The 288,358-nt window shown below is 34.7% G+C and overlaps 3 protein-coding genes and 1 long non-coding RNA gene across 4 annotated transcripts; 3 read left to right on the top strand and 1 right to left on the bottom strand.

Moving 5' to 3' along the window:
* Positions 1-27,500: 27,500 nt before the first annotated feature.
* On the top strand, positions 27,501-36,977 carry GTF3C6 (general transcription factor IIIC subunit 6). The gene is made up of 6 exons (XM_003770644.4): positions 27,501-27,770; positions 32,823-32,903; positions 34,546-34,609; positions 34,710-34,754; positions 34,835-34,948; positions 35,766-36,977. Exons 1-6 carry the CDS (start codon positions 27,633-27,635, stop codon positions 36,068-36,070), a joined length of 747 nt encoding a protein of 248 aa, XP_003770692.2. The 5' UTR covers positions 27,501-27,632; the 3' UTR covers positions 36,071-36,977.
* Positions 36,978-52,334: 15,357 nt separating this feature from the next.
* Positions 52,335-95,580, top strand: RPF2 (ribosome production factor 2 homolog). Its single transcript, XM_003770663.3, has 10 exons — positions 52,335-52,536; positions 54,594-54,726; positions 55,167-55,204; positions 58,425-58,464; positions 60,423-60,504; positions 61,045-61,121; positions 68,220-68,319; positions 78,609-78,711; positions 93,160-93,304; positions 95,122-95,580. The coding sequence occupies exons 1-10, from the start codon at positions 52,514-52,516 to the stop codon at positions 95,308-95,310; spliced, it is 930 nt and encodes a 309-aa protein (XP_003770711.1). The 5' UTR covers positions 52,335-52,513; the 3' UTR covers positions 95,311-95,580.
* A 71,249-nt stretch (positions 95,581-166,829) lies between these two features.
* On the top strand, positions 166,830-269,510 carry SLC16A10 (solute carrier family 16 member 10). Its single transcript, XM_023503169.2, has 6 exons — positions 166,830-167,450; positions 224,815-224,959; positions 228,438-228,900; positions 257,150-257,293; positions 265,108-265,336; positions 268,095-269,510. The coding sequence occupies exons 1-6, from the start codon at positions 167,147-167,149 to the stop codon at positions 268,286-268,288; spliced, it is 1,479 nt and encodes a 492-aa protein (XP_023358937.2). The 5' UTR covers positions 166,830-167,146; the 3' UTR covers positions 268,289-269,510.
* On the bottom strand, positions 250,834-263,813 carry LOC116423155. The gene is made up of 3 exons (XR_004233635.1): positions 263,642-263,813; positions 260,910-261,035; positions 250,834-251,367 (listed from the first exon to the last, which is right to left on the bottom strand). It is a non-coding gene; the product is annotated as an uncharacterized LOC116423155 (long non-coding RNA).
* Positions 269,511-288,358: the final 18,848 nt, after the last annotated feature.

Genomic DNA, 288,358 nt, shown 5'->3' with positions numbered 1-288,358 from the left:
TAAACTTCTTTTTTACCAGTCTAACTTTTTGGGGTTCATAAGTCCCTTTACAAAGAATCTCTGCACCACCAGAAGGGGTTCCCAAAACTCCCTACCCATGCACTGAATCCCAAGGGGATGTAGGGGATCCAAACCTCTCCATTTGGTTCCCTGAACCTTGAACCTGTCACTAGACCTCACCATTTAACTTCCTGACCACCAGGAACACTAATCTCACTTTGGTTCCCTGAGTCTAATCTCATCATTTGGTTTCCTGACAACCCTAAATCTAAACCTCATCATATTTTGGTTCCTGGAACCCCAAAACCTAAACCTCATTAATATCACATCACCAAAGAATATTGACTTTAAAAAGGTAGTCTAGGCTTTCAGAGAGATGCCTGGAGTCATTGGAAGCACTGTTCAGTTTCACAAATAAAATCTAGTTTGCATTTTTTTTTTATTTAGTTCTATACAAGTTCATTGTCCATCTGTCCAAAATATAGTTACTGATAGAGCAACTTTAACTTGTTCATTCAACTGCTTGTCATAGTTTAGAAAATAAGTATTCTTCATTTGAGAGTTAACTAGATGGAGCAGTGGATAGAGCACTGGCCCTGGGGTCAGGAGAACCTGAGTTAAAATCTAGCCTCAGATACTTAATAGTAGTGTGACCCTGGGCAAGTCACTTAACCCTGTTTACCTGTTTACTCTTTTGTAAAATGAGCTGGGGAAGGAAACAGCTCCAGTAACTTTGCCAAAAAACCCCCAAATGGAATCATAGTCAGAAATGACTCAACAATAAAATTCTTCATCCATTTTTCTTTGGTGGCCAGTCACTGGGGGTTTATTTATTTATTTTTTTATTAAAGCTTTTTATTTTCAAAGCATATGCATAGATAATTTTCAACATTTATCTTTACAAAACCTTGTGTTCCAATTTTTTTTTCTTCCTTTCTCCTCCCCTAGGCAGCAAGTAATCCAATATCTGTTAAATATGTGCAACTCTTCTATTTATATATCCACAATTATCATGCTGCACAACAAAAATCAGATCAAAAAATGAGAAAGAAACAAAATGCAAGCAAAAAATAACAGAAAAAGTGAAAATATTATGTTGTAATGCATCCTCAAGCCCCATGGTCCTCTCTCTGGGTACAGAGGGCTCTCTCCACCAGAAGACCATTGCAGTCACTGTTTTGAGTGACTATCTCATTTAGGTAAACTCCACAGTTCTCCAGGACTAAGCCCATTGGCACAATGACATCTATGTACAGGAAGATCTGCAAGACTCACCAACTACAGTAAATCCCTATTCCATTTGATCTCTCAGTGTTGGATGTCCTCCATGATGAAATCAAACATATTTAGTGAACATACATCAACAAGCAAGGCAACAAGCATTTATGAGTATTTATTATGTTCTAGGCACTGGGCTAAGCAAACTAAAAATAATGACAGTCTGTGCCCTCAAGGAGTTCACAAACTAAGAGGGAAAGATAACATAAAAGGAAGAAAGATAAAGAAGGGTAGGGAGGAGAAAGGAAGGGGGAAGGAGAGAAGTCCAGAGTTAAGAAAGTCCTTGGAGAGAGAATTAAAGGAGTCTGGACATCTCACTTTTTCATAACTTACTTGATTTAAATAATTATAGGGTTCAATAACAAAATTATCTCTAGAAGTAGTTATATGATTTTAATGTATAAATGGGAAACATTTTGTTAATCAACAAACAACAAATGTTTACTAAGAAACTACTATTTCCCAGGCACTGTGCTAGGGTTCACAAAGCACTTAACAAAATTGTATTATAATCCCCATTTTGCAGATAAGGAAAATGAGGCAGACAGAAGCCAAGTGACCCTGATGACATGGCTAGAAAAGGCCAGCTTTGAACTCAGGTCTTCCTGACTCGAGGTTAAACATTCTACATGTTTGGACATGTATACATATATTGTATTTAACTTATACTTTAACATATTTAACATCTACTGGTCATCCTGCCATTTAGGGGAGGGGGTGGGGGGAAGGAGAGGAAAAATTGGAACAAAAGGATTTGCAACTGTCAATGCTGAAAAATTACCCATACATTTTTGTAAATAAAAAGCTATTAAAAAAAAAAAAGAAGAAAGAAATGATCAGCAGAATGATTTCAGGAAAGCCTGGAGAAACTTACATGAACTGATGCTACGTGAAATGAGCAGAACTAACAGAACATTGTACACAGCAACAAGATTGTGATAATCAACTCAGATGGACACTGCTCTTTTGAATAATGAGGTGATTCAGGCCAATTCTGATAGATTTGTGATGGAGAAAGTCATCTGCATCTAGAGAGAGGAGTATTGGGACTTAATGTGGATCACAACATAATATTTTCACTTTTTTTGTTGTTATTGTTTTCCTGTTTTTTTCTTTCTCATTCCCCCCCCCCCCCTTGATCTGATTTTTCTTGTGCAGCATTTTAAATGTGGAAATGTTTAGAAGAATTGCACATGTTTAACCTATATTGGATTGCTTGCTGTCTAAGGGAATGGGGGAGGTGGTAAGTAAGGGAGAAAAGCTTGGAACACAAGGTTTTGTAAGGATGATTGTTAAAAATTATCTTTGCATGTATTTTGAAAAATATAAAGCTATTGTTATTAAATATATATATATATATATATATCTCAAAATATTTTGGGAAGGAGAACACTAGCAGTTGGAGGAAATCAGGAAAAGCTTCATAAAGAAGATGATACTTGATCTTTAAAGGAGGACAACCTCTACAAAGGGACAGAGCCCAGAAATGGAATATCATGAGTGAAGAAATAGAGAGAGAATGCCACTTTGGCTGGAAATTAATGAAGTTAGAGCTAAGTGTAAAGGTCTTTATAAGCAAAACACAGGAGTTTTATCCCATAGGGCAATAGGGAACCACTGGAGTTGGTTGAATAAGGGAGTCATGTTACACATTGTAGGAAGAATAATAGGATAATAATAGCTAACATTTATATAGCACTTTCTAAGTGCCAGGTACTGTACTAAGCACTTTATAATTATTACCTCATTTGATCTAACAACCCTGAAACTTAGGTGCTATTATTAATCCTATTTTACAGATGAGGAAACTAAGGTCAACAAGTTAAGTGACTTGTCCAGGGTCACATAGCTAATAAGTGACTAAATGTGTGTTTGAATTCAGGTCTACCCACAACCCCTGAGAGTAAACTGTATTAAAATATAAAAACTATTACCATTCCTATGGAGAATGTCAATTTCAAATACATAAAACCAGCAATGTCTTAAACAACACAATAAAGCTTTTTATTGACTAAGCCTGATTAAAATGAACAAGCATGCAATTAAGGGGAGAAAAGGAAGCCCACAATACAGGTTGCAATATTCTTGTTATACTGTTATGCCATAGTTCCCTTTTAATGTCCTGACCCAGTTTCTCCATTGTTCTTACTCTGCCTCAGGTTATAATCTTTCCCTCTTAATGTTTGATTAAATAAAGGTTTTATATCTTTAGGCTATAATCATTCCTTCTTAATGTTTCACAGGATAAAGATCTATCCATTTTAGACATCAGTAGAATATCAGGAGCCTCTCCAGTACCTCCTTCCATTTGTGTGATCCTAGGTGCCTCCCTCCATTAGGTTATCCCCATCCAGGTATCTCCCCCATTATGTCATTGTTCTTGTTATCCTATAAAAATCTTGCTGTCCTGATATTCAGGTCTGGATTCTTTGAGCAATAGTCTTGTTCAGTCCTGGGACCAACCTTGGATCCATTTGGTTCCAGTATATCTCTCCATTTAATAAACTATTAAATTGTTTTCTAATCTCTGTCTTGCTCAGTTTCTCTGGCATTACAATAATTGTTATAGGGTCCTTAATAAATGTTAATGGATGATGCTGCTGCATCATTTTCTATCTGAATTCTTAACATTACATATAACTAGCAAGCTCCTGAGTTAGGAAATTTTTCATAATTGTGATCCAACAATGGAAAAACCTCAGTAAGAATTCATATAATCCAACAATTTTAAAGCTGGAAATGACCTGAGAAATCATCTAGTTCAACCCCCTAGTTTTAAAGATGGAAAAACTTGAAGCCTAGAGTTGTTAAAATATATAAAGTCAGATAGCCTTTTAAAACACACACACACACACACACACACACACACATACACAAGACAACCACTAATGTTGAGTGTTTTAAATTGAATTTGTACTAATCATTTTCAGAATATTTTGGAACTGCCTGTTTTATGGCTAATCTAGACTATGATATCTGTGTCAGAATGTCAGAACTGATGTCATCAAATGCCTTATCTAGCCTTTTATTCCTCTAGTCCCCCCACAGCTCTTATCAATAAGTGAGTGTGTCAGATGATAACAATAGCATACTGCAATATTTCCTGTCTGTGCTAGTTTAAAAAATAATCTTTGTCAGCACTCCCAGTGAATTCCTAACAACATCTTTAAAAATAATATGTAAGGAATTAAAAATGCACATTTTATTTTATTTTTATTATTTAATAGTATTTTATTTTTCCAAATGCATGTCAAGATAGTTTTTGACATTCATTTTTTAAAGACTTTGTGTAGTAAATTTTTCTCCCCCTACCCTTGTCCTGCTCTCCAAGACAACAAACAATGTGATATAGATTAAATATGTGCACTCCAAAAAGGCACATTTTAAAAATACATTTTTGAGTTTTTCTTTGGTTACATTTTCCGAGATTTATGTACTTTAACTTTTATTAAATGTTTTATTCATCTGTTGTGAATGTGAATTCTTTCTTTCTCAAACTACTATGAATTCTGGTACTTTATTGTACATAAAAATAACACAAATACATCAGTTACACACACACACACACACACACACACAAATAGAAAGATCCTGATAGTCTAAATGAGTGCACTTTTTTAAACGCTAGATTTCTTCTTGAAACATTTAAAGAATTACCAATAGTAATTAATTATGGCAAAAAAAAACCCCAAACAACCTACAATGGGGGGGGGGGGGGGGGGAAGATAAGTCAGGATACTCAAATTCAAATCCCAGATCTTACACTTATACTTAGTAGCTGTGTGACCCAATGACCACAGGCAAGTCACTCTCCAGGCCTTATATGCAAAAATGGTGTTACACTAACAAGATCCCTTTTCAAATCCAAATCTATACTTTGAGCCTGATAAAAATAATGACATGAATGATGTAAAGCTTCCTATCATAAGGCACCAGAGTTCAACACCTTTGCTTTTTTCTCTAGAAACAACTGAGTTCCCATGATTTTCTCTCTGATGAGTCATGATATATTGATTTTACTAATTGTAGCACTGGAAGAAGGCATAAGCTTTCTAAACATATTGTGCTGTGTAAGCTTCTGATAAGTGGTTCAAGGCCGCCAGAAAGAAGACTTGGGCCAAAGAGACTCCAGTTAAACTCTTATTTAGCTGTATCCTATCTGACAAAAAACCAAAACAAAACAAAACAGGGCAAGAAAGAAAAAAAGAAAAAGAAACAAAAGGAGAGGATTGTGTAATCCTTCTAGTTCTCATTTCTTTTTAAGTATCTGAGACTTTTGGTTTAATGCTGAATATTTTTGACTCCTAATTATACCTAGTATTGAGGTACTTAAAAGATAGCTAAGTAGCTAAGAGTAAAGAGTTGTGAACCTGGGGACCTGAGTTCAAATATGACCTCAGATACTGTGACTCTGGGCAAGTTACTTAATTTAATCTCTGTCTTAATTAAAATGGCAAATCACTTTAATATATTTGCCAAGAAAACCCCATGGACAGTATGGAGTGCTATGGTCACAAAGGGTTTGACATAAGGGGCATATAAAGAATATATAATATATAAAGACTAGAGGCAGTTGCACCACAATATTGATCATAAACTATTCCACCCCCATCCCCTGGCTCCTATTTTTACTGACGTTTACTGAAATTGTTACTATACTTTTAAGATCTAACTAGTAGCCAACTCCTGAAGCTTTTCCTAATCTCTAAAACAGATATCATCTCTTCCTCCTCTGAATTAAATTCAGCTTGTTACCATGAGCAAAGTTCTATTAGATTGCAAACTCTAAAAAGCAGAAACTCTTTTATTTTTGTTTTACCAGCACCTAGAACAGTATTCTCTCAATGGTAGACATTTAATGTCTGTTGAACTAAATATAATCTATACTCCTTGCTGAGAATTCCCTCTTCTATTTTAAATTGCATGTATGCTCAACAAAATGCATGGTAAGCTTTTTCATTTATTTTTTTATTTAATAGCCTTTTATTTACAGGTTATATGTATGGGTAACTTTACAGCATTAACAATTGCCAAACCTCTTGTTCCAATTTTTCACCTCTTACCCCCCACCTCCTCCCCCAGATGGCAGGATGACCAGTAGGTGTTAAATATATTAAAATATAAATTAGATACACAATAAGTATACATGATCAAACCGTTATTTTGCTGTACAAAAAGAATCAGACTCTGAAATATTGTACAATTAGCTTGTGAAGGAAATCAAAAATGCAGGTGTGCATAAATATAGGATTGGGAATTCAATGTAATGGTTTTTAGTCATCGCCCAGAGTTCTTTCTCATTTAAACAACACTGTAATGCATGGTGCATCCAGAATATTCACTAAATGTTAATTGAATGGTACTGCATTGCAATAGCAGAGTTCCCCCCCACCATTATTAGCCTTTTGCTTATTAGCATAAGCTAATGCTTATTGCATTATTGTGCAATGAATTGCAGAATGCAATTCATTTTACTTCTGTTCAAATTATCTTTTCCAAATTGAGGCTTTGTGTTTTTATAGCAAAATCTTCCCTTATTAAGACAAAGATTTGAAAAGAAAAAAGCTAAGTAAAACTGACACATTAGTTGTGACAGATTTTGGTTTTTTGACAATCAATTAATTAACATTTATTGACCACCTCCCAAGTGGCTAGTATTTGAGATATAAGCACAAAAAACCCATCCCCTGACTTACAGTCAATTTGGGGAAACTGACATGCACATGGATAACTACTTACAGAATAAATACAAAATAAATACAAAGTGATTAGGGAAGGCCTCAGGCTCTGTTGAAGCCAACTCTAAATTAATTGTGAAAACCATTGTTAAATTTTTAATGTGAAATTTTATACATTCAAAACCTGTAATCACTACAAATTATGACTTGATTTATTGTTTTCTTGGTTGTCTTGATTTAAGAAAGTGTTAATAATACAGATTAAATGTAAATGTTTGATTATACACTTTTTCCTAGAGGCCAGTTATTAGGCATGTAGTAGCACACCCCTATATTTCTCTCTATAAACCTTGTTTGAGTTCAACAAGAGTGCAGGAGAAGCTGAGAGAATGAAGTCATTATCGAAATGGAAGCCTAGTAACTGGAGATTAATGATAACAAAAACAATAACAATAATTATGTCAAGGATAATAATAACTGGCATTTAGGCAGTGCTTCAAGGTTTATAAAAGACTTTATATCTGTTATTTCACTTGAACCTTACAATATGCTGTCTACATCCAGGGAAGAAGACACTAACAGTTAAGGGCAAAAAAAAAAAAACCAAAAAAACATTTTTTCACTATCTGATTATATGGGCAGCTAGAAAGTATTGTTGTACCACAGTTCTCTTTTAATGTCCTGCCCAGTTTCCCTAATTGTCCTATTCAATTACTCTGCCTCAGGTTTTAATGATTCCCTTTTAATGTTTGATAGGATAAAGGTCTTATATCTTAAACCTTAGGCTGTAATCATTCTCTCTTAATGTTTGATGGGATAAAAGCCTTTATGCATTTTAGACATCCTTAGAATATCAGTATCCTCCCTCCATTATGTCATCCTAGGTGCCTCCCCCCATTAGGTCGTCCCCATCCAGGTACCTCCCCCATTATGTCATTGTTCTTGTTACCCTATAAAAGAATCTTGTATCTGACATTCACTGCTGGATTCTTTGAGAGGATAATCTCATTCAGCGCTGGCACCAAACATGGATCCATTTGATCCCAGTATATCTCTCCATTTAATAAGTTAATTTGATCCCAGTATATCTCTCCATTTAATAAGTTATTAATACTCTCTAGTCTCTACCTTGCCTCAGTTTCTCTGGCATTACAGTATAATGGTTGGAAGACCTGAGTTCAAATTTGGCCTCAGACACTAACTGTGTGACTCTAGGGAAGTCACTTTGCTTTGCCTCAGTTTCCTCATCTGTAAAATGAGCTGAAGAAGGCATTTATTGTTTTCTTGGTTGTCTTGAAGTGGGAACCATTCTGATATCCTTGCCCAAAAAAACTTCAAAACCTCACAAAGAGTCAGAGACACAATTGACACTTAACAATGAATTCCTTTCTAATTAAATTCTCTTTATTTCTAAAGTCATGCTAATTCTATACCATTCAAAAGGTGTGCCCTTTAGGAAATCCAGTGTTTTTTGGAAATGCAAAGAATCATTATGGCCTATTATGATTTGCTGCCCATAGTCCTCATAGCAATATCAAGATAAATATTTTTTTGTGTCAAATGAAAATTTGACACAATAGGGAAAGTAAGAAATAGGGATATGTATTAGGTTTTCCTGAAACAATTAAAACTAGGTTGGTCTGCAATTTATTTAGAGCAGAATGATTTTTTTAAGGGGGAGGGGGTCTGGTGGCAATGTAATGCTGGAGAAACTAAGGCAAGATAGAGGTTAGAGAGTAATAATAATTTAATTTATTGGAGAGCAAATTAATTGACTGGATTGGATTCTTGTCTCCAGATGGGAAAGTTATCTGACATTCTAATAGATTGGGATGGGGAGCAACATCTAATATTTTAAAATATAAGATCTTTTATCCTTATCAATTATTCTGATGATCAAGAGGGAAGAGTGGTATGATAGCCTGAAGTTTGGGGCAGAATAACTGAGGTAGGGCAGTTTAAGGAGACTGTGGTATTACAGTAAAAAAAAAAAATAGGGCTTAGTACCAAGAGATCAGTGAAGATAATCCAAAGTTCCCAAATTAATATGAAAAATATCTTAATACTCTATTTTTTGACTCTGTATAAATGAGTCAATATCTTTTTTATTATTATTATAGCTTTTTATTTACAAGATATATGTATGGGTAATTTTTTTTTTTTTTCCTAATTATAACTTTTTATTCACAGAACTCATGCCTGGGTAATTTTTTACAACATTATCCCTTGCACTCACTTCTGTTCCGACTTTTCCCTCTTTCCCTCCACCCCCTCCCCCAGATGGCAAGCAGTCCTATACATATTAAATATGGCACAGTTAAATGAGTTAATATGTAAAGTCCAAATCCCTATAAAGCTTACATTCTGGAATTCTGAGCAAGATTTTTCAGGATTTCTGCATGTCATTTTAGCAAAGTAAACTCAAATTCTACAAAAAGGAAAACTCCTTTCTTGGAGGTTCCCTATGATAGATGAGCTGCTTAGGTTTTGCATCTCTGCCAAACTCTAAGACCCATGTTGTTACTTTCATAGATTCTTTGATCAAAGGGATACAATTATTAGTTATAAAAAGTTGTTCTTTTTTTTTAATGTGATAAACAATAAAATACTTCACTTGACAAATGAGGAAAGTGAATCACAGAGATTAAGTAACTCACAAGTAACTTTTCAGAAGTCACATGTTAAGACTGAGGGCTGGTTTAAAAAAAAAAAAAAGGCTGTCTAAATTAATTTGATACAACTTGGACTCAGCAGCCAACAAGCAGCCAATTGTACCAGGCTGGATAGCTGCCCATCGCCAGAATTACCCTAAATAATCCCCAATTCCAGGATCCTGGGGACAACAGGTTATGTCTTCTATTTCTCTACTCTTTCAATTAGGAGTTTAACCTACTTTCAGTTTTAGGCCTAGTCATCTCAGACTTGTCATAGGATAGGATTTGAATAGGAAAAAGAAATTAAAGCAAACACTCTCTCCCGATGTTTGGGACCTGAGACAATTTGATGTTTGACTTACTGTTACAACAATAGGCTTTCTGTTTGAGTGCCATTTTCAGTGGCCCAAGCACTTTCAGTAAAAAGAAAAACCATGTTAGATTCATTTGCATCTCTGCTCTTTTTATGTGATTTAATGATAATATAATATTCCAAACCAAACTTGGTTTGGAAATTGGTAACAATGACTGCTACCTATTCTACCAATTCATTAGTATAAATTATCCTAAATTTCTCTGTGCTATCTTACATTATAATAAAAAGGAAAAACAGTTAAACTCTTTTCTATTAGAGTATAGGGTTAGAACAGAGAAAAAAAAAGGAGCATTTTCTAAAATTAGCAGATTTAATGTAAAATGTTATTTGAGTATAGGAAAGCAGTAAAATATCAGAATCGATGCTTATTCATTTTCAAGCATTGCACTGTACTTAGAATCAACAATATTGTAAATTAGAGGGTACCTTTTTCTGTGCCACATCTTAAGATACAGGCCATTGTTAACTAATTTTTCTTTTTTTTAAATTGTTTTCCCCTTTATTAAAGCTTTTTATTTTTCAAAACATAGGTGTAGACAATTATTTAGCTAATTTTTCTTTATAAATTATTCATTTTCCATCTACTTTATACACAGTATGGAACTATATTTCCTACACCTGTCCATTACCCTTTATTCTCTCTTTAAAATTGGATTATCTCCAGTTTATCCTGTACATATCTCATTTGTTTGTATATTGCCTCTGCCATTAAACTTTGACCTCTTAGAAAGCAGGGAGTGCTTGGCACATACTAGTGACTTAATAAATTCGTGTTGCCAGGATAGTTTACCTCTCAGACCTGCGGAAGGGGAAGGTCTTTATGACCAAAGCAGAACTAGAGATCATTACTGATCACAAAATAGAAAATTTCGATTATACCAAACTGAAAAGTTTTTGTACAAACAAAACTAATGCAGACAAGATTAGAAGGGAAGCAATAAACTGGGAAAATATTTTTACAGTCAAAGGTTCTGATAAAGGCCTCATTTCCAAAATATATAGAGAATTAACTCTAATTTATAAAAAATCAAGCCATTCTCCAATTGAAAAATGGTCAAAGGATATGAACAGACAATTCTCAGATGAAGAAATTGAAACTATTTCTAGTCATATAAAAAGATGCTCCAAGTCATTATTAATCAGAGAAATGCAAATTAAGACAACTCTAAGATACCACTACACACCTGTCAGATTGGCTAAGATGACAGGAAAAAATAATGATGATTGTTGGAGGGGATGCGGGAAAACTGGGACATTGATGCATTGTTGGTGGAGTTGTGAACGAATCCAACCATTTTGGAGAGTAGTTTGGAACTATGCTCAAAAAGTTATCAAACTGTGCATACCCTTTGATCCAGCAGTGTTACTACTGGGATTATATCCCAAAGAGATTATAAAGAAGGGAAAGGGACCTGTATGTGCACGAATGTTTGTGGCAGCCCTTTTTGTAGTGGCTAAAAACTGGAAACTGAATGGATGTCCATCAGTTGGAGAATGGCTGAATAAATTGTGGTATATGAATATTATGGAATATTACTGTTCTGTAAGAAATGACCAACAGGATGATTTCAGAAAGGCCTGGAGAGACTTACACGAACTGATGCTGAGTGAAATGAGCAGGACCAGGAGATCATTATATACTTCAACAACAATACTAGATGATGACCAGTTCTGATGGATCAGGCCATCCTCAGCAACGAGATCAACCAAATCATTTCTAATGGAGCAGTAATGAACTGAACTAGCTATGCCCAGAAAAAGAACTCTGGGAGATGACTAAAAACCATTACATTGAATTCCCAATCCCTATATTTATGCACACCTGCATTTTTGATTTCCTTCACAAGCTAATTGTACAATATTTCAGAGTCTGATTCTTTTTGTACAGCAAAATAACGTTTTGGTCATGTATACTTATTGTGTATCTAATTTATATTTTAATATATTTAACATCTACTGGTCATCCTGCCATCTAGGGGAGGGGGTGGGGGGGGGTAAGAGGTGAAAAATTGGAACAAGAGGTTTGGCAATTGTTAATGCTGTAAAGTTACCCCATGCATATATCCTGTAAATAAAAGGCTATTAAAAAAAAAAAAAAAAAACAAAAAAAAAAAAATAAATAAATTCGTGTTGCCTTGATGTGACTTGTTGATTTAACAAATATTGTGTGCCTTCTAAAACCCCAATACTATAAATTAAAATTTAATCCAGAAAGCATTTATTATGCCCTACTATGGACAAATTACATAGTGCAGACACTAGAGATACAAAGACAAAAGTAAAACGGTTCCTACTTTCAAGAAGTTTACATACCTCTAGAAGTTACAACTAGTATACAAATAAGTACAAAGTACATATGAAGCAACTGCAAAGTATAATTAGGACTGAGGGGGTAGCACTAGCAACAAAGGTCATCAGATCAAGCTTTGAGTAAGAAGTGGTATTTGAGCTGATCCTGGAAGAAATCAGTAATTCCCAGGGGCAGAAATGAGGAGAGAGAGGTCTTGAAACACTGAAACATTTCAAAATAATCTGTATTTTATAAAACATACTAAAATGGCAAATAGGAAAACATCACAAAACATTACAATTGTAAAGAACCTTCAAGGTTGTCTAGTCAATGGCTAGAATGACAGGGAAAGATAATGCGGAATGTTGGAGGGGATGTAGGAAAACAAGGACACTAATACATTGTTGGTGGAACTGTGAATACATCCAGCCATTCTGGAGAGCGATTTGGAACTATGCCCAAAAAGTTATCAAACTGTGCAAACCCTTTGATCCAGCAGTGTTACTAGTGGGCTTATATCCTAAAGAGATCCTAAAGAAGGGAAAGGGACCTGTATGTGCACGATTGTTCGTGGCAGCTCTCTTTGTAGTGGCCAGAAATTGGAAATTGAGTGGATGCCCATCAATTGGAGAATTGTTGAATAAATTATGGTATATGAATATTATGGAATATTATTGTTCTGTAAAAAATGACCAGCAGGATAATTTCAGAAAGACCTGGAGAGACTTACATGAAGTGATGCTAAGTGAAATGAGCAGGACCAGGACATATACTATATGATGATCAATTCTGATGGACGTGGCCATCTCTAGCAATGAGATGGACCAAATCAGTTCCAATAGAGCAGTAATGAATTGAACCAGCTACACCCAGCAAAAGAACTCTGGGAGATGACTAAGAACCATTACATAGAATTCCCAATCCCTATATTTTTGCCTGCCTGCATTTTTTGATTTCCTTCACAGGCTAATTGTACAATATTCCAGAGTCTGATTCTTTCTGAACAGCAAAATAACAGTTTGGACATGTATGCTTATATTGTATTCAATTTATACTTTAACATATTTAACATGTATTGGTCATCCTGACATCTAGGGGAGGGGGTAGAGGGAAGGAGGAGAAAAATTGGAACAAAAGGTTAACAATTGTCAATGCTGTAAAATTACCCATGCATATAACTTGTAAATAAAAAGCTTAATAGTGTAATTAATTAATTAATTAATTTTTTTTAAAAAAAGATTATCTAGTCAAAATCTTTTTATTTTGCAGATGAGGAAATTATGACCTAGAGGGGTGCAGTGACTTGACCAACACTGTATAGGTACTATCCAATAGAAGAAGATTAAATTCAAGATTTCCTAATTCTCCACTGAATGTTCTTTTCCCTACATTGCTAAAATCTTTTTTGTAAAGATGAAACATAAGAGATAAAAAAAGAAAACTTTTAAGTAATATTCATGTAATTGAATGAATGAATAGAACAATGAAAGGGGAAAAATACACATAAATTTAGAGAAATGAGGAATCATCCAATTTTCCATTTTATTCAATGCTATTCAATACTATCCATTTCAAATCATTTTAAGCTAATAATAGATTATTTGAACTTCCTATTCTCCCAAGCCTTGTGATTCAGTCTTTAGTTGTAAAAGGAAACTTTTTTTTTTTTTTAACTCTGCTACCTTTTGTCTTTACCTGCATCCTGCTCAGCTTTCACCCCAGTCCTAGGTCTTCCCAGTTAATTTTCTCCTCTTCTTTTCCTTGCCATTGTACCTTCTGCAACACTGACTTGCCCATCCTGAAAATAGCTTTCATTCAAGATCTCTCCTTTTCACATTTTCCACCCACCTTCTGGCACACACTGAAATATGGCTCTTTCAGAAAGACACTCCTGTATCTCTTGCTAGCCTCTCCACTGCTATTTGTTCCTCTCATATATCTCTGCACAGGGCCAGGAGAAGTTGGCATAATTCTTGCTCCTGAGATCACTTCTAGCCTCTCCCTCTAATGAGATTCTGAATGGTGTTTTGGAGCAAGAGAAACTGAAGAATTGATCTTTGAGGCAGGCAGGCAGAAATCTCTGACAGAGATCAGTTTAGCTTCCTGGTCTCACCCTCTAGGGAGGTGGTCCTGTCTGAAATCCAAATTATGTCAGACCCCTGAGACCCACCCTCTGTAGGGATCTGGAGCAGTCTCACCTTGCCATGCCCTGTCAGAAATCCCAGTCATTTCTCTGAGAGAAATTTTCTCTATAAAACTACTTTATGGGCCATCCTATGGCTGCTGCCTTCCTTTAGGTCAGTCCACCATGGCACTCTGCCTTGTGGAGTCTTTCCCCTTTCCTTTCCCCTTCCCCCCCACACCATGTGGTATCTCCCCTAACTCCACTGTGCTTCCCAATCCCACTTTTCCTTACAACTAACTAACTCTTTTAGGGCGCTCAGTCCCTTTCAGGATTTAGCCTGCCAGCTAAGGACATGCCCTAAACTCACGGGATGCTCTCTTTCTACTGGGTAACTGTGAGTTCCACTGAGGAACTTGTATTTCATAAGCTCCTTCCACTCTATTTCATATTTACCATTCCTGTATCTCTTTATTTTGTCTGCCCCATCATCCCCTAAATAAATCTACCTTTTTTGCCAAAAAGAATGGCCATTGTGACTTCTTCACATGGCCAAACCTCAACTTCTGGTGCTTACCATCATTTGGTGACAAAACCTTCACCATAGATCATATCATCTTTGCTATTTATAAATCAACAACCGCTTTTACCTTAAAGCAAATTTTATTTCTTCACTGGTATAGACCTTTGTCCCTACAATCTACCTTTTTTCTCAAGGAGTTTAGTTTCTGGCTCCTTATTTTCCCAACTCCTGCCCTCAAAGTTGGGAACTTTGGTAAATGCACTGACATTCCTTCAACCCCCTAGCTTTGCATTTTATGAACCTGAATTCTCATGATCTACAACTTCATCCTACCTCAGAAACCCATTGCAATGATACATCAGAACTTAGAATCACTCATAGTTTTGCCACTTACATGAGTTTAAACTATGAAATCCTCTCTTTAATCATAATACCCTGACAGTCTTTTTTTTTTTTAATAAAGCTTTTTATTTTCAAAACATAATTTGACAACACTGATCCTTGCATAGCCTTGCATTTAGTTTCTACAGTTTTGTCTGTGGTTATAGATGGCTCTCTTTATCACAATATCATTGGAAATGGCATTGTAATGCCGGAGAAATTGAGCAAAATAGAGATTAGAGAACAATTTAATAATTTATTTAAAAGGGAGAGATTTACTGGGACCAAATGGATCCATGGTTTGGTCCCAGGGCTGAATGAGACTATCATCTCCAAGAATTTAGCGGTGAATGTCAGATACAAGATTCTTTTATAGGGTAACAAGAACAATAATATAATGGAGGAGGTACCTGGATGGGGATGACCTAATGGGGGGAGGCACCTAGGATGAGGATGACATAATAGAGGCAGGGACCTAGGATGACATAATGGAGGGAAGTACTGGAGAGGCTCCTGATATTCCAATGATGTCTAAAATGGATAAAAACATTTATCCCATCAAACATTAAGAGGGAATGGTTATAACCCGAGGCAGAGTAATTGAATAGGACAATTAGGGAAACTGGTTAAAGACATCAAAAGGGAACTGTGGCACATTACAGACTCTCTCTCTTCTGACTATTCAAATCATTGAATTACCTTCCTCTAGAAGGTCTTAACACCACAATTTTGACCAATCCTATCTTAAGTAAATAGACCAAATCAAAATCAAAATAAAGCTAGAACAATGCAAGGGCTTATGGCAAGGTCAAGTCTCTCCCTGATAGCCTCAGAGTTAATCAGCAATACACAAAGCTCCTCCTTGCAATCACCTCAGGTCCTCTGCAGTTGGGAAGCATATGGACAATTCACTGAGTTAGGTTTGTAGTCATTTGTGCATGACTTGGCCTCTGCTTACAGAGCAGCAGGGCTCAAGACAGTTGTGCTGCCCATTTAGAGGGGCAACCCACTCCACAGGAGAAGGGCGAGGCTTGGAGTAGCTCCACCTGTCCCTGCCCAGAAGAACAAACAGAGTTGCAGAAAGGATCAGATTTCCGAGCAGATTATGCACAATTAGACCAAGATAGACAAACCCCAAACTTTTAGAGGCCCAATATCAACTACAAGGTTTTTTTTTAAGTACGCTGAAATACTAATTAAGGACCTGGGGTAACAGGAGTGGAGAAACAGGTCAGAGAGACTGCCACTCCCAAGACGGTGTCTGATTACTGGTTGTTTCTAAAAAATGTCTGCCAGGATAATTCCAACAGAATAAGGGATCTCAAAGTTAAAGCATAACCAGCAAATTATAATCCAGTAAATTTAAGTAAGGAGTGAAAAATAAAAAGGACTGTTTAAAGGATTTCCAATTAAATCTGAACTAGTAAGATAGTGGGTAGGGCAGAAGTGCCTAAGAAAATACACCAGTTTCCGCAATTTCCTATGTCTTCCTCCCTTTTTTTCTTATGGAAAGAAATTATCAAGTAACCATTTCACATATAAATCCCAAGAGTGAATAAAAATTCCTATACAGATACATAACAGACTAAAAATCCCTCAAACATAACAACAATAGTTTAGCAATTTCCATCCCAAATCTTAAACACAGTAATAGGTTTAACAATTCAAGCACTTTCCCACTCCCCCTTATCAGTCCAAATTACATCAGGAATAGGGGCAATGGTTTTCTCAAAAACTGCTTCCTGCTGAAGATGGGCAGAGATGCTCAGTACAGGGAGGAGGATGGGTGTAGTGTGACGTGCTGACACTCAAAGCTTTATCGAGGTCCCAGAAGCAAGTCAATATATCTGTAATTTGACCAAATCTAGAAATAATGTATTAGTATCCCAGTTTTCTCACATCACTTCCAACATTCCTCATTATCTTTTCCTGTCAATCTGAGAGGTGTGTAGTGGTATCTGATATGTGTAATGAAGAGATAAGGTGAAGAACTTACAGGAATGTTTAAATTCTTTTTTCTGTTTTTTATTTTTTATTATTTCTCTGTCTCTGTGACCTATATAAGTATGATATGTGCAAGCCAATATTTACTTAAAACTTAACCAGAAATGATGACATTTATCCTTGTTCTATGTTATCAATATTTAGACTATTAGTTGAAATGATGTCAGCTCAGTAATCTGAAGTTTGAAGGTCCAATTGATGATTCTTCTCAGAACCAGGGAAACAAAGCATTCTGTTCTAATCTGCTTTTGGCACCAATGTTTAACATTCAATTAAGGGAGAGGGCACCTATTTCTCAATGCTCCCCAACTTATGATATAACAGAAACCTTCCATTCCAATCTCTATGAATAGCAACAACGAATTAGATGCCTCCTCCTCCCCTTCTCAATGCTCTCTTACTTGTGATGTAATCTCTTGTATAAAAGCTATGTATCTTTACTACTTCTTTAGCCCTCCTACCACAAGTTTTCTCTTTCTTATCTCGTGATGGCATGGCTCATCCCTTGGAGGTTTTCAGTAAACAACTTTTCTGCTTTTTACTGAATGACCTCTGAGTAGTCATTTTGGGTAAGGGTCTTCTACATCCCTCACCCTGAGTTGTCTTAATTTGCATTTCTCTGATCAATAATGATTTAGAGCACCTTCTCATATGATTAGAAATAGTTTTAATTTCTTCATCTGAAAATTGTCTATTCATATCCTTTGACCATTTATCAGTTGGAGAATGGCTTAATAACCTGACATTCTCTGTCTCCTTTAGCCTCACTCTTTCTAACCTTATTCTTTCAGTTTCATTAAAACCTCTAGTTCCCCTTTGCTTCCTTATTTTATCCTAGTCTGTCACTTCTCCTTTGACCTTCCCTTCCCTTTTTCAGTCTCTAACATATTTAGGATATATTCTAGCATATTTGGTCTCTTAATATACACTGTCCTCAACCACCCAGAAGAATCCTTGAGGTGAATCATTTGCACTATTTACCTTTTTCTGTGAGAAATGAATAGTTTCCTCCTCTAATAACTAATTATTGTATTAGGACCAAGGTTTCGCTCTTTTCTGCTTCCTGATCCAGAGGAAACCAGCTTATGTGATAAATCTCTCTTAAAGTTTTACTCAGGCCAAAATCTAATCCTACAATAAAAGTCTGTGCTAAAGGGTGCATTCCTGATCATTGTGTTTGCTCAGATGGTTCTGGGAAAAGTTCCTTTAAGTCAAGAAAGGTGATATAGAAATTGATATCTCTTTGATCAAGATTTGAATCACTTAAGACATATACTCTAAAATATAATTTTAATATATCCCACCTCCCATTGTGTTAAATATTTAGAATTTATTAGCATCTCTTAAAAACTACTCTTGGAAGGGTGTATAAACTATGAGCCTTATTCTAAGACAGACAATCAAATTACCCTTTCATTAATAATGTGTTGGCCTTGTTAAGAAAATGATTAAATTATCCGGAAACTATGTCTCAAACTTTTTTTATTGTCACATTTCCTCCTACCTTGCTGATGAAAGCAGCTATAGAAAGTTGTACTATCATACTAATTAGGCATACTAAAATTCATATCATATAATTTTACTTCTGCCCTTACTGGTACAGGCATTCTTTTTAGTCTCCCCCCCCCTTTTTTTTCTCTTCTTCTCTTAGTGGCTGTTGTAACATTCCTTTATCTTCCTTTTTTTCTCTCTGTACATATCCTCATCTCCTACTTTATTGAGAAAATCGAGATTTTCATCATAAGATCTTTCATTTTTTTCCCTTCATGTTTCAAGATTCATCTGTATCTGAAGGTATAAAGAATCAACTTTTTTACTTGTCTCTGAAGGGTAAGGGATACTTCTCTCTGTCAAGGAAAACCCTTTTATTTGTATACTTAAGAGATGCAGCATAGTGGAGGAGAAATGATAAGGGGAGGGAAACAAGCATTTATTTAGCCCCTATTATGTCCCAGAAATTGTGTTAAATGCTTTACAAATATTATCTCACGTAGAAAGAGTTCTACATTTGGAGCTGGATTATATTAGTTTGAGAGCTGGTTTTGCATTTTACTTGTTTTACCTTTGTTCATTCCTTCATCTTTCCTCAAAGATCTTCTCATTTTTCTCATTTGTAAAATGAAATGCATGGACTAGATAAACTTTAAGATACTTTATACTTCTGTCTATAGTTACATGAATCTAAGAAGAAAGATTTCTTGAAAAGGCAAATCTTTAATTCTTTCTGGAAGGAAATAGTGTATATGAATCGATGGAAAATGGAATGAAGTTATTTTTGCTGATAAAAACAAATGGTATCAAGGAACAAAATTAACAGAATGATTTCAAAGGACAGTAGGTTTTCTTGACTGAAGCAGAACTATATTGGGAATAGGCAGGAAATGACTTTAAAAAGTTAGAGTATATAAAATATAAATAAAATAATATAATATAATAATACAAAATAGAACAGGTTATGATGATTTGCTTTGCATTTTTCTTTATATATCATTACTTCTGTATATATTGTCTTTCCTGACCAAAATATGAGCTCCAGATTTATAGACTAACATCTAGCTCTTCTTGCTCATTTCAAGTATGTGATCCTTGAAACTCCCAGGGATGAGCAAGATAATAGGGAGGTATTTCAAAGAACCTCTTGGCTAGTCTCTCTTAAGCTCATAAAAGGATAATTAAATTTAGATAGATGGGATTCAAGAGAGCAATTAGTAAGCACTAATAAAGGACCAATAAAAAGAAGTTTTAAAGGACTCTTAGAGATCATCTAGTCATTCCCTTTATTTTACAGATAAGGCCCCACAGAAATTAAGTAACTCAAAACCATATCACACAGCTAACTTGTGGCAGACATAAAACTAAAATCTGGATCTCTTTTTTGGCTGTGGAATGTCCTTTTCACTATTTTTATTACTTCTCTTTTGTGACAAGATGACAAAAGACAATCTGGATAACATGATTAGTTTAATTATATATTATGCTATGTAATGCCTGCTGAAGCTATCTTTATTGTATGTTTTTTTTATTATATATTATGTTAGTATTTTTTTATATTAAAATAGGAAATTTAGAAAAAATATGTAGGGAGAGAGCAGCTCAATAAGGATCTTGAGTTTGAATATAAGGCTGAATTTGGGCTTGATGTGACAAGGAATGAGAGCCACTTGAGGCAACTCTAATGAAAACATTTGAAGTGGATCATTTACTAGTGGCGATGATGGTGATGATGATGTGGCAGGTATGCTTGGCATAGGTTAAACTGGAGAAAAACTAGAGGCAAGGAAATCAAATAAAAATCATTGAAGTAATCTAGGTTTAAGGATGTAAAGATTTGGCACAAGAATAATAGTTTAGAAACAGAGAGGAAAATTAATAGTATTTAATAACAAATTGAATATATACAACAAAGAGAACTTAGAATGAAAGTTTGGAAGGTATGACTATTTAGGGGTAAAGGTGATGACCTAGATATGCATTTTATTATAAATTTATGTCACCTATTTTTATTTGATAATGTAGAGATAATGCACTGCTTTATAATATATATTGGCTAAGTAATCCTGATTTCTCAGTGATGTGAGCACCTCTCTATAAGTTGTGTAGAAATTGCTGATATGCATTGATATAATTTCTTTATCTGGGAGTTCTCAATAACAAAGGAATCATAGCTCCAGTTGTTGGCTCAGTCCCTAATGTAGAGATAGCATGACGTAATAGAAAGATCATTATACTTCTAGTCAAAATAACCCATTTCATATCTTGGCTCTGCCACTTATTAGCTATGTGATCTTAAGCAAATCTTTCAATCTTAGTTTTTGCATTTATAAAATGAAAATAATAATTAGTGCCCTGCTTATCTTATAGGATTGCAATGAAGGGCAAAGTATATTCTTAGTTTAAACATAATTTTAACAAACTATACTAACTCCTTTTCTTTTTTTTTCCTATTTAATTTAATTTCTTTAACAAAAATCTTCCTTTTCTTCCTCTTACTTGCATTAAGAAAGAAAAACAAAATGCCTGTTATAAACAAATATAGTCAAAACAAATTTCTGCATTAATTGTTCCCCAAAATATAGTTACGTCCCCATGACTACAAATAAAGAATCCTCTGAAGAGACTGATGTTTTCTAATTCACACTTTTTAAAATTATAATTATGTAATTATACTGTAACTGGTTCCAGTCCACTGAAAATAGTCAGTGTGAATTCTAATAATGTGACCACTTCAGGGCATTATTCTTTATATGAATTGGGACCTAGCTGTATATCTCAATCTGCACTCTGAATTTATCCCTTTTCTATTAGGAATGACTATTTTATTCATCACCTTTAAGAGGCAGGTAACATGTTTTATCATGGGTAAGTATGGGTATTCTGTTGATTAGATTTCCTAAGGCTTTCAAAATCGTTTGTTGTCTTCATAATATTACTGTTGACGTATATACCTTTCTGGCTTTGTTCATCTCATTCTTCATCAGTTCATACAAGTCCTTCCAAGTTTTTCTAAATCTATCCCCTTTATCATTTCTTTCTTTTTTCAACAAGCAGGATTAAGTGACTTGCCCAGAGTTACCCACCTAATAAATGTCTGAGATAGCATTTTGATCAGGTCTTCCTGATTCCAGGACCAGTGCTCAATAATATTGCCATCTAGTTGCCTCTCCCTTTATCATTTCTTATAGCATACTAGTATTTTGTAACGGTAATATGCTATATGAATATTCATATTAAATTAATATGAAATTCATATTTTGCATTTATAAAATGAAGTAATGCTCTGCTTCATATGAAAATTCATATACTGTAATTTGTTCAGCCATTAGCTAATTGAGAGGTATTTTCTTAGTTTATAGTTTTTTGCCATCCAAAAAAATTGCTATAGATATTTCTGTGTATTTTGTTTGCCCTCTACTTTCCCTCTTTTTTCCCCTTTCACTTCTTCCTTTCCCTTTTCTATAGTTGAATGTTGTGTATTTTTACTTTAACCAGTTCAGATGACAATGAGATTTAAGTTTCAACTGCTTCCTCTCACCACTTCCTTATTGATAGATTTTTACTTGTCCATATGTTTAGTAATGATATAAATTTATTGTATATGATACATTTTAGCAACATGTAGTTTTCCTATTTATCACTTTTAATTGTCTATTTTGGTGGCTGCTTTATCCAAGATCAAAGATTGCTACTCCTGACTTTTTTATTTCAGTTAAAGCATAATCAATTTTCTTCCAGTGTTATTTTAACTGTATACATCTTTCTATTTTAAATGTGTTTCTAGTAAACAGTATGTTGAATTCTGCTTTCTAATGGATTCTGCTGGGCTCTTCTATTTTGTGGATGAGTTCATTCTCAATATATTCACATGTATGATTGTTAATTATATTTTTTCTCCATTGTATTTGTTTATACTTTTACTTTTCTTTTTCCTGCTTCTTTTTTTTTGTAAAGAAAAAAGAATTGGAGAAAGGAGTAAACTCATCACTGGTGCTCTAGGTTTGCTGCAATTCACCTATTCCTGTTTCTCTTCTTTTTTGCTCTTTCAGAGATGAAAAGCAGATCCTTAACCTTTATTTTTCTTCTTAAAAAACATCTCTTTAAAATCCATCCTCCTCAGTTAAATTTATTTAAAGACTAGATCCTCCCTAGTCTATCTCCCTTTTTTATTCATCCTTTTTTCACCTTCCCTTTCCTTCTGTTTCCCTGTTGAGTAAAATATATTGCTAAACCCAACTATATGTATGTGAATTTTTTTTGTCTCCCTTGACCAGTTCAAATGACTGTCAAATATCCCTACCCCCTTATTGTGATATTCTCTCTAAAATGTAATATTCTCTGTTGATGGGTCTCTGGAAGCAGCCTTTGTTTCAGTTCAGTAATCACAAGATTATAGCCAGAGGTTAAAGTCCAAATCCTTTATTGTCTCTTTCCAAGTCTTGTCTCCTTTCCTGCGGCCTGGTTAGCTTTCATATAGTCTAGATCTTTTATTATCTCCTTCCTGAGACTGCACAGCTTTCTGGAGAGTCTTTCATTCTGGCCTTGGTTCCAAGAGCTTGAGCTCCCACCTGCCTTCTCTGGCTTCTGAATCCCCAGTTGTCTCTGATTCCAAAGGTTTGTGTTTCAGCCTCCAGCCACAACAAAGGTGGAAGATGGAATGAATCTGTCTCAGCCTCTAAGAGCTTCTGGTGCATTGTCTTATATCACTAGTGTAATGGGCTTGAAACTCTTGAGTTGTTGCACTGAGGTCAGGACAGCAGAGCACTTAAGACTAATCACTGATTGGACAATACTTTATGGGCATATGCTTGGAAGATGGCCTTTCCCACTATGCTGTGCTGGCTCGATGATTGGTGTATACAGAGAATTGTAGGAGGGACTTAGGGGGTAGAGTAAGACTAGCCAGAGTCACTTTGGCTATAGAAGAGGGAGAAGGTCGGGGAAATTCTGTTTCCATCCAATTCAACCCTACCTCTAAAGAGCAAGAATAAAGACTGAGGACTTTTGCTTATCCTGACTCTGGCTGATTCTAAGGTATCCAGGGTGCTAACAAGGTCATCACAAATAGGAAACTATTATTTGTTGTAGGATTAAATCAGTGCTAAACTAGATTTAACCATTGTCTTCTCAAATCCACTTAGTACCTGTTTCAAGTTCTGGCCCATAACATCTCCTTGTAGGATTAAATCAGTCATACTGATAAATTAGATAACTATTGTCTCTATCAATTCCACTGACTTAGTACCTTGTAAGAATCCTTTGTTTCAAGTTCAGAGTTCTGTTCCATAACACCTTTTTTTTTTTTTTAATTGCCTTTTATTTACAGGTTATATGTATGGGTAACTTTACAGCATTGATAATTGCCAAATCTTTTGTTCCAATTTTTCCCCTCCTTCCCCCCACCCTCTCTCCCAGATGGCAGGATGACCAGTAGATGTTAAATATATTAAAATATAAATAAGATACACAATAAGTATACATGACCAAACTGTTATTTTGCTGTACAAAAAGAATCGGACTCTGAAATATTGTACAATTAGCCTGTGAAGGAAATCAAAAATGCAGGTGTGGCCCATAACACCTTATCCTCCCTTCCTCCTTGTTTGTATCGACTTCTATTTATCCGCCTTGATTATGTGAGAGAATTTCCCTTCTTCCTCTTCATCTCTCCCAACATCCCAGTATATTCTTCTTTCCCTCCTCTCAATCCTCCTTTAAGATCATTAAAAACATAACAGGATCATTTGGGGAGGGGTTTAATTAGACTTCCATACCAAAGTGATGATACTAAGGTTCTGAGGAGATACATGAAACAGCTCCCCATTTCAGAATGTAAATTATTTATTCAAAATTTAAAGTAAAACATTTTTAAAAGAAGCTAACTGACTTGCTCAAGGTCCCATATGTTAAAAAGCAGTATTGTCTTATAAGATGTTTCTCATTTTTAAAGCTATTAAGGATACCATAAAAAACCTCCTAAACCAGATTTAATTTTGATATTAGTGATTTTCTCTTTTCCTTAAATTAAAGTATTTCTGGGTCATTGTCCTTCCTTTTGCTCATGGATAAATAATTAAGTCTTCCTAAAATATGTAGTAATAATCATGTTCTGTCCCTGTGATTTCACTGGAGTAGGGAAATTCCTACTGAGATTTCCTCACCGAATGCAGATTAGGCAATTATCCTGCAAATCATAGTTTTAGAGAATTAGTTGTTTGTGGGATTGGGTAGTAATTTTCCTTTTTTTGGTGGAGGTGGGGTAAGAAAGGGGTGGGGGAGAAGCTGTTTATTGCTGAGATTTAATCTAATTTGGAAACTCCCAATTTGGAAGCTTAAATCACTGATGCAGACTGACAGCTTCTCCAATTTATAGTCTTAATTTACAATATAGAGCTAATGCAAATACCCCAAAATAACTCTTAGAATATCTCTTGTTACTAATTCCATAGTCTCCAGTCTTCTACTTACTACATTTTCACTCATTAATAGTGCTCTAACCCTTGATCATTTTCCAGACTATGAGTTTCAACTCTTGAAAATCCTCCAAATTACATTTTAGGAAACACTGCTTTAGCACTTAGAAAATTTGGGTTAAATAATTTTGTATCCACTCCTATATTTAGTTTTTAGCTCTAAATATTAGCTTGTCAAACTATGGCACTGACACTTGTTAAAATTAATAATAGCCGGCATTCATAACAGTGATTTAATATTTAAAAGTACTATATCTCATTTGATTTCATTTTATGATGAACGGTTGATATCCTTAGATTGAATAAGAGATATATAAATGTTGCTGGTTTTAAGATGAAATGTTAACATTCATTTAAAGATAACTGTAGGTAATGCTTGATTTATTACACAAAATAAAGTGATGGAACTGCTCTTCACTGAAGTCCCATGCCAATGCTTTATTTTATCTAAAAAAAAAAGTCTGTATTCTTGAAAATTAATTCAGTAGAACCCAAGTTCCCTAGGAATTTGAAAGGTTTTGTTCTAGTTATATATAAAACAGTCTGTCTAAATTCAGGAAATATCATTACCAGAAGGGTGGGCAAGAGGTTTGTTGGGTTGTTTTGTTTTGCTTTGCTTTGTTTGATCCTAACAGTTTGGTAAGACTGTCTGCTAAAGCAGAAGAGAAATTATCTGTCTATCCACCCCAATGAAATGATATATCTTTGAAATATTGATTTAAGATGAACTACATCTTGACATATTTTACTGTTTTCAAGTGCTTTACTGTTATTTTTAATTCATTTGTCTCCTCCTAGTGGCAGAGTTTAAAACACTGAGTTTTAAACACCAATTCCATTTCTCAGATACTGGAATTGCATTAACCCAGGTGGAGTAGGTGATTATCCTCTTTCATTTGTTTTATAGTTCTAGACATCAACATTATGTTTAAAATCATAGGTAACTAGAAATTTGGTCAAAATTGAAGTTATTTTCTTCACTCGTCTTGCTTGCTTTATATATCTCAGGATCGAAAAATCTCATCTGGAACGGAGTTGCCATGAATTGAATGTAAACCAGAAGGATTGTCTATCTTCAGCTAGATAGGCAATTCTTTTAATATCCTTGTTAGAATATTCAGTAGACAGAAAGCTATTAGCCCAGTTCAGGTGCTATCTATCCCCTCTATGAAGTATTCCCTAATCCTCTAGCTGAAAATGACTACAATTTCTTTAAAACTGTTCCAGAGCATTTTATCGGGACCTTTGCTTTGGCCCCTCATGGGACAGCCTATATTATTCTTATCTATACTGGACTCCTCCTGACTCCCTTTGATTGTAAACTATTGTAAGCAAGGACACGTCATTTTTTCCCTCCACTTTCTGTGGCCATTTGGGATGTAATGATAACTAATAATCAGCATTTATAAAGCACTTTACCTTATTTCTATTTTGGTTGACCTAACACGTGTGACTGAATTGTATCATAGCAACAGCCTTTCCCCCCCCCCCCCCCCCCTTGATTCAGCTCGTCTCCCTTTCGAGGCATCTAATGTCCCACTTGATCCGGGGACCAGTGGCGGGCCGATTCCGCTTGGTTGGAGGAGTGGGGGTAATCCAAGCGATTAGAACACTGTCTGACATATTCAACATGTATAGGACTGCTTGCCATCTAGGGGAGGGGGTGGAGGATGGGCGGGAAAAATCGGAACTGAAGTAAGTGCGAGGGATAATGTTGTAAAAAAAAAACTACCCTGGCGTGGGTTCTGGCAATAAAAAGTTACTATTTAAAAAAAAAAAAAAAAAAAAAAGAACAAGAGTCCGACAGTTAATAAAAGCTAGAGAATGGGGGGCAGTGAAGTCAGAAGTGCAGAATTCGAATCCATGACGGGACTAAACTGTGCGATCCCAATCCAAACCCAGCATTCCTCAGGCTTCTTTCCCACCGCTCTTCCTTTTCTCTTGCATTTTGCCTTTGGTTTCTTCCTCGCGGGAGGCCCACCCCCCACCGTGGCCTTCCCCATGTGTGTTAACCGTACATAGTCTAGGGTGTATGAAACCATGTTTTTGCCTTCCCCGAACACAGTAGGTGCTCAATAAATGCTTGCGGCCTTGACTAACAGATTAGTTCCCAAAGCACGAGGTAGGCACTTAACACATGCTTGCTCAGTTAATGTATTCTCGGCAAGGGCTTCGCTTGGCCAACCCTGCCCGTGGTCCGTCGAGACTTAGATGTAGTTAATGAGTAGGTGAACTCACGAGCATTGCGCCCCGGAGAGTCTGTTCTTTTGCTATGGTGGAAGCCGGAACCGGAAGCTGAAGTAGCTCTTTAGAAGCCCGCCCCCAAGATGGCGGCGCAAGAGAGGGAGGGGGGAAGGCCATGCTCGATCACGTGATACTGGGGGGGCAGCTGCGGGGAAAAGCAATTCAAACCCCACGCCCGAGGACTATGGAGGCTGCCGCCCTGCATGAACGAGCTTCCGGGCGCGAAGAGGAGGAGGAGGATGACGAAGAGGAGGTAAGTGGCCAGGGTCAGGAAGAGTCGGGCACAATTGAGGAACGACTAACGCTGTGCTGCGCCGCAGATAGAAAAGAGAGGCTGTCCCCGCTCTCAAGGCGCTCCCATCCTAGGGAGAGGCAGAGGGAAAGCACCGACGGTCCTTAGACAGAACTCTTAATGCCTTGTTCTCCTCAGGAGCCGGCGCGGAACGTTTTGACGCGGCCCGGGACTTGGGTGACGCGGCGCGGAACGTTTTGACGCGGCCCGGGACTTGGGTGACGCGGCCCGGGACTTGGGTGACGCGGCCCGGGACTTGGGTGACGCGGCGCGGAACGTTTTGACGCGGCCCGGGACTTGGGTGACGCGGCCCGGGACTTGGGAGACCCGGATGCTGCTGTCTGGCTCTTCAGCAGCTGCTTTTCACAGCTGCAGGAGCAGCGGCCAGGCTGCGCGTCCCGCACTGGCCTCCCGGGATAAAGGGTCTCCCCGGGACCCATGGCGGGATAGGGGCCAAAGCGGTCGCGGGGCTTTAACCTGCCGGCACCGTGCCTCGGGAGTGTCTTGGTATTTTTGGCTGGTTCTACTGCCTGCTGAAGGGCGCTTAGGGTCACTAATCCCCTCTCTCTAGGAGTTGTTCCCCGGATGCCCGCTGGGAGGGTTGGGCTGGAAGCACGACTGGCGATCCGGGGAGAAAGGGCTACCCTTTTTCCAGGGCTCCTCTACAAGGGTTGGTTAGTGATGGTTCTAAGGGAGGTGGGGACTATTGGTGAAAGTCATAAATGCTGGTCTAGTCTGGGGGTAAAGTCGGGAAGAATTGGGACAAATTAAATTCAGCTTTTTTTTTTTTTATTTTTAATAATAGCTTTTTCTTTTTTGTTTTTTTAAATAACAGTCTTATTTTCAAAGTATATGCAAAGAATTGTCAATGCTGTAAAGTTACCCATACATATAATCTGTAAATAAAAGGCTATTTAAAAATAAAAATAAAAAAAACAAAGTATATGCAAAGATAGTTGCAAAACCTTGTGTTCCAAATACCTCACGCTGCACAAAAAAAAAAAATCAGATCAAAAAGGGGAAAATGAAATAAATAAAAAAACAAGCAAATTAAAAAATTATATTGTGATCATATTCAGTCCTGACAGACCTCTTTCTGGCTGCATCCCAAGTCTATTGGAATTGGTTTGAATCACCTCTTGTTGGAAAAAGCCACGGCCATCAGAATTAATCAACACATAATCTTGTTGTTGAATGGCTTTTTCTTTTTAAAGTACATGCAAAAATAGTTTGCAACTTTCATCCTTGCAAAATATCTAGAAATTTCTGTTTGATCATGGTATTCTGCTCACATAGAGCCTACCTTCTTAAACCATCAGTCCTTCCATGTAAGATCTACTCATTGTGTGTGGCAATTGTGAAATAAATGTTTGATTTGTATACCTATATATCCTGAGTCTTATAAAAATTTCTTGGATGAAAAATGGAAAAAGTTTAAGAAACCTTGATATAGCTCAAAGTTCATCTATTTGTTGTCATTACCTACCCTTATGAAATTCACCCTTAGAAAATCAGCATAAGAGTGGACTCCTTTTTTTCCACCTCTTAAAAAGTCTTAGCAACCAGTGTGACCATCTTTACCTCTTGCTATGAAAGCAACCTGTATTTTTTCCCTGCCTGGACCTATCAAAACTTAATGTTGCAATGCAATATAGTATTTTAGAAACTTGATTCATTTGCTTAGAATGAAAGTTTTTTAATTTATTTTTTCCTTGGAAAACATGACCAGCATCAAGGTTTTATTTATTTTTTCCTTGAAAAACATGACCAGCATCAAGGGTGTTTTCAAGAAACCCTTCTATTTACAGCTATAGGGAACAAATTTTGCAAAACAATTTTTGAGAAATACAATCTAAGCTTATTTTTTACAGATAAAAATAACTAAACTTTTTTTTTTAAGGATTTGATTAGGGCATACAACTAGTCAATAAAAAGACTTTAGTCCAGCTCTCCTGACTTAAATTCATCATCCTTTTCTAATATTTTGTACTTTGTCCTAAATGTGCATTTGTAATCAAAAGGCAAAAGTCATAGTGAAATTATTTTAAGATCCGTTCTGCTTAGAATTTAATTTGATATGAAAATATGTGGTGTGTAGAATTATGATGACTTTTTCTTTAATTTTCTGATAAAATCCATGGGAAAGTTATGAAGATTATTAGAACTAAAAGAATTCTCAGGAATTACTCAGTCAAAAACTTTTTTTACTGATGAGGGCTGGAGTTCTAAGTTACTTAGCAAATCACACAGAAAATGACATAGATTTTAATGTCAGACCTATAGCTTCAAATTGTGCACTCTTTATCCTGTACATTGATGTAATGGGCTTCCAGTCAGGTCAAGACAATAAGCATGATTAGTGATAATTATGTAACAAGGAACTCTCCTAGATTCTGGAGATATAAAGAGGGAAATGAGAGAGTCTCTGCCTTCAAGAAGATTACATTCTAGAAAGCAGAAACCTATCCAAAGATAAATAAAATTGCAAAATTCTGTATATGGGAGCAATGCAACTGGGACAGTCAGGAAAAGCCTCTTATAGGAAGAGTTATGAGCTGAGCCTTAAAGCAACTAGGAATCTAATTAGATTCAGTTGTGTTCAACTCTTTGTTGTTTTTGAGGTTTTCTTGGCAGAGATATTGGAGTGGTCTGCCATTTTCTTTTCCCAGATTATTTTACAAATGAAAAAACTGAGGCAAACAGGGTTAAGTAAACACTCAGGTACTAAGTGTCTGAGGCGGGATTTGAATATGGGTCTTCCTGACTCGAAGCCAAGTGCTCTATCTGCTGTACTATCTAATTGGGGAGAGATAAGTAAAGGAAGCTTTTCTAACTGCTTATTGGATACCCCAAACTAGATTTCCATAGAAGTGTTAAGTTTAACATGTCCAAACGGAATTCTTCGTGTTTCCCCAAATCAATTCTTCTTCCTATTTCCCTATTACTGTTGAGGATATCATATCATCCCAGTCATCCAGGCTGGCAACTTAGGTATCCTTGATTTCTGGCTCTTGCTCATCTCCCATTTCCAAAATTTGGCCAAGTCTTGTGGAATCTACCTTTGCAGCATCTCCAGTACATGCCTTCCTTCTCTTTGTACCACTTTGGTACAGCCCTGAATCTCCTCACGCTTGGACTACCCTATCTGATTCATCTCCCTACCTTAAGGAGGCTATCAAAATGATCTTCCTAAAGAGCAGGTTTGATCCCGGTAATAAAAAAAAAAAGTCCTTCATGATCTAGCCACTTTTCCAATCTTACTCCTTATTTTCCCAAGAACTCTGAGATTCAGTGACACTAGTCTTCTTACTATACTTTTCTTATACATTTTCACAAGCTGTTCTCTTGACTGGATTCCCTGACTTCTCTTCAAGATTAAGCTAAAACCCCACCTTTTTCAATTCTTGTAATTCTAGTATCTTCCTTTTAAGGGTTCTGCAGTTTATCATATATCTTATTTGTAACTAGGTTTCTGCATGTTGTCCATTAAACATTCCTGGAGAACAAGGACTATTTTTGTCTTTGTAAAGCGCCCCTAGGACTTACAGTGCCTAACATATAGATGCTAAATAAATGCTTGTTAATATAAAGAACTGGTGTAAGGATGCAAAGCTGGGAGAAGGAATGGCAAGAATAGGAATGAGTGAGGGACAATATAGAGAAATTGATATAAAACATATTGGAGCTGGATGTGAAGGGCTTCAAATGCCAGAGAAGTTTGATATATATATATATATTTTTTAATCCTGAAGGCAGTAGTGAGTCACTGAAGCTTAAAGAGGGTGACATGGTCAGATTTGTGTTCTTAGGACTGTGAATTTTTGTTTGTTGTATAGAGGAAGTTACATATATAGTGAATGGCAGAGTCTACCATTAAAAAGTGTTTTCCTGTATTACTGTGGCAAACTTTCTAAAAAGAATTCTTGATAGCTTTGTTTTAATATCATCTAAATTTCTTCCAGTATTCTTTCACCTCCCCTGTCTCAGAAGAACATCCTATATAGCAAAGAATATTTTTAAAGGGAAAAAACTACCAAGAGGAAGAAGAAAAAAATTAATAAAATCCATTAGGATGTCAAAAACATTTGAAAATATGTAACATGGAAATTGAATGGATGTCTATCAATTGGAGAATGGCTGGGTACATTGTGGTATATGAATGTTATAGAATATTATTGTTCTGTAAGAAACCAGCAGGATGAATATAGAGAGGCTTGGAGAGACTTACATGAACTGATGCTAAATGAAATGAGCGGAACCAGGAGATCAATATACACTTCAACAACAATACCATATGAGGATCAATTCTGATGGAAGTGGATATCTTAGGCAATGAGAAGATCCAATTCAGTTCCAGTTGATCAGTGATGAACAGAGCCAGCTACACTCAGAGCAAGAACACTGGGAAATAAATGTGGACTGCTTGCATTTTTGTTTTTCTTCCCATGTTATTTTTACCTTTCTGAATCTGATTTTTCTTGTGCAACAAGAGAACTGTACAAATATGTACACATATATTGTATTTAAGATATACTTTAACATGTTTAATATGTATGAGACTGCCTGCCATCTAGGGGAGGGGTGAGGGAAGGAGGGAAAAAGTTGGAACATAAGTTTTTGCAAGGGTCAATGTTGAAAAATTACCCATGCATATATTTTGTCAATAAAAAGCTATAATTTTTTAGAAAATATATGCAATGTTTCATGGCTAGAATTTCCTGTTTCTGCAAGAATGGATACATCTTCTTTGTGACTACTTGTTTTTCATAATTCTGTAATATTCATCCTAGTTACTCTTTTATTTTTTTCATTTACATTTTTGTAATTGTGTATATTATTGACTTTAATTATTTCCTCACAAGTTTCATGCTTCTCTGTATTCATGTTTGATATTTCTTACATCATAGTAATAGTTTGGCATTAATGTACAGAATTTATTCAGCTGTTCTTTAAAAAATAGGAATCTAGTTTGTCAACTGATAGCTTTTAACACCTTTTTCTTTTCCCCTCCAGGAGCAATTGGTCATGGTGGAATTATCCGGCATTATTGATTCAGAGTTTTTAACAAGATGTGGAAACAAATGCAAGATTTTGGTGAGTTTCTGGCATTTTATAAATTAAATGTGTCTGACATTCCTAAATTAAAAACAAGGTGAAACTCTTATTAACTGCAGAATGTACGAAAAAGAAAAAAAGAATACAATTTCAATTTAGTAAACCTAGGTTTGAGTCCTGGTTCTGAGTTTGGGCAGAGTCACAATTTTTTGAACTTTAGTTTCCTCTTTTGCAGAATGGGAAAAAGTATTCATATTTTTTCTGAATCCTGTATCGCAGGAATTTTGTTAGGAAAGCATTTGGTACACCATTAGGTATGATAATAGTAACTCACATTAAGGTTTGAGAAGTGGTTTACAATTATCTCATTGTATCTTCAGCAACTCTGGGAGGGTGAGCACTCTTACCATCATCATTTTGCAGATGGAAAAAAATTAAGTTCAGAGGTGAAATGACTTGGTCAATGTTACACCAATATGGTAACTGACTAAGGAAGGATTTGAACTGCATAGATGTAAGCTGCAGTGATCACAAAGGCTTTGTCTGCTAAATATTTATAGTTGTCTCTAAATTTTATTTAAAGAAAATTTCTGTGTTAAGTGTGATAGTTGCTATGTAAAATTGTGGTAGGAGATTATATTTTTAAAATAGTAAATCATTGTAAAGCATGATTAAGTACCCAAGTTGTGGACTTTCTTTTCCTAAAGATCTTTAAAATGAACAATCATCCATATCACATGATTTAAGTCAGGGCAAGCAAGTTTTAGGTTTGAGTGACTATTTGCTGCTGAGTGAGTTGTCACTTACTCATTTTTTTCCTCCAAGTTGAATCCTTTTCTCCATCTACTAACCTCAAAATTATTTGAGAGCCATATATCAGAATTTTATTTAAGAGAAATATAAAATATTCTGTCCTTTTACAGTTAGAATAGGAAATACAATTTGCATGAAAAATAGAAAACTATAAAATGCATATAGTTTTGGGCTGCTACTGAAGAGGAGTAATGGGGGAAGGATAGATACATGAAGAGAATGAGAAACAGATAAACATGGAGAAGAATGGGGAGACAGTGAATAGGAAAAGATATGTAAAGTGTGGGAATTTTCTCTGGCTATTCCCTTTGCTTAAAACACTCTTCCCTCCTCATCTCTGCTTTTGGCTTCTATGGTCTCCTTTAATTCCCAACTAAAATCCCATCTTCTACAAGAAGCCTTTCTCAAACCCTCTTACGGATTTCCTATTTATCTTGTCTATACTTTATTTGAACATATTTATTTGCTTATTTTATTTATTTCCTCAATTGTGGTTTCCTTGAGAGCAGGAACTACCTTTTGCCTCTTCCTAGAATTTAACACATTGCATGGCAATTGTAGGAGCTTATTAAATGTATATTGACTGACTATTTGCTGCTGAGTGAATTATCACTTATATTATACTTCCCTTTAATAAAGTGCTGAGAGCTATTTAACCATCCTTTCGTTTAATCTTTCAGAGTTGGCTTTACATGGAGTAGATAGAAAATTCACCAAAGAAGTATTATCTGGACTCAAACTAATATGGTTAGAATAACATCATTTCTTAGAATTCTTACTTGAAGGATGTTTGTGTGCATTAAAGGTTTTCCGCAAGGTAACCTGTTGAATCTATCTCTGACTATATTTTATAATGTTCAATTCATAGGGCATTGACACAGAGAGACCTATTCTTCAAGTGGACAGCTATGTCTTTGCAGGGGAATATGAAGGTAGGAATAGTTCACTATCAGAAACTCCTTTTTAATTATATGACTTTCTGAGTGAGAAGAACCTTATTTTTCAATAAATTGTCCTCTACTTTTCCTGTAGATACTCTTGGGACCTGTGTTGTGTTTGAAGAAAATACTGACCAAGGTAAGTGATTACTCTCGATTTTTCAGGTTAAGATCATATGAAATTGAGCATTGTGGTAATTGAAGTAACTTTGTTTATAGTTGATGCAGAAGGTAACCATAAAACAGAGCTGAAATACAAGTGTCACACAATGAAGAAGCTCAGTATGACAAGAACACTTCTGACTGAGAAGAAGGAGGGAGAAGAAAGCATAGGTTGGTATACATCATTTTCAAAAAATAGTCATTTGAACTTATATCAATCGGTTAAAAAGTGTGGTTAAGTGCATACTCTATCAGGAACTGCTCTAAAGATGGGTATACAACAAAAAAAATGCAAAAACAGTTTCTGCCTTCAAGGAACTAGTATGTTGATGTCTGGATGATACTTAGAAACTAATTCAAGCATATTGGCTCAGATAATTACTGAAAGAGCTATGAACACTGTATACAAGTTTAGGTTTAACCTACAGATTTAAACCTCAATAAAGTATAATCTCTGAAGATCATACAAGTTATTGCTTACTGAGAAATTATATTTGAATTGGTTTCTGGAATTCTGTGGTAGAGAAAATATCCAGTGTGGGCATGGAAGAGTGGGTCAACAGTATCATGTTTCAAAGAACTCAAACATGATCAAGATGATGATTTGATTTGATGACCAGATCATTAGTGTCAGAGATCGTTTTAGGAGATGTCTAGACCTGTGATGGACAAGTGATTAGGCACTTTTCTGTTTTTGTTTTTGGTTTTTCGAGATAAATGGATTTTCTTTTTCTTTTTGGCTGTATGTAATTTTTCACTATACTCACTCTTAGATTTCTAAGATTTTTAGATGAACACTCATGATCAGTGGCACATATGCCTTAATGTATTAAATGTTTTAATGTATTAAATGTATTAATGTTTCCCTTGACATGTTTATTTGGGAATATCAGTCTAAGATTCTATTAATTGAGAGAAATGCTAATTTATAACTTTTTTCACTTCCCCATCCCTATTTCTTCGCATAATTATTTCTTTTCTGGCATAGGTGGTGTAGAATGGCTGCAGATAAAGGACAATGATTTTTCATACAGACCCAACATGATTTGTAGCTTTGCACAACAGAAGGAAGATGAGGAAGTTGCAGCTCAAGCTCCAGACAAAACTTTGGAAATGGAAGACCAGGAGTTGCAAGCCAAAGAGAACACGGGCATGGGCAATGAACTGGAAAAATCAGAACATTTAGAAATGGAGGATGCTGGTCCTCTTCTTGATAGCCCTTCTTCTGAGACAGAAGAAGATTCTACTTCTGTGGAAGCCCAGGAGCCTGCCTTAGAAGCCACTCCCAGGTGATATCATTCCTGTAAGTTCTAGGCATGGACATAATTAGAGTTCTGATTTTGAAGAATTGAGTGTATAGCTTTTAGTTATTCATGGATTCATGACTTTTAGCCATACACAGATTATAGCTGGATATATTTGGATAAGTCAGGACTGAGCAATAACTAGATAATTCTTTTTTTTTTTTTTTTTTTTTTTAATTCCTTCAGATTCTCTAAATTAGAGATTTTGGCTAAAGTGGGTATTTATTGTATGTAGATGAAGGCAGGGGGACTTAAAGGATTTCTGGGAGCTTCAGAAAAGGGATCCTGAGCAAAACATAAACTATGTTTTCTGCCCTTTCCTCTAAGAGGATAACCAGGAAATTCTAGTAGTTACTAGAGAGTGCTATTTGGTTTTGCTAATTAACAAAGGCATTTTGTTCTGTACCAAGGATTGGCCTTTTTTCCAAATATGGAAATCTCTTCTATATTGTCAGTGTAATTCCCATCCTTCACCTCCTCTCAATTTCCCCACTTCCCTCAAGTTAATTTTAGAGAGTTGTGAGGGGCCTTCAGAGGTTAAGTGATTTGCCTAGGATTCACATAAGTGGTATATCCGGCAAGAACCTGGGATTTCCAGACTCTGTCTTCTGTATCTTGATTCTGTTCTATCTTGAAATGATGAGCAGAAATTTAATTTTCTTATTCTATAACATTTGGCTTATATACCTTATTCTTGTAGTGTAGGGAATTATAGAGGATCATTTTGTAATGTTGTTTAACAAACCATTCCAGATTAGCAAAAGTTAGGTAAGTGAGATGGTAATTAATTCATTTGCATGAAAATGGTGTAATAAGTACCTTGAAGACCATGGATGCATTTTATCTTGTTTATAATAATGCTTGGTATATAATAAAGTCTTATTTTTCAGAAACTTTTTAATGTCTGTTCCTAGTTTATCCTATTTACTAAGCCATATTTCAATTTATTTTATGCATAGTTCTTTTTTAATATGCAAAACATTTAAAGAATTTCATTATTCTATTAGTATTCTGGCACACCTTTGTCACAGTGCCTACTTTTGAATTTTTCCTTCTTGTCCTTTATATTCAATGGAATGTAGTGATTTTCAAAGACTCAGACCATAGCTAACTGTAGTATGCCAATTGGAAAATATTCTCTTATTGATTCTTTAGATCGTTATTTTATAAATTCTTCTTTAGAGAATCATAAAATCTTTAATTGGAAAGGCAAGCTTCACAACTAAAAGCATTATGAACACAAAAGAGGCAAATTTTAGTGTTTTTTAATAGATAAAGGTCAGGTGTGATTTTTAGATAACTAGCAATTCAACTTCTAAATTCAATAATATTCACTAAATATTTATTGAACACCCAATGTGTAAAGTTGTGTAAAATGTGTGAAGGATACAATGATTCACAAGATTGATCTTCCAAAGAGCTTAAGATTGATTAAGAGTAAGGACATATGTAAATACAATTTGATGCACTATATGGCAAATGTCAATTGAGTTAAGATATATGACTTGGGTTTTAAATAATAACTTTTTATTTTCAAAATATATGCAAAGATAGGACATTTGCCCTTGCAAAAGCTTGTGTTCCAAATTTTTCTCCTTCCTTTCCCCCATCCCCTTTCCTAGAAAGTAAGTAATCAAATATATGTTAAACATATACAATTCTTCTATACATAATTCCACATTTATCATTCTGCAGAAAAAAAAATTAAATTGAAAAGGGGGAAAAATGAGAAAGGAAAAAAAAAAAGCAAGCAAACAACAAAAAAGGTGAAAATACCATGCTTTGATCCTCATTTAAGTTTTCCATAGTCCTCACTTAGCATCAGTTCATGTATTGACTTGGATTTTAAAGAATGAAGAAAACAACTTTGATAGAAAGGAGATGAAGGCATTAGTAGCCGGAAAGTTTAAGATACATTGAGATACAAAGTATTTGGCTAGAGAAGAGAGCAGAGATAGTGGGAGATAAAATTAAAAAGTAGGCAGGTCTCAGATGGTGGAAAGAGGAGCTGATAATTTTTTCAAGAAGCTGCCCTTTAACATGAGTTATGAGTCTAAACTCAAAATGTCAAACAGAACAGGGCATACTCGATTCTCCCAAACCCCCTTAGTCTTCACTACACTGGAGAAGTATATTTACAATACTGTTCTATGTGGGCATTCTGATATGGGGTAAGGCTATTTGTTTTTGTCATTGTCTTCAGTTCTTTTCTTCTGAAGATGCTTTTTCCAGTTGGTACAAAAATTTTAGCTGAAGGGAAGGATTAAGGTCATAATGTTCATACTCTTTTGTCCAAACATCTCTTTTAATGCTCAGGGATAACATGGCTTTTGGGCTATTTATACCTAGAAAGTGCCTCTTTAAATGTTATCTAGTTCTAAATTGGGGTGAAATGTTTCTCCTCCTACTTTAGTCTGTGGTGGCTTCTTCCCAGCTCACCTAGTATTTCCCATGAGTTCATCCTTCTGTCTTTCAACAGAACCTGTGTGTGTAAATTTGAATATGATTGCTTCCAGAAAGCCCAATAATCAAGGTAGGGGCAAGCGGTTAGAGTGTGAGAGCAAAGAAAAAATTCCTCAAATGCCATACTAATTATGGGAATCAAGCTTCTCCCAATGGAGGGAGATTGAAGAATGAATAGGGAGATAAAAACTGGAGTAAAGATTTAGATTGAGGTTTTTCAGTCTTCAAAATTAATCTTCATTTCTCAATCATTAGCATGTAATCTTACCACTAGGGATTTAGTAAAATGGTCAAAAAAAAAAAAAAAAGACAAAGTACTCCATTTTAGTACCTCTCTCATTTTTCTTTCCTCCCTTTTTGCTCCCTTTATGTTAATCTATGACTATCAAAAGTGAGGTTGATTACTTCACCTAACCTTCAGTATTTTCTCCTTGTGCCTTCATTATTTTATTATCTCTAGATTGAGTGCTTCTCTTTACTTTCCTCTACTTTCCTAATCCAATCTAAACTGCACAGGAAATCTGCAGCTAACTATCTCATCTTACTATCAAATTAAAGTAATGAATACCAAGGTGTGAAATAGGTTACCTCACAGGGCTTATACATTTTAAAAGGATCTGTCATCCAGATGATCTCCCTGAAATAAATGTGGGAGACTTTTTTTTAAAATAGCTTTTTATTTACAAAACATATGCAAGGGTAGTTTTTCAATATTGACTCTTGCAAAACCTTCTATTCCAACTTTTCTCCTCCTTCCCCTTCCCTCCCCCCCTAGCTAGCAGGTACTCCAATATATATTAAATGAGTATATGTTAAATATAATATATGTATACATATTTATACAGTTATCTTGCTGCTTAAGAAAGATCGGATCTAGAAAGAAGGTAAAAAAACCTGAGAAGGAAAACAAGATTGCAAGCAAACAATAACAGAAAGAGTAGAAATGCTATGTTGTGGTCCACACTCATTTCTCATAATTCTCTTTTTGGGTGTAGTTGATTCTCTTCATTACTGAACAATTGGAACTGGTTTGAATCCTCTCGTTGAAGAGAGCCACATCCATCAGAATTCATCATTATATAGTATTGTTGTTGAAGTGCATAATGATCTCCTGGTTCTTCTCATTTCACTTTGCATCAGTTCATCAGTCTCTCCAGGCCTTTCTGAAATCATCCTGCTGGTCATTTCATTCCATGACATTCATTTACCACAATTTATTCATACATTCTCCAATTGATAGGCAGCCATTCAGTTTCTAGTTTCTTGCCACTACAAAAAGGGCTGCCGCAAACATTTTTGCACAGATGGGTCCCATTCCCTCCTTTAAGATCTCTTTGGGATATAAGTCCAGTAGAAACTGCTGGGTCAAAGGGAATGCACAGATTGATCGTTTTTTGAGCATAGTTCCAAATTGCTCTCCAGAATGGTTGAATCCGTTCACAACTCCACCAATAATGTTTCAGCGTCCCAGTTTTCCCACATCCCCTCCAACATTTGTCATTATCTTTTCCTGTCATTTTAGCCAATCTGAGAGGTGTTTAGTAGTATCTCAGAATTGTCTTAATTTGCATTTCTCTGATCAATAATGATTTGGAGCACCTTTTCATATGAGTAGAAATAGTTTCAATTTCTATATCTGAAAATTGTCTGTTCATATCCTTTGCCCATTTATCAATTGGAGAATGGCTTGATTTCTTATAGAGTCAATTCTCTATTTATTTTGGAAATGAGGCCTTTATCAGAACCTTTAAGTGTAAAAATGTTTTCCCAGTTTATTGCTTCCCTTCTAGTCTTGTCTGCATTAGTTTTATTTGTACCAAAGCTTTTTAATTTGATAATCTCGTTCTTTATGCCTAAATCATGAACTCATTTTGATCTCATCTTGGTGTACGGTATTAAATGTGGGTCCATGCCTAGTTTCTGTCATACTAATTTCCAGTTTTCCCAGTTTTTGTCATATAGTGAATTCTTATCCCAAAAGCTGGGGTCTTTGCATTTGTCAAACACTAGATTGCTATAGTTATTGACTCTTTTGTCCTATAAACCTAACCTATTCTACTGATCAACTAGTCTATTTCTTAACAATATCAAATGGTTTTGGTGACCGCTGCATTATAATATAGTTTTAAGTCTGGTACAGCTAGGCCACCTTTATTTGATTTCTTTTTTTCCATTAGTTCCCTTGAAATTCTTGACCTTTTGTTCTTCCAAATGAATTTTGTTGTTATTTTTTCTAGGTCATTAAAATAGTTTCTTGGGAGTCTGATTAGTATAGCACTAGGCCGAGAGAATATAATAAAGATGACAATAATAATATTGTCATCTTTATTATATTTTCTCTGCCTATCCAAGAGCACTTAATATCAAATAGTGAATTCTTATCCCAAAAGCTGGGGTCTTTGGATTTGTCAAATACTAGATTGCTATAGTTATTGACTATTTTGTCCTGTGAACCTAACCTATTCCACTGATCAACTAGTCTATTTCTTAGCCAATACCAAATGTTTTTGGTGCCCGCTGCTTTATAATATAGTTTTAGATCTGGTACAGCTAGGCCATCTTCATTTGATTTTTTTTTTCATTAGTTCTGTAGGAGACTTTTTGATGGAGGTCTGCCTATATACTCCTTGACCTGTTTCAAATGCCTTCCTTTTCCTCAATTTTCAACATTGTAGTTGCACAAAATGAGGAAAAATATGACTGTATATGTGCCCATTAACTTACAAAAATATCATTTAAAATGTTTTTGGACATCTTTTGTTGTTCACAAAAGTTCTATGCTATTTTTCCCTTGTGGTATGGAGATGTCCTTGAGTAACTGAAGCTATTACAGCCAAGCATAGACTCTGGGAGGAACTCCGATGGAAAGGCTTTGAGTAAGAGCCTGGCAAAACAAAGAAGAATCGGCCTAGTTAATCTTGGTGAAATATATCACCAGTAGACTGGTCATGGTCACCTAGTGATGAAACTTTTATAGCCGAAGAATTAAAAATTAGTCCTCTGTCCTGAGAAGCTCTCTCTTATTTCTGCAATGACAATGGAAAGGTATCATAAAGAGGGCAAGAAGGAGCCACAGTACTAATAATCGCCCATGGACTCACCTCCTCAGTACTATTCTGCCTAGCCAACACTAACTAGGAAGGCATCCACAGCCGAACCTTAATCCTAACTTGGGGTCTCCAAATAATTCTTCCACTTATGTGAACCTGATGATTATTAGCAAGCCTTGCTAACCTAGCCCAACCTCCTTCCATCAACCTTTTAGGAGAACTATAGTAATTATAACCACTTTCTCCTGATATAATTTCTCACTTATTCTCCTGGTATTAATATATTCTCTCTATTCACTCCACATACTAATTACCTCTCACTGAGGTAAATTTACCCACCATATGTACCCTATTAAACCAACCTTCACCTGAGAACATATGCTAATAGCACCACACCTCCTGCCCCTCCTAATTATCTCCATCAGCCCCAAATTCATTCTTGGCCCTGCATACTGCAAATATCCCTATTTTTAGGAATCCCTGTTTTTAGATTGTCAATAAGCTTTAATTTGACTGTTGGCACTTAAAAAGGGAGATCCTTGTCCAGTGACCATCAAGTGGACATATTGCTTTACATTTTTGTCCTAAAAGGGAAGATAAAGGAAGGGAAAAAGCATTTATACAGCATTATGTTCCTTGGCGTGGTGCGAAACATTTTTTTGTTGTTTTTTCAATAAATATCACATTTGATTCTCCTAGTGACTCTGCAAGGTAGGTACTATCTTTATCCCCATTTACAATTGAGGAAACAAGCAGACTAAGATTAAGTGACTTGTCCAGAATCACACAGCTAATAAGTGCCTGAGTCAAACATTTGAACTCAAGTCTTCATGACTCCAGAAGAATGAAGTTGTACTTAAATAGAAGAATTGCTTGCAAGTACTTCTTGGAGAAGCAAGGAAATAACTGGGCAGAGTGGGTTTTGTCATTTGCACTGTAAGTTAAAATTAATGTGGATTGAGGCAAATAAGGGCCACAAGGAACCAATTTATAAAGTAGCTAAGGGAAGTGAAGATACCAAAAGTAGAAAAAAATCTAGGCACTCTCCAATAATTCTCAAAAAAATGACCAAGAAAATATCAACAATTAAGAAACAATAATCCTTTTCTCCCTTTTATGTAAAGTTTTATGAAGGTCAGCTGTTAAGGGCCAGAACTCTGTACTTAAAACAAGGATTCTTACAAGGTGCTAACTCAGTGGAATTCATAATAAAATGGTTATCTAGTTTAGCATGGTGATTAATAGCTCTCTAGTTTCGTACATATACTTAGTACTTAATATTTGGATTGACACCTATTCTACAAGATTAACCCCTATGATAATGTAATTAGAATAGAGCATATAAGCTGGGACAGACTCAGCCAGATTCATTCCATCCTCCACCTTTGTGGTGGCTGGAGGCTGAAGCACAAGCCCTCTGACTCAGAGACAGATTCATTCCATCTTTTTCAGCTTTGTGGTGGCTGGCCTGTCCTGCTCCCCCTACTGAGACCAAGGTCCGTCTGAAGGGCCTCAAAAAAGCTAACCGGGAACCCAGACAAGGAAACAATAAAGAATTTGGACTTTGGACGTTAACATCTGGCTATTCTTGCTGTGATTATTCTACGAAAAGAAGGCTGGTCCAGAGACCTCCAGAAAACTAACCAGAACACTACAGTCAGCTATTCATAAATTGAAGATATTTTCATTTTAAATTTGTGTAATAGTTACATTGACATGCTTTTTTTTTTTAACCACAAGCAAGATAATTCAAGATTCTTTAGAAAGTATAAGTTATATTCAATGACCCTCAAATTAAAAAAACAGAGAAACATGTGGAGGAGAACCATCAGTGAGTCCAAGTGGAGGAGAGATTCTGTCTAGCTGGTGAAGTTCTTCAGATATTCCTTTTTATGGGTGACATTGATTTCATGAACCTCTAAACCCTGCAAAGCTTCCTGGAATAGATTTGTAATCACTCAAAGATGTTTGACCTGTATATACACATAGGAAAGAACAAATGGAAGAAAAGTTAGATTTCAACATGTATCTAATGGGACACCTTGTACAACTTGTTATACATTTGTTTTACAAATGTATATCTGGAAGAGTAAAGAAGTAAAGATGGATATTGAGGTGAACCCAGAATTGAAAAGGAGGTGAATGAACTGGGTTGGATAGTGAATAAAGCACTAAGCCTGAAGTCAGGAGGACCTGAGTTCAAATCTGGTCTCAGACATTTAACACTTCCTAGCTGTGTGACCCTGGGCAAGTCACTTAAGCCTAATTGCCTCAGCAAAAAAAAAAAGTACTAAATAAATACATGAAGAAAATCATAAACCCAATTCTTATCACTTTAAATGTAAGTGGACTGAGTGATCTAATAAAATGGCAAGAACACATAAGAACACCCCATAAACTATTGTTTACAAGAAACATAATCAAAATAAAAGGCAGGAATAAACTTTACTATGTATCAGAAGAATTTTAAAAAGCAAGATTTGTAAGATGATTCAGGCCAATTCCAATGATCTTGTGATAAAGAGAGCCATCTACACCCAAAGGGAGGAACTGAGTGTGGATCACAACATAATATTTGCACACTTTTTTGTTGTTGTTTTTTCTCACTTTTTTCCTTTTTGATCTGATTTTTCTTGTGCAGCAAGATAATTATATAAGTATGTATACATATATTGGGTTTAACATATTTTCAACATGTTTAATATATATTGTATTACTTGCCATCTAGGGGAAGGATGGGAGGAAGGTGGGGTAGAAATTTGAACACAAGGTTTTGCAAGAGTCAATGTTGAAAAATTATCCATGCATATGTTTTGAAAATAAAAAGCTTTAATTAAAAAAAAATTCAGGATTTGCAATAATGCTGTCTGGTAAAGCAAAATTTAAAATATACAAAATTGCAATATGTAAACAGGAAATTTATATTATTCTTAAAGAAACCAGACAATTAATCAATAGCAATATTATAAATATCTATTAGAAGGTATTATACCAAAATTTATAAGGAAAAAATTAAACAACTGTTGGATCATTATCATTAATGATCCATTCTCAAAGCTGGGCAAATTCAACAGATAATTAAAAGGAGGATGTTAAACTAGATAAAATGTTAAGAGATTTTTAGAGCTAAAAGACTTATAGTATCTTCTGAATGAAATCATTAATACAAATATTGCTTAATACCACATGTTACCTTTATAAAAACAGACCATGTATCAGGACATAAAGAAATTGTAAATAAATGTAAAAAATGAGAAATACTTTACAGAACACAACTTGGTAAGATTAGTAATCAAAACAAAGTGCAAAAGCAAGACAGATTTATGGAGATTTAATGATGATATATTGAACAATGAGTGAACCAAAGGATACATCATAGAAACATTTAACTATGTGAAATACAATAACATTGTTGAAGCAGTTCATTAAAAAATGATAAGCACAAAAATGAAAAGCTTGAAAATTAGTAAAGAAACAAATATTGTAAAACAAAAAAACATAGAACTGATAAAACTAAAAGCCGATTCTTTGAAAAGACTAACAAAATTGATAAGCATTTAGTCAGCCTGATTAAAGAAAGGAAAATTAAATTAACAAAATAAATAAAATGAAATCAACAGAGACCAGAATCTAGTATCTGGAGTTATGTTAGGCAAATTGAAAATTTGAAAGAAATAGAGAATTGTCTATGAAAATGTAAAGTACCCAAATAGATAGAACATGAACAACAGATATTAATAATCCAATTTCAAAAAAGGGAATTGAATTAGCTACATAGAAACTACCAAGGAGTGAGGGGAACTCTAATCATATGTAAGAGGATTCTGTCAAATTTTTAAAGAAAAATGAATAACTTAAACTACGCAAATTATTCTCAAAAAAGAAAAAAGGCTTATGGAAAAATACAACAAATTAGTATTACAAAATTATTACATATATTATAAAAATGTAAATTAAAGCAACTCTGAGATCTGACCTTATAACTATTAAGTTGGAAAAGATGGCAAAAAAGAAAAAAATAGCATTTTTAACATGTATAACACATATTGGATAATGCCATCTGGAGAAAGGGACGGGTGGGAGAAGGAGAAAATCTGGAACACAAGTCAATGTTGGAAAATTATCTGTGCATTTGTTTTGAAAATAAAAAGCTTTAATGGATGCCCATCAATTGGAGAATGGCTGAGTAAATTGTGGTATATGAATGCTATGGAATATAATTTTTCTGTAAGAAAAAACCAGCAGGATGAATACAGAGAGGCTTGGAGAAACTTACATGAACTGATGCTAAGTGAAATGAGCAGAACCAGGAGATCATTATACACTTCAACAACAATACTATATGAAGATCAATTCTGATGGAAGTGGATATCTTTGGCAATGAGAAGATCCAATTCAGTTCCAATGATCAGTGATGAACAAGACAGTTATACCCAAAGAAAGAACACTGGGAAATGAATGTGGACTATTTGCATTTTTGTTTTTCTTCCCAAGTTATTTTTACCTTTCTAAATCTGATTTTTCTTGTGCAACAAGAGAACAATATGGATCTGCACACATATATTGTAACTAAAATGTACTTTAACATGTTTAACATGTATGAGACTACCTGCCATCTAGGGGAGGGGGTGGAGGAAAGGAAGGGAAAAGTTGGAACAGAAGTGATTGCAAGGGACAATGTTGAAAAATTACCTATGCATATGTTCTGTCAATAAAAAACTATAATTTAAAAAAAAGAAAAAGAAAAGAAAAAGCTTTAATTAAAAAAAAGAAAGAAAAAATGGCAGTTGTTGGAAGGAGGTGTGGGAAAGCAAGCACTCTAAAACTCTCTTCATGTAGCTGTGAACTGTTGCAACTATTCTAAAAAGCAATCTGGGACTAACACTAAACTGCATACCTTTTGACCTATTGATACTACTGGTAGGACTATGCCTTAAAGAGATTAAATAAAGAAGAAAAGGGATCCATATATACAAAAACATTTCTAGAAAAATACATTATAGAAGAAATATTGTGTGGGCAAAGAACTGGAAACTAAAGGGTTTTCTATCAATTGGGAATGGTCAAACAAATAATAGTATATGATTATAATGAAGTATTATTGTACAGTAAGAAATAACAAAGACCAAAAAGGTGGCACAATGTATTGAGCACCAGACCTGGATTCAGGAAGATCTAAATTCAAATCTTGCCTCATTCATCCAAGTGACCCGGGCAAGTCATTTAAATCTGTTTGCCTAAGTTTTCTAATGTGTAAACTGAGTTGGAAAGGAAATGGCAAACCACTTCAGTATCTTTCCCAAGAAACCCCCAAATAGGATTAAGAAGAAACAGACATAACTGAATGACAAGAAGAAATAATGAAGAGTGTTTCACAGAAATTTGGAAAGACTTGTATGAATTGATAAAAGTACAATGAGCAGAAAAAAGAGAAAAATTTATACTGTCACAACAACATTATACAAAAAATAACTTTGAAAGACTTTGGAATTCAAGGGGGACTTGGGAATGAGACTACGGTGAATGCAATGAACAAACAAGATTCCAGAAGACTAGTGATAAAACTTGTTTGGTATCTTTTGATAGAGAAGTGGCGGACTCATTAAGATACTTATTTTTAGACACAATTTGAGAATTTGACTTGACTGTATATTTATTTCTTACGAGGGCTATCTTTTTCTCCACAAGAGAGAAGGGACAAAAGGAAGGAAGGAGACAAGCTAGCTAAGAGAAAGAAAAAGAAAAGAAAAGCAATGAGTCTTAAAAAAAAATTTTTTTTAATGCATAGAAAAGAATAGAAAGATCAGAAAGAATCATAACCAAGACAGCTTTGAAATCTACAGGTTAAATTATGTATTTTTAAATGAAAGCAATATGTATGTAAAAGAAGAATGTAAGTTTTTATACAATCTTCTTTGTCTTTTCTAGTATGTATATAGAAATGTTCATTTTATTTAGTGTTTGTTAAATTCAAAGTAAAAATAATTTTTTAAAAAAGTGTTTGATCAAGGCATTCTCCAGTTGACAAATGGTCAAAGCATATGAACAATTTTCAGATGAAGAAATGGAAACTATTTCTAGTCATATGAAAAGGTGCTCCAAATCACTATTGATCAGAGAAATGCAAATTAAGATAATTCTGAGATCCACTATACTTGTCAGACTGGCTAAGATAACAGGAAAAGATAATGATGAATGTTAGAGAGGATGTAGGAAAACTGGGACACTGATAGATTCTTGGTGGAAGTATGAATGAGTCCAACCATTCTGGAGAGCAATTTGGAACTATGCTCAAAAAGTTATCAAATTGTGTATACCCTTTGATCCAACAGTGTTTCTAATGGGCTTATATCCCAAAGAGATCTTAAAGGAGGGAAAGGAACCCACATGTGCAAAAATGTTTGTGGCAGCCCTTTTCGAAGTGCCAAGAAACTGGAAACTGAGTGGATGCCCATCAATTGGAGAATGGCTGAATAAATTGTGGTATATGAATGTTATGGAATATTATTGTTCTGTAAGAAATGACCAGTGGGATGATTTCAGAGAGTCCTAGAGAGACTTATATGAACTGAGGCTGAGTAAAATGAGCAGGACCAGGAGATCATTATATACTTCAACAACAATACTATATGATGACCAGTTCTGATGGACCAGGCCATCCTCAGCAACGAGATCAACCAAATCATTTCCAATGGAGCAGTAATGAACTGAACCAGCTATGCCCAGAAAAAGAACTCTGGGAGATGACTAAAAACCATTACATTGAATTCCCAATCCCTATATTTATGCACACCTGCATTTTTGATTTCCTTCACAAGCTAATTGTACAATATTTCAGAGTCTGATTCTTTTTGTACAGCAAAATAACGTTTTGGTCATGTATACTTATTGTGTATCTAATTTATATTTTAATATATTTAACATCTACTGGTCATCCTGCCATCTAGGGGAGAGGGTGGGGGGGTAAGAGGTGAAAAATTGGAACAAGAGGTTTGGCAATTGTTAATGCTGTAAAGCTACCCATGCATATATCCTGTAAATAAATAAAAGGCTATTAAATAAAAATAAATAAACAAATAAATAAATACACAGCAGCAACAAGACTATATGATGATCAATTCTGATGGACGTGGCTCTCATCAACAATGAGATGAATCAAACCAATGCCACTTGTTCAGTGATGAAGAGAGCCATATACCCAGAGAGAGAACCGGGGGAACAACAGAGCATTCTCACTCGTTTGTTTGCATTTATGTTTTATTTCTCAGGTTTTTTTGTTTCTTTCTAGACCCGATTTTTCTTGTGCAGCAAGATAACTGTATAAACATGTATCCAGATTAAAATATAATTGGGAAATGTTTAATAAATATAAAATACAACTTAAATGATGTTAATTTGTGGTTTTCTAAATATATGTGTGGCCCCTGACTCTGTTGCTACTCCTCTAGGCAACTATTATAAGGTTGTAAATTGCAAAGAGGTGCTGATCTGGTTTATTGGCTATACCTTGTGTATTCCTTGAAAAAAAAAAAAAAGTAAGCCTTTAAGGCCAGAAAGTGTTTCATTTTGTTTTTCTATCTCCATTTTATGGTATATAAAAGGTACTTAATAGGGAGATGTCAGAATCCTGGTTTTAACTCAATAAAATTGATACAGTGCTTATTGGTTCACACCTTAGAGCGAATCCTTACTAGGTGATAAGTTGCTAATACTGATGGAAACAATGCTTGTGTTCATACCTTTAGAGAGCTCATAAGTATCAATCAAAAGACAGGTGGGGCATGATAGCAGCTGAGGTTACACCCAGAGAGCCTTTAGAAATTCAGGACTCTGATGTCATCCTTGAATTTTCACCTTGTTTCAAGTTGAGTTGACTCTAGGATTCCAACAGATTATGCCAGATACTATGTTAAAATTCTAGGGATTAAAAAAGAGGCAAAATACAGTATTTTATAATCTAATAGGGGAGATAAGTAAACATGCATAAGCAAGCTATAGCAGAAAATATAAATATATAAGTAAGAAATGATGAGCTAGGTGGTTCAGTGGATAGAGTACTAATCCTGAAATCAGGAATACCAGTGTTCAAATCTGGCCTCACACACTTACTAGTTGTGTGTCACTTAACCCTGTTTGCCTCAGTTTCCTTATCTGTAAAATGACCTGGAGAAGGAAGTGGCAAACCACAGAATCTTTGACGAGAAAACCCCAAATGGGGTCATGAAGAGTTGGACATGACTGAAAAATGGCCCAGAAACAAATCTCCGGTTAGCTGTAGTCATCCTTGGCTAAGAGCCTGATATAACTTATACCATTGTCAAAATCAGTCCTTAATAATGTATTATATATATTTAACATCTACTGGTCATCCTGCCATCTAGGGGAGGGGGTGGGGGGGAGGTAAGAGATGGAAAATTGGAACAAGAGGTTTGGCAATTGTTAATGCTGTAAAGTTACCCATGCATATATCCTGTAAATAAAAGGCTATTAAATTTAAAAAAATAATGTATTATAAAGGAACAAATGAGATAATATTTGTAAAGCACTTAATGTAGTGCCTGGCACATTATAGACACTTAATAGATGCTTGTTTCTTCCTCCCCACTATGAAGAGAATTGAGCACAACTGAACAACAAAAGGTGAAATTTTAATTGGGGCTTAAAGAAAGCCAAGAAAGACCATAGACAAAGATGAGGAGGGAGAACATTCTAGGCAGGGGCAAAGAAAATTCCCAGAGTTTTGTTTATGGAATAGTCAGGAAGTTAGTATTACTGCATTAAAGAGTAGGTGGTGGAAAGTAAGTTGTAAAAAGACTAAAAAGGTGAGAGGGAACTAGTCTATGAAGGACCTTGAATGCCAGAAAATTTTGTATTTGATCCTGGAGGCAATCGCAAGTCACTAGAGTTTATTGGAAGGGTTGCCATGGATTTGTACATTAGGAAAATCACTTTGATGACTGAATAGAGGGTGGAGTGAAGTGAGAAAGAGGCTTAAGGCAGGCAGATCCACCACCAGGCTATTGTACTAGTGTAAAAAATGGCAATGACAGAGGGAGAAATGGGAGAGAGGATTAGACATCCAGGATGACTTCTGGGTGAAAGCCTGAGGGATTGGGAGGATGGTGATGCTCTGGATGGTAATAGGGAATTTTGGAAAGGGAAGGACTGGGGAGTTAGATAATGAGTTCAGTTTTGGATAAATTGAGTTTAAGATATCTACCGATAGCAGCTGATGGAATGTAGATTCCAGAAAACCCAAGTTCAAATTCAGGCTCAGTTAATAGGTGTCTATCTCTGCATAAATGATTTAATCTCAGTATACTTCAGTTTTCTCAACTACTTAATGGAGATAAAAATATAACACCTTTCAGGACTGCTGTGTAAATCAAATCAGATTTTTTTTTTTAATTAGAATGGTACCTGACACATAGTAGGTGCTAAACAAAATGGAAATAATAGTATCTAGCTACCAGGGCTGTTGTAGAGATCAAATTAGATGGTTAAAAATGAATGTTAATTTTTCTAAAAATGTAATTGAGAAATATTTAATGAAATAAAAATATATCAAAAAGATTAGATCAGATAATATTTTTTTAAAGCTCTCACAGTATAGGGCTGTGTACATAAAAGTGCTATCCTCATTTAGAGTAATAACAGCACCTAAATTACTTAAGATAATAATGAGAGATATAACAAATGGAGTGTTTTGTCTCCATAAATTCAGAGGAGCAATTAGCAGAAGGACCAGATTTAAAGAAATGTAACTAGTTGGGTTCTGGTCAAATTTAGGCCATAGGTAAGCTTTTTTTGAAATACTCATTCGCAGGTAGCTCATAAATAGTAACTTCTCCCCAGGAGGAGCTTAGACTCATTTTAATAGTCACGCAATGTATGTGGTGGGAGAGGGAATATATCCATTCCCTATATAGGATATAAGGATAAGCATATAATAAGCATAAAGGTAAGTTGTGATCTCTCTGGCGAGAATAGGGATATAATGCTTAATTGTCCTCTCTCGTAGTGTGTCTATAATAGGACACACCACTTCTGCAGTTGTGTGTAATAAAATAGACTTAACTTCACCCCTTTCTGAATCCAAGAGATTTATTTCTCACCTCATAGTTGTTGTGAAGATCAGTTAAGATTAAATGAAAATTTAAAAAATGTAATTGGAAAATATTTAATAAAAGAAAAATATTTTTAAAAATCAAATTAGATAATTTTTAAAAAAGCAGCTCATTGGAGGACAGCTAGATGGCGCAGTGAATAGAGCATCAGCCCTGAAGCCAGGAGCTCCTGAGTTCAAATCTTAACTCTTCCTAACTGTGTGACCCTGGGCAAGTCACCAAAAAAAAATCAGGAAAAAAAATCGCTTATCACTCAACCTAGAACATGGTAGGTGCCATGCAAAATGAGGGTAGTAACAGCACTTTCCTCTCAGGATTGTTGTGAAGATCAACTCAGATTTTTTTTTTAAAGCTTTTATTACAGTATTTTATTGCACATTTAAATAATTATTTCCATCCCCTGCAGGACGTCTGTTAAAACACACCCGACATAAAACATGGTGATATTTCCTGAGCTTACTCAGATGCAGTCATTTAAAACCAAAGGCACTTAGAGGTGTAGGCCGTTTCCCACTGCAAACAGCTGCCGAGGAGAGCGCTATTGGTATCCATAGCAACCACAGCAGCCATTCACTCCTTACCAAAAATGGCCTCTAGCACGTGTCTATTTCCCTCATCCTCCCACAGAGCCTCAGTTACAAGTACAGCCCACAACGTGTGCGGTTCAGGCGGATGTGATGTCACAGAACAACTTCCGGTTCCGCCTGTCGGCGTCTCGCTTCGGAGAACTGTGGTGCTTAGGCTCTTGTTCTCGTAGCACATGTGAATCGCGAGGGCCTGGTTGCTGGAGCGATGGCCGAGTTGGACCGAGTCGTGTAAGTGGGAAAGTCTAAATCATTATGGCCTCGATGCTTCTTCGCGGCCTCCAGTGTCTGAGGGAATCCAGCCGCGGTCAGCCTAGGGGAGCCCACGGCCGAGGCGGCCCCTCTTACGTGGGGGGCTCTAGCGGAGGCCGACTGAGCAGTGAGATGGTGACGCCGCGAGAGCTGTTGGGCTTTTCTTACCCCGCTCCTCCCCTCCTACCTCCCCATCCCCCTGTCCCTCTGCTTTTCTCCCTCCCCTCCTGCGACTGCTTTGAAGGAAGCAGCCCGGGTATCCCGTTTCCTGTGCCACAGAAAAGCTTCTGGGTCGGGCTAGTGGCGTTTGATAGGACTGTCTGTGTTGGTATCCTCGGGTCCTACCCCCGGGCGCCCGGTGTGTTGCGGGCTCTTGCGTTCTTCACTGAATGAAGCAATAAAATAAGTTAATGCGTCCTTTACCCTTTATTACTCCGTCTCAATGCTTAAAATAAACCCTTCCTTAAAAAATCATTTCATGAAATAGCAAATTAACAATTTAATAAATTTAAATGATCAACAGTTTTGTTTTCAGAGCCTCTTTCTCTTTCCCCTTCTTTCCCTCACTCGAGTTTTCTTCAGAGCGAAGAGGACCTAGGTCTCTGACGCTAGCTTTGTGCTCCTAGGCAAATCCATTTCAGTGCCCTTGTCCATTTTCTTAGTTTTTGAATTGCGAGGGAAACATTAAAATGAGTTTTCTCATTGTGAAGATCATTATAGCGGTGAAATCACAAGTCCAATTCCTAACTCTTTTCTAGTTGGAAAGATATTGAATTATAGTGGTTGGAATGGAGAAGTAGGGACCTGTAGGAAGTAATAGTAAAATTGGTCAAAAGTGGCAACTGATTGGGTGTGCAGAATAGTTGAGAACAGAGTCAGAAGATTCCTTACAAGTCTGTGTAACTGAGGGTCATGTTAAATGGAAAAGTTAAAAAAGAGGCAATTCAGTTTTAGTAAAATAGATTTGGTTTTGTATCTTAAGTAGATAGAGAATCCAGAGATTTAGCTTACTATTTTAAAATGCAGGTCTAGAATTCAGATGATTAGGGTAAGATAGATTTAGGAATTAATCTGTTTAGATTTGGTAGTTAAAATTGGGAGTATATGACTAGCAGAAACAGCTCAAGAAATGAGTCTTTGGGCAGTTTGTCCAACTCAAATTAAGAATTTTGTGGGGGATGGGTTTTTATTTAATTTGCAAAAATTATTATGAAATGGTAACCATAAGATTCCCTTAATTGTTAAAATTCTCCCTCTTGAAATTATTTTACATTTTTTTTTTTTTTTTTTACATTCATGTTGCCACCAATATAATCTCCTAGAGGGCAAAGACTATCATTTTTGTCTTTGCATGCCTAGTATTTAGAGTAATGCTTTTCACAAAGTCAGTGTTTACAATTAATAGATGTTTGTTGAGTTGAATTATTAATTACTATTCTGGGTCTGGTCATTCAACCTAGTTCTGAATGTAAGTGTACTCATGCATAGCCCACATTTTTTCCATTTTGTTTGCAAGAACAGCTTCAGAAAGTTGCACATTTTTTTAATATCTAGGTAAAGTATACCTGCATCATTCTCTTGTTTGTTTACTTGAGCCTGTTTTTTTAAAAAAGAGACAATAGGTAGTACAGTGGGGAGAGGGTTGTGTTGGAAATGAGAGAATGGGGCCCAAACCTCTCTTTTTAGCCTCATTATACTTTATTCTCCTTCCCAAAATCATAAGAGCCAGCCAAAGTAGATTTCTCACTGTTTTTCATCTTTACACATTGCACTTCATCTTCTGTTTGTGTGTTTTTTCCCTTTCTCTCATATTTTGAATATATTGTCTCCTGACCTCACTCTACCTCATAGATTTTGATGGCTTTTTCACATGAGTGTGATTTATGATTGGTAAATATCTTAATGTAAGCGTATTTTAACATTCATGTAATTTTTGAAAGAATGTACATATTAGTTAAATGGTCATTTGACCTAAAGTTGAAAAATAGCACTTTATATTTGAGTGTGATTTCTAAACTGCCAATTTTTTTGTACAGAAAGCCCAAAACTAAACGGGCGAAGAGATTTCTTGAGAAGAGAGAGCCTAAAGTCAACGAAAATGTTAAAAATGCCATGCTTATTAAAGGGGGAAATGCAAATGCAACAATTACTCAAGTACTCAGAGATATGGTGAGTACATTTTTAAAACCTAAAACTTTCTGTAATTATTGAAAGTACTTACTGAAAGTAGTTGATAAAGTTTTTGGCAGGGCTCTTTAATTTAAAAGATCTCATTTAAATAAAGTTCTACTTTCAAGGAAAAAAGCATATTTACACTGAGTGAACTATTGAAGAGTATTGAAATTTTGACCGAGAGAAGATTCAAAGTGATGTGAAGAAGGATGATATTTGAAAATGTATACCATAAAAATGAAAGGTGAAAGAAATATTGATGTAGTATTTGTCTTAGTGGTAAAAAATCTGGGAACTGTAGTATGTAGTAATTCAGATGAGAAATGATTTGTGGCTTTAAGTATGGGAATAATCTAGAACAAATACTATAATAATTTAATTTTACTGAGATTTCAGATCATTTTGATGTTTTCATAACTCTAAATTCTCTTTTGCAGTATGCTTTGAAGAAACCTTATAGTGTTTTATATAAAAAGTGAGTAATGTTTTAATGTTTTCTAAAATCAAATAATTATTGTGCAGTAAGTAGCCTCATGGGAAAAGTAGACTTTGAGGGTAAGAAGCAGGAGTTTCTTTAAGACAAATCAAATCCAAAAAGATTTTTTAAAAAGATTAGTAGATATACATCAGGTCAGATAAACTGCTGCTGCTTCTTTTTTTTTTTTTTTTTTAAAGTTCTTAAATGTTGAGACATGATCTACATATTTATCCTCATAACAGCTCTATTTTAAACTTTTTCCTGAACTCTCAAAAAAAGTTTTTCCATTTCTCCTACTCATACATCCTTTCCTCTGCCATTTTAATCCAGTATTCTGCATTCCTTTATTTTCCTTTATCTTAGCCTCTACTATGTGGAATTACTTCTTCTCATTCCCTATGTTACAGACTTATTTTTTTCTTCATCTCCTTGTATAAGGAGCACTCTCACTATGTTGACTTTTATTTCCTTTCAGCTTCTTTACAGGTAAAATAGAGATTGAAAGAAGCAGAATTCATTCATTGAGCAAACATTTATTAAGCACCTGCTTTGGACTGGTTACTGAGAGAGTTACAAAGATTTAGGAGATCATAGTTCTTGGCCTCATGGATTTGCATCAGAAAGTAAAAAAATCTGACAACTGTGGGTGGAATACAAGACATGGATAATAGCTGTTAAAAATATTGAAATATGATTGGGGAAAAAAAAGATCCGGAGACAGGTGTTAACCTTTTGTTTAAGTGTTCTTATTTCTTCAGTAAAATGTATATTTCTTGAGGACAGTGACTTGTTTATTTTTCTTATCCTTAACATCTTATATATTTTATCAATCAGTATTTATCAAATGTCTATATGTGTTCCCCAAACTGTGCTAAATATTGAGAATACAAGTAAAAATTATAAATCATTCTTCTAATTGCAAAGAATTTGCATTTTTATGGGGATGGCAACCAGGACATGCATATACTGGTGACACAGTGGATAGAATTCTAGACCTAGAATCAGGTAGCTGAGTTCAAAGAAAGCCTCAGACACTTCCTAGTTCTGTCACTCTAGGCAAATCATTTCATCATTGTCTGTTTCAGTTTCTTCATGTATAAAATGGGGATAATAATAGCACCCATCTTTCAGAGTTCTTACAAAAATAAAAATGAAATAATATTGTGGAAGTGCTTTGCAGGCCCTAAAACTAATATAAATGTTAGCTAATGTTGTTATTACAAAATGAACAGAGATAAAAATACAGAAAGTCATTAAATCCAAGATAGTTTGGGAGTTAGCAAGGATAAATTGAAATGTTGAGAGGCTTGAGACAGACCAATTAGGAATATTTGTAAAAATCTACACCAGAAGTGATCAGGGCCTGAAGTAGAATGGTAGCTATGAAAGTGAGGAGAAGGGGGTCAGATGCAGAAGATGTGAAGGTAGAATCAGCAAGATTTACCAAATATCAGATTTATGGAGTAAGGAGTTAAGATTCATGAAGAACAAAACAATGCTATCTATGCCTTTGATAGAAATAGGGGAGTTTGGAAGCAGGTAGGGTTTTGGGACAGAGTTAATGAGTTCACTTTTTGTAATTTATTATGTTCTCCACTTAAAGTTATATTAAAGAAATTTAAAAACAAAACAAACTTTGTCCAAAGGGAGACATTTTATCTAATCACCCAAACCTTGTAGTAAAGTAGTGAATAGCTTTTAGAGGGTAAATCCTGACACCCAATTTAAGAACCTACCTGTACAAAAGAGGCTTTTTGATATTCCAAAAAAAGGGTCACACAACTGGTATCTGAAGCTAGATTAGGACACAACTCTCCCTGACATTAAGCCTACGACTCTCTTACTGAGTTGTTTAGTTGCCTAAGGAGTATGACTTGAGAACATTTTTGGGAGAAAGGAGAAAATCAAGAAATTTGAGATATAGTGGTGAAGGACAAATTTAGGGGAGGGTAATGCATAAGAAGATGTGGAATATGGAGTGAGAGCTGTTATGGTCCTATAGGGGAATGTCAGTTTTTAATTAAGGAGGGATAGCTAGGAGAGACAGTCACTATAATTGGGACTGGGTAGAAGACTTTGATTGAGTGGACTTCAGAAGAGGAAAAGGCTGACTGGAGGAAGTAAAGGGGAACTTGGCACTAATCATAGAGAATAGGGAGTATTCTGACTCACCTGCTAGTGTAGACCAGGGTGTTGGGAAAGAAAATACAGTAATCCATGCAGGATCTAGTAGGGGGATACAGTGTTGTCAGAGGGGAACGAGCTTTCAGTGAGGATTAATAGGTAGAAAGGATTGTAAGGTCCAGGATGAAGAGGAATTTGTTTATGACAGAATGAAAATGCCAGAGGACACAATGGAAGGTAGAAAAAGTAATGGACAAGGTTGGATTGATTAATGGGTAGGATGGGCTTAAGGAGAATAGGAATGAGATAATAAGAGGAGATGACTGGTACTTAATAAATATCTGTTGTATTTAGTTGAATTGTTTGAAGCAAAACAGTTTATATATCCTCTAAATAAAATGACAACATAGGGGAAGAAAGCAATAAAAATTCAACTTTATCTTTCCATATAGTAAGATAATATTACAGTTGAAATTTTTTATCAATAATATTAGAGCTTTTAATTATAAAAGATTGTATTTTATATGTTTATAAATTATATTTTGTGTTATATAATATAAACTAATAATCTATAAAATTATAACTTAAATATAAGAAAGCAAAATACAAAAAGAGGGAATGATAAGGCACTTTTTAGCTCTTCATGATTGATAATAATTTTAAACTATTAGAATTAATGATATAAAGTACATGACTTTATACAACATTTAAGTTCTGCATAACAAACTATAAAAAGCTTTAAAAAAGTTATGTTGGAGAACACATGCTGTAAAGTTAATAGATAAAAAACTTAAATACACATTCAAAGAAACTACCAGATACCATTAGATAAAAGGTGAATCCTAGCAGAGTTGTTGAGAAATAAATACAATATATACTGCTGGAAGAATTAAAATTAGTAATATCTTTTAGGAGGAATCTGGTAATACACAGTAATTCACAAATAAACTTTTTATCCCAATAGTGTATTTTGGGAATATATTCAATATACTATATTCCATTATTATTAATTTTTAGCATTGTTGTTGAAAAATAAAGTGCATAAAATATAATAACATTAATATTTTTTGGTCATTTATGTTTATATTCTTAGAAAAAACATCACAAGGCCTTTTGAGGATCAGACATCCCTGGTAAGTATAAAGCAGCTTCTCTAGGATCTGATATAGTTGTCAGAATAGCTAAGTGCAGTATGCCATTATTTGTGGTTAGGGAAATTGCAAACCATACTACATATGAAATTATGGAATGTATAATACAGATAAATCTGTTTTGGAGAAAAGCAGTTTCCTTAATTTATTTAAATGATCTATGAGTTCATTTCCCTAGACCTGTGGTGTCAAATTCAAAAATGGGGACAACTAAACTGTACATAAGGATCATTTGGGCAGCATTGTGTTTTTTCTGCAGTAGTTTATTTTTATTATTTTGTTTATTTTCCAGTTACATTTTAATCTGATTCAGCCTAAACTAGGGACTGTTGTGGGGGGCATTCATAAGAAATTTTAGCTCCCTAATAATCTTTTTGGAGATATGCTACAGTATACATAATTGTTATTGACATCATATTTAGAAGGGAAAATTAATCCTACACCAACAGGAAAAAATTCAACTAAAGCCATATACACTGGGAGAACTTATTTTCGAAATACAAATGGAGCTTCACAGCCATGAGCAGGATAGTATGGTCCTCCCAAACATGTTAAATGAGCAGAAAGGGATTGGGGATGGAAGGGGAGCAAACAAGAAGTTCCTAAAACCTGAAATTTTGAAGGGAAAAGTAAGATGAGAGGGTCTGAAACACAGAGACCTTATATGTGTACATGTGATATCTAAAAGTAATGTTTTGGAGCTGAGTACAGTGATTATAATGGTCTTATAGAAATGAAGTGGTAGACATAAGAAATATTGTAGTGCTGTTAATTGTGATAAAGGGAGGAGTATACTCTGAAATGACTGTGATGTCAAAACAAAAAACATCACTTTCTACTTTTAATAGCTATTTTAAAAAAATAATTTATTTTCAAAATATATGCAACAATCAACCTTGCAAAATCTTGTGTTGCAAATTTTTCTTCCTTCCCTCCAACCTCTCCCCTAGATAGCAAGTAAGTAATCCAATATATGCTAAACATGTGCAGTTGCAAAAAGCAATACTAGCTATTTCTTTGGTCTTATTTTGAGATGTTTTATTGATTCATTGTATTTTTAGAAAACCTAAGGCCTTCATTATTAAGTTAAACCAAACTGCCAGATAAAGTAATAATTGATAGAGTATGTAACATTCTATTCCCACAGACCATTATATCTCGAATAAGAAAGTGTGTTCCAAAAACAATTTTCTGGAAATATAACTGGTCAATGCATTTGATCTGAACTCTGTGCCTCTTAGTCTTTGCTTCATTTATATTTTAATATCATTTTGTATATTGTTCTGATAATTCTTTTTTACTCAGCATCTGTTCTTGGGCTTCCATAACATTTGTTTATTATATCTTTAACTATCCTCCAATTGATGGGTATCTGCTTTAGTTCCAGAACTATTGTGTTTCAATTTTTTAATAAAAGTGCTCCTGTAAATATTTTGTTTTATGTGCTCTTTTTGTAATTAACCTTTTTTTTGGTGTATATGCCTAGTAGTGAGATGGCTGGATCATAGAGTATGAATGGTTTAATGTTTTTTTTCACGAAATTCTATATTGTTTTCCAGAATAATTGAACCATTTTACAATTCTAATAACGGCACAAGCCTGTCTTCTCACAACCTCTTAAGCACTGAAAAATTTGTCAATTTGGGTGTGAGGTTACGCTCAAAGTTTATGGACTTGTATTTGTCTTATTAATGACTAGGAACATTTTTCCATACAGTTGCTGATAAGATATTTTGTCTTTTGAAAACTCATATACTTTGACCACTTATATAGACTTATCTATTGGAGAATATCTCTTGGATTTTTTTATATATGTGTGTCAATTGCTTGTTACTTTTAAATATCAGACTTTTCCCACAATTTGTAGCATCTCTTTTATTCTAGCTGCAATGATTTTTGTTATATGTAAAATTTTAAATTTTCTTTCTTTGGCTTTATAGGAATTTTTTTCAAAGAAGTCAGATTGCTCCTTATTCATGTTTGGTTCTCATAATAAGAAGCGACCAAATAATCTCATAGTAGGTAAGATTCAGCTGAATCTAAGAATAATCATTGGTGAATGAGGCCCTGTTTTTCAGATTGTATTCTGAAGTTCTAGATTTAGGAATAAGTAGTATATTCTAATGACATTTCCAAAGTATGCTACTGAATATAGTACAATTTCTTAGCTTCCAGTTTTCATCTATAAAATGGTTATATCTCCCTTATATTGTCTAGTTTAGTAAATATATATGGTTTCAAAAGAGTTAAGGTATCTATGATAACAAAATATTTTTCAAAAATGAAGGCAATTAAAATTCTGAGTCAGTAATATAATTCTTTAAAAAATCCCTCAAACTTGTTATTTAGCAGGTTCATCCACCTAACATAAGTTTTCTTTTGTACTAAATAGAGAAGGTAAAGGGTTAAATTACAGAAAGACTATCCTTCAATAATGAAGAGAATGTGGGGAGGGAGGAGGCTGATGTCATTGGATATCTTGAGTCTGTATACCAGTGGATACATACAAATACATGTAGAAATGAATATTTCATTAGAAATTTTGTGTGTTGCCTTTTTTAGGTCGTATGTATGATTATCATATCCTGGATATGATTGAACTAGGTATTGAGAAATTTGTCTCACTTAAAGATATTAAGGTAAGTTGATTGGAAAAAAAAAAAATTCCCTTTATAACACTAAAGATATAGCTCTAGTGACATCTTCTGGTGAATAGTTGTACTACAATTTTGCAAACTAAATTGACTAGAAAGGTTGTTTTCTGTTAACATACTGTAAAGCATAAAACAGGTATAGCTATATAATTATAGAATCATAGATATTAGAATTGAAAAACTATAGCTATTTGAGATTATAAAGTCTTAGCGCTCTTGAACATTTTTTTTTTTGGCTGAGGCAATTGGGATAAAGTGACTTGCCCAGGGTCACACAGCTATGAAGTGTTAAATGTCTGAGATTGGATTTGAACTCACTGAAGTCCTGACTTCAGGGCTGCTGCTCTATCCACCTAGCTGCCCCTCAGTTCTCTTTCTATTCAATTATGGATCTAGTCTAGTTTCTGTCTTATATTCTATTTTCTAGAACCAGCTGGGAAGCTGGACCATCACTACCTGTTGCTTAGAAACCCTTAATTAAGGACCCCAATTTATACTGACAAGAAATCCAGTCACATCTGAAGATGGATGTAGAGTTTTCTCATAATTAGGTATTTCAAGTAATTCATGTGTCTTAATCTGAAAATTGGTCCTATATTGGTCAGTTAGTTACAGTTTCCTTGTTCCTTTGATTGAATACAGATGCTTGGCAGAGTGGGACACCTCTTTTTCTGATTTCAGGGAATTGTATTTGTTCATTCTCCCTCTCCCAACTTGGGAAGCCCTAATCTTTCTTCCAATTAAAAAAATCAGATTACTTAATCTTGTTTCCTGGTTTATATCTGTTAATTATTTGCTTTTAGTGCATAAAAATCTGTTTCTCCCTGTATTCAGGATCCAGTGCCAAGCTGAGAAGGCCTGGTCCTGATTTGTTATCCATTTGGCGTGCATTTGCTTATAAATTGATATGCTCAGAAGTTCAAACTTTTATTTCCTCAATTATTTTAGATTTCATCCATCATGTTTATTAAAGCACTGAGAGATGCCATTTTCAAACAGTAACAAATTGAGGAGAGAGGAAGTATTTTGCAAATGGGAAAGAATATTTTACTTGTTCTAAAGCTATACTGAGTGCCCCAGAAGATAAGTACTGGCATGTCTGTATTGGAGGCAGCTAGGTGGTGCAATGGATAGAGCACTGAATTTGGATTCAGGAAAACTTATGTTCATGAATTCAAATCTAGCCTTAGGTATTTACTGGCTGTGTGGTTTTAGACAAGTCATTAAATCCTATTTGCCTCATCTGTAAAACAAGCTGGAAAAGGAAATGGTAAAGTATTCCAGTATCTTTGCCAAGAAAACCCAAAATGGGGTTACGAGGAGTGAGACACAATTAGAAACAATTGAATATCAACATTGTTATAAAGGAATTTAAATTTAGTGTAATAAATGCTCAATAAAATTTGACATGTTTTTCAAAATGTGTTAGGGATCGAGGTACCTGTAAAGTGAATAAGGACATATTTTTAAAAGCACTCATTGTTTAAGAGTTAATCTAGACTGTTAAATTCTCAGAGCTTCCTGTCAGCACCAAGTAGAAGTCTGCGATCTTGCTTTCCTTCTACTGATCTCAGCAGATTAAGTGGACTGTTAAAGTCTGTCCTGTACAGCACAGAGGATAAAGCTAGCTGCTGAGTGGTGAGATACAAAGTTTCAGTAGGACACACCTGTTCTTGGGAAGTTGATAGTCTAGTAGAAAGACATCACATTAAAAAAAAAAAAAAAAACAAAAGGTGCAGTACAAAATCCAACGTGGTAATGGGTGGCTTGCTGGAGATGAAAAGGTTAGAGTGCTGACTGGAGGATCAAGAAGAGAATATGGAAAGCCTTTATAAACTGGTGCTATATAAATGCTAGTCTTCTTGGCTCTGTGACCTTGACTCATAACTTATCTTCTCACTCCCCTTCAATAGTTTTAGAAGTTAGAGACAATAGCTCCCCACATTAGAGAAATCGGAGATCTGTACCAAAAAAAGGTCCATGAATGAAATGCAAAGGAAGCAGTTTTTGAAGTCTGGAGAAGAAAAAAGCCTTCTTTTCTCCTTCATGGAGGAGGATGGTAAGGATGCAGTGAAGACTTTACAGAGGATGTGGTGTTTGAGTTGGGCCTTAAAGGATGAGTGGGAATGAGCAGTAAAGGAAAGAGATAGGGTTATAGGCTTAGGAGCAGCTCAAACATGGAGAATGGGAGGGGAACTGTATGTAATACAGCAGCAGCAAGGTAGGCCGGCAGATAGAGGCTGGGTCTGGAGTCAGGAAGACCCCAGGTCAGATCCAGCCTCGAATTGTTACTGGCTAAGGGACCCTGGACAAGGGACTTAACTTCCATCTGCCTTAGTCTTCTCTGTAAAGAAAAAGCACCTACTGCTAGGAATTATTGGGAGGTTCAAATAGGAAGTGTAAAGTGCTTAGCACAGTGTCTGTACAAAGTAAGTACTGTATGAATGTTATCTGCTGTTAGTATAGAATGCCAGATTCAGGAGTTGACCAAGTGGGAACCATTGAAGAGTTTTGACTAGGATTGTGTCTGTGTATAGGAAGAAGAGTAGTAGAGATTTTTGGATTTGGAATTAGGAAGGATCTGGCTTGAGAGTTTTGTGACCCTCAGCTTCCTCATATGTCAAGGGAATGGATTCCCTAACTTCTCATGTATGTCTGTGATTTTAAACTTAATATGAACAGAGGGTGGAACCAGTCCAGGCAGGTGAGAATGAAGGCATGTACTAGGGTGGGGGTCAGGGCAGTAGAAACCAGGGAATGGTGGGGAGAGAGATTTACTCTGTTTAGTGGTGATAATTCACAAGATTATTAATAGCACTTCATAGTTTCTCTTCTATTGCTGATTATGAGTAGAGCCTTATAGGCCTACTAGCCCCCAAGCAGCAGAATGTATTTGAATAATATTTCAAAACAAAACAAGACTCTAATTAAAAGTTTTGAGAAATGTTCAGTTTTAACAAGTATTCTTGACTTCTTTATTGGACATTGGTTATCTGCTTCTCTTTATCAGGTTAGTTCAAGTTGTCATACCCTGAATGAAGCCCTTACTTTCTGATTAGACTATGACCCAATGCTTACAGGGTCAGCAAAAAAATTAATGAAGTGAGACTTCTCCAGTCATTATTGTCTAGATTGGAAGAGGCCCTTCCTGCCAAGTCAGCTTAGCTCTAGTTGTTTGACTCTGCAAAAGGGATTCTGCAGCTTGTAAATATTTCTGCTTTACTGCTTCAGTTAATTTTTAATCATTTAACTTATTTTTTTTCTCTTATTTGAACCTGACCCAAGTACATCATAAAATTGCTATACTTATATAACTTATATTGTCTGCAAAATAATTTATATTAGTCATATTTGTTGCTTAGCAGGGGCTATTTCATTTTAAAAATCATTCCTTATGCCTCAAGTTCTATGTAATAATAAAATAATAATTGACTATATAATTATGACATTCCATGTGTAATACTTTAAGGCTTATAAAGCTTTTCCAAAGCATCTTGTGAGGAACTGAACACAGAAAGATTAATTACCCACTAATTGTGTCAGGGCTAAGGCTTGAACCTTAAACATTCTGAGATAATAACGTTATATTCCATTGTACCAAGGTATTTAGCAGCTATTTAGACTATACTTTCTCAGTTAACTCCCAAACAACTCCAGTAGAACTGATTAACCTTTTATAAATATTCCAATACAATAGATAGCACCTAAATAATTTACTAGAACTATCATACCTTAGTGAAGTCCTTCTCCTTCCCCTATCATGCTGGCATTTCACCTAGTACCATAGGTTAACCTTTTATTATGGACCTAAAGCAAGGTACCCCAAAGCACATATATAGAACTTTTAGCTGTCATTGAGGATCAAGGGAGACAGAGCCAACTTCCCAAATGAGCAAGGAGCAGAAGTGCTAGGGAAAGGCTGCCTCGGCAATTTTGATGGTTAAGATTAGTCTGGGAGTGTTTGGCAAGAGAAAGAATAAACTGCAAGAGCCTAGTATCACACTGCCATTTTCATTATTAGTAGTCTTTCCTAGTTTTTCGCTTCTCAATATTCTTTATATTTTTTCTTACGGCACTGAAATATTCCATTACATTCATGTGCCACGTTTTGTCTAGCCATTTCCAGTCAGTGGCTATCTACTTTGCTTCCAGAGCTTTACTTCTACTTTACTTTCTCCTAAATGCACTTGTTATTAATATTTTGATATATATGTAAAACCTAACTTTTCTTTTTATCATTAACTTCCTTGGAGTCTGTGTATTAATTGGATTGCTACTTCTAGGCATAGGAACATGTTAGAAACGTTTTTCATGATTCCAAATTGCTTTCCAAAATGGATGTATTAATTTACAGCATCTTATTACTATGCCTGTCTTTCTTTAACATCTTTTTTTTTGAGGGCGGGGGTGAGGGGGAGATAAGAGATGTCACCTTGACCATTATGCTGGGTATGGGATGAAATTTTAAAAATTGTTTTCATTCAGATTTCTCATTAGTTAATAGTTGACATTCTTCTTTTGAAAACTTCATTAATATCCTTTGATCACTTGTGAATTAGGAAATGCTTAGTGTTGTTCTATCATTTATCTGATTCAAAGTTTCTCTCCCCCCCCCCCCCCATGGACATTTTCATCCTAGTTGTTTTAATTTTCTGTAAAAGTTTTTCAATTTCATGTAATTGAAATTGTCTATTTTATCTTTTTAACTAATGCTATCCTTTGATTAAGAATTCTCCCCCTTGCCATAGCAGTGACATTGTTTTCCTTGTTTTTTTGTCTTCCATCTTGAGAACACAGAATATTTTCACCTTTATTTTTATCTCCAGTTCTTAATAGGTGTTTAATAAATACTTGTTTATGTGCCTGATCTTTTATTTAAAAACATTTTTTCAATTAATACCTTTTGTTTTTACATGTCCTAAGTTTCTCAGTGTCTCTACCCTGTTCCTCCAAGAAAACCAATATCATGTAATAAAGAACATTTTCTAAGGAAAGAAAAAGAGGAATAGAAAAAAATCATCAAAACTGATGAATGAAGCCAAAAAAAATATGAAAAAGGATCAGTTTCATGTCTGTATATCTTCCAGTTTTGCAAAAGGGGGAGAGGAAATGTCTTTCCATATTTCTTATGTGAGGCTATGTTTGCTCTTCACTTTTGAATTGAATTTGAATTCACTTTTGAATGTTATGTGGTGGTATTTTCCATTAACATTGTTTTCTTGTCTTACATAACTTCTTAGCACTTTTCTTAGGCTTACATCACTCTCTTTATGTAAGTCTTAGAATGTTTTTTCTTTTTTTTTCTTTTAATGTTTTTTCCATATTTATCATTATTTTCATTTTTTAGAGTAGCACATAATTCCATTTTATTCATGTACTATAATTTATTTACTGTTCCCTAATTGACGACAATTGATTTGGTGATCTGATCCTCTTCTACTTTTTTTGTGTAGCATAGTCTTTCGTATTTAGATCACATTTTGAGTCTATTTTGGCTTATAGTATAAAATTATGGTCTAAATGTAATTTCTGCCAAATTGGTATTCAGTTTTTCCAGCAGTTAGTGTCAAATTGGGATTTCTTTCTCAAGTAATTTTTATTCTAGAGTTTATTGAACACTGATTTATTGAGTTAAATTGATTTTTTTTTTTTTAGTATAAATAATTTAGTTCCAAGGTGTCAAACTTACTGGCTGCCACAAAGCTCCTACCTGAACCAGAGTAAAATTTAATTAGGAAATGTTTAACAAAAATAAAAATACTATACAACTTAGATAATGTTAATTTGAATTTGAATTACACATTGAAGTTGATGTGTAATCCAAAGGAATCCATTTCTCTTTTAGTTTGGCATTATTCATTTAGATGAATTGTTTATTGTGTGTGTGTGTGTGTGTGTGTGTGTGTGTGTGTGTGGTTTTGTTTTTGTTTTTTTTTTCTGAGGCAATTGGGGTTAAGTGACTTGCCCAGGGGCACACAGCTAGGAAGTGTTAAATGTCTGAGATCACATTTGAACTCGTGTCCTTCTGACTTCAGGGCTGTTTCTTTATCCACTGCGTCACTTAGCTGCCCCTGTAATAAAATTTTGAGGTCTGGAATTGTGATTCCACTTTCATTCCAACTTTCCCCTCCATTATTTCCTTTGAAATTATAGATTTGTTGTTCCCCTGAATTTTTATATTTTGTCTGCTTATATAAATTATATACTTTTGTAGTTTGATTGCTATAAGCACTAAATTAGTTTAGATGGTATCATTATCATTATTAAATTGGCCTGGCATAGCTATGAGCACTGACTCTCCAGTTATTTATCTATCAAACTAAAGATAAAGGGGCAGCTAGGTGGCACAGTGAATAGAATGGTGGGTTTGGAATTAGATCTAAGTTTAATTTCAACCTCAAATACTTAACTAGCTCTGTGGCTCTGGGCAAGTCACTTAAACCTATTTGCCTCAGTTTCCTCATCTGTAAAATGAGCTGGAGAGGGAAGTGGCAAACCACTTCAGATTTTTTGCCAAGAAAACTCCAAATGGGATCACGGAGTTAGACATAACTGAAAGTACTGAGCAAAAAATAGCCAAGTACAGGCAACAGTGGGACAGAACTGACTAGAAAGGATCTGATACATATCTAAGATTCATCAGATGAGAGGTCTTTTTTAGGGAAGTTAGCTAAGATACTATAATAGGTCTAAGATAATCTAGAATGTCAGAAGGAAGAAGAGTATACCAGGAAGAAGGAATCTCTGGGGATAAACTCTGAGAGTAGGACAGAAGACATTTGTTTTTGCAAATGTTCCCAGAAATGGTTATAATAGGGACAGCTAGAAGGCTCTAGTGGATAGAGCACCGTACCTGGGGTCAGGAGGACTGGAGTTCAAATGCAGCTTCAAGATATTTAATGCTTATTAGCTGTGTGACCCTGGGCAAGTCACTTAACCCCATTTGCCTTGCCAAAAAAAAAAAGGAGAAAAAAAGAAAAGGTTACAATAGCTAAGAATTTTTGAAAGCTTTGATTTTTCAAAGATTAGCTGATGGTTGGAATAGTCTGTACTTTAAAAAAAATTTTTTTTTTTCTCTATTAGAACAGCAAGTGTCCTGAGGGAACAAAACCCATGTTAATATTTGCTGGTGATGCTTTTGATATAAGTGAAGACTATAGAAGATTGAAAAGTCTTCTTATTGGTAAGTGGTTTTTCTTTCATTATCAAAAATTTAAGCAATGGGTGAAGTGTGCCAACTTCTAATCGTGTGGACCTTTTTTTTCCCTTTGCTATCTTTTTTCCTTTCTTTACTTTTGTCTTCCCTTCCCCTTTTTATCTAATTTTTGTCACTCTCTTCTACTGGTAGCACCATCCCAACTTAATAGACTTTTTCCTCCAAAGGTGTCAAATAACACTTTCCTTTCACTCCAAAATCATTTTTCTTTAATAAATATTTTTGCTGTGGTATTATATGACTGTTTGTTTAGGTCTGTAGAGGATATCCAGAGCTAAGAGTTATTGATCTCTGCTATAGATTATAAAAAATTGCTGTAATTTTGGGCTTTCTAATTTTATTCTGCATCAGTTGATACTACCTCAAATCCTTTAAAATTGACTTTTTTATGGTCCATAACTTTCCATTACATTCATATGCCATCGTTTGTTTAGCCATTTTCCAGTTGTCTAAGATCATACAACATTAAGTTGTACATTTAAGTGAGACAGAATTTATTCCACCGCTCCTGCTTCAACTGTTCTCATGGCTGTTTTTATCTTCCCATTCAACAGGAGAAAGTTTTCACATACTTGGGGCTGACCTCCCCCAGTCTGATTTAGCTTGTCTTACTGAGATAGTTTTACTAGAGTGTGTTGAGAGTTACAGGACATGTTGCACCCACCCCCCCACACCTCCTTCCTCCCCTAGGTAGTCTAGGGTTTTACTTTTTTTTTTTTTTTTTGGTGAGACTGTTGGGCTGTTGGGGTTAAGTAACTTGCCCAGGATCACATAGTTAGGAAGTGTTGAGTGTCTGAGGCTGAATTTATCCCCTAGTTCTCCTGACTCCAGGGTCACTGCTCTATCCACTGTGCCATCTAGCTGGCCCTAGGACTTTATTTTTTAAAGGGGTATTTGGGATATTCAAGGAAAACTAGCACCTCTGGAGAATAGCTTTTTTGAGTCCTTTTCAGGGCTGCTAATCCAAGGGTGCTTTGGTATCCACTTGTCCCAATTCTCAAGAAACTGTAACATGCAAAGCAGCCTTACCTGGAAAACCATCCCTCAGTACTATCCTCCCTCTTAATTTCCTTCTCCATTCCATCTCTTTCTATGCTTATTTTCCTGAAACAAGGATCTATATCTACAATTATTGTGAAAAATAAACAAAATTGTGAGTAGGAACTGCACTTCACCACTGAAAACAGGAAGGGTATAAAGAACATTGCACATGAAACCCATATAAATCAGATCTACCAAAGACCATCTGTAGATAAAACTGTAAGGACCAAAAGAGATGGGAAATTAAAGAAATCTTTTCCTATTGGTGATTTTTGAAACACTGTTTCCGTATTCTCTTCCCTTGAAGAAGTGGAGGGGGTACCTCTAAGATGATAAATTTATGCCTAATAAGATCAATACAGAAGAAATGTGTGCAGGAAGTGATAAATTGTAAGGGAACTTAAGCATCAATTTTCATGATATTGAAATGGTTCCAAAAGAATTTCAAAACATGGCTTAAAAAAAAATCAGAAATTATCAACTCTATTTCCATAAATATTTACCAATGTGATGGATGATAGCTTGTGCAAAGTGCAAGTAGAAGCTGGATTTCTTATTTACAGGAAGGTTCTACAAATGATTGTTTGCAAATAGCATTGTGCTCATTGCATCAAGCCCTAGAACGTTTCTAGGCTTCCTTAATGAATCAATCCTTTTGCAATAGGATTTCTTAAACTAGGACTCCAGTTTGTGTTTACATATGTCTATATCCACGTTCAAGTCAAGATATCACCCTGTGATGTCATTAGTTCTCATCAAAAACAAAGGATGAGCAACATTGTGTCAGTGTATATATGTATATGTACATAATGCTTGTATTTATTGTATGTGTGTGTGTGTATATATATATATATATATACATATATATATATATGAAATTATTCCATTATAATTTGTTTTCATTGTAATCCTATGCATTAAAAAAATTATTCTGAAAAAGGTTCCTAGGCTTCACCAGACTGCCAAAGGAGTCCATGACACAAAAATTTAAGATCATTGGTATAAAATATCAGCCAAGCCATTCACATTGGGAAAAAAATGCATCATGGATGAAAGATGTATTGCTGATTATGACAGGCAACCTGATGAGTTAATCCAAACCTAAATTTGTCTTGAATAGGCACACTATATATAGGCCATTGAATTCAGCCTAGAATTTAATAAGCAGAGGAGATAAATCTGAATTACATTTGGAAACTTATACACTTACAGAGATCTTGTGCTGCTCATGGCCACAGAATCTCATCTTTTTTTTTTTTTTTTTTTTTTAATATATTTATATTTTTTAAAATAGCTTTTTATTTACAAGTTATATGCATGGGTAATTTTACAGCATTGACAATTGCCAAACCTTTTGTTCCAATTTTTCCCCTCCTTCCTCCCCACCCCTTCCCCTAGATGGCAGGATGACCAATACATGTTAAATATGTTAAAGTATAAATTAAATACAAAATAAGTATACATGACCAAACCGTTATCTTGCTGTACAAAAAGAATTGGACTCTGAAATATTGTACAGTTAGCCTGTGAAGGAAATCCAAAATGCAGGTGGGCAAAAATATAGGGATTGGGAACTCAATGTAACGGTTCTTAGTCATCTCCCAGAGTTATAGAATCTCATCTTTTTAACACTAGTATTCTTCCAGTATTGTAATGTCCTCTTCTCTATAATATAATGTTTTCTGGGAACAGATTTCTTGGGGAGATTCTGGAGGCAGCCTTAGTTTCAGTTCAGAGTAATAATCACCTCAAATTAAGCCGGGGATTAAAGTCCAGTCCTTTATTGTCTCTTCCAAAATAGCTTAGTTAGTTTTCTTAGAGGCCTATCTCTCACCTTGGTTCCAAGAGCTCCTATTGCTTGTCCTTTGTCTCTTACAGCTTCAGTCTCTAGCTTTTTCTGAATCCAAAGCCTCCAGCCAGCAGAAAGGTAGACGTTGGAATGAATCAGTCTTGCTCCAAGAGTGGGCTCCTCCTTTAGTGGGCTTGTCCTTCTGACTTGTGAATCTCCTGGACTTGTAAATCCTGACTTGTGAATCTCCTGGAGTGAGTCCTGACTTGTGAATCTCCCGGAGTACCTATCAATTCCAGTGACTTAGCACCTTGTAAGAATCATAACACAGTATTATTATATGGCTGCCAGTTGTGTACCAGCATTCTCTTAAAAAGAATAAAAATTGCTAGCAATTTAGAAAGTATTAGCCTCCGTGTGGGTAAGAGCAGAGGATAGCATATCACCATTGATGACTTTTGATGACTGCATGAAGGACAAACGTGATTGGAAAAGATTTTTTGAGAGTGAGAAATGGCTGCCCCAGGTGTTATATTGGTATCCATAAAATATTAATTAGAAAAAGGCTTTTAGTATATTGTATACATCTTCCACAGAGGATTTGAATCTTAAAGAATAAAAAGATAGGGATGAATGAAATATCCTAATGAAATCACACATCCACTGATAGTCAAAAACATATGTTAAGTCTCTATTGTGTACTGAGTACTGTGATTTGTTAGATACACAAAGGGGCAAGATATGGCTCTGTTCTCAGTAGAGCTCACTACTGAAATGGCTAACTGGTGCACTCATCATATAATCTTATATTTTAGAGAAATAGGGAAAGAGTTTGAAAGGAACAAACATTTAGAGTACCTGCTATGTGACTGGCAATGAGCAAAAGAATTTACACACATGTCATTTGATTTTAGAGTTAAAAAACAAAGTCCTGTGTTATTTCTGAGGTAACTTTAATAGAAGAATCAGATGGTTTCAGTGGAAGAAGAATTTTAATTGTGTTAGATTTAACATTTAAAGAATGTTGATGAAAAGACTTCCTAGCCATACAGAACTGCATGGGCAAAGGCAGAAGACTATAGCTCATGTTTGCAGGACAGACAGTAGTAGTTTTAAGTCATGAGTGTGTGGAGGGAAGAAATTTGAGATAAGTTCAGAAAAGTAGAATGAATGAGAATTGTTGAAGGGTTTTGAATATCCAGGAAAGAATTTTGAATTTTACTAAATCAGCAATAGGAAGCCACTTAAGAAAGTTGAACAGTAGTGTTTGACCAGATATATTTTGCCTCTGTGATGAAGAAAAGCTAAAACCTCGTGGTATTCCTTTTTTTTTTTTTTTTTTTTTTTTTTTTTTTTTTTTTAATTTAATAGCCTTTTATTTACAGGATATATACATGGGTAACTTTACAACATTAACAATTGCCAAACCTCTTGTTCCAATTTTTCACCTCTTACCCCCCCACCCCCTCCCCTAGATGGCAGGATGACCAGTAGATGTTAAATATATTAAAATATAAATTAGATACACAATAAGTATACATGACCAAAACGTTATTTTGCTGTACAAAAAGAATCAGACTCTGAAATATTGTACAATTAGCTTGTGAAGGAAATCAAAAATGCAGGTGTGCATAAATATAGGGATTGGGAATTCAATGTAATGGTTTTTAGTCATCTCCCAGAGTTCTTTTTCTGGGCATAGCTAGTTCAGTTCATTACTGCTCCATTAGAAATGATTTGGTTGATCTCGTTGCTGAGGATGGCCTGGTCCATCAGAACTGGTCATCATATAGTATTGTTGTTGAAGTATATAATGATCTCCTGGTCCTGCTCATTTCACTCAGCATCAGTTCGTGTAAGTCTCTCCAGGCCTTTCTGAAATTATCCTGTTGGTCATTTCTTACAGAACAGTAATATTCCATAATATTCATATACCACAATTTATTCAGCCATTCTCCAACTGATGGACATCCATTCAGTTTCCAGTTTTTAGCCACTACAAAAAGGGCTGCCACAAACATTCATGCACATACAGGTCCCTTTCCTTTCTTTATAATCTCTTTGGGATATAATCCCAGTAGTAACACTGCTGGATCAAAGGGTATGCACAGTTTGATAACTTTTTGAGCATAGTTCCAAACTACTCTCCAAAATGGTTGGATTCGTTTACAACTCCACCAACAATGCATCAATGTCCCAGTTTTCCCGCATCCCCTCCAACAATCATCATTATTTTTTCCTGTCATCTTAGCCAATCTGACAGGTGTGTAGTGGTATCTTAGAGTTGTCTTAATTTGCATTTCTCTGATTAATAATGACTTGGAGCATCTTTTCATATGACTAGAAATAGTTTCAATTTCTTCATCTGAGAATGTTCATATCCTTTGACCATTTTTCAATTGGAGAATGGCTTGATTTTTTATAAATTAGAGTTAATTCTCTATATATTTTGGATCGTGGTATTCCTTATTTCATTATTATACAGAATAATTATTTGGAGCCATTTATAGAATCATGGACCCTTTAGAGAAGGCTCCTTAGGGTTTCTTGGATCCTCTTTCTTAGTCCTAAAAGTGTGATGTCCAGGACTGCCTGGTTTAACTTGTGACCCATTACAGAGCCGAGAATGGCATTGTTTCAACAGGCCAGTAATCCTGGATTCTGTAGTTGGGTTAATGTAAGATTAAGATTGCATTAGCTTTTAGTAGCTTTCTGACCATTGATTAATGGTCCTGTGGTCATATTTATGGCTTCAGATACTTGAAAGGTTTACTAAGGTATCAATATCGAAATTAGTTATAGTGGAAATTTTTACTAGTCTAAAAAAATCTAAACTGCCTCTTCTCTGTCACGTTTTTGATTCAGCCACTAGGTGGCAAAACTGACCAGGCAGTACTACAGAGCCTCTGCCATCAATGATTGGAGCATGAGATGCAAGAGGGAAAAAGAAGCAAGTGAGGTGGGGAGGGCCAGGGGGAAAGGAGCATTGGCTCTGAAGGCATAATACCTTTGATAATTTTAAATATAAGTGTAGGAAAAGGACAGGTTTATGTGTAGTTTATATGGATTTGTGTAGATGACTAATGGTGAAAGCAAGGGGAGAAGATCATAAGCAGTTATTTCTCTGTGCAGTAACTTACAGCTAGTGATTATATTGAAAAAACCTGAGAATCCCCTCTGTCTTTATTGTGCATGTTTGTGCTGAACAGTCTTCTGGGATCTGTTAGTTCTATTTGCTTGCCATAGGCACTTGTAAAGATGCATGCATATAGTCCACCTTTACACCAATAAAGATTGTGAGTGAAATACCTTTACATGTGTTTATTTTTAGAGGTCCTTTGCAGAAAGGGTGGTATTCTTTTGGTTGAATAATTTGATATCAATGTTTTTTTTTATGTGTTTGGCCTAAATTGTCATCCTTTTTTATTGTCTTCTTTTACATTGTTATACTTACTGTGTTTATTCTTTTAGTTTTGCTTTTTAAATTCTTCATCACTTTCCAAGTTTCTCTGAATTCTCCATATTTATAATCCACTGGGGATTTAAAAAAAAAAATGGCAAACAACTTGCCTTCTATCATAACCTGCTACTGTCCCACCTCTCATCTTTCTACTTCCAAAATTCCCATAGAATAGTGGTGCTCACCAGTTTGCTTAATTCTCATCTTCCTTGACTTCTCACAAGTATTTGACCCTCCTGTCCATTCTTCCAAGTTGAAGTTTTATTTCTGGGATTCTACACCATCTTCATCTTCTGTTACCCCTCATTACTCTTTACTCTATTTCTTCTCTCTGTCTTTCCCCCTAAATAGATTTCCTCAGTATTCTGTATCATCATGTTCCTTCTCTCTTTACTTCATTATCCTTGGTGAGCTTATTTGTGAGATAATGCACATTAAGCTCTTTGTAAACCTTAAAGCACTATTAAATATGAACTGTTATTACTGCTTTCACAGCTTCAAATGTATATATCTAAGTCTGGCCTCTCTACTAGTCTCCAGTCCTTTATTTTCGTGCTCCTACTTAGTTTCATTTAGATAATCTTTAAAGAAATGAAAATCCGTAGTAGTAGTAGTAGTAGTAGTAGTAGTAGTAGTAGTAGTAGTAGTAGTAGTAGTAGTAGTAACAGCCCACCATCTCGCCATCCCTCCAAACCTAGAACCTTGTGACTTTTTTTTACCTTGTTTAATAGCATCATTCTCAGACTGCCTGCTTTTTAAAAACTTGAACTCATCTTTCATTGGTTCTCCTTTGCCACCCAGCATCCAGTCACCAACTCCTGTTGATTAGATTCTACATCATTTCCCTTGCTGTGTCCTTTCTTTACCTATTCCCCTATTTTAGGTTTTCACTTTAGGATAGTAGTCTGGTGCTTGTAAATATGCAAGCATATTTAGCTATTTTATGTCTAAAGTCTTTTGACTGGTAAAGAATATAGGCCTGTTGTCTCAAATATTTTTCAAATCCATCATTTCATTCTTTAAAAACTTAGAAAAGCAACATATGTTGGAAATGATTCTATTCTTCAGAGTAGAGGGGAATATGTGTTGATTCCAGATAGCTAGGTGGCGCAGTGGATAGAGCACCAGGCAGAGGTCAGGAGGACCTGAGTTCAAATATGGTCTCAGATACTTGACACTTACTAGTTGTCTGACCCTAGAAAAGTCACTTAATCCCAATTGCCTCGTCCAAAAAAAAAAAAAAAAAAAAGTAGTCTCTTACTAGGTGATTGTCCCTAGTAGATTTCCTCTCTTTTATAAATGGCACGTGGACCAATATAAGGTTGTTTTCCTAAAGCGTGATTCTGATTATTATCAGAACTGCCCTTAATCAGAAACTTTCAGTGGCTTCCCATTGCCTAAGAAATAAAGTTCATAGTCCCTGTTTCAGTATTCAAGGTCTTCTTTGATCTGACTCCAAACCTATTTAAAAAAAAAGTTTTGTTTATAGTCCTTTTTTTTTTTTTTTTTAAATCACTATTATTACTTCCTAATGACTCTCTCCCCTTCACAGTGGGGACCTGTAATCGATTAATTCAGTCTAACAAAACAAATCAATATACTGGCCTTGTCTGAAAATGTGTGCCTCATTCTGTACTAATATTCTAGAGCCTCTCAGCTAAGAGAAGCAGAAGGCATGCATGCTTTTTACTATCAGTCTTCTGAATTTACTATTCCTAACAAGGCTTCCCTGCTTTATCTCCAACTTTTCCTACCACTCTTTTTTCTTTTCTTTTTTTTTTTTATTCTTCCAAACTAGGCTCTTTTCTTATCTCTAAAACTGCCTCTCATTTTCCCAACCTGGGACCCTAGCTCCAGCCTCTTCTTTAAATTATGTTATTATTTTTGTATTTGCATTATTTCAAATTCTCTAGATAAGTTTGTTATGTCTTTGAGGATAAAGGTTCATCTTTATATTCTCCCATATCTGATGACACCTGGTATTTCTTTTCCCACTACTTCTAAGGCAAACTTTCTTATTACATTCAGCATTTGTGTTGCTAAGACTTGGTATGTATGCTACTGATGTACTTCCCACATGTTTCTCCTTGTTTCTTCTCTAAAATATATTTTCCTGTTTTTCTTGAAGTATAAACTCTAATGAAATCAGCAGTTCAGGAAGTAATCATCTAAGGGAAGATAAGCATTGACTTTGGTGAGATATAGACTCATAAGCTATTTTATGTCTAAAATCTTTTGACTGGTAAAGAATATAGGCCTATTGTCCCAAGTATTTTTCTTAATCCATCATTTCATTCTTTTTTTTTTTTTTAATTATTATTATTATTTTTGAATTATAGCTTTTTATTTTCAAGTTACATGCATGGGTAATTTTACAGCATTGACAATCGCCAAACCTTTTGTTCCAATTTTTCCCCTCCTTCCTCCCTTCTCCTCCCCCAGTGGCAGATTGACCAATACATCCATCATTTCATTTTTTAAAAACTTAGGAAAGCAGCACATATTGGAAATAGTTCTGTTCTTCAGAGTAGAGGGAAATATGTGCTGATTCCAGAATTAAGTTGATCTCAGGGGTGGTACTGTTAGGCAGAGTTTAGTAGTTTTATTGATTTGCTAGCTCTGGTTTGGTAAATTTGGGTCAAAATCTTATGGCTTTTCTTCATTAGTTGTGAAATTTGTACCATATTCTCTTGCCACATTGTTTGATTGTTTTATTTTAATTGCCTTGAGTTATGTGCGGGAAGAGAGACTGCATGTGGGCAGGAAGTGGGGCAGGATTATATTTTTCTGAGTTTAGTCATAGTTATTCAAATGGTTTTCCCAAAAGAAAAATGGTTTTTTCCTATAATTGGGATCCCTTTGAGGAATTTTCTTTAAGATTTACTTTTAGTGTAGACCTCTTCTTTATCATAAGGGTCACCTTGACTTTTCTTTTAAAGGACATTTTTATCAATAGCTTGTTTTTATCTCATCTATATTCCCTTCAGTATCTTTTCCCACATCCCCTCCCAAGTAAGTGATCCCTTATAATAAGAAAGAAGGGGGAAAAGTTCAACAAAACTGATCAACATACTCAAAAAGTCTGACATCATATACAATGTCCCACACCTTGATTACCCATCTATCCAAAGAAATAGGAGCAGGAGGTTTCTCATCTCTTTTTGAAGAATAAGATTTGGTCATCATGATTTCCCAGCATTTAGTTTTAATTGTTTTGTTGTTTAGACACAATTTATGTAACACTTTTTTTTTCAATCTATATTTATTTTTTTATTTTTATTTTTTTATTTATTATAATAACTTTTTATTGACAGAGCCCATGCCAGGATATTTTTTTACAACATTATCCCTTGCACTCACTTCTGTTCCGATTTTCCCCCTCTGTTCCTCCACCCCCCCTCCCTTAGATGGATATGTGTGCAGAACCAAAAAGTTCTCTTGTTGCACAGGGAGAATTGGATTCAGAAGGTAAAAATAACCTGAGAAGAAAAACAAAAATGCAAACAGTTTACATTCATTTCCCAGTGTTCGTTCTTTGGGTCTAGCTGCTTCTGTCCATCATTGATAACACTTATTTTTTTAAATTAACCTGTATATCTACTTATACTAGAAAATCATGTGAACTATCTTTTCTGTGTTTTTGTTTAAAACTATTATCCATGATGAATATGACTTTTCAACCCCATGTCAAGTATTGGCAGAGAGGGAGAAAAGCATTAAAACCGAAAAGCAAGTGGTCAGTGAACTAACCACAGAGAATCAATACGTTAAGAGATAGAAGAGGCACTTGTGAGGCTTAATCAGGGATTTTTTTTCTTTGTACTACCTGTCATATTTTTGATATTCTGATTTGTGTTTATAATAAATTACATTTTCATATTGATAGTTTTGTTCCATTTGTTGATAAATTTTTTTTAAAAAGTTTTCATTCAAGATTGTTCTTACTGTCATGAATTATGCTTTTAGATTTTTTCAGAGGCCCTACAGTACCAAATATTCGTCTTGCTGGTTTAGAGTATGTCTTGCATTTCACTGCAGTGGATGGGAAGATTTACTTTCGGACCTATAAGTAAGTTTGTCTCAGCATCTTTTTATTTATTTTTGGGGGGATATTTTGTATTTGTTTTCCATTATTCAACTCAGAATTGTGTGACCACAGTCTTGTGAACTGTGTGGGGCACCAGTTCTGTGCTGTATGTTGGTTGTGTCTTGCCTCAGCATAGCCCACTAAAAACAAGACTATTGGATGTCTGTTTATTACATGCTCATATTGAATCTCTTTGAGCCTGAAATTTTAGTAAAGCCATAAGATCATCTTAGTTTTCTGTATATTCTTCACCCATGTGAACTCTAAGCCCTCCTCTCTAGGCCCAATCTAAGCCTCCAGACCTTGAGGTAATCCAAGATTAAATCTAAAGGAACTAGAAAATAATTCATTCACTAGAACTATGGTTTTTCTATATCCATTTCATCCTAAGACCCCAAAATTTCCATGAGATATTTCAATTTAAAGCTCTAGAGATTCTAGGCTTGCAAGTAACACTGTGGTCCATGTTATACTACGATTTTATTGTAGCCCTCTATAAGTCACTTGTAAAATACTCCTGTATTTTTCTAAAACAAATGAGTAGTGGGCATCTAGATGCTGCAGTGGATAGAGCATCTGCCCTGAAGTCAGGAGGACCTGAGTTCAAATCAAGCCTCAGATACTTACTGCTTCCTACTTGTGTGACCCTAGGCAAGTCACTTAACCCAGTTATCTCAGCCAAAAACAAACAAACAAATAAATAAAACAAATGGATAAAACCAATATATAGAAACTGAAAACTATGAAAAGAGGAATATTCCTAAAATAAATAAAATGGATATTTTTTCCTTTTTAATGAAAATTTGAAGTAGGGATGTGAGAGGGAAGGAATGAATTGAATACAGGAAAGGTAGTAAGGGGTAAGAAGTATGATTGTGAAGCAGAGAAAGTAGAAATGAGTATTTAAAAAGAGCATCATAGTTTTTATATGATTTACCAGTATTAAGGCATTTTTCACTCTGGTGTCAAAAATCAAACTGAGCAAAACTATTTTCCCCCCTGTGGTAATTGGGGTTAAGTGACTTGCCCAGGGTCACAAATAGGAAATTTAAATGTCGAGGTTGATTTGAACCGGTCCTCTGACTTTAGGGCTGGTGCTCTATCCACTATGCCACCTAGCTGCTCCTGAGCAAAACTATCTTGCAAGTTTAAAAAAAAAAAAAAAAGGAAAGAAAGAAACGTAAACTTCTGACAATAAAATATTGATTCAGAATATCTAGGAGTGTAACTACCTCAATAGTTGTTCAGTAATTGAGTTTAAGCCAGAGTTGAAAATATGAAATATAATTTTTTAAAATCTGCTAAAATTTTACTCCAAGAAACTAATTCCAGATCAAGCAAAAAGTTATTGAGCCTCTATATCAGATACAGTATTGGTTACTAGGGACAAAAAATAGTCACTGCATGAGGAACTTATAATTGTCTTGAGGCAATATATCCAAATATAAATATATACTATAATAAAATGTAATTTGGTATATGTACATGGGGCACTAGCAAAATCTGGAGAATTAGAAAAAACTTCATGTAGTAGAAGCATTTAAGCTAAGATTTGAAGGAAACTAGGAAGGAATTAAAGGAATTGAAAGAGATCAGAATTAAGGAGGAAATGCAGTTCAGGCCTAGATGGACAGACTTTGCAAAGGTATAGAGAAGAGGTGTTGTGTTCTACTTTCTAGAGCCCCCAATTGGGGTGACAAAACATGCCATTGTTTTCTTTCTTTCCTTTTTTTTTTTTTTTTTTTCTTTTAATAACTTTTTATTGACAGAACCCCCCTGCCAGGGTAATTTTTTACAACATTATCCGTTGCACTCACTTCTGTTCTAATTTTTCCCTTCTCTCCCTCCACCCCCTCCCCTAGATGGCAAGCAGTCCTATATATATGTTAAATATGTCACAGTATATCCTAGATACAGTATATGTGTGCAGAACCAAACAGTTCTCTTGTTGCAAGAGTTGGACAGAAGGTGAAATAACCCAGGAAGAAAAGCAAAAATCAAACAGTTTAATTCATTTCCCCAGTGTTCTTTCTTTGGGTGTAGCTTTTTCCATCATTGATCAATTGAAACTGAGTTAGGTCTCTTTGTCAAAGAAACCACTTCCACGATTACATCTTCATACAGTATCGTTGTTGAGGTATATAATGATCTCCTGTTCTCTCTTTCCTTACATCAGTTCATGAAGTCTCAACCCTCTGTATTCATCCTGCTGGTCATTTCTTACAGAACAATAATATTCCATAAATTCATATCCACAATTTACCAACCATTCTCAAATTGATGGGCATCCACTCAGTTTCAGTTTCTGGCCACTACAAAAGGGCTGCCACAAACATTTTGACATAAGGTCCCTTTCCCTTCTTTATAACTTTGGGATATAATCCCGTGAATCCTGCTGGATCAAAGGGTATGCACCTTTGATAACTTTTGGCATACATAATTTCCAAATTGCTCTCAGAATGGTTAGATTTTCCCAACTCCACCAACAATGTATACACTTTTCCCCAACCCCTCCAACAATCATTATTTTTCCTGTCATCTTAGCCAATCAAGGTGTGTAATGGTATCTCAAGTTGTCTTAATTTGCATTTTCTAATCAATAATGATTTGGAATAGTCTTTCTTAGTTAATAGTTTCAATTTCATCATCAAAATTGTCTGTTCATATCCTTTGACCATTTGTCAATTGGAAATGGTTTGATTTCTTTAAGTCAATTCTCTATATATTTTGGAAATAGGCCTTTATAGAACCTTTAATGGGTGTTTTCCCAGTTTTTTGCTTCCTTCTAATCTTGTTTGCATTAGTTTTGTTTATACAAAGGCTTTTTAATTTGATATAATCAAAATTTTCTATTTTGTGATCAGTATTGGTTTCTGGTTCATCTTTGGTCACAAATTTCTTCCTCCTCCACAAGTCTGAAGATAAACTATTCTATTTCCCTCATTTATTTATAATCTGTTCTTTATGCCCTAAATATGGACCCAGTCTTATCTTGGTATATTGTTAAGTGTGGGTCCATGCCTAATTTCTGCCATACTAATTTCCAGTTATACCAGCAGTTTTTGTCAAATAATGAATTCTTATCCTAAAAGTTAGGATCTTTGGGTTTGTCAAACACTAGATTGCTATAGTTGACTATTCTGTCTAGTGAACCTAACTTATTCCACTGATCAACCAAATGGTTTTGGTGACTACTGCTTTATAATATAGTTTTAAATCAGGTACAGCTAGGCCACCTTCATTTGATTTTTTTTTTTTTCATTAATTGCTAGGGTAATTTTTTACAACATTATCCCTTGCACTCACTTCTGTTCCAATTTTTCCCCTCTCTCCCTCCACCTCCTCCCCCAGATGGCAAGCAGTCCTATTCATGTTAAATATGTCACAGTATATCCTAGATACAATATATGTGTGCAGAACCAAACAGTTCTCTTGTTGAACAGGGAGAATTGGATTCAGAAGGTATAAATAACCTGGAAAGAAAAACAAAAATGCAAACAGTTTACATTCATTTTCTAGTGTTCTTTCTTTGGGTGTAGCCGCTTCTGTCCATCCTTGATCAATTGAAACTGAGCTAGATCTTCTCTTTGTGGAAGAAATCCACTTCCATCAGAATACATCCTCATACAGTATCGTTGTTGAGGTATATAATGATCTCCTGGTTCTGCTCATTTCACTCAGCATCAGTTCATGTAAGTCTCGCCAAGCCTCTCTGTATTCATCTTGCTGGTCATTTCTTACAGAACAATAATATTCCATAACATTCATATACCACAATTTACCCAACCATTCTTCAATTAATGGGCATCCATTCATTTTCCAGCTTCTAGCCACTACAAACAGGGCTGCCACAAACATTTTGGTGCCGTTGTTTTCTAGAGCCCCCACACTGGGGTGGTTAAGATATCCTGCTTTCTAGAGCCCCCAAGTTGGGGTGACAAAACTTACCATTGCTTTCTAGAACCCCCACAATCGGGTGATTAAAATATGCCTTCCTAGTGGAGAAGTGATGAGGCAGGACTCCCGAGGATGGTGGGAAAATGGGGTCCATTTATTTCAAGGACTTTCCCCTTTTTATAATGTAACAAAAACAACATTAAGAACGTGGTACCACAAAAACAACTTGTTATTGTACGTAGTTTGCCACCTGGTATCACTCTTCCACCTGCTATCACTCTGCCTCAATCTCCACACAGGTTGTCACCACTCCCTGACTTCTCAAGGTAGGCTGAGAGCCCTTGGGGGAGATGGGGAGCTGAACCAGACATTGTTAGCAGGTTCCCTCTGGGCTGAAGAGTTTTACACCTCACCCAGAGTTCCCCCACTGATTGTGGCCCTCTACAAAGAGGCATGGCATTTCATGTGTAAGAAGTGGTCAGAAGGCCAGTTTGACAGAACCACTGAGGGCATGACTGCAGTATTAACCCTGGAAAAGAAGGCTGGAGCCAAGCTAGAAAATTAGAGAGAGGAAAAAATTAAAAGACCACCACCAATTCTTGCACCTGCAATAAATAGCTCAGGTAACAGGGAATGAGGGCCTGGCTTAGGGTGGTAGCTATGGAAGCAGAGATAAGGGGAAAGATGGAAGAGATGTTATGGAAGTAGAATTCATAGGACTTGACAAATGATAGGATATATGGAGTGGGTGGGGACTAGAGATGACCCAGAGGTGCTAATTTGCCTCACTGGAGGATGGTTATCCCAATAGAAAAATGGAAATTCAGAAGAGGGATGGGCATGCCCAGAAAGCTGCTGGGTTCTGTTTTGCTCTTGTTGAGTTAGAGATGTCTATGGCCCATTTCTGACAACACTTACTCTGTGTTCCTTATGACTCAGTGCCACAGGCATCTTTAAGACTCTCCATGGAAGAGAAGGTACAGACCTTCTTTGGTAGGAGTTACTTAGTCCAGTCCTTAGGTCTGTACCTGTAAGACATTGAGTTTAGAAAGTCAGGGAGGCAGTTGGTGTCAGAGACTAAAGCTCGCAAGAGGGGTTGCAACTGGGTAGACAATGTAGGAGTCATCTGCATCGAGATTATAATTAAACCAAGTGAGCAGAGATTATGGAGTATAGAAAAAAAGTCCAGCACGCTGTCTTGGAGCACTCCTCATTTCAGGAGGGATATGTTTGACGATCCAGCTAAGGAGCCTGGGACTTTTCTTGTGTTGACTATAATGCCTGTATGTTGTTACTTTGACATAAAAAATGAGGAAGTATAGGGCTGAGAAAATTCTGCTGCAGGCAGGAAATCAATAAATATGTGAAGCAGCCTGGTGAAATGCCAAGATGATTTGTCGTTTATACTTCAAGCTTCCCTAAGGGAGCTTATTACCAAGCACTGCTTTAGCTTTTTCAGTATATTCTCTACTAAGGTATTCTCTTTGTAGTTTTTATGAAAGTTCACTTGTAGAAGAAAAACAGTAGAACATCATTCAGTCAGAGAAGCATTCAGAATGACATATCTAAACTAGAGGTATATATAATAATATGTAAGGTATCTATAAGCTCATTCTGGAAATTACTTGTTTGTATCTTTTACTACTTCAGACAGACCCTTTAAGCTATTTCTCTCTATAAATAGTAATGGTACGTCCTGCATTTATGACTTAGTTGTTACTTGTGAGAATTAATAAGTCTTATAAGATGCTTAGGTTAAAGGATCTCTGAATATAAAGTGACATTAATAATATTGCCTCTAACCTTGATGAGTAACCTTATTTACATGTGTATGGTTAATTGCCTCTTCCTTTGAACCCTTAAAGAATTCATTCATCATATATAAATAAACATTTTACAACCAGAAACTAGTTTACTCATTGTAAGATTTGTTATGAAACATAGAAAATCTTTAATTATTTAATAATAATAAATATATTTGCTAGCGTTTTCAGAAGCTTTATAGGGAAAAATCTACAACATCAGGGCCATCCCTTAATAGGGATTATACGGAAAGAGCTAAAGCAGTACTTGATGAGATACAAAAACAAGAGTAGAAAATAGGAAATAAGAGGATGTGAGGGAGGAAATAAAGAAATTGTTATTGTAAGCATATCTATAAACCTTGTTGAGAAGTAGACAGATTATGGACATTAACTTATATATAGCCTTTGTGCTTCATTTCTAATATTTGTTTTAAAAAAAAGATATAATATTCGAAATGTAGGTACTAAAATTGCTATTGGAAATTTAGGTAGGGTATGTGTACACGTGCATGTGCATGTTTGTGTATTTGTAGATTTGGAGGAAAAATCCTTGGAAAAATTGATTTTTATTTGGTAGAAATGGTATGTGTTTTATATTTCTAAGGATTTTGTTCCTTTACATTTTTATGCTTATTATGTGTTTGTTTCCATTTGAGGCCATTTTTCTGTCTATTTTATTTGGTTTTCCCCTACCCTCACTCTCCAACCCTTCCCCTCTCCCATGAATAAACTATTAATTGATTGGATTTTCTTTTTTTTTTTTTTTTTTTTTAATAGCCTTTAATTTACAGGATATATACATGGGTAACTTTACAGCATTAACAATTGCCAAACCTCTTGTTCCAATTTTTCACCTCTTACCCCCCCCACCCCCTCCCCTAAATGGCAGGATGACCAGTAGATGTTAAATATATTAAAATATAACTTAGATACAATAAGTATACATGACCAAAACGTTATTTTGCTGTACAAAAAGAATCAGACTCTGAAATATTGTACAATTAGCTTGTGAAGGAAATCAAAAATGCAGGTGTGCATAAATATAGGGATTGGGAATTCAATGTAATGGTTTTTAGTCATCTCCCAGAGTTCTTTTTCTGGGTATAGCTAGTTCAGTTCATTACTGCTCCATTAGAAATGATTTGGTTGATCTCGTTGAGGATGGCCTGATCCATCAGGACTGGTCATCATCTAGTATTGTTGTTGAAGTATATAATGATCTCCTGGTCCTGCTCATTTCACTTAGCATCAGTTCTGTAAGTCTCTCCAGGCCTTTCTGAAATCATCCTGTTGGTCATTTCTTACAGAACAGTAATATTCCATAATTTTCATATACCACAATTTATTCAGCCATTCTCCAACTGATGGACATCCATTCAGTTTCCAGTTTCTAGCCACTACAAAAGGGCTGCCACAAACATTCGTGTACATACAGGTCCCTTTCCTTCTTTATAATCTCTTTGGGATATAATCCCAGTAGTAACACTGCTGGATCAAAGGGTATGCACAGTTTGATAACTTTTTTTTTTTTTTTTTTTAATTTAATAGCCTTTTATTTACAGGATATATACATGGGTAACTTTACAGCATTAACAATTGCCAAACCTCTTGTTCCAATTTTTCACCTCTTACCCCCCCCTCCCTAAATGGCAGGATGACCAGTAGATGTTAAATATATTAAAATATAACTTAGATACACAATAAGTATACATGACTAAAATATTATTTTGCTGTACAAAAAGAATCAGACTCTGAATTATTGTACAATTAGCTTGTGAAGGAAATCAAAGATGCAGGTGTGCATAAATATAGGGACTGGGAATTCAATGTAATGGTTTTTAGTCATCTCCCAGAGTTCTTTTTCTGGGTATAGCTAGTTCAGTTCATTACTGCTCCATTAGAAATGATTTGGTTGATCTCGTTGCTGAGGATGGCCTGATCCATCAGGACTGGTCATCATCTAGTATTGTTGTTGAAGTATATAATGATATCCTGGTCCTGCTCATTTCACTTAGCATCAGTTCGTGTAAGTCTCTCCAGGCCTTTCTGAAATCATCCTGTTGGTCATTTCTTACAGAACAGTAATATTCCATAATTTTCATATACCACAATTTATTCAGCCATTCTCCAACTGATGGACATCCATTCAGTTTCCAGTTTCTAGCCACTACAAAAGGGCTGCCACAAACATTCGTGACATACAGGTCCCTTTCCTTCTTTATAATCTCTTTGGGATATAATCCCAGTAGTAACACTGCTGGATCAAAGGGTATGCACAGTTTGATAACTTTTGAGCATAGTTCCAAACTACTCTCCACAATGGTTGGATTCGCTTCACAACTCCACCAACAATGAATCAATGTCCCAGTTTTCCCACATCCCTCCAACAATCATCATTATTTTTCCTGTCATCTTAGCCAATCTGACAGGTGTGTAGTGGTATCTTAGAGTTGTCTTAATTTGCATTTCTCTGATTAATAATGACTTGGAGCATCTTTTCATATGACTAGAAATAGTTTCAATTTTTTCATCTGAGAATTGTCTGTTCATATCCTTTGACCATTTTTCAATTGGAGAATGGCTTGATTTTTATAAATTAGAGTTAATTTCTATATATTTTGGAAATGAGGCCTTTATCAGAACCTTTGACTGTAAAAATATTTTCCCAGTTTATTGCTTCCTTCTAATCTTGTCTGCATTAGTTTTGTTTGTACAAAAACTTTTCAGTTTGGTATAATCGAAATTTTCTATTTTGTGATCAGTAATGATCTCTAGTTCTGCTTTGGTCATAAAAACCTTCCCCTTCCACAGGTCTGAGAGGTAAACTATCCTATGTTCCTCTAATTTATTAATAATTTCATTCTTTATGCCTAGGTCATGAACCCATTTTGACCTTATCTTGGTGTACGGCGTTAAGTATGGATCAATGCCTAGTTTCTGCCATATTAGTTTCCAATTTTCCCAGCAATTTTTATCAAACAGTAAGTTCTTATCCCAAAAGCTGGGATCTTTGGGTTTGTCAAAGACTAGGTTGCTATATTTGTTGACTGTTTTATCCCTTGAACCTAATCTATTCCACTGATCAACTAATCTATTCCTTAGCCAATACCAAATAGTTTTGGTAACTGCTGCTCTATAGTATAGTTTTAGATCTGGTACAGCTAAGCCACCATCATTTGATTTTTTTTTTATTAATTCCCTTGAAATTCTTGACCTTTTGTTTTTCCATATGAACTTTGTTGTTATTTTTTCTAGGTTGATTGGATTTTCTTGAGAAAACTAGTAGACTAAAGTGATTGAAAATTTTAGAAAGGAGTCCTTTCTATGAGAGAAAGTAAATAAATATTTTCTCAAAAGGATTAGCAGTTATAATCAGCTTAATTTGGTCTTGAAGACAGATTTGCTAGCATAAATAAAGCAATGCAAAAAGATTTACTTAATTTTATAATAGAAAACTCAGTTCATTACAAATATTAAGGTTGCCATAGTCAACATCGAGATAAAAAAAAATTTGGAGTTTGACTGTAGGGCATCCACTCAGAAGGCCCAATAGTTAAATGTTCAGAAAGCACTTCTTAGATGATTTTTCTTCCAGACTATTTTAAACCCTAGACATTCTAGTCTTTAATATAATTTCCCAGCACAGTTTTAAGAATTTCTAGATTTCATTGTTCAAAATTATCTAAGAAAAAAGATCATAGAATGTGTGTATAGTGTATAAAGAACTAGGGAAAAACTTTCGGTCACTGATATCTCATCATGGTTATTTATTAAGGACTTTTAATGAAATGAATTAAGTTCATACACATCCAATCTGCATTTTAATTATTTGACGGAGTGAGAAGATAAAATTTGTTTAAGATTTTTGGAAAGAAATATTCCTGGTCTACATGGGAAAATATATTCTTGTTTTGTGGTGAGACAAGGAAATACAATTTGTGACAAAGGATTGATTAAATATAATAGAACTACATCTGTCTGAGTTGCTTAGTAGACAAATACAAGATTTCCAGATAGATGTCAATTACTCTTGTGTTCTAAGTACTCTAAATATAAATTGTTGCATTATAGTATAGAATGGAAATCTTTCTAAAATAAATAATAAATGCTTTCTTGCCTTCATAAGTAGAAGATATTGAATATTAAATTTATACATATATTTCCCCCCCCCCCTTTTTTTTTTTTCCTGGTTGACTCATTGAAAGCGTCAGTCTCTGTGATGGGTGACATCACAGGACAAAAAAGCAGAATTCATTGAGTCTTCTTGAAAAACTTCATTTCAGCTTGCTTTTTAGTCATTTGCTTCTTTCTTACAAAAGTGAATTAAAGCTTGTAGCTTGGATTCTCCCTTCTCTCCACTCCCCCCAGGTAATGTGACTGCCTTTCTGCAAAATTTATTAGCAGATCAAAGATCAAAGCATCTTATTCAGTTCTGCAAACATATCATGTGCTTCACATGAGTAGTACAAAGTTGGGCACTAAGGGCAGTAAAGTTTAAAACTTAGCTCCTACCCTTATGGAGCTTACTGTTGAGTAAGGAAGTAGATGGGAAAAACTGACATACCCCCTTGTAATTCTAATACATGATAAAAACATGAAAAGTGTGAAGTGCTCTGTCCGAGATCAAGCAATGGGCAGGGGAGTGGAGATCACAGAAGGGGGAATGATAGTATTTAACTTATACTTATTTAAATTTTAACTACTTGTGGGTAGGTAAAAGTGTTACAGATTGTATTGGAAAAAGGAAAGGATGGTCTTTCTAGCCTAGAAAATAGCCCAAGTAAAGGCAAGAACCTCAGAACATGCCGGCCTATATAGAGGAAAGGGGCACAGTACATGGTGGCATCTGGCTGGAAGGTAGACTGCCTGGATAGGCATAGTACTGATCATGTAACTCTCTAAATTTTTAGAAAATTTTCTGCTCTCTGCAGGTTCCTAGCAAGTCCCTAGACTTGTCCATAATATAGTTTAGTATTTCAAGAATTTCTGCTAGTTTTTTGGGTAATGAATGACTAAAATGCCAGCATATTCTTTGTCATGATAATGGTGAGGTTTCTACAAATAAACTGCCTAGCCACAGTAATTTCTTTTAAAGTTCTAATTTTTATTGATAGCTTCTGTTTTTTATATTAATACTACTTTCGCTTTCAAATATCTCTTTCCCACTTCTGCTATCCAGAGCACAAGACTTTTCTTTTTTGGCAAAGCAATTGGAGTTAAGTGACTTCTCCAAGGTCATACAGCTAGTGCCAAATGCCTGAAGTTGGATTTTAACTCAGGTCCTCCTAACTCCAGAACCAGTACTCTATCCCCTGCACCACCTAACTGCCCCTGAACTAATCCTTTTAAACAAAGTGGGAATTTGTGTGGAAAGGCAGTTCAACAAACTTAATTGTGTCTGATAGCATATTTAATGTTCTACCTCCATTAAGTCTCCCAACTTCTGGGAAGAATGAAACATTTTTCTTTTTAATGTTTGACATGGAATAGAATTTTAAGTGTAAGCAGTGCTTTTAAAAAATGGCATCTTTAGTGTGTAATGAAATGGAAGGCCTTGCATGAGGGGTCAGTTTTCTCATGAAAACTCTTCTGTAATAACCTTTTATATTCTAACATCCTGGTTCATGGAATGAGTTAATGAGATGCCTAAGGTGCACAGGCCAGAACACGGAGCAAACATTTCCTCGGCTCCATTTCCTTCACCAGGGAAGTCATGGTTCTAGACTTGATCAGTGAAGAAAGAGAAAGATGATAGGATTGATGTTTGTTGTTTTCTCTCTATTTCTCTCTCTCTCCATTCTGTGCTTTAGCTGTTGCACCTTTGAAAGCCCAACAACACTGGGAATTGAAACTGTTACTTTCTGGAAGCTAGTGCCAGCATTGGCCGGCTTTACCCAGGTCCATTTGCTTTATCAGTGTCTGAGGTGGTGTGGGAGAAGAATTGCACAGAAATTTTTGCAACCTCACAGTCTCCTCTTTTTCACCAGTTCTGTCTGGATAATCATGGCACGGCAGAGAGGGAAAGCCTTCTGTTTTTTTTCCCCTGAGAGAATAATTTTTGCAGAACCATATAATCTAAGTAGATGTGGCATTGTGCCCATAACTTTAGGATTCAGAATCTGTAGAGAATTCCAAAAGCTTTTCCATTTGGATCCTAATATCTTTTTAGGATAGACAGACTAAACTTGTACTGATCTATTAAAAGCTCCTCGGGTTGACACTTTCAGAGTCATACATAGATACTGCTATTTTTGCAGCACATCCCTGTGACTTCATTGATGCAGGAAAAGCCCCTCTGATTTCAGATAAGCAGCTCATCTGGAAGCTGGAGTTGTAAGAGTCGTTCAGGGGGCTATGAGGGCAGAAATTGGCAGGCACTCCTTTCGTTATGCCAGCTCTGGGGAGTTCCGAAAAGGGCAGAAACACAGTCCCTCCCCTCAAGGAGTTCATAATGTAAGAGGGGCAACATGTAAACGTCTGTGTCATATGAAGGATAGGCGGGGAAGGCTTTTTTCAGCTCAGACTTGAGCTGGGTCTTGAAGGAAAGGCAGAGGTGATGAAGAGAGCATTCAAGGCCTGGGAGATAGCCAGGGAAGAAGCAGAGTCAGAGTTGGGGATGAGAGAGAATCTTGCAGGCCATTGTCACTGAACGTTAGAGTACTTGGAGGAAAGCAGTGTCCAGGCTGGAAAGGAATGGGCCAGGCAGTCATGGCTTTCTTGGCAAAACAGGACCTTAAATTTGCTTCTGAAGGTAATGGGGCACGTGGTCAGACCTGTGCTGACAAGGGTGATCCTGCTTATTTTGTTAAAGAGACATTCCTTCTGTTCTGTTATGGCTTAGCTCGACGTAGTGGGTGGGCAGTGAATCTGTCCTTGTCAAGTTACCTTGGTTGCTTCGGTCTGGTGTGTGTGCAGTTCTAGGAGTCCTTGAGGTTCAGTACAGGCCCCCTGGTTCTCCCCACCCCCACACTCCCTGGCTCTCAGCCTCCTCCTCCCATCCCCCAGCACACACATAGTGGAGGCTCCTTATCCTTCCGGAGCTGCAGTGTCAAAGTGTGAATGGCACTTTGCTGTCTCTCTGCCACCAACAGCTTTGTTGCTAGGTGACCCAATGCGCAAAGCACCGGGCCTGGACTCAGGAAGTGCCGAGTTCAGATGCAGTATGAGGCACTGACTAGCTGTATGGCTCTAGGCAAGTCAACTTAATAACTAACTTTGTCTGCCTCAATTTCTTTAAATTGTAAAATGAGGAGGAAAAGAGCAAGTACCTCCTAGGATTATTGTGTGGATCAGATGAGATATTTGTGAAGCACTCATTGCAGTACCTTGCACATGGTAGGAGCTTAATAAATTCTTGTTCTGTCATTTGCTCCCTTTCTTCTTCCCTCCCTTCCTTTCTCTTCTTCTCCCCCGCCCCCCCTCCCCCCACTCTTCCCCTTCCTTATTCCCTCTGCAACTAATCTCACAATCCTGCAACTATAAGGGACTTTAATGATCATCTTAATCCAAACCCTATTTTTGCAGATAAGAAAACGGGAATAGAGAACTCAAGGCCAGTTTACAAATGGGTTGGTGCAAAAGACAATCCAGAAGAGCCCAGGCTGCCTGATTCATAGTCTGACACTCTTTTCAGTAATAACATCCTTATCTTCTTTCCATTTTTCTTTTATCTTTTGTCTCCTCCTTCACCCAGAAAGGTCAGCCTTATATAGTTTCATTAGCCAGGAAAGCTAATCAGGTCCCAGTGAGCAGTTCATTGACAGTATTCCCTCATCATAAGCAAGGACTAGATTCAATTCCTGACTTTTTAGTAGTAGTGCCTTTTTATAGTATAATGGATAGAGTGCTGTTTAGCATATCAGAAAAACCTCAGGTTTGTAGAATCCTCTAAGTCCCTGACCCCTCTCAGCCTTAGTTTACTCACTTTATAGTGAAGAGACTAAAATAGATGGTTTGTTAAGGTCCTTTCTCTTTAATTCCAATTCCTGGGATCCAATAATCTTTCAAGTTTTGTTTTTTTTTTAGTTGAATTCATTTGTTTCAGAGTCTCAAAGGGTTAGAAGTGGGTCTCTTCCTGATATTACCCCTCACTTATTTTCTTTTAGGAGGGCATGAGGCAATTGGGGTTAAGTGACTTAATACTAGGAAATATTAAGTGTCTGAATCCGGATTTGAATTCAGGTCATCTTGGCTTCAGGGCCACACTGCACCATTTAGCTGCCTTCCTTCTCTTATTTTCTTGCCCAGGGCTGTTCCACAAGCCTGATGTTTGACTGTATTTTAGCTTACATTTAAATTCTCTGGATAAAGTTATGTCAGTATGATCCAGGTTAAATTAGTGTTCATAATTATCAGGAGATGTAAGACTGTGTTTCATGTTAGTATAAACTCATTTCAAAACTCATAGAATGAATTTTATGCATTCATAAATGCGTGAGGGACATTAAATGTTTCATACCTGGGGGACTGAATAAGTTAAATGGAGAAGCAATAATTTTTTTCCTGAAAAGTTTTCTGTTTGAATTACTCTTTCCCAGTTATATTTAATTGTATTCTTCCCTAAAAGTTTGTATGTTCATCAAAGCGAGCATTTGAATAAAACTTGTAAGATACCAAATTTAGATTTTCTTTTTTTTTTTTTTTTTTAGCAGGGGAGAGAGGGAGTATTTTATAAGAGAAAAGGCACTAATATTTGTTGTTGGGTTTTTTAATTATTATTTTTATAAAGATTATTGTTGAAGAAATCTGGTTGCAGAACACCACGAATTGAATTGGAAGAAATGGGACCATCACTGGATCTGATCATGAGAAGAACCTATTTGGCATCAGATGATCTTTATAAATTATCCATGAAATTGCCTAAAGCCCTGAAGGTGTGTAAGCCTAAAAAACAAAAAAAAAAGTCAATTCTTGCAAAATATGTCTTTTGGTTTTAGGGGAAGGAACATTAAAAATAAACTTCAGAAAAAGATAGAGTTGGAATGCCATAATGTTGATGGTATCTTTACAATGAAAAATGTAACAGCAGGAATGGCATTTTTTAGTGGGTTGTGGAACAGATAGGACTGATTTCCATTAGCAGCACAGAATAGACCTCATTGCTTTATAGCCACCCACATATCTTTTCAAGGTTTAGCTTCGAGATTGGTAAATAAAGAGTTAGACCCATAAGAAGGACCATGGAGGGCTTCTGAGGAGAAGAGAGCGGGGCCTATAGGCAAGTTGCTTGCCATGTGCCATATTATAAGAAGGCTTAAATCTATCTTGTAGTCACTGTGTCTGTGGAAGATTGACTTTCAGCTCTATTTCTTCTATCATAACTTTTTGTTGAAATGTAGAAGTTATAGAAGTACAGAACAAACTGAATGGATTTTTGAAAAAATGATGTATTTTTTAAGAGAACAGAGAAGATAAATAACTTGATTGTTATTGGATAATTAGAAAAGCTATCTTAAGATCTTAAGAAAAGCTTAAGATAGCTTTTAAGCTGATGATTCTTGTGTCTTGACAGTTGTTAAGGCCTGGTACGTGTTCAATAAATAATTGATTCCAGTGAACTCTTGAATTTTCATTGACCAAATGGGGTAGTCACTTGATTGTAAAGTCTGCTCTTGACTCTAGCTGTAGTGTTGAGAAACCTTGTGATTCTAACTCCTGTGCATGTCCAGGGCACTTTTTTTTTTTTTTTTTTGAGAGCTTATTTAGCTTTCAAAATAATTTTGAAAACAGATTATGGTCACTGTTGGTGGAAAGAGCACTGGCTTGGGAGTTTGGTGTCCTGACTGCTGGGGCCTGCTGCTTTTTTCTTAATTGTATAACCCAAGTGAGTCACTTAACCCCTCTAATTTCAAGTTCTCTTGGTTCTGAAATGAAGGAATTGGAATGGGTGTTTATTGAAGTCCTTTCCAGCTCAACAGTTTGCTATCTTAAGAAGTTATAAAGTACAAAAAAAAGTTATTAAGTCTTAATTTGTTTTAGGCATTACATTTTAAAAACTATGTTTTTGACATTATGGATCTTAGAAAGCTAAGGTTTAGACATGGAAAGGAATTCAGAGGTATTTCATCCAACCCCCTAACTTAAGAAAGGAGGGAAACTGAGGCCCCTAGAAGTGAAATTGCCCAAAATCAAATTAATTGGCAGGGTTGACTTTTGAATACAGATCCTGTAATTTTACATCTAGCTCTTTTTCCACTGTTCCGCAAACCCCATATTTATTCTTGCCTCAGTCAAAGTTGACTAATTTTTATTTTAGATAGAACAGAGGTCCTGTCACAAATTTCACTACCAGGTAGTATGGGAGAAGAAGGTATTTTTGTGTGCTTTGGTGAATGTGAATAATCAAATACTGCAATGGAGATCAGTTTGGGACCCATGGAGACTGGGAATTATAGGCAGTCTTACACATAGCCCAGAGGTCATGGACAACCTCATTTGTAGATTTACCTTTCAAGCTGAAAAACAAATTGGATTTTTGCCATCCCTGTAAGGACAGGGATATTGGCAGGTTGTTTTAACCTCCTTACTAAAGGTTCTCTATACTTGTGAATGACTAGGTCATCCTGTAGTATCCAAAGTATGCTCAGTAAATGTTCATTAATGGAAACCCCTTTGAAATGTCCCACTAAAGACTAAGCTTTTACTATTTTATGCCACTAAGAATTGTAAAAGAAAAATTTTTATTTTACAGCCAAAGAAGAAGAAGAATATTTCCCATGATACTTTTGGTGCAACTTATGGAAGAATTCATATGCAGAAACAAGATCTGAGTAAATTACAAACAAGGAAAATGAAAGGGTTGAAGAAAAGACCTGCAGAAAAATTAACTAATAATCAAGAAAATAAATCTCAGAAAATTAAGAGAAGAAAAATTGATTGAATTTGATCTATAATTGACTGTTACTATATTTTGCAAGAAAGAATTGTCAGATGTAAACAATTCTATAAAAATTATTACATGGACCTATTTGACATATATATATTTTTTTGTTAAACGGTAAATATAAATTTTACATTTTCATATTGTAAACTATTTGAGGTAAGAACTATATTACTTATTTTTATATGGAAGTGCCTCCATAGTGCCTTGTAAACAATAAGCCACCTAATAAATGTTTGCTAAATAAAATTTTCTTATGATCAACAACAAGTACTTGTGGTATTAAAGAACTGGGAACTAAGGGGAGGTGCCTATCAATTGGAAAGGCTGGACAAATTATGGTAGACAAATGTAATGGAATATAATACTATAAGAAATGAAGGATTCACTCCCAAGAAACTATTTTACTGACCTAGAAATAATAACAACAAAATTCATCTGGAAGAACAAAAAATCAAGAATTTCAAGGGAACTAATGAAAAAAAAAATTCAAATAAAGGTGGCTTAGCTGCACCTGATTTAAAACTATATTATAAAGCATTAGTCACCAAAACCATTTGGTACTGGCTAAGAAATAGAGCAATTGATCAGTGGAATAGGTTAGGTTCACAGAACAAAAGAGTCAATCACTATAGCAATCTAATGTTTGACAAACCCAAAGATAAGATAAGGATTATCTTGGCATAAGAATTCAAACTATTTGTAGTCATGAAAAGGTGATCTAAATCACTATTGATCAGAGAAATGCAAATTAAGACAACTGTGAAGTACTATTACACACCTGTTAGGTTGGCTAAAATGGTAGGAAAAGATAATGATGAATGGTGGAGGGAATGTGGGAAAACTGGGACATTGCTGCATTGTTGATGGAATTGTAAATGAATCCAACCATTCTGGAGAGCAGTTTGGAACAATGCTCGAAAAGTTATCAAACTGTGCATACCCTTTGATCCAGCAGTGTTACTACTGGGCTTATACCCCAAGGAGATACCAAAGAAGGAAAGGGACTCAATGTGCAAAAGTGTTTGTGGCAGCCCTGTTTGTAGTGGCAAGAAATTGGAAACAGAGTGAATGCCCATTGGTGGGAGAATGGCTGAATAAATAATGGTATATGAATGTTATGGAATATTATTGTTCTGTAAGAAATGACCAGCAGGATGATTTCAGAGAGATCTGGAGAGACTTACACGAATTGATGCTGAGTGAAATGAGCAGGACCAGGAGATCATTATACACTTCAACAATACTATACAATGATCATGATAGACATGGTTCTCTTCAACAATGAGATGATTCAAACCAGTTCCAATTGTTAAGTAAAGAAGAGAATCAGCTACTCCAAGAGAGAGAACTGTAGGAAATGAGTGTGGATCACAACACAGCATTTCTACTTTTTTTGTTGTTTGCTTGCATTTTTCTTTTTTCTCAGTTTTTCTTTTTCTTCCTTCTTGATCTGATTTTTTTTGTGCAACAAGATAACTATAAATATATAAACATATTGGATTTAACATATATTTTAACGTATTTAACATGTATTGGACTACCTGCCATGAGGGTGAGGGGATGGGTGGAGGAGGGGAAAAGTTGGGACAAAAGGTTTTGCAAAGGTCAATGTTGAAAAATTACCTGTGCATATGTTTTGTAAATAAAAAGCTTTAATAAAAATTTTTTTTAAAAAAGATGAATCCTTCATACTTTACAGTATGAAGCAAAGTGAACAAAGTCAGAACAATTTATGCAGTATCAACATTACATAGACAAACAACTTTGAAAAATTTGAGAACTGAATAACAGGAACCAACCATGATTTTTCAATGATGAAACTTGCTTACCATCTTTTTTTTTTTTTTTTTTTTTAAATTAAAGCTTTTTATTCACAAAGCATATGCATAGGTAATTTTTCCAACATTGACTCCTACATAACCGCCTGCCGCAAATTTTCCCCTCCTTCCCCCCCACCCCGGCAGGCAGTCTAATACATGCCAAATATGGCGAAATGCATGTCAGATCCAATATGTGCATATATATTCACATAGCTATCTGGTTGCACAAGAAAAATCAGACCAAGAAGGAAGAAAAAAAAAAAAATGCAAGCAAATAACAACAGAGAGAGTGAGATTGCTATGTTGTGTTCCATATTCCCATAGTCCTCTCTCTGGGTGTAGCTGGCTCTCTTCATCACTAAACAATTGGAACTGATCCAAATGATCTCATTGTTGAAGAGGGCCACGTCCATCAGAATTGAACATCATATAGTATTGTTGTTGCCATGTACAATGATCTCCTGGTCCTGCTTTATTTCACTCAGCATCAGTTCGTGTAAGTCTCTCCAGGCCTTTTCTGTTTATTTTATTATTTTTTTTTTTTTCATTTTTCTTTTTTTTTTTTTTTTTTTTTTTTAGAATTTTTTTTTTTTTTTTATTTAATAGCCTTTAATTTACAGAATATATACATGGGTAACTTTACAGCATTAACAATTCCAAACCTCTTGTTCCAATTTTTCACCTCTTACCTTCCCCACCCCTCCCCCCTAAATGGCAGGATGACCGGTAGATGTTAAATATATTAAATATAATTAGATAACAGTAAGTATAATGACAAAATATTTTTTGCTGTAAAAAAGAATCAGACTTGAATTATTGTACAATTAGCTTGTGAAGGAAATAAAGTGGGTGTAAAAATAGGGACTAATTCAATGTAATGGTTTTAGTCATCTCCCGAGTTCTTTTTCCATAGCTAGTTCAGTTCATTACTGCTCCATTGAAAGATTTGGTTGATCTCTTGGAGGATGGCCTGATCCATCAGAACTGGTCACTTGTATTGTTGTTGAAGTATAAGATCCCTGGTCCGTTTATTTCACTAGCATCAGTTCTAAGTCTCCCAGGCCTTCTGAAATCATACTGTTTCACCCTAAACAAAATATTCCATAATATTATATACACAATTTATTCAGTCATTCTCCAACTGATGGCATCCATTCATTTTCCAGTTTTAACTAAAACAGGGGCTGCCACAAAATTCGGAATACAGGTCCCTTTCCCTTCTTTATAATCTCTTTGGGATATAATCCCATTAGTAACACTGCTGGATCAAAGGGTATGCACAGTTTGATAACTTTTTGAGCATTGTTCCAAATCGCTCTCCTGCATGGTTGGATGCATTCACACTTAACACCTTGACAGAGAAGACATGGGGAGCAGAAAGGGACATTTTTTTGGACTGGTTAGCTAGCATGGGAATTTGTTTTATTTGACTACATATATTTGTTAATAGGGTTTTGGTTTTATTTTTCCCTGATTGGAGGGGAGGGGAGGTAGAATGGAGAGAAAAATTTTTATTAAAAAAAAAGCTAATTCACAGTAATTTGATAACATTCTATCTTCTTGCTGTGACCTACACTAATGAAAATAAATTTTGATCAAGGGGAAAAGCTTGAACTAGAAGAAAGTAATTTTGAAAGAACAAGTAATTCATAGTAAGGGAGAATAGAGGACAAGGCTGTGTAGGAACTCTAATTTATAAAAAATCAAGCCATTCTCCAATTGAAAAATGGTCAAAGGATATGAACAGACAATTCTCAGATGAAGAAATTGAAACTATTTCTAGTCATATGAAAAGATGTCCAAGTCATTATTAATCAGAGAAATGCAAAAAACAACTCTAAGAACCACTACACACCTGCGATTGGCTGATGACAGGAAAAAATGATGATTGTTGGAGGGGATGTGGGAAAAATTGGGAATTGATTCATTGTTGGTGGAGGGAACAATCCAACCATTGTGGAGAGTAGTTTAAACATGCTCAAAAAGTTATCAAACTGTGATACCCTTTGATCCAGCAGGTTACTACTGGGATTATATCCCAAAGAGATTATAAAGAAGGAAAGGACCTGTATGGCACAATGTTTGTGGCAGCCCTTTGAGTGGCTAGAAACTGAAACCGAATGGATGTCCACGTTGGAGAATGGTGAATAAATTGGGATATGAAAATTATGGAATATTACTGTTCTGAAGAAAATGACCAACAGGATGATTTCAGAAAGGCCTGAGATTACACTAACTGGTGCTAAGGAATGAGCAGGACCAGGAGATCATTATACCAACAACAAACAGATGATGACTAGTCCTGATGGATCAATCCTCAGAAATCAACCAAAATTTTTATAAAGTAATGAACTGAACTAATTCCAGAAAAAGAATTTGGGAGATGATTTCCATTACATTGAATTTTTTAAAATTTTGCATTTATTTTTCCCGTTAATTGTAAAAAGATCTGATTTTTGTAACAAAATAATTGTTTTGGTCATGTATATTATTGTTATTGGGTTTATTTAAAATTTAACATTAGGCACCTGCCTTTAGGGAGGGGTGGGGGGTAAGGGTAAAATTGAACAGGTTTTTTTTTTAAATTACCATTTATTTAAAAACAATTAAAAAAATAAAAAAAAAAATAAAAAAAAAGACACTAAAAAAAAAAAAAAAAAAGGCTGTGTAGGGATGGTTAGGGTAGTACTGGGTATATTGGAAATCAGGTTTTTTTTTTTTTTTTTAACAAATAATAACATATTTACAACAATATAACAACAACAAACAAATAATAACAAAAAATAAATAACAAATTATTTTTCCTCCTTCCACCCCCCCTTACCTCTGCTACTGAAAGAAAAAGAAAAAAAATCATTGTAACAAATATGCATAGTCAAGCAAAATGAATTCCCACATGGCCTTATCCAAACAAGTCTCATTCATTCTATGCTCTGAATGTCATCTCTGTCAGACAGTAGATAGCATGCTTCATCCTTGGTCTTCTATAATCATGGTTAGTCATTTCTTTGACCAGATTTCTCAAGTCTTTCAAAGTTGTTTGTCTTTAGTGTTGCTCTTACTGTAAAATTGTTCTGGTTTTGTACTTCACTCAGCATCACATTACACAAGTATTTCCAGGTTTCTGTAAAACGATCTCTTTTGTCATTTCTTATGGGGACCATATGGAGAAGGAAATATTAAACCACTCCAGTATCTTGCTAGTAAAATCCCAAATGGGGTCACGAAGAATCGGCCATCACTGAAAACAGCTGAACAATCTGAACGACCAGGTTTAGAGGACCACTAATAAGTGGAAAAATGAATGAATGGGGGAAAAAAAAATACTTATGTTCAAACTTCTATATTAAGTATTGGGAATACAAATAGCAAAGTCAGTACTCAAGGAGCTCACTTTTTTTTTTTTTTTTTTTTTTTTAATTTAATAGCCTTTTATTTACAGGTTATATGCATGGGTAACTTTACAGCATTGACAACTGCCAAACCTCTTATTCCAATTTTTCACCTCCTTCTCCCCACCCCCTCCCTCAGATGGCAGGATGACCAGTAGATGTTAAATATATTGAAATATAAATTAGATACAAAATAAGAATACATGACCAAACCGTTATTTTGCTGTAGAAAAAGAATCGGACTCTGAAATATCGTACAATTAGCCTGTGAAGGAAATCAAAAATGCAGGTGTGCATAAATATAGGGATTGGGAATTCAATGTAATGGTTTTTAGTCATCTCCCAGAGTTCTTTCTCTGGGCATAGCTGGTTCAGTTCATTACTGCTCCATTGGAAATGATTTGGTTGATCTCATTGCTGAGGATGGCCAGGTCCATCAGAACTGGTCATCATATAGTATTGTTGTTGATGTATATAATGATCTCCTGGTCCTGCTCATTTCACTCAGCATCAGTTCGTGTAAGTCTAAGGAGCTCACATCTTAATGGAAACAACATAAAGAAAATTTCAGCCATAATTCAAATGGAAAGGTCTCATAAAGTATACTTAATTGTCATTTCTACTGTTTTTGATATGGAAGCATTTGACAGTGCCAAGGACTTTCTCGGCAAAGAACTCTATTTTCTGGGTCTTTAGTAGTTGTGGCTGCTGGGAAAGTGTCACTGAAGCATCTGCAAAAACAATTTCTGGCTCTCAACATAGCCTGCTTCCTGGTCGATGGCTATAGGAGCAAGATTGGAAGCAAGACCTAATAATCTGCTATTTATGGCCTTCCCCCCCCCCCCCCCACCTCATCCCGCCTATCAGTTAGCAATTGGTGATGGCAGTAACATGGAAGATGGGCCCCTTCTCTTCACAGGTGTTGCAGAGAAAGAGCCTCATCTGCATTTATTGCTTTCAGCACCCTGTGTTCAGGGAAAGCCTATCTCCTGTATTGCTCTCTGATTCCCAAGCCCTGTTGCTACTTTGACATTTGACATTTAAGCACCTACTGTGTGCCAGTTGTTGGGATTACCAAGATTAAAAACTGAGACTATTAGGGAAGAAGATACAGGAAAACAAATCTGGAGGCTTCTGTATTAGTCAAGGTGAAAAGTGAAGGGAAGGTGAAAGTATGGTCCAATGTATAGAGAGAAGGGGAGGCTTCAAGGGATATGGAGATAGAATCAGTAACACTTTGCAATTAATTGGCTTTGGAAAGCAAGGGACAGGTTAAAGTTTAATATGATTGTGAGGTAACAGCTAGGTAACTGAGAAGATAGTTGTACCCTGAAATATATACCCTGAAAATAGGCATATTTGGGTTAGTGGAGGCTAATAGGTAATGTTTTATTTTGGATCTATTAAGTTTAAGATAGTAATAGGGATTAGAATTATTTCACTAATATGAATTTTTTTTTGGGGGGGATAGGAGTTTTATAACAAGATTTGAGCTGGTTATGCAGATCTGGGAATTATCTACATAGAGATGATAATTGCAAGAGTGAATGAGGTAACCACAAAACAGTTGAAGATAAACTTTTCATGAACATCTCATATTAAAGTTCTAGGAAAAGGATGAATAAGTGGAGATGAAAAAGCAATTGACCACACAGGTAGGAGAAACAAGATAAAATAGAACATGATAAGAGTAGGAGAATGGAGTGATTAACCATATTAAAAACCTTGGAAAGTTGAGAAAAATGAACCAAAAAAAAGGCTGTTGGATGAAGTTATCGAGATTTTTATGAGAATAGTTTCAATTCAGGAAACTTCTAGGAAGGAATAGGAAAAGGTGAGAAAGATTAAGATGGAGGATAGAATCGGGGAGTGATAAGTCAAAAAGCAATATAAACTATCTTCTGAAGGTGTATTCTCAAAGGGATGATTTAAAATAAAGAAAGAAAAAACCTGAGGTCTGTATCTTGGTAAGAAGGGAAGAGGAACAGTGGAACTGTCACATCAGTTATAAATTATTAGTGTTGAGTACAGTCTTCTCTCACTAGGTGCTGCTAAAGTGATAAAGCTGATAAAGTGCTGATCCTCAAATCAAGAAGTCTCATCTTCCTGAGTTCAAATTTGACTCTGGACAAGTCACTTTATCTGTTTACCACACTATTCTCATCTGTAAAATGATGTGGAGAATAAAATGGTAAACCTTTGCCAATAAAACCTCAGATGGGCTTATAGAGTCAGACATGATTGAACAACAGACGTCTCCTGCTTTAGAAAGAGGAAATCTGGATAAGGGGGAATAGAAAAAAAAAGTATAAGTGGGTAGGATAGAGGGAAATATATAACAATCATAACTGAGAATTAATAAAGAAAATATGATTTTAGGAAGCAGAATCCACACAGATATTAACAAGAAACACACCTGAAATATTCACACAGAATTCAAATAAAAGACTGAAGCAGAACTTGGGCTTCTGGTGAACTAAAAATTCCAGATTTCAAAGGGGTAACAGTTTGGGTGGATCTCTGTAGATCCTACATATCCTTCTAATATTCACCTAACTTTCTTACCTTTCTCATCCATTCAGATAGTGGATGATCTGCTATACTTGTAACCAAAGATCACAAAACAGTTGAAACATTCAGCTATCTGAGAAGCAAAATGTGCAATGAATAAAATGTTGGACCTAGAATCAGGAAAATCGGTGTTCAAATCCTGCCTCAGACACTCACCGCTATGTGATCCTGGGCAAGTCACTTAGACTCTCTCAGCCTCAGTTTCCTCATTTGTAAAATGGGGATAATAAAAGTAACTACCTCACAGGGAAGATGTGAAGATGAAATAATATATGAAAAAAGCTTTGCAAATTGTAAAGTTCTATATAAATGCTAGGTACTCTTATTAGGGTATTTAAATATCTAAATGCATTTACTCTTTAAGACTTAGTTCATTTAGAAACAAAAGACTTTAGACCCTGGCAAAAAGTATTTTTAGTGTTAGCAAGCAGATTGGATGATGTTGGGAGAGCAAAAGTTCCCCAGAAATCATATGAAGCCTACTTCCCTAGATGTAGGGGAAGGAAAATCCAAATGAATGAATACTTCATATTTTTTTTCCCTTTTCTCCTTCTCCATAACCCCATTTCTGTGCCCTCTTATTATATTGAGAAGGATAAACTGAGGCTCTTTTTGATTCTAGAAAGCTAATGTTCCTTCACCAATTTCTTTCAGGGCCTGAATTCTACTAAGAGAACAGGGAATAGAAGAACAGGAGTTTCTTCCATGGATGGGATGCTGTGTGCAAAAGTACACAGAAACAAATCAGGATGAAATAAAGGAATAGCAAGTGATCTGATTTCACTGGAGTGAGGAGTTGGGGAAGTCCTATGCTATGAAATAAGAATGGAAAGGAAGCTTAGTCAAATGAGATAGTGGTGGGCCTGAAATGTCAGGATCAGAAGTTTTTATTTCATTTTTTAGATAATAAAGATTCCATCCTCCAATTAACCAAAATTAAGGAAGGAGGGGAGCCCTTGTAATAAATAAGCAAAATTTTGCAAAACAAATCCATATAATGGCTATGTCCAAAAATGTGTGTCTCTTCACCTTGTATCCATCATTTCTTTGCCAAGAGATAGGCTACATGCTTCATTACAAGTGCTCTAGGGACATTAGCTGAAAATAAGCATAAATAATTGTTTGATTAGAGTTACTAAATCTTTCAAAGTTGTTTTTCTTTATAATGTCATCCTTGAATAAATTGTTCTGATCAGATGTTCCTTTCACTCTGTCAGTTCAAGTACTACCTAAGACTCTCTGCAAGCTTTTATTATATTTTGCATAATAGTAATACATTACAAATTCAATTTGTTTAGCCATTCCCCAATTTCCTAAGAAGCAATGTAAGGCATCGCTTATGTTCTAGTTCTTTGCTTTTCTTCCTTCTCATTTACTTTTAATCTTTTTGGATCAGATTGAACTGGGAGGTTACCTTGTACTGTGGTTGACATTCCTGGTAAGGCCCTAGTTGATCTCTTTTTGTATGTGTGAGCAGTTTCTACCTGGGAAAAGTGACATTATAGTTTCTCATTGAATTTTTTTCATTTAAAAAAAATTAACACTCTTTTTTTTAAATAGCATTTTATCTTTTCAAAAGCATGCAAAGCTTGTTTTCAACATTCACCTTTGCAAAACCTTGTGTTCCAAATTTTTCTCATCTCCTTCCTCTCCCCTCCCTAAGACAGCAAGCAATTTAATATAGGCTAAACATGTGCAGTTCTTCTAACCATATTTCCATATTCATTATGCTGCACAAGAAAAATTGGATCAAAAAGGAAAAACCACAAGAAAGAAAAACAACTAAAAAAAGGTGATAATACTGTGCTTTGATATACATTCTGTAGTTCTCTCTGTGAATGTGGATGGCACTTTCCATCACCAGTTTATTGGAATTGCCTTGGATCACCTCATTGTTGACAAGAGCCAAGTCCATCATAGTTGATCACATAATCTCGTTATTACTATGTACAGTGTTCTCTTGGTTCTGTTCAATTCACTCAACTTCAGTTCATGTAAGTCTTTTCAGGCTTTTCTGAAATCAGCCTATTCATCATTTCTTACAGAACAATAGCATATAACATTTTATATAACATATATATGTTATATAACATAATTTTTTCAGCTGTTCTCCCCCACTGATGGGCATCCACTCAATTTTGAGTTCCTTGCCTCTAAAAAAGGGCTGCTACAAACATTTATGCACATATGGGTCTTTTTCCCTCTTTTATAATCTCTTTGGGATACAAACACAGTATTGATACTGCTAGATCAAAGATCATGCTCAGTTTTATTGCCTTTTGCATATAATTCCAAATTGCTTTCCCAGAATTGTTGGATCATTTCACAACTCACCAAAAACAGTATTTTATTTTTCCCCAGTTTACATATAAAAACAATTTTTAGCATTCATTTTTTAAACTTTGAGCTCTAAATTCTCTATCTCCCTTCCCCCCTCTTCTTCATAGAGAAAGCAAGCAGTTTAATATAGGTTATGTGTAATTATGCAAAACATTTCCATATTAGTCATTTTGTGAAAGAAAACATAGACAGGAAAATAAATTTTTAAAAGTATGCTTCAATTCTTTCTTTGAAATAGATAACATTTTTCATCACAAGTCCTGCAAAATTATCTGGAATCATTGTGTTGATGAGAATAACTGTAATTCACAGTTGATCATCTTATGAAATTACTGTTACTTTGAGATACCACTACACACCTGTCAGATTGTCTAAGATGACAGGAAAATATAATGCTGAATGTTGGAAAGGATGTAGGAAAACCAGGACACTGAGATATTGTTGGTGGAGCTGTGAACGAATCTAACCATTCTGGAGAGCACTTTGGAACTATGCTCAAAAAGTTATCAAACTGTGCAAACCCTTTGATCCAGCAGTGTTACTACTGGGATTATATCCCAAAGAGATGTTAAAGAAGGGAAAGGGACCTATATGTGCCAAAATGTTTGTGGCAGCTCTATTAGTAGTGGCCAGAAACTGGAAATTGAATGGATACCATCAATTGGAGAATGGCTGAATAAGTTGTGGTATATGAATATTATGGAATATTATTGTTCTGTAAGAAATGATCAGTAGGATGATTTCAGAATGCTAAGTGAAATGAGTAGGAGGCCATTATATACTTCAACAACAATACTATATGATAATCAATTCTGATGGATGTGGCTCTCTTCAACAATGAGATGAACCAAATAAACTCCAATAAAGCAGTAATGAATTGAATCAGCTACAACCAGCAAAAGAACTATGGGAAATGAATGTGAACCACAACATACCATTTCCACTCCCTCTGTTTTTGTCCGCTTGCATTTTTGATTTCTTTCTCAGGTTATTTTTTACCTTATGTCTAAGTCCAATTTTTCTTGTGCAGAAAAATAATTGTATGGATATGCATACATATGCATACATATATTGTATTTAACATATACTTTAACATATTTAACACGTATGGGTCTATCTGCCATCTAGGGGAGGGGTGGGGGGAAGGATGGTAAAAGTTGAAACAAAAGGTTTTGCAAGGGCCAGTGCTGAAAAATAACCCATGCATATATCTTATAAATAAAAAAGCTATAATATTTTTTTAAAAATGAAATTACTGTTACTTTGTAACACTTCACTTTGCATCAGTTCATGTAAGTCTTCTCAGGTTTTTCTTAGACCATCCTGCACATTCTTTTCTATTATTATTATTATAGATTTTTATTTATTTATTTTTTGGCTACTTGCAATATTTTTTCTTTGACCTCAAAGCTCTGGAATTTGACTATAATATTCCTGGAAGTTTTAATTTTGGGATCTCTTTCAGGAAGTGATAAGTGGGTTCTTTTAATTCTATTTTGCCCTTTGTTCTAAAATATCAGAGAAGTTTTCTTTGATAATTTCTTAAAAGACAATCTCTTGGCTCTTTTTGATCAAGGCTTTCAGATAGTCCAATAATTTTTAAATTACCTCTCCTGAATCTATTTTTCAGGTCATTTGTTTAATGAGATATTTCACATTGTCTTCTATTTTTCATTCTTTTGGTTTGAGTTGATTTTTTTGTTTTTTGACTTTTCAGAAAGTCATTAGCTTCCATTTGCTCAATTCTAATTTTTTTTAATTAAAGCTCCTTATTTTTTTTTAGAATTATTACCCTTATTCTTTATTATAGAATTCAATCATTTAAAAAATAAGAATTACTAAATGAACTGTTATTTTGTGATTCTTTTTTTTTTTTTTTTGCTTACTAAATATCTATTGATTTATTGAAAAGGTAAATCCTATTCACCCAATCTCTGAATTTCTATAAAAAAATTTTTTTTAAAATAATTATAACTTTTTATTGACAGAACCCATGCCTGGGTAATTTTTTACATTATCCCTTGCACTCACTTCTGTTCCAACTTTTCCTCTCTCTCTCTCTCCCTCCTTTCCCCCAGATGGCAAGCAGTCCTATACATGTTAAATATGTCACAGTATATCCTAGATACAATATATGTGTGTAGAACCGAACAGTTCTCTTGTTGCACAGGAAGAATTGGATTCAGAAGGTAAAAATAACCTGGGAAGAAAAACAAAAATGCAAACAGTTTACATTCATTTCCCAGTGTTTCTGTCCATCATTAATCAATTGAAATTTAATGCCGGAAGCCCTTTTTGTAGTGGCTAAAAACTGGAAACTGAATGGATGTCCATCAGTTGGAGAATGGCTGAATAAATTATGGTATATGAATATTATGGAATATTACTGTTCTGTAAGAAATGACCAACAGGATAATTTCAGAAAGGCCTGGAGAGACTTACACGAACTGATGCTGAGTGAAATGAGCAGGACCAGGAGATCATTATATAATTCAACAACAATACTATATGATGACCAGTTCTGATGGACCAGGCCATCCTCAGCAACAACATCAACTAAATCATTTCCAGTGGAGCAGTAATGAACTGAACCAGCTATGCCCAGAAAAAGAACTCTGGGAGATGACTAAAAACCATTACATTGAATTCCCAATCCCTATATTTATGCACACCTGCATTTTTGATTTCCTTCACAAGCTAATTGTACAATATTTCAGAGTCTGATTCTTTTTCTACAGCAAAATAATGTTTTGGTCATGTATACTTATTGTGTATCTAATTTATATTTTAATATATTTAACATCTACTGGTCATCCTGCCATCTAGGGGAGGGGGTGGGGGTGGGTAAGAGGTGAAAAATTGGAACAAGAGGTTTGGCAATTGTTAATGCTGTAAAGTTACCCATGTATATATCCTGTAAATAAAAGGCTATTAAATTAAAAAAAAAAAAACAAAAAAAAAAAAAAAAAAAAACAAGCTAATTGTACAATATTTCAGAGTCTGATTCTTTTTGTACAGCAAAATAACGTTTTGGTCATGTATACTTATTGTGTATCTAATTTATATTTCAATATATTTAACATCTACTGGTCATCCTGCCATCTGAGGGAGGGGGTGGGGGGAAGGAGGTGAAAAATTGGAACAAGAGGTTTGGCAATTGTTAATGCTGTAAAGTTACCCATGCATATATCATGTAAATAAAAGGCTATTAAAAAAAAAAAAAAAAAGAAAAGAAATTTAATGCCGAAGAAACTGAGCAAGACAGATTAGAGACCAATTCAATAATTTATTAAATGGAGAGAAATACTGGGACCAATGCATCCATGTTGATCCCAGGGCTAGATTAGACTATCATCTCAAAGAGTCTAGCCCTGAGTCTCTGGCAGGGAGCCTTTTATGGAATAACAAGAACAATGGAGGGACCTAGGTGGGGATAACCTAATAGAAGGAGGTTACTGATATTCTAATGACATTAAGGTTAATGTCTATAAAACCTTTATCTCAACCATTAAGAGGGGACGGTCATAACCTAAGGCAGAATTCCGAAATAGGACAATTGGAGGAACTGGTCACCCCATTAAAAGGGAACTTTGGCATAACAGAAACTGAATTAGATCTTCTCTTTTTCGAAGAAATCCATTTCCATCAGAATACATCCTCATACTGTATCGTTGTTGAAGTATATAATGATCTCCTGGTTCTGCTCATTTCACTCAGCATTAGTTCATGGAAGTCTCTCCAAGCCTCTCTGTATTCATCCTGCTGGTCATTTCTTACAGAACAATAATATTCCATAACATTCATATCCCACAATTTACCCAGCCATTCTTCAATTGATGGGCATCCATTCATTTTCCAGTTTCTAGCCACTACAAACAGGGCTGCCACAAACATTTTGGCACATACCGGTCCCTTTCCCTACTTTAGTATCTCCTTGGGATATAAGCCCAGTAGTAGCACTGCTGGATCAAAGGGTAGGCAGAGTTTGATAAATTGGGGCATAATTCCAGATTGAGGAGTACACTTTTTTCTCAACAATTCATGGAGCCTATACAAAAATTGACCATGTATTAGGACATAAAGACCTCAAAATCAAATACACAAAGACAGAAATAGTAAAGGCAATTTTTTTGGATCACAATGCAATAAAAATTACATTCATTAAAAGGCCAGGGGAAAATAAACCAAAAGTCAATTGGAAACTAAATAATCTAATCTTAAGAATGAATGGGTGAAACAGCAAATCATAGACACAACCAATAATTTCATCCAAGAGAATGACAATAATGAGACAACATAGCAGAATTTGTGGGATGCAGCCAAAGTAGTAGTAAGGAGAAATTTTATGTCTCTAGATGCTTACTTGCATAAAATAGAGTAAGAGAAGATTAATGAATTGGCCTTGCAACTAAAAAAGCTAGGAAAAAAAACAAATTAAAAATCCCCAAATACCAAACTTGAAATTCTAAAAATAAAAGGGGAGATTAATAAAATTGAAAATTAAAAAACTATTAAATTAATAAAGCTAAGAGTTGGTTTTATGAAAAAACCAACAAAATAGATAAACCTTTAGTTAATTTGATTAGAAAAAGAGGAAAATCAAATTGTTAGTCTTAAAAATGAAAAGGGAGAACTTTCTACCAATGAAGAAGAAATTAGAGCAATAATTAGGAGTTATTTTGCCCAACTTTATGCCAATAAATTTGATAACCTAAGTGAAATAAAGGAATACCTACAAAAAATATAGATTGCCCAGTTTAACAGAAGAGGAAATAAATTACTTAAATAGTCCCATTTTAGATAAAGAAATAGAACAAGCTATTAATCAACTCCCCAAGAAAAAATCTCCAGGGCAAGATGGATTTACATGTGAATTCTACCAAACATTTGAAGAACAATTAACTCCAGTGCTACACAAAATATTTGAAAAAATAGGGAAAGAAGGACTTCTGCCAAATTTCTTTTATGATACAGACATGATACTGATAGCTAAACCAGGTAGTATGAAAACAGAGAAAGTTATAGACCAATTTCCCTAATGAATATAGATGCAAAAATCTTAAATAAAATATTAGCAAAAAGATTATAGAAAGTCATCGCCAGGATAATACACCATTACCACGTAGGATTTCTACCAGATTTGCAGGGCTGGTTCAATATTAGGAAAACTATTAGCATAATTGACAACATTAATAACCAAACTAACAAAAACCATATGATTATATCAATAGATGCAGAAAAAGCATTTGATAAAATCCAGCACCCATTCCTATTAAAAATTCTAGAGAGTATAGGAATAAATGGACTTTTCCTTAAAATAATCAGTAGCATCTATTTAAAATCATAACTAAGCATATACAATGGAGATAAATTAGAACCATTCCCAATAAGATCAGAAGTGAAACAAGGTTGCTCAGTATCACCATTACTATTCAATATTGTATTAGCAATGTTAGTTTTGGCAATAAGAAAAGAAAAAAAGATTAAAGGAATTAGAGTGGGTTTTCACTCATTTCAGATGATATGATGATATACTTTGATAACCCTAAAGAATTAACTAAAAGACTATTAGAAACAATCCACAACTTTAGCAAAATTGCAGGATACAAAATGATTCCACATAGATCATCAGCATTTTTATACATCACCAACAAAGTCCAACAGCAAGAGATACAAAGAGTTTTCCATTTAAAATAACTGTTGACCCAAAGAGATTTTAAAGAAGGGAAAGGGGCCTGTATGTGCAAGAATGTTTGGGGAAGCACTCTTTGTAATGACCAGAAACTGGAAACTGAGTGGATGTCCATCAATTGGAGAATGGCTGAATAAATTGTGGTATATAAATATCATGGAATATTATTGTTTTGTAAGAAATGACGAGCAGGATGATTTCAGAAAGGCCTAGAGAGACTTCCATGAACTGATGCTGAGTGAAATGAGCAGGACCAGAAGATCATTATATACTTCAACAACAATACTATATGAATGATCAATTCTGATGGACGTGGCCCTCTTCAACAATGAAGATGAACCAAATCAGTTCCAATAGAGCAGTAATGAATTGAACCAGCTACACCCAGGGAAAGAACTTTGGAAGATGACTAGAACCACTACATAGAATTCCCAATCCCTCTATTTTTGTCTGCCTGCATTTTTAATTTCCTTTACAGGCTAATTGTATACTATTTCAAAGTCCAACTCTTTTTATACAGCAAATTAACTGTTTAGACATGTATACATATATTGTATTTAACTTATACTTTAACATATTTAACATGTATTGGTCAACCTGCCATCTGGAGGAAGGAGTGAGGAGAAGGAGGGAAAAAGTTGGAACAAAAGGATTTGCACCTGTCAATGATGAAAAATTAACTATGCATATATCTTGTAAATAAAAAGTTATAAAAAATTAAATTAAAAAAAATAAAGTAACTGTCAATAGTATAAAATATTTGGGAATCTATCTCCCAAGGGGAAGTCAGGAACTATATGAACACAACTACAAAACACTTTTCACACAAAGTCTGAGCTAAACAACTGAAAAATATCAAATACTCTTGGATAGGTTGAGCAAATATAATAAAAATGACAATACTAACAAAATTAATCTATTTATTTAGTGCTATACCAATCAAGCTCCCTAGAAATTATTTTACAGGCCTAGAAAAAATAACAAAATTCATCTGGAAGAACAAAAGGTCAAGAATTTCAAAGGAATTAATGAAAAAAATGCGTAAGAAGGTGGCTTAGCTGTACCAGATCTAAAACTGTATTATAAAGCAGCAGTCATCAAAACCATTTGGTACTGTCTAAGAAATAGACTAGTTAATCAGTGGAATAGGTTAGGTTCATAGGACAAAATAGTCAATGACTATAGTAATCTAGTGTTTGACAAACCCAAAGACCTAAGCTTTGGGGATAAGAACTCACTATTTAACAAAAATGCTGGGAAAATTGGAAACTAGTATAGCAGAAATTAGGCACTGACCCACACCAAACACCATATACCAAGATAAGATTGAAATGGGTTCATGATGTATACACAAAGAATGATATCATAAATGGTCAAAGGATATGAACAGACAATTTTCAGATGATGAAATTGAAACTATTACCACTCATATGAAAGAGTGGTCCAAATCACTATTGATCAGAGAAATGCAAATTAAGACAACTCTGAGATATCATTACACACCTGTCAGATTGGCTAGAATGACAGGGAAAGATAACTTGGAATGTTGGAGGGGATGTTAGAAAACAGGGAAACTGATACATTGTTGGTGGAATTGTGAACACATCCAGCCATTCTGGAGAGCAATTTGGAACTATGCTCAAATAGTTATCAAACTGTGCATACCCTTTGATCCAGCAGTATTTCTACTGGGCTTATATCCCAAAGAGATACTAAAGAAGGAAAAAGGACCTGTATGTGCCAAAATATTTGTGGCAGCCCTGTTTGTAGTAGCTAGAAGCTGAAAAATGAATGGATGACCATCAATTGGAGAATGTTTGGGTAAATTGTGGTATATGAATGTTATGGAATTATTATTGTTCTGTAAGAAACGACCAGCAGGATGAATACAGAGAGGACTGGAGAGACTTACATGAACTGATGCTGAGTGAAATGAGCAGAACCAGGAGATCATTATATATCTCAACAACGATACTGTATGAGGATGTATTTTGATGGAAATGGACTTCTTCAACAAAGAGAAGATGTAACTCAGTTTCAATTGATCAACAGTGGACAGAAGCAGCTACACCCAAAGAAAGAACACTAGGAAATGAATGTAAACTGCTTGCATTTTTGTTCTTCTTCCCGGGTTATTTATATCTTCTAAATCCAATTCTCCCTGAGCAACAAGAGAACTGTTCAGTCCTGCACACATATATTGTATCCAAGATCTATTGTAACCTATTTAACATGTATAGGACTGCTTGACATCTGGGGGAGGGGGTGGAAGGAGGGAGGGGAAAAATTGGAACAGAAGTGAGTACAAGGGATAATGTTGTAAAAAATTACCCTGGCATGGATTCTGTCAATAAAAAGTTATTTAAAAAAAAAAAAAAAGAATGATATCATAAACAAATTAGAAGAACATAGGATAGTTTACCTCTCAGATCTGTGGAGGAGGAGGAAGGAATTTATGACCAAAGAAGAAGTAGAGATCATTATTGATCACAAAATAGATAATTTTGATTATATTCAGTTAAAAAGGTTTTGAACAAATAAAACAAATACAGACAAGATTAGAAGGGAAGCAATAAACTGGGAAAACACTTTTACATTAAAGGGTTCTGATAAAGGCCTAATTTCTAAAATATATAGAGAATTGACTCAAATTTATAAGAACTCAAGCCATTCTCCCACTGATAAATGGTCAAAGGATATGAACAGACAGTTTTCAGATGAAGAAATTGAAGCCATCTCCAGTCACATGAAAAGGTGCTCTAAATCATTATTGATCAGGGAAATGCAAATTAAGACAACTCTGAGATACCACTATTCACTTCACATATTGGCTAAGATGACAGGAAAATATAATGAAGAATGTTGGAGGGGATGTGGGAAAACTGTAACACTGATACATTGTTGATGGAATTGTGAACAGATCCAACCATTCTGGAGAGCAATTTGGAACTATGCTCAAAAGTTATCAAACTATGCATACCCTTTGATCCAGCAATGCTACTACTGGACTTTATCCCAAAGAGATCTTAAAGGAGGGAAAGGAACCCATATGTGCAAAAATATTAGTAGCAGCCCTTTTTGTAGTGGCAAGAAACTGGAAATTGAGTGGATGCCCATCAATTGGAGAATGGCTGAATAAGTTCTGGAATATGAATGCTATGGAACATTATTGTTCAAAAAGAAATGACCAGCAGGATGATTTCAGAGAGGCTTGGAGAAACCTACATGAACTGATGCTAAGTGAGCAGACCCAGGAGGTCATTGTACTTGGTAATGTAATGCCGAAGAAACTGAGCAAGACAAGAGATTAGAGACCAATTCAATAGTTTATTAAATGGAGAGAAATACTGGGACCAATGGATCTGTGGTTGATCCCAGGGCTAGACAAGACTATCATCTCACAGAGATGCCCTGATGGGGCAGCAAGCTTTTTATAGAATAACAAGAACAATGACCTAGGTGGGGATAACCTAAAGGAGGGAGGTTACTGATATTCTAATGACATCTAAAATGGATAAACCTTTATCTCAAACATTAAGAAGGAAAGGTTATAACCTAAGGCAGAATAACTAAATAGGACAATTGGAGAAACTGGGTCATGACATTAAAAAGGGAACTTTGGCATAACAGTAACAGCTATATTATATGATGCCAATGAGATGATTCAGGCCAGTTCCAATGGTCTTGTGATCAAAAGAGCCATTTACACCCAGAGAGGACTCTGGGAATTGAATGTGGCTCATAATATAGCATTCTCATTCTTTTTGCTGTTGTTTGCTTGGATTTTATTTTCTTCATCATTTTCTTTTCAAGTTTGATTTGATTTTTCTTGTACAGCAAGATAATTGTATAAATATGTATGCATATGTTGGATTTAATATATATTTCTACCATGTTTAACATATTTTGGACTATTTGCCATATAGGGGAGGGGAGTGGGAGAAGTTGGGGAGGGGGGACTGGAACACAAAGTTTTGCAAGGGCTAATGTTACAGAATTATCTATGGATATGTTTTCAAAAATAAAAAGCTTTCATTAAAAAAAAAAAAGATCAAGCTTCCCCTCAGAAAGTGAGTTGAGTCAAGAAGGGAACTAAGCTGGGCTGGGCTGGGCTAGCATGTTTCCCTGCAGCTGGAAGCTTCTTTGAGGAATTGAGTGGGGAGGAATGAGGACTAGATCTTATTATTATGAATATTAAAGTAATTAACAACAAATACTGAGGTATCACTGAATTTTGCTCTCTATATGTAGATATTTTGATAGAACTCTTTCCTACAATTATGGATTTAATTGAGAGATTATGTAATATTCCACAGTGGGGCAAATTAATGCAATGCTATTGGCAAACAAGAGCATGTGCAGAAATTTACCATCAATAGGTAATCTTTCTAAATGTACTGTACCCAAACTATTCTCAATAAGAGTAGGAGTGAAACAAGGTTGCCCACTATCACCATTACTATTCAATATTGTATTAGAAATGCTAACTTTGGCAATAAGAGTTGAGAAAGAGATTAAAGGAATTAGAATAGGTAATAAAGAAACCAAATTATCACTCTTTGCTGATGATATGATGGTATACTTAGAGAATCCCAGAGATGCTACTAAAAAGTTATTAGAAATATACTGTGTCCATGATTTCCTCCATGATACTGGGGAACATTTTAGATGAACTTTTTTTTGTGTTGTTGTTGTTCAATTGTTTCAGTAATGTCTGAGTTTTCATGGCCCCATTTAGGTTTTTCTTGGCAAAGATACTGAAGTTCTTTGCCATTTCCTTCTCCAATTCATTTTACTGGAATCTGAGGCAAAGAGGCTCACACAGTTAGTAGCTGAGGATAGATTTAAATTCAGGTCTTCCTGACTCCAGGCCATATTTTAATGTTTGATTTTTTTTCTATCATTTTTAATGTTTTCTAGAAATCAAGAGCATAGCAGGATATTTTATTCCCTATATCTCCAAGACCTTAGTGTCAATAAATATGTAGAAATGATCTACAAAAACTTACCTCTCCATTTCCCTTGTCTTCCTCAAGAATTCTCTTATATAAGGTTTGGCAATTGTTAATGCTGTAAAGTTACCCATGTATATATCCTGTAAATTAAAGGCTATTAAATAAAAAAAAAAAAAAAAAAAAAAAAAAAAAAAAAAAAAAAAAAAAAAAAAAAAAAAGAATTCTCTTATATAGACCATTCTTGTAAATATTTTCCTTTATTTTATGAATTTGACAACTATACACACATTCTACTATATAAAGAACAACAAAAAAGATTGTAAATGAAATTATAAGTTTCTGTTGCAGTTTATTTGGCAAAGCATATAGTAAATTTAACAAGGTAATGAAAAACTCTAAAAGACTATAAGTTGCAAAAAAGATGCAAACTTACACTGATAGATGTAGTTTCTTTATGTGGAGATACCTATATCTCTGTCCTATGGCCTTCTCTTCTTATTTGTGAGTATGGACCACCATTTCATAATGCCCCCAAATCATATAAATTTCAATGCTGGTTCTACCAATTCTTTCTTCTCTTTGGAAACTGCCTTCTTATTCTGGAGATGCCTTTATTTTTCAGTTCTCTCTCCTCATTTATGAGTCCCTAGTCCATAAGGTGCCTACGTAATAATCCCTTCTTTTTTGGCTATATCTTTTATTCTCCAAAATTTTTCACTTCCCCAGAAGTCTTGAATCTGTCAGTTGCCCTTTCTTCTTTCTGGCTCCTTATTTCAGTCAATAAATGTTTATAGACTGCTTGTCTTCTCACACTGGAATGTAACCTCTTTGAGGGTAAGAACTGACATTTTTACTTATTTTTGTATCTCTAGTGACATACGTGCAGCATATGGTAAGTGTCTGATAAACGTATTATTGTTTATTCTTTCAGTAATCTCCGTTTTTGGGGTTTTCTTGGCAAAGATACTAGAGTGGTTTGTCATTTCCTATTCCAACTCTTTTTACAGATGAGCAAACTGAGGGAAACAGGGTTAAGTGACTTGCCCAGGACATAGCTAGTAAGTGTCTAAGGCTATATTTGAATGCTGGAAGATAAGTTTTTCTGACTTCTTGTCCAATATTCTATCCACTGCATGACCTAGATACCTGCTAAATTTGTTATTTATTTATGTATATCAGTAAAATCTTGGGTCTAGATTAGTGGTGTCAAACTTAAATAGAAATGGGGGGGGGGAACAAAATTGTACATAAGAATCTTTGAGGGGCCTAATAGGAACTTAGAAAAACATATTAATATTGTCTATATTCAGTTGTATTTTCATTTATTTTGTTAAATATTTCACAATTAATTTTAGTCTGGTGTAACTCTTGGGAGTTGTTGTGCCACAGTTCTCTTTTAATGTCCTGACACATTTTCCCTAATTGTCCTATTCAGTTACTTTGCCTCAGGTTATAACCATTCCCTCTTAATATTTGATGGGATAAAGGTCTTTATCCATTTTAGACATCATTGGAATATCAGGAGTCTCTCCAGTACCTCCCTCCATTATGTCATCCTAGGTGCCTGCCTCCATTATGTCATTCTCATCCTAGGTGCCTCCCCCAATCAGGTCATCCCCATCCAGGTACCTCCCCCATTATGTCATTGTTCTTGTTACCCTATAAAAGAATCTTGTATCTGATATTCACTGCTAAATTCTTGGAGACGATAGTTTCATTCAACCCTGGGACTAAACATGGATCCATTTGATCCCAGTAAATCTCTCAATTTAATAAACTATTAAATTGTTCTCTAATCTCTATCTTGCTCAGTTTCTCCGGCATTACATTGTGTTGGCCAAAATGGACCCACTAATTACCCTTTTTATTTATGCCCCCTTCTGAAATTATTTTTGTACTCTTTGATGTATTTTTAAAACACATTTCCACATTTATCATGCTGCACAAGAAAAATCAGATCAAAAGGGGAAAAAATGAGAGAGAGAAAAAAAACAAGAAAGAAAACAACAAGAACAACAGATGAAAATACCATGTAGTGATCCACACTCAGTCCTCATAATCCTCTTTCTGATAACTCTCTCCATCACAAGTCTATTGAATTTGGCCTAAATAACCTCTGTTGAAAAGAGTCAACTCTACACAGTTGATCATCACGTAATCTTGTTATTGTTGTGTATAATGTTCTTTTGGTTCTATTCATTTCACTTAGCATCAGTTCATGTAAGTCTCTGCAGGTCTCTCTGAAGTCATTCTGTTGGTCATTTCTTACAGAACAATAATATTCCATAACATTCACATACCATAACTTATTCAGCCAATCCCCAACTGAGAGATATCCACTCAATTTCTAGTTTCTTGCTACTACAAAAGGAGTATTTTTTTTTTTTGTTTGTTTGTTTTGCTGCTACAAATAATTTTGCCCATGTCAGTCCCTTTCCCTCCTTTGTGATCTCTTTGGGACATAAGCCCAGTAGAGACACTTCTGGATCAAAGGGTATGCACAGTTTAATAGCCCTTTGAGCATAGTTCCAAATTGCTTTCCAGAATGGTCTCTTCAATTCACAACTCCACCAACAATGTATTAGTTTTCCATCCGCTCTAATATTCATCATTGCCCTTTCCTGTCATTTTAGCCAATTTGAGAGGTGTGAAGTGATACCTCAGATTTGCATTAATTTGCAATTCTCTAATCAATAGTGATTTAGAGCATTTTTTTCATATGAATAGAAATGATTTTAATTTCTTTGTCTAAAAATTGTCTGTTCATATCCTTTGGCCATTTATTTTTGGTGTATTTTTTTATGTTTTATCTTTATTTTTCCCCCTAATCCCACTGACTCTCCCCACTCCAGAAACCTTCTAATATAATATACAAATAAAGCCAACTATATATTTTAAAAATTGATTTGTAAAAGATTTCATAGAATGAGAAAGTAGAGATATGAGTAGAAGTTGCTGATCTTGGAGGCAAATTTAGGAGAACAATGGAGAGGAAAAAGAGAATTCCAATAGAGAGAAACTATGGTAAGGAAATGGAAGGGAGGTACAGAGTATGGGGTGAGAATGGGGAGAACTATGAGAAGAGATAAGGAAACTAGATAGAAAAGAGTTTGTATAAGGAAGAAATAAACGGATTTCCCTTCTGGAAGAAATGATAGTCTTTTTGGAAGACAATTATGAAAGAAGAGGCTAGAGATGTCTATTCTACCTCCCTTCAAGTCACACTTTATAACATCTCCCTTTCTATATATATATATATATATATATATATATATGGAAACAAGATATAGGGAGCATTACAAGCTGTAAAATTGATAATTTTGATAACATTAAATTTAAAAAGTTTTGCACAAACAAAACCAACCAATGCAACCAAGATTAAAAGAAAAGTAGAAATTTGGGAATTTTTTTTACAGCAATTATCTCTGATAAAGGCCTAATTTTTCTTTCTTTCTTTTTTTATTAAAACTTTTTATTTTTCAAAACATATGCAGAGACAATTCTTCAACATTACCCCTTGAAAAACCTTGTGTTCCAATTTTCTCCTCCTTCTCCCATGCCTAAACTGGGTCAAATTTATAAGAACACAAATCATTCTTCAATTTATGAATGGTCAAAGGATTATCAGACAATTTTCAAAGGAAAAATTCAAAACTATGTATAATCACATGCAAAAAAATCTTCTAATTACTATTTATTAAGAGAAATGAAAATTAAAAGAACTCTGGGGTGCCACCTCATATCTATTAGATCGGCTAATATCATAGAAAAAAAAATTACAAATGTTGGCAGGAATATGGGAAACCTGAGACACTAATAAATATCCCATTGGTGGTACTGTGAACTGATCTAACCATTTTGGAGAACAATTTGGAACTATGCTCAAAGGGCTATAAAAGTGTGCATACACTTTGTTTTTTTTTTTTTTTTGTTTGTTTTTTATTTAATAGTCTTTTATTTACAGGATATATACATGGGTAACTTTACAGCATTAACAATTGCCAAACCTCTTGTTCCAATTTTTCACCTCTTACCCCCCCACCCCCTCCCCTAGATGGCAGGATGACCAGTAGATGTTAAATATATTAAATTATAACTTAGATACACAATAAGTATACATGACCAAAACGTTATTTTGCTGTACAAAAAGAATCAGACTCTGAAATATTGTACAATTAGCTTGTGAAGGAAATCAAAAATGCAGGTGTGCATAAATATAGGGATTGGGAATTCAATGTAATGGTTTTTAGTCATCTCCCAGAGTTCTTTTTCTGGGCATAGCTGGTTCAGTTCATTACTGCTCCATTAGAAATGATTTGGTTGATCTCGTTGCTGAGGATGGCCTACTCCATCAGAACTGGTCATCATATAGTATTGTTGTTGAAGTATATAATGATCTCCTGGTCCTGCTCATTTCACTCAGCATCAGTTTGTGTAAGTCTCTCCAGGCCTTTCTGAAATCATCCTGTTGGTCATTTCTTACAGAACAGTAATATTCCATAATATTCATATACCACAATTTATTCAGCCATTCTCCAACTGATGGACATCCATTCAGTTTCCAGTTTTTAGCCACTACAAAAAGGGCTGCCACAAACATTCGTGTGTGTGTGCATACACTTTGAACAGCAGTACCACTACCAAGTCTGTATCCAAAAAAAGATAAAAAAAAAAAAAAAAAAACCCAAAAAGGAAAAGAAAATATATGTACAAAATATGTATAGCAGCTTTTTTGTGGTGTCAAAAAATTAGAAATTGATAGGATGCCCATCAATTGGGGAAGGACTGAACAAATCCTGATACATGATTGTAGGGGAAAGCTGTTATGCTAAGAGAAATGACAAGCAGAATGATTTCAGAAAAACCTGAAAAGACTTACATGAATTGATACAAAGTGAAGTAATGAAACCAGGAACAATAATAGCAGTATTGTACAATAATCAACTGTGAATTACTTAGATATTTTCATCAATACAATGATCCATGACTATTCCAAAGGACTTATTATGCAAAATGCTATCTATCTCTAGAGAGAACTGATGGAATCTGAATGCAGATTGAAGCATAGTATTTTTCACTATCTGTCTGTGTGTATGTGTGTGTGTGTGTGTGTGTGTGTGTATGTTGGTGTTTTCTTTGGTCTGTGTTTTTTTTCACAACATGACTAAATAATTTTGTATGACTGTATAAGCTATCTCAAGTTGTTTGAGAGAGTAAGAAAGGAAGGAGTAAATTTGGAACTCAACATTGTTTTTTAATGAGTTAAAATTGTTTTTACATGTAACTGGGAAAAAATAAAATATTAAAACATGTTCTATAAAAGACAAAAAAGATTTGACTTGTCTGAAAAAAAAGCTGATATAAAAATCTGAAATTACAAAACAGATCAATTAAAGCATAATGATTCTCATTATAAGGAATTTTTTTCCCTAAATTCAATACTATTTTATTTTCGAATTACATGTAAAGATCATTTTCAACATTCATCTTTGTAAGATTCCGAGTTCCAAATGTTTTTCTCCCTCCATCTCTTACCTTACCCCTCCCCAAAACAGCAAGCAATCTAATATGGATTATTACATTACAATCATTTTAAACGTACTTCTATATTAGTCATTTTGTAGAAGAAAAGTCAGAACAAAAGGGAAAAACCATGAGAAAAAAAGCAGATCAAAAAAAAAAAAAAGGTGAAAATAGTATACTTTGATCTGCATTCAGTCTTCATAGTTCTCTTTCTAGATACAAATGGCATTTTCCAAACAATGTTTATTGGAAATGTATTGCTGAGTCAAGAGCTAAACCTATCACAGTTGATCATTGCATAATTTTGCTGTTTCTGTATAGAATTTTCTCCTGGTTCTGTTTACTTTACTCAGCTTCAGTTCATATAAGTCTTTTCAGGCTTTTCTGAAATCAGCCTACTCATCATTTCTAATACAACAATAATATTTCATTACATTTATATGCCACAACTTATTCAGCCATTCCCCAACTGATGGGAATCTTCTCATTTTCTAATTCCTTGACACCACAAAAAGAACTATTACAAACATTTTTGCACATGTTGGGTCCTTTTCCCTTTTTTATGATCTCTTTGAGATACAGACATAACAAAAAATATTTCCTGCTAATTGACTTCAGTGATCACCTATCTGAAGATTCCCAATTCTAGTTCTCTACTTCAAACCCCTTTCCTCAACTTAATTTCTAGATTTCCAATTGTCTGCTGGACATAACCAGGATGCTGAGATTTTACCTCAAATTCAATACATCTAAATCTGAAGTCATCATTTTCCCTTCTAAACCTACTCTTCTCCCAAAATTCTACAACGCTTTTTTTTTTTTTTTTTTTGGTATTCCTCTTTTTTATTTTTCTCATTATCTCTTGCATTAAAATTATTTTTATAAATGCCTTTCTTCATATTGGATTGAAAACTACTCTGAAAGTAATGTTTGTGCCCTATTTCCTTGTATCTTCAGCATCTAGCAAACTATCTTATATATAACAAGTCCTTAATAAAATATGTTGAAGGAATAAATGAATGCATGCATGACTCAAAGGGCATGTTACGAAAGAGTCACTATAGCATTCTAATACAATTAAAATACATAATATTTTGGGAATAAGAATTGTTTTTTTTTCTTTTTTATCTTTATATTCTTAATACCCACCAGATGCTTAATAAATGTTTGCTAAATGAATGAAACTGTTTTAATCTGCAAAAAACAAATCAAACAAAAAACTAACTTGCTAACAATTTCTAAAGCAACTATTTTAAAAACAAAACACAATTACATATCTTTTATGTTTTTAAATGTTTTATTAATGCTTTTCTTTTTTTGCATTATTAGAACTCCCAAATGACCACCTCACATCATAGGATCCTCTCTCATTGTAACAATGAATCATCATATTGGCCATGTCTGAAAATATATATTTGGGACCTATTGTCCTTTACTTCTCTTTAGAGGTAAGAGGCAAATCATCAGCTGTTGGAAGTCATGATTGGTTTACTACATTGATCAGAGCTTTGAAATCTTTCATAATATTTTCTAATGTATTCATCATCTAAATTGTTGCTCTGTTTTACTGTTTTGTTTACTTTGTTTTGTATTGGTTCTACAAATCACACAAATCTTTTCTTTTTGTATTTGTCATTTTTCTAACAAAAATATGGTATTTTTTCTCACATCACAATTTATCCAGCATTCATTGGATTCTCTAAACATTGTTACTTATTTTGAAGATCTTTTCCTTGCTGCTTTGTTACTTTTGCCTACCTAGTAGATATTAGGTGAAACTTCAGAGATATTTTAATTCCATTTATTTTATTATTAATAATTTGGGGCATTTTTTAATGTAACTCGATTTCTTTTTTTTTTTTTTTTTGAAAACTTCCTTTTTTATATCTTTAAACCACTTATCTATTGGGAAGTGGCCATTGTTCTTATATATTTGAATCAATTTCCTATATATCTTGGCTATCACACCTTTATCAAAGGTATCTGCTGTTAAGATTTTTCCCCCGCAGTGTAACAACACAGAACCACTACTAGGCCCACAGGGGCTTGGGATCTCACCATTTTCCTCTTTCACTAAGATGTTCCAAACTGGATTCATACTTGTTGACCATCTTCAGTCCTGAGGGAACCTGGCCCATAAAGAGCAGAGTCTGTTTCTTTCTCAAGCTCAAGCTCGCAGTCTCACACTGGAGCCCTGGGGGAAAAAATGACTTAAAGTTTAGGTTTAGCTCATGTGTAAACTCTCCTTAAATAGATGTCGGAAGGGATAAAAAGGAGACTCTTTTTCCTGTTATTCTTTTACTGGACCAAACCATATGAAACATAAGTTCCAAGAGATAAAAAAATCATTTAATGAAATAGAATATCAAGGAAACGAAATTAAATTGAGAAGTGTTCTAAGCAATGATACATGGATAGCAAGGAAGGAAAAAAGGAAGAGAAGAGGTATCTTTTGCTTAAAATAGAGAGAAGATAAAAGAAAGGCTAGGGAAAAGCACAGACTTTAAGCAACAATCTGAATGTATTATATAATTATAAATAAAAACAAGTTGCGCATAACAGGTCTATTCTCTTTATATGGTTTATTTAGTTTTTATAAAGTTTAGACTAAAAAATAAAAATATTTTTTTAAAATGTGATTCTGAATCTTTTTATTTTTAGCATTTCTTTCATGTTTAAATAAATAGCTGTCCTCCACCTAATCTGCATTGTACATTGTAGAATTAAAATTTTTGAGTACCACCATTGTTTAACACCTTTTAAACTTGATGCTTGCCAGGTTATCTGAGTGCTCTTTTCACTGTATATAATGCCACTGCTTCAGACACTGCCCCTACCCCTTCAAAGAGACAAAAATGGGGATTTGGGGGAAAACATTCTTTGGTATTTATCCTAAGAAAAGCTGTTTGAATAAGAGGCATTTAAGATAACCTTATTTCCTCCCCCTACCCCCCCCCCCAACCCAAGTCTTCCTCTGGGTAGGGGTTCCTAACTATTGTCCCTACTATCTCCACTTTTAATTATTCTTTTACTTATTTATTTTAGTTAGTTAGTTGGTTAGTCAGTTTATTTAATTTATTTAATATTTATTTAGTTGTCCTTTTTACTTATCCTTTTGTTTTTTAAATTATTCCTATTTGGTTCCTGCATTTTTAACCTGTGAGATTTGTTTCTTCCACGCTCTAAGCTATACTTCCAACTATTTGTTCACTCCAAATACCACTGGCTAACTAATTCTGAAACCCCTCATCCCTCTGAATGCTGCTGGTGCCATCTTTCTTCCCTTCCTGAATCTGGACCCTACTAGTCAGGGCCTTATACTACGCCCATTATCAGCATGAAGCAGCTCCAGAAGAACTGCTTTCCCTTTGTCCCAAATGAATTTGGGGTACAAACTGCTTGAGAGGGGAAATGTGATATGATTTTGTGGTCCCCTGATTTTAGGCGGACAATAAGTTAGTGATTCTAGATCTTCTGGCTTTGAAGTCTGCCTCTGGAAATCCCCATACTTATTCAGTCTGATTCTGACCTCTGCTTAATCAGATAGATCTCACAGATCAAACTTCTGAAATAATAGTGAATAGACCACTCCTCAATTCATTGCTGACTGATAATCTGGTCAGTAATGACATGGTGAACAAGAAGCAAATTCCAGAGACCACTCCTTCCTATTTATGAGCTATCAGATTAGCTTATCTAGATAAAAAGCTGGGTAAATGTTTCTCCTTGCTTCTGTTTCTCTGCTAATTTCTTTTGGAAATTCAAGTCCACTTTTATAATAAACTTTGCCTCTGGACTAGGAAAAACAAAAACAAAACAAAAAAGATGAATTTTTGAGTAGAAATGGTTTCTCTGGTTTTATGACAATTAGGACCTCTCAATTATCACTATGGAATAGTCACTTCCTCTACTTATCTCTAAGGAGATAAAACTGGACTGCATGAATTCTAAAGCTAAACTTTTAAAGATAAATCAGTAATGACCAGATAAATTTTGAGGATTTTGATGAATTGCTATTACTGAAAATTTCATCATCCTTTGGTTAACATGACAAAGAGACTTCACCAAGCTATAGTGATCCACAGAGGACAGATAGTCAGTCAATTGTTAGGCCCATATTCAAAACCTCTCTAGATAAGATGCTCCTTTTTGAATCTGTATTCCATTGGTAGAGCTTTTAATAGCCTAGGGCCTTGACAAAACCTTGGAGGACATTAATGGAAGACTTTGTGATATAACTGTTATTAATTGATTTATGTATTTTTTTAAAAAGAGTTTATCCTAGATATTTAAGGGGAAAAAAGAATTCTTTCCCCCTCCCTACCCCAGTCATAACTGTATAAGGTACCTACTTTCAATTTTCTTCTAATTGTGAGTGATATGTTTTATATCTTGAAACTACTATAAATCATGCATCTACTTGAAACTCATATAGCTCAAGTGGTATAGGACAATTGCAATTTATAAACTAGGACATACAAGAAAAGTGCTTTTTTTTTTTTTTTTTTTTTTTTTTGTAAGAACATTAGCTCAAATTCAGTTCCTGAGCTCACTGGGAAATTTTAACTATGTTACATTCATCATAACATGCAGGAACTCTTCATTCTCCAGAGATGAATATAGCAACTTTGGGGCTAAAGGCAATGAGCACCTTAGGAAACTTTTTTTTTTAATGGAATTTCAGTGCCTTCAATATGTTTTCTCTGTTTGATTCCAAGCTCTCTCTGCTTGTGTGTGAGCCTAGGATTGCAATTTAGTTTGTGGACATTCTGAAACAATATTGTGTTGTTACAGCAAGCTGGCAGGATCTGAATTTTTTTTTTCATTCAAAGGAATATTTATAGCCAACAGAGGCAATGCAATCACTGCTATGAAACTCAAAGTCTCGCATTCGATACTGTGGTGTCTCTAGCCCCCTCCTTTCTCTCCTGGCACAGAGTAAGAGACTTGGAAACTTTTCCAGTTTCCACCCTACGGCTCCTTATTGAACAGTTTGGCTTTCGTGACATGTTATGGTTGGAACAATCTTCTTGTCTCTGAAACTTTGTGAAAAGATTTTTTGAAAACTTTCAGCTGTTGGATTGTTATAGAGGGAATGTACCCAGGGATTATTAATAAATGCTTGAGTGAAAATAACTCCTCTGGTTTCAAGAAATGAGAAAAAGATTAAGTAAGGTTTGGTAATAAGGTACGGTGGTGGGCTGGGAATAATTAAATGTCCAAATGCAAGATGTCACCAATTTTAACCTCCTCTCTTACCCATACCTTTGCTAGCATTACTAGGAGTTATATTATTCACCAAGCTTTACCTTCTCTCTTTTTCCAAGTTCCAAACAAGGTTCCAAGGTGACTGAAAGGAAACCCTTAACAGAAAAGCAGTCAGGATGATTTAATAGGAGTATAATCCAATGGGAATGGGTGGGTAGAGCTGGATATTAGTTGAAACCATGAGATTGTTGAAAGAGAACAGAGATGAGGCCAAAAGCTTAGAAGTAGCCCAGGGCACCCTTACTGTGACTCCCTGAAAGCTAGATTGCTAGCTTTGCTGGTCAAGGTACTCTTTAGGTCAGCATCTATTCCAATTAACAACCTGTGAGCCTTCATTCAATTATTTCTTTCCCTGGACCATGCTATATAAGACATGAGTCCCAAGAGGGGAGAAAAAAAGCATTTAATGAAGTAGAATAGCAAGTCAACAAGAAATTAAATTGAGAGTCAAAAATTTCTGGCAAAGCACCTGGATAGGTACTCTCCAGGTCAGCATCTATTCAAATTCATAGCCTGTGAACCTCTCTATTCAATTATATTCTTTCCCTGGACCATGCTATATGAGACATGAATTCCAAGAGAAAAATAAAAAGCATTTAATGAAATAGAATAGCAAGTCAAGAAGAAACTAAATTGAGAGTCAAAAATTCCTGGCAATGACACCTGGATAGCTAGCTACCTCCTGTGCCTTTGAGGGATACTGCAAGTTAACTCAGCCACAGGACACAGTTTAAATTCACAGCATCGGTGCTGGAAGCTGTACAATCTAATTACCTCCTCTTTTATTTCCTTACTTCGCTCTCAGATTTGTAGGCTAAAACCAGCAATCACAAACAGAAATATACAGAATGAAAAAAGTACTGGAATGACACAGAAATTAGCATGTTTCTGTCTGTCTATCCATGCATGTACTGATGTATTAAGACAGAAGGAGAGACAGAGACATATAGGGAACAGATCTAAGGTGGCTTTCTACCCTTAATTTCAGCTTTGACAATAGCTATTGGATTTTGGGAATGTACAGTTGTTCAAGGAGGACTAGCACCTCTAGTATGAGGGCTTGCTGATCCTTTTTAAGGCTGCTTTTCAGGACACCTTTGGTGTCCATCTGGCACTCAGCTCTCCAAAAAGCTATAGCATGTGCAGTTGCCACAGTTAAGTAAACTGTTTCAGCAAATGTGGGGCTAAACCAGGCTGAGGGTTTAAAATAGGGGTATTTCTACCCTGAGCACCCTGAGCATGTGAAGACTTTCCCCAACAGAATGAGCAGTTGTTCCAACTGCTATGAAGATGGCTGGTGGAATCTTTGTTGTTGTTGTTTGACCTTCATTCTGGAAGAAGACCAACATCAGGGAGGTGATGCTGTGACATGCAAGTGAATTGGATCTGAGAGAGGGAGGATTGGGCAACATCACCTGCCTCACTTTCCCCGCCAGAGCCATCTGTGTCCAGTGGCAAGAAATAGATCAAGAGGACTAGAGATCACCCTCATGGAGTGTTTAGAGCTTGATCAAACATAAAAGATAGAAAGGTTGTATGTTGCATCCTGGGCTGTTATCAGTCATCTTGATCTTTGTGTTGCTACTGGACTTAGATGACTGGAAGAGAGAGTGAGACTGATGACTTTGCATAAGTGCCTCACTTAAATCCAATTCATGAAGAACAGACAACAATAGCTGTGAACTACTACCTCCCATGGGAGTGTTCTCAGTCTTTTGATCCTGGCTCACAGGTACTATCAGGATATCTATAACAGGATACCAGAGTTCATGAACCTTATACCATATTCATTCATGATTATTTTGAATTAATATTATAAGAAATCATACATTTAGACCATGGACACAATAAGGAACCCAAGAATTAGGCAGGGACCTGCATTTTGGCAGGCCAAGTGTTCTGTTATCAATGACACACAATGCCTGCCTTATAGTTTATTCACTATGTTGTAGTCTGGGAGAGTAGACCAGTCCTGTGCAAAATTGAAAAGTAGTTATAGTTTGATTTCAGATATTTCATATACATGAGTTAGAGTGTATGTACACACACACACACACACACACACACACACACACACACCCCTTAAGCACTTTACCAGTGAGCCCTAGTCAGGACTCTAAACTATCACCCAGATGTTGTCCTTGCTGTGGTTTCCCCTCCCTCCACCCTGAAATGTACTTGCCTTGTATTTCATGGTCTCAGATTCTCTGTGCCTTCCCTTTAGGTGTCCAAGGTAACAAGTCTCTAATTTAGGAAACTCATCATGATGTGTTAGTAAGATAGAGCTGGTGATTCTTACCAATCCTTGGGCAAACAAAAATCTCTCCCTTTTTTTAAATCATCCTATTAAATTTTCCTCTAACTTTACTGTGGTGATTTCTTAACTATAGAGTCTAACTATAGCATTATTTCCTTTAGACAACTTCACTTCTAATTCTCCTTCCCCAATAGCTACTGAATCAGTACAAAAAAATGCTGACCTAGACTTGATAATGTTTAACTCTACCCTGTCTTTATTATTTTTCACTTCCTGTCTCTTTTTCCTGTGTGGGTTAGTTTCTGGTTGGACTACCCAGATTTTGACTAATGACACCATGTTAATCTCACAGTCCACAACAGCAGTTGGGGTTAGGCAATGACCCACAAGACCATTTTTACATATAAGGAAGTGTATATTTTTTTACTCATCAAACAAGCACTTTATTATCCCTCACTAGCAAGTCTATATTTGGGGGGATGGCAGCTGATGCATAGAAAACTGAGCTGGATGATACAAAGAAAAAAATTACAGAGAGAGATTTATCTTGGTCTAAGGACCCAATTATAAAATAAAATTCACTTTTCCAATCTTAGAGTTTTTTTTTAAAGTATCACAGATTTATGGATTTTTAGAGTTTGAAAGTACCTTATATCTGATTATTTAATATAATTATAGTCCAATGAGGAATCCTCATTACAATAGATGATATATGTTCATCCAGAAAAGCCTCTAGTGAAGGAGAGCCTATTACCTTCCAAGACAGCCCATTTTAATTATGAATGATTCTAACTGTTAGGAAGTTTTTTCTTTTTTGCCTCTCTGAAATGTCCATACGTTGTTCCTGGGTTTGTCCTTTGGAAACAAAACCCTGGGAGACAGCATGGAGAAGTGAAAAGAGCTCTAGATTCGAAGTTCATCTGCTTAGTATCAAAATTTAGCTCTGCCATTTACTACCTGATCGACTTTGGGCAACACACTTGACTTTCATAGGACTCAGTTTCCAGTTGGACTAAATATTCTACAAAAGTCCTTCCAACTATGTCTTTCATTCTCTTTCACATGACCGTTCACATACCTGAAAGCTATTATTGTGTCTTTTCTGAGATTTTTTTTTTTTAATTCAAAATAAATATCTTCCCTCCTTCCTTTCCTATGTCATGGGCTTTGAGTTAACCTATAAGTCTTTGGATTTTTGGGGATGGAACTATTTCTAGAGGAGGGTTTTAATAAAATTATTTTTTTTAAAAAACCTCAAACCAAATATTCCCTCTTCATGTAAGCCTTGCAGAAAGGTCATCCTTTGTCAAATCATATGTGTCAATAGTTTTATTCATAAAGTGTGGCGATCATAAGAATTAGGACATAGAAACCTTGGATATGGCATTTCCTAGAATTGTCAAGTCAGGGCAGTGGGAGACAGGACATCTGTTTACTGCCACACCTGAGCTAGAGAGTTTTACCTTTCTGAGAGCAACCACCTGTTATTGGTTAAGCAACTTCATTTCTTTCCCACCCTACAACTGCTAAACTCAATGGAAAAGGAGTGACTCTTCCACAAAAATGCAGATCAACTTCCCCAGGCAGAAAAGCTTGGATTTTGTCCAAAGTCCAAAGTATTCTTTTACTTTTCTAATAAAATTTCCAAGGAAGCAGGTGAAGTTGGAAAGGAAAACAGAAGTGCAATTTTTCCACAAACTTTCAGATTTCTCCATCATAATGTTGTTCGTATAATGTATTCACTATTCATAATTTTGATATTCATCTCTCTGTGGGGAAATACTTTATTATTTATAAATATTGTTTGGATCCAGCTTTATGCAGTCAGAACTTGCATAACTCAGAACTTATTATAGATTTCAAACTGACCTCATAGATGCTCTAGAGAAGCCAGTGATATCAAGGAATGTTTGGATGCTACCCAGGTCTTGTTTTGGGATCTGTTTAACAGCTTTTTGACTACCCCCAAATTTTATTGAATGTTTATACTTATTGACTGATATCTCAAGCAACATTTATTAGTGCTAGACACCCAGATGCTTGTCCTTCAACTCTATATAATATAAACTTCATGATGAGAAGCACAACTTTTTCTATCCTCTATGTCAAATGCCTTGTTAAAATTCTTTCTAAAAATGTGTTAGACTTTGGAGTTTGTATTGACTGACAAACCTCTGAACATGAAAGATTCTTAATATGACTAATTTTAAGTAGTTTTTCAGATATGCTATTGAACTTGTGAAGATTAAATATGAAGTAGAAAGCACTGTTACAGCCTCAGTTGAAACTCTTACAATATGTTTTACAAAGCTGACATCTCATAATCTGTATCATAATTCTTTTAACTAAGTCTTCAAGCTGGTTCCAGCACACTCCTGATTACAACATCAGCAAAGCAAGAGGCTATATATCATTGAAATATATTTTTTCTCAGTTCTCTAAAGTACTACATATTTATTTGACTACTCATCTTTCAAGTTCAGCTTAAAACTACTTTCTCAGGGGCAGTAAAGAGGATGCAGAGCATCAGCTCTGAAGTCAGGAGGACCTGAGTTCAAATCTGGTCTTCACTTACTTATTTTTTCTAAGGCAATTGGGGTTAAGTGACTTGCCCAGGGTCACACAGCTAGGAAGTATTAAATCTCTAAGAAATATATGGTACTTGTATTTAATGTTATCTCATGTGTATTAGTGTATCTTTAAAGGTAAATCTTTATTGTATCTTCCTAGATGCTTCATATATACATCATATGTTTTTATGCTTAGCATATATCAATCAAAAAGTATTTAGAAAACAAGCTAGATACTGTAAAGTTACAACTTCAAAGCATGAAATAATCTCTCCTTGCAATGAATTTACATTCTATGCTGAAGATTATAAATACTTACAAAATAGAGGCAGAACAAATATAAAGTAGATACAAATAAATACAAATTAGTTAAATACAGGATAGTGTGGGAGGAAGATCAGTAGCAAATAGATCAGGAAAAGCTTCATATGGGTGTACAAAATAGGTTTGTTGAATTGAATTGAAAACATTTTAAATTTATTTTTATTTTTACATATTATAGATTTTTTTTTTCAGGGCAAGGTATCAATTTTGCCACCTTCACTAGATGGTAATTTCTACTGAAGTCCAACCTTATTGTTTTACTGTGGTGTGGAGATGACCCTGGTTTCTATGCCAACAGAACATAGGATCTGTCAAATTGGAAAGGCTTCCAAAAGAAATCTTTTTTATGTTATTCCAAGAGCAACCAAGCTAAGTCTGGAGAGACTCATTTCCAGAGGCTGGTTATTAGATGTTGAAGAACATCTATTAGGACAATCTATTGGGATTAGTAAATGAGAGATGCATTATGGCCTAGTAAGTAGAGGGCCTCCCATTCAGGAAATCCTGCCTCCTTGCCTCCAATTTTGTGTGAAACTAGTTAAGTCACTTAATCCCTATGTGTCCTAAACAACTATCTAAGACTATAAATTGCAAATCTTATTAGCAGAATCTTATTAGCAGAAAGTGTACCCTCATTGGTAGTTCCCTATATTGAGTATATTCCATATATGTATATTCCATAAGGTTTAGTGTCTTCTTATCAATGGAGGGAATAGCCACATATCATTAGTAGAATGTTGACCAAAAAACTAGAGAAAGTGTTCTTAATCTAAGATCCACAGATTCTAAAAGAGGTCTAAAAATAGATTTCAAAGAAACCCTTAACTTGGATGGGGGAAAAAAATGCATCTTTATTTTTATTAACCTCCAAATGAAAATGAACATTTCTTTCAATTATAAATTTAGGTGACAAACTTAATTCTGAGAAGAGGTCCAAAGGTTTCACCAGAATTGCCAAAGAATTCCATGAAAAAAAAGGTCAAGAATCTCTGGACTAGAGTGTGAGTCTTTTGTGAATAGCAACTAGAGGTTATCTTTTTATAGTTTCCTTAGCCTTCATCATAATAGGTACTTAAACTTGCTTTTGGAAGGAAGGAAGGAAAGAAGGGAGGGATAGAGGGAAGGAGGAAGGAATGTTAAAAAGAAAATACTTTTAATGTACCTGGAAGAAAGCACACCGCTTTTTGAGTTTTTTCTGTGAACTAGAGATTAACTTTTTGTAACCTCCTCAATGACGAACACAATGCCTTTATCATGTAGTTACTTAAACTTACTTTTGGAAGGAAGGAAGGAGGAAGCAAGGAAGGGAAGGAAGAGGGAGAGAAAATAGGAAGGAAGGAAAGGAGGGAGGAAGGAAGGAAGGAGAGAAGGAAGGAAAAGGAAGAAAGGAAGAAAGAAGGGAGGGAGGAAAGGAAGGAAGGAAGGAGGGAAGAAAGGAAGGAAAAAGGGAAGGAGGAAATGAAGGAAGGAAGGAAGGAAGGAGGGAAGGAAGGAAGGAATTAAAGAATATTGAAAAGAAAATGCTTTTGAGGCACTTGGAAGAAAGTAGACCACTTAAATTCTTCAGTTTTGATCTGAAGGGGTCCCCGCCAGGCTTAACCATTAGCCTTCCTCCAATCCTTTGTTTTTGTGCCAGGATTGTCAGCCAAGAGTCTGAGTTTAGTAAAACCACGGAAATTGAAAAGACAGAACAAATTACTGCAAGAGTCAGACATAAACAAGACATTAGGGGGATGGGTCAACATCCAGCAAGGATTTTCAGAAAAATCTTGACCAGTGATTAAAAAAAAAAAGGAGCAACTCATCATTGTGGTTTGTCCTAGGTGCTGCTTTCTTTCCTCAGCTGGAAATCTTTTTTAGGACTGAAAGAATGGAAAAGTCTTTGTTATCTAGGATTGCCAGCATAGAACTGAATTTCTAGCGGATAATTATCATGCATACCGGATGAGAAGCAGGTAAGATAGAGAAGAAATAATCTAATCTATTCCTTTTGAGAAATTTGACTCACTTCTTTTGGGCAAGTACCCAGCCCCTCAACTCCTTCTACAAGTTCCCTTTGTCTTCCTGCCTCTTGTATGCACTAGAGGTGTTTCCTCATGTGTAGGATTTAATAATAGTCATCTGGAGATTTGAGAGGGTAATTTTGTTTCTGGTGAGCTTACGATACATTCTTAGTAGGTAGAACACATTGAAGTACAGAGATGAGAAAACTAATTACATATTCTTGAGGGGGCCCCTGATGAATATGTAGTAGTTATCAATGGGTTCAGAGAGAAGGATGTTAATATTCCTTCCACAACCAGGCAGGAATGAAATGGTCCAGGAAATCTATTTATTTCAATGTATTTTATTTCCATAACCATCTTTCCCTGAAGATATACTGAACTAATGCATATGGGGTCCTGGGTACAATTTCTCTACTGAGGAGACCTGATTATGGAATCAGAACCACATAATGTTAAAACAAGCTGAAAGGATCCTTAGAAGTATCTAGTACCCATTTTATATATATATATATATATATATATATATATATATATTTTTTTTTTTAATAGCCTTTTATTTACAGGATATATACATGGGTAACTTTACAGCATTAACAATTGCCAAACCTCTTGTTCCAATTTTTCACCTCTTACCCCCCCACCCCCTCCCCTAGATGGCAGGATGACCAGTAGATGTTAAATATATTAAAATATAACTTAGATACACAATAAGTATACATGACCAAAACATTATTTTGCTGTACAAAAAGAATCAGACTCTGAATTATTGTAGTACCCATTTTATAAATGAGGTAACTACATCAGAGAAGTAGTTGCTCAAAGTCCTTTAGCTAGTTAATGACTGAGTGGGATTAGACCCAGACATTCCTACCTCTGAGTCCAGAATTCTTTCACCCTGCCTTACTCCTGGGCAAATTGGTGATTCTCCACTCCACACACCTCTAGTCTCTCCAAGAGTAGAAGTCAACCATGGAGTATGCTGGAGGTACCTGATCCCCGGTAAAAAAGTAGGGCAAAAAAATACACAAGACACACTTTAAAGTTTAATTTGAGTTAATTTTTTCCTCTTCACTTTCTTAAATCAACAACAACAATCAACAAAACAACAAATCCAACCCTAGATTTATTGCATTTGCCCACACTGAAAATCTGACATTTGACTCTGTGAGTGGTATGAGTTCGTTCCTGCAATGTATTTTCTAGAAGGTATTATTTAATCCAAAATATCTGTTTTGCATCACTGAGCCTTTTGGCAGTCTATTGAAGCCTTTAAACTACTTCTCAGGACAAAGTTTTGAAGGTCATTGGTCAAGATTTTTCTGAAAATCCCTGCTGGAAATGAATCCAATCTCCTAAATAATGACTTATTTAAATTATGGATACATAATATATGTGTTTCATCACACAATTCTTTTGGTATTCTGGTGAAGCATATGGACCCTTTCCAGGACAATGTTTTTTATGCATAAAATAAAATATAGAAGATTATAAATGAAACCAATTATATGTAAGCAAAAAATGTTTTCCCCCATTCAAGTTCTCAGATCTTTTCATGATCCATGAACATTAGATTAAGTATCAATGACCTAATCCAATCCTTTCATTTGACCTAGATATTAAAGTTCTCCAGGATAGAGAATGGGAATTAATTGTACCTAACACTCTTGACTCCCAATTCAGGATCCTTCTACTCTGTTGCACAATCTTGGAATTCATCTTTCATCAAAGTATCCTACAGGATATGAATGGATATTCAGAGGTAAGGAGGTCCCCTGTGGTTAGATTTTTAAAAAATGTAATAGTCAGTTACAGCGATTTTTTGAATTCTTTTGCTTTTTTTTTTTTTTTTTTTTTTTGTCTCTAAAAATACCATTTGTTATTTGAGATAGTTGTTTAGGAGCAGAAGGGATACTTGGGAGAAACTATGGTGATGTTTAGAAAAAAAAGACTAATAAAAATTTATTTAAAAACGCAAACAAAACAAAACAACCTCTAGACTAGTAATAAGCTACCATACCGAGTTTCATCCCAGATGGCCCAAGAATTATCCTGTTCCAATTTAGTTGAATAAGTCTCCTTCTTTGCCCAGCAACTGCAATTTTATTGTTTTGTTAGGGTCACTTTGATGTTTTAAAAGTCACCTGGTTCTGGATTGTGCAGTATTACTACAAATCCCAGATGGAGATGTTTGTTTTCCTTATCCTAGTTGGATAGGTAGAATGAATGGATTAGGTGTCATGTTGAAAGGTAGGTTGAAGTTTAATTAAAAAAAAAAAAAAAAAGCAAAACTCCATTCCTTTTTCTGAACATACTAATTAACCAACAGCACATTTACCAATCCCCTTTCCTGTACAGAGCTGTGATCACTGAGGGAATTTTGTATCCTTCCAGCAGAATTTGAAAGATAAGTAATTACTTGGGGAAACCAAGAATATGAGAGAAAGAAGATTAGATGATGCTTAAAAAACAAACAAAAAACAGAACCACGGGAGGCTCATAAACTTGAGTGATTTCTCTCCAGCTTATAGAATCAGTTTTATTCACTTAAAGTTATACTATATTTATGCCACTATTACTACCTTATATTGCTCAAAACTGACCACACCCCTAGACAAAAGGAGAGCTGCTCCATCCTTCATTTCACATATCCTTCATGCTACTAGATTTAAATCCAGATACCAAAATGTATTAGCAGTATGACATTGGACAAATCACTTAACCTTTTGGGGCCTCAGTTTCCTCATCTGTAAAATTGTGATATTAGACTGAAAAATTCTTAAGGTGTCTTCCAGTTAAAGTATTTTTAAAGTTTGTTTTAAAATGGAAAGTTAGTGATGATTGTTAGTCACCTCATACATCTTAAAAATAATGCAAAAAAAGTAATACTGCAAAAATATTATTATTTCCCCTTACAGACAAAAAGCTAAAATTTAGAGTGGTGAAAAATGACTTGCCTACAGTCACACAATTAACAAATTGGTCAAACAAGGACTCAAGCCCAGATCTTCTGAATCAAAATTCAGTTCTCTTTCCATTGTAAAATATCGCTATAATTGACAATTATAATAACAACTCACATTTCTCTGCTTTGTTAAGTTTTATGCAGCATTTTCTTTGCATTGTGATGCAGAGTAAGCAAAATAAGGATTTCATTTTACAGATAACAGAAACAGAAACTCTGTAAGATTATGTATCATAAGAAAGAGTACATGACCTGTAGTCAGAGGATCTGTGTTCTAATGCTACCTCTGATGTATTTTACTCTCTGTGTGACTCTGGGCAAGTCACTTAGACTCATTGAGCCTCAGTTTCCTCATCTGTAAACTGAGGAAATTTAATTAAATGGCTTCTGAAGTTCCCTTCAACTCTAAATCTATAACATGCCTACTCCAGTCCCAATCCAAATATTTGGTAAAATATTTTGATTTTTCTTTTTTGTTTCTGATGCCTTTTAGTTTTGTTTGATAATAATTTCTGGATAAATGCACTCCGTTTCCCAACCTCAGTTCATAAATCAAATCCTCCCTTCTGTCAAAGATTCCCTGTTTTTCTTGCTCTTGCATTTGCTACATTTTGAGACCTCTCCTTTCATAGTAAATTGGCATCTCTTTTGCTCTATGGAGGTCAAATCTATGGGTATGGCAGATTTACGGCTAATCCTCGAAAAGATTTGGAAAATCTGAATAATCTGGAAATTATTGATTGCTTCTTTCACTGTCTTTGACCCTGATGTGTAGCTTGCGGGGTGTGATTTTAAATGTTTTTGAACTGTGCTTTTTTTTCCTGTCACTGCCTCTAGATTTTTATTCCGATATCTAACTGAATTATATACCCTCTCTTGGTTTCCAATTTCTGTTCTGGTTTTTGGAGTTTCTTGGCTTATCTCTTCTTAGTTTCTAAGAAAAAATTAGGGGAAAAAATGCTAGTAACGGCTAGTGTATGACCTCAATATTTCCTGCAAGAAACTATGGGGGAGGAAAACCACTTTTCATGATGTAGCTAAATCATCGAGATCAGTCTGGGAGTCAGAGCCAAGAACACCTAATTCACTCACACTCCGCCAAGGGCAAGATGCTTCACCAAGAAGCAAAGAGGTAATGTGACTCAGGGGAAGAAGTCTATTTCCAAAAGCAGGTGCAGGGGAAGACTAAGATTCCACTAGGATTCCTATGGGAATCAGCAGTAGATGTGACTACACAAAGATGAGGAAGTAGAAACTAGACCCATTGAAGTGAGGTAGGGGAGTCGGGGATTTGGAGCCGGATAGAGAAGGTCTAAGAGAAGAATCAGGAATGAATACTGAGGATATACTAGAGAAACAAAAGAACTGTGATTAGAGAATTAGCTGGAGTTCGGCTTGAAAATGGCTGGGGGGATGGGGTAGATCTCTGAGAGTTACCCCAAAGAGTCAGATTTAAATCAGGAATCCATCTCTAGTTGAAAGAGTAGAAATTTGGTATTCAGAGTTCCAATCCCAGCCCTTTACTTCCCTGTGTGACCTCGGGAAATTTAAATTGTGGTTAAATGGAATACTGTAACAATACCTCTAGCAGTCTACATATGGATACAATTTACTCTTTATATGGAGATTTCCCCATAGCAAAGTACTTTAAAATGCCTCTGGGGAGAAAATAGATAATGGTGTTGAACAAGCATTCCCTTTCTGTGGAGAATGTTGTCCTCACAAATGAGAGCCACTAGTTAAATTATAACTATATACTCTGGTGCTTACTTAGTTATGGTCACGTGAGTCTCAGGAAGGCACAGCTTCTCTCCCTCCCCCCACATCCTGTTTTCTGCTTATTCAGCAGTGGTAGAGCTATTAAATAGCCAATTGTCATTAAATTTTGTGTCCCAAAAAGCTAATCTAAGATCCATATCTGATGTCCTTGAACCTGTTTAAATCTGAATTCTGGTCTCAAGTATTCTTTCTTTTACTGTGTGACTTTGGACAAGTCCTTTTTAACTTTCTAGATCTCTTCATTTGTAAAATGGGGGAGTTGAACTAGAGCAGAATTTCTTTTTTTTAAATAATAACTTTTTATTTTCAAAATATATGCAAAGATAGTTATCAACATTTACCCCTGCAAAACCTTGTGTTCCACTTTTTCTCCCTCCCTTCCCCCAATCTACCCTAGACAGAAAGCAATTCAATATAATTAAATTTGTGCAATTCCTCTCTATATATTTCCACAATTATCAAGCAGCACAAGAAAAATCAGATCAAAAAAGGGGAAAATGAGAAAAAAAAATAAAAAGCAAGCAAACACACACACACACACACACAAAAAGGTGAAAATACTATACTGTGATCCACATTCAGTCCCCATAGTTCTCTTTTTGGATGCAGATGGTAGAACAGAATTTCTTAAGTATTTGTGAGTGGGGGCAGCTAAGTAACTCAGTGGATAGAGCACCAGTCCTGAAATCAGGAGGACCTGAGTTCAAATTTCTACTCAGATACATAATACTTCCTAGCTGTGTGACCCTGGGCAAGTCATTTAACCCCAATTGCCTTGGAGGAGGGAGGAAAGAATGTGTAATGGACCCCTTTGGCAGTCAGGTGAAGCCCATAAGTTCCTTCTCAGGATAACAATTTTAAATGAGCAAAATAAAATACATAGTACTAGGAAGGAAATCAATTATATCGAAACAACTATCAAAATATTAAATAAACAAATAAATTTACAGATCCCAGGTTAAGAATCCTTGAACAAGGTGGCATCTTGGTTCTCTTCTGGTTCTGAATTCTATGATCCTATGAACTCCATAAGCTTTGTATTTCATAAAGTGACCAATAATTGAACAAATACAATAAAAATGAATTTTTTTTTAAAAGTCCTTTATTTCGATTAGCAAACACTTTGCTAATATTTTTCAAGGCAGGAATCAGATTGACATGTGGACCAAAACCAAAGTTTAGAAGAATTTATCAATTTGCTACAGTGAGTCAATAAAGAGGCAGCATTTAATCTTCAAGATGTTCATGCTACCATGCACTTGTTAAGATTACAACTGCTGTTCAGAGGTAATAAGGGCTGATGTTGAAATAATCTGCTTATGTGATCTGAGGGTGCATAAAGGTTTCCAAAAACTATATCCTCTACAAAGAAAAACAAATTATTTTGAAGGTAAATTCATCTTGATTTTCTTTCTCTTTCTCTCTCTCTCTCTTTTTTAAAAGAGTAATTGTTTGGCACTATGGACAATTTCTATTTTCAAATTCAGTCTTTCTTCTAATTAGGATTGTAGACCTAGGAGAAGTTCATTATTATTGTAGGGTCATGAATGGATAGCTGGAAGTGACCTGAGAGGTCGCTTATTCGGTCCCCTTCATTTAAAATGAGAAAACTGAAACTCAGAGAAGTTAAACATCCAATCATCTAAATTCCCTGATGTTGTACTAGTAGCAAATGGCAGATTGATATTCACACACAGATCCAGTGACTTCAGAAAGAGCCTTTCCCACTACTATCCTGTTTCTCTCTGTGTAGCACTCAATACAGGAAAGTATGTACAAAGGAGACACTGGATAGATGTTTGTTGAGTGACTGAAGATATTTTTCAGTGTCCCTATCATTTGAAAGAGCTAGCTCAGAATATTGTACTCAAATAAAGGCCAAAGTTCACTTTTCTTGTCTTAAATCCTTGCAAAAATGGGGGAGCATGGGTTTTGTAATTTTTTTAGGCTTTGTTTTTTGTTTTGTTTTGTTTTAGCAGCTCATGCATCAGTGTCTCTGAACTTACTTTTGGATGTCAAGAATTTCAAGGTAATAAATTAATAAAAAATGCAAATGAAGGTGGCCTAGCTGTGCCAGACATAAAACTATATTATAAAGCAGCACTCATCAAAACCACTTGGTACTGGCTAAGAAACAGAGTAGTTGATCAGTGGAATAGATTAGGTTCACAGGACAATGACAAACCCAAAGATCCCAACTTTGGGGATAAAAATTCACTATTTGACAAAAACTGCTGGGAAAACTGGAAATTAGTATGGCAGAAACTAGGCATGGACCCACACTTAACACCATACACCAAGATAAGATCAAAATGGGTCTATGATTTAGGCATAAAGAATGAGATAATAAATAAATTAGAAGAACATATGATATTTTACCTCTCAGACTTGTGGAGGAGGAAGGAATTTGTGACCAAAGAAGAACTAGAAATTATCATTGATCACAAAGTAGAAAATTTGATTATGCTAAGTTAAAAAGCTTTTGTACAAACAAAACTAATGCAAACGAGATTAGAAGGGAAGCAATAAACTGGAAAACATTTTTACAGTTAAAGGTTCTGATAAAAGCCTCATTTCCAAAATATATAGAGAATTGACTCTAACTTATAAGAAATCAAGCCATTATCCAATTGATAAATGGTCAAAGAATATGAACAGACAATTTTCAGATGATGAAATTGAAACTATTTCTACTCATATGAAAGTGTTCCCAATCACTATTGATCAGAGAAATGCAAATTAAGACAACTCTGAGATACCACTACACATCTCTCAGATTGGCTAGGATGACAGGAAAAGATAATGAAGAATGTTCAAGGGTATTTGGGAAACCTGGGACACTGATACATTGTTGGCAGAACTGTGAACAGATCCAACCATTCTGGAGAGCAATTTAGAACTGTGCTCAAAAAAATAAATAAATAAATAAATAAAAAAATAAAAAAACAAACAAACAAAAAAAAGAACTGTGCTCAAAAAGTTATCAAACTTTGCATATCCTTTGATCCAGCAGTGTTACTTTAAGATCTCTTTGGGCTTATATCTCAAAGAGATCTTAAAGAAGGGAAAGGGACCTGTATGTGCAAAAATGTTTGTGGCAGCCCTTTTTGTAGTGGGTAAAAACTGGAAATTTGAATGGATGCCTACCAATTGGAGAATGGCTGGGTAAACTGCGGTATGTGAATGTTATGGAATATTATTGTTTTGTAAGAAATGACCAGTAGGATAAATACAGAGAGGCTTGGAGAGACTTACATGAACTGATGCTAAATGAAATGAGCAAAACCAACTTCAACAACAATACTATATGAGGATCAATTCTGATGGAAGTGGATATCTTTGGCAATGAGAAGATCCAATTCAGTTCCAATTGATCAATGATGAACAGAACCAGTTAGGCTCAGAGAAAGAACACTGGAAAATGAATGTGGACTGCTTGCATTTTTGGTTTTTCTTCCCAGTTTATTTTTACCTTTCTGAATCCGATTTTTCTTGTGCAACAAGCGAACTGTACAAATATGTACACATATATTGTATTTAAGATATACTTTAATATGTTTAACATGTATGAGACTGCCTGCCATCTAGGGGAAGGGGTGGAAGGAAGGGAAAAATTGGAACAGAAGCAATTGCAAGGACAATGTTGAAAAATTACCCATGCATATGTTCTGTCAATAAAAAGCTTATATATATATAAATTTTTAGCTAAGTAAATCCTGAAAAAAAAAACAAAAACACAACACTTTCTCATGATCCATTCCACCCCAACTTATCTCAGAGGGGAAATAAAAGAATCTAAGATAATTTGGTATGAATAAAATCCACAAAAAAATAATATAGGATCCTAGAAAATAAGTCTTAAATATAGAAATAACTGTCACATTTTATAAGTGAGGAAATCAAAGTGGTGAAGTAACCTGTCCAAGGTGACATAGATAGTAGTAGAGTCAGATAAAGAAACTCAAGTGTCTTGCTGCCCATATGCTATACAACAATAGTTTAAAGCCTTTATCCTACTTTGTTTTTGTTGTGGTTCAATTTTTTTGCGGCTGACTCTTTGTGATTCCATTTGGAATTTTCTTGGCAGAGATACTAAAGTGGTTTGCCATTTCCTTCTTCAGTTCCTTTTACAAATGAGGAATAGACTTGGGTTACATTACTAGTCAAGGCCATGCAGCTAATATTTGAGACTAGAATTCTGAAGATGAATCTTCCTGATTCCAGGGCCAGCATTCTATCAGCTAAGTCATCTAGCTGCATCTCCCTTTCCCCCTTTATTCTACTAAAATGGGTTAATAGCTTTCAGTTTTACAGATTAATATGAGCATAGTTTTAAAGTTTCTACCAACTTGAAAATGAAATACATGCAACTTTTCATTTCTTAAAAATACAATTCTAGTCTAGAATTTCTTTTTATGATATTTCAGGAAGAAAGGTAAAGGGCCTCTGCAACATGGACTTCTGAGCAGAATGTTCAAATATGTTACATAGGGGAAATTTTATGCACTTGGAAAGCTTTAATATTGCTGTTATCCCATTTAGACATAAGCCTATGCTCATCTATTATGTAAGAGGGTTGACAATGTTTCTTGCTGGTAAGATGAGGGTGATAATATCTTCTATGATTTCAGCCTCTAATAGAATCCTCTCTATAACAGATGGTTTATTTTATTTTATTTTTTAATTTAATAGCCTTTTATTTACAGGATATATGCATGGGTAACTTTACAGCATTAACAATTGCCAAACCTCTTGTTCCAATTTTTCACCTCTTACCCCCCCACCCCCTCCCCTAGATGGCAGGATGACCAGTAGATGTTAAATATATTAAAATATAAATTAGATACACAATAAGTATACATGACCAAAACGTTATTTTGCTGTACAAAAAGAATCAGACTCTGAAATATTGTACAATTAGCTTGTGAAGGAAATCAAAAATGCAGGTGTGCATAAATATAGGGATTGGGAATTCAATGTAATGGTTTTTAGTCATCTCCCAGAGTTCTTTTTCTGGGCATAGCTGGTTCAGTTCATTACTGTTCCATTGGAAATGATTTGGTTGATCTCGTATAACAGATGGTTTAGAATCAATCCATCAGCAAGTATTTATTGCATGTCTCTTATGTGCTCAAGAGATTATTTATGATCGATAAGAGGGATTTCCAACCCTAAAATAATACTTCAAACTAAAGATCTTCATAGGACCAGAGATTTAGACTTGAATGGGATGCTAGAGACCATTATCTAGTACAACATATCCATTTTATAAATGAGGAAACTGAGGCTTAGAAAGATAAAGTGCCTTGCTGGCTTGCCTAAAGAAAAACAATCTTGTAAATATCAGAAGCAATCCCAATAAGAAATCTATCCACTCTGTTTTATATGTTCAGAAGCTTTGGAGTGTAGCATTGTTGTTTGTCCTTCATTCTCAAAGAGGACCATGCCTTGACATCAGGGAAGTGATGCAATGATATGAAAGTGAACTGGATTTAAGGGAGGAAGGGAGGGCTGTGCAAGGTCACCTGCCTCACTTTTCCCTCCAGTCTTCTGGGTCCAGTGGCAAGATATCAGGGAAATGATGCAATAATATGAAAGTGAATTGGATTTAAGGGAAGAAGGGAGGGCTATGCAGATGGCCCGGAATGCAATGGTCTTTGAGCTAAGGCCTCAGTTTGCTTGAGGTTACACCCATTAGTGACTGACTAGGTAGCAAGTGAGGCAAAGAATCTCCACTTTCACCCAGTCAGATAAAATCTAAATGAATAAAAGCAATAATGAATGGAGAGGGGGGGAAGACCCTCAGGCTTTTGGTCCAAAGTAGAAATCACTTTCAGAAAGGCCTGGAGAGACTTACACGAACTGATGCTGAGTGAAATGAGCAGGACCAGGAGATCATTATATACTTCAACAACAATACTAGATGATGACCAGTTCTGATGGATCAGGCCATCCTCAGCAACAAGATCAACCAAATCATTTCTAGTGGAGCAGTAATGAACTGAACCAGCTATACCCAGAAAAAGAACTCTGGGAGATGACTAAAAACCATTACATTGAATTCCCAATCCCTATATTTATGCACACCTGCATTTTTGATTTCCTTTACAAGCTAATTGTACAATAATTCAGAGTCTGATTCTTTTTGTACAGCAAAATAATGTTTTGGTCATGTATACTTATTATGTATCTAAGTTATATTTTAATATATTTAACATCTACTGGTCATCCTGCCATTTAGGGGAGGGGGTGGGGGGATAAGAGATGAAAAATTGGAACAAGAGGTTTGGCAATTGTTAATGCTGTAAAGTTACCCATGTATATATCCTGTAAATAAAATGCTATTAAATTAAAAAAAAAAAAAAAAACAAAAAAAAACAAAGTAGAAATCACTGCTATTTTCTTTCAATCTGAATTGATCAGGATCCAAACAATAATGGGGCTTGGCCTAGGATCAATTAGAATCACATTGGTTTGAGCACTGAGTTAAGAGCCAGGAAGCAAGATTCAGGCCTTGATTCTGTCACAGACTAGCCATATGACCTTGGATAAATTGTTTTATAATTCCTATTTCTTTAGGTAACAGGACACTTGCCTGGCATTTTCAGGCTCTAAAAATCTCTATTCTTCATTTTATAGAGCGAATATTGTCTTGTCTAAAGGAGAATACATAATTTTTTTTAAAAGTTGGTATTTTACAATTTTTATTTTGTTGCAAGTTCTCTCTTTCCCTCTACCACTTATTCAAGAAATATAATAATCATTATAGATGAAGTCATGAAAAACATATTTTTGCTAGCCATGATCAAAAAAAGGCAAGAAAAAAAAAGGAAAGAAAATAAAAATATGCTTAAATTTGCACCTTAAAACTACCAGATTTTTTTCTGAAGTATCATGAGTCTTTTGAAGTTGTGGTGGATTATGGTATTGATTAGTTACTAACCATTGATTAGCTTTATACTATTGCTGTTGCTACATTGATTATCTTCCTGGTTCTACTCACTTTACTTTTTATCAATTTAGATAAGTTTTCCTAGTTATTGGTTTGTTTGTTTTTTTCTAAGATCATCTCTGTCATCATTTCTTTCATTACAAAAGTATTCCATCAGATTCATATATCATTACCTGTTTAATCATTCCCCAAGTGATGGGTATCCCCTTAGTTTCCAGCTTTTTGCTGTCATGAAAAAATATATTTTGTACATATGGGTCTTTCCCCCTTTGTGGATCTCCTTGGGATATAGACCTAATTAATAGAAGTATTGGTAGGTCAAAGAATATGCACAATTTTATAATCCTTTGAAAATAGTTCTAAAAACCTCTCCACATTCTTTGTAGTTCATAGTTCAACCAACAGTACATTAATGTATACATTTTCCCATATCCCCTCCAGCATTTGTAATTTCCCTTTTTGATATCTTAACCAATCTGATGCTTATTAGGAATTTAGAACTTTTTCATATGACTATTGATAACTTTGATTTCTTCTCTGAAAACTGACCATTTATATTCTTTGACCATTTATCATTTGGAGAATGGCTCTCATTTTTATTAATTTGACTAGGGGCATTATTCTTAATGATCCCAGCATAATTCTGGGGAAAGAGTCCTATATTTAATATCAGGAAGGCTTGGATTGAGTTGGGTCTCTTCCATTATCTCTATCTTTGAGTGTCTCTTACCCACTCTTGACAGACCTTGGTTTCCTTATCTATGTAAATGGTGACCTCTAAGGTTACTTTCAATTCTAAATCAATGATCTTGTGATTTGATTTTACTTCTTCAGTGGGGAAAAAAAAAACATTTTCTAGTCATTTTCTTAAAAATAAAGGACGTCCTGTCCTCTCCTGAAGGAATATCAGAATCAGCCATGTGCAAAAGTAATGATTAGCAAAATTTGGCTTTAGATTTTCTTTTCCATAGTTGTTATTTTTCAGTCATTTTTCCAGTTGTGTCTGACTCTTCCTGACTTTAGGTGTTCCTGGCAAAGATATTGGAGTGATTTTCCATTGCCTTCTCTAGCTCATTTCATAAATGAGGAAACTGAGTCAAATGGAATTAAGTGACTTGCTTAAGGTCATATTGCTAATAAATATCTGAAGCCCGGGTGAACTCATTAAGATAAGCCTTCTTGATCCAAGTCCCAGCTTTCTATTCAATACTCCATTTGAGTATTTTTTCTTCCATTAGTATATCCTATATCCATATGCCCCATTCTCATTTTGCCTCCTATCATGTCAGGGAGGAATTTCAGTTTGTTTGTTTTTTTCATTCAATTCATTTCAATTAACACTTACTGTGTTAAATTCTGCCATATTTTAAGAGAGAATTGGCAAATTAATATGTCCAAGGAAGAAATAATATGAATGTGAAGAATCTGAACATCATCTCATTTGAAGAAATGGTGGAGAAACTAGTAACATTTAGAAGGGAGTGGTAGAAAAGGGGGAACATTTTAGCTAGCTGTATTTTTTTTTTAAATGAGGAAGAAATTATCTTTTTCAGGAGAGCTTCAGAAGACAGAATTTGTACCCACTTGTGGAAGCTACAAGAGGACAAATTTTAGTTTAACATGAGAAAAACAAAAAATCCTAAACCTTTTTTTTTTTTAAACAAGTAGGGATCCCCAACTATGGAAGTGACTATCTAGGTACATAGCAAATTCCCTTTCAGTAGAAACATTTAAGGAGACCACCTCTCAGAGTTATTGTGAAAAGAATTAGTGCATTGGATCTGAGGTTGGATTAGATGATATCTGATGCTCTTTGGAATTTACAATGTATGTGAAGAATAGTGGAATTGTATGAAGAATAAGATAATGTGGAAAAATATAATCATGGGATGATTCCAGAAAGGGCCTTTGTGGTTGGCAATGAAAATTAATTGGCAAACACAATTTTTCTTTTTGTGAACGGTTGGAAGATATAAGCTCTATTTTTGCAAGTAGTCATGCTTTTGAGAATCAAATGAGATAATATTTCTAAAGCACTTAGCAGAAAGTCTGGATAGGAATTCAGACAATGTCATCTTCTGGAACTGAGGTCATAAGATTCAAATCAAAAACCACTGATTCTGCTTCCAGCCCATCCCCCACACCACAGCTAGGCAAGCAGTTTCTGTGAAAAAGGGGACAGCCTACCTTTACATGAAGGTCAGGGGCAAACTAGCCTAAATGAGGAAGCAACGCATCCTGAGGGAAATACAGGAGGCAGCATGTGCTAAGCAATCAAACCACCCACTACTCTCCTTGACCACCATCTCTCCTCCAACCTCCGATAGAAACATAATAAAACCATGAGCTCAAGAGCCTCGGAGATGGTAGTGTCTCCCAAATCACCAGTCCTGCTTCCATTCTACACCATTGAAGGAAGAAAACATTGTAGAGACAGCCTCCCCACCCCACCCCTTTTTTTTTTTTTTTTTTTTTTTACTATCAAGAGTAACAACTGCTGATCAACTGCTACCAACAGATAGATAACCACAAGTGCGCTGGGAGTAGCAGCATACTCCCTTCCAATTCAGTTCATGCAGCCATCATCTGGGCAAGTAAATGTGCAGAAGGAATCAACTATACCCACCAATTGCCAACTAACTGCCACTCAAAGGCAGGCAAGATAGCCTGCCTAAAGAAGCAAAACACTCTGAAAGAAGAGACGGAAGACAGCATATGCCAGAAAAGTCGCATTACTACCATCACTTTGGCTACCATTTTCTCTCAGACCTTGATGGACTCAGCCCAGGACCCTGAGGCCAAGAGTTTGGGGAATAACAGCTTTTCCATCTCAGTGAGATCAATTAGCTATCAATTTGGGAAGCAACCTCCCTATAAAGAGAGATGTATCTACTGAAGATCCAGAAAACAAAGTTCTTGCCACCAAAGTCTTTGGCACTGTCAATTGGTTTAACATCAGAAAGTGATACAATAAATATTATCAGTGGAAATGACATTATATAGTATATTAGTGTGTCTGTTCTTCAGTAATCATCTCTACCACTAACTATTCCCTTCCCATCCCATAATTTATCATCTTTTTCAAATTACTGGATGGGTATGAAACCTCAGAATTGTAAAATACAAAGAAAAAAACCTAGCAGAAGCTAAAGTGAAACATGTATATATAATGGCACTGTCATAATAAATGGGTATGCTGTGTGGTGTGTGAGTTTGTGCATGGATTCTAGAAAGTAAAGTACCCCCAAAATAAGAATTATTTAGTGTTTATCTAATGCTGTTCAGAGCATCACAGATTTAGGAGTATTACAATCCTTCTTTTCTGATGGATTAAGAAATTAAGGTTCACAGAGATTAAATGATTTACCCAACATCGTGTAAGTAAATAATATAGCTAGAATTTTAACTTGAGTCCACATGAATGGGTAACCTGACCCAGCATTACACAAGTCATTAAACATCTTTGGGTCTTAGTTTCCTTTTCTGTACAATAAAGAAGTTTGTAGGTGATCAAGATTCTTTCCAGCTCTTACAATCTGTGAGTTGGTATTCTAGAAGGCAAGTATATATATAAAATATTCCACAGCTTATCATAGCTTGATTATTACATTATTACATAGTGCTACATTATATATTATAATTATATTAATATATAATAGTATATATTACTACATTATATATAATATATTATGATATATTACATATATATTACATTATATATATTATATTTTTACACTCTACAATCCAGGCATATTGGTCTTTTTGCTCTTCCTCATATCTGACAATCCGTATCTCATCTCTGTGCCTTCGTCCTGGGCTATCCTCAATGCCTGGAATATTGTTCTTCTCTCTCTGCATCTAAGAAACCCTGATTTTCATTCCTTTCAAGGATACTTGAAATCCTGGTTCCCAGAGATGTCAGTTTTTTTTTTTTTTCTCTAAGGTTATATTGTATGCATTGTGTACATAGCCCTATATGTGTATATTGTCTTTTCTCTGAGAATATAAGCTCATGAGAGTAGGAATTATTTTCATTTTGTCTTTGTATTCCCAATGTCTAACACAGTTCTCAGCACATGTTGTTGTTATTTTCAGCCATGTCTGAAACTCTGTGCTTCCATTTGTTTTGGGTTTTGTTTTGTTATGTTTTTTGACAAAGATCTTGGAGTAATTTGCCAATTCCATGTCCAGCTCATTTTACAGATGAGAAAAATGAGGCAAATAGATGAAGTGATTTACCCGGAGTGAAACAGGTAGTATGTGTCTGAGGCCAGATTTGAACTCATGAAACTGAGTCTTTGCAGTTCTGTGTATGACACTATATCCACTGTACCAATTAGATTCTTAATAAAGAGTTTTTGTTTGATTGATAGACTACTTTCTTTGATCATGCTAATCAAATTAACTACTGATATTTGGTTTCCCAAATTAACTTGTCAATTTCTTCTGTAAACAGGTAATACTTCAATTCACTTAAATTTAAATTTGAAATTCATTTGAATTCACTTGAAATGTGTTATTTCTCAGTGTAAATAAATAGTTATTCTGGTTTTATGAATCATTCTATTTTTTACCTGGTTCCCTCAGATATTTATCATCTCTGGATAAAAAGTTCTTGAAGTTGCAAAGCTAAGAATTAAACTATAGTCCTTTTAGGAACTTTAGTCCAAATTCCTCATTTTGTAGATGAGGAACTTAAAGTCCAGAAAGCTAAATCAATTTTCTTAAGGTCACACATGTAAGTAGGAGAAAGTGGAATTTAAAACTAAGTCTTCTGATTCCAAATTCAGTGCTTTTCCCGCTATACCATGTTGCTTCTTTTGCCAAACCAAAGACATTCAGCCAGCTGGTCTTTCACTTTCTTCTAGATGCATATAAACTGTAACATTTGGCACCAAAATGTTGACAGAGCAACAAACTGCAAAAGAACTGCGAACAGCATTTTTTTCAAGAAAAAAGGAAAAGAGGGAAGTTTTAAATAAAAATATCATTTTCTGAGACACAACCAAAATTGTTTCAGTCTTTGGAGTTGATTAGCTTGTTTAATATCTGTAGTTAGAAATATTAACTGAGTAAAAACAAAAAAACAAAACAAAAAAAAAGAAATATCAACTGAGTAATAAACTGAGAATGAGTGTCCATCAATCGGGAAGTGGCTGAACGAGCTATAATATATGATTGTGATGGAATACTATTGTGCTATAAGAAATGTTGAACAGGATGCTTTCAGAAAAACCTGGAAAGAGTTACATGAATGGATGCAAAGTGAAAGGAGTAGAACCAGGAAAACACTGTATACAGTAACAGCAATATTGTAAGATGATCACCTGTGAATGGCTTACAATACAATGATCCAAGACAACTCTGAAAGACTTAAGATGAAAATTGCTATCCATCCCCAGAAAAAGATCTGAGAGAATCTGAATATAGATTAAAACATACTTTTTAAATTTTACTTGGGTTTGGGTTTTTTTTTTTTTTTTGGTCTATTTTGTTTAACAACATGACTAATATGGAAATATCTTTGCACAATTACACATGTATGACCTATATCAAATTGCTTGCCTTCTCAATAAGGGAGAGAGAAAAGAGAATTTGGAACTCAAAATTTTAAAAATGAATGTTGAAAAGTGTTCTTATATGTAATTGGTGAAAAATAAAACACTAAATAAAAGGGAAAAAAAATGCTAACTAGGACCAACATTTTATCAGTATTACCCATTCTTCACATGAAATATGAACTCTCAATTTATATAAGTAAAGCAATAAGACATATCAAAAAGTTCATCTGGTGGACAGTCTTTCCTGTGCATGTTAGATCTCAACTAAAATTCTCTCAGCCAGTCTTTGTCATCTATCCAGAATGATGCAATGACTTTAGCTCCTCTGTGGAGTTATTTAAAATCATGATACATTTTCATGCTCTTGGGTTGGCTAAAGCATGAGGACTAAATGAACTCATTTTTTCACTCTTATGAGAGAAAGCAAAAGGTAGCAGTAGCCATCTGAAGTCTGAGGAGAGATCTCATTGCTAACATCTCAATTCTAAAATTTTCTTACAGAAGTGAGTTTTTTTTTGTTTTGTTTTGTTTTGTTTAACAAAGGTTCCTTGTACAAAGTCTTATTGTTGTATCTCCACGGAAATTTACATTCACATGGAGAATGACTCTGGTCTTTCCCATCTTATGTCAGTGAGGCATAAGTTCTGATAGGTTTCTTTAAGCCAGACAGCTTCAAATACTATACTGGCAACAGACTGCTCTCAGAAAAAAAAAAAAAAAAGCACAAATGACCTACCATCAATAGGCTGCTCCATTGGCAGTAAATTGTTAACTAAAATAATTTATGAATCAAAGAAAAATATAAAATGACCCCTTCTATCACTACAGTGATTATGACAGTAGCAGGAAAGTGGGAATAAGGTTATAACAATTACCCAGTTTCTAGACTTTCTTTAAAGATCAATTTGACTGTTGGCACTCTAAATGTAAAATCCTTACTCAATTGGCTAGTTAGTGCATATTTTACTGAAAGAAAGAAATTATATCAATTTTGATATCCACTTTTGATATGAAGCTAGAAGACATAAAGAAGTTGTAGTTAAATAGAAAAAAAATGACTCAATTTCTTCTTGGAGAAGAAAATAAAGGAGTTATTACTTTAGGTTCAAAGGAAAGAACAAACAATCACTTCAATGGGCACTAGTTTATATTGTATCATAGTATTTGTGATAAACATTTGGGAAAAAAATGCCCCGTCCCCAATCTTGAAGATAATTGAAGTTTGTGTATAAACATCTATTGTAGCAGATGAAGAAGTTAAGAGATTCTATGGAGAATTTAATCATTTTTGAAAATTAAATTAACATTCTTTAATGCTCAGTGACTTTAAATGTGGACAAAAGTGAGAACAAAAATATTGAAAAACCTGGGTTAGCAGTAAGAAGAGGAAAAGGTTAAATACTTGTAAACTATAAAGAAGCCTCACACCTATATATTATGAATGCATCATTGAAGATGAGAGAGACCATAAGAAACTGAATAATCACATCAAAAATAAATTTATTTTATTCTAATAGACAAGAAATGTCTGGTCACTGATCTGAATTAGTTATCTTAATATGATCAGATTTTTGACTTAAAAGAAATGTTCAAATCAATACTATAAAAGAAAGAATAAAATTAAGAATATGTAGCATGCACTTAAAGCCCTTTCAACCTGATATAATTAAATATAATGTTGACACACAAAAATGAGAAATTGACTTAAGAACAGATCTCAAGACAGACTACCACCAATTTATAAGGAAGCTTAACAAATGTAACTTAATCACTACAGGACTAAAAAAAAAAAAAAAAAAAAAAAACTGCTTCAGCAAGCAGATACTTGATCTTGACAAGGAAAGAGATATAGCAGCCAAAGGCAACACTGGTTTAAAATGAAAACTTATTTTTAAAGCCTTAAAAAGGAAGATTATGGAAGATTATAGGCAATATTGCCTCATAAAACGATTAGAAGAAGTAGATGGGAAAAAAAATCTACATTAAGCTTAGTGAGTTACCCTATTAAGCCAGGTAATCCTGAGAGTATTTAAAGATGAAATTAAAAGGAAGACAAAAAAGAAACAATGGTAAAGATTTATGAACATTTCTATTAAAAAAAATTTTCCCCATCATTCCTAATAGAGCTACCACATTTGTTCTCTGCCATTGTAGTACCATATATGTTGCATAAGGAAATAGAAATGATCCTAAAATAGTAAATTAGGAACAGCAAATGAATAAGATCAAATATATACAGAAGAAGTCTGTATATTTGGAGTTAACACAATTTTGAAAGTATTAAGGGAATCAATACTCAATATATCTTGAAAGAAGAGAGGATATCAAATGCTTAGGAAAAATATGGTTAGAAAAAAAGGTAAGAGAAATATATCAACAAGTACTGACCCATATGCCTATTTTCCTTACTGTGCAAATTTTTATTAGAATAATCACAGATCAAATACAGAACAAAAATAAGAAGTGGATATTGTTTCCAAATAGTATTCTTTTGATGATGGCATATAATATGACTTAAATGTACTCTTCTTGCTTTTAATAGGATTAAATAATTTGCAGGTCATTCATATTTAAGTGTCCTGTGAAAAGAGTTGGCAGGATTATACTAATTTTGTAAACTGATAATGGGATGCATTTTCATAAACCCATTTGTCAGTACCATAAATCAGCAGCAAATCTAAGCTCTAAGAATCTAAGTTCAAAGACGTTATGGATTATGGTGTGCTGTGATGTGGGAGTCACCTGCCAGTGGCTGCTGGAGGTCTAACTCAGACCTGTGGAATGGATCTCTTCATGTGAGATGATGATGATGATGATGATGATGCAAGGAGACTGAGAGACAGTTGCTATTCTCTGACCTCTCTCCTCTTCCCTCTGACTCCAATTTATTTCAGTTCCAATCCACAAGGAACATCTGCAAAGACTGCTTTGGTACTCCTTCATGTGTTATGATTCAAGCTGTGGAGGCTCTTGGAGAATTGATCTTCTCCTTTCACTTAGGCATGGTCCTTAACAATGATAATGTATTACAAAATGAAGTTTCTTCTTCTCCATCCTCCCATTTCCAATTAAAATGTTAATATAAGAAAATCAAGACATTTAATATTTACAATAATTAAGACATATTTATCATGGTAGGTTATAAGTTGGATTGGTTAAAGACTTGCTAGTCATACAATTCATTCCCCAATTGATAAATGGTCAAATAGGCAGTTTTCAGACAAAGAAATCAAAGCTATCTAGAGTCACATGAAAAAATGCTCTGAATCTCTGTTGATTAGAGAAATGAAAATGAAAACTTCTGAGATTCTGCCTCACAACAATCAGATTGACTAATATGACAAAAAAAGAAAATGATAAATGTTGGTGGGATTATGGGAAAACTGGGACACTAATTCACTGTTGGTAGAGTTGTGAATTGATCCAACTATTCTGCTGTACAAAAAGAATCAGACTCTGAATTATTGTACAATTAGCTTGTGAAGGAAATAAAAAATGCAGGGGTGCATAAATATAGGGATTAGAATTCAATGTATGGTTTTAGTCATCTCCAGAGTTCTTTTTCTGGGTATAGCTGGTTCAGTTCATTACTGCTCCATTAGAAATGATTTGGTTGATCTTGTTGCTGAGGATGGCCTGATCCATCAGAACTGGTCATCATCTAGTATTGTTGTTGAATTATATAATGATCTCCTGGTCCTGCTCATTTCCTCCAGCATCAGTTCGTGTAAGTCTCTCCAGGCCTTTCTGAAATCATCCTGTTGGTCATTTCTTACAGAACAGTAATATTCCATAATTTTCTTTTCTTTTTTTTTTTTTTTATTTAATAGCCTTTAATTTACAGGATATATACATGGGTAACTTTACAGCATTAACAATTGCCAAACCTCTTGTTCCCAATTTTCACCTCTTACCCCCTCCCTAAATGGCGGATGACCAGTGATGTTAAATATATTAAAATATAACTTAGATACAAATAAGTATACATGACCAAAACATTATTTTGCTGTACAAAAGAATCAGACTCTGAATTTTGGTCCAATTGGCTTGTGAAGGAAATCAAAGATGCAGGTGTGCATAAATATGGGGACTGGGAATTCAATGTAATGGTTTTAGTCATCTCCCAGAGTTCTTTTCTGGGTATAGTTAGTTCAGTTCATTACTGCTCCATTAGAAATGATTTGGTTGATCTTGTTGCTGAGGATGGCCTGATCCATCAGGACTAGTCATCATCTAGTATTGTTGTTGAAGTATATAATGATCTCCTGGTCCTGCTCATTTCACTCAGCATCAGTTCGTGTAAGTCTCTCCAGGCCTTTCTGAAATCATCCTGTTGGTCATTTCTTACCAGAACAGTAATATTCCATAATTTTCATATACCACAATTTATTCAGCCATTCTCCAACTGATGGACATCCATTCAGTTTCAGTTTCTAACCACTACAAAGGCTCCACAAACATTGTGACATACAGGTCCTTTCCCTTCTTTATAATCTCTTTGGGATATAATCCCAGTAGTAACACTGCTGGATCAAGGGTAGCAGTTTGATAACTTTTGAGCATAGTTCAAACTACTCTCAAAATGGTTGGATTGTTCACAACTCCACCAACAATGAATCAATGTCCAGTTTTCCCACATCCTCAACAATCATCATTATTTTTCCTGTCATCTTAGCCAATCTGACAGGTGTGTAGTGGTATCTTAGAGTTGTCTTAATTTGCATTTCTCTGATTAATAATGACTTGGAGCATCTTTCATATATAGAAATAGTTTCAATTTCTTCATCTGAGAATTGTCTGTTCATATCCTTTGACCATTTTTCAATTGGAGAATGGCGATTTTTATAAATTAAGAGTTAATTCTCTATATATTTTGAAATGAGGCCTTTATCAGAACCTTTGACTGTAAAAATATTTTCCCAGTTTATTGCTTCCCTTCTAATCTTGTCTGCATTAGTTTTGTTTGTACAAAACTTTTTCAGTTTGGTATAATCGAAATTTTCTATTTTGTGATCGTAATGATCTCTAGTTCTGCTTTGGTCAAAGACCTTCCCCTTCCACAGGTCTGAGATGTAAACTATCCTATGTTCCTCTAATTTATTAATGATTTCATTCTTTATGCCTAGGTCATGAACCCATTTTGACCTTATCTTGGTCAGGTTAAGTATGGATCCAATGCCTAGTTTCTGCCATATTAGTTCCAATTTTTCCCAGCAATTTTTATCAAACAGTAAGTTCTTATCCCAAAAGCTGGGATCTTTTGGGTTTGTCAAAGAACTAGGTTGCTATATTTGTTGACTGTTTTATCCCTTGAACCTACTCTATTCCACTGATCAACTAATCTATTCCTTAGCCAATAAAATAGTTTTGGTAACTGCTGCTCTATAATATAATTTTAGATCTGGTCAGCTAAGCCACCATCATTTTGATTTTTTTTCATTAATTCCTTGAAATTCTTGACCTTTTGTTTTCCATATGAACTTTGTTGTTATTTTCTAGGTCATTAAAATAGTTTTTTGGGAGTCATTGGTATAGCTAAATAAATAGATTAGTTTAGGTAATATTGTCATCTTTATTATATTTGCTGCCCTATCCAAGAGCATTTAATATTTTCAATTGGTTAGATCAGACTTAATTTGTGTGAAAAGTGGTCTGTAATTTTTGCTCATAAAGTTTCTGATTTTCCCTTGGCAGATAGATTCCTAAATATTTTATATTATCAGTAGTTACTTTAAATGGAATTTCTCTTTGTAACTCTGACTGTTGGATTTGTTGGTGATATATAAGAATGCTGATGACTTATGTGGGTTTATTTTATAACCAGCAACTTTGCTAAAGTTGTGGATTATTTCTAATAACTTTTTAAGAATCTCTGGGTTCTCTAAGTATACCATCATGTCTCGGCAAAGTGATAATTTCCTTCCTCATTGCCTATTCTTATTCCTTTAATCTCTTTCTCAGCTCTTATTGCTATACTAGCGTTTCTAATACAATATTAAATATAGCGTGATAGTGGGCAACCTTGTTTCACTCCAGATCTTATTGGGAATGGTTGGTTTGCTCCATTACATATGATGCTTACTGATGGTTTTAAATAGATGCTGCTGATTATTTTAAGGAAAAGTCCATTTATTCTATACTCTCAAGTGTTTTTAATAGGAATGGATGTTGGATTTTATCATGCTTTTCTGCATCTATTGAGATGATCATATGGTTTTGTTTTGGTTATTAACATGGCCAATTATATTGATAGTTTCCTAATATTGAACCAGCCCTGCATTCCTGGTATAAATCCTACTTGATCATAGTGTATTATCTTGGAGATGATTTTCTGTAGTCTTTTGCTAATATCTTATTTAAGATTTTAGCATCAATATTCATTAGGGAGATTGGTCTATAATTTTCTTTCTCTGTTTTCAGCCTACCTGGTTTGAGTATCATACCATGTCTGTGTCATAGAAGAATTTGGTAGGACTCTTCATTCCCTATTTTATCAAATAATTTATATAGCATTGGGGCCAATTGTTCTTTAAATGTTTGGTAAAATTCACATGAAATCCATCTGGTCCTGGGGATTTTTCTTGGGAGTTGTTTAATTGCCTGTTCTATTTCTTTTTCTGAAATGGGACTATTCAACAATTACTTCCTCCTCTGTTAGTCTGGAAGTCTATATTTTGGGTAGTCATCCATTTCATTAGGTTATCAAATTTATTGGCATAAAGTTGAGCAAAATAACTCCTTAATTTCTCTAATTTCCTCTTCCTTGGTGGAAAGTTCTCCCTTTTCATTTTAAGACTACTAATTTCATTTCCTCCTCCTTTTTCTAATCAGATTTAAAGGCTTATCTATTTTATTGGCTTTTCATAGAACCAACTCTTAGTTTTATTAATTAGTTCAATAGATTTTTACTTTCAATATTTTTAATTTCTCCTTTTAATTTTAGAATTTCCAATTTAGTATTTGATTGGGGGTTTTTAATTTGGTCTTTTAGTTTTTTAGTTTGCAAGCCAATTCATTAATCTTTTCTTTCTCTGTTTTTATTCAAGTAAGCCTCTAAGGATATAAAATTCCCTCTTATTACGCTTTGGCTGCATCCCAAATTTTGGTATGATGTCTCATCATTGTCATTATCTTAGTGAAATTATTAATTGTATCTATAATTTGCTGCTTCACCCAATCATTCTTTAAGATGAGATTGTTTAGTTTCATACTTTTTGGTCTATTTCCCCCTAATTTTTTGTTGAATGTAGTTTTATTGCTCATGATCTGAAAAAAGCATTTACTATTTCTGCTTTCTTGCATTTAGTTTAGGTCTTTTATTCTAAATATGGTCAATTTTGAATAGGTTCCATGAACTGCTGGAGAAAGTATATTCCCTTCTATCTCATTCAATTTTCTCCAAAAGATCCAACATACCTAATTTTTCTAATATTCTGTTTACTTCTTTAATTTCTTTCTTATTTGTTTTGTGGTTTGATTTGTCTAATTCTGAGAGTGCAAGGTTGAGATCTCCTACTATTACAGTGATCCAACTATTCTGGAGAGTAATTTAGAACTATGTCCATAGGAAAACGATGCATATCCATTGAAACCACTGCTAGATCTGTGTCCCAAAGAGAACCCCCAAAAGGAAAAAGGACCTATTTGTACCAAAATATTTTTGGTAGCTAAGAATTGGAAACTGAGGGGATGCTCATCAATTGGGTAATGGTTGAATAAAATGTGTTATATGAATGTAAAGGAATACTATGTTTTTGTTTTTATTTTTGTTTTCTGTTTTTTTTACATTTTAAATAGCATTTATTCATCATAAGCTATTGATTTTAATTTTTTTTAAAACTTTTTATTTTCAAAACAAATGCATGGATAAATTTTCAACATTGACCCTTGGATAGCCTTGTGTTTCAGATTTTCCCCTCCTTCCTCCTACCCCCTCCCCTAGATGGCAAGTAATCCAATATATGTTATACATGTTAAAACATATGTTAAATCCAATATGTGTAAACATATTTATATACTTCTCTTGCTGCACAAGAAAAATCCCATCAAAAAGAAGAGTAAATGGGTAAGAAAACAAAATTTAAGCGAACAACAAAAAAAGTGAGAATGTTATATTGTGATCCACATTCATTTCCCACAACCCTGTCTGAGTATAGATGGCTCTCTTCATCACAAGATCATTGGAACTGGTCTCACTCATCATTATTGGAAAGAGTCACTTTCATCAGAATTGATTGTTGAAAAATATTCATGTTGCTGTGTAGAATGATCTTCTGGTTCTGCCCATTTCACTTAACATCAGTTCATGTAAGTCTCTCCAGCCTTCTCTAAAATCATCCTGCTGATGGTTTCTTCTCCTTCTCCTTCTCCCTTTTTTTTTTTCCTGAAGCAATTGGGATTAAGTGACTTGCCTAGGGTCACACAGCTAGGAGGTGTTAAGTGTCTGAGGTCGGAGTTGAATTCAGGTCCTCCTGATTTCAGGGCTGGTGCTTTACCCACTGCGCCATCTAGCTGCCCCTGATTGTTTCTTATAGAACAATACTATTCCATTACTTTCATATACCATAACTTATTCAGCCATTTTCTAACTGATGGGTATCACTCAGTTTCCAAAAAAGTTCTTTGAGGATATTTTGAGGAAGAAAGTGAAGGTAAAAAAGTCCAAACCAAACAGCATAGAAATCTCTAGCACTTTTTATTTCCCAACTAAGTTCTTTGAGGATAATTTGAGGAAGAAGGTGAAGGTAAAAAAATCAAGAATTTAAGAATTCAGATAAAATCACCATTTCTTTCTTGTCACTACAAAAAGGGCTACCACAAACATTTTTGCATGTGTAGGTCCCTTTCCCTCCTTTAAGATCTCTTTAAGATATAGGCCTAATAGAAACACTAATGGAAATAGAGTATGCATGTAATTCCAAATTGCTCTCCAGAATAGCTGGATCCCTTCACAATTCCACCAACAATGGGAATACTATGGTTTTATAAGAAATGATGAGCAGGTGGAAAAATGTGGAGAGACTTACATGAAGGGATGCTAAGTGAAATGGGCAGAACCAGAAGATCATCGTACATAGTAACAACACCATTGTGAAGATGATCAATTTTGATAGACTTTGCTTTTCTTGATAGTATAATGATCTAATACAATTTTAAAACACTCATGATAGAAAATGCTATCCATATCCAGGAAAATAACTATGAAGTTTGAATGCAGATTGAAGCATGATATTTTAACTTTTTTTGTTTTTTCTTTCTCATGATTTTCCCTTGTGTTCTAATTCTTTTTTTAATAACATGACAAATATGGAAATATGTTTCATATGATTGTATATGTGTATCAGATAGATATACTCCTTAGGGAGGGGTGAGGAGGGAAAAAAATGGAAATCAAAATTTTATAAAAAGAAATGTCAAAAACTGCTAAATAAAATTAAAAAAAAAACTCTGCTTACCCTTTGATGCCACTATTAAGTTTGTATCCCATAGAGATCCCTCCAAATGAAAAAGGACCTATTTGTTTTTTTTTTTTTTTTTTTTTTTTTAATTTAATAGCCTTTTATTTACATGATATATACATGGGTAATTTTACAGCATTAACAATTGCCAAACCTCTTGTTCCAATTTTTCACCTCTTCCCTCCCCACCCCTCCCTAGATGGCAGGATGACCTAGTAGATGTTAAATATATTAAAATATAAATTAGATACACAATAAGTATACCCGATCCAAAACGTTATTTTGCTGTAGAAAAGAATCAGATTCTGAAATATTGTACAATTAGCTTGTGAAGGAAATCAAAAATGCAGGTGTGCATAAATATAGGGATTGGGAATTCAATGTAATGGTTTTTATTCATCTCCCAGAGTTCTTTTTCTGGGCATAGCTAGTTCAGTTCATTACTGCTCCATTAGAAATGATTTGGTTGATCTCGTTGCTGAGGATGGCCTGATCCATCAGAACTGGTCATCATCTAGTATTGTTGTTGAAGTATATAATGATCTCCTGGTCCTGCTCATTTCACTCAGCATCAGTTCATGTAAGTCTCTCCAGGCCTTTCTGAAATTATCCTGTTGGTCATTTCTTACAGAGCAGTAATATTCCATAATTTTCATATACCACAATTTATTCAACCATTCTCCAACTGATGGACATCCATTCAGTTTCCAGTTTTTAGCCACTACAAAAAGGGCTGCCACAAACATTCGTACACATACAACTCTAAGATACCACTACACACCTGTCAGATTGGCTAAGATGACAGGAAAAAATAATGATGATTGTTGAGGGATGCGGGAAAACTGGGACATTGATGCATTGTTGGTGGAGTTGTGAACGAATCCAACCATTTTGGAGAGTAGTTTGGAACTATGCTCAAAAAGTTATCAAACTGTGCATACCCTTTGATCCAGCAGTGTTACTACTGGCATTATATCCCAAAGAGATTATAAAAAAGGACCTATTTGTACAAAAATATTTATAGCAGGTATTTTGTGGTCCTAAGAATTGAAAATTTAGGGATTGTCCAATTAGGAAAAGTCTGAACAAGTTGTGGTATATGATTGTGAAGGAATATTATTGTGCTATAAGAAATGATGAGCAGGTGTATTTCAGAAAAACCTGGAAATATTTATATGAAATGATGCAAAATGAAATGAGCAAAACCAAGAGAACAATACTGTATGATGAACAACTGTGAATGACTTAGAGATTCTCAGTAATACAATGACCCAAGACAATCCCAAAAGATTCACTATGAACCTCTTCACTGGAACCTCTTTGCTTTTCAGAGAAAGGACTGATGTCTGAATACAGATTGAAGATAGGACATTATTTTTCACATTCTTTTTTGTTTTTGTTGTTTGGAGTTTTCTTGTACAAAGTGAATAATATGGAAATATTCTACATGATTGCATATGTATAAACTATATTAGATTGCTTACCATCTCAGGGAGGGGGAAGAGAAGGGACAAAGGGAGGATTGGGAATTGGTAATTAGGAATTAAAAAAAAATAAATATTTAAAATCATTTTAACATTAAAAACATTTTAACACAACATTTTAAATGTTAAAACATTTAACATGTAACATAAAGAAAAATAAAATATTATTAAAAGTAAAGACTTGCCAATCTTACAAATACATAATTCATATATGGTACTGTTAGAGAAGTTTTATAACTATATTTAAGTGAAGTAGAATGGGAGAACTCTCCAAGAAGTTTTTTCATTCTCCAAGTGGAAAATAGTTAATATTTAACTAAAATCTAGATTGTTCTAAATAGGGACGTTTGGCATCTCTCAGTAGAGTCAACTAAGGCTCTTTTAGTTTTTTTTTTTTTAATAGCCTTTTATTTACAGGATATATACATGGGTAACTTTACAGCATTAACAATTGCGAAACCTCTTGTTCCAATTTTTCACCTCTTACCCCCACCCTCCCTAAATGGCAGGATGACCAGTAGATGTTAAATATATTAAAATATAACTTAGATACACAATAAGTATACATGACCAAAACATTATTTTGCTGTACAAAAAGAATCAGACTCTGAATTATTGTACAATTAGCTTGTGAAGGAAATCAAAAATGCAGGTGTGCATAAATATAGGGATTGGGAATTCAATGTAATGGTTTTTAGTCATCTCCCAGAATTCTTTTTCTGGGTATAGCTAGTTCAGTTCATTACTGCTCCATTAGAAATGATTTGGTTGATCTTGTTGCTGAGGATGGCCTGATCCATCAGAACTGGTCATCATATAGTATTGTTGTTGAAGTATATAATGATCTCCTGGTCCTGCTCATTTCACTCAGCATCAGTTCGTGTAAGTCTCTCCAGGTAAGGCTCTTTTAGTTAATAAATAATAAAAATAACATAAATTCTAGATGAAAAAGTCTATATAAATTTAAAATATTGTCATTCAGACTTGGTGGACAATTATACCTATTTATATGTCTATAAAACCTTTGATACTTGTAAAACAGTTTTTGAATATTGATTCATTATTGTACACATCACAATGAGGTAGATAGATGAAAATATCTTCAGCCATTCAGATGTAGAAAGAGAGGCAAAAGATGAAGTAATAGCAGATGAAGAAATAGAATTTTTTCCTTGACATTCAGATCCCACCACCCCTTGCTTCATTCATCTCAGTTGTTAACTGAGATTTAAAAGAAAATGTATTTTTTAAATCAAAACCTGAAAATAAAAATTCACTTTTATTTCAGTATTTTTTCTATCGTGTAGCAGAAAAACTGCAAAATATAAGTTTGTGCAACTTCACTGCAAATTATTGTCAAGAACCAAACAGCATAGAAATCTCTAGCACTTTTTATTTCCCAACTAAGCTCTTTGAGGATAATTTGAGGAAGAAGGTGAAGGTAAAAAAATCAAGAATTTAAGAATTCAGATAAAATCACCATTACTGGTAAAAATGTATTACATATATTTATTCTTTAGACTAAGTCCTTTGCCTAGAACAGTTTGCTCTGGAGGAACTTAATCTTACCTGATCAAATTACAAAAGGCAGAGAGACTTTGTATCAAGTTTTGGTGAAGTGGTATCTGTTTCTAAGCCCTAATCACTACTTTGAGAAAAAAATAATACAGTAATAAATAAAATTTATCATAAGGGTCAAAAACACCAAGAAGAAATTTTTTTTTCAATACCCACTCAAAATAACTATATATTTTTCTTTTCTGAACTAAGTTTTATGTTTACACAAATGATAGAATTTCATGTGTGAGAAGTAGGACAGTTTTGCTGGACCATAAAGTACATAAAGAGGAATAGTGTATAATAACTCTGCTTGGTTGAAACCATAAGAGATGTAATATACACTAAACAACTCTGATAGGTTGAAATGGCATGAAGAGTTTTAAAAGGCAAACAGAGGAATTTGAATATGACCCTAAGAACCACCAGAATTTATTTAATAGCTCAATGCTGTGGTTGGTCTTGTGCTTTAGCAATTATCATTTTGGAAATTGTTTAGAGAATGGATTGGAGAAGAGAAAGTGGCCATCCTCCCTCCCCTTACCCCCTTCACCAAATCTATCATCTGGTTGTTAGTGATATTGGCTACCTGGTGTTGATGAGTTTCTCCAAACTCGGTTGGGCTGAGTCCTTGAAAAACAAGCACGAGGTTCATTACTACACTTGTACTCAAAAGCTTTTTGAGGTTGGCAGGACATGCCAGAGACAGCTTAGCTGGCATAACTTTTGAGATCCCAGGGTGACCTCCATGCCATAATGAGGCAACCCAGTTTGAAAATAAAGCATTATAAATATTGGGGCCAAAGTTTACCTGTAAACAGGAAAGCAATTTGAGAATGGAATCTTTTAAAAATTATTATGTAGAAACAATATTTTGTAGTCATGAAATAAGGATGCTAAATATATAAAAGTGAAACTTTATGTGTAAGTTATAGACTGATTCAAGTTAAGTTCTTTGTGAATTAGGTTTTCATTTCCTGGAATTCCTAATACCTTTTTCCTATAGTATATTCTATAATTTGGATCCTAAGAATCATAATATATTGGATCCAGAAGTAATCTAATATAGTCCAACTCCTTTATATAGATGAAAAAACCAAAGGGCAATGAGGTCTAATGCCTTGCCCATGGTCATATGGCTTAGTTGTTGTTCATCTTGTTTTTGAAGGCCAATGAAATTGTGAAGGTGATCTCTTGACTTGAATGAATTAGATTTAAGTAAGGCAAATTTTTAGTAAATTATCAACTTCATTTTCTTCTCTAGAATGATCAAAGTCCAGGGGCAAGATAAAAAGTCAGGATGGTTGGTGATGGCCTAAAATGCAGTAAATCCCTGCTCCTTTATTTGATTCAAAGAATTCTGAGATTGAAGGAAAAGGGAGGCTCTGGACAGCTCTTCTGATCTTAAACCTGTAAAAAAAAAAAAAAAAAAGGCAAGAAGTTGTTCATTGATTTCCATAATTTTAGAATTAGAAGGAACCTGGGACATCACCTCATTTAACCCTTTTGATTTACAGATGAGGAAACTGAGTCCCAGAGAAGTTAAGGCAGATGATGCTCGGGGTGATAACAGATAGTTTAATAGTGGAATGACCAAGATTTTAAAAAAATTTTTTACTGCCACTTCCATTATACCACATTGCATCAATTATCTTTCTTCTGTATTCACTTACCTTTTTTTTATCAGTCAACATTTATTGAGCATGAACTTTGTGCTGATCATTGCTCTAATTTTGATCAGATGCTATAACATCTGCTTGATTAAACCTTTAGCATATAATATAGCCTTTGTATCTGTAAAAATTATTCTCTTCTGTGCACCAGTGAGACTGATGTTTATTCATTTTACAATAGCAATAACTTCTACTCAGAAGTCTACTGAATAGATACTGAGATGTAAAGGTTTCATCCTTACCACCTCCCTATTTAGTAGACAGGTAGCATACTGTTACTATTAGGCATTCTAATTAGTATTATTTAGTAAGTGCTTAAAAAACCTACAACCAAACCAAAAACAACTCACATAATTTATCATAAAATGCTATTAAAACACTGTGTTTACAGGTAACCTATAAAGTATCAGGAAAACAATGCTACTTAATGTTGCTGATGCTGTTTTACCTTGATCAAAGGCTAGTCCACCTGTCCTTATGTTCTGATACCCTACGAATTTTTTTTAAAAGGTGCACAATTTTTTACAACCAGCATAAAACAAGAAGCGGACTAGGAAGTAATTTTGTGTCCTAATTTTCCTCGGTAAAGATAGGGGATTATGTCCTGAGGCTACTGACTTTGCTATGTCAGGGTTCAGGTGCCAACTTTCTTAAGGATGTGTGTGTCTGTTACGATGGTGACCATAAGGCAGCTTGAGCTTATGTATATATACATGACGGGGTTGTAGGGATGTGACTGAAGTAGTGACCCCATGAACGTGACTTTGTGGATAGGTTTCCTTTCCAGCGAGACAGAAGAGGGTTGAGTGGCACAAGAAACGAGTGTCTCAGTGGTGATAATGTGACAAGGTTTGAGAGTGTGTCAAAACGAGACAGTGTGTACAAGACGTGTGTGAGGGACAGAAAGAGAGAGAGAGAGAGAGGGAGGGAGAGGAGAGGAGAGAGAAGGAGGGGGGAGAGGGGGGGGTTGGGGGGGGGGGGGGAGGAGATGAGCTGTTTGGGATCTCTTGTGCTTTCGGGTGCACTTTTTTCCTCGGGTGGCCGGTGAGCGCGAGGGGACGCGGAGTTCTCCCCTTCCATTAGATTCGATGCCTCCTTTATGCTTCTTAAAGCCTCGAGAGCTTCGCGCTCTGAGCCCACTGGCTACACAGGAAACCGAGCAAGAGACTAATGGTTTCCTCCAGAGGAGGCAGAAGGCGGAGATACTAGAAGACTGTTTCTGATCCTGGCTCAGCCACACGAGGCTGAGAGTGCCTCGTCCCCCGAGTCGCGAGGCCCACTCCCTTACTCCGAATTGTCCAATAAGAGAGGAGCGAAAGGGTCACGCCCCCTGGAGGGGGCGGGGCAGGTGCTCTATTAGAGGACTGACATTAGGGCGCAGGGGATGCATGGGGGGGGCTGTCCAGCATTCGGGTCTGGAACCTTGAGAGGCACGAACCCCTCGAGCTGCCCTCGAGCCTGTGCGCGCGCCCCCTCCTCTGTCTCATCTTCCTTGCCCGCTCTTCTAGTCCCCCGTGCCTTTCCCTTGGCCTTTGCTGGCCCGCAGCACGGTCCTGAGCGCTCGGGTCGGCCCAGAGCTCGCGCCTCCCCACGCACCCGAGCCGCGGGGAGGAGGAAAAGGAAGGCGCGCGGGGGGGGTGGGGGTGGAGGGGGGGGTAAGGAAAGGAGGGTCTCGGGCTTGCGGGGGCAATGGTGACGGCCCAGGAGGAGCCCTCCTCGGGGCGCGGGATGAAGCCCAGCCCTCAGCCTGAGGGGGGCGTCTCCTCCCAGCCCGCCGAGAGACTCGAGATGCCCGCGGACGGGGAGGCGCAGGGGTCCCCGGGGCGGCCCGTGCCCGAACCCCCCGAGGGCGGCTGGGGCTGGGTGGTGATGCTCGCGGCCATGTGGTGCAATGGATCGGTGTTCGGCATCCAGAACGCGTGCGGCGTGCTCTTCGTGTCCATGCTGGAGACCTTCGACTCCAAAGACAACAAGGCGATGGTGTTCAAGACAGGTGAGGCGCCGCAGCTGGACCTGCCCGCGGTTCGTGCCCGGCCCGGCAGCCAGCAGAATGATCTCATTACGCGCGTGTGCGCGCGTGTATAGGCGTGGGGTGTGTGTGTGTGTGTGTCTGGTTGAGGAAGGGGGGCTGTCTTTGTATGCTCCTCAATCTGCTTGTCCGCCAGTCTATCTCTATCTAAACACAGTGAAGGCAGTTTCAAGGAGTCTGGAGCTTGCAGCTCCTTCCTAGTGCGTCTTCCGAGCTGTCCCTGGGCTGCTTGGCCACTTTGGCAGTTTCCCTCCCTGCAGAGGGGGAGTTGGAAAACGTTAAAACTAAGAACCAACAGCAAAGAGTCTTTTCAATTTTGAAAAAAAGGTAAGAAAAACCCACAACACCTTGCTGCCGTCATTTTCCACAGTCACTAGATGTCCCTTGCGGTGAGGAGCTGAGGTATCAGTATTAACGTGAAATACCTCCTCCCACAACGCGGCGAGTTCCAAAGCCAGAACCTTGCAGTCTAAATACACAAATTGTTGCACCTCAGCTCTGCCCGCTGAAAGTAGCTGCCAGCAGGGATTGAAAAGAAAAAAAAGGAAGAGTGCCGTTTCCTGTTTTGCAGTTTGATCCTCATTTTTTTTTGGGGGGGGGCATTTAATAATGCTAATGAAATTATGCTGCTTCAGACAGAAAAAATAAAAATAACAAAATTATCGGTGAGCTAGGCGTAGCTCTGTTAATTAATTTGCTTAAGCAAAAAGTAAAAGTTTACCAGATAGGGAATTAAAAATGTGCACAAAATTTTTTTGCCTTAATCTTTACTGTTTCTCCCAATTCACTTTAATAACTTTGCCTTCCTGGCACCTGAATGGAATAGGGCAGAAATGAGAAAATGGCGCTAAAGTTAACCTGGAATTTGGCATCCTGAAATATCAATTGTATGGTGTTGTTCTAAAAAAGTTATGCATAAGTCTTGAGACTTCAAAAGTATCCCTACTTAATAATTAAACAATAGCTTGAGTATAGCCAGAGGATAAATGTGTATGTAAAATTAGAAATATTAAATGCAGGAATGATCCCTCCTTTTCTTTCCTATCTCTTAAAATTTTCTTGGACCTTCATAGGAAAAAGGAGTAGGAAAAAGGTAAACAGTTGTTTGGGAAACTTGCAGGGCTGGAGTTTCGACATTACCGGAAAAGATGAGTGCATACATCAAAGATGAGTGCATTCTTTGACTAGGAATCTCTCCCAGTTCAGTTTCAGAGATTACTAGTATAGCTAATGTAATAACATTCAATCCAGTAGTCTGATGGGGAGTCCTCGGGTTTAAGGCAGCAGTCTGTATGTACTTTGGGACTTGAGAGAGAGGGAGACTTGTGAATGCAAGTTCCTTCTGAAATAGCATGAGGGAAAGAACCCAATTTAGTCCCATTTTAATCTCTTTGGTACTCCTCTTGTACTTATGATCAACATTTATCTATCACATTTACTCTCTTCCAGCCCGTTTGTGTACATATATAGGAATACATCATATCTACAACCAAACTACAAACTTAAACCTTTAGTGTTTATGTGTTATTTATGTGTTAAGAACTCCATTTCTAGTATAAATTGAACTCTTAAGTTCCATGAGGACAAGAATATTGCCTTATATTCTTTTCCTCTTGACTGATAACACTACATTTGTACAACTAGTAAATATTAGTGGATTGCCAGAGGGGAATATACAGGTCTTGAATGTAACTTGTCCATTGTTAATAACATTCTGAAGTATGTTTCCTGAAGCACTTCATACATGGCAGCTATTCAAAAAGTTGGAGCATATGACCAGTTTGAGCTATGTGATATCTAGGCCTTTTCTTTTGTTAATATAATGCTGAGTTATTTCTGACTAAATATTTTGCTTTCTTCAACTGCTTTTTTTTTTTTTTTCCTGAGGCAATTGGGGCTAAGTAACTTGCCCAGAGTCACATAGCTAGGAAGTGTTAAGTGTCTGAGGTCAAATTTGAACTCGGTCCTCCTCACTTCAGGGCTGATGCTCTATCCACTGGACCACCTGGCTGCCCCTCTTTGGTTACCTTTCAAATAATAATATCTAGCACAGAACTCAGTAAGTTTGTCTTGAATATACAAATACAGAGCTTACATTTAGGAGCTAGATGAAATTTTCAAAAAGGAAAGAAATTTTTTCACAAAAGAAAAGGGAAGGCCATTTCCATGGGATATATTTATTGGGGTTCCCAACTTCAGGTAGAAAGAAGTTTCTGCAGAGTTGTCCAAACATCCTCGGAAAACTGAGCATGTTTGGCTAGGACACTTCCAGAGTCATACATATATTCAGACAAATAAAAGGTCTTATGCTTTTCTATTCTACGTCTACCCTCTTCCCTCTATGTACAGCAAAGTAGTTTGAACTGAAGGACATTCCAATTAGTACCCATTGCTGGATATACAAAATGATAGAGGTTGGTATTGTGGATGCTTTCTTTTCAAGTTATTGTGACAGCAAACACACACACACACACACACACACACACACACACACACAGGAACAGAATGTGCTTCCATAAGTTTGAAATTCTGGCAACATTGGCCGTAATTCTTTTTCAGTTATATCACTTTCCTCTCCCTGGCACTTGGAGACCTTTGGATCTTTCTCACCAAATACCAAAGACTATAGTTAGTTTAAGGAGTAAATCTCCCAGACCAATCTACATTTTAATGCCATCCAGCAATATAATTAGCAATTACTAAATTAACTTCTGTACACGTGCTGGGGCTACAAAGAAAAGGAAAAACAAACAAGCCAAGCTTCTTGCCCTTTAGGAGCTCCGCATTTTAATAGTTGAGATAAAATATAAATAACGTTTATTTACTGTGCATATTTACATGTATACATGTAACGTATACATGTTAATGCAATATAATCTCAGAGTCTAGGTACTTGTTGGGTGGAAAGTTAACCCCAGAATTTGAACTCCATCTTGAAGGAAGCTAGGAATGGGAAGTGAATTCTTAAATCTATTGCAGTTGAATGAAAATGGAGAGTAGAGAGTTGGACTGAAAGGTGGTGCTGACCATTGTTGGGTAAGGACCTTGAAAGCACCAGCAGCTTTCTTCACTTAACTTGAATGGAGGGTTTATTTATTTTATTTTTTGCTGAAGTCCTCCTGACTTCAGGATTGTTACTCTATCCACTGCCATCTACTTGCCCCATGGATGGTTTATTTTGCATTTCTTAAGCTTGCATTTCATTCTTTACTAAAGGGAGGTGGGGGGTAGAAGGTAGGATGACTAGGAGCAGAAACCCAGAACCATGTAGGTGAATGGAGAAGCACTACAGCTATTGATACAAAACAATTTGAACCCTAGCAGTTGCTGACATGATACTTGGTAATGAATAGATTTCAAGCATGTCCACCTGGTTGTTAGGAATAAACTGAGCATGAATAATTGAGAAGCAATGTGAGGTAACGTGTAGAATCTTGGACTTTGCACCAAGGGATCTGGGTTCCCGGTTTTTATTGCCTAGGTGCCTAATCATAAGAAAGGTACACTCTTAGAGCTTTTGTTTTTCCATTTACAAAATGGAATAACAGTAATACTTATACTATTCTAAAGAGCAAAATAAATGTATTTATAAATTTTTAGTACATTTTAAATTCATTAGTTCATGACTTTCATAAAAAGTGAGTAAAAATAGTCATGGGAGGGTACTGAATTCCTATTGAAAAAGACTATATAAGTATCTAGATTAAAAACTTCTTTCTTTTTTCCAATAGTATTTTATTTTTCCAATACATGTAAAGATAGTTTTCAATGTTCATTTTTGTGCTTAACTCCACATTCAGCTTTCGTAGTTCTCTCTTTGGATGTGGATGACATTTTCCATCCCATATCTGTTGGAATTGCTTTGAATCATCTCATTACTGAAAAGAGTCAAGTCCATCACAGTTGATCATCATATAATCTTGTTAACTGTGTTACAATGTTCTTTTGGTTCTGCTCACTTCACTCAGCATCAGTTTATGTAAGTCTTTCCAGGCTTTTCTGAAATCAACTTTCTTGTCATTTCTTATAAAATAACAATATTCTCTTACATTCATATATCATAACTTTTTCAGCCATTCCTCAACTGAGGAATAAGCATTCAATTTCCAGTTCCTTGCCACTACAAAAAGAGCAGTTACAAACATTTTTTGCAAATGTAGGTGATTTTCTCTGTTATGATCTCTTTGGGATACAGATCACTGAGTAGACACTGCTGGATCAAAGGATATTCATAGCAAAAACCAACCAACCAACCTTATTTTTCTTTAGAAATTAATGATTGTCACAGCTGTTCTGGCCAGTGCATAACTTCATAATACTCTAACGAAATGAAAAACGTAGTTGTCTGTTACTTTTTCTACATGACATTTTCTCATAAACAGTCCTTAATATCTTGTTAGTAAACTGGTACAGTTCTCCTACCTGCTTTCTTCCAGGAAGAAGAAAAATGGGAATTTTTTTTCCCCTGAAAACTTTGTTCTCTCTCTCTCTCTCTCTCTCTCTCTCTCTCTCTCTCTCTCTCTCTGTATATATATATATATACTTTGTTTTCTCTTCTCTTCTCTTTTCTCTCTCTCCTTCCTTCATCTTCAAATATGATGAAAATCATTTGACTATCTTTGAAGTGCAATTTAAAGTACTTTTTAAGAAAAAATAAAATGTATCTCTGTGATCCAGAGGCCAAAGTACTATGCTTAATGGAGATGTCCAAGACTTTAGAAATTACCTAATTCAAATGAGAAAACTGGATTTCTTGTTAGGTCCTAGCAATTCTTATGTACTATAATACTTCAAGGACTAGTTTTCATCACTATGGGTATTTTTACTGGTGCAGATTGCAGTCCTTCCTTGTATTAATATTTGTAAATTGTTGTGACTGGAAAAAAAATTGTTACCATGTAACCCAACTTCTGGTGATAAACCTTACCAGAGAGGCAACATAATGAAGTGGAAAGAACACTGATCCATTTGTCAGAAATTTGAGTTGTAATTGCTTCATTTACTATTCATGTCATCATACATATTAATCTCTGAGCCTCATTTTTCTTACTTGTAAATGAGACAAATAATACTTGTACTACCTATAGGTCTTATGATTGCCTTTTTAAATTCTATCTTTTCTACTACTGCTAATATCCCTACAGGCTCCCATGAACTTCCATCTATATTGTTATGGTAACTTCCTGATTGCTTCCAAACTCTATACTTTCCTTCCTGCAGTCCATCTTTATATTGCTGCTCATTTATTCTTCCTCAATCCAAGTCTGATCTCATCACTTGTCTGCTGAGAAACTTTCAGTGGCTTCCTATTGTCCATTGAATAAAATCCAATTTTCCTTAGTCTGACATCCAGGGATCTCTACCATCTGGCAGTACCTTACTTTTTCATATTTGCTTCTCTCCATATTCCTTAATTGAGCCAAACTGGACCCAACTCAATTAGCACCTGTTCCAAGAAATCTTCTTTAATATTCCCTATTAGATTTCCCTATTGGACTTGACATAGTATTTGCTTATATCTCTCTCAAACCTCTTATATACTTCATTACTTCAAAGATCCTTAATTTCATCATTATATATATTTTCTCCTGTTGCAGATCAGATCTTAGAGTCATCAATCTAGAAGAAGAGAGGACCTTTGAGACCAGCTAATCTAGCTTGTCTACCCCCTTCTTCCTTCTCCTCTTTTTTTTTTCAGATGAGAAAATAAACCCATTGATCTTAGGTTACCTATGAAAGGTCAAATAGTTATTGTCAACTTATGTAGATTGCTAATATTTAATTCTTACATGAGTTCCATTTTACTAAATGGAACTCATCTTACCAAGTCTCAGTGATATTCCCACCCTCACTCCCTTTTAAATCAGAGATGATTTTATTGATTTAAAGGGAACTTTGGTGAGGAAAATTCTTCCAGAAATTCAGACTAGCAACTATTTTACAATTCAGCTCTAATCATGGATTAATCAATTTTTCTCAGATTACCAAGATGATTTGCCCAGGGTTACATAATATGGAATTGGGCCTTGAACAGTTCCTCAACTTCATAGTTTACCTTTGTGAGTTGCTATGGAAAAAAAATAAATAATGTGATAGAATTATAGATTTAGAGTAAGAAGGGACTAGATGAGGCCATCTAGTCCAACTCCCTCATTTTATAGGTCAGGAAATTAATGGCCAGAGAAGTGAATTGGCCAAATTCACAGTTATTAAATCGCAATCAAGGATTACAACCCAATTAGTTTTCTTTCCTCTGTAGCCATAGATTAATCTTCTGGTGAGGAACCTCCAAATTTATCTTGGACCTTGGATGACAAATATGCAGTTCATTATTAGGCCCATTTTCTTCATATCTTTTTTGAGTACTCATCTGTATTTTAAGTACTTTCCAGTTTGATAGAGCTGTTGGGAAGACCTGTTAGAGGTAGGGCTGTAGTGCCATAGCCTTTGAGGGTTGCCTTTATTCCACAAGAAGACAGCAAAGTAAGACTTAGTTATATGCCTTGCTTATGAATTTATTCTATTCTATATTGTAATTTGAGGTAGCTAAGTGGCACAATGGATAGTGCTGCATTTAAATTAGAAAGACATGTTCTTATGAAACTTTAACGGACAAACTGTGTGATCATGGTCAAGTCAACCTTTTTCACCCTTGCTTTCGTCATATTTAAAATGGAGATAATAGCATCTATCAGTTATAATGAGAATCAAGAGATAATATCTTTGTAAACCACAAAACTTATATGTTGTTCATCTGTGTCCAGCTCTTTGTGACCCCATATGGGAGTTTCTTGGCAAAGATAGGGGAATGATTTGCCATTTCTCCAGCTCATTTTACAAATGAGGAAACGAAGATAGAGTTAACTGATTTGCCCAGGTTCATACAGCTAGTAAGTATCTGAAGCTAGATTTGAACTATTCCTTGAAGTCTTCCTGACTCCAGCCCTGGAGCTTGCTCCACTTGACACCTAACTGTGTTTAAAACTGTATATAAATGCAGATCATTAAGAGTTACTAATAGTACTACTATTATAGTAGTGTGTGTGTGTGTGTGTGTGTGTGTGTGTGTGTGTAGGTGTTGGTCTTGTCTGTCTACACTTCATCTTCTTGAAAGCAATGATTGCTTTATTTTTTAGTATACAATGACCAATGCTTAGCTCACTAGTACATAACAGGTAAATTACTGCTTTGATCAGAGTTACTACTAATGTATTCAGGATTAGAATTCAAATCTCTAATTCCTAGCAGAAATTTCCTAGCAGAAAGCATATGTAGAAGTGTCTTTGTAACATATTTAACATGTATTGGACTATCTGCCATCTAGGAAAGGGGGTAGGGGAAAGGAGGGGAAAATTTGGGACAGAAGGTTTTGTGAGGATCAATGTTGAAAAAATTACTCATGCATATGTTTTGTAAATAAAAAGGTAATTTAAAAAAGATTACAAAAAAAGAAGTGTTTTAGTAAATAAGTGTAAATGTAAAGTTTCTTGAAGATGCTGGCTTGTCACTCTTTGAGATCAATTAACAAGAATTTATTAGGGGTAATTATGTACCCAGCCTGTGGCTACCAAAAAATTAAGACAAAACCAACAACGCAGTTCCTTCCCTCAAGGAACTTATATTCTAATGAGGGAACAGTGGTTGGTTTTGTATTAACTTGTTTACTCTTTAAATAATTTCTGTTAACTGTTCCTGTTCAATCTACAGGAGCTAGAACTGGCACTGACACCGAAATCTCTAAGCCAGGGATGCAAACCTGCCAGGGGACACATCAAGTACAAGCTTGTCTCGTAGGGCCAAGAAAACAAGTCATTTGAGCTACAGTACCTTGAGCTACAGATTATATTGGAGAGACTGTTCTCTTCAGATAGCTATGAGCCCACAGTTGGATTGTCAGAAGCAGTAGTCACCATTAATCTAACAATCATTTTAGAAGTCAAGTCATACCACCATCAGCCGTTCTTAAAGCTGCAGTTTCTGCTAATCCAATTTTTTTTTTTGGGGGGGGGTGTTGGGAGAAGGGCACTAATTTGATTTTTTAAAAGTTTTGATTCTATTTTTTTTTGTTTTTACATCAGTCATTTCCAGATACCCCCCTCTCGACTCAATGAACCTTTCATTATAATAACAAAGAAAAAAAATCTACTGAAATATCTACTAAAACAGGGATTATATCAGAAAGCATATATAATATTTCATATGCATAGTTCCCCATGTTTCAAAGGAAAGGAGGGAAGTATATTTCTTCATCTCTTCTTGGGGGCTAAGATTGATTTTAGCATTTTACTACATTATAGTCATTTTATATGTTAATTTTTATGATTGCATCATTTCACATAAACTTTATTTTGTTACTTCCTAATTTCTTGTTTCTTATAGGAAAATAATATGACATTCATAAAACATAGTTTTGGTTTTTTTTTTTTTTTTGTGGTAGTTTCAGTCATAGCTGGCTCTTTGTGACCCCCATTTGGAGTTTTCTTAGTAAAGAAATGGAGTGGTTTTCCATTTCCTTCAACTTATTTTATAGATGAGGAGACTGAGGCTAATAGGATTAAGTGACAGAGGGTCACACAACTAGTAAGTATCTGAGGTCTTCCCTCAAATTGAGGGACATCCACTTTGTTTCCAGTTTTCTTTTTAACCACAGTCATACATTTCAAGAAAACATTTAGGTTATTTGAACAGATATTTGCACAATCTTAGCATATTCACTTTTATAGTTTGCTTCAGTTAATCTATCAATGTTACATGTCTTTATTCCTAGAGGACAGGTCTGGCCATGTTACTCTGGGATTTAGTCCAGCAGCAAATATGTACAATCTATCAGGTCCTGCCCTAAGGGCTTATAAACAAAGAAAGAAAAAAGACAAGTGATCTTGGAAGCATACAGAGGGAAGACTAGAAATAAGAGATTAGGAATAGACTTTTTGTAGAAGATGATATTTAAGTTGGCTTTTAGAGGAAACCAGGAGGCAGAATTGAGGGAGGAGAAAATTCCAGGCTTTGGAAAGAGATAAGAAAAATGCCTGGAAGTCTGGAGTTAGGATATGGAATGTCTTTTAGGAACAGCAGGGTGACTAGTGTTAGTGGATTATGGAGGATGGAGTAGGCAGTGGAATGCAAGGTGTGAAAGTACTTAAAAGTGTGTGTGTTTGTGAGGATGGATTATAAAGAGCTTTGAATACCCAAGAGAAATTTTTGCATTTGATTCTGGAGGTGATAGGGGGCCATTGGAATTTGAGGGGGGATAGATGGGGTATGACATGGTCAGAATTGCCATTTAGGAAGATTCCTTTGACAGTAAGAATGTGGAGGATGGACTAGACTGGGGAGAGTCTAGATTCTGGTCGTGGCAGACCAAATAATAGTCAGCAGGCTATTGCAATAGACTGGACTGGAGGAGATGACAGCTTGTACCAGGGGTGGTGATATTCTCAGAAGAGGATGGAGGGAGGGACATGGAAAGAGATGTTACAAAGGTAAAATGAACAGAGCTTGGCAACAGAATGAATATGGGATTGGGTAGGAAGAGATTGAGAAATCAAGGCTGACACCTAGGTCTTGAGCCTGAGGGACTGGGAGGATACAGTAACAGGGAGGTATTATAATAGAGAAATTAGGAAGAAGTTTTTTGGGAAAGAGAACAAGGTAAATTTTGGAAGTTTGAATTAAAGATAGCTTCTAACATTTCAGTTTGAAATGTTTCATAGGCTCTTTGGAAATGAGAGTTTAGAGGTTAGCAGAGATTAGATAGGATAAGTAGATTTGAAAATCATTGATATAGGTAGGAGATAATGAGATCACCAAGCAAAATATGCGCATATGTTTGTAGGTTTTTTTCTTTTTGAAAAAAACCAATGGTATCACAGGTGATGTTTTGACTTGCACATAAATTGGATTTAAGTGAGACAGAGTTGAACAAAATCTTTAACCTCACTCTTCCTGAGTCATAGAAATCCAGTGGCAGGACTTCAGTGTATGTAATGCCTGACCAAGTTCTAATAGCAACATAGCACCTGCTTCAGCCACCTTCTTGGCCATTGCAATAAATTATTCTCATCTGACCATTCTATTGGAGGAAGCCTTCCCATGCTTGGGATAGACATTCCCTAGCTCATTAATAGGTTTGTGACTTATGGGTCACCTTCAACCTGATTTGGCCAGTTGCTACAGCTTCTTGGAGCCCCTGAAAATTGAGTGAAAAGATGAACATCAGAGGTGGCTAAGCAGTCTTGAAAAGGACTTGGCAAGTCCTCATACCAGAGGGTCTAGTCTTCCTTGGATGTCTCATACCTTATCCTCCTCCCCGCACCCTACATACATAGAGAGGGGAGAATAGGTGGAGAGTGGATAGAACCCTTTAGGACACCCACTATTAAAGTGAATGAGACTTGGATGAAGATTCAGTAAAAGAGGCAGAAAAGAAAGGGTAATATAAGTACAAAGAGAACCAGGACAATGTAGTATTTCAGAAACCTAGGGAAAATGGTATCCAAAAAGATAGAAAGATTATAAAAAGGCTATAAAGAGGTCAAGTAGGATGAAGATTAAGGAAAAAAACTATTAGATATGGTCATTAAAAAAATCCTTAGTAACTTTGGAAAGAGAAGTTTATGTTGAAGGAGGTCAGAAGCCAGACTGCAGGGATTTGAGTGTGAGATTGAAGAGGGAGGTACCTATTACATGGCTTTCTTAAAATATGCAAACTCCTGTTTTAGGCATTTAAGGCCTTTCACAATATGGTCCCAATTTACTAATTCAGGCTTATCCTGAATTACTATCTCTCACATAAATCTCTTTCTAGTCTCATTGGCCTCCTAACTTTTTTCATTCTGTGACATCCTATTCCTTATATCTGTGGCATAACAAAAATTGCTTAACCCATTTCCCAAATGCTCTCCTGTTTCTCTTCTGTAAATTATTTTGTGTTTATTCTGTAATTGTATGCACTGTTTTTTTGTGTTTATCCTCCAGTTATTTGTATACACATTATTTCCTCCCTCTCCCCTTCATATTTGTATCTTTGTGTTTTCATTATATACCACAATACCTAGGACATAGGTACTCAGTAAGTACTAGTTGAGTTGAATTGGCATATATGGAACCAGCTATGTTTAATACCTTAGAGGCATATACCCAAAGGTGGGTTCTCTGTAGTTAAGATTTTGAATTTAATGATTTTGTTGTTATTGTTTTTTATTGTTGCTACTATTTAGTTGTTTCAATAGTGTTGTACTTTTGGTAGAGATACAAGTGGTTTGCCATTTTCTTTTCCAGCTCATTTTACCCATGGAAAACACATTTTACCTGAGGAAAACAGGATTAAGTGACTTAACAAGGGACACACAGCTAGTAAAAGTGTCCTGAGTCTGGATTTGAACTCATAAAGCTGAGTTTTCCTGACTTTCAGGCCTGGCATTCTATCCACTGTGCTACCTGGCTGTTCCATGATTTTTCTTATACCACTCATTGTTTTTCAGGATGGTCAGACCAATTAAAAGCTCCATTCATAGTATATTATTATTGTGCATATCTCTCTGAAATCCCTCTAAAATGACCTGTTTTCAGCTTTTCTCATTTGTCAGTTTCCTAGCATGAAAGGGAAATTATGTTCTCCCTATCCTTTGATTAGAGATTTGGAATAGTCTTCTATATGATAGAGAATTTGACATTCTTTTTATTTTGTTCATCTCCATTGAACATTTATTTATTAGGGAATGTCTTTGGTTATATTAACTTAATGTGATATCTGTCTTGAATATCAAACTTTTATCATGATGATACAAAGATTTTCCTCCAAATCGACACTTTGTCTTTTTATTTTAACTTCTTAATTTTATGTAATAAAAATATTTTATTTTCTCTTTTTAGTATCTCACCCACCCTTTGTAGGATTAATTGCTGGTTCCTCTGAAGTTTCTTGCCCCCTATTACTTCCAGAAAATGAAATAAGAAAGTTTTAACGTAATATTCAATGATTCACACAGTGACATACACATTGCATTTGTTTCTGACTTCAAATACTACATGTTGGTAGCTTATCAAACAAGAACAATTTTAGGTGATTCTTTTAGGTGGGGAAGTTTTGTAGTCTGGAAATCATAGGGTGGAAAAAAATTCCATGAGAATCTTTTCAAATAATACTGAGGTCCAGGCAGATGAAGTTGTGACTTGTCCACCTTCACTGCTTTTTTTTCTAAGAGAAATGTCTCATTGGGTTGTTTGCATTGTAAGTGGAATGGGGAAGAGAACATAAATTAAATAGAATTGGTGCTTTGTATAATTTTAAGTGAACCTGAACTTGTAATACAAAGTAGGAAATGGGGAAATGTCATATATACACACTGCTCCTTCAAAACTTTGATCTTTGGTATTCTGTGTTGGTTTTTAGTGAATAGAATTGAATTCAGTTCATATTTGCTATTTGAGGCAAGGAGAAGTAAGCAAGTTGAAGGTTGCCTCTTCCTTGAATTCCCTCACTATCATTTCAGTTGCTAAAGTTCTCTTATCCCTTCAGATTACCTTGTTTTGCTTATTTGCCTTACATTTTGCATTTTTCTCTCCCCTTCTAGAATGTAAGTCTTTAAAAAATGTAATGTTTTTAAATATTTTTTTTTTAAAACTTTTGAGTTCTGGATTTTCTTATTCCCACTCCCAGCCCTCATTAAGAAAGCACATATAAAGTTTTGCAAAACATTTCCATAAAAGTCGTTATGAAAGAAAACATAGATTCCTAATAAAAAATAACGAGAAAAACCGAGTGGAAGGAGAAGGCGACAGAAACAGACAGAGAGAGAGAGAGAGACAGGGGGAGAGAGAGAGACAGGGGGAGAGAGAGAGACAGGGGAGAGAGAGAGAGAGGGGGAGAGAGAGAGAGAAAGAGAGAGAGAGAGAGAGAGAGAGAGAGAGAGAGAGAGAGAGAGAGAGACAGGGGGAGAGAGAGAGAGAGAGAGAGAGAGAGAGGGGAGAGAGAGAGAGAGAGAGAGAGAGAGAGAGAGAGAGAGACAGGGAGAGAGAGAGAGAGAGAGACAGGGGAGAGAGAGAGAGAGAGAGAGACAGGGGAGAGAGAGAGAGGAGACAGGGGGAGAGAGAGAGAGAGAGACAGGGGAGAGAGAGAGAGAGAGAGACAGGGGGAGAGAGAGAGACAGGGGGAGAGAGAGAGACAGGGGGAGAGAGAGAGAGAGAGAGACAGACAGACAGACAGACAGACACCCAGGGGGAGAGAGAGAGAGACAGACAGACAGACACCCAGGGGGAGAGAGAGAGAGACAGAGGGAGAGAGAGAGAGACAGAGGGAGGGAGAGAGAGAGAGAGACAGAGGGAGGGAGGGAGAGAGAGAGAGAGAGAGAGACAGACAGACAGACAATGGTATTTCCTCATTTATTTTGTTGTCTCTTTTCACCCTATCCTTCAAAAGTTTTTTGCTACTGTCTACTCCCTCCTCCAATATGCCTTCTTTTCTATCACCTTCCATGCTTCCTGTATTCCATTTCCCTCCTACTTTTCTGCAGGGTAAGATAGATTTCTAAACCCATATATGTGTATATGTTATTTCCTCTTTGAGCCAATTCTGATGAGTAAGGTTCCATCACTCCCTCTTTCCTCCCTCTCTTCCCTTTCACTGTAAAAGCTTTTTTCTTGCCTCTTTTTTATTGTAGATAATTTACACCATAGAATGTAAAATCTTGAGGGCAGAGATACGGTTTTTAAATTTTCTTATCTACTAGCACATTGCCTAGTATACAGTAGAAATAGAAACAATGTGTATGAGTTGAACCAAATGGAGTTGACAAATAAAAAAGTATGGGACTTTGAATATGGAAGAGACTTTAAAGATCACCTACTTAGTCTCATCCTTTTATTTTGCATATGAGGAAACTAAGAGCCCTGGAACTGAAGAAAATTGTTCACTTTCATAAGTAATTAACAGCCAATATAGAAGTACCAACCAAAATAAAACATCATTTTAGAGCAGTTTCTAAAATATTTTTAAAGTATGCATTTTAAAGAATGCTTGTAATTTTTTTGAGACTTTGGTATTAATTATTAACTTTCTATATCTTGCTATATTGAAGAACTTTATAATGGGAATCCTAGTTAAACTAAAGAAATATTTATAGGGTTGTACTGCTTGTTTTCTATGTGTGTAAATCTTTTTAACATTGCAAACTTGATTGGGGCAGACTTAAGGTAAAAATAGTAATTCGGTTATACAAATGAGGTACAGAGGAAGAATAAATACAGAGGCTTTAGAGGGGAAAGGAAGGCTCAAAATCTATATAGAAATTGGGGGGCGGGGATTCAGACAGGGAAGCAAAGGGTAGAGCAATAAAACAAGGGAAAGATTCATGGTTGGGGGGAGGTTAAGTAATACCAAGGCAAGTTAAGGAGCAGAATTAAAACAAAGAGCAGGGATAGGAAAAATGTGTGTGTATTTGTGTGTGTATGTATAGATGTACATATATCTATATGTACCTGAATATATTCTTGCTTAATTATAGTCTGCTTAGGGAATGAAAGGGTTGGGGAAAAAAAGAATAAAGTACACAGCAATCAACAAAAGAACAACCTACAAAGAAGTAAAGAAAAGATGGACACTCATGAATATAATTTCTTCTACTATTATATCTTTTCTTGAACTGGTAATTTATTGTTATATATTTAGAATCCTTTCTGATGTTGTTCTGGGCACATGACAATGTTCTGTTTTGTTTTGTTTTCCTTTTCTGTTTCTTTATTCTATTTTTTTTAAGTAGAAAAAAGTAAACAAAAAACATTGTAAACATCATGAAGGCAAGAACTAGAGTAGAGGTTTAATTATTACTTTTGTTATTATTTATTTAAGTGCTTCTTTCAAAGAACTGGTATGTTTTTGATGCAATTTCCATAACTATATTAGAACTTGTTTTGAGAATAAACTCAAGGTCAATTTTTAGCTCAACCTTGGTAGTAGCAGAGTAAAAATGATGTCGTGGGTATTTTCCCGTACGATGCTTTTTTTTGTTTGTTTGACATTTTAAATTTCAATTTCAAATGATGTGTTGTAATGTTTATATACATGAGTTTGGAACTATGCTCAAAAAGTTATCAAACTGTGCATACCCTTTGATCCAGCAGTGTTACTACTGGGATTATATCCCAAAGAGATTATAAAGAAGGGAAAGGGACCTGTATGTGCACGAATGTTTGTGGCAGCCCTTTTGTAGTGGTAGAAACTGAAACTGAATGGATGTCCATCAGTTGAGAAGGGTGAATAAATTGTGGTATATGAAAATTATGGAATATTACTGTTCTGTAAGAAATGACCAACAGGATGATTTCAGAAAGGCCTGGAGAGACTTACACGAACTGATGCTGAGTGAAATGAGCAGGACCAGGAGATCATTATATACTTCAACAACAATACTAGATGATGACCAGTTCTGATGGATCAGGCCATCCTCAGCAAACGAGATCAACCAAATCATTTCTAATGGAGCAGTAATGAACTGAACTAGCTATGCCCAGAAAAAGAACTCTGGAGATGACTAAAACCATTACATTGAATTCCAATCCCTATATTTATGCCCACCTGCATTTTTTATTTCCTTCACAAGCTAATTGTACAATAATTCAGAGTCTGATTCTTTTTGTACAGCAAAATAATGTTTTGGTCATGTATACTTATTGTGTATCTAAGTTATATTTTAATATATTTAACATCTACTGGTCATCCTGCCATCTAGGGGGGGGTGGGGGTAAGAGGTGAAAAATTGGAACAAGAGGTTTGGCAATTGTTAATCCTGTAAAGTTACCCATGTATATATCCTGTAAATAAAAGGCTATTAAATTTAAAAAAAAAGGAAAAACAAAAACAACAACAACAACAACAACAATACTAGATGATGACCAGTTCTGATGGATCAGGCCATCCTCAGCAACGAGATCAACCAAATCATTTCTAATGGAGCAGTAATGAACTGAACTAGCTATGCCCAGAAAAGAACTCTGGGAGATGACTAAAAACCATTACATTGAATTCCCAATCCCTATACTTATGCACACATGCATTTCTGATTTCCTTCACAAGCTAATTGTACAATAATTCAGAGTCTGATTCTTTTTGTACAGCAAAATAATGTTTTGGTCATGTATACTTATTGTGTATCTAAGTTTATATTTTAATATATTTAACATCTAGTGGTCATCCTGCCATCTAGGGAGGGGTGGGGGGGGGGTAAGAGGTGAAAAATTGGAACAAGAGGTTTGGCAATTGTTAATCCTGTAAAGTTACCCATGTATATATCCTGTAAATAAAAGGCTATTAAATTAAAAAAAAAAAGTTATCTAACATACATATATATGTAATGTTAAAATTAAATTGTTTATAGTAATTCAAAAAAAATGTTTATATACATGGATTCAGCTTTGACATTACTATCTTTCTAGCTTTTTGTAAAAGTCTGAACTTAATGTTAAAGTTGACCCTCAAAAGGAATAAGTAATCTTCATTTTTCCTGAAGTTTGTTTCTAAAGACTTAATCATGGGACAGTCTTATTTCTGTCTCTTCCATAGAGTTCCTCCAAGATAAAGTAGTATTATGATATAAATACCCTTGTAGAAAACAGCTAGAAAATTATTCTTATTAAAATAAGACAGCCTTTAGTAATTTGCCTGTTATGGTTCTAGGCCATTCTCTGGAATAGTGCCCATACATATGTGAACACTTGATATTAATTGCTGCTGATTCATAACAAGCAACCCTAGTGTCTACTGTATTATTTTGCCAAAAACAAAGCAAAAAACTGAAAATCCCATATCTATGGTATTAAAGAAATTTTGGGCTCTGTGTTTGATAAGAAGACATTATACTCAGATGGAGGAACCAAATGTTGATTCTGTGATAAAGCATCTGGAAACAAAATTACTTTCCCCCTCTCCTCCAACTTTGTGTAAAGGGGAAAGGAACTGAGAAATATTGAGAAGAAAATTACTTGCTGAAGACCAAGTCCCAAAGCCAGATTTTAAATTACTATTATTACAATGAATACCTAGGAAAAACTAATAGTTTATTTTTAATTTTTATTTGTAATAAAAAATGTGACCTATGTCAATTGGAATGATATATAACTTTCTCATTCATTGCAAAAGTTTTCTTTTGTTATTGTAACACTTATTTATATTAGACTTTAACTTCTCTATAAACCACTTTCAAGTCCTTTTTCCTACCTCTTCTACCTCTCTCTTCCAGACTAAAAATTGACTAAATAAGCCCAGCAAAATCAAAGGCATCAGATTTTCCTTGGAACCTTCGGATAATTCTGTTTCTCCCCTTCCTCCCCCATTTCAGCCCCTGCAGTATACCTAGCTCTGCACGAAAACAATCCAAGATATGGTCTTAGTATTACAATAGAATCATTACCTCCTTTTATATAAACTTTGGATTTCTTATTAATTCAATTAAATGTTGTATTAGCTTTTTATTTGGTTGATGTTAATCATATTGTTGATTTATATTGGGTTTTAGTCTGCCAAACTCTTTACCATATGTATTAGGCTTCTTTAGTACATTTTTTTTGGAACCAAAGTGAAAGACTTAAAATTTGATAGAAATAAATATAAACTTGTTCATTCTTGTACATTAATCCAGCCTGAAGAGAATTTTGACCTAATAATATGATTTCATGTGGTTTTAGTTATGCACTTAACCACATCTCCCATCTTTATATAATTGGTATATTTGATTAGTATGCTATCTATAGCTTCTATTCATTGAACAGAAAGAATACAAGATAGAACCTTAAGACACTCCATTAAGGAAATTTCCCTAGGTTGCCACAGATCTTTTAGCCAGCATCTTTTGGATATAGCTGCCAAACTGTTATGAAATGGGTAGAATCAATCATGGAATTAATTCTATTAGCAATGTTTGGCAATACTAGTACAATATCTACCAAGTAGAACTGATTTGGCCATATTTTGATTTGTCATGAATAGTGGGGAGTGAATACTGTTTTGATAGAGTTTATGCTCAGAATGTGAGGGAAGACTTTGCAAGAGCTGTCAAACCTAATGATAATTTCCTACCTGTGAGGCTTTATGAGGAGATATAACTAGTGTCAAAAGGAATCTAGAAAACATTACAAGGGATTTTGATCTTCTAAGAAAGAAACTAAATACCTTAGGTCCTTAGGTCATTTTTTGAATTACTACAGCCAAGTGGAGGCTAGAAGGGGCTTCAGGAAAGAAAGGTAAATTAGGGAATTTATTAGCTAGTTGGTTAAAAATTTGCAAATGGGATTTATGGTTTAGACTACTGCAATATTGGATTGCTTGCTGTCTTGGGGAGGGCAGAGGGGGGAGAGAGAAAAAATCTAGAAATAAGGTTTTGCAAATTATCTACACATGTATTTGGAAAAATAAACTACTATTAAAATAATAAAATAAACTACTGCTGAAAATGTAGCAATGATGCACTCTGGAACAGTGCATCTATATAGCATGAATAAAAAGATGTTTGACTGAGTGGTTATGAATCTCTTGTCAAAGGTATTAAATTAAAAAGGGAAAGAGAAAGAAAATGCCTCCTGTCATAGAGTGACAAGTACATTTCACATAGATAATTTATTTCATTTTTATACAACTCATTTAGATAGATAAAATTTTGTTTTCAAATAAAAGAAAATGAAACTTTAAATTTTAAATGACTTGCCCAAAGTCACACACTCATTCCAAATGAAGAATGAATTTTTTTTTTTACAGTAAATCTAGGGAAGATTGACAGTTTTTGAAGATTGTATTAGATCCACTTTTGCAAATGTACTAAATTGTACCAATAACTTCCTAAAAGGGCCCAGTAGACAGGATCTTTCTCTAGTAACAAAGAAGAGATTGAATATGAAAACAACTTGGGCAACAAGCTGTTTTGAGACCGTTGAGATTTATTAATAGAGATAAATTTAGTTCAATTTCATTCTCAACATACTTCTTTTGGTCTGGTGACAGGATTTTTTCCTTAACAGCTAAAAGTTTCATGCTGTTTAATATCCCTTTCCATTTGCTTTGATTGCAATTACAGTTTTAAATAGCAGAAACTCGGGATTCAAATTTATTAATGGTTATTTAAACAAAGGCATTCCAAAAAGGGAATCAGTTTTCGAGCCCTTGGGGGCAGAGGGATGCCTGTGTTTATTTTACAGTGTTTTTGTATTACTCTTTTTCAAAAAGAATAACTTCTATGGAACAACTAACTGGAAATATTGGTACATTTAGGAAGTATGTTTACTTTTCTTTTAGTTTTAGAATTAACTTCTTAATAATGGAATATTGGTTTTAAAGAATGCATTAGTAATGAAGCAGAATGATTTCCAAGGAGTGCTTGGACTAGGATTTAGGATGTGGATATTATCCAATGTGACCTGTCAGTACAGCAAATGATTTGAGTACAGCCAAGAGTCATGTTCAACACATGATGTTTATAATAATAGCAGGTATGAATGACTAAAACCAAGTAACCCAGTTGGGCAAGACAACTCAGAGCTTTTCTTAAGGTCCCATCAAGTCCTTTTCTGAAGGTCCCATCAAGTCCTTTTCTGAAGCTGCAGGCAAAAGCCAGTTCTCCCTCTGGGTGGATAGTGCTCCTGAGAAGGGAAAGCCACAGCCTATGTCAAGGGTGCAAGACCATCCTATTGGACATCCCTAAAAAAGCCAGATCATGGCTCCTCTTGAGCAGAGTCTACCTCAGTAACCATCCTGGATGGTTTGCTCTGGCTGAGGCTGGCTGACCAGTGGACAACACCATAGGTTTTTTAAGCAGTTTTAAAAGGGTATGAGTAAAAGGTTCATCTGGGGTGCACATATGGTAAGCTCAGCTGGAGCCAGTGAAACTTTCTCTGAAGGTATGACTAATACAAACTTATATGCTGCTTTATATTAATAAAGTGGATGGGCATGTACCTTGTGGTTATATACACATAAAATGGAGGTTTTAGAAATGTAACTGTTGTAGAAATAGCTGACATGGCAATGTTGCCTGTTGGTACCCATTGTTCTGCTTTCCATCTCTATAGTATAAGCTTCATAGATGTTTGCTTCATCATGTTGGATTGTTGATTCTTTTTAGCAAGAGAGAATTATAGGTTTCATAATGATTATATTGTTTCTACTGTCCCTTCATTTAAAAAATCTGTAAGCAGAAGGAAATATGTTCTTCTCTCAGCTTTGCACGTGACCCTCCATACTTCTCCAGCCTGGAATATCCTTCATCCTCATCTTCTGTTAGTGAGTTCCTTCTGGAATCTCCATTTGGAGAAAGTGTCTAGACCAAGCATGCTTACTTCTCCCTTTCTGACTCTGTTTCAATCTTCTGTTTGCTCATTTCTCTCTGCTCTACCATGGTGTTATGTGGGTGCCTTCTCCACTTTTTCAGATCCCTTTTATGTGTTGTTTCTTCCTCTTAGAAGGTAAGCTTCTTAAGTATGGGAATAGGCTATATTTTTGTATTTAGTACAAAGTCAGCATTTAATAAATGTTTGTTGATGTGACAATGTTACTATACTCTGCATTTTAGGCACAATTCTTATTAATGTTAGCTTTCTAAATCTAGGCATCTGTAATTTAGAGCAATATTCAAGCTAGCTTGGAGAACATCCTGTCCCTATCCTTAGAAACCCCTCTAACACAATAATTTGAACTAACATTTATAGGAATCTTGAATAGGGAAAATGTTAAAATGCATTTTGGATTAATATTCTACTCCTTCTAATAGAGAAATAACTACTTATTCTAAAGCTACCCAGTTCTTTCTTTGACTAAAGGAACTTTTCTTGAAGTTAGGCTATAATCCTTTTAAAAAGAGTAAAGTGAATATTCTAAGTTCTGTTATAGTCTACTTATGTTTTATTTTTTTTTTTTCTGAGGCAATTGGGCTTAAGTAACTTGCCCCATGGTCACACAGCTAAGTGTGTTAAGTTTTTGAGGTCAAATTTGAACTCTGCTCCTCCTGACTTCAGGGCTGGTGCTCTATCTTCTGCACCACCTAGCTGCCCCTCTTTTTACTATTCTAATACATTTTGTTGTCAGTCATGTCCTTTTCTAAGTAACCCCATTTAAGTTTTCTTAGTAAAAATACTGGAGTGGTTTCGCACTCCCTTCCCCAAATTATTTTACGTATGAGGAAACTGAAGCTGTGTGACCAGCCACGGATCACAGCTAGTAAGTGTTTGAGTCTAATCGCTTCCAGATCTGGCACTGGTGGGCTTACCTGCCCTGTCTAATACTTTAGGGTGTTGAAAAGGGTGTAATCTTAAGTAGACTTGAGGTTTTTTTGTTTGTTTGTTTTTTTTGCTTTGGTTACAATCCTGGATTCATTCCCCCTGCTTGTAGCTTTTATAAAAGGAAAAATAAAGGACTGAAAATATTAAGAAATACACATTTCTCCACATTGAAGAAATGTTTGTTTCTTAATATTTTCAATTGGATAACAATTAAATTTTTAATAATGCTAACACAAATGGAAGGAGCCTTGAATCTGGAGTCAGAGGACCTAGAATCTAGCCTAATTTTGTCAACTATGTGACCTTGCATAAGCCACTAGGTTTTATATTCCTTATCTGTAAAATGAAAGGATTGGGTTAGAGGGCTACTGAAGTGCCTCTTGGCTCTAAATTTCTGATCTACGTTCTTTATGGAATAAGTTGAAATGTACATTTGATTTAGAGCAAGTAATGAAACATTTAGCATTAAAAAAAGACCAAGATATTGAAAATTCAACTCAGTCACTAAAAATTCAGAATAGGCATTGGGGAGCTGGGTAAAAGTTACAAAATTTTCAAAATTAAGTAGAATTTCATTGCTGTAAACTCTAAAAGATTATAGGTTTGGAAAACTATGAAGATAAGTATAGGAGATTTCAAATCGGTAATTTCTGTTTTAAAATCTTCACAGTGATTTTTAATATTATTTGATCATATCAGTGGGGCAAAAGGTTCTCTGAACCACCTTCTATTTTTTCTACTTGCTACAAGGGGAAAACAAAATATATATATTTTAAATTAAAGCTTTTTATTTTCAAAACATGCATGGATAATTTTTCAATACTGATCCTTGCTAGCCTTGTGTTCCAAATTTTCCTCTCCTTCCTCCCATCTCTTCCCTAGATGGCAAGCAATGCAATTTATGTTATGCATATTAAAATATGTTAAATCCAATATGTGTAAACATAATTATTTTATTATTATATTTTTAATAATTATAACTTTTTATTGACAGAACCCATGCCTGGGTAATTTTTTACAACATTATCCCTTGCACTCACTTCTGTTCCGACTTTTCCCCACCCTCCCTCCACTTCCTCCCCCAGATGGCAAGCAGTCCTATACATGTTAAATATGTCACAGTATTTCCTAGATACAATATATGTGTGCAGAACCGAACAGTTCTCTTGTTATACAGGAAGAGTTAGATTCAGAAGTAAAAATAACTCGGGAAGAAAAACAGTTTATATATAAACATATTTATACAATTCTCTTGTTGCACAAGAAAAATCAGATCAAAAAGGAAAGAAAATGAATAAGAAAACAAAATGCAAGTGAACAACAACAAAAAGAGTGAGAATATTATATTGTGATCCACACTAAGTTTCCACAGTCCTCTCCCTGGGTGTAGATGGCTCTCTTTGTCACAAGGCCATTGAAACTGGCCTCAATCATCTCATTGTTGGAAAGAGCCACGTTCATCAGAATTGATTTTCGTGTAATATTGCTGTTATGTACAATGTTCTCCTGGCTCTGCTCATTTCACTTAGTCTCAGTTTCATGTAAGTCTCTCCAGGCCTCTTTAAAATTATCCTGCAATAATATTCCATAACATTCACATACTATAACTTATTCAGCTATTCTCCAGTTGTTTCTAGTTTCTGGCCAGTACAAATAGGGCTGCCACAAACATTTTGGCACATACAGGTCTCTTTCCTTCCTTTAAGATCTCTTTGTGATATAAGCCCAGTAGAAACACTGTTGGATCAAAGGGTATGCACAGTTTGATAACTTTTTGAGCATAGTTCCAAATTGCTCTCCAGAATAATTAGATCCATTCACAACTCCACCAACAATGTATCAGTGTCCCAGTTTTCTCACATCCCCTCCAACATTCATCACTATTTTTTTCTGTCATCTTAGCCAATCTGACAGGTGTGTAGTGGTTGAGTAGTTGTCTTAATTTGCTTTCCTCTGATCAATAGTGATTCAGAGCACCTTTTCATATGACTAGAAACTTTTAATTTCTTCATCTGTTCATATCCTTTGACCATTTATTAGGGGGAGAATGGCTTGAGTTCTTCAATTCTCTATCTTTTAGAAATGAGGTCCTTATCATTCTTTAAGCCTAAATCATGAACCAGATTAGAACCAGAACTCATTGGCCCAAACAGCAGAGAGAACAGATTTCTTAGAATCCTAAGCCCATTATACCTGGGGACCCCCATTCTTTTATCCTAGCTCCTAGACTTGGCTCTCTTGTGCTTCCAGTTTTTCTTTGCAATCATCTCCCCATTAAAATTATCTATTAATAGTTATCTATTGTGTGTGTGTGGGGGGGGAGACAGAGTTTTACTTTATCTGTGCTGTACTCTGAGCACTTCAGGGGAAATTTGTGAGAGTTTATCAAAGGAAAAATTTAGATTCAGAAATTTTAAGTTATTCCTGGTTCAATATTCAACTTTATTAAATCATTTATTATCTACTATGTTCTAAGCCAGGGGTCCTCAAACTATGGCCTATGGGCCAGATGCGGCAGCTGAGGACATTTAACCCCCTCACCCAGGGTTATGAAGTTTCTTTATTTAAAGGCCTACAAAACAAAATTTTTGTTTTCACTATAGTCCGACCCTCTAACAGTCTGAGGGACAGTGAACTGGCCCTCTATTTAAAAAGATTGAGGACCCCTGTTCTAAGCATTGTATTAAGCAGTGGGGATACAAAGAAAGTTAAAAACAAAAAATGAGTAGTTTTGTTTCATAGATTACTTTTTCCTTGTTAAATAAGTGAATCAGTTACTTTTGAATTTAACCATACTACCAATCTTTTAAAATGTATAAGTCAATTTAATTGTCTAGGAAAAAGAGACTAAGCGTAATGAGGATCACTGTGTGGGCCCAGTGAGAACTGCTAAAATGTATTAGGAAAGGAGACATACGATCATAAATCTAAAGTGGAAGAATCCTAAGAGGTCATCTAGGCCAGATGAGAAAACAGACCGTGCCTAGGCATCTAGGCATCCTAGCCCATCATCAGTATTTAACAAATGCTTGTGGATTGATTGACATTTCTGCACAGAAGTAAACACATTGTTAAGTGGAAAGAAGATTGGACTTGAAGTTGCAGTCAAGGGGTTTTATTCCTAATGCTATGTATATGTAAGTAGTTGGCATATCACTTTAATTTTTCTGTCTTGGTTTTCTACTTACTATATAGGGTCCTTGTGATGACTAGGTGAGGATTAATGGGTAAAAAGATGTCTAAGAAAATATCTAGCATAAAGTTTTTTCTTTAATTTTTTTTTTATTATTGACAGGGAAAATGCTCTTAGTTATGCTTTCTATTACATGCACACATATACATGTACTTGTGTGTTGCTGCTCTGAGTTATCAGAACTTTTTGTTCCAAATTGCCCTCATGTGATTGAAGTCCAACCAAAGGTGCTGAAAGTTTAGTGACCTTTTAGAAAATGAACCAGTAAATTCAGGGGGTGGATAAGAAGGAAATGAAAATTTTGCAAAGAGAGTTGTGTGATTCCTTTTTTTTTTTTAACCAATACTTACTATTTGACCATTCTGACTGATTTGTTTTCATTTATAAATACTACAGTCAATCATATTTAATTTTAAAAACAGCATTTTAAATATTAACATGTAATGCAGTTAGGGTAAATCTGATTGTTAAAAAATTTTCGAGTCACAGCAAAAGAATATTGTCTCCTCTAATATGCTAATATGCTTACATATGAGTGAAAGGAGCATTGTGTGTGTTTTCAAACTTTTTGGCTATATCAGGGTTCACTTTTTATCTCGTACAGTAAAGTACAATGAAGAAGTTGTATTTGGAGTCAGAATATTTGGGTTTCAGTCCTGGCTCCATCACTGACTACCTATGTGACTTTGAGTCCATCAGATCTTTTCTCCAAATCTCAGTTTCCTCATCTGTAGAATGATGGGATTTGACTAGATGAGAGAGAAAGAGAGAGAGAGAGAGACAGAGACAGAAAGACAGAGAGACAGAGAAAAGAGACAGAGGGTTTAAGGTATCTACTCAGTGTAAATCTATATTCTTAAGCTATATTTTAGTAAATGTAAGCTTATTGAGGGCAGAGGCTATTTCACTATTTTAGTATGCACAGCATGTGAAGACCTCCCTGGTGGAATGGATGGATGGATGAGAACAGTTTGTTCCAATGGTCATGAAGGCAACAGAAACAAGTATAGAGGGCTTAAAGTTTGATCAGACATCAAAGACACTAGTGTTATCCATTGCATCACATTGACTTTTGCCTTGCAACTGGACTTCAATGACTTTGTGCAACTTTACCTCATTTAAGTATAATTCACATGTGAGTCAAGACTTTTGTCATTAGTTCTTGAATATGAAGAACAAACAACAACAGTAATGATCTAGCTTGGCATACAGCACACTTTTTTTTTTTTTAAATTTTTTTAAAGAATCAGACTCTGAAATATTGTACAATTAGCTTGTGAAGGAAATCAAAAATGCAGGTGGGCATAAATATAGGGATTGGGAATTCAGTGTAATGTAATGGTTTTTAGTCATCTTCCAGAATTCTTTCTCTGGGCCTAGCTGGTTCAGTTCATTACTGCTCCATTGGAAATGATTTGGTTGATCTCGTTGCTGAGGATGGCCTGGTCCATCAGAACTGGTCATCATATAGTATTGTTGTTGAAGTATATAATGATCTCCTGGTCCTGCTCATTTCACTCAGCATCAGTTTGTGTAAGTCTCTCCAGGCCTTTCTGAAATCATCCTGTTGGTCATTTCTTACACAACAGTAATATTCCATAATATTCATATACCACAGTTTATTCAGCCATTCTCCAACTGATGGACATCCATTCAGTTTCCAGTTTTTAGCCACTACAAAAAGGGCTGCCACAAACATTCGTACAGCACACTTTTTAAATTGAATTAAATTTCATTCTTCTATTCACTAACAAGACATATTGGTGTTGAAGTGGCTAGAGGACTAGGCCTGGAATTAGGAAGACTAGTTCAAATATAACTTCAGATAGTTCCTAGCTGTGTGATCCTGGTCAAGTCAATCCTGTTTGCCTCAATTTTCTCATCTACAAAATGACCTGGAGAGTGTCTTGCCAAGAAAATCCCAAATGGTGTCACAAAAAGTCATATATGACTAAAAAAATGACTGACAGTAATAACTTGGTTTCATAGGTAATTTATTATTGTCTAGTTCAAGTATCATGGTAATTTTCTGTTACTTGAATTTAGAGGATAAAAAAAAGCCAAGCCTCTTAAAAAGGTAGAATATTATGGACTTTTCTTTTGCCTGGAAGGAAATCTGGCAAAAGTAATACTTAATCCAATTAGTATATTTTCTTTCTCTAATTCATCATGATGACCAGTTGTCTAGCAGGAGCTGAGAATAATAATCTTTGAGGAGAAAAAGTCAAGGTGATCTAATCCTTGTTATTCATAGTCACTTAAGAGGATTGATGAATCATTGGTCACTAATCTTTGAATAATTACTCTGTTGAGCAGGAAATCTCCTTAGTTCTCCTACCAACTCACAGAATTGCTTTCTAGAACTGTCAAAACTGATATATTATTGTAAGCTTAACTATAAGTGATTGGAAATGTAGCCTTCAACTTTTTTTCTTTGGTAACATTTTTCTCTAAATCTGGAACAAGAGCGATTAGATACCATTGCATATTCTTATTTAATGCAACGAATAAGTATGACTTGGGCAAAGCTTTCATTGAAGCTCTCTCAGTAACTTTGGATAAATTGCATATTATGTATGTGTTTGTAATTTTAGTTACTAAAAGTGGATAACATAAAATTCATTCAATTTTCAGCTTGTAATAGAGAAATCTTTTGGTACATTGAGAAATCCTTTGATTTTTCTGCTTAAAAATATATTTCCATCAACAAGTATTTATTAAAAATAATCAAAATGTAACTAGATTTAGAATGGAGTCCCTGTTCTATCATTTAATTTCTTTTAGAGCTTTAGTTTCTTTTAAAATGACAGCGTTGAATCTCTAAAAAAGTCCCTTTTTTTAAAGCTGTGAATCTATGAGCCTATTATATACTATGTGCTTAGCACTAAAGAATGTTTTAGGAAATGATGAAAAAGAGGTCAGTGTAGAACAGATAAATTGTGCCCTCTAGTTTTCATGAGATTAAAACATTTGTGGAAGGACAGCCACTATCATTTTCCTTGGTTGCTTAGAGATATTTGCATTATCAAAGGAATAAAGGAGATAGATCAGAACTTCAATAAAATGCCTCACTCAAAAGAGGTGCTTTGTCTTTAATAAAAGTAGCTAAAATTGTGACATATTATTTAAAATATAGCAAAGGAAAAATATATAGCAAGGGCACACATGTCTATTTTCTCACATGGAATGATATATTTCCTTGTCAAGGTCTTTGGAAGGAATACAGAATTTCTCAACCTACGAGTTTAAAGCTAATAGAAAAGAATCATTGGTCATTATTCATTAGAAGAAACAGAATCTGCAAACATAAATAGGACACTGATCTCCTTGTATCTCAAATTTGAGCTAGATTTTTGTGGTTTGGAGAAGAAGGTAGAGCTGCACTTGAATATTTTCTCCCCTGAAATTGCATTTAAAAGAAATGAAGCACTTATAAAAAGCTAATAAATCTCTCAATTTGGGGGGCAGGGATTAACTATTAATCAAGGTTAATGTTAGTGCTGGAATTTGAAACAGACAGTTCACAGATACCTGGTAAATGTTGGCAACTGATAGGTTATTTATCCTTTTTTGGGTTTTGACAACATCGATTTCTTCCCTTACCCACCCCATGACTGGAAGGCTATATAAACAAGTATAGGTTATCAGCAGACTGTTTGCAAAGGACTTCAGGCATAATATAATGAGCTGCTGAACCAATTTCACACAATTCTGTCTCTGGTCAGATGTCCTAAAGGAGAATTGAATTCCTCTTTTGTTATGGACTGAATATATAGCAATACATAATTAATTGGAAATTTTCTGAATTTCAAATACTAGATTTGATTTTATTTTGTCTTGAGTATCAAGGAATATGAAAAAAGCTGGGGAAAGAATGAGAAGATATTAGGGCAAGGCTCATGGAATGAGGGAGCTTTACTATCTAGAATAGGGTAACTTTTTGACAATCAGAATTACTGAAAATGACATTTAGGCCATTTGAACTAAATCAAACAAAGTGCCACTTCAGATTTGTCCTACTACCAGGATCTTTTTGTAATAGTTTTCAAATAAGACATTTGTAGCATATAGTAGAAGCATTTCCCATTTATGATCCATATACGGTGGGAACTGGCCTAGGTGCACCTCTGATGGCAATTTCCAGGAGAATTGTGATGACATTGTAATGGCAATGCCTTGAAGACACATTGAATGCAAAAATATTATAACTGGTTCTCATAACCACATGATTGGGGAAATTTTTTTGATTAGCTACTTAACTAGATTTGGGGGAGCCTTCGAAAGAGACTATTATGAATTGCCTCAGGAATTCATTCCATTTGATTGCTTCCTCTTAGTGAGTCTCCTTGACTCCTTCACTCATGTCTCCAGTGAGAGACAGGACTCCCTTTAGAGGCCTTGTGGCTCTGTATATTCAGGAATTTTTATTTGTTTTGTTTTTCCATTTTAAGTGAAGGGAGAGTGGTGGCAAGATTTTGTAGGCAATTCAGTCAGTATTGATGCTCTAGGAATTCCTTTTAGAAACCAGTCCAGTGGTAACTCAGACAAAGACTTATTGACACATTTAGACCCTGAACTTGGTAGGACCAATATTATTGAGAAACTGAGCTGAGTATGAACTTGTCTCATAAGAGACTGAGTAGGATAGGAAAGAGCACACAGCCTTTTGGGGTAATGTACATATTTTTGTTATTAATATATCTTCAAAGTAAACATCCCTTTTTTTTAAATTTTATTTTTTATTATAGCTTTTTATTGACAACATATGCATGGTTAATTTTTCAACCCTGACCTTTGTAAAACCTTCTGTTCCAACTTTTCCCCTCCTTCCCCCCAGTCTCTCCCCTGGATGGCAGGTAGTCCCATACATGTAAAGTATAAAAGTATATTAAACATCCCTTGTAAAAGTGGATCTGTGGTATTAGACCCCAGTGGGAGACTCGGTGCATTTTTAAACCAATGATATTACATTGAATTCCCAATCCCTATATTTATGCACACCTGCATCTTTGATTTCCTTCACAAGCTAATTGTACAATAATTCAGAGTCTGATTCTTTTTGTACAGCAAAATAATGTTTTGGTCATGTATACTTATTGTGTATCTAAGTTATATTTTAATATATTTAACATCTACTGGTCATCCTGCCATTTAGGGGAGGGGGTGGGGGGGGGTAAGAGGTGAAAAATTGTAACAAGAGGTTTGGCAATTGTTAATGCTGTAAAGTTACCCATGTATATATCCTGTAAATTAAAGGCTATTAAATTAAAAAAAAAATAAACCAATGATATTAGAGAAGAGAAGTTATCTCTTAGGATAACTTAGAATTCTTTGGGGAAGATTTTTGCTCTGGGAAGGTGGGCCACATTAACTATGAAGGTGGCACATTTCTCTAGTAGATTTTGGCTTTATGTAAATCCCTGTGTCTTACTGGAATAACTCAAGTGAAAATAAGTAATAAAGAAAACAATTATTGAATATATCAGATACTCGCAATGTTCATATTTCAGAAGTATTTTTTCAACTGCGGCAAAAAATGTGGCATTTAGGGTCTTTGCTTATGTATGCGTGCATGCCTGGATGTGTGTATGTGTGTGTGTTTCGGAAAGTTAGAAAATGGTTAATAGCTTATAGCAAACTTAGTTCTGGCAGTGTCTTCAAGGTAGTCATGATTTCTAACAAATAGCTTTTTTAATCAAGGGCCTTTTATGTTTTTAACCAGTTTTATAAGATTGAGAATTCTTTTAAAAGAAATGATTGAAAAATTTATACCAGTTAGGCCGTGTCTTTTTATATTTTAATAATGAAGAGAATTTATTTTACTATGGTCTTTCTGATTGGGATTATATAAAATAAAAAAGGTTAATTCAGATTATGGAAGCATGTCACATTCCAGTGTGCAGTTAATTAGTAGGAATACGGAGTTGGCAGAAATTACATATAAATTTTAGGGGCTGTTAGGTTAATTAGATTAATTTGATAGAAAGTGAATTAATGAAATTTGAGACATGAAAGAATTTTATACTAATTTATGTTCAAATTTCCTTTACTTTTCCTGTATCAGCACATAACAAGAATGTTAGCTTCAGAATCCTTGGGCCAGAATGGCTTTTATATAATCATGTATTAAGATTTGGGGGAAAAACAAAAATAGCTTGGAGTCAGTTTTTAGTGTATGTGGGAAATAAGAGTGATTATTGTTTCTCTGTTATCATATTTAATATTTCACAAAAGTAATTTCACCATGAAATACAATAAGTAGTATACCTTACTCTAAATAATAGCTGATATTGATGCTTGACATTTTACAAAGCTCTCTTCTTGCATTTCTGTTATAGTAGTTCTCTAGAGGAGTATGTATGATGCTATTTATTTTCCTACAGAGATATGTACTTAGCTAAATTCCACAAGTATCTGATTTTAATTAGTTCACTAATCTTAATATCAGATATCAACTATATATTCAGAAAGGTCATCATTTCAGAGGAAATTAGGGTTTCAACTATGATTTGGATTAAGAAAAGATCATAGATTATGTTTTCTCTGGTTGGTCCCTGAATCTATTTGCTTAGTCTTCATACATAGCCTAATTTCTTGTCCTGGAAAAGACTTCATGTATTGGCCCTTTATTGCCTCTCTTAGTTAATATCAAATAAGTCAAACTTTGGTCAGTTTTGAATGTCAGCTGGAAGATATTTAAGTTTTTGTTTCTTCAACTGAACTAGTCTGTTTCCTTACCTTGTATTTCTGCATATTTCTTCAATTTGATACAAAAATTTTTCCCTAAGGTTTCATCCACTTTATCAAAAGTTGCCTATCACAGGGATCATAGATCTAGCACTAGAAGGGAGCTCTGGCCATCTAATCTATCCACATCATTTTGTAGGCTGGGAACTGAGACTAAGGGAGTAAGCCAAATAACTTGACCAAGATCACACAGGTAATAAATGGCAGAACTAGAATTTGAACCCTAGATTTTTTTGACTTAAGAGGCATTGTTTTGTATGAAAGATGCATAATGACTTCCTACTTGCTAGTGGAAAATGCGAGTCTTTCAAATTGTGCCTTCTACCTATTTTGTTGGACAGCCATATCCAACTTTTCCTGAGGATTTCTTGACAAAGACACTGGAGTGGTTATCATTTATATTTTCAGTGTATTGAGGCAAAGAGAGGTAAAGTGACTTGCCCAGGCTCTACATGGCCAGTGAGTGTCTGAGGCTGGATTTAAAATGAATTTTTCCTGTCTCCAGGACCAGAGCTCTAGCTGCCTCCTATTGGCAATGTGCATATTGATTACATGTTCTGCCTGGCAGGAAAAGTTGCATTAGTACAATTACCTAGAAATCTGAAGTAAAACTGGTAGGAGGATCAAAGCCAGAGCAACTTGATTGGTTTAAACTTTTGTACACTGGATAAATAAAAGCTTTAGACTGCTCTTAGTTTTGTAAGTATTTGGTTGTTTATTTTAAAGTTATTTGTTTGCAATAAATACCATTAACATCTTTTACAGAGCCAAAGGGACTTTCTGACCTGAACTAATAGAATCTTAACTATCATTTAGAGGACTGCTTGTTGTTGTTCAGTCCTGTTCAACTCTTTGTGACACCATTTGGGATTTTCTTGGTAAAAATACTGGGATGGTTTACCATTTTCTTCTCCAGCTCATTTTACAGTTGAGAAAACTGAGGCAGAGTTGTTACTTGCCAGAGTCACACAAAGTTTCTGAGGCTGGATTTGAATTCAAGTCTTCCCGGTTCCAGGTCTGGCACACTCTTTACTGCAACATCTACCTGCCCTACAGGACTATTTATTTCTACTTAACATGTCTAAATTTTGGCCATGCCATTCTTCATTTGTAATAGATTATTTGAAATAGCATTTTAGAAGGGTATGGAGGCTTAAGATTATCTAATATGTAATTTAATTCTCTTTTACAATTATGAAAATTAGAAGACTAGAGAGTCCAGCTAGCTGGTTTTGTTTGAAAGTGCCCAGACTTATTTGTCAATGTAGAATTTGGATTGATGTTCTTAAATCTTTTTGAGGGGGAGGGGAATGTTTTTATTTATTTTATTAAAGCCTTTTATTAAAACATATGCATAGATAATTTTCAATATTCAGCCTTGCAAAACCTTTTGTTCCAAATTTTTTCCCTTCCTTCCCCCTGCCTCATCTCAGGATATAAGCCTGACTTCAGGGCTGGTGCTCTATCCATTACTGATACCATCTTAGCTATCCCTAGAAGTTCTAGAAGAACCTGTAGAAAAGTAAGGGGAGAAGTAGAAGTATGAACAAAAAGAAAGAAGGGAGGTAAAAATGGAATAAAGTAGAAATGAGACTCAATGAGGGAACCTACCTTGTTGGGAAGGACAAGAAGTTAAAATTGATGGTTATTTCATGTAATAGGCAAGCTTAAAGTGAGAATAGATTTGTTCTGATTGATTCCACAGGCTAGAACCATGAGTACTGGATGTAAATTGCAGAGATTGATATAAGGGGACCTACTATTTTTAGCTATCCCAAAATAAAATGGGCTACCTTGAACAATAATTGGCTTTTTTCTCATTAGAAATCTTCAAGGATGATTACGGAGAATGTTGTACAAGGGAATTCTTTTTCAGGTAGGTCTCCTCTAAAGTCCTTTTTAGCTCTGAAATTTTAGTGATTCTAATAGTGGAAACATCTTTATTTAGGAATGGCAAGAAAGAGACTTTTTCTTATTTCTCTCATCTGGATCAGACCATAGAAGGATAACTGTGCTTTAGGACATTGTTTTCTTTTTTCTTTTAAATTTTTTATTATGGATTTTATTTACAAGATATATGCATGGATAATTTTTCAGCACTGACAACTGAAAAACCTTTTGTTCCAATTTTTCCCCTCTTTCCTTCCACCCCCTCCCCCAGATGGCAGGTTGACCAATACTTGTTAAATATGTTAGAGTATAAGTTAAATACAATATATGTATACATGTCCATACAGTTATTTTGCTGTACAAAAAGAACAGGACTTTGAAATATTGTACAATTAGCCTGTGAAGGAAATCAAAAATGCAGGTGGATAAAAATAGAGGGATTGGGAATTCTATGTAATGGTTCATAGTCACCTCCCAGAGTTCTTTCACTGGGTGTAGCTGGTTCAGTTCATTACTGCTCTATTGGAACTGATTTGGTTCATCTCATTGCTGAAGAGGGCCATGTAGGACAATATTTTCAACCAGTGCCTGCCCCTCCATTGACTAGGCATGTTGAATTGAGAATTTTCTATCACTGATGCAGTTTGGATGACCATTTGTTATAGTTGTAGCAAGAATTTGTGTGTGTGTGTGTGTGTGGGGCAAATTAAACCAGATAGATGTGTCCCCTTCCTCTCTTTTCTCCTTGCTTACTTCCTTGCTTTCAACATTTCATTGAAACTGACCTATTTGCAATTCTTCAAACATGACACTCCATCTCATTTTCCTTCTCTGTGGCTTTATACTAGTCAGTCAGGCAAATAAACATTTATTAACAACAAGTATATGCCAGATACTATGCTAACTACTGGGCATATGAAGAAAGTACTGGGGGATATAATTTAATGGAAAAGATGCAAATATACATGTTATATGCAGGATAAATAGGAAATCAACAGAGAATGCACAATAAAATTAAGAAGGATTGGGAATATCTTCTAGAAGATAGAATTTTAGTTGGGAATTGAAGGAAGCCAGGTAAGACAGGAAGTAGAGAGGAGAAGAAAAATCATTTAAGACATGCAGGGCCGTCAGAGGAAGCTTAAGATTCTTGTTCATGAAACATCCAGGAGACCAGTGCCACTGGACTGAGTAGCTGGCAGGGTAGAAAGGTAGTAGTTTAGGGAAAGAGCAATGCGGCATCTAGGTTATAAAGAGCTTTGAATGTCAAAGAAAGGATTTTTATTTGATTTATGGAGATAACAGAGTCCTTGGAGTAGGAGAATGATGTAATAACTTTAGGGAAATCACTTTGAAGTCTTGGAGCACGGACTAGAGTGAGAAAAGTCTTGTAGTAGGTAGAACTACCAAGTACTAACTGTCCTTGTTTGGAATGCTCTATTCCATCAATTCCCCCATTAAAACATCTGATCCTTGAGGGTAGAGATTATTTTTGTGTTTCTTTGTGTATTTTTTATAGAGGGTTGACAGAAGAAATTAAATGGGACTTTTTGAGGGAGTTTTGCAAAAGCCACACACAAAAGCCAGTGGGTGATAGAATTTAAGACCAAATACTTGACCCAAATTTTGCAGTAAGGATCTGTCAACATTTCAGATTTCTCTCACATGAAGGGAGGGCATAAAAATTTTACATGGATTTTTCAGATCACAGGGTATCATTCCCTTAATCTCCATGATGTGGAAGCGCATTATAGTTGATACTCTGCCATTAATTAATTTATAATGTAAGCAAGTCTTTTTATTCTTTATTTTAGTGTGTTTATCTGTAAAATGGGAATATAAATTCTTTGTGAAAATAGTTTATAAAAGCAAAAGACTAATCCCATGAATTAGATATACAATAAAACTGTGTGTGTGTGTGTGTGTGTGAATGACAGCTCTTGTAATCTATAGTATTACCACTATTCATCTATTAGATTCAATAAGACATTGATTAAATCTCAGGCTCTCCATATGTTAGAATTAGAAGAGAACTTAAAGACATCATTTGGTACAACTCTTTCCTTTTATACTTTGCCAAGTTGTATTTTATTTCAGACTGAATTCTTTTTATTTAGAATTTAGAGTTAGAAGTGGATCCTTAGAGTCCAGTTGGTCCAATTTGTACCTTTTACAGACTGAGTTTCATGGAAGTAGAGTGTGTTGGGTATAAGCAGCAAAACAGGATTTGAACCCAGGTTTTTGATCCCAGCTTTAGCACTCTTTCATTTTCACTAGTCTGATTCCCAACATGAATCTGGACAATAGTTACTTTCTATCCTTTTTTCAAAATAACATCACTCTTGTATTGCTTATGCATTTCTTGTACAGATGGCTTACATTGAAAAGCAAAACCCATCATTTGCTCATGACAATGGAAGGGCTTATTCCTTATGGGGGAAAAAAAGACAGTAGCTGCTTTGTTAATCTGCTAAACAACTGATGCTTTTCAAAGAATCTGGGTATGAAAAAAAATGAATTAAATGTAAAAATAAAGAAACGTATCACTAAATAATAGTTTTTTTCCCCCTTTCTCTTCTGTATCCTCTTCTACTCCAGCCCAGACCATCAGCCATTACCTTAAATTAAGTAAAAGGTTCTTATGTTTCATCTTGCTTTATAATAATCTCATATCAGAATGAGTAGTTAACTGATGCAATCCTCTCAGGAACTTATTAGTACATGATCATCATGCTCAACCTTAATACAGTAAATATAGAAGGTACAGGAAGTTGGGGCTAAATCTGTCAACCCAAAAGTGTCTCTCTTTTTTAATATATCAATGTTTATCCATTGGTTGAATAAACCATTTTAATTTTATTTTCTCCTTTGCATAAATGTACAGCTTAGACTTCTATCAAAAGTACACTTTCCCCAAGTTATTTGCCTTTGTTAAAATTCTCTGTCATCAGTATCTAGCTTTTTAGGAGTTGAAACATTCTCTGTTTACTGGTAGCAAATTACCAGTAGTGAAAAGTAATAAAATAACTAAGTGTCATTTCAAAATTCCTTAACAAACAAATGTGTTAAAGACATCTCTCTTTAATGAAATTTCTTAAGTGTGTTATGAGATAGTTTTGAGAGCTTATTTTTCCCAATTTAAATTCTTGAGTGATGGTCAGCTCACCAACAAGCAATCTATTGATTCTTCATACTTGTTGAGCCATATCATATCCTATTCCTTAATGTCTGAAGCTAGAACTAAACAATTAATAGAATGGAAATGCAGTGGAAAGAGCCTTAGCCCGAGTCAGACATAAATCCTAGTTTCATCTCAGCTACACAGAAATGTTAGAATTTTTTTGGGGGAAAGTACATATATTTAACATTAAGTTAATAAGAAAACTGTCCTTTTATCCTGAACTTTTTTTAGTACATTTTAAAATATTTTATTGCTATTTTAAAATTTTGTATCTCCATCAATTCTGATTGCCATTTCATAGAACACCTTCCCCCATATCTCTCTTTTAGCTGTAGGTAAATCATTTAATAGTGATTCTTAGAGATGCTTATATTTAACAAGTGAATCCAGCATATTTATTTTCTTTTGGACACAGTTCCCTATCTGATATCTGTTTCCTATAAGAGTTGTAACCAGCTGCTTCTCTCTTTCTAATTGGGAAAACTTACCTGCTTTTTTATCACATAATTTCAGAACTGGAAGTGATCCCAGAGAATATCTAGTCCAAATTATAGCTACACAAGAATCTTCTCACCACATCACTAACAAGTGGACATCCAGAAGAACTTTGTGGCTATTAATTCAAGTCAGCAGGTGGATCTGTTTACAAATATTGTTCTGCTTGTGAATATTGTAGAACATTAGCTGCAAAGTCCTTAGAGAAAGGGAAAATGAAGCTCATCCTCATTTCAAGATCAACTCTGAAGATCTGATCCAGAAGATCTGCAGATAGAAATCATCCTTGCTTTGTTTTGTAATTTGTACTAAATCCTTGATTCAGATGAGAACGTATGACATTAATGAGTTAGATCTCTAAGTTGTCTTAATAACTGTTGATACTTTGACCTAGGGGTGTTACTTTTTACTTCCTCTAGAACGGAGGCAATTGGCACTCTTTTCATGGTCATGTGTGGAAAGGAATAATGCAGTAGCTACATATGTTGTCACAACCTTACATAATTGACACAAATGCTGATGTGGCTTTTGAACTTGTTTGGACAGACATGATTTCTGTTGTCTTCAGGTGAAGCAAACTTTTAGCAGATTGTTGGCTAAAGCCATTAAAAGTCAATGGCAGTTTCACTCAATGAATGGCAGGATGAATAAGAGAGATTCATGATTTCATGATATTTATTTTTCTCTGTTCTTTGCAATAATTGCATTGATGTCAGTAAAGTTCATTACATATATGTGTATACACACACACACACACACACACACACACACAATGAAACAAGGCAGGAAAATACCAAGTTCCTAGTTGATGAAAATTTTCTCTCTTATTTCCATAAAAGTCTCCAGAATTATTTAGCTCTGGTTGCCAGTTTAAGTCATTCATGTCCATCCATCAGGTCTCTCTTTATATCTCCTCTGAAATAGAACTCTCTTGTGTCATCTTCCCTAATTAGAATGTGAGCTCCTTGAGAAGACAGAGATTATTACACTTTTCTTTTTCTATCCTCAACTTTTAGCACAGTGTGTGGCATATATTAAGAGCTTAATAAAATGTGAAAAACCAATGAAAGGATTCTATACATTCAAAAGTTTGAAAACTTCAGTGCTGACAGAATTCCTTGATTGTTTTGGTTATATTGAAGAATCACAGAATGTTGGAATCAAGAAGGAAAAGAGGCAAACTGGTGTAGGGAAAGGCACGCTGGGTTTGGATTTAGTAAAACAAAGGCCAAAATCCTTGTCTTGCTCTTTTTCCTTCTTTCATTCTCTTCTGAACTCATGGAGTAAAGTAGATTTGCACCAATCTAAGTACTTTGGATGAACAATGACTTGGCTGATCAAGTGTTTCCCTCAAAATCTGAATTTAGTATTATAATATCCATTAAACTATGTTTTATTCTTCTTCCATCCACCTGACCTTTATAGGCTTTGTTTCTCCCTATCCCTGTCTTAGTTGGTATATACGCTCATCTTGTGGTTATTCATATATAACCACCTAACTCTGGCTTATAATTTTAGGGAAAAGTTAGCTTTACATAGACACTGTAAATCTGAGTTCAAATCCAAGTTCCCCTGACCTTCATCTAGTAGTAGCCATAAATATTCCCCATTATCTTTCCTTCTGTCAGTCTCATGCTAATCCTTACAACAAATTATTAACTCTTAGGAGATAGCCTCATCCTTGATTTGAGGTTTAGGGAAGAAACAAAAAAACTGACTTCACTGCTTTCCCTAAAGTTACCTTATGCATTTTCATTTGTGTCCTTAGACTGAGCCAGATTCCTGCCCAGACTAACAACTCTGAGCTAGGTGAACCTCTTGGCCACCATAACATCACAAGTTAATCCATTCCGTGACTTTTGGGCAAATCATTTTATACTTCTGGGTCTTCAGATTCCTCCTCTAAGGGTTTTGGGTCAAATTATTTCTAAATTTCAGTCTAGCTCCAACATCATCTTATCAGTCCCTTCTAGTTCTTTACTTCCCAACCTAATTTGGCCAAAGACCACTATACACTTTAGAACATATTAATAGAATTCTTAAATATTGATCCAGATACATGAGGCTATACAATTTTATTGGATTAAGGAAAATTGGGAGCAAAATAGAGGAGATGAATTGTAATGAAGGATTGTTGTACAGTGTTTTATAATGAGCATTGTTGTACAGTGAGCATTTTGACAGATATATAATTTCCTGTTTAAAATATTGGGAAGAAAAGTATTACTAACACAGTTTATCCTCTTGCTTTATAAATGAGAAAACCTTGACATTCAGAGAAGTTAAATTACTTGCCTACATGACTAATTGGTAACCTAGAATATGGGTCTCTTGATCCCTAAGCTATTATTCTTTTATACCACCCTGTTTCTCTTAAAAACAAACTCTCCTTCCCCCCCAAAAAAAAATCTCTTAAGGTTTTCTGGGCTCTCTTCAGTGCTTTAACAGTATTACTTAACTAATGATCTGCTTTTATTTATAAAAATTAAATTATATCAAAGAGAACTTGAAGTTGGTAGTAATAGAAATAAAGTCTAAAATAAGAAACAGACTAAACAGGAAAATAAGTGTATAGGTTGTTGTGCTTATAATTGTTCATGTTAAGAAGCTTATTCTGATAATTCAGAGTCCCTCAAAGGGAAACTTGCTTATATTGCTTGCACTGCTGTTCTTGCAACATCACTATCTCAGATTTCATGAAGCATTTCTCCATTTCTCCTTTTTATGTTGGTGGGGCTTTTTTTAGATTACTGAAAGTAGTCTCCTGTATGTGCATAAAATAAACATGTTTATTTTAAGATATGTTTTAACTCACAAATAAGTTTTAAAATTGAGATAATCGCATGTAAATAAGCAAAATAATTACAGGGGCCGATTTTGGCTCCTTTTGGCACCATATTTGATCTTCCTGCTTATGGATTTAATTTACTTTTTTCATGTTTGTAGCACAAGACTTTAGGTTCTTTTCTTGGCCATCTTCTGTCAGATGAGTTAGATCTATGCATTATTTAGCAGCTTAAAATAAAGATAATTGCATTACAGTGCTTACTATTAATATAGTATATTTTATTGTAGAGTTGTTATAGCATTCTATGCACATATAGTTAAACGTGATCCTTTAAATAAGTGATTTAAAAGTAAGTAATTTTCTATTTTTCTCAATGCTATATCCTGATACTACATTTACTTTTATTTTTTAAGCCACATTTACTTTAAAATATATATATTTTGGTGTTTTACATAATCAGAACAGCTTTGATGTAGAACCCCTTGACCTCTAGGGTACAATTTGGAAATAGAAGGTTTCCTAGCCATTAATTCCCACTGTGGGAAGATCTAATAAATGTGGACTGGGCAGCTAAGAAATGTGGCCACTTGGACAGGATTTTGAAGTCTCCAGGGATGAAAAATATGGTGAGAGTAGGGGCAAAGGTTTCCAGTCTGCCTACATAGTAATATCCCATTACATTCAGTATAAGTCAGTTCTTTCTTTTTATTCTCCTGTTAAATGGATGGTATCATGCCTTAATTTCCTATTAATATTTGGATAATTTAGTTGTTTTTTCCCATGTATGTGAGGAATTAGAAGAAGGCTTGTTTTGCTTCCTCATAAAATGCCAGAAGGGGAGAAATATATAATAAAAGTAGATTAAAGCCAAGTTATGAAAGGTTTTAAGTACCAGATGAAGGATTTCATTTAGTGAGCTGTGAGCTATGAGAAATGAGTTGATGATCAGGCTAGTCCTTGGGGGAAAATCATTCCAGCAGTCATAGGATTGGAGTGTGGAGGCATAAATAGTTTATGAAAAGTGATGAGAATTTGAACTAGGAGTAAGGGTGGCCATGAATAGAAAGAAGTGCACAAGTAGGAAAAGACATTCTATACATAAAATCAATATGATTTAGCAACTTCTTGGATCTATGGGAAATATGAAGAATCAAGAACAATGTAGAGTTGAAATGACCAACTATGTGGTTGAGATAAGAATCTGGGAAGCTACTGTGGGGTAGAGGGATTGGAGGTGTCAACAAGGGCAAAGAAATAAGTTTAGGAGGATGAGACATAGGAAGAGAGAGTAATAAAAGGTTTTGGTCAGATAGTGAAGTATCAGAGCTAGATTGTAGAGAGATTTCATTGCTTTTAAAAGACAACAAATATTCAATGTGTCAGCCACGTATTGATGAGTATGATGGGAGAGATAAGATATTGTTCCTCTATTAACAGGGATTAACAGGGATTAGATATTGACACAGTTGTAGTATATATTGTGTTCCATAAATACATCAGAATTCCCCAAAAAAAGTACTATGGAAGGTTAATGCCACATAATATGGGTAGGGTGAAAAAAATATTTTTTTGTATTTATTTATATAATTTGTATAATATTAAAAAATATTGTAAATAATGGAGAATTATGAGTAGATGAATAATTTGGATTATACTTGGGCCTAATGAGAACTAATCTAGCAGTTATTTGTAGGTTGAATTTGAGAGTCAACACTGGAAACAGCAAATCTGTTTAGGAGGCTTTTGTGATAGCATTGATAGAAGATAACAAGGGGTCTGTACTGGGATAGTTGTCAGTAGAAATAGAAAAGAACAGATAAGAACATTGTCAACTACTTGAAAGCTAACAGGATGTAGGAGGTATCTGTCCTGTGTTAGTTTGAGAGATACTGATTTTGATTCCCATTTCATGTCACCATTGCACCAATAAAATAACAGTGGAGGAAGACCATGAAAGAAACACAGAACATAGGCACAGTTGGAAGAATGATGTTATAATTTTCCATATGTGAAGATAGTATGACATTATCATTTTTATTTCATTTTTTATTCAATTTTTTCTCATTATTAGAAATCTATTTTCCCTTCTCTCTCCCACTGAGAATAAAAAGAAAAACAAAACCCTTGTAAAAATTTGCATATTCTAGCAAAAAAAAGTCCTTCATTGGCTGTGTCTAAAAGTACATCTCAATTTGCACCCTCATTATCATTTTAAAAAATCCTACAATCACTTTGAAGCCCTAGGAAAAAGTGCTATGAAAATAAAAGATTCTTTCACAAGATTTAATACAGAGGGGAGCATAGAATAGAAATGTCCCTTTGCTTCATAGTTGCCAAGAATTAAGTGCTTGTAAACTTCAGGTGATGAAGATTGGCTGTGGAAGCTTAGTGTATCCTGCCAGCATAAATTTGGAGGCTTTCATTATAGCACCTTATTCTTGTTGAATAGTGCCTTTGTAAAGAATCTATTTATTTTGAAAGTAAAACATGCAAAACAAATGAACAGAATCCTTTCTGGGTGGTGGCTAGGAAGTGTGGGAGTTTGTATCACACTTTGGGTTAGAAAGAAACTCAATCTCTTCTTTCCTCTCATTGAAATTCTTTGAAAAATAGTACAATTCAGGCTTTTTATTTTTATATGTTTTTGGCCCAGTTTACTGATGAGAGATGAGAGAAAGTAGTAGTAACTTTTAGTATGAATTTTGCTAAGATACATACGTGATCTTTACAAAAAACTTCCAAGTAGGAAATACTCTTTTTGGAGCACTTGAAGGAAAAACAAATATTTACCATTCTCTGCCTATCATTGTTTGTTCTTCCTACCTCTGTATTTCCATTAATAACTGTCAAAGGTCACATTCAGTGCCTCAAGAAGTCTTTAGAGTTCTCCATTAATTAGTAAGATTTTGAACTGAAGCCTGTGTGGCCAGATTTTTTGAAGAAGCCCATAATTTATCTTAGTGCTGCTGCACCAGAAGAAGTAAAAGCTAATTAATAGGTACAATCATTAAAACAAAAATCTCTGCACCTGTTGTTTCAGTAGTGAAACTTTCTTTGGGCTGCAATTTGTAAGTAGATTTTCCTGAGGGTATTTTGACTTCCCTAATTTACCATCCTCAATTTTATCTGTGAAATTGGCACTATATTTTGAGTTAATTTGCCACATGATTAATTCCTGGGGTGGGCAGTTTGTTACTTGAGGTAGGGTCCCACAGAAGTGGAGCTGAGAGGTTGCCATCTCTTCCCCTGAAGATGCTGGAATAAAGATAATTGGAAAATCAGAAGCTGTTTATGGGTGGATTATTTATGGGTGGGTCTCTTTAGAGGATACTTTGATTAAGTAAATTGTCAACTGTTTTGACCCTATCATGCTGCATTTATTTCCAAGACATAACATCTTTCCTTCTTTTTATTACTGTCAAATTTAGTTTAAACTTTTCTGTGAATTCCATCTAACCCCATTGGATGAAGATTATACCCCATATTACTCTTGCTACATATGTAAGCCCCCAAATTAACTTACTTCTTCTGTCCATTAATGAAATGCTTTGTTTTGTGGGCTCTTTAAATTAGATCTGCTTCCTTTCAGAATCATAAAACTTCAGAAGGGATCTTGAACTATCTACTCCAATGTAGCAAAGATCTCTGCTACATAGAATTCAAATCATCATCTGCAATATGGAGTCCTCCAGTGCTTCAGCACTTTCTGAGGCAGTCTATCTGATTTTGATTAGGTCTGATATGTTAGGAAAGCTTTTTTTAAAATTTGCTTCTTTGTTAGACATGGAATAGGATTATAGACTGATAGCATCCTTATTGGTCCCCTAGTCCAATGCCTCTTTTACATATAAGAAAATTGTAGTCCAATTCTCTGCCCAGGGTCACACAGCTAGTAAATGTTTGGGCAAATTTGAATTCATGAAGATGAGTTTCCCTGACTGCAGGTCTGGCACTACTTGAGCCACCTACGTTCCCTGTGCTCATTAGCCCTACGACTCTGGGCAAGTCACTTAACCTTATTTGCCTCTGTTTCTTCATCTGTAAAGTAAATTGGAGAAAGGAATGGCAAACCACTCCAGTATCATTGCCAAGAAAACTTCAAATAATATCACAGAGTCAAACATGACTGAAACAGCTGAACATTGAATATGTGCTATGAGGTAAAAACTTGCCTTAAGTAAATATTTCTTTTTAAAATATCTTTATTTTTACATTGAATATTTTTTCCTTCCAGAGAATCATTTGTTACAACAAAGAATAAAAAAAGGGAAAAATTCAGTAAAATTAACCTAATACATCAAGAAAAATCTGATATTATTATATGCACTGTATTACCCATCTCTGCAAAGAAGGGCAGGGTAAGGGAGAAAATTGATATTAAAAAGGAAATGCTATGCCTCATTCTCTTGAAACATTGAGGGTATTCCATACTGTCATAGAAGAGTAGCTTTAAAAAAAAAAAGACTGCTTTGATTATTATATACTTATGGAGCTAAGCAGGAATACTTATTAAGAATGCTAAGATTGGCCTAGGGAAAGATTACAAGAGGAATTTCATTGATTAATATGATAGTTACTGACTGAATTGCATCAGAGTTAAAACTGGCCTTGGAATGGCAGCTGCATTCTTTTACAAGGTTGTAGAGATGAAAGCTAAGGGAAAATGGAAAAGTATTATTTTTCAACTGATAAGAAATTGACTGTACTATTGAACTCAGTATCAGAAAAGCAGAAATTGATAATTGATATCAACATGTTAGTGACTAGGCAAGAAGTCATCATTAATAAGGAGTTACATTTTTTTTTGAGCAATTGGGGTTAAGTGACTTGGGCAGGGTCACACAATATCCACTATACCAACTAGCTGCCCCAGGAATTATAAACTTGATGTATCCAATAATAAAATGGAAAGGTATGAAATATGAATAACACACTTTCTGTATTAACTGTTTTCTATACAAAAGGTTTTTTGTACAAACAAAATCAATGCAGACAAGATTAGAAGGGAAGCAGTAAGCTGGGAAATTTTTTTCTACATCCAAAAATTCTGATAAAATCCTCATTTCTAAAATCTAGAGAACTGACTCAATTTTAAAAGAATGCATACCACTTGATCATTAAGTTGTGATCTATACTCCAATTGATAAATGGTCAAAGGATATGAACAAAAAATTTTCATATGAAATTAAACCATTTCTAATTTAAAATTAAACCATTTCTAATCATATGAAAAAATATGGAAAAAGTGCTCCAAATCACTGTTGATCAGGGAAATGCAAATTAAGACAATTCTGTGATACCACTATACACCTCTCAGACTGGCTAAAATGACAGGAAAAGATAATGACGAATGTTGGAAGGGATATAGGAAAACTGGGACACTAATACATTGTTGGTGTAGTTTTGAACTGAAGCAACCATTCTGGGGAGCAATATGAAACTATGCTCAAAGGGCTATCAAACTTAGCTTGCATACCCCTTGACCTAGCAATGTTTCTAGTGGGCTTAGAATGGTACACAGCAACAAGATTATATGATGATTAATTGTGATGGATGTGGCTCTTTTCAACAGTGAGGTGATTCAAGCCAATTCCAATTGACCCAGAGTGTACTTACAATGTAGGGACTGAATATGAATCACAACATTGTAGTATTTTCACTTTTGTTGTTGTTGTTTTTGCTTACATCTTATTTTCTTTCTCATTTTCCCTTTTTATCTTTTTTTCTTGTGCACCACAATTGTGGAAATATGTATAGAAGAATTGCTCATGTTTAACATTGGATTACTTTCATCTAGGAAGTGGGGGGGGGAGGGAAGGAGGAAAATTGAACTTTTGTAAGTGTGAATTGTTAAATTATGCATATGTTTTGAAAATGAAAGGCTTTTTTTTGTTTTAATTTTTTCAGGGTTCAAATTAGCTTTTCAAGCTTGGCCTCTAAAGTTTCAAATTTCGGGAAAAAAACCCAATAACCCAAAGTGATAACATTTTTGATTCCGTACAACTTTGTAGGAAGTAGCAAATGACATCTTCTACTGAAGAACAATGAATACAATCAGAATCAGGATTAATTTACAGGTCCCTTAATTCCAAAGAGTCTGCCCCAGTAGTAGTCCTGTAAGCGCTCTAAATTCCTTGATTACTTTGTTCTTAGTTTAAAGCAATAAAGCCATATAGAAATGCAGATGCTGTCTGAGAGGGATAATACATTACACAGTATTACTTATTATCATCTTAGTTTAAATTAGTCATCCATATTGCTAATAAGAACTTAGACTAAATTGTAAATGGATGCATTTTGGCAGTATTAAGTATCAGGAAAAATTTGATGTGTGGGAATCACATTTGTTGGGAAGGGGACGCTTAAGCACCAAGATATTTTGACTATTTAGAAGTATGCAGAAAAGTATGACAGAATTTATGGAGAATGATGACAGCTGTAACTGGAAAGATTTGAGTGATGAGAGTACCAAATACGGCTCAGAGCTTTGAGAAGTAAATTTTGGCTTATGTGAGTTCAGATTCTAGAGGGTAGGTGGGAAGAAAGGATGGACGTGTTTCTGGAAGAAGCATACTTATTTTGCATGATGAATTAGAAGAACAGGAAACCATGAAGTAATGTCTGTCATTTACTAATAGAATGGTTACAACAGAATATTACAACTTTTAGTATTCTGATTATGTGAGCAAAAGTTTCTTCAGTCAAGTAGTCTTATTTTCCCTAAAAGATACAAAATATAAGAAACATTCATTTTTAGTGTTGTGTTGATAAAGTTTGAGCATGCTTTTTGAATACAAATTGCTGGTATAACTTTTAAAATCACATGATATATTTTCAAAGGACAAATTTGATTGTAATCTACATTTGTAAAAAGATTATAGTCTCTCTGTGTAGTATAGTGGATAAAGAGCTGACCACAGAATCATAGAGACTGGGTTCAAGTTTTACCTTTTTACCCAACACTGGCCAAGACACTTCTAAATACCTGAGGCAACTCTCACAGGGATACTCAAACTTTTAAAATAAGGGGCCAGTTCACTGTCCCTCAGACTGTTGGAGGGCCGGACTATAGCAAAAACAAACTTTTTTTTTGTGGGTCTTTAAATAAAGAAACTTCATAGCTCTGGGTGAAGCAGGTAATCGTCCTCAGCTGCAGCATCTGGCCCGCGGGTCATAGTTTGAGGTCCCTTGCAAGAACTTAAATTGCAGAGCAACTTACCATCTGCTTTTCTAGAGTTTGGTTTTTTTTTTTCCAGGACTTTCCTAAAACAATGACATCATAAATTTCGTCCAAAAATAAATATTGGACTATCTTTGAATAGATTGCAATTAACATCGAAAAACATCAGAGTGTAATTTGAGACAAGCTTATTTTGTCTTTAGAAAGTTAGTCTTAATAATATCTGGGTTATTTCTGACCCTTTTAGCTTGAGTCAGAAAATCTAGAGAAGTTGTATTGGTATTTCATTAGGAAAACAGGACTGATACTGAACCTAGTGATTTATGTAAAATGCTTTAAACTCTGTAGATGAAAGCCATGCTGATATTGCGATTTTTTTCTTTCAAGTTAGATCAAATTGACTTTGTCAGTGTTTGTCTCTTAAAAATTGTCATAAATCCTTAAAAGAATTATAGAAACTAGGTTTCTAGTCTCTTTTATACTCTAGCAAACCTAGTACAAAAAACATAGTACATAAGCCATAATAGTTTACAACAAATTAAGAACTCTAGGGGCAGTTAGATCATTCAGTCAATAGAGCAGAAGCACTTGAGTTCACATCCCACTTTAGACCTTTAATACTTACTAGGAGTACCCCAAATGCCTTACCAATAAATAAATAAAAAGAATTAAGCATACAATTCTTTATGCCAGTTTTAAAAATAATTCTCCTTGATATTCCAAGTTTCTTTTTTACTATTGCCCATCAAAACAAAGATGTTTGCGTACCTTGGAATTTTATTATAATTAGTTCCTTAGGATCAATGCCTGTGTTACAGACAATGAAGCTTGGGATTTCTCATGGGAGAAATTCTTCTTTTATCAACATAAAAGATATGCTCCCCATCATAAATCCTTGTTTGGCAGCTGAAACAATCTTAATCATCTATTCACTGATGTGTCACAGCTCAGTTTGTGGTTATACATAAGAGGTTCTTATTAACTGTTTTCTTCCCTCTCTGTTAGTCTTCCTCCACTTTCATTCTCTAGCTATTGTTATATTGTCAACATAATATTATTATGCACCTGGCTAGTTGTTTCATAGCAGAACACAGGCTACCAATATAATATGATAGAGGAGACTGAGTACTCACTAAACAGAAGAGGCTTATCTATCTTAGGTACTATCCATACTTTCACCAGGTCCACTTTGAAATGGTTTAGGACAGCGAATGTTGCTTATAAAATAGAAATTTCTCAATTTTAGAAGAGGAATTTAGTAATGTGGAAGGAGCTATACAGTTTCATTGTTGACACCATAGACTAGTTCTGTAAATAAAAGATATTTATAGTTGCTTTATTGGTGCTATTACTGCCTAAATTATTGGCTGCTGTTACCAACTCTTGTCTTCCTTGCATCTTATATTCAGTTAAACAGCCTTGTCAGTCTACCTCTACAACAGTTCTCATCTTCTTTCCACTTGAATAGCCACCACTCTTTTCCAAGCTGTCATCATCTTTCTTTTGGACTATTTCCATAGCCTATTCATTGGTCTCTCTGTATCCAATCTTTCTCCTCTTGAATATCTTCTTCATACCTGCTTAAGTGACAGTCCTAAAACACAGGTTTGTCCATATCACTCTTTTACCTGAACAACTCCAATCTTGCCTCTGAGATTAAATATAAAGTCTTTCATAATCTGCTTCCAGACTACTTTTCTAGTCTTATTGAATGCAACTCTTCCCACAAACTAGACTATTTCCTGTCCTTATCACATGACATTCTATCATCTTGCCTCTTCAGGTCATTCATTTCCATTCATTAGAATATGCTCCTTGAGGAAAAGATCATAGAATACAGAAATATTCTATATTCTCCTTATACTCAAATTCTCTATGAATGCATGAATGACCAAATTCCCATAATATATGAGAAGGAGGTAGGTTTATATTTGCCACTGCCTCTGAGATCTTTAATTTGTTGTTTGTAACTCTGCATATATCTGCCTTCACTTTATCTTTACGGTGTTAATTTTTTTTATCCGCTAGTTTCTTGCTACTCTATAGAAAGGGACATCTTGGCAAAATTACTTGTGATAAAAATTGCAAATATCAAAAGTTGGTGAATAGTGCTGAAGGTGGTAGCCAGTCAGAAAGACAGCAATTAATATGCAAGAAGGCATTTGTTTCATTATGATAGAAATCTGCCTGTTAGGTGGAAACTTGTCTGTGTGGGCTGATACTTTCTTGGAATAGAAGAACTTGTTTGTGCATGACTGTTTAGGATTAGGTACTGGGCCATTTTTTGCTTCCACTCTGGGATCATTCAGAAGTTTATCAGGCACAGGACAGGTATTTATTATTTTTTGTCTCAATATTTTAATCTCTATCTGTGCTGACACTAAAAGTCTTAGATATGCTTAAATATGCTGTCTAACAAAGTTCTTATCAATTCAGTACCAAAATGCACTTGTAAGCAAGGCTCTGCATTTGTAAGGCTATTATTAATAGGATTTTGAACTTTACTCTGTTGAATTTAGCACAGATTTTTGTAGGGAAAGGTAACCAGTGGAATTATAAAGCTTTCTATAAAATTCTTGATAGGTTTTAAAATCCCAAACCAGTTCCATTGAATGGAAAATTAGTGTTTTTTCTGGCTCAACTTCTTTATTTTTTGCCCAGGAAAAGTATAGGGCAGGATATGAGCTGAGAGAAGCTGTCACTCCCTAACCTCTTATTTGGATTTTTGAAGTATTTAAGGAAAATATCAACTTTCAAAATTTTTAGGGAAGAGAAAGCTAAATAAAACTTTATTGTAAAAGATAATCAAATATTAATGGAGTTGCTTTTTAAACCAAAACTACTTTTAAATCAAATATTAATAAAGGTCATATTAAAATCAATGGCTTCCCTATTCTCATTAGCCTGGCCTTTATTTAATCACATGGGAATCATTTGTATTGTATAGATGAATAGCAAAGCAACAGCTAGAACTCTTTATTTAGGGTTCCAATTTTTTCCCTCCTTCTCCCCACTCCCTGTCCTAGTTGGCAGGATGACTAATACATGTTAAATATATTAAAGTATAAGTTAAATACAAAATAAGTATACATGTCCAAACCATTATTTTGCTGTACAAAAAGAATCAGACTTTGAAATATTGTACAATTAGCCTGTGAAGGAAATGAAAAAATGCAGGCAGGCAAAAATATAGGGATTGGGAATTGGATGTAATGGTTCTGTAGCTGGTTCAGTTCATTACTGCTGCATTAGAACTGATTTGGTTCATCTCATTGCTAAAGATGGCCAGGTCCATCAGTATTGTTATTGAAGTACATAATGATCTCCTGGCAGGACTACCCATTTGTACTGGGAGATTGAGTTTTCAGAGAATGGACAACTCTTGTTGTTGCACCCTCTTGCCTTATTACAGTTCTGTACCCCAAATTGTTTCTGATCAGTACCAATAACACGGCTGGGTCCAGCCTCTCCATCTTTGAACCCTGAACCCTAATCTAGAAATTTGGACTCTAGTACTAGAGATATACATGTACAGAGCCAGAGATCAAACTCTCAAGGTCACTGCCCTTTGCTAATGGAACTCCAAGTGGTACTAATTTAATTGATTAATTTAAAGAATCATTACAGGTATAAGTATAATTTCCTCCAGAAACTCTTAGAAGAATAGGTACTTCCATTTTAAAGTCACTGGTTTCTTTTAAAGCTTAGTTCAATTGCCACCTCTTACATGAGATCTTTTCTGATTCCTCCTTTTTTAAAATATATTTTGCATATATGTTATCTCACATGATATTTTCATTTTTAAGTCCCCAGTTCCTGACTCAGATGCCTATTATTGGTTGAGTTGAACAAGCTTACAGTCTCTCTTACAGTCTTACAATACAACAAAGTTTCCTTTTGTGAAATCAGGTTATTTTCTACTGGAAAACAATTTAGCTTCTGCAGGTAAGAAAATTTCATGTGAATCTCTTAAGGATCTCCAGGTTTCACAGATCTTGAGCAAATCAAGATTGTTCACCTCTTTATGCCATCAATCCTCTTTAAAAAAAAAATTACAAGATAAGTATTGGGTAATCAAGTGATCTGATCAGGCTGAAGAGCCAGTAAGGGACAGAGATAGGTTAATAAGAAACATGCAGCTTTATGCTAAAACTTCTTTTAAAATTATACTTAAGAATGGATTAATCTAAATTGAACCAAAGCAATTCAATTCAGTAAGCACTGATTAAGTGACTTTTGTAATTTCTAAGTTTTGCCTTGAGGAGAAGATCTAGCAGGAGCTAGCTCTACACCAACCTATGCAAGGACTTTCAAGGTGATTAAGGTATAATGGATACAGTAATGGACATTAGAGTCAAAAGATCTCAGTACAAATTTCACTTTCCCTATTATGCCAGGGTTTTCACCATCCTCCCAGTCATCCAGCTTTGCAACCCAGGAATCACCCTTGATTTCTTACTTTGCATATTATCCCTCCATGGTGTTTGTTGTAAAGCCTGTTGGTTTTATCTTCATAACCTTTCTCACATATACCCTCTTCTCTCCTGCCACTATCACTTCTCCTTTCCCTTCATCCAATCTCCTCATCACCTCCTATCTGAACTATTGCAATAACCTGCTAACTGGTCTCTCTGTCACCAGTTTCTCCCCATTCCAATATATGTTCCACTTAGTCGTCTCCCTTACTCAAATTCTATTGTCCTTCATAACCTTCCCTCCCCATCCTTCCAGATACTTTATATCCACCATAGTGACACTTTTTTTTGATGTTTTTTGCTCAAGATAATTCATTTCCTGAATTATCAGAATGTTTTCCATAACTGTTTTCCATGCTTTCTCTCTTTTCTCTTCTCTGCCTCCTGGCTTCCTTCAAGTTCCAGTTAATAAACTACCTTTAAAAAAGTCTTTCCATCTGATCCTCCTTAATTCTAATGCCTGTCCTATTAATGACCTCCAATTTATTTTGTGTAAAACTTGCTTTTACTTAGTTGCTTGCATGTTTTCTCCTCCATTATAAGACTGTGTTTCTTGAGCAGAGTCAATCTTTTGCCTTTTTTGTATTCCTAGCATTTATCAGAGATCTTGGCAAACAATAGACACTTGATAAATGTTTGGCTGGTAATGAAGATTACTTTGATATTCACTACATCCTGCCTTCAAGTGTAGTAGTCCACAAACACTTAATACTTAATAAAGTCTTGTTGACTGCTAGACTTGCTGAGTAGTTAAAAATGAGATGTTCTCTAAAAATTTATAATTTTTTTGAACCGTGAGGTTTTGAGGTATTTGATTTTCAAAAAGCTGCCTTAACATAAAGAATGTGATCAAAAGATTAAATCATGGCTATATTAAATTGTCCAACATGAATTTAATACTGTCTTTTAAGTTTTAATCTCTTGGATTTGTGTGGAATTATGTACTTATTGTTCTTAAGCCAATACATTTTTAATTTTCTTTAAAATGGGGGAAGGTAGATTTCTTTCTTTCTTTTCCTTCCTTCCGTTCTTCTTTCCTTCCTTCCTTTCTTTCTTTTTTCTCTCTCTCTTCCCATTATTATGACTACGCTATGTAGTTGATATTTAAAATATAATAACTTAGATTGGGATAGTCCTTTGTTCTTTTGCTTTCACATCCATTGTAAAAATGTTTTGAGACATCTACACAGTAGACACAGTGCTAAAGCTGGAGTCAAGCAGACCTAAGTTGAAATCCTGCCTCAGATATTAGTTGTGGGGTCCTTAGACAAATTCCAAATAACTGCCTCAATTTTCTTATCTATAAAATGGGGATAAATAATAGAACCTGCCTTTTCAAGTTATTGTGGGAATCAAAGGAGATATAGTTGTAATGCATAGTGTAAGCACCCTATAAGTGCTAGCTATTTTTTAGTATTATTATGATGATTCATTTTCTCATTTGTTCCTGAAAACAACTGTGAAGTAGGTATTATTATTCCCATTATATAGATGACTAAGGTGAGACACAAAAGTTATAGCTGAAGCTATATAGCTCATTAGTGGCATGCTATTATATCTTGGAATATTTGACTGAGAAGTGATCCTAGAATACATCCAGAGGACAAGAAACACCTACAATATCATTGCTTTGTCTTTCAGGACTTAATATGGTTCATTCATTTACTTGTTGAACAAATGCTTATTGATAACCTTACTTCAGTAGCTATCCTGATTGCAAGATTCAGTGTCACTTTCACAGTAGGAAGTACAGAAAAGTACTTCAGACAGTCCTTTTCCTCAGTCTTATGAAATATTGTCTTGTTTAACAAGTTCTTGATATTGTGTTGAAATTTGCTACGTTGGTTCCAATTCTGCCCTCTAAAATTATATAGAATGATAGAAAAAAGATAATGTAGTATAATGGACAGAATATTGGATTTGGGGTTGATTCTCACCTCTTAAAGTAGGATAATTTGTGGCTTTGGGCTCATTAATTAACCTCTGTAATCTGAGGGATTTGGAGTAGGTATCTCTAATTTTTCATAAAACTGTACCACCAGCAGCTATCACGGAGAAAAGAAAGGAGATAACAGAGATAATGACTGTTAAAGTTGAAAAGAGTAGTTCTAGCCAAATTGAACACTTATCTATTCTCAACTCAATATGCAAGCTCATCTTTGCCTATCATAATTCTTATTTCTGTATGATAAATTTACAGCTAGAAGGGATCTGAGAGATGATCTACTTCAACCACCTTATTTTGCAGAATACTTTAGGAGGTAAAGTGATTTACCTAAGATCATATAGAGTATTCAGTGATCTTTGCATTGAACCATTAATCAGGAAGAATGGAGGATTTCTAAATGAGGACAGACAAAAACATAAATTTTTGTCAGAGGTGTTTTGGAATAGGAATCCTCTATGCCCTTAAAAATTTTGTCACTAACTCTTGCCATTAAAAAAAAAACAACAACCCTCAAAACAACAAATTCAGCCCCACCCCCATCCCGAACAACTAATGCCTTTATTTGAAGGTAGAAAATGGTTGCTTGTTCCTCAATTTAAATATAAATGAAATGGTTTTTCCTCCTTTTTGATATTTTCCCTTAAGTTAGACCATTTCCAAATAGAGAAATCTTGACCAAAAAAGAGTAATATTTGGAAAGTATTTTATTTTGCTTTTTTAGGTGTAATTTTAGTATAAAGGTTTCCCTCTAGCTGAATTCCTCACCTGATATAAATACTACTTCTGTACATGTGTTTTTCCTATGTCTAGGTTGGATGGACAAGAGGTTAGAAAATGTCTGGTTTTAGTTTACTTTCGTGTGAGTATTAATAAATGTGGAGAGCAAAGAAGCTTTCCATTAGAGACGCAGTTGTGAGTGGGAAGTTGGAAGCAAAGAAAAATCATATCACCCTCATTTGTTTTCTTTGGCATTTATAAAATGTGAAACCAGCAGATTCAGCAATTGAGATAGGTGTGACTTGTTGACAGTTTTCTCCACAAGTTTTAATATTGCCATCCATAAGAAGGGGAATCCACCACTGCTTCCATCTTTCATTGTCTAAAGCAGTCTTAATGAAACTCTATTTTTACTGTGGGTGTGTGTTTGTGTGTGTGTGTGACAATCTAATATCCCTTTCAAGCTCTATAAAATGACAACCCTGGCATTGGGGAGAGATTTACTCAATACTTCTGTATGTGTAGTTTCCTGAGACAAAATATAGCTGCTCCTTAGAAGTATTCTAATGAATGAAAACTAAATATGTTAAGACCTTGGGAAGAGATTGTGTATACATGTTAGCCAGCTACTATCATTCTTTTCATCCCACATTGTCATTCCCCTGGGATCTAACCTATTTTTGTGCCTAATACAGTCACAACTATGGTTTACCTGAGTGGTAAATTGAAATAGGAGCATAGGTTGGCTGCACTTCTGGTCTTTTAGCCAAAAAAGATAAACATTTCTCTCAGAGATATAGGTTCAGTCAGAATTTAATGTATGCAGAGCTTAGTACTAGGCACAGTGGGTGGCTTATTTGAAATTTTTCAAAGTATAATTGTTCCTATAATAATTGAAAACATATTTTGTGTCCTAAGTATGTGAGATGTGATGATTCTGATCATTGTAAAGGAATCTGTATGTTGAAATAAGCTGGAGTTGAAGGGGAGAAATTTTTGAAATTTCATATTTTTGGCCGGTTTTATATTTCATTTTAAATAACTCTTAACTTCTGTAAAATGTTACTAGTGTTGACCTTTCCTCACACAGCTGTGAACTTAAAGAACTAGTAACTTGTACCAAGGAAAGGAGCACTTTCCTCTCTTCCCCTTTTGTCCTGGTACTTTTGCGGAGTGTCTGTCTGGTTTTGCTGTATTTTATAACAAAATTTATATATACCAGACTCCAAATAGACTATTTTGATGTACAGTAATCTTGGGGATTTAATCATTCTGCAAATTAAACCAACTGGTTTAGGAAAAGAATGATGGCAAACTTGTTAGTAAGATTCTTAATGGAATGAGAACCTACTAGTTACTGGGATATATTCATTCCTTAGCAAATTTTAGACAGTTCAGTCCTGTTTTTGTTTTACATTTTCCTCTCGGCTAAAGATAATGCAATAAAACCTGTAGGTAGAAGTGAAAAAAAGGCAAAAAAGAATTGTGAATTGATCACAATTCATTATCCACAGCAAATCTGACTTGAAGAGGAGCATGCCTCATTTAAGTACTCAGATATTACCAGCAGCTTAATTACTGTTTGGAGTGTCAACTCCCTTTTTTTGCTTTGTATGCATAAAAAGCCCTTCGAAAATCCAAATTTACCACATGGCTTGCTCTCTGGAAGTTGTAATTCCCTATTGGGATAAACTCTGGAAGAATTTTAGCATGGTCCTATAAAGGGAATTTTTTGTTTTTATCTGAAATGCAGCATGATGAAGTATTGGAGGGCACTTAGTCTGCTAGGTAAGAAGGATGGAAGACTTGCAAAAGTTGGTATAGTAGGAATGAGATGAGTCTAAGAAATATTCCAAAAGGAGAATAGGCTAGAAAGAGTCTAACACTTTATTTATTTATTTATTTTAATTTAATAGCCTTTTATTTACAAGTTATATGTATGGGTAACTTTACAGCATTGGCAATTGCCAAACCTCTTGTTCCAATTTTCCACCCCTCCCCCAGATAGCAGGATGACCAGTAGATGTTAAATATATTAAAATATAAATTAGATACACAATAAGTATACATGACCAAACCGTTATTTTGCTGTACAAAAAGAATCGAACTCTGAAATATTGTACAATTAGCCTGTGAAGGAAATCAAAAATGCAGGTGGGCAAAAATATAGGGAAATGATTTGATTGATCTCATTGCTAACACCCTAGACTTTCATATAACCTACTGATAAATTTCAGTGTTTCATTTAATTTTAACATCAAATCTCTTACATCTTACATAAAAGTTTGCTTCCCTAGAGTAAATATCCACTTGTTATAATTAACATTAGTGAAATCTGCTTGTGATTTCTACTACTGAGACCATTGTACTAGAACTGACATTTTCATATTTTGTACCCTCATTGTTGTCTATCCTTTCAAGCTGTGGTTTCTATCCCCCCCTTTTTTTTTCATTTGATATAGGAGAAATGGAGTTTAAAGTGTAAAAGTTGGGAATATATTACATCCCTAGTTTGGTTCTATTAATTGGGAATTTTTGATTACATGGCAAAAATATGGGAAAAATTCAACATTACTAAATAAATCTTTTATTAATGCCATAATCATAAGGTTAAGAACTTGCAGATATCTGAGAAATTACTTAATCCAACATCTTCACTTTATAAAATGGGGAAACTGAGTTTATTCAGGCTCAAGTCTTAGATTCCCAGGATAAAATTTACACTTGACAGGAAGTAAGAACCCATTTCTACTTTTGAGCTCGATGTCCCTTTATTTTTTTTTTCTTCAGATTCCTTTGCATAAATTAGTACTTGCTATCAAGAGTTATAAAGTGGGGAGGCTACTTTGACATTGTCCCAGAGTGGCAAATTTAGAGGGTACTTAGAATACTTGTAATCTTCCAGTGGTTTAGGAAACTATTGAGTTTAGCAATTAATTAAAATAGGAAGCTACCAGATGGAGGGTTGTGATTAGCCACTTTGCTGGCCTCCCCTATATCTCAGCTTTGCACTCTACCCTAATGATTGTCTCTGCAACAGTCTTCTACTAGTGTTTGGAAATCTGTCTCTTCTATCCTACTTGAGCCTGCTAGTTGTCTTGTGTGTGAAAACTCCTAATAAAGGCTCCATCTATTAAAGACAGTGTAGATTAGTAGAGTTAAGATTACAGGGAGAATACTTAAGACTACACAAGAGAATAAGCTTTCCATTTTAGAGGCTGACAAATGGCTGGTAGGGTAACAATAAAACATTTCTCTAACTGGTTTACCATTAGGTCATACACAATTTGCTATATGTGATTTAGACTTTTCATTTATTCAGTTTAGCCTTTCTTCTAAACAAACTGAATTCAAAAGGATTTTCCATATTATCATTTTACTACATGTTGAAATATAGCATTACATGTTGAAATATAGCATTAACCTACTTTATTATCTTCTTTTTTCTTTTTACAGCTTGGGTGAGTTCTTTGTCCATGGGGATGATTTTTTTCTGCTGCCCTATAGTGAGTGTGTTCACAGACATATTTGGATGTCGCAAAACGGCCGTTGCTGGAGCTGCTATAGGATTCATTGGACTTATGTCTAGTTCTTTTGTAAGGTAAGGATTCTGTTTCCTCATATTTGATTGTCAAGAACTGTTAGATATAGTATTTAATTAATTAATATAGTAATTAAGTTCTTCCTTAGCAGCCACAGATCAGAATTCCTTTGAGGATTTGCATTTTTTTTGTGATGAGGATATTCATAAATATTTGCAGAAGGCAGCAAAAGGACATTGTTACCTTGCTTCTCTGATTCAAGTCAGTTAGAATTGGGTGAAGCAAATAATGAAAGTGGATGGATACCAAGTTTAAGCCTAAAAATAGAAATATAACTAAGGCAATGGTTCTTTGAATTTTTATTTTTGTAAACTAGAGGGCATATTTGGAAAATTGCTGTTATAATCGAAGGTATTAGTCATTTGAGGGAGTGACAAAGTTAGTAGCATTCTTAAGCTTTAATATTTTCATCAATGGTGTAGAAAGTGTGTTGAATTTCATTACTTAGTCCAATCCCAGGTAATAGGATATTGTACCTTGAATGGAGGGATTGGAATATAGAATGATCAATGACTGACTGTATTGAAGAAATGAATAGAAACAATATGGAATTAAGCTCAGTATGAATAAACAAAGTATTCATGGTAAAAAGGGAAAAAAATAGGATAAATTATATTAAGAATCAGTTAGCCATGTCTTTTTTTAAGGAGTACTATGAAATAAATCTAAGAACCACAAGTTCAATTTTTGGTAGTGAAGCTTTTTTCCCCTATGAAGGTTATTTTTTTAATTGGAGGTTTCATGTAATAAGAATTCCTCAGAAAGGTATAAACAGTGGTTCTCAAAGATAATATCAGCAGAGCATGAGCTATGACTGATCTTGTCCATTTGGGAAGGCTTTTGAGTAATGGCCTATTGCATCACTATCCCAGATCCAGTTTAAAAAATTTATCATTTGGCTTATTTCCAGAAGGTTAGCTACACAGTGATCAATTTTTTAGCCATAGTCATGCATGAAGATAGTCATGTTACATAACATGGTATATAGCAAGAATATAATCTGTGTTAATGGGTGGAGAATGCACAGCAAAGCAATCCTGAATCCTTGAAGTACTAAAATAATGGAATAAAAACTGTAAATTTCCATGTATGAACAACGCTGGACAATTGGTACAATTTAAAGGAAATAAATCATAATATGAAATCTGATTTAAGGAAATCATTAGTAACTGAATCCCCAATAACAAGAGACAAAGCCAGTTTACTTAGATTGGATCTCTTTTATCAGAATATTGAGCCCAGTTGAGTCTAATTCTATGTACCAAACTGAAGAATGTAAAAAACTTGGAAATATTTCAGAGGAGAGCCGCAAAAATTATTAAAAGAAAGGTCCAGAGCTGGGATAAAGCATACATGTGTGCTTAGCCAGGTTTTAAAATTAAAATCTCTGTGTATTATTGTTCCTTACAGACTTTGAGCTATCCAGGTGATTTGACTTAGTAGAAAATCCCTGTGTATCATGGAGAGTAGAATTCTTTTTGGCATTTAAAATATGTACATTTGCACCCTCCTGTGTATTGTACCCTTGGTGACTTCCCGCCTGCATACCTTGCCTTTCCCTACCCAGTTCTGATTCTGGGAAGGGCTGAAAGAATTAAAATCACTGGGAGGAAACTGAGGGGAGATTTAAAGGTTAACTATATAAGAATAATTGCTGTCAATATTATTATAATGTACATAACTGTAATGTTTTTATAGTATTAAGAGAAATGTTTGACAAAGTAATGCATCCCAACTCTCAACAAAAGTAGTAGCAGCCAGAATAGATGCCTTTTTGTAGAAGGAGACAAAGGGAGGAAAGATATAGGATGATGGTTGAGAAGATGATGAAGTGTAGTGAAAGTATTTTAGGAATAGAAGAGACTTTGGTATGTTTGTAAGCAGTAGAAAAGGAATCAGGATACAGGAAGAGATTGCAGATTGTAGAGAGGAGTTGATAATTGAGTGGACAGCCTGCTAAATGAAGACAAGGAGGATACGATTAATGGCACATATAGAAGGGCAGGGAGAAGGGCTATCATGTTATAAGAAACTGTAGAAAGGAAGAGAGTGTAGGATGGTTCAGAGAGCTTTGAGATGAAGAGAAGGAGAAAAGAGAACATAAATGGTAAATGGGGTAATGAGAATTAGGGGAGGCTTGATGAAGAAAAAAAAAAAGAATCTCACGTCTTGATTATTTAGAGAAATACACCTAGATAAATAATTGTATTCTCTAATGCTAAATTAATGAGTTTTATTCTGAAGGAGTAGTTTTAATGAACAAACAACACAGAGTAAAGGAATGGCTGTTCTGGGTAAGCCATATTAGGAAAAGCTTCTGGGAGCAAGTATTTTAAAGCAGGTCTTGAAATTATTTGGGAATGGACATGGAAGGATATTTTGGCCACATGATTCATTTTTATTTGATTCTTCTGGGGTTCCTTGTGATCATCTCAGTACTTTGCCATTCCTGTCATTAAACTTTCCATTTTTCCAGGAACTTCACCTAAAAATATTGATCTCACACAGTGAATGCTTATCAAGTAGCCTCTATGTTTCTAATATGTACTTTGCTTTTGTTCTAAACTGAATTCATAGTAAGTTTAAGTGATGTTTATTGGCTTCCTTTTATTCTTGACCTTATATATTTCAAAGAATTCAGTAAATCTTAAAGTATTTTATTTTTTAATAAAACATTTGCTTACTTGAACCAGTTTGTCAACGTACCAAGATTTTCATGGTTCAAGGCTAATAAACTAGAACTATTAATGGATATCATATTTTATCTAAGGGCAGTTGTATTATTTACATAACCTAAAGCAACATAAAGTAGGGTGTTTGATCCACAGAGCTAAGGCTAGAAAAAATAAGGCCTCTTTGCTAATGTTCTAAATGAATACTGGTAGGGGCAAAGTGTAGTGAAACCTCTCTTACTGACAGACTGTTTTAATTCAGTGGATACTTGTATAAACATCAGTCTCATCAATGTTGAAATATTTCTCCTCAAAAAAGTTCTAATAAATGAAATCTAATTTGATTCTTTTCATCAAATCTATTTGGAAAAACAAGCCATCACTCTTGGCTCTATTGAGCCAGATTTCATTTTCTTATTTTATTTATAAATTTCCAAGAACCTGATGATTTCATCTGAAACATTGTAGTCTTCCTGAGGTCATGGAATCACTATTAATCACACAATGACAAGAGACATTTATATACATTCAGATTGAATTAAGCTGTTTTTAGTATAAAATTCTGCACCTAAGAATAGTTGACTTTTCTTCCTTTGCTATTTTTCTTTCTCCTTTCCTGTATCTCCTCCTTTTTTTTCCTTTTTTTTCCCTTCCCCTTTCCTCAATAATACTTACAGATAATATAGACTGGTTTTAGTATCAATAATTTTGAGGAAATGATATAATCTGCATTTACTTTTACAATGAGCATATCTTAGTCATTATAATAATCAATAGTGAAAATTTTTCTTTTCTTTTCATACAGCTCCATCGAGCCTCTGTATCTCACATATGGAATTATATTTGCCTGTGGCTGCTCATTTACATACCAGCCATCGTTGGTCATTTTGGGACATTATTTCAAGAAACGCCTGGGACTGGTGAATGGCATCGTCACTGCTGGTAGCAGTGTCTTCACAATATTACTCCCTTTTCTTTTAAGGGTACTAATTGATAATTTGGGCCTCTTCAATACACTCAGAGTCTTATGCATCTTCATGTTTGTCCTTTTTCTCGCTGGCTTTTCCTATAAACCCTTTCATGGTGATGCCAAATATAAAGACAATCAGCAAAAAGGAGAGAAAAAATTCTTTCTCTTTTCCAGGAGAAAGTTCAGCCCTCCCAAAAAGATTTTTAATTTCTCCATCTTTAAGGCCAGAGGTTATTCAGTCTGGGCTTTTGGAATCCCACTTGCACTTTTTGGATATTTTGTGCCTTATGTTCACTTGGTAAGTGTGGTTCTTTGGCTTACTTTGCAATATTCCGTTAATACTTTATGGGTGAATATCTTGGTAGATGAAACAAATAATATATCAAGGTGAAGCCGTTTTGAAACACTCTGCCTCCTTGTAATCCACGGTCTCTTGTAATCAGAAATATCCGAGGTCAAACCATCCATCAGAATCTCTTAAATAGCCGATCACAGTGGGCTTTGGGTCTTTAACAAAAACCTAACATACTCCCCCAAGGAGGGAAAAGAAAACAGAAAACAAAAAATCCAATCAATTAAAAAGCTATTTTTAAAACTGAAATAATGACTATAGGTGAAAAAAAGGTCAAGAAACTTGGAACAGATGATTTCCAATCACAAGTCTCTGGTAGTCTTTTTTCATGAAGTAATTTCTTTTGGGGAAGACAGTAATCTTAGTAGAGGATAAACAATGTAAGTGACTTTTATTAATAGATAATTTTTCACAGGACAGATGCAGAAATTACATAATAGATATATGTAGTGCATTCACATTGAGGGACAAGTTCTGGGAAAAGGAGGATTACCTATATTCCCCTAAGATCTGTTTTTTAAATTAAATAATATTTTTTCATTTAATTAAAATCTTCCTTCTTTTCCCTTTCCTTTTCTCCTACTGACAAAAAAAGTGAGAAAAACAAAGCCCTTTTTTAAAAAAAATTGTGTATAGTCAAGCAAAACAAATTCTAGCATTGGTCATGTTCAAATAATACTCATATTTCAATCAATGTCATCTTTCTGTCAGGAAGTAGGTAGCATCTTTTATCATGAGTTCTCAGACAGTTACTTTGGAAAAATTAAGTCCCAGAGAATTAAGATTTCATAGAAAGCTAGGATTTCAAATTCCTTTAAATGTATATTCCTATTTCAAAGAGCATATTTCAGCCTCTTTGTATTGAAGCTGAATGGTAGCTAAAATATTTGTCCTATGGCAAACTTTACTTATTCACAAGGTGGGTTATGTCCCATTTTTGTTTTCCTGCACCAACCAATGAACTTTATTTACAACTCAATAGAGTTGAGAGTTGATCTATGATAAAAACAAATGCTAGTTTAGATGGAATCCTGACAATGTCATTACTTGTGTATACGTGTGTGTATGTGTTTGAGTGAACTTAGACCTCATTGAGTCAAAATCCAGTCTGAGTCATCAGTGTGATGGTTTATTTTGTTTTTTGTGAGATTGGTATCAAACTTATCTTGAATTCAGTGCTAATGTTTTTTTAAAGTGTCTTCAAAACATTTATTATAAAGTGGGACTTAGTATGAATACAACCATAAATATTAATTTTTACAGTAACTTATGGAATTGAATTAAAACCTTACCTTCTTGAGTAAGTTATTTCAAATCTCCTACTTTCAATATTCTTATGTGTAAAATGAGAGAGTTCATATTTTTCAGTTGTATTTGAGTTAAATTGGCCTTCAGCTTTAAATTTTATGATTCTAAAAACTTACTTTTTTGGCCGCTAATATTCTTACCTGTGAAAGGAGGTAGAGATCAAGATTGGAAGATCATAGAATCATAGATTTGGAAGCAGAGTAAACTCCAAAACATAGTAAAGTCAGGGAATCGAAACCCAGAGGAGGAAGTGACTTGTCCAACTTTACAAAAATAATAGCTGGCAGAGCCAATATTGAAATCTAGTTTCTATAACTGTAAACTCAATCTTCTTTCTACTGAGAAAGGCAAGAGAAGGGTACATATATTCTGGAATTTTTGACGACCTATGTTCCTGCTTCCAAAGTAAACCAGGGGAGAATGACTGGGTGTTGAGGTATGGGACAAGACTACAATGCCATTGTTTTGTTTAACAAGATAATGGTTTTGTTAATAACTTAATCTTGGCCAGGGATTTTGTAACTAGATCAAGTGAAAAACATATGATCTTCTGACATGGATGTAATGAATTTCCATATCCTAATCTCAACTATTCTCAAATTTAATATTGCTTTTAAGTCCTTCTTTTTGGCTAATTTGAAAAAAAGATGCGTCATCATCTTTCCTCTTCTATGTTGTAGCTATATTAATTCCAGACAAAACCTTAGAACTCTTATCCTCTCCTCTTAAATGGATTTATTGGGGGGCCTACATCATTATTCAACCTATTGGCATTTCTTAAACCTCAGCTAAATGCTAGGTATTGTGCTGTTTGCCAAGGAGCTCACTGTTTGATAAAGATGATTATATACAAATGATACACACATTTACATACATATTTATATGTATGTATAAAATATATAGGATAAATCAGAGGTAAGAGAGGGAAGGCACCAGTTTTAAAGGAGACTAGAAAAAGGCTTCTTGTACATTATGGGATTTTAGCTGGGACTTGAAGGAATTTAGGAAAGCCAGGAGACAATTGAAGAGGGAGAGAATGGTAGGTACTCACAAGGATATGAGATGGGACCTCTTGTGTGAGGATCAGCAAAAAGGTCAATATCTCTGGATTGCAGAGATTATGTGGGTTGGGGGGGGGCATGCAAGGTGTAAGAAGTCTGGAAAGGTAGGGAGGATTAGGTTATGAAGACCTTTGAAGGCCAAGTACAGAATTTTATATTTGATTTGGAAATGATAGGGAGCTAGTGGAGTTTTTCATACCTTTTTCATAAGGTTGACATGGTTAGAATTTTGCTTTAAGAAGAACACTTTGATAAGTGAATGTAGGATAGACTAGTAGAGAGAGAATTGAGGCGGTGAAAGCAACCAGCAAGCTACTGCAATACAGGCTAAAGGACACATCCCCTTTTTAAGCAATGGCAGCTGGCAAAATCAATTGCTTTTCAAGAAATATACTTTGTGAAACAATTTTTCTGGATATATGCTTAGGAAGTAGGTTTTTTAAAATAAGTACCAGGAATCTATTATTCTGAGACAGTTGTTCCTTTAGGATTTGTTTATCTACCTTATACAGCAATGTGTAATTATATATATTTTTGAGTATACTGTTAAACTTGATTATCTTGTTTGAAAAAAATTAGAATTATTCTTCATTAAGAATATATATTGTTTGTAAACTTTATATTCCCATAATGTGATGAATTCATGATAATATAATAAGTTGAATTGGCTTTTAGCATACAGAACAGTAATTCGATAGTGCCATTAATTCTTGTAACAAACGAGATTTCATCTCTGCTTTTCTTTCTTTCTCGTGCATGTTGATTGAAGAAATTTATAAATATATTCTTTTCTTTCTCTTCTTCCCTCTAGGTAAATCACTTAAGATATACCACCACCATACCACCACCACAACCCCTTAAAAAAAAAAAGAGAGAGCAAATATATTCCGAATTGTTGGCTGTATTATATTTTAAGGTCTAAATTAGAAAGATGAGTTTCTTCTGACTTAAGATTCCTTGCACAATCTTTTCCTTGCTTCTATGTTTACCCAAGGAGAAGTGGCTACAGTAGAACACGTCTTAACTTTTAAAAGGCCAGGAAACTACTACACAATTTGTTTCCCAAGTTGGAGTCCTTTCTGATAATAGTTTCTTCTGGGACCAGGGCTCTATTCTAGTCTAATTATGGTGGTATTACCTTGGAAGTTTCTCAGAAAAGTATTGCTTCTCCTCACCCCAACAAGTCTAGGCAAAGAATTTATGAAAATACTCCAGCTATGTACTAATACATATAATTCAAAAGGAGCACTCTACACTGTTTGTTCTATGTCTGAATGTTGAGGACAGGTTCTTGATCTCTAGTAGTATTTGTCACTTTGGAATTATTTGTAGACACTATTAAATTTGCAGCAGCTTATATCTCATGATAAAATGACCATGAACAAAACTGAGAGATTTTTTTTCCCAATGAACTTAGTTTATTTTTAAAAGCTTTTTATTTTTAAAATATATGTAGTTTGTTTTCAACATCCACCCTTGCAAACCCTTGTGTTCCAATTATTTTTTTCTTCTTCCCTTCCCTCTACTCCCTCAGACAGTAAGTATTCCTTATCTTATTAAACATGAGCAATTCTTCTCTACATATTTTAACAAGTATCATGCTGCACAAGAAAAATCAGATTCAAAAAGGAAAAAAATGAGAAAGAAAACCAAAAGCAAGCAAACAACAAAAAAAGTGAAAATACTATGTTATGATCCACATTCAGTCCCCACTGTCTGGGTGCAAATGGGTCTCTCCATCATAAGTCCATTGGAACTGGCCTAAATCACCTTATTGATGAAAAAAGCCACATGTGTCAGATTTATCATCGAATAATCTTGTTGCTGTGTACAATGTTCTCTTGGTTCTGCTTGCTTCACTTAGCATGTAAAGTCTCTCCAGGCCTTTCTGAAATCATTCTCCTAATCATTTCTTAGGGAACAATAATATTCCATAACATTCATATTCCATAACTTAGTCAGCCATTTCCCAACTGATGGGCATCCACTCAGTTTCCAGTTTCTTGCCACTACAAAAAAGACTGTCGCTAACATTTTTGCACATATGGATCCTTTCCCTCCTTTATGATTTCTTTGGAGTACAGATCCAGTAGAAACACTGCTGGATCAAATAATGCACATTTTGCTCTCCAAAATGGTTGGATCAGTTCACAACTCTATCAATAATGTATTGGTATCCCATTTCTCCCCTTCCCCCCCAACATTCATCATTATCTTTTCCTGTCATTTTAGCCAATCTGAAAAGTATGTAGTGCTATCACAGAGTTGTCTTAATTTGCATTTCTCTGATCAATCATGATTAGAGCATTTTTCATATAACTAGAAATGGTTTTTAATTTCTTCATTTACTCATAGCCTTTGACCATTTATCCAGTGGAAAATGGCTTATATTTCTTATAAATTTGAGTCAGTTCTCTATATATATTAGAAATAAGGCCTTTATCAGAACTCTTGGATGTAAAAATTTCCCCCCAGTTTTTTACTTCCTTTCTAATTTGTCTCCATTGGTTTTGTTTGTACAAAAACCTTTTAACTTAATATAATCAAAATGATCGATTTTTCATTCCATAATGTTATTCTTTGGCCACAGAGAAGGCAGTCCTTAGAGATCTGAAAGGTAGACTCTCCTTTTAATTTGCTTATAGTATCACTCTTTATATCTAAATCATGAATCCACTGCAACCTTATCTTGGTATAGGGTGTTAGTTGTAGGTCAGTGCCTAGTTTCTGTCATACTATTTACAATTTCTCAGCAATTTTTGTTAATGAGTTCTTATACCAGAAGCTGTGGTCTTTGGATTTATCAAACAATAAATTACTATAGTCATTGATTATTGAGTCTTGTAAACTTAATTTCTTCCACTGATCAACTACTCTATTTTTTAGCCAGTACCAAATGGTTTTGATAAACACTATTTTATAATATAGTTTTAGCTGTAGTACAGTTAGGCCACCTTCATTTGCATTTTTCATTAATTCCCTTGAAATTCTTGATCTTTTGTTCTTCTAGATGAACTTTTCTAGCTCTGAAAATAAGTTTTGGGAGTTTGATTGGTATAGTATGATTTAGGGTAGAATTGTCACTTTTATTACATTAGCTCGGTCTACCCATGAGCACTTCCAGTTGATTAGATCTGACTTTATTTGTGTGGAAAGTTTTTTTTATTTAATAGCCTTTTATTTACAGGATATATGCATGGGTAACTTTACAGCATTAACAATTGCCAAACCTCTTGTTCCAATTTTTTACCTCTTACTCCCCCACACCCTCCCCTTGATGGCAGGATGATCAGTAGATGTTAAATATATTAAAATATAAATTAGATACACAATAAGTATACATGACCAAAACGTTATTTTGCTGTACAAAAAGAATCAGACTCTGAAATATTGTACAATTAACTTGTGAAGGAAATCAAAAATGCAGGTGTGCATAAATATAGGGATTGGGAATTCAATGTAATGGTTTTTAGTCATCTCCCAGAGTTCTTTTTCTGGGCATAGCTGGTTCAGTTCATTACTGCTCCATTAGAAATGATTTGGTTGATCTCGTTGCTGAGGATGGCCTGGTCCATCAGAACTGGTCATCATATAGTATTGTTGTTGAAGTATATAATGATCTCCTGGTCCTGCTCATTTCACTCAGCATCAGTTCGTGTAAGTCTCTCCAGGCCTTTCTGAAATCATCCTGTTGGTCATTTCTTACAGAACAGTAATATTCCATAATATTCATATACCACAATTTATTCAGCCATTCTCCAACTGATGGACATCCATTCAGTTTCCAGTTTTTAGCCACTACAAAAAGGGCTGCCACAAACATTCGTGCACATACAGGTCCCTTTCCCTTCTTTATAATCTCTTTGGGATATAATCCCAGTAGTAACACTGCTGGATCAAAGGGTATGCACAGTTTGATAACTTTTTGAGCATAGTTCCAAACTACTCTCCAAAGTGGTTGGATTCGTTCACAACTCCACCAACAATGCATCAATGTCCCAGTTTGTGGAAAGTTTTTTGTAATTGTGATCATATAGTTCCTGATTTGGCAGGTAGTCTCCCAAATATTTTATATTATTTACATTTATTTTAAATTGAAAGAAATAAGATATTTTAAAGTTTTACAGGTTCTGTTTTTAAAAAAGAACTACTTAATTAGATGTGTTTAATATAGAAAGATCTCTTGGGTCTGGAATCAGAAGAACTGGTTTCAAATTCCACCTGGGTAAATTACTTTTCATTATTGAGATTTCAGTTCCCTTATCTATAAAATGGGGTGTGGGGTGGATTTTATGTTCTTTTAGATCCATTCATTTCAATTCTGAAAGTACATGGTCCTAGATAGTCTCAACTGTTTAACAGAGTTTTTGTATAACATCTATTATAAATATTTTTATACTATAGTGATAAAATTTTTGTTTCTAACCCTTCAGAGATTTCTGGGTTTCCTAGAAATTGTGTTATATTGGATTTTCACAGAAGCTTTCAGCTACTGTCTCCTCTATGCACTCTTCTAGAGGTTTAGTGAAAACCATTTTGTAGTTTTTATTTTGTTATTTTATTTTACTCACCAATCATATGTAATTCCTGAAACATATTAATAGGAAAACAGTGACTCAACTCTTGGAAAGTCAGTGATCTATATTTTATTGTCATGTTTTCAAAGAACAGATCTTGATAATAAAATAGAGGTGTGTTGCTTTTGTAACAGATAGCTGTTGTCTGCTCAGGAGAAACTTTGACCTGCTTTAAAAAAAAAATCATAATCTTGATTTTGTGACTAAAGAATTTACATTTTAATTGCTGAATAGGCAAAGCTAATAGATGGATTGACTGCAAGTTCAGTGAATAGTAGCAGAGTATCTTGGAATCTGAGTAAAAAAGGAGCCCATCTAGTTCAACGAATGTTTGAACAAGTTCCTCTTCATGTCCCTAATATGTGGTTAATTAGAATTTGTTTAAAGACTTCCAGTGAGGATGAGCTCCCTGTCTTTAGAAGAAGCCATTTTTTTAAGAGCTTAAAAATTAGGAAATCCTTTCTTAGACCAAGTCTAAATTTGTTTCTTTGTAGTTTTCATCTATGACCTCCTGTTTTCTCTGCCTTCTGGGGCCAAGCAAAACAAGTGGAATTCTTCTTCCAGAAAACAGCTTTTCAACTTCTCTGTAAAATGTAGAAGATCATAATTTCCTGAAGCAGCCTGTTCTTTTTTTCTGATAGCTCTCATTGAAATGCCAATTCTTCTTTAAATAGACTTCCCTAAACTGATTGGTCCCAGCTTTGTTCCTAGTGCTCCTAAAGAATGACTTTAGCTATCTTTTTTGGTTGTTTTTTTAAATGAGAAACACATTCTGGAGGAAACAGTAGAAAGTGTGATCTCCCTATGAAACCAAAGACACACATTGTTACCATTCTCAATAGCATAAAATGTTTCTGGATATAATGATTACCTTTCTTTTAGACAAATAAGAGATATTACAAGATTTTGTTTGTCTAAATTTATAGTCAATAATACTTTGGGAACATAAATCTTATTCTGAAGTCCTGGGTATCTCCAACAGCAGCTAATAGTTGGCAATGCCCTTTCCATATTTCCAGGGTAGGTTTATCATGTTTTCCTTTTGTTTCAGGAAACAATATATTTTGCTATTTCTTCCTGAACCTAGAGTATCTCTGATGTGACCTCAGCAAATATCATCCCTTCCCCCTTAACTGAAATGGAAAGTTTTCCTCAGTATACTTCCTCATTGTCGGTAAAGGTAGCAACAGTTTTGAGCAAGCACTAGATTCCATATGTTTTATCAACATGTGATGATGGAAAAAGCACTGGATTTGATGTTGACATTTAAATTTCTGCTTTGCAATTATTACTAATGTGACTTTAAACAAGTCATTTTATTTTTTTTAGTCTTACTTTCTTTAGTTAAACTAGATGTTATCTCTCAGTATGATACTATTATCCTTGCTATGGTGGTATCTATCTAATGAGAACACACAAAAGAGAGTGGGAGGGCAGGGGTAGAGAGACACACAAAAAGGAATCTACCCAGGGGCCATCTGAGTCCTCTTGAGTTGAAAAGTATTAAAAGCAATGTTGAGATAGTTAAAATTCTGGTTCTGAGTTTCACAAGGAAAGACTTCTGGGGGAGTAGGAGCAGGGACTCTAGGAGTAGGAGCAAGGCTAGGTACTCCAATCTCCAAGAGTAGGTACTCCCCTCCAGTCAGAGGGGAGAAGAAGCTGAGGGAAATAATGTCAATTAAATTTTGAGTAAGCAGTGATGAGTTTACCGGTGGGAAGGGCATTTTGTTCTCAGAATTGAAAACCAAGTAGAACAGCAGATGCACTGGACACTAAAAATATTCTTAGGAAGTTAATTTCTTAGAGAAGATCTTTCATACTTTACATTACTCAGAATATTAATGAGTTAAGCCTACTAGAAATGAGTATTAATTGGACTTGACTGGATATTATATTTGTGAGAAGAAAATTTGTCATACAACAATGAGAGCTAGTTGGAAAGCCGGCTGAAATTTATCTTTGCTAAAACTTGTTCTCTCTTAATGTAACTCTGATCAGCTAGTAGTGTTAACTCTTTTCTTCTGATCCTGGCACTGTTTCTCTCTTTTTTTCTCATAGTAATTTTTTCAAATTACATCCATTTTTACAAAGATTTTGAGTTCCACATTTTTACTCCCTTCCACTCTGACATAAGCCATATATGCACGATCATGTCAAACATATTAGTCATGTTGTGAAAGAAAAATCAGAATAAAAAGACAAACCAAAACAAATTTATTTTTAAAAAGTGAAAACACTATACTTTGATCTGTATTCAGCTTCTATAGTTAATCTTTTTCTCAATGTCGATGCCATTTTCCTTCACAAGACTTGAAATTATCTTTGATTACTGTATTATTGAGAAGAACTAAATCTTTCATAGTTGATCTTAAAATGTTGTTATTGTGTATGATATTCTCTGCTCACTTCATTCAACATCAATTCATGTAAGTCTTTCCAGATTTTCCTATAATTTGACCCTGCTTGACTCTTGAGAAATGTCAGCTTAACAGATTAAATGTTAAAGCAGATCTGAGAATCCAGCTTCTATATATATATATATATATATTTATGATCTAGTTATCATCTAAATAATTTAAATCATTTTCCTGTATATTGAGTCTTTTTTTTTTTCCTGATTGTGTCCAAGTCTTCATGAGTCCTTTGGGGGGTTTACATCTCCTTCTCCAGAAAGAGATTTATTATTATTTTTTTTTTTGAGGGACCTGAGGCAAACTTGTTTAGGTTCCCACAGCTAATAAGTGTCTGAGGCTGGATTTTAACTCAGGAAGAGGAGTTTTACTGACTTCAGGTCCGACACTCCACTGTGCTTCCCAGAAACCCATTTATATTAAATTTGTTATCCTCAATAGTATTAAAGGTTGAAATAAATACTATACTAAACCTCTTTTTTTCCCCAATTAAATGATACCTCTTTCTCGGCATCTTGATAGCTAGAAGACCTAATAAAGCATCAAAATAGTAGAGCAAAATAATCTTAATGGCAGAATAACAATGATAATAGAAATAATAATGAAATTTGCTTTAAGGTTTGCAAAGAGTTTTATATATGTTGTCTTATTTGATCCTTAGATATGTTTTTTAAATTAGGTTTTGATAGACTGGTACAATGTAAAAAGTGGTGGGATTTGGATTTAAAGGCTCTGGATTTCAGCCCCTGTTTTGCTTTAATGTGGTTTTGAGGAAGCCTTTTAACGTTTTTGAGTCTCAGTTTCCTCGGCTAAAAATAAGCATATTGGTCTCTGAGGTCCCCTCTAAATTTCAGTTTGTGAGGAAAATTGAGGAAGTGTCATCTTTTACCTATCTTCTCTCCAATGCCTTTTCATAGTTCCTTATCCTATTCTAGTATTCTAGTTTTTCCTGCAATTCAGAACAACTATTATTACTTCCTTAAAATACTTCCTTTCCCTGTGAACACTACTTTATTATGTTATTTTACCTGTTGAGAGATTGAAAACAATCCAAGAGCCACTGAACCATTTTTATTTCACTTGAAAAATCATTTTATGCCAATTCAAACCACTGAATAGATAAAACAATTGAGCTATTCAAAATATCTAACTACATTAAAAAACCCTCCAATTATAGCAATCAAAAAACAAAAACAATAATATTTCTTTTTTTTTTTTAATAGCCTTTTATTTACAGGATATATACATGGGTAACTTTACAGCATTAACAATTGCCAAACCTCTTGTTCCAATTTTTCACCTCTTACCCCCCCACCCCCTCCCCTAGATGGCAGGATGACCAGTAGATGTTAAATATATTTTAATATATTTAACATCTACTGGTCATCCTCCATTAAGGGAAGAGGTGAAAATGAAAGAGGTGAAAATTGTACAGTGTAAATTACCCATGTATATATCCAGTAAATTAAAAGCTATTAAATAAAAAAAAAAAAAAAAAAATTAAAAAAAAAAAAAAAAAAAAAAAAATATATTAAAATATAACTTAGATACACAATAAGTATACATGACCAAAACGTTATTTTGCTGTACAAAAAGAATCAGACTCTGAAATATTGTACAATTAGCTTGTGAAGGAAATCAAAAATGCAGGTGGGCATATAGGGATTAGAATTCAATGTAATGGTTTTTAGTCATCTCCCAGAGTTCTTTCTCTGGGCATAGCTGGTTCAGTTCATTACTGCTCCATTGGAAATGATTTGGTTGATCTCATTGCTGAGGATGGCCTGGTCCATCAGAACTGGTCATCATATAGTATTGTTGTTGAAGTATATAATGGTCCTGCTCATTTCACTCAGCATCAGTTCGTGTAAGTCTCTCCAGGCCTTTCTGAAATCATCCTGTTGGTCATTTCTTACAGAACAGTAATATTCCATAATATTCATATACCACAATTTATTCAGCCATTCTCCAACTGATGGACATCCATTCAGTTTCCAGTTTTTAGCCACTACAAAAGGGGCTGCCACAAACATTCGTGCACATACAGGTCCCTTTCCCTTCTTTATAATCTCTTTGGGATATAATCCCAGTAGTAACACTGCTGGATCAAAGGATATGCACAGTTTGATAACTTTTTGAGCATAGTTCCAAATTACTCTCCAAAATGGTTGGATTCGTTCACAACTCCACCAACAATGCATCAATGTCCCAGTTTTCCGCATCCCTCCAACAATCATCATTATTTTTTCCTGTCATCTTAGCCAATCTGACAGGTGTGTAGTGGTATCTTAGAGTTGTCTTAATTTGCATTTCTCTGATTAATATTGACTTGGAGCATCTTTTCATATGACTAGAAATAGTTTCAATTTCTTCATCTGAGAATTGTTTGTTCATATCCTTTGACCATTTTTCAATTGGAGAATGGCTTGATTTTTTTTTTTTTTTTAGATTAGAAGGCATTTTATTTTTTTTTTTTTTAATAGCCTTTTATTTACAGGATATATACATGGGTAACTTTACAGCATTAACAATTGCCAAACCTCTTGTTCCAATTTTTCACCTCTTACCCCCCCACCCCCTCCCCTAGATGGCAGGATGACCAGTAGATGTTAAATATATTAAAATATAACTTAGATACACAATAAGTATACATGACCAAAACATTATTTTGCTGTACAAAAAGAATCAGACTCTGAATTATTGTACAATTAGCTTGTGAAGGAAATCAAAAATGCAGGTGTGCATAAATATAGGGATTGGGAATTCAATGTAATGGTTTTTAGTCATCTCCCAGAGTTCTTTTTCTGGGCATAGCTAGTTCAGTTCATTACTGCTCCATTAGAAATGATTTGGTTGATCTCGTTGCTGAGGATGGCCTGATCCATCAGAACTGGTCATCATCTAGTATTGTTGTTGAAGTATATAATGATCTCCTGGTCCTGCTCATTTCACTCAGCATCAGTTCGTGTAAGTCTCTCCAGGCCTTTCTGAAATCATCCTGTTGGTCATTTCTTACAGAACAGTAATATTCCATAATATTCATATACCACAATTTATTCAGCCATTCTCCAACTGATGGACATCCATTCAGTTTCCAGTTTCTAGCCACTACAAAAAGGGCTGCCACAAACATTCGTGCACATACAGGTCCCTTTCCCTTCTTTATAATCTCTTTGGGATATAATCCCAGTAGTAACACTGCTGGATCAAAGGGTATGCACAGTTTGATAACTTTTTGAGCATAGTTCCAAACTACTCTCCAAAATGGTTGGATTCGTTCACAACTCCACCAACAATGCATCAATGTCCCAGTTTTCCCGCATCCCCTCCAACAATCATCATTATTTTTTCCTGTCATCTTAGCCAATCTGACAGGTGTGTAGTGGTATCTTAGAGTTGTCTTAATTTGCATTTCTCTGATTAATAATGACTTGGAGCATCTTTTCATATGACTAGAAATAGTTTCAATTTCTTCATCTGAGAATTGTCTGTTCATATCCTTTGACCATTTTTCAATTGGAGAATGGCTTGATTTTTTATAAATTAGAGTTAATTCTCTATATATTTTGGAAATGAGGCCTTTATCAGAACCTTTGACTGTAAAAATATTTTCCCAGTTTATTGCTTCCCTTCTAATCTTGTCTGCATTAGTTTTGTTTGTACAAAAACTTTTCAGTTTGGTATAATCGAAATTTTCTATTTTGTGATCAGTAATGATCTCTAGTTCTGCTTTGGTCATAAAGACCTTCCCCTTCCACAGGTCTGAGAGGTAAACTATCCTGTGTTCCTCTAATTTATTAATAATTTCATTCTTTATGCCTAGGTCATGAACCCATTTTGACCTTATCTTGGTGTACGGCGTTAAGTATGGATCAATGCCTAGTTTCTGCCATATTAGTTTCCAATTTTCCCAGCAATTTTTATCAAACAGTAAGTTCTTATCCCAAAAGCTGGGGTCTTTGGGTTTGTCAAAGACTAGGTTGCTATATTTGTTGACTGTTTTATCCCTTGAACCTAATCTATTCCACTGATCAACTAATCTATTCCTTAGCCAATACCAAATAGTTTTGGTAACTGCTGCTCTATAATATAATTTTAGATCTGGTACAGCTAAGCCACCTTCATTTGATTTTTTTTTTTTCATTAATTCCCTTGAAATTCTTGACCTTTTGTTTTTCCATATGAACTCTGTTGTTATTTTTTCTAGGTCATTAAAATAGTTTTTTGGGAGTCTGATTGGTATAGCGCTAAATAAATAGATTAGTTTAGGTAATATTGTCATCTTTATTATATTTGCTCGCCCTATCCAAGAGCATTTAATATTTTTCCAATTGGTTAGATCAGACTTAATTTGTGTGAAAAGTGGTCTGTAATTTTGCTCATAAAGTTTCTGATTTTCCCTTGGCAGATAGATTCCTAAATATTTTATATCCTAAATATTTTATATTATCAGTAGTTACTTTAAATGGAATTTCTCTTTGTAACTCTGACTGAAAAACAATAATATTTCAAGGTGAATCCCAACTAATCAGCCCTCTTTTCTGTTTATGTTCATTTTGAAAGATTTCCATATAAATGAAGTGATATTGTACTTAATGAATTAATAACTCACATGGAAATCTTTTACTATAATAAATTCTTGCTGAGATATTAGCTCCTAATTTTATTTAAGAGCATCAAACCAAAAATAGGTGATCAAACAAAGGATTCATTCATTTCTTCCTCCTTGTCCTTGCCTATTATCATCCTCTCTTCCAGCTGTCTGACACAGTTTTATTCTACCTATCTTCTTGGAATTGTGGTGGCTTTTTGTGAGGGGTTGTATTAAATACTAGTCAGGCTACTTATTCATGTAGGCTATCTAAGAGCTATTTCAAGAGTCAGCTGGGCTGACTCTTTTCCAGGAGAAGAGTGACAACTATCAGATCTCAGATCAGCTTTCATTTTCTCACCCAAACTAGCTGAGAATTAAGGATGAGAACTTGGTGATTTTGGTTATACTAATATAACAAGATTCCAATATGGAAGTGGCACAAACACTTTAGCTATAAGACCAGTGCAGAGAGAAGATAATGTATTTCAGTATCCTTGTCTCATTTTTATTGGATCCAAAGTGAATCTACTTTATACCAATTTCTGCCCTCTCCTTGAGGTTCCCATATATTTTCTTTGAAGGTAATAACTACATGACAGAGTCCCCTGATAAAGATTCATTATAAGTTTTCTCTTCCATACTATTTTTCTGTCTCCCTAAATTCCAGCTTCTAAACTGTAGATCACAGAAAGGGTCTTGTAAATAAGTATGGGAAACTATGATTTGCTATAGGTAAATGGGTGAAAAGGGATAGAGTGTGGAAAAAGCTTAAGAATTCCTGATCTATATAATTGGCATTATATAATTTTTTCTCTCTTCCTTTCCCCTGTGTTGATGTCATTCAAGATTAGTCATTTCAGGTACAGTAGAATTGTACATGCTTAATATATATTGGATTACTGCTTCAAGGGAACTGAAGAGAGAAAAATTTGGAACACAATGTTTTGCAAAGGTGAATGTTGAAAACTATTCTTGCATATATATGTCTGATTGCAAAAAAAAAAAATAGTTATTCCAAGAAAACCTAAAGTTTTCACCTCATTAAAAGAGTATTACTAGAAAGGAAAATTGGCTATTAAACATTAAACAATCCAGTTGTATACAGGTCCTATAATTATAGAATCACAGAATATTAATGGCAGAAGAGACCTTTACAGATAATCTAGTTCCAACTCTCAGAGTCATTTTAAGATGTGGAAACTTAGGATCTGAATGAGGAATTGATCTTAATGATAGAATTATGCCCTACCTGCAGTTAGTCACTGATTTTTTAGGATGTTGAATAAAAATAAAATCTTATTTACAAATCGAGAATAATCTGCTTTAATACAGTAAAACCTCACTTTTCACAATTCAGTATTTAAAAAACTCCAGGTATCAGTAAAGTTTCCTATAAAAGAGAAGGAAAATTTACCTATCTCCAATTTTTTTCTGGAAGCATATCTTTTTTTTAAAATTTTTTTATTTTAATAGCTTTTCATTTACAAGTTATATGCATGGGTAATTTTACAGTATTGACAATTGCCAAACTTTTTGTTCCAATTTTTCCCCTCCTTTTCCCCACCGCACGATGGCACGATGACCAATACATGTTAAATATATTAGAGTATAAATACAAAATAAGTATACATGTCCAAACTGTTATTTTGCTGTACAAAAAGAATCAGACTCTGAAATATTGTACCTATGCTCCATTGGAACTGATTTGGTTCATCTTATTGCTGAAGATAGTCAGGTCCATCAGAATTGATCATCATATAGATATGAGGCATATCTTGCGGATATTTTCACTCCCATGAAAAAGTTGGTCAGATAAATAAATATGCTTTTCTAGCTGTCCTATTGAAATATTGCATCTTCACTAATGAAAAAAAAATCTTCTCTTGTTTTGTAAAATATTAACATATACAAGCTTGTGTTTTAGAATGTTGTAATGGAATCACTTTTACCATTGGAAACTTTAAATTTCTATGTAAATGTCTATAAATATTATTGAATCTGTAAATAATCTAACAGAACTGTAGGCTATATAAAAATAACAATTGAAAAATTATTAGTTATTTATATAATCTAAATCAGTATTGTGAAAACTTTGTCAGCAACTTAATTATAAAGAACTTCACAGTAGCATTGGATTGTTTTTTTTTTTATAGTGAAATCTTAGCCTATGATGTTTCTTGACCTTTCAGAGATTGTTTACTTCCTCCTAGGTCTATTTCCCCCTTGTTCTAATGCCTACAATTTGGATAGTTGCCATTAGGAAGTGATGCCTATGTTTGGGACCACATGATTCAGATAGCTGTGCTCTATAAGCATGGATAATTGAGTGTAGTGATCTATCTGACCTGGATTATAACTCAGAGAGATAAATCAACTCTGTCACTAACTAGTAGTGCTAGCTTAAGTAAGTCACTTCTCTCTGCCTCAAGTTTAAAGTCTGCATTTTGTAATATTTAGCTCAAAATTTCATACCAATATAATATGTGACTGTAATAGCCACACAAATAATTAACTGAATCAAAAGAGTATTGTTGTTGGAAGCCATCTCCTTGGGAGACCATATACTTATTTAAAAAGTACTATCACTGCTTAAAATATTTTTGGAATTACTATTTTGGAATAGCTAAACAGTTATTTTATGAAATTACATTATAAAATATGAATTTGTTTTTAAACAAACTATAAACAGAATTTTAAAAAAATCTTATTAACTAGCTTTGATTATCAGAGTTGCTGCAGATTTTTTTTTTGGACTGTTTCTAAAAATCAAATCTGTATCCAAAGAGAACCCTGAAGATGGGTTATACAGAGGTACTTCAGTGTCTGAAGGCAATTGCAAAAAAATGTATTAAATCATAGTATCTTTGGAATAAATATATAGCTTCTCTAGGAGATTATTCTTTAGGACAACACTATACTCATTTGGGGACAGACATATGTCTCCATACATATGTTGCCATCTACTTACATAAGTACTTTGGATAAGTCACCTAACAGGAAGTCAGTGACTTCAACTATAAAATAGCATTTGAACTAAATGATCTTTGAAGTCTCTTCCATTTCTGATATATTTTGCCTTTATACATATTTACTGTTCAATCTCTAAGGATCATAGATTTTGAAGTAGAAGGAACTAGAAGCTATCTAATCTAACCTTCTGATTTCACAGATGAGGAAATTGGGGCCTAATAATGTGGAACACTTTTAACTCAGACACAGATAGAAGTCTATGACTCCAAATTCAGCATTCTTTCCACAACTGAACAGAAACTTTTCTTAGAAGTTTTACTGGGAACATAGAGTCAAAAGTCTGGCTCTACTACATTAGAACTTCAGAGTAGTTTATTATAAAAACTCCACTGAGAAAGGCCTGGAGGGACTTACATGAACTGATGCTGAGTGAAATGAGCAGGACCAGGAGATCATTATATACTTCAACAATACTATATGATAACCAGTTCTGATGGACCTGGCCATCCTCAGCAACGAGATCAACCAAATCATTTCCAATGGAGCAGTAATGAACTGAACCAGCTATGCCCAGAGAAAGAACCCTGGGAGATGACTAAAAACCATTACATTGAATTCCCAATCCCTATATTTTTGCCCACCTGCATTTTTGATTTCCTTCACAAGGTAATTGTACAATATTTAAGAGTCTGATTCTTTTTGTACAGCAAAATAACGTTTTGGTCATGTATACTTATTGTGTATCTAATTTATATTTTAATATATTTAACATCTACTGGTTATCCTGCCATCTGGGGGAGGGGGTGGGGGGTAAGAGGTGAAAAATTGGAACAAGAGGTTTGGCAATTGTTAATGCTGTAAAGTTACCCATGCATATAACCTGTAAATAAAAGGCTATTAAATAAAAAAAAAATCCACTGAGGCAGTTCTATCCCATATGTAATCTTTTTATTATATTAGCTTCTCAAGTACAAGGTCCCAGATGATCTAATCTTGCTTCCTTTTCTCCTTTTGGTAAAAGAAAGGAAAAAAACCTTGGGCAGCTCCCAAATCTGTGCAAAAATTCCTAAATGATACTTTTCCTACTTAATTCCACCAGCTTTCTGAACTCTGAGGCCAGATCCTAGTATAAAATTTAATTTACATCTTGTATTCAAGATTAGCCATTAACCTTTCTAACAGATTTTTAGCGTGTATCTAAGTTACTTCTCTCTGTGTATGTAAGTGTTATTTTCTTTAAGAAGTTAGGTCCTTTTTGTGTTTTGAACTTAATTTTGTTAAAATAAAAAACATTTTAATAAGAAAGAAATTTTCTTGCTAGAAATTACACTATACTTCATGCTTAAAGAAGGGATAAAACAGCCAGCAACTAATCTCTGTGTAATGAATGAACAAATTTGTGAAAAGAATGTTCAGAACTCAGTATAGGTGAGAGTAAGTGGGAGATGTCACATATGTGGCATTTGTGCTTTTTTTGCAGTCTTTGATCCGTTTGTTATATTGTACTGTGGTATAGAATATTACAATATTTGTAGAGTCCCTTTCCATATTAGAGGGGAAATTAGGTGTTTTGAATTCTGTTTGTTGTATGGTGGTTTTTTTTTTTAAACTAGCCAAAGATCTGATATGATAGTAGTAGTCTAAAAATAAACATCACAGGGTTTTTTTTTCCCCCAACTAAAATCAGAGAGATGAGGGAAGGAGTGAATATGGAAGCTGCTTTCAAGGCAAAATTCCCCCTCAACTTTCAAACTCCTCCATCTTTTATCTCATATGACAACCAGACCCTTTCTTTTGAGGCAGGACTCACTATCAATAGAACATTTTAATAATAAAACACGTTATCATATATGAATAATTTTCTTTTCAAACCCCTTCTTTGTGTTTTATTGTGCTAGTAATAATACTGTACATGTAGTAGCACATCATTTATCTGATGCTTAATGATGATGGCTTATCAGATAATGTCAACTATCCAGAACATCACTGAGAACTAGGAAGTCAGTAAAAGTGATATTATTAGCTCCATATAGTTTAATCACAAGAAAAACCAGCAGACTTTCATGACAGCTTCTTACTTTTATAGATGTTTCTAATAAGCTTGGTTTTTTTAACCTTGATACAGATTGGATGTTCCATATTTAGAAGGTAAGAAATATCATAAGAGGAAACAATATGACCATAGCTAGGAGTGACATTCCCCAATGACAGATAAATGAGGTGTTAAGATATTATTAAAGTAGAATCAGACTTTGAAAAGAATCTCTGAAATTCATTCTCTTGACTCTTTGAGTATTCATTCCATTGTGTTACATTCTTTTCCTGGTTATCATAGAGTCTTCTCACTTCAGAAGAATTAATTCCTGTACTTTAAATAGTATACTTTTTAGGGGGGTGGGTGGGTGTTTTTCCTCATTTAAATTCACAAAATAATTGTTTAGTACATGCAAAAGCACTGTGCATATAGTAGTTTTAAAAATCTCTCTTGTTAAAGATTTTTTTTTTTTACATGACCAAACCGTTATTTTGCTGTACAAAAAGAATCAGACTCTGAAATATTGTACAATTAGCTTGTGAAGGAAATCAAAAATGCAGGTGGGAATAAATATAGGGATTGGGAATTCAATGTAATGGTTTTTAGTCATCTCCCAGAGTTCTTTCTCTGGGCGTAGCTGGTTCAGTTCATTACTGCTCCATTGGAAATGATTTGGTTGATCTCATTGCTGAGGATGGCCAGGTCCATCAGAACTGGTCATCATATAGTATTGTTGTTGAAGTATATAATGATCTCCTGGTCCTGCTCATTGCACTCAGCATCAGTTCATGTAAGTCTCTCTAGGCCTTTCTGAAATCATCCTGTTGGTCTTTTCTTACAGAACAATAATATTCCATAATATTCATATACCACAATTTATTTATCCATTCTCCAACTGATGGGCATCCATTCAGTTTCCAGTTTCTAGCCACTACAAAAAGGGCTGCCATCTTGTTAAAGATCTTATATTTTATTAAGAAGGCAAAGGGTATATGTAGCACTCCTTATTTTAATATATACAAAATTTTTACAAAATAAGTCATTTTGTTAAATGTGAATGATCAGTAAGTTTCATGTGGGAGGAAGTGGTAGCTAAGTTTTATGTTAAAGGAAGATGGAAATTCTAAATGATAAAGATGAGGGAGGAGCAAATTCTAGTTTTTTTTAGTTTTAAATTTTATTTTAAAAATTACAAAATAAGAAAAGAACATTGTCATGTTCATAACAGAACATAAGAAAGGATTCAATATAAAGTAGTAAAAGTCCATTTGAAGAAAACCTATATACTAAATACTACATTGTCAATGAGATTTTTAGTGGGACGTGATCAAAACCGTTGTTTTCAAAGCTGCCCAGCTAAGGATCGAATTCTAAGAATTGTAGTAGGAAGATATGGATGATCAACTTTGAAATTACATTTCATCGTCAACTTGAATACAATGGAACAGCTAATAGGCCAGTTTTCACAATGTATGAATGAAAGTTATAACAAATCAGACTAGAAGGATAAGTGGGACCCAGATTGTGGAAATTTTATATTTTACTCTAAATGCATTAGAGAATCATTGAAGATTTCCAGTTTGAGAGAAGGGGAAGTGACATGGTCAGATCTATCAAAGTATGGTCTAGAGAATCCTGGGGATCTCTGAAACTCTTTTAGAGGGTCTACAAATTCAAAAATAGTTTTTATTTCCAATATGGTAAATTTCTATAAATATAATCCAGATAAACAAAAACTTTTTGGAGAGATCCTCAATAATTTTTAATAGGATAAAGATACTGGCTAGGTAATTGATGAAGCTCTGTCTGCAGAGGTTCAGATAGGAGAAATGTTGTGGAGGTAGGTCAGATAAGACTTGACAATATCCAACTGGATATTGGGTATAAGAAAGGGAGAAAGAAGAAACAGAGAAGACGACAAAGTTCTATTCAGTTTCAGAGTGAATCATATTCTCAGATCTTTTTCTTTTACATTTATGCCCTACCAACTTTCATTCATTTTAAACTTTATTTTGTGTCCATAAATCCCTTTATGGAATTTCATCCTATTTTTGCAAAAACTTTTTTACATGCAATTGGTTATGGGCTGTTTGTACTTTATACTTGTCTCCCAGAGTTCTAATAACCATATTTTATTTTGTGTCACCTGTACATCTGATTATAAACTGGAGAAAGAAACAGAGTAGGGGTTCTGAAATTCATTGTTTTGAAAAAAAAAACTGGTAAAGAAACTACTCAGTTCTGGTTCTAATAGGTAGGTAGCCATTCTGTACCCTAACTTTATTTGAATTGGGTCCTCAAAGCCAAGATCATGATTTCCCTAGCTTGTCAATGAGATTGTATGTGGGACATGATCAAAAACCTTAATGAATTAAAAATAGAGTATTTCTGTAGCTTTTTCTCTCTCTCAGGATGTTCTTTTACCCCAAAAGAAAACCACAGGAAAAAGTGGTCTGTTTTAACTGTGCTTCAGGGAAAGTTTTGAATATTTTTTTTTGGTGATTGTTCAGTAATCTGGTCTTATTTTAGGTACAGATAAATTTCCGAGATCATTTTCATGCACTCATTTTCCTGCCAAGATCACATCAACTCTGAATCTCACACTTCCCTCGTACCCTTTGTTGATTAGCTTTAATTTATCGTGTTGATAGCCTTTTTGGACCTAGTTGTTTGCTTTTTGTCTCCCCCAAGAGACTATGAACTCCCCTAGAGCAGAAATTGCCTTTTGCCTTTCTTTGAATCCCCAGCAGTTAGTAGGTTATTGATGACTGACTGCCTAGAGTGTTATGTAGTGAAAGTGCTTTAATCTATTTGTTGTTTTACCAATATCATTAAAAGAATAATTACAATGACTAGATAGGCACATGGTAGGTGCTTAATTGTTAAATTGAATGTGTTAAGAGTTTTCTGTCTTTTTGTTCAGTTTTTATGTTTGCCTAGCAAGCATCTCAGTGGGGAAAAGTGAGATGAAAAAAAAGAGATGGTCAGGAGAGTAAGGTAGCATAAGTCTCAGTAGAGCAGCACTTAACTTTCCTGGTGCCTCTACCTTTAGCTGTTCTTAGATCCCAGGGTCCAGAGTCTTAGGGTTTTGCATTCTAGAGTCTCTTGTTCCATATGTTACTTAATTCACACACACACACACACACACGTACCTAATACATTGAAGCACTTTATTTAAACAAACAAGTCTATATATTCCTTGTGGAGAGCAACAATCGGTTTCCATTTAAACATAATTTGTTTGACAATTCATCATGTTTTCTTAAGGTAGAAATTTACCTGTAAAATTGAATCATTACTGAAAGATCCTTTTCAAAGTTTATGAAGTGGAGCAGGTGAAAAATCAACCACTAATGGAGGGTAATTATTTTTCAAATAGCAATTTGGCAGCCAGGTGCTCCTAATCACATCAAAGCAATGAATGGCAATTCATTTTCTTGCCAACACTGAAGAATGTCTATTAAAAACATAGAAGAATACATACTGTGAGTGTTCTCAGAGGTGGATTAACACATTGAATGGAGTTAGGATTCAAATTCCCAACAAATTCTCTTGTACATAAAATTATACCCCACATGCTCTGCTTTAGGTATTTAAAGCTTGTCTGGAGCCCTTTCCAGTGATGCTTATGTTCTCTGAAATGGTAACTAAATCTATTATTCAGTTGAAATAGTTCAGTTTTGGGTACCAATGTTGGCAACTGCCACAGTTTTCTTGCTCTAGGTTTTAGTTAAAATGCTTTTTACATAAAAAGCTTTCAAGATATACTTAAATTAAACTGTTGGCTGTCTTGATAGCACAAACCATGATAACAATCAACATACTGATAGAAATAGCATCCTGTTGTTTCTGCTGCCTCTTTTTATGTGACCAATTCCAGTGTATGCTGTATCACCAGACATTTTATTTAACCTATAGTTACTGCTGCTACTCTCCAATTTCCCATACTGTGTTGTAATGGAAAAAGCAGTAGACCTCGATTCAGAAAATATTCATCATTAAAATCCTAGCTTTGGTATTTATGCCATGTGATTGTTGGACAAGCCACTTAGCCTTTAGGGCCTTGGTTTCCTTATCTGCAAAATGAGATGATTACTAAAGTTGCTTCTATTTCTAATTTTATATACTTTGTAATCTTCTGGACATGATTCTCTCCAAATAATATTTTCCCTTTCTTATCAATCAAGATGGAAGTATTAAGTGTCTGAGATCAAATTTGAACTCTTCACTTTAGGAGGAGCTTTAATTTTAAAAAGACAAAACATAAGAGAAAAGAAGGTACCTGTGGATTAAATCACATTGCAGGTTAGAAGGTGATTTGGGAGTTTCTTATTTAATGCCTTTGGATTAGGTATAGGATGGTGATTAACATGATCATAAATACAAAGATAGGATAGCTTATATAGAAAAAATATATCATCACAGAATTTAAATAACGATACCATTTAGTTTACCGTTGCCACCAGAGAATGATCATAATTCATTAAGTGATTGATTAATTACTAAATAGTGATCATAGAAATTAGAGTGAGAAATCACTGGGAAAAAGTAGTCAGGGAAAACTCATGGGAGTCTAGGTCTGAAGAGGTGTTTAGAATTTAAAATGACAGATGAGTAAGGAAAAAGGTACGAATAAAACATAGAGGTTAGAAAGCACAAGCATATTTAGAAGCCAATAAGTAAATGAATTTGGCTAGAGACTAGTGAAATACATAGGTTAGAAATGTAGGTTAGATAGAGATAGTTTAGGAATTCTGCAGACAAAGAACCATCCATTGGTTTTTGATTGGGGGGAGGGGTGGTAAAGTGATATTTTATTTATATACAACTACATTCCTCCCCAAACAGCTTATTGATTTATTAACAGAAAGAAGAAAAGCTTTCCCTTTAACTTTGACAGTCTGATATTAACATGTGACCTGAATTTTGTTGCCTTCATTGCCAACAATGAATTGTTGAATGCAATTTCATTGCTCTGGTCATTTTTTAATTCTAGTTTTGTCAAAATATTTTTGGAATACTGATCCCAATGGCATTAAAAGTCATAACTGAAAAATGGGAAAGGACAGAAAGACTTGTCATTGTAATAGTTTAGGTTTAATTAGCTAAGGTTTTGGTGTGGTGGTCGTATAAATAGAAAAAGGCACTGCCAGCAATACTGGGAATGGAAAGAGACAGAAAAGATTTTGGAGTGGATGCAGTGATGGTATATGCTTGTAATCCCTATTGCTGTCTAAGGCTGTAACTAATATGTTCTGGAGTATTGAGCTGCCATAGGTCTAAAGTAAGTCAATCAGGTGTCTGCATGAAGTCTGGCACAAATGTGAAGAGCCCTTAGGAGTGGAGGATCTCCTCCTCCCCCAGGCTTTCTAAGGAGGGATGGACCAGTCCAGGTAAGAAAAATGGGAGTAGGTAAGATCTTCAGAGTCAATCAGTATTAGGACTGTCCCCCTGAGTGGCTGGTACCTTTCCAGGGTGTGTTAGGGAGGGACAGAGAGAAAGACGTAGAATACGGGTGCAGACTGATTAGATAGACCCAAAAGTACCAGCGGGAAAAATCAGGTAGTAATGTTCAGTGGGCAGCTGGAAATGTAAATATGGAGATCAGGGGAGAGGAGTAAGCTCTAGGTTTGGTTGTCTGAAGGGACAGTAGACTAGTCATGGAGAGATGAGATTTCTAGGACTCAGAACTTTCTATTTTTTTCAGATTAAAAAAAATTTTTTTTTCCAAATTGAGAGGCAAAAATTTTATTATGCTACCAATGACCAGCTAATAATACTGTCCCTGCCCCTCAAGTAGCTTACAGGCTAATGGTGCAGATCACATGCAGATAAATAGATAAAGCAAACTAGATAAAGGATAACTGGGAAATAATTAACAGAAGGAAGGTATTGGAATTTAAAAGTATTAGGGAAAATTTCCAATAGAAAATGGGATTTTAGTTGGTATTGTAGAAAGCCAGGAAAGGTGCAGATGAAAAGGGAAAATAATCCCATGTGGGACAGTCAGAAAAGTACCTTGTGCCAAAATATGGAGCACCTTGATCTTGGAATATCCAGGAGGCAGGGTCATCTAAAATTTTCTCAGGGGAAAAGTGGAAAAAGTTTAAGAAGTCCTGCTCCAGATTACCAGAGTCAAACATGTGTGACCATGTGATCTTTGACCCTTTTCCCTATCTTATTGTACTATTAGCTTTTTGGGCTGCATTGTCTCACTGTTGACTCACACTTTCAATCTAAAAACCCCAACTTGAATGGCTCTCTAATAATACTTCCCTTATCTTGTATTTAACTTAAGGTTAAGCCTGTCTATTTAAACCTACTGCATTATCTCTTAATAGATTTAGAAACTTTAACCATCCCTCCTCCTTTTGTATCATCTGCAAATTTGATAAAGTTGCCTTTATCCAAATCATTAGGAGAAATATATATCCTAATTTAATGTTGCAAAATTACAAATATCAATTTTGGTCCCAAAGGAGAGAATTCCCTTCTACCACTCTGCAGAGATTGGGGTAAAGGTAGGGTGATTCACAGGTGTGATACATTAGGTATAGTCAATTTTTTTCTTTGTCTTGATTGGTTTTGTTTGGAGGACTACAGGAGGAATTTTAGGCTCTAGGAGGGAAAGGTCAATTATTTAAAAAATAAAAGTGAAAAAAAAATTGTCTTCTCTCCCATTACCATTTACATCCATCCCAAGAGATCGTTCCTAATCATCTCTGAGCTTTCCTTTTCCCCCAATATAATTGTTCATTATGATGATAATGATAAGCTCACTTCCTTCCACCTCAATTTATTCTCTTGAAATACTATTTTGGGTGCTTGGATTTACTTTGGGAAGGACTAAAAATCCCCTGTAACCTGAAATCAATTCAAAGGGAGCTAACTTCTCTTTCCCTAAAACCTCCTACTTATGGTATTACTCTTTTAATCTGTCTGACTTGTACATCTTTGGAATCCAAAATTACAAAAATGCCTTCCTGATTGTTTGGGTAAAGAAAAAATGGAATTAGAAATACATGATCTAAGTCCTTCATAGACCTTGAAGTGTCACACAAATGTGAGTTGTTACTATGCTTCACTGGGTGTTTTCCAAAACAATCCAACCTTCTAAAGTGCTCAACAAAAAGAAAATCACTTTGCAAACCTTTAATGTAACATGAGTTTTTAAAACTTAATTACTCCATTGATTAGTTTCAACTGACAGAAACAAAAACATTTGGGAACCATCCTGGTTCGGTTAGACCTAGGATGGGTTGAATTAAATAAATGATACATTTTCCACTGTTTGTATTAGGCATTAAGACTTTAGCTAAGTCTCCTGATCATGTAGTAGGATCCATACTTTTAAAAGAACAATTAGATTCCTACAGTCTCTGGGTCATAGAAGTGACTAATATAATTTGAGATTTACATAGTGGGAAGTACTTTATATTGATTATTTCATTTTATCCTCACTATAGTCCTAAATTCAAGGATTCTTATATCCTTCATAGTAAGATAAATAAGTCAAAGGAAGTTAAGTGACTTGCCTATCATACACTATCATACAACTGAAAAGATGATTTTTTTTCCTCAATTTATTGCTAAATTATTAGCATCATACAGCAATGAGATTAGTGCTGTAATCCTCCACTTGCCAAACTTTGAAGGCATTTTCCCCCTTAAACTTTTTCCACTTTTCCCCTGAGAAAATTTTAGATGACCCCGCCTCCTGGATATTCCAAGAACAAGGTGCTCCATATTTTGGCACAAGGTACTTTTCTGACTGTCCCACATGGGAGTATTTTCACTTTTCATCTGCAACTTTCCTGGCTTTCTACAATCCCAACTAAAATCCCATTTTCTACTGGAAACTTTCCCTAACACCTTTTAATTCCAATACCTTCTTTCTGTTAATTATTTCCCAGTTATCCTTAATCCAGTTTGCTTTGTATCTATTTATTTGCATGTGATCTGCTCCATTAGCCTGTAAGCTACTTGAGGGGCAGGGACTGTGTTTTGCTTCTTTCTATGTCCCCAGGGTTTAGCACAGTGCCTGGCACCTAGTAGGCATTTAATAATGTTTACTGATTGATAATTAGCTTTGAGAGGAGAGAAGCTTTAGTGGAATGCATGATAATTGTCTTACCTGAAGGGTTATCTTGGAAGAAGAAATAGGTTCTAACCCTACTAGGCAGAATGATGTGATGGTTGGAGTAATTTTAGCATTATATAAGGAGAAATTTCTAAATTCTAAATTATTTTCTCTAGTAGAATTTAAGTTACAGGAATTGGATCTTTTGTCCTTGAATTTCCCAGAGCCTAGCATAGTCTTACATGTAGTAGGCATTTAAATTCTTGCATTTATCTCAAAGTAAAATGGGCTGCCACAGGAGACAGTGGGTTCCTTAATTTTCTTTATTTCTTTCTGGGTATTCATGCCAGCTATGACACTAATAATAATTAGAATGAGAGTTTTGATCTGCTTGAATTCTAATCTGAACCAGTTTATCCCTTGTTAGGCAACTTGGTTGCCCTGGAGGCCCACCATTTTGTTTAAGTATTTACTTACAATTACCTAAGTAGTAGATCAGTACAGTTCAGAGCTCCTGAGCTCAAAAGAGCTACTCCTTAGAGTAGGAATTATGGTCACGCCTCTCTGGAGGTTTGTAAGCAAAATCTGAGTGATTACTTATTAAGTATAATATAGAAAAGCTTCCAGTATACACTAGGTTAGAATATCCATTAAGTTTCCTTCCAATTCTGAGTTCTGTGAGGTTGAGAATAAGTTAGGTATCCCCTCAGTAATGCTTGGGAAGGGAATTCATGAATCTTGCTCCTTCTTCCTTCAGCTTTTGATACCATATAGATTACCTTTCATGTGTATGCTTGTAGGAAAATCACCATACAATAATAGTTTACATTATAATAGTTAAAATGTATATAGCACTTATAGTATATATACACATATAAAATGTATATATGTGCCAGGTACTATATTACGCATCTTATTATTTCACTCACAATAACCCTGGGAGTATTCCCATTTTATAAATGGGGAAACTGAGGCAAATAGTGGTTAAATAATGTGCCATGGATCATACAACTAAGAAGTGTCTGAGGTAAAATTTCAATGAGTATAACAGCTTGAAAATACAATGTGAACAAATAACATGTGCAATGCCATACATGGAGAATTTCCTGAATATGTTAACTGGTGTTTATTTCTTTTCTTTTCTTTTTTTAACCTAAAGATGAATCATATAAAAGAGAGATTTGCAGATGAATCAAATAAAGAAGTAACTCTAATGTGCATTGGAATCACTTCAGGAGTTGGACGATTGGTCTTTGGCAGAATTGCAGACTTTGTGCCTGGTGTTAAAAAAGTTTACTTACAGGTATCTTATTTTTCTATTACTTATAATAATGAAATTTTCTTTGACTAATATTTGTTGAAATGCCATTTTGTTTTTCTACCACAATTAAAATAATATTTTGAAAAACCCAAGGTTCTGTAAAAATAGGAAATAGCTTACTGAAAAGTTAGAGATCAAACAACATTCTCTTTTTCTCTCCCAGCTCAGAATACTTTGGAAGCAAAATGTTTTCTTTGCTTGATAATTTTTCAAGGAAGGGTAGTTTATTTGGCCTAATTCTTGTTATCATGTGTGGAATCTATGCTTTTTTGCCTTGTGAGAGCTGCCTCCAGTAGTGTTGCCAGTCAGTTGAGAACTCTTAGGAATTCTTGGCTCATTACTGATATATATTCCATGAAAATTCACCTGAATGAATTAATTCAACTTGATGAATATTCCCTTGAAAACACAGAGCTTGCACATTGTAGTTACTCAGCACACAATTGTTTAATTGGATTTTAATTTGGTTCTTGAATCACAAAAATCCCTGTTATCCACTATGAAACTGCTTTATAGAGCCGGATAAAATGGGTGCCAGTTCCCCTGATTTCCCTGCTTACTACTTGTTTTAATAATAGACAAGTTACTTAGCTTTCATGGTTCTCAGTTTTTTCTTGATATCTGACCCTTATATAGAGACTCTAGGTATTTTATATGTTATCTCCTTTAATCCTCATAATCCTGGGAGGTAGGTGCTATATTTTCTCCACTTTATATACAAAGAAAACAAGGCTAAAAGAGCAATTTATACAGGTGTCTGAGGCAGTATTTAAATTCAGGTTTTCCCTAACTTCCTTAGTTTATTGTAATATGAAGTTCAAAAGATACAGTAGTCATTTATAAGCTCTTAATTACTATTATTAGGCATTTGAAATAAATATTTTGTCCACACTCTTTTAATAACTGTTTAGAATATATTTTAATATATTAGTACCTGAACTTAGAAGTATTTTAGCCACTTAACCAAAGAAGGCTCTAAAACATGTTACATCTCTGAAGGCCAAGGGAGACCTCTAATGGCCATTGGGGGTGGTACATCCATTCTATATTTGTGGATAGTTACCTTCTTCTCTTTCTTTCCTAGCAAAAGATTGTAGATATTCTAAGGGTTTATTTATTTTTTTTTAAATAACTTATGATATGATTTAGATTTAAAAAATTTTTATTTCTTCCAATGAACAAAACAATGACTTTTTTGTGATATGTTTTACACAATACTGATAAATTATTTTAAAATTTTTGTCTTTATATCATCTTGATTTTTAAATATCTTCTTCCACCATCCCAGCGGAACCATTCATGATAAAAAAGAATAAAAAGGTGGGGAATTGGTTTGAAAAAAATCAAACAATATATAGGTATAGTGTTATATCTGATAGTATTTACAATATTCCATAAACATAGTTCTCAACTTTTGCAAAGGAGTGAGGGAGGTATATTTTCTCAATTCTTCTGGAGCCAAGATTGCCCTTTGTAATTATGCCATATTCAATTTGACTTTTTAAAAATCTGTTTTAATTTGCTTCTTTTTAATCATATTTATTTCTTAATGTGTAGTAGAAGCCATAATGTAGCACAATTTGTTTAGCTAATCCTCCTTCAGTGGGCATCTACTTTGTTTCTGGTTCTTAGCTACAAGACAAGGGGCTGCCAATTTCAGGTATTTATATCAATATATGTAGGACCTTTTTTTTTTTTCTTTAACTTCCATTTTGCTAAACAGTATGATCCTTGAGTTATGGAGATCCTAGTGAATCTAGGAGGAACTAGATGGCCCAGTAGATAGAGGACTGGGCTTAAGGAGACTTGAGTTCAGATTTGACTTTAGATACTTACTAGTTCTGTTATCTGGGCAAACTTCATTTTAATTTCCATTTCTGTAAAATGGGAATAATAAATAATAGCATCTACCTCTTAAGGTTATCAGAGGATCAAATGAAATAATAATTGCAAAGTGCTTACCCCAGTGCCTGGTACATAGTAAAGGAAATGTTTTTATAATTTATTTTATTAATCTTAAAATATCTTGCATAGTCCTTTCCACACTTAATCATTATTTTGACAGGGATGATAGTTCATAGAGAACTACTGTGGGTTGCATATTTAATTTTGGCTATAATTGTTACCCACAGTCTTATTTAACTTTTTTCTACAATGTATCCCTAAGATTTTGTATATTTAAAGTACTGAGCCATGGACAGATTTAAGAAAAGCCAATGCATTTTTTTTTAAATAAAAAGGCTCTCTTCAACATTTCTAGACTTACATCTTACATTTAATGGTGTGGGCGGAAATATATATTTCCCCCCACCTCTAAATGTAAGATAAATATTTGGTGAAAGTAGTTGAAAAACAACAAAAGTTGAAAAACACAGTACCTGTGCATAGTAGATACTTTTTGACTGACTACTATTTCATATCTTCTTTCTTTCTCCATGTCCCTTCTTTTTCCTCTTCAGCTATTCTCTTTCATATCCTCCAATTTCTGAACTATTTCCTTTTCTTCTCATTATTTGTAACATTTTTAGGGTCTTTCTTGTGTTTTAATTATTGTTTGACACAGTGGATACAGTGCTGGGCCTGCAGTCAGGAAGAGTTCAAATCTGGCCTCAGATATACAAACTGTCTGACCCAAGCTATTTAACCCTGTTTGCCTCAGTTTTCTCATCTGTAAAATGAGCTGGAAAAGGAAATGACAAAACCACTCCTATATCTTTACTAAGAAAATACCAAAATCTTATCACAAAGAATGGGGCACAATTAAATATGATGATCATTATTATAGTCTATGTACTAAAGTGCTAAATGCTTTTTACAAATATCATATTATAAGCAAATAAATAGACAGATATCACGTTATAAGCAAATAATGAAATCAAATATAAGTTAAAATTTCCCCCTCACTAGATAATTTCAACACTTGTTGAGAATGATGTAGAAAGAATTGTTTATCTATGGCTTACACTAGACATGATCTTTGAGAACTCTTCTAATTATGATATTATTGAGATTTTTTTGTTTTATGAATTCTAAGATTAAAACCTCAAAATTGACTTTATTGTTAGACTCATATATACTGGTTGTATAATCTTGGGTAAGTTATAAATGTAATGGCAGGTCTGGATCAGAAAAAAAGAGGAAAGAAACATTAATGTACATTTGACAAAATATTTACTATTCAAACATACAACTATCAATTTTTATGCTATTTTTCTACTGATAGCATTTTATATTTATATTTGTCTTTTCTAGTTTCCCATATTTAATAATAATAATAGTTAATATTTATATAGCATCTTCTGTGTGCCAGCTATTGTCCTAAGCTATTTACAATTATTATTTTATATGTTCCTCACAGCAATTCTGGGAGATAGGTGCTAACACACACACACACACACACACACACACACACACACACACACACACACACACACAAAATAGCACATATATGACTCTTGCTTTGTGATTTGAGTCTAGGTTAGGAAGCCATAGCTCTATTACCTTGTATCATTTAATGCAGAGCTACGGGTTCTAGATTGACAATACTCTCAAAGTAAAGAAGCTTAGAAGAACATTAGCATCTAAATGAGAGCTTTACCCCATGAATGTGTTTGTTCTTGCTCTGTCAGGTGAAACACCTGCAATTCATTTTCTTCTTGATTCAGAGTCAAACCTCTAGGCAAGGTATATAGATGACTTCTTGCCAGGACTTCTTGTCTGTTCCCTGTGATGGATGGGGAAAAGGCAATAATAAGAAATACTTTTATTTTTGGCTCCAGAACCTGACTCCAAAGAGGTTGTTTTCTCAGAACCTGAAACATATCATGACTGGAGATCTTGGCATTTTATGTCTTTCGGAAACTAGAAAACTAAGACAATCTTATTTGTCTTCCCAACTGTTCTATACTCCCCACGATGTACTTTTTGGGGGAAAAAACTAACTGTAGAATTTTCTAGTACCTTCATCTGGAATGTAACAAATCAATATTTAAGTGATTAATATTTTTCTTTATTGCTCATATGTTTACAAAATATTTGCATAAAGCAACCTGTGCCAAAGTAGGCTACTCTGTTTACTGCATGTAGGAATAATTGTGGTCCAAGAAGCTATAATCTATATCTTTTGGCTTAGCTAGGCAGTGGCAACTACAATAAAAGAGAAACTAATTGGCCAAAGAAGGATAAGATACCTTGAAGACTCTTCCTTGGAAGAGATAAACAAAGAAATTGTAAATATTTATATGGCATTCAGATTTTGTCAGTTCAGTATGGCAATCATACCGGGGGAAATATTTTCTCTTTTTTCCTTTTTTAAGGAAAAGATGCTAAATATAAGAAGTAAAACATTTCCTTATTAAGGTAACATGGGGAAATCTTAGTGGTGTGATTGAAAATAATGTGGAAGTAATTTGACTTTTGATCTGGATCATATCATATGACTGATCATCACAAGATTTCCTGAGCAAAGTCAAAATTTTCAGAGGTTGTGGACTCTGTAGAAGAAAACAGTTTTGACAGATTAAAATCTTGGATGTCTTTTTATATTTATAGCTATGTTAAGAATCAGCTTGAAGTTAAAAACTTCAGGAGTTATTATGACTATGGCCTATGAAAATAATAACCCCTTATAGTCCAGGGGTCCTCAAACTTTTTAAATAGGGGGCCAGTTCACTGTCCCTCAGACTATTGGAGGGACGGAGTATATTAAAAACAAAAACTTTGTTTTGTGGGCCTTTAAATAAAGAAACTTCATAGTCCTGGGTGAGGGGGATAATCGTCCTCACCTGCCGCATCTGGCCCACAGGCCGTAGTTTGAAGACCCCTGCTACCTTTTCACACATACATAGGTTTTTACATTCACATGTTAACAAAGATTCTTTGTATTATCTATCTAATTTTCTTCTAATACCCCATTTTACAGATGACAGAACCAAGAATAAATGTCTTCCTCAAACTCACATAAAGAATTATTTCCAAACTAACTTTCAGAAATCAGGACTGGTTTCTTCTAGCTTTTGTTTTCTTTCTGTTACATCATACTACTATCCCACACAGGAAGTAAGTAGCTAGAGGCAACTTTGGTTAAAAAATAGTAAAGTATTTCTTTTCTCAAAAAAAAAAAAAATTGTTAGCATCACTAATTATTGAGCACCACTTTCAAAACCATTTGCAATCAAAAGTACACAATAGATGATAATATAAGCCATTTCCTCTAAACCCCCTTTTGATCATTGGTTAAACATCCACATATAAGTAACAGGTATTGTGTAATATAGGGCAACTAGGTAGCACAGTGAATAGAGTATATATATTTGTCCCTCTAGTTCTACATTTGTTGATTTTTGACCTTGAGCCAGTCACTTTGCCTTGTTTGCCTCATTTCTTCATTTGTAAAATGAGCTGGAGAAGGAAATGGTAAATCCTTCCAGTCTCTTTGCAAAGAAAACTCCAATTTAGAAAAAAGAATCTATGGAGATTAAATGTAAATCAATACATGCTATGTTCACTTTTTTTTTTCCCCCTCTCCCATGGTTTTTCTTTTTGTTCTGATTTTCCTCTCCCAATCTGATTCATTAAAGCAATGTGTATTAAAAATAAATTAATTTTTGAGAGATAGAGAGTCTTTCTAGTTCTACATTTTTTGATTTTTGGATTTCTACATTTCTATTTATCCCTCATTTGCCATTGTAATGTGATACATTTACATGTACTACAACTACTTATCCAGTAATATAGCTCCAACTGTATTTGTGTGGAGAACAGTTCATGGGTACAATCAGTAAATAATGTGGCCTGGAGTCAGGAAGACATGACAAATCTAGCTTCAGACACTTATTAGCTGTTTGATCTTGGTTCAGTTATTTAAACATTTCCTGCCTCATTTTCCTTAACTATAAAATGGGGATAATAATAGCATCTACCCCCACCTTTTTTGTGAGAATTAAATAATATTGCAAAAACACTTAGCATAGTGATTGGCACATAGTAGGTGCTATATAAATGCTTATTCTCTTTGCCTTTTTCCATTCATTTATTTTAAATTATTTGGGAGCATACTTTTGATTATGGCATCATGGGATCAAAAGGTATGATCAATTTTATAGTATTGTGAATTGTTACCCAGCTTTTCAGAAAGATTTTAACCAGTTTGCATCATGGAAATTATTTTTAAAATTTTTTTATTGATATCTTTTTTTATTGCCTAAAATTTTTTCCTGTATCCCTTCTATTTCTCCCTGGCAGACAGGAATTTTTTATAATGATTTTTTTTAAATAATAGACTATCAGCAAGACTTAATTTAAACATCAAGTATTATTAAAGTTTTATACCATATTTCATGTCTGTCAACATCTCATATCTTAAAAGATAATGGGAGAAGTAAGCAAAGGTTTCTTCTATCTCTTCTTTCCAGTCCAGTCTTCCATAATTTTGCAACCTTTTTAAAGAAATGTTTTGTGGATATTACTTTTTTTACATTTATATTATCAAAATTGTGTATATTGTTTTTTGGCTCTGACTTTATATCACTTTATATTTTTTCATCTTGCTTCTGACAGCATAGTAATATATATTCCATTATACATTCACACGTCACATCACATCTACTTTGTTTTGCATTCTTTTCTACCACAAATAGTACACCCAATAAATATGTTGCATGTGGAAACCTCAGTGACCTCCTTATGGTATTTACCTGCTAGAATTTTTGAGTCAATGGATACAGATATTTTAGCCACTGTATTTGCACATTTCCGGGTTGCTTTCTAAAATGGTTATAATGTTTCATTGTTCCACCAATAACACAGTAGAGTGCCCATCTTTCTACAATCACTCCAACAATGACTTTTCCCATTTTTTTGTCATTTTTGTCAGTTTTCAGGGTGTGTGGTAAAACTTCAGGGTTATTTTGGTGACTTTCATTTTTCTTGTTATTAATAACTTGGAGAATTCTTTTATGTTTGATAGTTTGCAGTTCTTTTGAGAAGTATTAATATTCTTTAATCGCTTATCTTTTAGAGAATGATTTTAATGTTCTCCTAGGTGTTTCTACATCTTAAATAACAAGCCCTCATCAAAAAGATTGTTTACCAGTGAACCACTACCTGGATGTACTAATTTTGTTTAAGCCAAAACTTTTCAATTTGATGCAGTCAAAATTATTTATATTTTACAATTGCCTTTATTCCTTGTTTGGTTAAGAATGTGTCTCCTGTGAAAGGTATATTATTTGCTCTTTAAAAAAATTTTATGGCATATTTTTTAATATAAGTACCGTTAAAAAATTATTGGAAAATGTTATAAGGTGTTGGTCTCTGCCTAATTTCTGTCAGATTACTTTCTAGTTTTCCTTGTAGTTCTTGTCAAATACAGTATTCTTTATGTTTGGAGGTTCATCACACCATGTTATTGAATTAGATTATTTCTGATTCTCCATTGTCTGGTCCATTCCATTCACAGCCTGTGTTTTTTTTTTTTTTCTTTTTTTACAAATACAAAATGGTTTTGATGATTACTACTTATGTAATACAGTTTGAGGATTGAAAGTATAACAACTACATTTCAAATTTGCTTGGAGAATTAAAAAAAAAAATTCCCAACTTGAAAAAACCAAATTTAATTCAAGAAGAAATGAAACAGTGTGAGAAAATCAAAGATATAATCATTTGCATGTCATTATGTATGTTGTTTGAGTGTATAGGAAAAAAAAATCTATACTCCCAAGATTTAAAGCTGCTCATTGACAATGTTTTCTCCTTTCCGTAATTACCACTGACATTCTGGTTTTGTTCCCTAGGTTATCTCATTTTTGTTCATTGGCCTGATGTCTATGATGATTCCACTGTGTAATGTCTTTGGGGCACTCATAGCTGTCTGCCTTTTCATGGGTCTCTTTGATGGATGCTTCATTTCTATCATGGCACCCATTGCCTTTGAGTTAGTTGGTGCCCAGGATGTCTCCCAAGCTATAGGATTTCTGCTTGGATTCATGTCTATACCTATGACTGTGGGCCCACCCATTGCAGGTAAATGTAGCATTGTATTACTTATTATTAGATAATTATTTCCTACTTTTGCTTCCTTACATCACCTCTAATCGACCAACTATCATCAATATTATGCTTTTTTTGTTTGCCATTATCTTAACACTCTAGTAGGATTAGAAGTAGAGACAATAAATTTTAGTTTTACACATAATCCCTAGGTTTATTCTAGTTGAATAGGAGATGTGAGACTATTAAGCATTCAGAGAAAGCAGAACCACATTAAGCTTTTGAGTTCCCTAGCCATAATAAGTAATTATATTACATGTAATACATCATAAAAAATTCGAAAACTCAAAAAAACAAATAAGATATTAAAAAGTGTTATACAAGTGCTTTTCCTGGTCTTAATACACATTGTATTACATGTAATATTTGAAAATAATTGAAAACAAAGACATCACATCAAGAAAGTGAAATGTAAGTAGAGTAGTTTTCACAAATGTTTTTCCAGTCCTTTTCTTTGTAAATAAATTATTGATAAAAATCTAGATTTTTATATAATGTAATAATTGCCAAGAGAAGTCCTCAGGCATTTATTAAGCACTTACTACTATGTACTGTGCATGTGCTAAGGAAAATTACAAACCAAAACCTGTTCATTAGGAATTCATAGTAGTCTAATAAGAGAGACACCCTATGTACACCTATGTATAAATAAAAAATATATGTATGTATATATTCACACACATATATAACACATTTGTATATGTATGTAGATATATATATGTGTATATATACATGCATACAAGTGTGTGATATTAAATATAACAAAATCATTGTCATTTTTATAGTTGTCATTTTTAATATTTTGGTCCAGGCTTTAATTTCATCAGGGTATGAAAGTCTTAAATGTGGAAACTCCCTCTTCCAATGCAAATCAGTATCTGCTCTGTTTATGTTTTCTGGGATACTGAGAAATCATTTGATTTGCCTTTAATCAAATAACCAAAATTTCAGAGTCAACAAGGTTTGCTCTCGAATTCAAGTTTTCCAAGTCTATTCTATCTAATGGGCTGTGCTGCTCTCTCAATAATTTTTTACCTGCTAAATTTTAGGAACCCTTTGATGGCCAGGGCAAATGGCCTTCCACAATATTTAGTTCTATAAGAGGAAATCTTGGTTATTGTTCATTCTTGAGGGTTAAAAGTACAGCCTCATTAGGAAGGACATGTTAAATGTGTTTGAAAAAGATCATTTAGCTTAGATTGTTGCAGAGTCGGGAGGTTTTTGTCTATTTAGAAAAGTGTTTATATGTTATACATTTTTATGTGATGTTGCTTTAAGGATATGGTAGAATAATATCAAGTTTAATGACAGATGGTGAAGCTCAATTAACCAAACGCAGCTTAAGACAAGGAAGTAACCAAAAAGTCATTTTATCACAAAGTACATGCAATTGATGCACTTTACTCTTAAGAGATCCCTTCACTGTCTTACTCAGATACTACTTAATCAAATTTAAGCTCACAGAAGATCAGAAGAAACAAATTAGAAGAAAGGACAAGTAATGAAATAAGGCATATACTCTAAAAAAAAAAAAAAAGAAATTATAAATAAGAAACTGAAAACAAGGGAAAAGATTGAAAACCTATAATATATAATACAGAATGGGAGAATGGGGGGGGGGTTAAGAGAATTTGGAATGAAAACAAAAATTAAAATGATAAAAAGAAAATCTGTAAAATGTAGAAACAAGAACTCAAAGTAGTACCTATAGTCTGGATCCACGTATGGTAGGCACAAACAACACTGTGTATCTGAATAGTTCCTGAGGGAGCCTATCATGTAAATTGTAGCACAGAACAATAATAGAAAAAAGAATAGAGCCTGCAAATTGTGGATTGGGAACATGAGTTTACTACTTGGCAAAAGGCTAAAACATCATTAAAGGAATAGTTTGAAAATATATGGGAAAGAAAAGAGAGATGAAATCAAGTTAGCATGCCTTCATCACAAATATCCCTTTCTCACATGTCAACTCTTTAAATGCTTGATCTGTCAGTCATGAACTGATAAGAGGACTAGTGGAAAAAGGTCATCCAGGAGGAAATGTCTTTATTTTAGAGGGACATAGTTAGGTCCCTCTATGTATGTGTGTGTGTGTATGTGTGTGTGTGTATATATATTAAGACATTTAAATATATTTAAATTTCTTTTCCTCTCCTTCCAGTAATTCTTCATTTCCTTATAATTGCATTTACCAAGATATTTAGAATATTAGAATATGTTCCTCTTTCCTTGAAAACTGGATGATAAGATATAATGGATATTAATATATTTCTTGGATGTATTTTTTTTAAGTCACCATAAGAAAGAAACACCTTATGGTATGCAAAATAAAAGCAGCATGCTCTTGGTCTATAGGACAGGGATTTGTTGTGAATATTTTACTACCATGGTTATATCTGCTATTGGTATTTTTACACAGTGATAGGGCCTGATGTATACAGCCAGATTCCCGAAAACCCAAAAGATCAGACTTTTATGACTGAAAAATAACAGAACCCCCTCCCTTCTTTATCATGTCAATTGAGACTTTGCAGTTCATACTCTCTTCTCAAAAAAAGGTATACTATTCAATTGAAAGCTTTTTAAGGGCAAAAAAATAGTGAAAAAAGAGAATATTTTCAAGACACTCAGATTTAATCCTTCCCTAAAAGCTACACTGAGGTCTTATAATGAGCTAACTCAGAGATTTAAGGATCTTCCTTTTGGTGATAACCTCTTTTTTCTCTAGGTTTACTTCGGGATCACCTAGGTTCTTATGATGTGGCCTTCTACCTCGCTGGGATCCCACCCCTGCTGGGAGGAGCTGTCCTTTGTGCAGTCCCATGGATCCACGAAAAATGGAAACAAAAAGAAATGAGCATCAGGGGAGAGGAAAAGCTGGAGAAAATGTTGGAGAACCACTCCCGAGTTCATCAGGGATAAATAAAGACTCTGATCCTGTTTTGTAATGCTCCGGGCTTCTGTCAGACTGGACTTGCTTTCCAAAGTTACAGCAAGTTTTCTTTTTTATGAATTGGAAATTTTTTTTTTTTTTAAAGATAGCATTATAGGAATAACACTAGAACGGTAAAACAAGATCATTACCCAGCAAGTATCCTTTCTTAACAATGAATCAAAGCTTTCTGACATTTCTGAGACCTAGGGCAGGAACTTTGGTACTGAGGGAAAAAAAGACATAAAATCAAATCACAATTGTGTATGAGAGAAAAATTTAGGCTTCTCACAAGAAAAGTCTGGAAATTGTGGAAGCTACTTAGCATGTATAAAGATTATAAAATACCTCAAGCTAGACTGAAGGGTTGCAGTCTGATTAGGACCAGAAATCTTTTTTGGTTACTAAACTATGGTACTGATCAGTTCTGGTATCTCTGTTTTTAACTTCTTGTGCTATGTTAAATAATTAAGAAAAATAAAGCATAGATCTTAGCCTTCCCCGGAAGATTGATACTTAAATTTTATGCTTTGCTGCTGCTAAGTTATGAAATGTGTTCATATTCCTGAACTTGTTCCAGTGTGAATTCCTGTTTTTGAGCCAAAAGAGGCCTTTAATGGGGCAGGAGCTGAAATGTATGCACACTAAATATGTAAGGCACAAATGTCACCAGTGCTCTTACAAGCAGAGTGGTGCAGAATTCAGTCATTTCTTCCATTTTATATTCCCCACTGTAGGTCTACAGTGTGTTTTAACACTTGAATGGCCTGTAATTTGCAGGGTCTAAAAAAATAAACCCCCAACCCAAATTAACTGAAGATTTTGAATCACAACCCCAAGTACAATAGAATGAATTAGAGAGAACTTGATAACTTGTATTTTAAATTCTTTTGCTATTCTGGGTCTACTAGGTCCAAAAAAGGTGATTATTTTCTTTAGAGGCATGTTAAGCATGCACCAAGCTGCAGTTATACGCACAAATAGACAAAAATCTTATCTTCATGCAGTTTCCATTTCTAATAGAACTAAATTGCTTAAAATCTTATCTATGAATGTAATGGGTCTGTTTGTGACTTGAAAACATTTGTCAAACAATTTTACATTACCATAACTGTGTGAAAAAAAATATTCAATGTCTTTCTTAGTTCCCTTTCTATTAACATTCCTGCCACGTATGCCCTAAAAATAAACTGCTAATTAAGTTACCACTCATTTTTTTAATAATATCTTTATTTTTCAAAGTACATGCAAAGATAGTTTTTCAATATTCACCTTTACAAAACCTTGTGTTGATATTTTTCTCCCTCTCCACCTTCCTCCTCCCCTACACTGCAAGTAATCCAATATAGGTCATAAATATGTGTAATTCTGCTAAACATATATCCACATGTGAGGAAAGAAACAAACAAGGAAACAACAACAACAACAACAACAAACGTGAAAATACTGTTATAATCCTCACAGGCCTCTCTGTGCATGCAGATGACTGTCTTTATCAAAAGTCTATTAGAGTAGGCTAGCAATTTATCACTTATTCACATTAAAAACAAAAATAATACCTTTTCCCTCAACCTCAGGATTAGTCTATATTTTTTGTTAAGTTTAAGTCATTGCAAATGTTGAAGATGTAGTTAAATACTAGATTTGTATGCAAATAATTTTGGATATACATTAAGATCTTCCTTAAAGATAGCTTTTGTGCACCTGGAAAGATTGTGTCTGTATTTGCCAGATGACTTTCTGATTTGGCTCTATCTTTTTCTAAATTCGCAAATTTGCTCACCTTGGGGGAGGGAGTGGAGTTAGGAAATGGAAAGTCTTATAGGGTAGAGGGACTCAGAAGAGTGAAAATTGTTCCAATTCTCCTCCCTTCTCAGTTTAGGTGCAAAGAAGGTACTTTCATATTAGAAAAACATGGCTAGAACTATCAGAAAGAATGATAAATTGTGTGGACGATTTGTTATCTTTTGGGTGAAAGAGGTGTGGAAAGTTTTGTGGAAAACTGAGTAGTTTTCTTCTATTTTTTTGGCAGTATTTTACTATCTGGCAACTTGAAAATTCAAAGTGCATACTTATTAAATATGATACTTTATTTTACATAATTTACAACATAATGGCATTCTCTTAGTTGTTTAAGATGAAACTTTCATTCTATTATAATTTATTCAGTTACATATATAAATGTTTATGCAAAATGCTGTTGAACATACTGGTTTATTTTTCTGTTTTTCTCTAGGTCTTTATATTTCAGTTAAAACAATCAACCATATGTCCTTTGATCATACTGCCCTCTGCTTATAGGTAGAACTATTTCATAATTATCATAATTACATTTAAAATAACAATCTCTTTATTCATGTCCTGTTTCTTTGGCAATGTGGAGTGATACTTTTTTACTTGAAAAATGTTTTTGAAAGATCTACAGAAACATACACAATGAAGACCAACCATATTTTTGCCAATATAAAGTTTATTTTCCAATTATCATAAGATTTGAGCACAATCCAAAAAGTATTATACCAAACTGGCCAGTTTTTACAAAGTAATTAGATATCTGCAAATGCAAAAATTCACTCCATTTGGGATTCAAAACCTTTCACTATTTTACAATTTGGCTAGTTTCGGAGAAAGAAAGTTGACTAAAACCTGAAGAAATGGACTTTCCTCTTCTAAATCATTTAAATGTTTGTAATAAAAAGAATAAGTTTTCAGCAATGTTGTGTGTTTGTGTGTATATTGCATATATATATATATATATAATTTTTATATAACAGCATTAACTAAAATGGAAGTATAACATGGATTAATGCTAAATGTTTAAAAATTTATTGCTATCAACGTATAATAAGTTATTGTTCACTAAAGAACAAAAGCTATTTTTATATCATTATAAGAGCCGATACATTTTTAAAGGAACAATTTATCGAGTGTAAGAAAATGTAGAAAGTAGCCCCATGGTATAAATGGTCTGAGATATAGAGACTAAGAAAGTTAAAGGTTATAACATAGATATAAATTCTTTATGAAAGTTTCAAACCTAAGAGATGATTTTAGAATTTTCATTAAAATAAATTATAATTTCTAAAGAGAAACAGAATAATATACTGCATCAAGGTGGCCTATTGTGCTTTGGTTTATTTTATTTTGTACAGACACATTTTTATTTAGAAAAAAGCCTAATACTAGAATTCTTTGGTCTTTTTTTCCCCTTCATTCTCTGATTGGGCACTTAAATGTTCAAATCATATTGGGAGATAAGGAAAAGAAGTTCTTTAATTTTACCCAAAAAAGTGACACCAGGTCCAGTTTCAGGATAGTAGATGCCAAAGTATATCAAAATTCTTTTACATATAATATAAATGTCACATGGGAGGAAAATGGTCATCCCTTCATTTAGTTTCAGAAAATCTTCTATAAGCTTTTGGGACTTCTAGATTATGATTGCAGCATTCCTTGAACAGCAGTATTTTAAGATTTATAACTCTATACATTTTTTTTGCATACATAATAAAGGTAAAAAAATTTTTTCTATCTTTAGAAACAGATATGACAGTTATCCAAGCTTTAATTTCTATTCATCACCAGAAAATGACTCGCATGTTGTATTACACTCTCCTACAAATAGATAAACCTAATTAGATGCACTCTATCCAAATTTAGAGAAAGCTTTTATGACCACTGACAAAACCTTTGAATATTAGCTTTGACTTAACTTAGGTATGATTAGGAGTTAAAATATCTTTCTCATTATAAAATGTCTCCTTAAATCTCAGAAATTGCTGGTGTAAAATATCAGTAATGGGACTATTGTTTTAGGTATAGTTTTTTTTTTTTTTTTTTAATACTTTACTCTCAGAAATCTAAGGTAAAAATGGTATATTGAATGACAAGCTAGTTTCAAAGCCAGAAAGATGCAAGTTCAATTCCTGCCTCTGGTACATGCTAAATTTGTAAACCCTGAGCAATTTAACTTAACTTTTCAATTATCCAGGAAACGCTTTTAAAAACAAACAAACTTATCCCCCCCATTTACATGTAAAAAAATTTTTTATATTCATTTCTTAAAATTTTTGTGTTCAAAGGTCTCAACTTTCTACTCTGCCCTCTTTTTCCTCTCTTCTTCCCCTCGTGCTCTCTCTCAGGCCAATTGAGAAAGCAAGCAATTTCACATAGGTTGTACACACTAGGCAAACCTCTTAAAAGCATAAATTACAGAAAAGGGCTTACTTGCATTGATAGAGTTAACCAGGAAGTTCCCTACATTAATGAAGTCCCAGATCCAGTCCCTATCCTCAGAAGTAACTCCATATTTATATTACTAGTGCATTCCAGAAGTAACTCCATATTTATATTACTAGTGCATTCCTGATAGAAAAATTTCCTATTGTATCTAGTTTTGAAATAACTTAAATTTTAAAAATAATATATGTAAATCCTTTTTTTGAAGCAAATTCTTCATTTAGTGTGTAAATGAGGCAGGATATTATAATGGGGAATATGACAGAATCTCCAAGGATCTAGATTTGAATTACTGTTGGTATCTCTGCTTTACTGTTGTGTGTTATCCTTGAACAGTTATTTAACCTCTCTCATCCCTCATTTTGTCATCTAAGAAATAAGATTATTTTGGATTGGATTCTTAACGTGATTCTATAAACTTTTAAAAAAATATTTTATGACCTATATAATTTATTTCTTTTGTACTCCTATGTGTTTTATTTTATTCACTTAAAAATATTATTCTGAAAGGATATCCAGAGGTTTCAACAGACTGCCAGAAAGGGCAGTGTTTTAAATGTTTTCCAAAGTTTTTCCATCTCAATTCTTTTGGTGATGCTGTGAACTCCTATATATTATGCCCTTTTTATCCTTATTGCATTTCCTACATCTGGGTGGACTTCAATATTTTTAGCTCATTAGAAAGTTATTTTTTTTTAGTAGCTTTGATTTAGAGAACCTAGGTCTTAAATAGCAGTGAAGCAGCTGATGGTGCATTTTTTTTTTTATCATAGAAACCCTTTCTTCCTTTCCTCTATTGACATGTTTTCCTATTGATTATTTTCCTTCGAAAATGATCACTAGTTTATCCTTCCCCATAATGAACATTGTTTAGATTTTGAGGTTTCTGATCTAGCTTTGGATTATGCAACCATGATAGAATTTGCTAGAGGACTCCAAAATTTAACTTATGGAGAATTGAAATGGATAAGAATGGCTGGTCTAATATAAAACCATTAAATAGTCTAGGCGAAGTATGACATTGTGAACATGTATTTTGTTGGCCATAAAAGAATGCATTTTATTAATATTTTAAATTATTAATTATTAATATTTTAAATGTTTCAAAGTTTTCAAGCCTTTGGGTCTGAATATTTTTCTACAGCACCTTTTGTTATTATATCCCATTGTAGTTTCCTTATGAGAGGCAGCCTGGTAAAGCAGGAAACTAGGTGACACAGTATTAGCTGTATGACTCTGTCCTATGTCACTTAATTTCTGTCTCAGGTTCTTCATCTATAAAATGTATCTTTTGTGAATTGTGAGGAAAAAATGAAGTATTTGTAAAGTGCCTGGCAAATCTTTTAATTTCCTATCAAGGCTAGCTATTATCCCATTGCAGCCACACTGAGAGGTTGCCTGTTGTAAAAGAGTACAGTATCTGAAATCGGAGGTGGCTGGAGCCCAAGTTTAAATCTGAATTCTACTACTTGTTATACACCTCTGTGACCTTGGGTAATGCGTCATTTAAACTTTTGGCCATCATTTTCTAATATATAAAATGAGGGCATTCTATGATCCATAATCTAGTCTATTTAGTGCTTCACATTTGATGGGCTTTGACTATATAAGTTAACTAAATTCCCTTGAGTAGAACACCAAGTAGATGGAGCTTATGCAAAATTCCATTCCACATTGCATGGATATCTAAATGTAATACTAGTGTAAAACATCAACTCATTTATTTTTCAGAAGCATAAATTGTAAATATACAGATTGGCTTAAGGTTTTAGCAACTTTCATAATAGAAAAAATATTAAATGGAAATTTAAGTTACTTTGAAATTTTTAAAAAATATAGTAAATTGTAATACTCGATCCTTCAGTGTTACTGGTATACGAATTGGAGGCAGATATTGTTATATTAGAATGGCTTTTGTTTTGTTTTTCTTATGTTCTCAGTTAGGGTTGGGGTAAAAGGTTGAAAGATGGATCTTGGTTGATTAAAACAAAATACTTTCCAAAAAAGTTTACTATATAATTTGAAAGAATTGTGGTATCTATGTTAGGGTTTCCCCTATGACAATTTCCCCTGCAGTAGTATTAACAACCATAAAAGCATCATCTGCATTTTTAAAAAATTAAAAACAAAATATAGTACTCAATCTTGGGGGGAAATTTCACTACCTTAGTAGCTTGATAAGTGGTCACTAGTATTGCTTTTGAGGTCAACAGTTGTAATTGGTAAAGAGGATTTTTGGAAGATTTAGACTATTTCTGACTTCAATGTTGACGGCAATAATTGGGACTATTTGATTTTCAATTATTATATTTGTACTCACTTCTGGCCAAAATATTGCACATACCTTGGCATTTCATGAATATTAGAGGCTAATGTTTTATAGGAAACTTAAGTTTTTTTGTCTTTTACTTTTCATCAACAAAAGGGAATGTTCATAATTATTTTCACTGCTGCCATTCAAATCGCATAATCATACGATGTTAGTCAACTCTTCCTGTGAAAATAAATAATCCATAAAAATATTCAGTCACACTTTTGTTGTGCAATTCTGATTTAAAAGTTAGTTGTTAGAAAATAAAATACAGGAACAGCTAGGTGGTGCGACCTGAGTTCAAATCTAGTCTCAGACACTTAACACTTCCTTGCTGCGTGACCCTGGGCAAGTCACTTAATCCCAAATGCCTCAGCAAAAAAATAAAATAAAATAAAATATAAGGTTTGTTTTTTGCAAAAAACATCGTAATTTTTCTCTTTATATATTTGTGTGTGTGTGTGTGTGTGTGTGTATATATATATATATATATATATACACATATATATATATATATATATATGCTTTTTTGGTAGTAGAAATACATCTCATCAAGGAATTTTAACATTTCCCCTTTTATAGTTTCTGTTACCACACCTCTGGAGATATTCCTCTTTTTAAAAAAACTAACATTAGAAAAGAGTGTAGATTTCCTTCATTTCGAAAGATTAGAACTAGTGCATTAGAATGCTATTTCTAACCAATTTAGAAAGCCATCTGGACTTAAATGTAAAGGTAATATAACCTTTTCTTAGCATATAATCATGGACAATCATTATTGACTACCTCAGCTTACAGAATCAAGCTGATGTTATTTCATAAATTTGACTTCAGTATAAGAGAGTAAAAGAGTTTCACATTTTGTCAATACCCTATGTTTTATGAGTGTTAGTGAATTGAGCCATTTTGGCAATGAAAATAGGGGCAAGCAACTACTATGTCCTTTGAAATTAAATGAAGAAGAGAGCTAATCAATGAATATAACATAGTAATGACTCATTTATAAAAATGTATTGCCAATGAGAAGATTTTTAGTGCCAGGCTATACTTCTGCTAGGAAAATAGAAAGTAAATGACCATGGTTGTGCCTTATTGATCATTTTGGAGTATCCCTTTGGGAAACAAACATCCCTTTCCTAGATGGGCCAGGAATCATGGCAAAGAAAGTTTTTTATTCCTGGTGCCTTTAAAAAAAATACTATTGGTAAACATGTTGCATTTGTGGAGATGGTGGGAATTACCATTACTCAATCCAATTAAAGAATTCCTCTCATCTTTCACTATGAATGGGATAAGTAAAATAAAGGTTTCTTTAAAGTACTGAACTTCAATAAGAACATATTTTGCTGAAAATGACTACTAAAATCTGTTTAAAATCAAATTAGTTCTGTACAAATATCTGAGTATATAATTAGTGATTTTTAGGTGATAGGATATAAAGAGGGTTTCTATCAAATGTTAATGTGTGGAAGTATTTAAACAAAAATTTTATTATATACTTTTCCTGACTTTAAAAAATTCCTCTTGTACATGTGCTAATTTGTCAGTGATAGATCCAAATGACTATCTAATAACAACTAAGTTGGTATCAATTTATTTCAGGGAACCAACGTTTATTATTAGTATTATATTTTACTAAAGGATTTCTTGACAAAAACAGAAAAACAGCCCTATAGGTCATGTTCTCACTGTGCGCTTGGGTTACGAATGCTCAACTTTTTTCACCAAAGAAAGATTAGATTACATTTGGTGCTGAACTTAATGTTCCTTTTAAAATGTTTTACTTTTATGTATTATAGAATTAAGCATGTGAAGCTCAAAATACCATTCTAAGTGTATCTTTGTGTATTGTATTATATTATATTGTATATTCCCACCTGTTAGACTTGAGAAGGTTCAGCACAAAGCATATTACCTGTTTTATGTATTGTGTTACATATATGTATACATATAAAACATAATTTTCATTGGTTTTCAACTTCAGATACAGAATCACTACATGAACATTTTAAAAAGCAGTGCATGGTCTTTCTTTGTAGTCAAATTATACTGGAATGATTATCAAGAAAAAAGCCTTTTGGCAGTATACCAACTAAACTTTGCACACTTTGGGTACAAATTAAGTACTTTAGTGAAACTAAAGCTGAAAAAAGGTAGCTGTGTGTTTATGAAATGATTTCCTTATCATTCTATATCTCTTTAAAAAAATATTTTCAAGAAGGAAGAAAAAATACTTTAGTACTCATTCCCAAAACTTGGACAAATATGTTTTACCCCTGGGCCTGGAGGTATATTTGAATTATTATATCTAAGTTCCCATTGATAGTCATTTGCCATCTGTCCTTTCACCCTTTGATTAATTGTAACTGCATTGAGTTAAGAAGAATGGTCAGCAGTACCTCCAAGTACTCTCAAGTTAGTGATGACAAAGAACTGTTGCTGGTTGTTTCACTCCCACTGACAATTGTTGCTGTCAGTCTAATTCATTGGGTTGTGTCATAAACTTTGGGGATCAGCCAATAAGCATTTATTAAGGACCTACTCTGTGCTATACTAAGCACTGTGCAAGGTTGTGCCCTCATGTTTAAACTTAACTAGTTAATATAATTACTATTACTACTAGGTTGTATCTGAAAGGAAAAAAGAACTTCTCAACCTAAGGATGCTAATGAGACCAAACATTACAGCCTCTAATGTGTAACTTTTGCATAGAACAGGCTTAGATGAAAGTGTATTTTTGTAATTATGCCTTTTCAACTCAAAGATTAGAGCTAGGATGAACAGAACCCTGCAGTATTATTCAAAAAGAAAATAGTTTTGACTTTAAGTGTTTATTTTAGACTTCTTGTATAATGCAAAGTTTTTATGTTATTGCCTTGTTTTGTAATATCTGAGAATTTGTTTTATTCTACATATCTTGAAATTAGTAGGAAAATTTGTCCATAGGAAGTCACCAAATACTAATATTACAGGTATGTGTTACAGCGATGCATCCCTACTTTTCTCACTGCCTATATAGGATGCTATTTTGGACATAATTGTTGTTTAAATATAGAACTCTGTGCTTGAATTATATGCTGAATTTGATCCTACGATGCTCTGTAGTTTAATATTTGCTATTTTACATTTTTAATGACTTTGTTTTTAAGGGTATGATTTGTGACCCATTTTTATATGCAATTGATTGTAGACTTTGCAACTTTTTTTTGAAAACAAAATAAGCTTTTTAACAATTTGAAGATTAATGTACTTAAGAGGAAAAATGTGAAACTTTGGTCAATGCAATAAAATTTTTAAAACTTAAGTCGTGAAACTGTGGATTTTTTTATAAATTCTCTTAAGAACAAAAAAGTAGATGAAATGGAGGAAGTAATGTTGTGTTCCATAAAAGATACAAAATTGTTCATTATAAGAAATGGATATATATTCTAAATATGTTCAGGTAAAGTTATTTCTTAAAAGAACATAGATCAACCCAAAATGTATAAAGAACAAAACATTTCTATTCTCTTTATAAACATTTTATTTTTCTTCATTGCAGATTTGCTTTCCCGATTTGATATTAATGATAATACCAAAAGGAATTTGTAGCCATAGTGAACACAAACCATCTAACAGCTGAGAAAGGTGAACAAGAAATATACTGAAATTTAAAGCTTGTTATTTGTGGATTAGGAATCCTGTTATGAAAATCCACACAGAACTTTACTACTTTTCATATATTCTCCAAGTTTCATTCTTAAAAACTTAATCCTCCATATGAATTAGGATTGTTACATGAGGGACAGCCTATGAACAGTCTTGTGTGCTACAACACTGGTTTCCATGCAACGTGAATGGAATGCGAGATAAGCCCCCAGCATGGCCAGTGGAACCTTGGCTTGAGTAGATAAAGACATGGTTAACAGTCACATAAAACAGGCAGGTATGAAAAGATTGTGATCTGAAGGGAATATTCAAATCAAGGAAGTCACAAATTCAAAATAGATTTACTAAAGTTTGGGGAATCTGTTTCCTAGCTTTCAAAATGCTTTCACATACATTCTCTTATTTAATCCCCATAACAATCCTGTGAAGCAGTTAGTACAAATACTATGATGCCCATTTTATAGGCATCATCCTCAGTTTAAGGAAATTGAACCTCAGAGAAGTAAAGTCATTCGTCCAAAGTCACACTTTGAGCTGAATTAAATATAAAGAATATACAAAAATAATATAAAGAAACTGAATATTAAGAATTGAAATAAGACTAAGATTTTCTGCTTCTTATTCCAGTACTCATTTCCACTTCTTTTCCTTGCTATTCCAGGCCTCTGTCCTAAAATAGTTGCTGCAGTTCTTAAATCCCATCATCTAGATTTGTGTGTACATGTGTGTCTGTACGTGCTCATGCATGTTGTGAGGGGCCAGGTTAAACAGTGAAGAAGCAAATAGCTACCTGCCCTGCACTTTGACATAAAACCAATGACAGTATGTCACTTCTATCATGTTAGATCATCTGGGAGATCAGAAGAAATTCATTTACTATGGTAAGAAATCCAAATGAACTAAATAAGCAGAAAGATCATAGGATTTGTAGCTTATAGAGCTCAGAGAAATTATCTAGCCAAACCCTTCATCTTACCCAGCTAAGAAAATATTAGAACTTTAAAAAGTAAAGTTCTAAGGCCACTTGGGAGCAGGGTTCAATTGTTCTTGTGTCGCACAAAACATTTGCTGCTACAGTTATCTTTAAATCAACAAACCTATCAAGCAAGACACAAAATAGGGAGCCATAGGCTGCCAAAGCTAAAGTTCTATTAACAATTTAAACATTTTTATGAGGCATACAAAAAAAAAATCTTAGTGCAGCATTAATCTGTAATAGCAGAGTAACCAGTCTTTCAGTCACTGAGAGGTAAGAATGACAACTGATAAAAATCACATAAGAAATTATTTGCTGGAGGCAGCAAAGTCAATGAAAGACAGGGGACTGGGAGGTAAACATCCACTGAAACCGATTCCTCTGGGTTTCCTCTGACAGGTTCCCTACAATGTCTTGTAGGAAACAAGGCTGGGATTTGTGAGAATTAAGGTTGGTATAATTTTCATACAAGTGTGCATTACATTTATGATTTTTTTCTTGAAATAAAAGGTTTAATACATGGCTTTGAAGCCTTAGTATTAGCTTCCATTTGATTTTTTCCCTTAATGTTCATACCCACTTAGTTACTCAGAACTTGGCAATCTTTTGCACATACATGAAAAAAATTACAAGAAATGTGACATTCTGTCAATTCCACATCCATACTTTTATCAAGAGCCTCCGCCCCCACTTTCCTGCTACTACACATCTTTCACTATATATCCAGAGACTCCTAAAAAAGTAATTCTAGAGGCAACTAGGTGGTGCAGCAGATACACCACTATCCCTGAAGTAAAGGAGGACCTCAGTTCAAATTTGACCTCAGACACTTAACACTTCCTACTTAAACCTAAATTGCTTCAGTAGCAAAAAAAAAGTAAAGTAATTCTATTTCTGTACCCTTCTCTCTCCACTCTTCATCGCTGCTGGCTTAGACTAAACCTTTTTTCTTTTTCTTTTTTGTATGTAGAAATTCTTTGCTCAGAATTTTTGAGTTGCTCTCTCTGAAATATAAACTTTCACAAGCATAGAATCTCAGTGATGGAAGGAACCTCAGAAACCTTCCAGGTTAACTCAGGATAACTTGAACAAGAATTCCCTCAACAAAATAATAGCAATAGCTTAAGATGATTAACTGTAAATGACTTTATTTTCATCAATACAATCATCCAAGACACACCTAGAGACACAACTGATTGTGTCTGAATACAGATTGAAGCACACTTAAAATTTTTTTTAAGGGACTTTTTGTGGGGGAGAAGGAAGGCATCTGTTTTTTCTTTCACTACTTGATTTTTATGGAAATGTTTTATATAATTTCATATGTGCCTTTTTGATGAGAGGGCAGTCAGAAGAGAGGAAGAGAGAATCTGGATCTCAAAGTTTTAAAAACAAATGTTAAATCACAAAAAACCTATTATAGTAGAGGAAAAGAAGGGAGGAGGATGAGCATTTTCTGAACCATAATCTCATCAGATTTGGGTCAAAGAGGAAATAATATACACCCTTAGTTAGGTATAGAAATTTATTTTATTCAATAGGAAGTAGGAAGGGAAAAGAGAAAGAAAGGAAGAGAAAAGGTTGTTAGGAGAGTATAAGTAGAAGGGGAAAGGGTTAAGAAAAGGGGTACTGATAGAAGGGAGGGCAGAATGAGGGAGGTGAGGGTAAGAAGCAAAAACAAATGTTAAAAAAATTGTTTTACATGTAACTGGGCAAAAATAAAATATTAGAAAGTGAAGTGATAATTGAGGTACTAGAAAGTTGTAATATGAAATAGATTTGGAAGAGCATAATTGTAAAGAAATATTATAAAAATAGTATAATAGTGATTCAGTTTACAGTATAAAGAAATGTCATAGGCACCCATTTCAAGTAACAAAAGTTTGCTATTTTATTTTACATGAATAGCCCAAGGGGTAATTATATAAGGCAGTCATACTGAATGAGCAATTTGCTTTGGGGAAACGTGATTTTAAGTGTCTCAGGAGTAGAAGCAGGATCTAAGGAGTAAAGAGAGTAAGGAGGGAAGAACTGGGGAGAAGTTAGGGAAGGATCGAGGAAGAACTAGGTGGAACCTGGCAGAGTAAATCCCAGAATTATCTAAAGATTCGCCAATCAAGACAATCTCAGGAGAGGATGAACTGAGTGGAAAGCTTCACAACACTGAGATAATGGAGATTAAGAGTTTTGCCCTCTAAACATTGAGACAAAGAAGGATCTACTCCTTTATTTTAGCAATTTAGCAAATTAATTTAGCAATTAAGTTTCGAGTTTATATCATTAAGAACAACAACAATAAAGAATTCCCTCCACAAAATGTCTAATAAACTTCTTCTTGAAGTCTTTGATGAGGAATCCATCAACTCCCTAAGCGGCCTTAGTCATTTACTTATTCAGTAAGTACTTAGTAAGTCAGTCACTTTGGAATATGATTTAGTAACTTAGTCACATTGGGGAAGCCTCAATTGCTTGGAAACTTTTCCTACAATAGATTAAATTTTGTCACCAAGTATTTATTAAGTGCTGACTTCATGCTGGTGCATTTCTATTTTACTACTGGTGAAGTGCAAGGTAACTAGGTGGGTTTAGCAGAGAAAGCCATAAGTACAGATAAGATGACTCCCTGAGGCAAGCAGCGGGGAGCACTAATGGGGATCAGCTCAGCCTTCCAGTCCCATCTCCTGTCAAAGTCTTAGGTAACCCCACCTTGTGTATCCAATAGAAAGCCAAGTTATGAGGTTAAATTCTTGAGGTTAAATTTCCTTATAAATCAGACCATGGCCTACCCATCTTCGCTGAATCCCTTATGGGTTGGCCCACCATGGTGTCCTGCTTGGTGGTGTCTTTCACCTCACCTCCCCCACCATGGTTCACAGCATCTTTCTCTTTGTTATATCTACCTTTTTTAGGGTGCTCAATCCCTTTTGGGATTAAGTTTGCCACTCAATGTCTTATTCCCACTTAACGGCATATTTCCTTTAATTGGCTAATTGGTCTAATTTGGAAATGGAATGCCTTTTCTATTGTTAATAGTTAAAACCCCTTTCCTTGCTAACTATATGGTCTCCCAACTCTATTTCATATTTACCATACATGAGGTATCTCTTCATTTAGTCTGCAATCTCTTCTTATAAATAAATGTACTTTTTTTTTGGGTGAATTTTTCACATGTGAATTGCTATTGAAGGTCAACATTTGGTGTCAGACCTCAATATTTGGTGCCAATTGTTCTCAATCTCATCATTTGGTGCCTACACTCAAATACATTACTATTTTTATAATATTTTACAATTATGCTCTCCCAAATCTTTTAGATTCTTGAAGGCAGTCGTTGTCTTTTGGCTCTTTTCTGTGTGGTAGGTAGAAACACATTTGTCATTGAAATTCAGGTTATGAAGGAAAATTTATTAAAGAAGAATACATCAGGCCAGTTCCAATGGTCTTAATGATAAAGAGTGCTATCTGTTGCTTACTTGCATAAAATAGAGAAAGAGAAATTGAACTGGACATGTAACAATTAATTCCAATATTTGCAAACTCTTTGGAAAAATAAGGAAAAAAGGAATCCTACTAAATTCTTATGACACAGACGTGGTGCTGATACCTAAATCAGGTAAGATCAAAACAGAAAGAAAATTATAGACCAATTTCCTTAATTAATATTGATGCAAAAATCTTAAATAAAATATTATCAAAGAAATTACAGCAAGTTATCCCCAGGGTAATATAACATGACCAAGTAGGATTTATATCAGGAATGCAGGGCTGGTTCAATATTAGAAAAACCATTAGCATAATTGACCATATTAATAACTAAACTAACAAAAATCATATGATTATCTCATGCAGATGAGATGCAGAAAAAAACATTTGATAAAATTCATTACTCATTCCTATTAAAAAAAAGCTAGAGAGTATAGGAGTAAATGGAGTTTTCCTTGAAATGATCAGTAGCATCTATTTAAAACCATTAGTAAGCTACCCATACATATAACCTGCAAATAAAAGGCTATGAAGTTAAAAAAAAAAAAAAGACTTAAAATAAAAAAGAAAAGAAAAGGAAAAAAAAATATTAGCAAGCATAAGATGTAATGTGGACAAACTAAAACTATTCCCAATAAGATCAGAGGAGAAACAAGGTTGCCCACTATTATCGTTACTATTCAATATTGTATTAGAAATGTTAGCTTTAGCAATAAGAAAAGAAAAAGAAATTAAAAGAATTAGAATAGATAAGAAGAAATTATCACTTTTTGAAGATATGATGGTATACTTAGATAAAAAATTAATAGAAACAATGATAACTTTAGCATAATTACAGGATATAAAAGAAATCCACATAAATCATCAGCATTTTTATATATTACCAACAAAGTTCAGCAGCAAGAGACACAAAGAAAAATTCCATTTAAAATAATTGTAGATATTATAAAATATTTGGGAGTCTATCTACTAAGGCAATATCAGGAACTATATGAACACAATTACAAAACACTTTCCACACAAATAAAATTAGATCTAATCTCTTGGAAAAATATTAACTGCTCATGGGTAGGCTGAGCTAATATAATGAAAATGACAATACTACCTAAATTAATCTATTTATTCAGTGCCATAACCAATCAAACTCCCAAGAAATTATTTCACAGAGCTAGAAAAAATAACAAAACTCATCTGGAAGAACAAAAGGGTCAAGAATTTCAAGGGACTTAAGGAAACAAAATGCAAATGAAGGTGGCTTAGCTGTGCCAGACCTAAAACTATATTGTAAAGCAGTAGTCATCAAAACCATTTGGTACTAGCTAAGAAATACATGATCAGTGGAATAGATTAGATTCACAGAACAAAACAGTCAATGAATATAGTAATCTAGTGTTTGACAAACCCAAAGACCCCAGCTTTTGGGATAAGAAGCTCACTATTTGACAAATAAACTACTGAGAAAATTGGAAACTATTACCACAGAAATTAGGCATTGACCCATAACTAACACTCTCTACCAAGATAAGATGGAAACAGGTTCATGATTTAGACATAGTGATATAAGCAAATTAAAAGAACAAAGGATAGTTTACCTCTCAGATCTGTGGAGAAAGAAGGAATTTGTGGCCAAAGAAGAACTTGAGAATATTATTAAATACAAAATGGATAATTGTAATTACAATGTTAAAAAAAAGTTTTTGTGCAAACAAAACCAATGCTGAAAAAATTAGAAGGGAAGCAATAAACTGGGGGAAAATTTTACCTTCAAGAGTTCTGATAAAAGCCTCATTTCTTTTTTATAGCTTTTTGTTTACAAGATATATGCCTGGGTAATTTTTTAGCACTGACAATTGCAAAACCTTTTGTTCCAACTTTTCCTCTCCTTCCCCCCATCCCCTCCCCAGATGGCAGGTTGGTCAATACATGTTAAATATGTTAAAGTATATGTTAAATTATATATATATATATATATATATATATATATATATACATGTCCATACAGTTATTTTGCTGTATAAAAAGAATTGGACTTTGAAATAGTGTACAATTAACCTGTGAAGGAAATCAAAAATGCAGGCAAACAAAAATAGAGAGATTGGGAATTCTATGTAGTGGTTCATACTCATTTCCCAGAGTTCTTTTGCTTTTGGGATGTAGCTGGTTCATTTCATTATTGCTCTATTGGAACTGATTTGGTTCATCTCATTGTTGAAGTGGGCCATGTCTATCAGAATTAATCATCATATAGTATTGTTGTTGAAGTATTTAATGATCTCCTGGTCCTGCTCATTTCACTCAGCATTAGTTCATATAAGTCTCTCCAGGCCTTTCTGAAATCATCCTGCTGGTCATTTCTTATAGAACAATAATATTCCATAACATTCATATACCACAATTTATTCAGCCATTCTCCAATTGATGAGCATCCGCTTAGTTTCCAGTTTCTGGTCCAACAAAAAGGGCTGCCACAAACATTCGTGTACATACAGGTCCCTTTCCCTTCTTTAGTATCTCTTTGGGATATAACCCCAATAGAAACACTGCTGGATCAAAGGGTATGCACAGTTTGATAACTTTTTGAGCATAGTTCCCAACTGCTCTCCAGAATGGCTGGATGTATTCACAATTCCACCAACATTGTATCAGTGTCCCAGTTTTCCCACATCCCCTCCCAACATTCTGAATTATCTTTCCCTGGCATTCTAGTCAATCTGACAGGAGTGTAGTGGTATCTCAGAGTTGTCTTAATTTGCATTTCTCTGATTAATAATGACTTGGAGCATCTTTTCATATGGCTAGAAATAGTTTCAATTTCTTCGTCTGAGAATTGTCTGTTCATATCCTTTGACCATTTATCATTTGGAGAATAAATGCCTCATTTCTAAAATATAATTGACTCAAATTTATAAAATTCAAGCCATTTTCCAGTTGACAGATTGATCAGGGAAATGCAAATTAAGACAGCTCTAAGGTATTACCTCTCATCTTAGCTAAAATGACAGGAAAAGATAATGAAAAATCTTGGAGATATGGGAAAACCGGGATACTAATACATTGTTGGTAGAATTGTGAAATGATTCAACCATTATTGAGAGTAATTTGGAACTGTGCTCAAAAAGCTATCATACCCTGTGACCCAGCAGTGTTTCTACTGGGCTTATATTGTAAAGAGATCATAAAGTAGGGAAAGGGACCCACATGTACAAAAATGTTTGTGGCAGCCCTTTTTGTAGTAACAAGAAACTAGAAACTGAGTGCCCATCAATTGGAGAATGGCTGAATAAGCTATGGTATGTGAATGATATGTAATATTATTGTTCTATGAGAAATGATCAGCAAGATGATTTCAGAAAGGCCTGGGGAGACTAACATGAACTGATTGTAAGTGAAATGAGCAGAATCAGGAGATCATTATACATGACAGCAGCAAAATTATATGATGATCAATTCTGATGAACTTGGCTCTCACCAGGTGATTCTTGTGATGAAGAGATCCATCTACATCCAGAGACAGTCTCTGGGGTGACATCTACCCCAGATGTTATTTTTTTGTGGCCAAAGAAGAACTTGAGTATATTATTGAATGCAAAATGGATCATTTTAATAACATTAACGATCAGTAGCCATCTTCTGGCCAAGATGGCGGCGAGGAGGCACACAGCTGTGTAAGCTCAGCATTTTCTCTCAGAATCCATCTCATTACAAGCCTCTGAATTAATGCCTGACTGAAAAAAAAAAAAACCCACAAACAGTTACCAAGAGAAGACATCCTTGAGATTCGACAGGAAAGGTCTGTTTTGCTCGAGGGGGACGGTTTTAGATTGGGCATAGGCTGAGGGCAGGCAGGGGCAGCGAGAGCTTGGCAGGCAGCTCACAGCCAAGCAAACTGGAGGGGTTGGGGTGTGATCTCAGCCGTCTCTGCGGGGAGAGCTTCGCTACAGGATTGGATACTTTGCCCTGGCAGCAAGTCAGTAGCCCAGCAGAGAAGCTAAAAACACCGGGGTGAAGAATACAACCCAAACAGCTGGAGTTCCTTGGGACCAGCCACCCCTCCCCCAGCGCCTCAGTACGCTCTCAGAGTCTCAGGCGCAGGCGCAGCACAGTACTGCTAGTGCCTGCTGCTGCTGCCCCTCAGTCTGTAGAAGAAGCTCGAATGCCACTCCAGCCCTCCCCAAAAAGGAAGATTCCATTTGGGGTTTTTTTTCCTTTTTTTTCTTTGCTAGTTTGTCTCTGATTCTTCTCTGACAAAATGAGCAAAAAGTTGAAAAGGACCTTAACGATTGACAGCTTTTATACAGACAGAGAACAGACTCTAAACCCTGAGGAGACTAAAACAGATTATCTTCAGGTGAATCCCCAAGGAGAGATCATCTGTTCCTCAGCACAGATGAATCTCATAGAAGAATTAAAAGGCTCTCATAAGAGAGCTAGAAGAAAAATGGGAAAAGGAGAGGAGGCTTGGCAAGAGAGTCTGGAGGTCATCCCACTCACTTAAAGACAGAATGGATAAAGAAATAAAATCCTTGAAAAATAGGATTAGTGAACTGGAAACAGAAAATAGCTCACTAAAGAATAAATGGGCAGAAATGGAAAAACATTCCATAGAACAAATTGGACAATTAGAAAAGATATAAAAAGTGAGTGAAGAAAACACTTCACTGAAAATCAGAATAGAACAAATGGAATTGAATAACTCAAGAGACAAGAAGAATCAGTCAAGCAAAGCCAAAAACCAAACAATGGAGAAAATGTGAAATACCTTCTGGGAAAACGACAGACCTGGAAAACAGGTCTAGGAGAGACAATCTGAGAATCATTGGACCCCAGAAAATACGATGAAAAAAGAGCCTGGACACTATTTCCAGGAAATTATCAAAGAGAACTGCCCAGAAGTCATAGAAACAGAGGGTAAAATAGACATTGAAAGGATTTATCGATCACCCACTGAAAGGGATCCTAAAATCAAAACACCAAGAAATATAGTGGCCAAATGCCAGAACCCAAACAAAGGAAAAAATACTCCAAGTGGCTAGAAAACCTAATTCAAAATATAGAGGAGTCACAATAAGGATCACCCAAGATCTAGCAGCATCAACATTAAAAGATCGAAGGCCTGGAATATGATATTCCGAAAGGCTAAGGAACTCAATATGTAACCAAAATAACTTACTCCAGCCAGAATGAGCATCTTTTCCAGGGAAGAAGATGGTCATTCAATGAAATAAGTGAATTTCACCTATTTTTGGTGAAAAACCAGAACTTAACAAGAAGTTTGATCTGCAAATACAGAACTCAAGAAAACCTAAAAAGGTAAAAGAAATCTTGGGAACTATATTTTGCTGTAAAGATGTATAAAAAATACATGTATACCTTGTTCTAGAAATTAGAGGTGGAAAGGACATT

This window comes from Sarcophilus harrisii, chromosome 4 (genome assembly GCF_902635505.1).
Source record: "Sarcophilus harrisii chromosome 4, mSarHar1.11, whole genome shotgun sequence".
Classification (NCBI taxonomy): Eukaryota; Metazoa; Chordata; class Mammalia; order Dasyuromorphia; family Dasyuridae; genus Sarcophilus; species Sarcophilus harrisii.
Note: the sequence above shows the minus strand (reverse complement) of the source record. Positions and strands in the feature narration are given on the sequence as shown.

What these genes read in the sequence shown, in the direction of transcription:
- GTF3C6 (XM_003770644.4), top strand. Translation starts at nt 27,633, where the DNA reads ATGCTCGATCACGTGATACTGGGGGGGCAGCTGCGGGGAAAAGCAATT. An exon ending in TGAAGAAAATACTGACCAAG is followed by an intron (nt 34,755 to 34,834) that starts GTAAGTGATTAC and finishes CTTTGTTTATAG; the next exon opens with TTGATGCAGAAGGTAACCAT. An exon ending in GGAGGGAGAAGAAAGCATAG is followed by an intron (nt 34,949 to 35,765) that starts GTTGGTATACAT and finishes TTTCTGGCATAG; the next exon opens with GTGGTGTAGAATGGCTGCAG.
- RPF2 (XM_003770663.3), top strand. Translation starts at nt 52,514, where the DNA reads ATGGCCGAGTTGGACCGAGTCGT. An exon ending in ACCAAATAATCTCATAGTAG is followed by an intron (nt 60,505 to 61,044) that starts GTAAGATTCAGC and finishes TGCCTTTTTTAG; the next exon opens with GTCGTATGTATGATTATCAT. An exon ending in ATTGAAAAGTCTTCTTATTG is followed by an intron (nt 68,320 to 78,608) that starts GTAAGTGGTTTT and finishes TTATGCTTTTAG; the next exon opens with ATTTTTTCAGAGGCCCTACA.
- SLC16A10 (XM_023503169.2), top strand. Translation starts at nt 167,147, where the DNA reads ATGGTGACGGCCCAGGAGGAGCCCTCCTCGGGGCGCGGGATGAAGCCC. An exon ending in ATGTCTAGTTCTTTTGTAAG is followed by an intron (nt 224,960 to 228,437) that starts GTAAGGATTCTG and finishes CTTTTCATACAG; the next exon opens with CTCCATCGAGCCTCTGTATC. An exon ending in TGTGGGCCCACCCATTGCAG is followed by an intron (nt 265,337 to 268,094) that starts GTAAATGTAGCA and finishes TTTTTTCTCTAG; the next exon opens with GTTTACTTCGGGATCACCTA.